The 288,358-nt window shown below is 42.1% G+C and overlaps 2 protein-coding genes and 2 long non-coding RNA genes across 5 annotated transcripts; 2 read left to right on the plus strand and 2 right to left on the minus strand.

Annotated features, from left to right (window-relative positions):
- Window positions 1-11,827: 11,827 nt before the first annotated feature.
- On the minus strand, window positions 11,828-39,709 carry LOC124619431 (viral IAP-associated factor homolog). The gene is made up of 5 exons (XM_047145806.1): window positions 39,432-39,709; window positions 38,822-38,954; window positions 21,267-21,495; window positions 20,971-21,179; window positions 11,828-11,985 (listed from the first exon to the last, which is right to left on the minus strand). The coding sequence occupies exons 1-5, from the start codon at window positions 39,435-39,437 to the stop codon at window positions 11,846-11,848; spliced, it is 717 nt and encodes a 238-aa protein (XP_047001762.1). The 5' UTR covers window positions 39,438-39,709; the 3' UTR covers window positions 11,828-11,845.
- Window positions 39,710-39,790: 81 nt separating this feature from the next.
- On the plus strand, window positions 39,791-160,501 carry LOC124619432 (vacuolar protein sorting-associated protein 51 homolog). Its single transcript, XM_047145808.1, has 15 exons — window positions 39,791-39,954; window positions 61,705-61,839; window positions 61,918-62,019; window positions 75,046-75,165; window positions 79,213-79,353; window positions 85,725-85,868; window positions 101,415-101,533; window positions 104,273-104,473; window positions 116,078-116,333; window positions 137,360-137,584; window positions 142,798-142,938; window positions 144,308-144,486; window positions 159,598-159,769; window positions 159,885-159,997; window positions 160,115-160,501. The coding sequence occupies exons 1-15, from the start codon at window positions 39,874-39,876 to the stop codon at window positions 160,221-160,223; spliced, it is 2,238 nt and encodes a 745-aa protein (XP_047001764.1). The 5' UTR covers window positions 39,791-39,873; the 3' UTR covers window positions 160,224-160,501.
- A 5,947-nt stretch (window positions 160,502-166,448) lies between these two features.
- Window positions 166,449-197,527, minus strand: LOC124619784. 2 transcript variants are annotated; one of them, XR_006980128.1, is made up of 3 exons: window positions 197,466-197,527; window positions 196,698-196,760; window positions 166,449-167,417 (listed from the first exon to the last, which is right to left on the minus strand). It is a non-coding gene; the product is annotated as an uncharacterized LOC124619784 (long non-coding RNA). The 2 variants fall into 2 exon arrangements; XR_006980127.1 differs by having other exon boundaries at window positions 197,413-197,472.
- A 23,008-nt stretch (window positions 197,528-220,535) lies between these two features.
- On the plus strand, window positions 220,536-239,101 carry LOC124619901. Its single transcript, XR_006980161.1, has 2 exons — window positions 220,536-220,660; window positions 238,213-239,101. It is a non-coding gene; the product is annotated as an uncharacterized LOC124619901 (long non-coding RNA).
- Window positions 239,102-288,358: the final 49,257 nt, after the last annotated feature.

The following is a 288,358-nucleotide window of genomic DNA, read 5'->3' on the forward strand; positions in this document are numbered from 1 at the left end:
ATTTCCCTTCCCAGATTTTATAGTTTCCTTACCGTGTTGAGACTTCTGACATTCCACGCCCCAACTCATAGAATGTTATCCTTTTGTTGGTTGTGCAAACTTTTTCTCATGTTCACTTCTCCCTTGGCATTCCCCTCCCGGAGATTGGAATGCGGGACTAGTCCAGAATCTTTAGCCAGTAGACAGATCACAATGACACTTTTCTAATTACAGGCGACATGTCCTGCGGATACACATTATGTGCTTTTAATGCAGTGGTTTCCTTTGCCTTCTGCATTCTCATTCATGCCTCATTGCTGATTTCCACCTTTAGGGGCAGTTTCCAACTGCAAGGGCAAGAGTGCACCCTGAACCTCTGTCTGTTCCTCCACCCTATTTGCCAAGGCTGTTGGCTGAAGGAGGGTGGCTTCTTATGCCAAAAGTCTTCAGCTGCCATTACCAATGATTTTTATTCAAAATTAAGCGGTGGCAGTGTTCAAATGTGGGACAGAGGACGTTTTGATTACTAAACAAAGATGCTATCCCTAGACAATGGGTGCACCGCTACTGGTGGGAATGCGGAGGATTACTTTTGCAACTTTAAATAGCTTGGGGAAGGCACAGGCACTGTCCTTCCACCATGACAAAACATTCTTGACGTTGCCACCTGGGGCACCCATGTCCAAATATTTCTCAAGTTCATCTTTGTGTTTAGAAGTTGATGAATGCCAGCCACAAAACTTCTTTATGGGAGAGGAAATAGGCTCTTCTTTTTCTTCTTCCACAGCTACACTATTTAGCTTCTGATGGACAGTTTGATAAATATTTTCTTTCTTTTCTTCACCCATTACTAAGAGTTCCTTGAAAAATTGATTAGGCTGTAGCCATTAAGGAGAAGCCTGTAATTCATTAACAACTTCCTCTTTTAGGTATATTTCTGCATGTTCTTTCAGCAATTTAACTATTGCATTGCCATCTTCACTTTGGTATGTATCTAGTAAACTAAATGCCCATACCATCACAAAAGGCAGGGTCAGTTCTGTTTCACCTTCCAGATCATATGTGGCCTCTTTAAAATAACCAAGGAATTTAATTACACCCTCCATTACATCAGATTGACACAAAGATATCACTTTGTGCTGCTTTTTTGTGTGTGTGTGTGTGTGTGTGTGTGTGTGTGAATAGAACGAATCTAACCTCATGTAGGTGCTACTCCATCTCATTTCAATATTTTGATGTAATTTTTTTTTTTTTTTTTTTTTTTTTTTGCCAACAAACAAGGGAGTTTCATATAACCTACAGTTCTATGCACTACCTGGATGGATTCATAAATATCAGACAATTCTTTACTAAGGAACTTACCCAATGTGTGCCTTAGAATTGTGTTTATACAGTGAACTGCACATGGCAGACATTTGTGGCATCGAAGAGTTTTCTTTATGTTCAGCCCTTGGTCCATCACAAATGTCATTTTGTTTAGTTCCAAAGAAGATACATCTATCTCAGACAATATTTCATATAAGTCTGTGGAAGAATATTTTCCCTCATTTTCAAAATGTCGGAAAACTTTGTTATGAGGAGCACATCGTTTCTCAGTTCCCACCTGTCCTCAGAGTCTATGATGATACTAAATGTGACAGTCAGATAATGTATTTGAAACAATTGCCAAAGATCACACATCATACAACACTGATTCTGGTCAATAGCTTTCTTTACTTAAGGTAAGATCTCACTCCTTGCTTGATTGGCAATATCTTGTATGTGTTGAGAGACAGGTCTTGGAGAAGCCAAAATCTCTTGTGGTCTCACTGTCCCGTACTTTGCACCAATATTGATTAGTTTATGTGAAAGGCTAACAAACCATTACCCACTAACAATGTTGAACAAACGTAGATCCAGTGCACACATTTGTACACACTTATCCTTGATTGTCTCTCTATTGCTAATCAAACATGTAGATGTTAAATGTGTGATACTTTGGCATGTGTGTCTTTCCATGCTCATGGTGCTTCCCCTATATTCGAGTAATGCTTTGCAGTCCTCTCTTTGGCACTGAACAGAACCCACAGAATCACAGGTATCCCTTTCGGCCACTACCTGGAATTCGAAATAGCAGTAATAAACATCTGTTCTGTTGAAAATAGCTTCCTTAAATTTTTTTTTTTTTTAACTATACGGCAATGAAAAGTGAAGTGGAAAATGTTATGATTGTTATGACTATTATTCCCACAATGTCTCAATTTGAAATCTGTTGGACAATCCCCTCAGTACAGTATTGAAGAAAAACATTTATATTTTCATATTTTCAAAAGTGACCTTCGTCCTGACTAAGCTTTTCAGCTTATGTTGTTCTGAGTTAACTAAAATTAGACTATGAGTTAAAGAAATGCATTGGTTTTGTAGTTTGTAAGGTGAATATCCAATGTCCTGGCTATCTGAAGTTAGTTGTATTTTCTAAAGCTTTGAATTAAATGTAAATAAATTTGGTATCAGACTTGTAAAAACACAGCACAGGTTCTAAATTGGGAGACATAGTAATAAAAACACACTACATAACGAAACATTGCACTACCCACCACGTTATTATTAGTCCATTAGAGCAGAAGGCACTTTAGAAGATTTAGACACTAAGAGCTAGAGGTGATTTGATAAACTTTCCTTCAGCAGAGTTGATGGCCCTTCAAAAAAGTGAGCATTCAGCAAGATGCATCACTAATTAATTTAACTTATTTGTCGACATTATAATTTAAATCATACATTAAAAATATCTGATAGACAGTGATTTATTTCCACTATCAAATACAGATCATACCTTTCCAAGGAAGTCTTAAATAGACAAAATGAACATTAGAAGTAAGTTCAAGATTAAATGAAATTTAGTTTACAAGACCTTTTGGTCAGCAAGTGGAAGCAATTAGCAGCATGGAATACAAAAGTTTTAACCCAACATGTCTTTGGTTCACCTGCAAACCATAGGTATCTGTTACAAGCACATAAGTCTGCATTCATAACAACATTCACAAATAAACTGAGCCCTCTAATAATATATTACAAGCTCTAACCTGACACTGTTCAGAAAGTAAAAGTGATATGAAAATAAATCTTGAGCACTCTTGTTTGACATGCCTGTAAGAGTGAACTTCAGGAAAAACAGAAACATTATAATGGGCACCTCGCTCATCTAACATTAAATTATACAATTTCACAATACAGTTAAACTAGTACAGTACCTTGAACTTATTCCAGCAGGAACTACACCAGCTTGTACATCCCATCTGATAACATTGTCCTCTTTCATCATTATAGTTCTGTAACAAATGGCTCTCGAGTGTCTACGAGTCTCATAAACGCAATGGAAACTTGTATCAGGTGAACCACGAGAGGCTCCCCAGCCCCATTGCCCCTCATTGCTGGAAGTACAGCTCAAAGTGGTAACGAGCAACGAGTGAGCCTGAAGGCTGAGGTGACCGGCTCTGACATGGTGCTACCCTTGGCTCTTAGATGCTGTTTATGTGCACTGATGCACAACTGCTGATGACACAGCCATCTCTGACAAACATCCACTGTGTGACACTTGCAAAAACATTGTTGACAGGCATCCTTAAAATGAGGGGCAACTATGTCTAATGTGTAGAGAAAAACTACCAGGGCAGTCTGCAAAAATTTCTCTGAAGCCACATGGAAAAACTGTTTTGATGGCGCTGATTCTTGTCCAGTTGAATGGTGGCCACACCACTGCCACCTGGATGCGTAACATTTTTGCAGTTTTACTGTTAGACAGACTAAACCATATTTGCTGATCAAGATGTCAGTTGTGATATTTTTTCATAGTTCGTGGAAACGGTAACATTGTTCCATTTGCAGGTGCAGTGAGGGAAAGGAAAGACTATCTGTATTTCTCCATACCAGAAAGTTGTTGCACTTGTTCATGGACCAAATTCACTCAATACAACTTTGTGAAATCATCAGAAGCATCAAAAAAATATATATGCATCTGGCCACATATAGCAGCTGTGCTAGCATAGGGATATGTCCGAACAATACCCAGACAATGGCAGAGCATTTTGCAAAGACTACTACATTGTTCACCTGCATCTGCCATCTAGTTATCTTCCAGTGATCACGGAGAGGGGTAGGTCTGTTTTCAGAGGTAGCAATTCTGCTGCTACAACTGCCCGTTAACCAGTTGCAAGCTGGAAACATGACTATTCTGTATATACTTTGTTGGTTTTTCTGCTGCTTTCTGCTGTCATGTTTCTTGCTGTAATCTGGTTTTATGAAAAATTTTTACATTATGTTTGCAACACTGCATTAGTTAATTTCACTGGTTTTCAGATTTATTGCAACTCATGATTATATGATTAGATTATTTATAAGATTTAACACAGACTATTAATCACAGGTTAGTAATTCCACTACCCTATGAAGTATTCTGACAATGGCAACATCATTTTGATGCAGTTTCACTCCCCACTTCTGATTAAAACACGACGTAAAATTATGTTGTTTACACAGTCACTTGGAAAAACAATTGTAAATATGGTTCTCGGGCGAGATGTTGGACCTCGCGAAAATTCCACAATATTTTGTCGGCACAACTGACTGACATCTTCAGGTGTAGCAAACATACTGCTCAGGCTGTGACCGAAGCCTCCTATTTATGACAACCAGAGAAGAAATTTCGATGACCAATAGTGCAAATATCCAGATTGGTAGCTACCTGTTGGATGATTAATTCGTGCACAGAGGCTGAGAATCATACTATGCCCTGCCATCGGCCACCTCAGAGCCCTCTGTCAGGAGCCGCCTGCCGAAATACACTCCTGGAAATGGAAAAAAGAACACATTGACACTGGTGTGTCAGACCCACCATACTTGCTCCGGACACTGCGAGAGGGTTGTACAAGCAATGATCACACGCACGGCACAGCGGACACACCAGGAACCGCGGTGTTGGCCGTCGAATGGCGCTAGCTGCGCAGCATTTGTGCACCGCCGCCGTCAGTGTCAGCCAGTTTGCCGTGGCATACGGAGCTCCATCGCAGTCTTTAACACTGGTAGCATGCCGCGACAGCGTGGACGTGAACCGTATGTGCAGTTGACGGACTTTGAGCGAGGGCGTATAGTGGGCATGCGGGAGGCTGGGTGGACGTACTGCCGAATTGCTCAACACGTGGGGCGTGAGGTCTCCACAGTACATCGATGTTGTCACCAGTGGTCGGCGGAAGGTGCACGTGCCCGTCGACCTGGGACCGGACCGCAGCGATGCACGGATGCACGCCAAGACCGTAGGATCCTACGCAGTGCCGTAGGGGACCGCACCGCCACTTCCCAGCAAATTAGGGACACTGTTGCTCCTGGAGTATCGGCGAGGACCATTCGCAACCGTCTCCATGAAGCTGGGCTACGGTCCCGCACACCGTTAGGCCGTCTTCCGCTCACGCCCCAACATCGTGCAGCCCGCCTCCAGTGGTGTCGCGACAGGCGTGAATGGAGGGACGAATGGAGACGTGTCGTCTTCAGCGATGAGAGTCGCTTCTGCCTTGGTGCCAATGATGGTCGTATGCGTGTTTGGCGCCGTGCAGGTGAGCGCCACAATCAGGATTGCATACGACCGAGGCACACAGGGCCAACACCCGGCATCATGGTGTGGGGAGCGATCTCCTACACTGGCCGTACACCACTGGTGATCGTCGAGGGGACACTGAATAGTGCACGGTACATCCAAACCGTCATCGAACCCATCGTTCTACCATTCCTAGACCGGCAAGGGAACTTGCTGTTCCAACAGGACAATGAACGTCCGCATGTATCCCGTGCCACCCAACGTGCTCTAGAAGGTGTAAGTCAACTACCCTGGCCAGCAAGATCTCCGGATCTGTCCCCCATTGAGCATGTTTGGGACTGGATGAAGCGTCGTCTCACGCGGTCTGCACGTCCAGCACGAACGCTGGTCCAACTGAGGCGCCAGGTGGAAATGGCATGGCAAGCCGTTCCACAGGACTACATCCAGCATCTCTACGATCGTCTCCATGGGAGAATAGCAGCCTGCATTGCTGCGAAAGGTGGATATACACTGTACTAGTGCCGACATTGTGCATGCTCTGTTGCCTGTGTCTATGTGCCTGTGGTTCTGTCAGTGTGATCATGTGATGTATCTGACCCCAGGAATGTGTCAATAAAGTTTCCCCTTCCTAGGACAATGAATTCACGGTGTTCTTATTTCAATTTCCAGGAGTGTATATGTCTGCATTGGCGTGTGCCCATCCTTGCCATTGTCAGCCAAATATCTGTGTCCCACTACAGCATCACCCCTCATACGGTCAACAGTTCTTTTTTGTAATCACTGTGATTTTAATATGGCCAGTTCTGGATCCCCTGCTGCGCCAAGATGGTATCCTGTTTCCCCATTAAGCAAATTAATCGAGCTCCAAATTTCCACTGCTTATTTAATAACGCTGCCCCAGTACAGAATTTCATTGATCTTGTATTCCTTACAACATCCTGTATTGAAGCAATGCTCAACCACTGCAGATTTCTGTGGCTGGTCCAGAGGTGTGTGTCATCAATGTTTGACACATCTGTTCTCCACAATATGACAAGTTTGTCCAATGTATTACATTCCACAGTTACAGAGAATCTTTTAGACACCAAGCCTTCTTAAACACAGGTCATCTTTCACTGAGCTTAAAAGAGCTCCTAGTTTTGTTGGCAGACGAAAGACACATTTAACTTTATGATTCTCCAATCATGTTCCTATTATTGAAGAGACACCACCAACATATGGCAAACCGACCATTCCTCCTTGTTCATTCATCTCTTTCTTCCGGCTTCTCACCTTCTCTAGCATTCACCGGATGTAAGGCATGGCAAATCTCCCCGAATATCGTACAGAAGTAGCACAGCTCATCAGACAAGCTGTCAGAATCCGATATGGCTCGTGCTCTGTGGACCAACATCCTAAGCACACGACTTCGTTGTCCAGGATGGTGACAGCTGGTGGCCTGTGAGTATAAGTTCATGTGTGTAGGTTTACACAGTGTGACCCAAGCTGCCATCCTCTTTTCTCCACACCAACATGCCCATGAATGGTAATTTGCCATTTTCCTCCAACTCCATCATGAACTTGATGTCTGAATAAAGAGCATTTAGTTGCTGCAAAAATGAATCCAGTGATGCAGTGCCATGGAGCCAGACGACAAAGGTGTCATCCACATATCGCCAAAAGCATGTAGGTTTCAACTCGGGTGACTGGAGTGCTCTCTCCTCAAAATCTTCCATCCAGAGATTGGCCACAGTGGGTGAAAAGGGACTACCCAATGCGACATCATCAGACTGTTCAAAGTGTTAGTCATTAAATAAAAAGTAAACTGTGGTGAGCACATGCTTAAACAAATCAGCAAGTTCCCCTTCCAGTTTCTTGCCAATGAAGAACAGTGATTCCTGTAATGGCACTCAAGTGAAAAGAGAGACCACATAAAAACTAATGAGAATATATAGTCACAACTTCTTAAGCTGATGGACAAAATGTTCTGAGTTGCGAATGTGGTGCACACAATTTCCTGCTAAAGAGCTCAACTGCACTCCTAGGTATTTAGCCAGGTTGTATGTTGATGCACCAATATTGCTAACTACTGATCAAAGAGACATGATATCCATGAATCTGGAGCAGTCCGTATAGTCTGGGCGGACAGGTGCCTGTGTACACAGTCTCTTGGCCACAACCTCAGAGAGCATGCTCTTCTTGAGAAGTTCTCCATTGTACCTTGGTCATGGGCTCCTTTTTTTGTAGGCAATATGCAGAATGATCAAGTAACTGGAACACCTTGCTTAAGTACAGAGAGGATAACAGTTGCATTGCCATTATCCACTGGTAATATTACAATATTAGAATTCTCATGCAGGGATCGAAATGTTGACCTCTCTGCAGCCAAAATGTTATTCTTGGGTGCTGGTGACCATGTCAGAGCACAACAAGTCTTCCTTCTGACTTCCTTGGCACCATCCCTGGACAATTTAGGGATTCCCTGTTCAACAGAGCTAATAATATATAGCATGGTTGGTGTCATGGGGGAGGATGCGACAATGGAGAACTTCTCAAGACGAGTATGATCTCTGAGGTTGGGGCCAAGAGATTCCATACACAGGCACCTGATCACCCCAGGCTATATGGACCGCCTAAGATTCACATGGATACCATGCCTCTGTGACCAATAGTTAGCAATACTTGGGTGCTAACACACAACCTGGCTAAACATCTAGCAGCACAACTGAGCCCTTTAGTAGGAAAACGTAAGCAGCATTCATAACTCAGATTTTGCCCATTGGCTTAAGAACTTGTGACTTGCAACATCAGATATTAGAGATCAGGTTTTTACTACATATTAACACTTTTCGCATTTCCTCATGTAATGTGACTGCCAGACCTCGGTTCATGCAAAATCTTAAGGTCCTCAGTTAACTGCAAGGCACCAAAACCGGCCAATAATTGAGGTTTCTACTGCTAAACCACCCCCCCCCCCCCCCCATGAACCATAGACCTTGCCGCTGGTGGGGGGGGTCTTGCATGCCTCAGCGATACCTTAGGTGCAATCACAACGGAGGGGTATCTGTTGCGAGGCCAGACAAACATGTGGTTCCTGAAGAGGGGCAGCAGCCTTTTCAGTAGTTGCAGGGGCAACAGTCTGGATGACTGACTGATCTGGCCTTGTAACACTAACCAAAGCGGCCTTGCTGTGCTGGTACTCCAAACAGCTGAAAGCAAAGGGAAACTACAGTCGTAATTTTTCCCGAGGGCATGTAGCTTTACTGTATGGTTAAATGATGATGGTGTCCTCTTGGGTAAAATATTCTGGAGGTAAAATAGTCCCCCCATTCGGATCTCCGGGTGGGGACTACTCAAGAGGATGTCATTATCAGGAGAAAGAAAACTGGCGTTCTACAGAAGAATGCTTAAGATTAGATGGGTAGATCACATAACTAATGAGGAAGTACTGAATAGGATTGGGGAGAAGAGAAGTTTGTGGCACAACTTGACTAGAAGAAGGGATTGGTTGGTAGGACATGTTCTGAGGCATCAAGGGATCACCAATTTAGTATTGGAGGGCAGCGTGGAGGGTAAAAATCGTAGAGGGAGACCAAGAGATGAATACACTAAGCAGATTCAGAAGGATTTAGGTTGCAGTAAGTACTGGGAGATGATGAAGCTTGCACAGGATAGAGTAGCATGAAGGGCTGCATCAAACCAGTCTCAGGACTGAAGACCTCAACAACAACAACTGCTAAAACTTGACTTGTACTGCTTCTTACTTAGCGATTGCGTCAAATTTGAAGCTTCTATTTTGTTGCTAGTGGTACCACTGGATACCTCAGCACATGACATAAATTTCAAGACGGTAAATGTTATCGTTTCCGAGAGAAAAGTGACCAACGTGACGATCTGGCATTACGTCATTACTGAGACAAATGACGAATACGTGAGATTTTCTTAGGTTTTTAATACATATTAAGACTTTTTGTATTATCTCGTGTAATGTGGCTGCCAGATCTCGGTTCATGCAAAATCTTAATTTCCTCGGTCAACTGCAAGGCACCAAAACCGGCCAATAATTGAGTTTTCGATAACTAAAACTTAACTCGTACTACTTCTTACTTGCCGATTGCATCAACTTAGACTGTTCTGTTTTGTTGCTAGTGGTGCCACTGGATACCTCAGCACGTGACATAAATTTTCACGCAATAAATGTAAACGCTCCCGAGAGAAAAGCGATCAATGTGACGATGTGGCATTACATCTTTACCAAGACAAATGACGAAAACTTGAGTTTTTCCTTAGGTTTTTACTATATATTAACACTTTTCGCATTTTCTTGTGTAATGTGGCTGCCAGACTTCGGTTCATGCAAAATCTTAAGGTCCTCGGTCAACCTCAAGGCACCAAAACCCTCCAATAATTGAGTTTTCGGCAACTAAATCTTGATTTGTACTACTTCTTACTTGCCGATTGCATCAACTTAGAAGCTTCTATTTTGCTGCTAGTGGTGCAACTGGATACCTCAGCACGTGACATAAATTTCCTGACAATAAATATGAACGTTTCCGAGAGAAAAGCGACCAATGTGACAATCTGGCATTACGTCTTTATGAAGACAAATGATAAAAACTTGAAGTTTCCTTAGGTTTCTGCTACATATTAACACTATTCGCATTTTCTCGTGTGATGTGGCTGCCAGACCTCGGTTCATCAAAATCTTAAGGTCCTCGGTCGACTGCAACCCACCGAAACCGGCCAATAATTGAGTTTTCGACAGCTCAGACTTTACTTGTACTACTTCTTACTTGCCGATTGCATCAACTTAGAAACTTGTATTTTGTTGCTAGTCATGCCATGGATACATCAGCACGTGACATAAATATGCAGACGATAAATGTAAATGTTCCCGGGAGAAAAGCGACAAATGTGACGATCTGGCATTACGAAAGCAAATGTCGAAAAAGGGTAGGTATTCTCAGGTGTTTACTACATATTACACTTTTCGCATTTTCTCATGTAATGTGGCTGCCAGAACTCGCTAAATACAAAATCTTATGGTCCTCAGTCAACTGCAAGGCACCAAAACCGGCCAATGATTGAGTTTTCGACAGTTAAAAATTGACTTGTACTACCTCTTACTTGCCGATTGCATGAACTTAGCTTCTATTTTGTACCTTGTGGTGCCACCACATACCTTAGTACGCGACATAAGTTTCCAGACGATAAATGTAAAAGTTTCCGAGAGAAAAGCGACTTATGAGACGATCTGACATTACATCATTACGAAAACAAATGACGAAAACGGGAAGTTTTCTTAGGTTTTTCTACATATTATAACTTTTTGCATTTTATCGTGTAATGTGGCTGCCAGACCTCGGTTCATGCAAAATCTTAAGGTCCTCGGTTAACTGCAAGGCGCCAAAACCTGCCAATAATTGAGTTTTCGACAGCTAAATCTTGACATGTACTACTTCTTACTTGGCGATTGTTTCAACTTCGAAGCTTTTATTTTGTTGCTAGTGGTGCCACTGGATACCTCAGCACATGACATAAATATGCAGACGATAAATGTAAACGTTTCCGAGAAAAAAGCGACCAATGTGAAGATCTGACATTACGTCATTACGAAAGCAAATGACGAAAACGTGAGGTTTTCTTAGGTTTTTACTCCGCGTTATCACTTTTCGCATTTTCTCGTTTAATGTTTCTGTCAGACCTCGGTTCATGCAAAATCTTAAGGTTCTTGGTCAACTGCAAAACCGGCTAATAATGGTGTTTTCAACAACTAAAACTTGACTTGTACTACTCCTTACTTGCTAATTGCATCAACTTTGAAGTTTCCATTTTGTTGCAAGTGCTGCCACTGGATACCTCACCAAGTGACATAAATCTCCAGGTGATAAATGTAAACTTTTATGAGAGAAATGCGACAAATGTGACGATCTGGCGTTACGTCTTTACGAAGACAAATGACAAACACATGAGGTTTCCTTAGGTTTCTACTACATGTTAACACTTTTCACATTTCTTCGTGTGATGTGGCTGCCAGACCTCGGTTCATGCAAAATCTTAAGGTCCTTGGTTAACTGCAAGACACCAACTAAACAAAATAATTTATTATACAGAAAAAGCAGTGCAGTTCCCTTGCTTCTGGTTTACTTGGAAGTTTGGCAGTTACTATACTAACTGAACCAGTACACCCACCAGGCACTACATTCTCAATAGTCCACAGATAAGCATTAATTAAGCACATCATCTTGCATAATATGAGTAAAAAATGAGGATGGAGGGAAGGAGAATTAATTACACATCACAGACTGAGTCTTGCTTTTATTACCAGTCATTATTATCACTATCATCATCATCAGCTGTATTTTTTAGCTTAGAAAAGAGCACATCCTTAATTTTAGGTCTTGGATCTTCTTCAAGTGTTGTTTTCACAGCACCAGCTTCTCCTAGTATCCACTCAAGCTCTGAAACATGCAGTAAGTGAAATACTACACTATTATGCAATATGTATACAAATAAATGATGCAAATCTGAATCAGAATTATGTACACAAATATACCTAAATCAGAATTAAAGGTTAAGTATTTAATTCAGTATACTAAGTCAATCATTTATTTCTCAGAATTTGATGGCAGTTATCTACAGTTACAGAATAAATGAGAGGAACTGTCACCAAGGTTTTAAGTTTGAAAATGAAAGGTTTAAATGCATAAAAAAGCTAGAGGTGGAAAATTAATTGATTGATTTTGTTCCGTAACTCCCATACAGGAGAACCACCTCCAGAGATGTGGAACGAGTCAAGCAATTGTCTGATACCATCTGATGAACATAATAAAGTAAGAAGTAAAGCAAAGGGAAAATAACCATAAAAAGTAATAAAATACAGTGAGGTGAGGGAGGTGGCCAACTACAAGCAGCCAGACTGTCCACCCCCCCCCCCCCCCCCATCCGAACCACCCTCTGTGCTAGTCATGTGGCAGGGGGAAAATTTTCCTACCCAACCAGCAGCCCCTCAGAAGGGCTGTCACAGGATGGTAAAAACAGATGAGAGGCATGATGGCAAACTTCAAATGACAGCAGGTGAACCACTTTCATGAATGCAGTGTAAAACTACATCTTTCACTTGGATGTCACCATCTAACAGCACAGATGATGAGTCCTCAAGCTTGCTGCAAAGCACTGATGTCAGGGCACTCTAAAAAGGGTACAGGCCATTGAACAGGGGTGTCACGATGACAACGGGTGGATCATCTCAGTGGAGGACATGACTGCGAGTCAGCCAGATATGGCTGATACAGAGCTGAAAAGGACAAATTCCCTTTGGGAAGGCCAAAGAGAAGATCGCTTTGTGGCCCTTGACTTTTTACTAGTAATTGCCATCCCTCATTCTGTGTCTCGAAAAGCTGAAGACACAGCTCTGACCTGAGTTGGATTCTTATGCCTATACCCCCCCTCCCCCCCATGAACCATGGACCTTGCCATTTGTGGGGAGGCTTGTGTGCCTCAGCGAGACAGATAACCATACCGTAGGTGCAACCACAATGGAGGGGTATCTGTTGAGACGCCAGACAAATGTGTGGTTCCTGAAGAGGAGCAGCAACCTTTTCAGTAGCTTCAGGGACAACATTCTGGATGATCGACTGATCTGGCCCTGTAACATCAACCAAACAGGTCTTGCTGTGCTGGCACTGCAAATGGCTCAAAGCAAGGGAAAACTACAGGTGAAATTTTTCCTGATGACATGGCACCTTTACTGTGTGGTTAAATGATGATGGTGTCCTCTTGGGTAAAATATTCTGGAGGTAAAAATAGTCCCCTATTTGGATCTCCAGCTGGGAACTATTCAGGAGGGTGTCTTTATCAGCAGAAACAAAACTGGTGTTCTACAGATCGGAGTGTGGAATGTCAGGTCCCTTAATCGGGCAAGTAGGTTAGAAAATTTAAAAAGGGAAATGGGTAGGTTAAAGTTAGATATAGTGAGAATTAGTGAAGTTCGATGGCAGCAGGAACAAGACTTTTGGTCAGGTGAATACAAGGTTATAAATACAAAATCAAATAGGGGTAATGCAGGAGTAGGTTTAATAATGAATTAAAAAATAGGAGTACGGGTAAGCTACTATAAACAGCATAGTGAATGCATTATTGTGGCCAAGATAGACACGAAGCCCACACCTACCACAGTAATACAGGTTTATATGCCAACTAGCTCTGCAGATGATGAAGAACTGAAGAAATGTATGACAGATAAAAGAAATTATTCAGACAGTGAAGGGAGGCGAAAATTTAATAGTCATGAGGGACTGGAATTCGATAGTAGGAGAAGGAAGATAACAAAAAGTAGTAGGTGAATATGGAATGGGGGTAAGGAATGAAAGAGGAAGCCACTTGGCAGAATTTCACAGAGAGCATAACTTAATCATAGGTAACACTTGGTTTAAGAATCGTGAAAGAAAGTTATATATGTGGAAGGGGCCTGGAGACACTGGAAGGTTTCAGACAGATTATGTAATGGTAAGACAGAGATTTAGGAACCAGGTTTTAAGTAGTAAGGCATTTCCAGGTGCAAATGTGGACTGTAGACTAAAACTGAAGAAACTGCAAAAAGGTAGGAATTTAACGAGATGGGACCCGGATACACTGAAAAAACCAGAGGCTGTAGAGGTTTCTGAGAGAGCATTAGGAAACCATTTGCAAGAACAGGGGAAAGAGATACAGTAGAAGAAGAATGGGTAGCTTTGAGAGATGAAATAGTGAAGGCAGCAGAGGAGCAAGTAGGTAAAAAGACAAGGGTTAGTACAAATCTATGGCTAACTAAAGAGAGACTGAATTTAATTGATGAAAGGAGAAAATACAATAACCGAGTAAATGAAGCAGGCAAAAAGGAATATAAACGTCTCAAAAATGAGTTCAACATGAAGTGCAAGATGGCTAAGCAGGGATGACTAGAGGACAAATGTAAGGATGTAGAAGCATGTATCACTACAAGTAAAATAGATACCACCTACAGGGAAATTAAAGAGACCTTTGGAGAAAAGAGAACCTCCTGTATGAATATCAAGAGCTCAGATGGGAGACCATTTCTAAGCAAACAAGGGAAAACAGAAAGGTGGAAGGAGTATATAGAGGGTCTATACAAAGGTGATGTACTTGAGGGCAATATTACGGAAACAGGAGCACTGAGATGAAATGGTAGATATGATACTGATTGAAGAATTTGACAGAGCACTGAGAGACCTACGCCTAAGTCGAAACAAGGCCCCTGGAGAAGACAACATTCCATTAGAACTACAGATAGCATTGGTAGAGCCAGCCATAACAAAACTCTTACATTTGGTGAGCAAGATGTATGAGACGGGCAAAATATCCTCAGACTTTAAGAAGAATATAATAATTCCAAACCCAAACAAAGCAGGTGTTGACAGGTGTGAAAATTACCGAACTATAAGTTTAACAAGTCATGGTTGCAAAATACTAACACAAATCCTTAACAGAAGAATGGAAAAACTTAAGCCGACCTCGGGGAAGATCAGTTTGGATTCCGGAGAAATGTAGGACCAAGCAAGGCAGTACTGTCCCTATAACTTCCCATAGAAGATAGGTTAAGGAAAGGCAAACTTACATTTATGGCATTTGTAGACTTAAAGAAAGCTTATGACAATGTTGACTGGAATACTCTCTTTAAAATTCTTAAGGCAGCAGGAGTAAAATACAGGGAGCGAAAGGCTATTTACAATTTGTACAGAAACCAGATGGCAGTTATAAGAGTTGAGGGGCATGAAAGGTAAACAGTGGTGGAGAAGGGAGTGAGACAGGGTTGTAGTCTATCCCTGATGTTGTTCAATCTGTATACTGAGCAAGCAACAAAGGAAACAAAAGAAAAACTTGGAGCAGGAATTAAAATCTATGGGGAAGAAATAAATACTTTGAGGTTAGCCGATGACATTGTAATTCTGTCAGAGACAGCAAAGGACTTGGAAGAGCAGCTGAACAGAATGGACAGTGTCTTGAAAGGAGGATGTAAGATGAACATCAACAAAAGCAAAACAAAGTTAATGGAATGTAAGTGAATTAATTCAGTTGATGTGGAGGGAATCAGATCTGGAAATGACACACTTAAAGTAGTAAATGAATTTTCATATTTGGGAAGCAAAATAACTGATGATTGTTGAAGTGGGAGGATATAAAATGTAGACTGGCTATGGCAAGGAAAGCATTTCTGAAGAAGAGAAATTTGTTAACACTGAGTATCGATTGAAGTGTCAGGAAGTCCTTTCTGAAAGTATTTGTATGGAGCGTAGCCATCTATGGAAGTGAAACACGGATGATAAATAATTTAGATGAGAAGAGCACTGAAGCCTCCGAAATGTGGTGTTACAGAAGAATGCTGAAGATTAGATGGGTAGATCATGTAACTAATTTGGAGCTACTGAACAGAATTTGGGGAGAAGAGGAATTTGTGACACAACTTGACTAGAAGAGGGGATTGGTTGGTAGGACACGTTCTGAGGCATTAAAGAATCACCAATTTAGTATTGGAGGGCAGCGTGGAGGGTAGAAATTGTAGAGGGAGACCAAGAGATGAATACACTGAGAGATTCAGAAGGATGTAAGTTGCAGTAGTTATTTGGAGGTACACAGCCTTGCACAGGATAGAGTAGCATGGAGAGCTGAATCAAACCAGTCTCTGTATTCAAGACAAAACAACAACAACAACAACTCAAATCTGCAAGGTTTCCATCACAGTAGCTTCCTCTGCTAACTGATCATCAGCTAGCTCATTCTCTGGAATCACTAACTGGCTTGCTGTCTAGAGGAATACAATCAAGCTCCAAATAAGGTTTTGCACTGTCAAAACCAACAGGTTCCAAGAATAGCATCAGTTTGACCCATTACCTCCTTAGTGTCACTGTAGATCAGGGAATTTTCAACAGGGCCAAGTGCTAGTATAATAGAATGATAATGGCCACTAATATTGCACCTATAAGATAGGGAGTGCTGTTCTTGACACACTGATAGTGTGATGGCATAGCCGATGTGATCTATTACCCCTAAACTGTCAGTAAAGATGTCTTTTGAACTAGTAAATCTGCCAAGAATTGAGCTGAATAACTGTGGAAATGCAGAGGTGTTTACTATTTCTATTAGTCTTTAGTCTGAAGAATGAGGTGCACATGGGGGAAAGGTGGGTGGGAGGAGGAGGTCAGAGCGAAGAAACACCGATGAACTGCTACTTGGATGCCAGACATGGGCCACCTCTGTGGGAGATGACTTTCCCCGTCGGGGAAATGGATATGGTGATTCGAGTGTTCAGGGAAGTTGCAGACATATACTGCACAATTCAAAGATGTCTGATCTGTAGAGGAGAAATCCCAGCCTCTACCAGGAGGGCCTCAATAGTGCTTGCCCTTAAGGGGCCCATAGCAATAAGGGTCCTGTAGTTGCCTCCTGATGGAGCCAGATACCTGTGAAGCCAGACTCCCATAATCCAGTCAAGAATGACTTTGTAAAGTAATAATAGGTTGGAGCTGTTCACAATACCAGTATCTGTTACTTATGCAGCAGGGACTGTTGAGTTTCAACACACTTCTCTTTAAGCTGCCAAATATGTGAAAACCAAGTCAATCAGGCAAAACTAAAAGTTCCAAAAAGTGAGATGACTCTACCCCACTGAGCAGTTCATTGCGAAGCTAAAGTTCTGGATGTGGATGAATAATTCTAGGTTGGTAGAAGAGTATAGCACAGGTTTGCCAGTGAAAAATTGGAAGCCATGCATGAGGTTTCCAGTATTGTGATTCTCTTATAGCACCATTTGGCCAGCATTCAAAACACTCATGGTTTAAGAACTGTAATAAATACAAAAATTGAAAACATGCAGGGACAATGAGACCTTAAGCAGTGATTAATTAAGGACACACCAATTCAAATGTCGAACCAGAAAGTAGAAAATTCTAAATAAAAATTGGGAGGAGCATGTGAAACCCCCTCACTCAAGCAGTGTGGTAACACAATGAGTCAAAGAAGACAGCCACGAGGAGTTGGAGGGAACAAAAGCCAGCAGTATAGATAAATCTGGTAAATTAAATGGTCAGTTGTGACTGACCCTCATGAAATATGCACTGGCAATTGCTAGAAAGACTCCTCATATCAAGAGACCAATGCAACTGTTGGTTCACCAACTTACACAGAACATTCATTCATGAAACAGATGGATCTATAGCTGTCTATCTCACATGAATTTTTAGCTGGTTTCAAGACTGGGACAACTGTGAACTCACACCATATATGATTAATGACCACACAAATGTGGTATTGGTAATCCACAGGTAGTAGTAGTAGTAGTAGTAGTAGTAGTAGCAGCAGCAGCAGCAGCAGCAGCAATTGAGTGTGGGTTCCATTGGTCCTGGTGCCATTTTATGGCCAAAGCTCAGAATGCTGAGGGTTGTCATTCATTGAAGCAGGCGTTACCTATCTTTTGTGCAGATCGAAGGCTGGACGCAGATGTTTGAACAAAGTGTGCCACAAACAGTTCTGCCATAACAGTAGGGTTAGTATCGACATTGCCATTTAAAGGGATATTAGTAGTAAGGGTTGATAGCTGGTGGCCTTAGATACAGAGCAACTTCACCCCTGTTAGTGAAGAAGAGACTTGGGCCCCTATGTACTGACATTTCTTTCTTAACAGCTCTGACAATGCCAGGAGAAAACCTTTTAAAAGCAATAAAGTTTTCAACTGGGGATGATCACTTAAGTCATTGGAGACTGTGATCTTTGATGTTCTTGGTAACTGATAATCCCTTATGGAGTAGCATCAGATGGGAGAGCAGTGTTAAAGTTTTTTTTGATGGCCCATTCTGGTGGGTGACTGGTTGAGTTTCAGTGTGGGAGGGACATGACAATGACGAAGGATCATTTTCTACTCTAAACGGGCCTGATGGGTACCTACAGCTACAGATCAGGAAATTGATGGCCGAATATTTGCAACAGGCCACACTAAAATCAGTTGGACTGCCAGTGTTCAGCAAATGTAGGTCAAGATCTGTGATCATTTGTTCTCTTAGACAACCTTGGGTGTATATTCTACACTGCCCCATAATGGGTTGCGGGCACTGAAATCACCCAGGAGGGTGAAAGCTGGAGGTAGCTGATACATCAGGTTAACCATCTTTTGATATGTCAGGAAGGCAGACATTAAGGATACTACAATCCATAAAAGACAGCCACAGTCTCTTATGCTGCTGCTGCTGTTGCTGTTGTTGTTGTTGTTGTTGTGGTCTTCAGTCCTGAGACTGGTTTGATGCAGCTCTCCATGCTACTCTATCCTGTGCAAGATTCTTCATCTCCCAGTACCTACTGCAACCTACATCCTTCTGAATCTGCTTGGTGTATTCATCTCTTGATCTCCCTCTACGATTTTTACCCTCCATCCTGGCCTCCAATACTAAATTGGTGATCCCTTGATGCCTCAGAACGTGTTCTACCAGCCGGTCCCGTCTTCTTGTCAAGTTGTGCCACAAACTCCTCTTCTCCCCAATTCTATTCAGTACCTCCTCATTAGTTATGTGATCTACCCATTTCGAAAGCTTCTACTCTCTTCTTGTCCAAACTATTTATCATCCATGTTTCACTTCCATACATGGCTACACTCCATACAAATACTTTCAGAAACGACTTCCTGACACTTAAACCAATACTCGATGTTAACAAATTTCTCTTCTTCAGAAACGCTTTCCTTGCCATTGCCAGTCTACATTTTATATCCTCTCTACTTCGACCATCATCAATTATTTTGCTCCCCAAATGGCAAAACTCCTTTAGTACTTTAAGTGTATCATTTCCTAATCTAATTCCCTCAGCATCACCCAACTTAATCCGACTACATTCAATTACCCTCGTTTTGCTTTTGTTGGCATTCATCTTATACCCTCCTTTCAAGACTGTCCATTCCGTTCAGCTGCTCTTCCAGGTCCTTTGCTGTCTCTGACAGAATTACAATGTCATCGGCCAACCTCAAAGTTTTTATTTCTTCTCCATGGATTTTAATACCTACTCCGAATTTTTCTTTTGTTTCCTTCACTGCTTTCTCAATATACAGATTGAATAACATCGGGGAGTGCTCCTCAAAACAGATGTATTCATGTGACCATCAGAGCCTGACATTGAGGAAAATGTGTTCATCTTCACCATTGCTTAGAGGCTAAGTCACCATGGTTGTGAAGTACATATTTTTGTTTTAAAATATGAAGGATGGTCAAAGGTTTTATACTCTTGCATCTTTCTTTTCTTCTTTAAAATTCGGAAATTTAGAGACCAAGGGAAAAGTTGCTCTCCACAGTTGATACATGTGAGTCACTGCTAGAGTGTTCTTATGCTGCAACCATCTACAGATGGGATCATTTATGCAGTATGAAGTCATACGCTCAATTTGCAACTTTTAAATACACGGCTTTTACTTTTTCAGGTAATATATCATCTTTGAAAGCTAAAATAAAAGCCTGTATATACCCTATCGTTTTTTGGCCCTTGTTGGACAGGGCAGAAAAAATTGATACCATGTTGTTCTATGTTTGCACAGAGGCTCTTTGTGTACAAACTATATACTGAAAATGGTATTTCTTACCATTTCTTTTGAATCAACTTTCCTCTCATGCCACGGCCACTGCACTGGGATGGTTTGTTTTCTATGATGGGACTGCTGGGGTGTTGCCGTCATTAGTGAAAGGACATCTGATCCTCTTAGTAGCGAATCATCTGGAATGGAGCCAAACACTCTGACTAGAGACTCTTCCCATGTGAATCCCTCTGCCACAGCCATGGCTGCTTGTCATGGTTAACTGTTGCCAGGAGCTCCCACTCTCTGTACTGTGGCACTAAACTGGCAGTGCAGTGAATAAGGCAGTGCAGGAGAATAGAGTTTGCTATGTCCACTCATCCCGATTTAGATTTCCTGTGGTTTTCATAAATCATTTCAGGCAAATGCCAGGAAACTTACTTCATTGAGGCCATGTCCAGTCACTTGTCCTATCCTATTCTATCCTCATAAAAACATACTTATACACATAATATACATGTGTGTTTTGAACTATTTATTTTCATTGTATTATGACGACAAATCCTCCGTCATTATTAAATTATCCCTGGATGAATAAATCAAATTGATCAGGAAAATAAAATAAAATCTGGGGAGGGGTGGGAGCAATGATTTGACATGACAGCATTATTTTGTTGAAGTATAAGAGAGAACTAAAAACAAATAACTGATCTGAAATGTAAAGCTGATAAACGCTTGGAAGTGAAGAACAATGTGTCTAAAATTTTAACGGTTGAAAAGATGATTATTACAGAATATATGCAAAAATAATTCATAACACACAATGTGTAAAATTGTAAATGTAAATGTGGCACTACTACATGTTGAACTATAAATTATACACTATTAAAGAAGACCTTACCTTCAACAGTCATATTCATTCCACGGAAGTTTAAAGGCCCAACCATTTGTTTAATGAGTTCTCCTTCATAATATATAAAAATAGTTGGTAAGTTGCTGTCAGGGAAATTTGGTATACATGTGGTTGATATGCTTTTCAAAAATTTTGTGGCTGGAAATTTTGCGGCAAGTTGTGATAAATGCTGATTGAGTAATGCACATAATGGGATGCTGTAAATAATAGTCAGAAAAATGAAACTTTGTGTTTTTATTAACCAAGAACTATTCATGAATTAGATCATTCGATAACTAACTTACCCTTGTTTATATAAATGCAAGACTACCCAAATATTTTCACCAGCTTTGTTGACTTCTTGAACGTAATCTTCTCCACTTATTTCCTTTACCTCACCAAACTTCGACTTTGCAGCTTCTGCTTGCATCTCAGCAATTCGCTTTCTGCGATACTCCAGTAATACTCTCTCATCTTCTTCATCTTCTAATTCATCCAGTTCATCAAGAGTACACTGTTCTAATTTTTTTGTTCCTGTAACAAAGTTCAAAATCATTATCAATGCATCAGCAGCTAGGGGCAAGGTGGGGCAAGGGGAAGAGAAACGAGGGACATGTTTTATCTTTTCTTAAGTCATGAATAGAAAACAAGGCAAGGATTGCATTACTATAAATAACACTTTATTTTGTCAGCATTCAGCATATCACAGCAGCAACAACATTAAAGATGAAAATTGGTTCAGCTTTGATAGCAATAGAGATGAACTGAGGCACTGCCTTTACAAAGTTTATTGGGGATTCATATTGTTGTTGTTATGGTCTTCAGTCCTGAGACTGGTTTGATGCAGCTCTCCATGCTACTCTATCCTGTGCAAGCTTCTTCATCTCCCAGTACCTACTGCAACCTACATCCTTCTGAATCTGCTTAGTGTACTCATCTCTTGGTCTCCCCCTGCGATTTTTACCCTCCACGCTGCCCTCCAATACTAAATTGGTGATCCCTTGATGCCTCAGAACATGTCCTACCAACCGATCCCTTCTTCTGGTCAAGTTGTGCCACAAACTCCTCTTCTCCCCAATCCTATTCAATACTTCCTCATTAGTTATGTGATCTACCCATCTAATCTTCAGCATTCTTCTGTAGCACCACATTTCGAAAGCTTCTATTCTCTTCTTGTCCAAACTATTTACCGTCCATGTTTCACTTCCATACATGGCTACACTCCATACAAATACTTTCAGAAATGACTTCCTGACACTTAAATCTATACTCGATGTTAACAAATTTCTCTTCTTCAAAAACGCTTTCCTTGCCATTGCCAGTCTACATTTTATATCCTCTCTACTTCGACCATCATCAGTTATTTTGCTCCCCAAATAGCAAAACTCCTTTACTACTTTAAGTGTCTCATTTCCTAATCTAATTCCCTCAGCATCACACAACTTAATTCGACTACATTCCATTATCCTTGTTTTGCTTTTGTTGATGTTCATCTTATATCCTCCCTTCAAGACACCATCCATTCCGTTCAACTGCTCTTCCAAGTCCTTTGCTGTCTCTGACAGAATTACAATGTCATCAGCGAACCTCAAAGTTTTTATTTCTTCTCCATGGATTTTAATACCTACTCCAAATTTTTCTTTTGTTTCCTTTACTGCTTGCTCAATATACAGATTGAATAACACCGGGGAGATGCTACAACCCTGTCTTACTCCCTTCTTAACCACTGCTTCCCTTTCATATCCCTCGACTCTTATAACTGCCATCTGGTTTCTGTACAAATTGTAAATAGCCTTTCGCTCCCTGTATTTTACCCCTGCCACCTTTAGAATTTGAAAGAGAGTATTCCAGTCAACATTGTCAAAAGCTTTCTCTAAGTCTACAAATGCTAGAAACGTAGGTTTGCCTTTCCTTAATCTTTCTTCTAAGATAAGTCGTAAGGTCAGTATTGCCTCACGTGTTCCAGTATTTCTACGGAATCCAAACTGATCTTCCCCGAGGTCGGCTTCTACCAGTTTTTCCACTCGCTGTAAAGAATTCGTGTTAGTATTTTGCAGCTGTGGCTTATTAAACTGATTGTTCGGTAATTTTCACATCTGTCAACACCAGCTTCCTTTGGGATTGGAATTATTGTATTCTTCTTGAAATCTGAGGGTATTTCGCCTGTTTCATACATCTTGCTCACCAGATGGTAGAGTTTTGTCAGGACTGGCTCTCCCAAGGCCGTCAGTAGTTGGAATGTTGTCTACTCCCGGGGCCTTGTTTCGACTCAGGTCTTTCAGTGCTCTGTCAAACTCTTCACACAGTATCGTATCTCCCATTTCATCTTCATCTACATCCTCTTCCATTTCCATAACATTGTCCTCAAGTTCATCGCCCTTGTATAGACCCTCTATATACTCCTTCCACCTTTCTGCTTTCCTTCTTTGCTTAGAACTGGGTTTCCATCTGAGCTCTTGATGTTCACACAAGTGGTTCTCTTATCTCCAAAGGTCTCTTTAATTTTCCTGTAGGCAGTATCTATCTTACCCCTAGTGAGATAAGCCTCTACATCCTTACATTTGTCCTCTAGCCATCCCTGCTTAGCCATTTTGCACTTCCTGTCGATCTCATTTTTGAGACGTTTGTATTCCTTTTTGCCTGCTTCGCTTACTGCATTTTTATATTTTCTCCTTTCGTCAATTAAATTCAATATTTCTTCTGTTACCCAAGGATTTCTACTAGCCCTCGTCTTTTTACCTACTTGATCCTCTGCTGCCTTCACTACTTCATCCCTCAAAGCTACCCATTCTTCTTCTACTGTATTTCTTTCCCCCATTCCTGTCAATTGTTCCCTTATGGTCTCCCTGAAACTCTGTACAGCCTCTGGTTCTTTCAGTTTATCCAGGTCCCATCTCCTTAAATTCCCACCTTTTTGCAGTTTCTTCAGTTTTAATCTACAGGTCGTAACCAATAGATTGTGGTCAGAGTCCACATCTGCCCCTGGAAATGTCTTACAATTTAAAACCTGGTTCCTAAATCTCTGTCTTACCATTATATAATCTATCTGATACCTTTTAGTATCTCCAGGGTTCTTCCATGTATACAACCTTCTATCATGATTCTTAAACCAAGTGTTAGCTACGATTAAGTTGTGCTCTGTGCAAAATTCTACCAGGCGGCTCCCTCTTTCATTTCTTAGCCCCAATCCATATTCACCTACTACGTTTCCTTCTCTCCCTTTTCTACTGACGAATTCCAGTCACCCATGACTATTAAATTTTCGTCTCCCTTCACTATCTGAATAAATTCTTTTATTTCATCATACATTTCTTCAATTTCTTCGTCATCTGCAGAGCTAGTTGGCATATAAACTTGTACTACTGTAGTAGGTGTGGGCTTCGTATCTATCTTGGCCACAATAATGCATTCACTATGCTGTTTGTAGTAGCTTACCCGCACTCCTATTTTCCGATTCATTATTAAACCTACTCCTGCATTACCCCTATTTGACTTTGTGTTTATAACCCTGTAGTCACCTGACCAGAAGTCTTGTTCCTCCTGCCCACTATATCTAACTTTAACCTATCCATTTCCCTTTTTAAATTTTCTAACCTACCTGCCCGATTAAGGGATCTGACATTCCACGCTCCGATCCGTAGAACGCCAGTTTTCTTTCTCCTGATAACGACATCCTCTTGAGTAGTCCCCGCCCGGAGATCCGAATGGGGGACAATTTTACCTCCGGAATATTTTACCCAAGAGGACGCCATCATCATTTAATCATACAGTAAAGCTGCATGCCCTCGGGAAAAATTACGGCCGTAGTTTCCCCTTGCTTTTAGCCGTTCGCAGTACCAGCACAGCAAGGCCGCTTTGGTTATTGTTACAAGGCCAGATCAGTCAATCATCCAGACTGTTGCCCTTGCAACTACTGAAAAGGCTGCTGCCCCTCTTCAGGAACCACACGTTTGTCTGGCCTCTCAACAGATACCCCTCCGTTGTGGTTGTACCTACGGTACGGCTATCTGTATCACTGAGGCATGCAAGCCTCCCCACCAACGGCAAGGTCCATGGTTCATGGGGGGGTGGGGATTCATATGAAATATATTAGGGAAGGAAACCACAGAGAACAGAAAATGTATGCTATTGTCATAGAATTGGTACTCAGCAGACATACTTTACAAAGCAAGTGAAGTGATGTAAGAAGAAAAGTAAATGTAGGCAAAGTGACCTAAAATATAGAACAAACTCGAGTAGGGAGACATAAATAGCAATGACAGTAATACCAGAATGATAGGGAAACAACTGACATTACGTAGCACAACAAAATGGATGGAATAGTGTGGACAAAAGAGCTTTCTTCATCAAGATAAATCTTGTATCAGTAAATGAAGATGTGACTCTAGAGTTTATGAAAGTAGATATTTCAGGCACAGGACGTGAAAGGGTAATGCTGACAAATTAAAAACCAAAGTATTGTAGATATTTCAAAATTAGTGCTGTCAAATGATGTAAAATGAAGTGACTAGGACAATATGGAACACATACCATAAGTAGAGCAGAAGAGTTCATCATAGATAAGTGATGAAGAATGATATATTTTTAAAAAAAATGAACAATTGTAAATATAATACTATTAGATTACTGTCTGCCTCGTGTATTCTCATCCTCCTGTTTTCTTGGAACACCAACAAACTCCTGAAATACCGTATCATAAATGATCATCTGTCCCATTATTATCAAACTACACCTTTAAGTGTGTAAATGGCTATATATGTGAATTACACTTTTCTCCCTTAAACTATAATACCATGGCATGTCCAATATTTTTGCACAAGTGAACCACAAAGTGCCACAGCTGGGAGTTCACAAATTCCCAAAATTGAGTGAGGTGACAAAGAATTGTAAGTCCTTCAGAAATATTAGAATATTTCAATGAACTTTTTGTAAATGCATCCAGATATTGATAAAAATTGTTTAGCTTGGTAATGTCCATCCCGAATGTCCTTTTCTGGATCAGGGTAACACAAAGCTTCTAACAAAATTTTAAGGAATCATAGCTAAAGATGCAGTAGAAGAATTATTATCTTTAAAAATATAAAAATTCAACTGGATCAGATGAAACATCCATTAGAGAAATTAAAATACACTCCTGGAAATGGAAAAAAGAACACATTGACACCGGTGTGTCAGACCCACCATACTTGCTCCGGACACTGCGAGAGGGCTGTACAAGCAATGATCACACGCACGGCACAGCGGACACACCAGGAACCGCGGTGTTGGCCGTCGAATGGCGCTAGCTGCGCAGCATTTGTGCACCGCTGCCGTCAGTGTCAGCCAGTTTGCCGTGGCATACGGAGCTCCATCGCAGTCTTTAACACTGGTAGCCTGCCGCGAGAGCGTGGACGTGAACCGTATGTGCAGTTGACGGACTTTGAGTGAGGGCGTATAGTGGGCATGCGGGAGGCCGCGTGGACGTACCGCCGAATTGCTCAACACGTGGGGCGTGAGGTCTCCACAGTACATTGATGTTGTCGCCTGTGGTCGGCGGAAGGTGCATGTGCCCGTCGACCTGGGACCGGACCGCAGCGACGCATGGATGCACGCCAAGACCGTAGGATCCTACGCAGTGCCGTAGGGGACCGCACCGCCACTTCCCAGCAAATTAGGGACACTGTTGCTCCTGGGGTATCGGCGAGGACCATTCGCAACCGTCTCCATGAAGCTGGGCTACGGTCCCGCACACCGTTAGGCCGTCTTCCGCTCACGCCCCAACATCGTGCAGCCCGCCTCCAGTGGTGTCGCGACAGGCGTGAATGGAGGGACGAATGGAGACGTGTCGTCTTCAGCGATGAGAGTCGCTTCTGCCTTGGTGCCAATGATGGTCGAATGCGTGTTTGGCGCCGTGCAGGTGAGCGCCACAATCAGGACTGCATACGACCGAGGCACACAGGGCCAACACCCGGCATCATGGTGTGGGGAGCGATCTCCTACACTGGCCGTACACCACTGGTGATCGTCGAGGGGACACTGAATAGTGCACGGTACATCCAAACCGTCATCGAACCCATCGTTCTACCATTCCTAGACCGGCAAGGGAACTTGCTGTTCCAACAGGACAATGCACGTCCGCATGTATCCCGTGCCACCCAACGTGCTCTAGAAGGTGTAAGTCAACTACCCTGGCCAGCAAGATCTCCGGATCTGTCCCCCATTGAGCATGTTTGGGACTGGATGAAGCGTCGTCTCACGCGGTCTGCACGTCCAGCACGAACGCTGGTCCAACTGAGGCGCCAGGTGGAAATGGCATGGCAAGCCGTTCCACAGGACTACATCCAGCATCTCTACGATCGTCTCCATGGGAGAATAGCAGCCTGCATTGCTGCGAAAGGTGGATATACACTGTACTAGTGCCGACATTGTGCATGCTCTGTTGCCTGTGTCTATGTGCCTGTGGTTCTGTCAGTGTGATTATGTGATGTATCTGACCCCAGGAATGTGTCAATAAAGTTTCCCCTTCCTGGGACAATGCATTCATGGTGTTCTTATTTCAATTTCCAGGAGTGTAGTTACTAGTATAATATCAGGACCCCATTCACAATGAATTTGAAGTAATAATCTGAGGTATACAGTAGTAAAGCCCTTGTTCAAGAATAGATCCGAAGAAGATGCAGGACACTACTGACTAACAAAGTAGTTTCTTAATTTTTCAAAAGTATTTGATAATCTTGTTGCAACTCAGACCCAACTTTTTTCAGCGAAAGCTATTATCATCACATTAAATCGATTTACCATCAACAAATTTAATGAGAAAATTTGCATATCGATGAACAAGTAAAAAAGAAAAAGAAAAAAAAAAAAAAAAAATCACAGGAATTACCTGACTGCACAAAAGCTTACAACTGTGAGAACAGTCCCTAGTACTTAATGAATTAGAAAGATACATGAAATTATTTCACAGAGCATCCCACATGGTTCCATTTCAAGCTCAATCCTGTATTTCCATATCAAGCTCAATCTTGTATTTCCATTTCAAGCTCAATCTTGTATTTCCATTTCAAGCTCAATCTTGTATTTTATGTAAGTGATTTACCTCTAAATACCAGCACAACTAGGTGTTAGCCATCCGAACAGCTATAACTGTGTGTTCGAGATACTTGGCCAAGTGTATGAAATACGCATTCCAGTGTACCAGGAACAAATAACATTTATTATCTAGTAAACACAGAAAAGTTACTTGATAATGCTTGAGACTAGTTAGTACCAGAGAGGAGTTCGATACAACTATCCATAAATGCCAAGATATTAGTGTCCTCTGTGACGTTCATGGCACATCGCACTGCACATAGAGAACAAACAAAAATGCAGCACCGCTGGTGGCTCGAGTGCGAAACACAGCAGCTGACAGTAACTGATGATCCTGGTCACTTCTTGGGGATTGTGCAATGGGTAGTGCGCTCAACACCTGGAGCATGTTCAACATTCAGGTAAGGGGCTGCTTTGGACAGATGCGATTGTGCTTGAGCATGAATGAGGTTCAGGATGGCTCTGTGGTGTGTGTGTGTGTGAGAGAGAGAGAGAGAGAGAGAGAGAGAGAGAGAGAGAGAGAGAGAGAGAGCTCTGGGAAAATGTAAGCTGGAAACTCTGTAAATGAAGACTGTGGTAGTTTTGCGATTCACTACAATGTCCAGAGTTCATGTTCCTCTTTTGATGACAAGATGCGGGCCTGTGTAAGGCAAATTGTAGCACTGGTTTGACACTGTTTGTGTGTAGCATGACATGTGCATGTTTGTAAATCACAAGGCATGCAGACTGGCCTTGTGCCATGTCTACTTGCTTCATGGGGGTGAATGCACACAATTTGTTCCTTCAGGTGACAAATGAAAGCTTTTTGGTCACGGTCAGGAAGATGCATCGAACTTGGGTCAATGAATTCGCCAGGGAGCCATAGAGCTTCACTGTAAATGAGCTCTGCTTATGAAAAATCCAAGTCTGGTTTATACATTGGGGAACCATAACATATAACCACCTGTTTAATAGTTTGTTTGTCCAACTTTGGAACAAAATACATCACTGATTCTCAGTTTCAAGAATCAGACAGTTTGTGGCAGGTTTGTGGAGGTATGTGGCATTAGAAGTCTACACACAGGCCATGTAATTCATGTAAATAGCAGGGTGCTGATTTGCGTACACGGAGATGGTAGCCAATAGTGACTCAGATGCATTTCATACAATTTACATAAGGCTAATTTGGTCGCCAAGATATCAATGTGAGCTCACTATAATGCTCCTCAAATCATCATAGCACAGTTCTGGCTCTGAGACATGAACAGTTATACTGCTGAAAGATGGGCATCACTGTCGTGTAAGACATCAAGCATGAAGGGATGCAGGTGGTTCGCAGATGTCAGCGTGTCTTTCGAGTTCTACCACAGCTCCAATGCAAGTGCAGGACAATGTCTCCCATAGCATAATACTACTTCCACCAGCCCATAACTGTGGTGTGCTGCACATTTTGAGCCATCGTTCATCTCAATGATGGCATTTGTGGAGACAACCATTGACCTAGTGTAGCAAAAATGTGATTCATTCAAAGGTCAACACTTTTCCATTGATCAACAGTCGAATCCAGATAGTCCTGTGCTCACAGCAATCGTAACTGACAATGTCATTGGGTCAACAAGTGCACACATAGAGATGATCTGCAGCAGAGCTCTATGATCAGCAATGTAGGATGAATGGTGTGCTGTGGAACACTTGTGCATGCACCAGTATTTTGCCCTTTCAGCAGAGGTGCCACAAATCATCAACTATCTTACTTTATAGAGCAGACAAGCCTCCAAACCCCATGTTCTATAAAGAGTTGTGGGTGTCCAATCATTTAGTGCATAGTGGTTGTTTCACTGTCCCTCTACCTCTTCCCATAGAAGTTCATGACTGTATCATATGAACATTTGACCAGCTTCATAATAATCTGCCCTTTATCTTCTGGTAAACCTTCCGGGATGTAAGGTGGTGGTCCATGAAACTCTTCAGCTCCTAACGTTTCGTCCGGAGCTGCGCTGGACATCTTCAGAGGGGTGTTTTTCCTCCGGTGAGTCTTGCAAGTCGGCAAGACTCACCGGAGGAGAAACACCCCTCTGAAGATGTCCAGCGCAGCTCTGGACGAAACGTTAGGAGCTGAAGAGTTTCATGGACCACGACGTTACATCCCGGATGGTTTACCAGAAGATATGTCATCCGGTCGTGAAAGCCTTCATACTATAATCTGCCCTTTGTCAAAGTCCCTTATCTCAATGGATTTCCCCACTTGCAGCCCATATATTCACTAGGGTGATCTCCCATCTGTTTTTGCTCTGCTTACAAACTTTCGTTACTGCGTTAAGTGCACGCAATGCCACCAGGTGGCATCCAAAGTCATGGTGGGCAGTGGTCGTAATATTATGGCATATCATTGGGTGTGTTGTGAAGATCGAGAAGGACTTGGATAAGGGTGTTAACCAACTAGTGTCATGACACAGTTAACCAACTAGTGTCATGACACATCAGTGAAGTTATCAGAGAATGGTGCCAATGTTCAATCATGCCATTGTTCACTGGGTGATACCTTGTTGTCCAATAAAGAACAGCACTGCAGAATTTGCTACTAAGTTGAGTAAATAGCTCTGAAGCAAATTATCGGCTGCAGTCTGTACTGATATGCAGCAGACAGTAGCTGAAGAGCAAAATCCAATTTGGTAAAAAGGTCGAGGCTAGGGTTTCTGCTGAAATGTTGTCGATGGTCATTGCTTTCGCCAATGAGTGAAAAAACTGATTGCAGTTAAAAAATAGGACCGCCCATTTGGCGAAGACAGAGGATCTACTACATCACCGTGCATGCGCAGAAACTGTGTCTAGAAAATCTCTTACTGGTGTATGCATGTGATGGGATATGTCGCTTTGCTGGCAATGGATGTACAAGTCAGTCCACTAGTGATGATACTTTTGCACGCCAGGCCATAAAAAATGTTTTGAAACCAGGTGAGTTGATGATCTAACACCAGGGTTGCACAGGTTGTGAATTCTGTCAAAGGCACATCCGTGGAATGTGGGTGGCAGAAAAGGATGAGGCCTTCCACCAGAAATATCATGTATGCATCAGGAACATCAGCCATTTGTAGCTGTGGGGTGGACGATGCACCTTTCAGTAGATTTCGGAGTTCCTGGTCAGATTCCTGTGCCTTTGCAAGTTGTGCAAAGCCAACAGAGTTTGCTATGCTGCTAATCTGAGACAGACAGTTGGCCACAATGTTGTAAATGTCCGAAATATGTTGCATGTCAATGCTCAATTGGGCAGTGAACTCTAAATGATTGTACTGTTGTGGATAGCAGCTGTCGTCATTCTGTCAAAAGCAAAGACAAATAAAAAAGTGAACGCTCTGGTTCCCATCTGAGGGCAAAAGTATCTGATTGATTCATAAATAGCAAGAAGTTCATGATTTTAACCATTCCATTTTTGCAGCAGTGGTGAAGGTTCGAGTGAAAAAAAGGCAAGTGTGTTGTCGACTAGCTGTTGTAATGCTGCAATGATAGCAATCTGACTAGCACCTACCACCAACACAAGAGGTGCATCCAATGCGGGATGTGCCAGAAGTGCGACATTTGCTACGTTTTGCTACTTCAAAAGTATGGCTTAATCTTGTCTCTCCACTGAATCAGAGAATTTCCTCCAGTTTTATGACTGGAAAGTGCTGCACTCAGTGGTTCTCGCCACTTGGTAAGGTGGTGTAGATGACGCCAAAAAAAATTTAGCATTCCTCAGAAACAGTGTAGATCCATGAAAGTTTCAAGCCATGGAATTTTCATTATGGCTTCTACTTTTTCTGGAAGTAGTAGTGACTCCGCTGATGAAATCAGATGGCCCAAGAAGATAAACCTGTGGTTGTCCAAATACACACTTCATAGTATTCGATACCATACCATGTTGCTTTAATCATTTACAGACTTCCACCTCGTGTTGCTGGAACTGATTGGGTGAGGCAGAAACATGAGGTGTCATATAGTGAGCAAAACAGAATGACAATCCTTGCAGCACAGTCGGTAAACCTTTGCCAAGACTGTGCAGCATTGCTCAGATCAAATGCTATGAAAAGACTCTCAAACAAGCCAAATGGCATGATTATGGCTGTTTTCGGGATGTACTCATCTGCCACAGGAATTTGCACGAAGGCCTTTGCGCAGCCTAGCACACTAAAAACGGTCACACCATGCAGAGCGTAGTTACAATCCCTTAATGGTGGTACTGGGTAATTGTCTGGCACTGTATTTGCATTAAGCTCTTCATAACCACCACACAGGCGCCACACACCGTACTACTTGGGTACTTGATGGAGAAGTCATAATGGGCTGTTAGCAGGCCAAATGAAGCTTTCTTTGAGCACAGAGTTGAATTCTGACTTTTATGACCAGACCATAAGGAACTAATCGCCTAGGTCTGCACAAAACTGGTGAGCCATCAGTCATTTTAATGTAATGGACAGTACTGTGAAGTACCTCTCTGAGGGTCACATTATAGCTGGAAAACGTTCAAGTTGCTTGGTGTATTTACAACCTCCTAACTAGACAAACTTGGTGCTGTGTAGCACTGTGTTGGATCAGAATCCAGCAGTTTAAAGGCCTGTGATGCTGTCGATGAATCTTGCATTCGTCATATTCAGTAACAGATGATAATGCACCAGGAAATCTTCTCTGATTACGGGTTCCGTGATATCGGCAACAGTGAAATTCCAGGGAAAGACATGCCACTGTTCCAAGTCTATGTCAATATGTTGACTGCCGTTAAGTCACAATGGATGAATTGCTTGCTGCAAAGAAGGAGAATTAAATCTGTGGCCAGCTATTGCAAAGTAATATACATAAATAAATACACAAGTCTGAACTAATGTCAACAACAAATTTTTGTCCCCTCTTTCGATCACTGATAAGAGAGATGCTGTGACAGCAATCGGCAATCAGATGTGCCTATGTCTGCCTGTCACTCGAATTTGGGTGCGCACAAGGGAGGTGCACATGTGCACCTCATCTACAAACTTCCTGTGGGATTAGGAAACAGAAGGCTGCTGCACTGGGACACTCAGAGCCTAGGAGTTTGCAGAGGAACGAACGACTATCCGATCCCTTGTGACAGCGTCCTGTCATTGCTTCAGTTGCAATGAGACAGCAGTTAACTAATCTGTTTACTAAGAGCATTCACTTTATCTACGAGGCAATCATAAACTGCGCAAGTCACTACTGATGACAAACACTGTTGGACTGTGCTACCACTGCACAGATCGAAGTTGGGAATATCGCATATTGTATCGTATTGGCCAGATTCGCAATGGCATCTAATTGCACTTCAGTCTGGGACATTATTAAAGCTTTCACCTGCACTGGAAGACAGCCACTCCACAGCATACATAGTAAGGTATCATATACAGTGCCTGCATTGACTTTACTGCGTAAGTGCCTGACATATAGCGACCTTCTTGCACTAGGACTTGTTGCACATGCTCTTCTTATGATGTGGAAGTCCTGTGAATTAATTTGGCCATGAGTTTTTTATAGGAGTCCCGTTCAGGAGGTGCAGTTATTACACCTTTGACTTCAGCTGCAAAATGATGATGGAGCTGGCTAACTACCAAGGAAAATTTGGTCAAATACATAGCTATTTTGGAAAAACGAAAGTTCACTTCTATCTGTGCAAACCATAATGCAGGATTACAAGGTCAGAATGGTGGCAATCTTACAGGGAGTCATGACCCTGAAGGTACTTCAGCAGCTGATGTGTTTCACATTTTGTGAAAATTATTCATTCCCTATTGAAAGTTATTCCTGCTGCTTCTGGTTTTGTGGACTGATCAGATATGCTAAGATCACGCTCGGGTCACTAACATTGGTGCCTCTAGATTTTAGCTGTCCGAACAACTATAACTGCGCTTTTGTAATACTCAGCCGAATGTACAAAATATGACCTCTAGTGAACCAGTAACAAATAACATTTATTAACTAAAACACAGAAAAGATACTTTATAATACCTGAGACTAGTTAGCACTAGAGAAGAGTTCAACACAAGACTGTCCATAATTGCCAAGAAGTTAACATTATCATGTAAAACTCATGGAAAATCACACTAAACACAGAGAAAAAAACCAAAACCCATTGTCTCTGGTGGCTGGAACGTGAATTGTTTGACAGCTCTTGTAATTACAGCAGCCAACGTTAACCTATCATCTTGGTTGCTACAGGCTTATGACTGTGTGAAACACTTGCTAGTGTTCTGTGAATTAGAAAGAATGGTTAATATACAGTAGTGCTCTGAAATGGAACAAAGCATATTTAATAGAGAGAAAGAAAAGGGTAGTTGCAACATCAGATACATAAAATTATTTCATGGAGCATCCCACAAGGTTCCACTTCAGACCCAGTCTGGTTGATTCGCCATGAATAATTACAAGTGTGCATTTGGGGAATTCTTGAAATTTTACACATCTATGGCTGGAAGGCAGTAACTAAGGGACCAACTGGGATATCGGGTGGCAGGCACGGCTGATTTTGACATTTTGCAAATGATTCTGCGAGACAGTTTTATGACACTGCTCGCAGGCTAGAAGGAACGGCTGATGACACACTGTACACAAACGTCAATTAATCAGGGCAGCACAGGGCACCAACATGCTGTGAAGAACCCATACAGTGCAGTTACAACAGCACCTAGTGAAATGTGTGTAGGGGCCAAAGTGGGCTGACAAGAGCTGACCTCGTAATTACTACTTGTCCCCTCCAGAGAAACTATGTCAGAGGTGTAGGGAAAAGACATAAATAAGGAAACACGAAAGCTCGAAGGGGCTCTCGTGTTGCCGTCTAGAACAGGAGAGAATAACTATTTTTAAGTTGCAGGCCGACCACGACGACCTTTTGGTGATGGACATTGGCAGCAACCTGGCTCGCTGAAGCTACCTCCAACCTACGTTGCACAGATGCATCATTGCTGAGGGGGGGGCAAACTGTACCTTGGAACTAAACCGGGGTGAGGAGTGAGAAGGCTACTGGCCTCCTTTCTCTGGGTACATCGTCTGGCGTACTGCAATCTGTTGTTCACAGGGGCAGTGCTGTGGCACAAACTCACAGCCTCCCAGGTGCAGAGCTATCTACGAAATGAGCTGCCCTGGGTGGACGGCCGAATCTGCTGAGGCTCACTACAATGATGGCGGTTGGCCGTTTCCCTTCGGCGCTCTACATGGGGCCCACAAGTCGCACTTGTGGGAACAATCAGCAATGTTCTGGGATACTGGCACAGTTAACACACACACGAACACACGACAGCCACTTAGCCGTGGCGCAAATGGGATTGCCATGCCTGCAAGGCTGGGCAACCACACGCTGATGCTGCAGATTCTGGCATTTGCACTGACTCACGCGCACACGCTGTGCAGTGCCATTTCCAAGTTCAGCAGAAGGCTGCTGTGTACCTTTGTTGTAATAAAGTCAATGACACACTTGCCTGTGTTTCTCTGCACACTTCGGTGTGAGTCAACCCTCTCCCCCCAAACCATACCTCTCTGTCATTTTGACATATTAAACCCCTGAGGTCGGGGGTTGTAACACTGCTTTTATTTTATGAAAGTGACTTATCTCTAAATATAACACCCTACACAGTTTTATTTTTAGATGATGTAACTGAAGTTATTGAAAGAGAATCCAGAGAACAAATTCCCCAAAGATTAATTAATATCCTAAACAGCTTAGTATACTGGTTTGACAGATGGATTAAAATTAAACATGACAAAGGTAGTAAAAACACAAAAAGTTACAGGTTGTTGATAACCATCATTCTCTAAGATGTCACCCAGCTGCTTTCTCATAAATTATTTGAACATTTTAACTGATGGGGAAAACACAAGTTTTACAAAACAAATGCAGTTTAAAACAAAAAAATCAGACTCAAATAACTAGCAAATTGCCTATCAAAATCAGGAATTTAAGGAAAGATTCTGTCAAATTCATGGAATAATTTTAGAGAAACATTTATTGTGGTCTTCTCATATAAACTACTTGACAAATAGCTTGAAATTGTTTAACACAGCTACTTTGAATCTCTTGCAAGATTCAGAATAATCTTTTGGGGGTAGGGGCCTACTGAAGTAGTGTACATAGGATGTTATTACGACAAAGAACTACTATTAGAAATTTGTGTAATATTAAGTCTAGGGATTCACACCAATTATTATTTATGACTCTATATATTTTAATTATTCCATACATTAACATATATAAACTGATTCTTACTGTACATAACAATTCATAATTATTTATAGGCAACCATTTTCAACATACATTGATGAGTCAAAACATTATGCCTGCTGCCCACTGCAAAACTAGGGCATGTGAAGCAGCAAGAAAAGTATACCGAGGTCATTAAAGATGGAGCACAAGCTCAGATTTTGTCAAGGATAGGGAAGGAAACTGGTCGTACCCTTTCAAAGGAACCATGCTGGCATTTTTTCCTGGAGTAATTTAGGCAAATCACGGCAAACGTAAATATGGATGGCTGGAAGTGGGTTTGAAACATCATCCTCCCAACTTGCTTGGTGAAATCCACTAACATACTGGCAGATTGTTATGGTGCAGCACCTGGGAACAAGCATCTTGGAAATCGCGACATTGGTCGGCTGTACGTGTACTACTGTCATGAGTATCAAAGGATAGTGGTTTAATTGGATAGATAAAAAAAAATCTACTCACCAAGCATCGGCAGAAAACACATGTAAAAGAAGGTTGTAATTAGGCAAGCTCTCGCAACCAGTGGCTCCTCCTTTAGGCAGAGGGGAAGGAAGATGGGTGAAAGGAAAGGACTGGAGAGGACTCCAGGAGGAGGAGCCACTGGCTCTGAAAGCTTGCCTAATTACAACCTTCTTTTAAGTGTGTGTTCTGTCTTAGCTTGGTGAGTAGGTTTTTTTATCAATCCAATTTAACCATTTTGTCAAAAATTGATTGTTTTTGTTGTTATAAATGACAGTTGCTGAATGACAGTGAAAACATGAGTACGTGACAAGGTATTTGACGCCCACAACTCAGCACAGAACTTTAAGGCCGAATACTTGCCCACTACATAAAGCAGGATAGGTGGTAATCTATGGTAGCCCTGATGAAGTGCAATTCTGGCACAGGCACAAATGTTTCGGAGCACAATGTGGAACACGGGGTCTGTACTGGACGATCCCTATGTGTTTCTATGTTGACCCAACAACACTGTCAATTACAACTGCAGTCGGCATGAGATCATATAAAGACTGGATAACAGATCAACAGAAATGTGTCACTTGGCCAGACGAATTATATTTCTCGTAACACCACATACGAGGAAGAGCCAGGATATGCCATCATACAGGCGGACAGCTTATCAAAATCTGCACCCCGCTATGGAACTTCGCTAGTGAGGACGATATTATGATGTATGGGGGAAATGCACGTGGGATTAATAGGACCGCCTGCACTCATTTTATGCTCTGTGCCCCCTGTTGGCAACTTTATTTCCAACAGATAGCTATCCATGGCACAAGACCAGAATTGTGCTATAGTAGTTTGAGGAGCAGGATAGTGAACTCACAATGTTTCAGCCACCAAATTGCCTGAACTGAACCTGACTGAGTGTGTGACCTGTGCATGTATACCTGGAGCCATATAACTCCAGAAATGAACCAAGTACTTGTCGGATCCATGCCATGCAGAGTTGCTGCTGAATCACTTTCCAAATGTGCATCAAAACGCTATTAAACAGTGGTTATAATGCCTTGGCTCATCAGTGAATATATGTTAATAGAAAAACAAACAAGACTCATGTTAACATCTCATAGATTAAAACGTTATTCCCAAACTTCTCACTAGATAGTTATAAAAATTTATACCACATTAAAAGCGAAAAAAAAAGTCTCATGGTGTGGAACTGGGTTAGGTAAACAGAAAATTACATGTCATCTTTGTGCGAGAACGTTATTATTCAATCACAGAATTTTTAAATGAGGGAAAAGCTACTTTTGTAGAATAATGTAATAAACTTGTACTGAAGGTTGTAAATTAAGATTAGTGTAGATTTTTATGACATTTAGTATGCGTCTCAATCGCATACTTACACTGAAATTTCCTGTGCATTTATCTTTATGTATGAAATGAGATAGTAAAATTCTGATTAAGTTTTTGACTGAAAAGCTTAGACAAGTGTTAATTGGCATCAATGAAGAGAACATGAAAACTTGTAACCAATAAACGGTAATGAAGACTTAAAAGACAAGAGTTCTTAATGAAAACATTCACTGATATTGCAGATAAAAAAGAAAGCTACCCAAAACACTGCTGCTGTTAGATATATTTAGTAGTAGAAGTTCTCATCTTTAGTATTATTCCACAGCTAGAGCGAAAAACCTCACAACTGTAAACACTTTGTGCACTAGAGGATGCCAAGCATTTCCAGGTGTGTTTGCTCTCGATGTTCAAAATCAGAACGTAACTAAAATTTTGCATAAAACAGGACTAGGTAAACCTAAAATAAATAAATAAATAATCTGGTTAGTGTAAAACCAGTTGTAGCTGCCACATGAATATTTAAATATCTTCTTTCATCTATCTTTTTTCAGTGTAGGCATGTTCTAATTTCACACTTTATCTGCACAGTCAGTAAATTTCCCCCTTGAAGGTCCACTGGATAAACTGGCATTTAAATATCTGGCTTAGACACTCTAGATTCGGTAGGATGCCTGTGTTGTACATTTCCTACGCTTTCATTAACTTTGAAAAGCACATGAAAGTTTCTGAAACTGAAATATATAATTTAAGTGTAAAAAAAAAATCATGCCCTACCTTTGGACTGCTTCTCTTCTATAGTTGCTTCAACAATATTTAGTACTTCCTCTTCAGTAATTTCCTTTTCCTTTGCAGGAAGAATACCATGTCTTCGCAACGCTGCATTCCACTCCGTATCTTCATTTGGATCCTAAAATACGTTCTACGTTATATTATAACATCTACAATGATGTGTAATTTACTACAGTGGTAAACCTCTAAAGAGTGAATACAGCTATGAACACAATTGGGATACAAGCACCTGTACCTGAAATTCGTGGGGCTAAAGAACAGCATAGTACCTTTCGTAGTGCAAACTATTCCTTACAGTTTCTTGAAATTAATGTCATTTACGATAAAGGAATTATTTATTCATTACTCAATGGTGAGGTTTCGCATAACCACACCTCTTTCCACGTCTGATGTTAATCGACGGCGTTCTCGACACATTATTAGAACAACAATCACACACAGTTCTACGGTCAGGAGCTATAGGTTTACAATAATGAGAGGCACATTCGTCGCTAACTGCAAAACGATTTTCATTTTACGGGCAAACACACCATATATGGGCACTGGATCCTCGTGTCCCGTATCTGAAAAAGAGAACAACCAAGTACCTACGAACCTGCATTTTATTGCAGTTGTAAGATTTAACAACAGTCCGTTCCTGAAGTAAAAAAGCTATCAGTACATCCCCTGACAGTCAGAATTTAATCTTCTAACGCTCTGCTTCACTTCCACCAGTAGATTCAAGTAGGCCACCATCCCCTGCAGGCAGCGTGAGTCATGACAGACCATATTTTAGATGACAACTATGTTTCATGATATGGCTCAGTAACTCACAGCAAGCGGAGACAAAAATTAATGTTTCGAGTGCTGCAGTTCTACAACACATTTCGTGTCGGATCGCTTTATTTTATGAAACATTACCTATTATAGGAAATCTCTGAAATCGTCACACATTATCTTTGCTCAAGCTCTTATTAACAGCAAACAAACAGTTTACCAACAACAGTAGAACAGCTGTGCAGTGGCAAGTATTAGCGAAGCACTGGTAAACAATTGCAATGGCAGAAAGTACAGGCAATCCATACGATATAAACGGCCAACATTTCAATGCGGACATGTATTTACAAAGACTTCTGAAAGTAAGAGACCTGTTTGTTTATCTCGTACAGAAGTGACGTTTGACATTTATGAGCAATATTTCAAATAAAAGTTCTCGGAAACTATAGGCCACATTTTGCCTTTCTGATCACAGATCGGTATGAGACATGATAAAAAAGTTTATTACTTTGCCGGGCATAAGAACTGATAATCAGTAGACCTAATAAACATTTCCTCATTACGATAAACAACTCAATGATGACCTAAGTAATAATTAGAATTTTGACAGCTCTCCATATGTCATTAAATAAAATACATTCACATTATTGCAATAACATGTTAGTTCGAAAAAATTCTATAATCATCACTTATCCTTCCCCTAGAATATCACTTTGAAGGCGTGATGTAACATATCAAGCAGAATTGAAAAATTAATGCACCAATATAAAATGTTCCCTGTATTTTGATGGAGTTGGGCTCTATATGATAACTAAAGGTGTCATCTCTCATTTGATATTTGTTTGTTTGTTTGTTTGACCATAGACCATTTTAACAGCAGTATGTGTAGTCCATTACAAATAAGAGGTTAGAAGAGTTGGTAACCCCTGACTTCTAGGCAGCTCTGCATGACAAGTGTGTTGTATGGTTAGTTTTGGAATGTGACACAGGGGCTGTAAGTGTGGATAACCACAGGAGAAGACAGAAGGGGAGAACGAGATGGAAAGATGCAGATGGGGGAGGAGATGGACAGAGATTGGGTGGGAAGCAGAAGAGATGGGCCGGCAGAAAGGGGAGAGGAAGAGATGGACAGAGATGGATAGGAGGAAATGGACAGAGATAAGAGGAGGAGAAGATGTACAGAGAGGGTGTAAGGAAGAGATGGATCAAGGGAGATGGAGTGGAGGAGGAGATGGACTGAGAAATGTAGGAGGGAATGGATAGAGAGAGGTGGAGTATGTGCAGAGAGAGGGGAAATGACGAGATGGGCATAGAGAAGGGAAGGTATAGGAGGCAGGTGGAAGATGGAAGGGGTAATGAGCAGAAGGAAGAGGAAGTGGGGTGAGAAGAAATGGGTAGAGAGAGGTTGAAGGAGGAGATGGACAGATAGTGGTGAGAGGATGAAATGGAGAGCCGGGGGGGGGGGGGGGGGGGATAGAAAAGTGGACAGATGGGGGGAGAGGGAAGAAGGAGATGGACAGAGAGATGGAGGAGGATGAGATGGAGAGGGGGGGGGGGGGAGAGAGAGGAGGAAATGGACAGACAAAAACAAACAAAAAATTAGCAGCAGTGAGCATTCTTCTAACCTGTGTTATGCAAAACTTGTTTGCTGTCACAGATTTAAATTTATTTGTTTGGTACAGGCGTAGAAGCAACCCAGAGTCAGGTGCTCCTTTAATTTATTTATTTATGTCATGTAAAAGCTTATTCTAAAAACTACTGCTTGCATGTCTCTGGTCTTTACCCATTGGTTGTAGATGCTTACATCTACATTTACAGCCATACTCCGCAAGCCACCTGACGGTGTGTGGCAGAGGGTACTTTTAGTACCTCTATCAGTTCTCCCTTCTATTCCAGTCTCGTATTGTTCGTGGAAAGAAAGACTGGTGGGATGCCTCTGTGAGGGCTCTATCTCTCTGATTTTATCCTCATGGTCTCTTTGTGAGATATACGTAGGAGGGAGCAATATACTGCGTGACTCCTCGGTGAAGGTATGTTCTCGAAACTTCAATAAAAGCCCTTACCGAGCTACTGAACGTCTCTCTTGCAGAGTCTTCCACTGGTGTTTATCTATCATCTCTGTAACGCTTTTGCAATTACTAAATGATCATGTAATGAAGCCAGCTGCTCTCCATTGGATCTTCTCTATCTCTTCTATCAACCCTATCTGATACGGATCCCACACCAGTGACCAGTATTCAAGCAGGGGGCGAACAAGTGTACTGTAACCTACTCCCGTTGTTTTCGGATTGCATTTTCTTAGGATTCTTCCAATGAATCTGAGTCTGGCAACTGCTTTACTGACAATTAATTTTATATGGTCATTCCATTTTAAATCACCCCTAATGCCTACTCCCAGATAATTTAGAGAATTAACTGCTTCCAGTTCCTGACCTGCTATATTGTATCTAAATGACAAAGGATCTTTCTTTCTATGTATTTGCAGCACAGTACACTTGTCTACATTGAGATTCAATTGCCATTCCCTGCACCATGTGTCAATTCGTTGCAGATCCTCCTGCATTTCAGTGCAATTTTCCATTGTTACAACCTCTTGATATACTACAGCATCATCCGCAAAAAGCCTTAGTGAACTTCCAATGTTATCCACAAGGTCATTTATGTATATTGTGAATAGCAACGGTCCTACGGCACTCCCCTGCGGCACACCTGAAATCACTCTTACTTCGGAAGACTTCTGTCCATTGAGAATGACATGCTGCGCTCTGTTATCTAGGAACTCTTCAATTGGTCTGATAGTCCATATGCTCTTACTTGTTCATTAAATGACTGTGGGGAAATGTATCAAACGCCTTGCGGAAGTCAAGAAACACGGCATCTACCTGGGAACCCGTGTGTATGGCCCTCTGAGTCTCGTGGACGAATAGCGTGAGCTGGGTTTCACACAATTGTCCTGTTTGAAACCCATGCTGATTCCTGCAGAGTAGATTTCTAGTCTCCATAAAAATCATTATATTCGAACATAATACGTGTTCCAAAATTCTACAACTGATCGACGTTAGAGATATAGGTCTATAGTTCTGCACATCTGTTCGACGTCCCTTCTTGAAAACAGGGATGACCTGTGCCCTTTTCCAATCCTTTGGAATGCTATGCTGGTTGGTTGGTTTATGAGATTGAAGGGACCAGACTGCGATGGTCATCGGTCCCGAACGCGATGCTCTTCTAGAGACCTATGGTACACCACTGCAAGAAGGGCGGCAAGTTCCTTCACGTACTCTGTCTAAAATCGAACCGGTATCCCATCAGGTCCAGCGGCCTTTCCTCTTTTGAGCGATTTTAATTGTTTTTCTATTCCTCTGTCATCTATTTCGACATCTACCATTTTGTCATCTGTACGACAATCTAGAGAAGGAACTACAGTGCAGTCTTCCTCTGTGAAACAGCTTTGGAAAAAGACATTTAGTATTTTGGCCTTTAGTCTGTCATCCTCTGTTTCAGTACCATTTTGGTCACTGTGTGTCTGGACATTTTGTTTTGATCCACCTACCGCTTTGACGTAAGACCAAAATTTCTTAGGATTTTCTGCCAAGTCGGTATATAGAACTTTACTTTCGAATTCATTGAATGCCTCTCGCATAGCCCTCCTCACGCTACATTTTGCTTCATGTAATTTTTGTTTGTCTGCAAGGCTTTGGGTATGTTTATGTTTCTGTGGAGTTCTCTTTGCTTCCGCAGCAGTTTTCTATTTCGGTTGTTGTACGACGGTGGCTCTTTTCCATCTCTTATGATCTTGCTTGGCACATACTCATCTAATGCGTATTGTATGAAGGTTTTGAACTTTGTCCACTGATCTTCAACACTATCTGTACTTGAGACAAAATCGTGTGTGACACTCATTCCTATTTCTAGTGTTGTTGTCATTACGTTATGACTGAAATTGGCTGACCAATGAAACTTTAAGAAAAGAATGACATCATATTCGCACCAATGCTGTGGCAGTTAATACATGAAGATCTTTAAATTTGTCTCTGCAAAAATTTCTAGGCTATATTTTTGTAATACATCTCATGACTTTCTTTTGAAGCTTTGATAATGTTTGTGCACTGTCTGAGAAAAGAATTGAAACACCCAGAAAAAATGGTCAGGGGTTAATGTATCTTCGTAAATGTACACACCATTGTTGGATATGTAAATTATTAGAGTTGCAATTCTCTCTGACTGGTAGAACAGTTACCAGAGTGAAATGGTGTTGTTCCAGACCTAGTGGGATACATAAGAGTCATGAACAACATCAGATGTTGAGTGTTCACTGTGAAGGACACAAATATGCCTCATACTCAGGCGAGACAGCTTTATCAGCACTTGACAGAGTTTGAGAGAGGCCTCATTGTGAATCTGCCCTTTGCTGACTGGTCAAATTATGTAATATCCAGACGTATGGGACATTTGGATATGTTACATTGCCATGATGTTGGACTGCATGGCAACATGATGGCAGGCATACTCATTGTCATGTTCTGGTTGACTAAGTGTGACCACCACAAGGGATGATCACTGTATTGTGCACCAAGCACATCATAACCCCTTCCCATTTATGGCTGCCATCTGAGAAGGGGTAATAGACTTCTTGCAATATTCTGTTTCATTCTGTGGCATGATCAGAGACCAGCAGCAGCCATACTACTGTATTATTGTCCCATGCATAGACAGCCATTAGCACCACAACACAAACGGCTGTGTTTGGAGTGGTCCTGTGACAGGAAAGCATGGACTGCAGGTAACTGGCATCACATTGTGTTCAGCAATGAATCACAGTTCTGCATTATCCCAGATGACTGTCATTGGCGAGTATGGTGGTGACCTGGGGAAATACTCCATTCTTCCAGTGTTTTGAAGAGGCACAACAGTGTTACCCCTGGTTTCATGGTGGAGGGAGCCATTGGGTATGACTTTAGGTCATGGCTGATAGTGAGTGAGGAAACTGGGACGGCACAATGGTACATCAAATACATCTTATGTCCTCAAGTGTTACCCCTAGGTAACAGCGTCGTGGTGCCATTTTTCAACAAGACAATGCTTGTCCACACATGGCACATGTGGTTTGCAATATCACCAGATCTGCTCCCGATAGAACACGGGTGGGACCAGCTTGGACGTCATCTTGGTCACAGTGCTGGTACCCACAATGTTGGGAACCAGCTACAACAGTTGTGGGCCACCATGTCTCAGACAAGGATACAATGACTTCATGGACTCTTCGCAGCTGAATCAGTGCATGCATTGAGGTCATAGGGGGTGCAATGTCATAATTGGGCTCAGACTGCCAAGTTCTTTGTCAAGACTCAGTTTCATAAACACTGATATAACATCACATACCTCCCTAACCCATCAAGGTTCATTCAATTTCCTCCTCAACTTCTGGGTTCCTCACCTTTTTTTTTAATGTCAGTCAGTATGTATTTGCAGTGCAAGCCCAGACCAGAATGAATGAAGCTAAGTGTAGACATATGAGACCATAGTATACTTTCAATAAAGTGTCTTCATTTGTACTACTAGACATTTTACTCAAAGGAAATGTGTTGGAGCTCTTTTTTGAGCAAATATTGTCTATGTGATTTTCCCAAGTTGTGTAACTATACACTGTCACACTCAGGAATCGGTAACTGTTTTGTCTACTGTGTGGCTGAGTTTCCAAGACTAAGTACTGTCAATATAGACTACTCTGTTGGCATGCATGTGCATGTACATTGTTTTGCTTTCATTTATAGACATATTGTTGCTGTTATTGGTGTATTTTTTCGTTACTCAGTGTCACTTGTTTTTGAAGTCCATCAACTGTGTCAGAGCAAGTAATAACAAAAATGTTACCAGTATACATAATGACTTTGTAACTGTCAACAATGTTTAGGTCATTTATGCAAAGAATGAAATGTGGTCCAAAATGGTCCAAGCATAAAACCCTTAGGTACTCCGTACTTGACTTTAAGTAACACAGAGCAGATTTTACAATGTTAGCTGACTTTCCTCTTACACCATAGTGATAAAGTGTCATGACATATACAGTCAAAAGCTTTAGAGAGGTCAAGAAACAAACTGCAAGATTTCTTTTTCTCATCTAATGCCTTTGAAATGAATGATACCAAATTAGCAACTGTTGTCATAGTTGACAAACTGGTAACCCCCTCCTTACCCCATCCCATCCCCCCCCCCCCCCCCCCCCAGTTCATTAAAGAATTCCTTGTGTAAACAGCTCCACTTTAAGAAAAGCTCATTTTTCAAGCATCTCAATGTGTATGATGTTGTATCTCAAAGAACTGTGCATCATACGGTGATATAACGTTGCAGGTGCATTTAGTGATACTATCTGCATTATGTGTTGCAAATAGGGTTAGTAGAAAAGGAGCAATAAATTAAAATGTTGTGCTTGATGCTGTAGTTTTACTTCGTGAATAGCAAAAATGTAGTAGATGACAAACTGTTTTTCGTTCGTTATTTTGTGTTTGTGTGTGTGTGTGTGTGTGTGTGTGTGTGTGTGTGTGTGTATGTATGCATGCGCGCACATGGAGTGAAAGGGTGAGCAGTGAGCTAGAAAAAATATTCAAAAATGTATATATCTGAGAGGTGTCTGTTCTGTTGGACATGAAAGGGAAAGGATGAGTGGGAAACTCATGGCTTTCAGCTGCACAGGGCATTGTGGTAAAGCAATGGCGCAAGTTGAAAATCTGTTCTGGACCGGTTCTCAAACCCAGATACTCCACTTCTCCTGAATGTTTGCTACAACCTCCTCAATCATCCAGACATGCTTTCCGTCTGACACAAATTTTCAACATATCACACACTGCAACGCAGTGTCCATCATCCATTAACCTCCTACTCCCAAATTGTTGATTCCCGTAGGAGTTCAGATGAAATTAGTGTGTCCGCACAGAATTAAACATCAAGAAGCCATCGCATTCTTGTAGAAATGTGTATGTCTGTGTAGGATCTGTTCTGTTGGACATGTTTGTAGCATCTGGATGCTGTGGCAGAGGGAAAGGGGGAGGAGATGGGAGCAGAGAAGGGGATAAGACTGGTGGGTGGGCAGGCATAGCGCAGAGCACAGTGAGGGTGGGGAGAGGCAAATTGGGAGGATGTGGTAGGACAGAGTTGGTACAAACAGGTTGAGACCAAGATGATTTTGGGAGTGGGGAATGTGTTGTAAGGATAACTTCCATATGCACAGTTCAGAAAAGCTGGCTGTGGAAGGGAGAAGCCGTATTGCCCAGGTTGTGAAACAGCCATTGAAATCAAGCATGTTATGTTCAGCTGCATGTTGTGCCACAGTGTGGTCCACTTTGCTCTTGGCCACAATTGGTGGTGACCATTCATTGTGGTGGGCTCCTGGTTGGTAGTCATACAAATATAAAAAGCTGTTTAATGATTGCAGCAGAACTGGCAGATGACACAGCTGATTTCACATGTGGCCTGGCCTCTGATGGGGTATGATAAACCTTTGACAGGACAGGAATAAGAAGTGCTGGGTGGGTGGATTGGGCAGGTCTTGCACCTGGGTCTTTCAAAGGGGTATGATCCTTGTGGCAAGGGGTGGGATTATGAGTTGCATAAGGATGGACTAGATTGTGGAGCTTGTGTGGGTGACAGAACACCACTTTAGGAGTGGTGGGAAGGGTCTTGTGTAAAATGTCCCTCATTTCTGGGCATGATGATAGATAATCAAAGCCCTGATGTAGGATGTGGTTCAGTTGTTCCAGTCCAGGGTGATATTGGTTGATGAAGTGGACACACTTTTGAGCTGGTTTTTGGAGGTGGTGGGACGATTGGGTTGTGTGAGGATATGGCATGGGAAATCTGTTTGTGTCACCAAAAGCAATGGTTACAACCTAGTGTTCTTACACTGGATCTGCACCTCTCAACGACCTTTGACACAAATAGTTTGGTCACTGTAACTGGTCATTGTCCTATGGAACCTGCATAACTGTGGTGCTCCCACTAAAGCATATGTATCACCTCTGATGATCTTCTTAGATGACCCAATGTCCAGCTGGAATGGAATAGTATGGCCATTGATGGTAGCATCCACAGTTTTGTTGTGGGGAAGTACACTGTACAAACTACTATCTTGATATTCCACCCCATCAACAGGAGAATGCTCACTGGAGACAACAATGTACACTGCGTTCTCAAAATCACCTGGAGGATCATCACCTGAATTGATGACTCATTCGTGTCACCAGGATAAGTGGAACACTTGACGGTGCGAGTTACTTTCTTCAGCCAACTTCAGCCTAGTTACCAACTTCTGACAAAAAGCACACTCATGTGTCTGAAGTAGTAGCACTGCTTGTCATGAGCCTTGAATCACAGGGAGCAGGATTTGGGTCAGGATGAAGCAGCTGTGGAAGAAGAGGTGTTAGTGTTTTGAAGTGGAGGTGCCAGTTGACATTTACCGCATGGTGTTGATTGTTTGTCTGAAAAACTCTTGACCTTGCACTTGTTTGGTGTGCTTGGTCACTCAAACGTGTGGATGACAGACAAGCACTTGTTCAGGAAGGGGTTGTTCAGATGGATAAGGTCCCTCTGGAGTGCTGCATCTGGAGTGTAAACAATCATCATATTCCTATCTGCAGTATCTGGATAGGAAGGAGCACATGCCTTGTATTCATCGGCAAGGTCTTGGAAAGTAACCACCCATTCTTTATATGATTGGCCAATCTTCGTAGACATACGATGAAAGTTATGTCACTTTGCCACAACCATTGTTGTTTAAGGCAATCCGTATAATTGGACCACTCTTCCTGCATCGGGTTGAGGGTGTGAAATGCCAGTGGTGTGTACCAGCTATCCAGATAATGTTGTTCCTGGTCCTCCAGCTGCTACAGTGACTGCTCTTGTGTAGCACTCAGTTTATCCAAAGACACACTGAGTGTCAGCAGGAAGCTTGACAGATCAGGTGGATATGCCATCTGGAACAGTATAGCCCAATGTGATTGTGAGGCACTGAAAAGTTTGTACACAAAAGTCTACAAGGTGCATATTTATTTATTGATTTATTGATCCATCTTTAAGCATTTTTCATGCAATTGATGTCGTCATTTTACATACATTATATAATTACAAAATAAGTCATACATTTTTAACATTCTGAATGAGTAAATATGTTTTATACTGCACATATTTAGTAGTCATTGAACATAAATGCGCCATGCAGAATGACAAAAGGAGATACTGTATGTGTAACACAATACACATGCTTAGAAAAACATTTTAACAAATATAAATGAGACAGGCTTAATATATGTTAACCATTGGGGAAAATGCTTATGTAAATAAAGCACAACAGCATGGTACAATAACATTTTCAGAAGAACTTATGTAATATGGTGGTCATGTCATACAGCAGTTAACTATTGAGTAAAAATACATTATGTAAATAAAGCACAATCGCATGATACAATAACGTTTTCAGAAGTGCTCATGTAATATGGTGGTCATGTCATACAGCAGTTTTAATAGATTAGATCATTTTTATTACATACTTTAAATTCTTCTATTGTATAGAATGCTTTTTGTCCAAGCCACATTTTTGTAATATTTTTGAAGACATTCAGTGATACACCGTGTGCTGTAGGCGGTAGCATGTTAAATAATTGTATCCCTGTGTATGTGTAACTGTTTTGGTTTTTTTTAAGCCTAGTAACTGGGATTCCATCATCTGCCTTTGGTGTGTGTCATGGCTATGTACAGACTCGCACAGTTTATAGCTTTCTTGGTTTTCCTTTATGTGCACTAAGCAACTGAGAATAAACAGTGATGTAAGTCATAACCCCAGTGTGAAACACCCATCAATGAGGGAAAGTCTGAGGAACATTCCAGAAGAGCAACGAAGTTCAGAGAAAATGTAGGTCACTCCGTCCACAAGGAGCACTAAATGTTTCGATAACAACATTAGAAGGCAGGAAAAATCATAGAAGGACACCATATTATAGAAAATACCTCATCCACAAGTTCCATCCAGTGTTCACGAAGCAGAACCACTCTAATGGCACTCCATAGTACCGCCAAATATGTGAAGAAATGCAGTGGATGTAGAAGCACTGAATCACAATACCAACTATGCCACTGTTGTGGCATGCCCTTAGTGCAGGTGAAGTACTCTTATGTCACTCTGAATGACTGTGCTAGTGGAGTGTTCCGAAATCACTACACAAGAAATTAGTCAAGGCCTAGAAACTCTATTGTATTATAACTCACAATATCTCAAATAGAACTCTGAGCATGAGTATGTGATACTTCCATTAATACAATCTCTGCCTGAGACTAAGACCAAACAGCGACACAGTATTTGACTATGCTGGTTACAATAACGGTTCGTCACTGCTAAGGCGTATTCCAGGATGTCATCTCAGTTAATCCACTGTAACTAAAGTACTGCAGGTCACAACTCTGTGATATAACTTTGGAATTTTACTCTATGGTGGGTCTGCCTCTGCAGGCCTCAATCATGGGTTATGATGAATACACTGGAGTTGCATGACTGGCTGCTGCCATTGGGGATAGCGAGCTCATCACTGGTCGGCTTTCTTGATCAGATGGTGTCATCATAGTCTTGGATTGACACCTGTGGGATGTGCAGAAAAAGTAGTTCCTCCATCAGAGATGACCTGTGTTGATCAACCATAGGAATGGTGTTGCTCACTGCATTACAGGTGTAGCTAGCAACCTGGAACACTGTGATGTGCAAAAGAGTGTATCTGGCAGGGTAGCTGTCATATCCAATACTTCCCACCACTACTGAGGGAAGTGGTGAAGTCATTTCTTCTATTTTCAGGAGGAGCGTGCAGCCATCCAGATTCATCATTTGAGACAAATATCCAGATGGTACCGTTGAAATAGGACACAGCCAATTTTATTCCCTGTCCTCCTCCAATATGAGCTAATGTTATGTCTGTAATGATCTCATCATTGAAATGAAATGGCATTATACCCTGATAATCCTTCCTGTCTCTTTCCTCCCTTCCCCCATGCCCTCACCCTTCACCCCAAGAAGCGTCATTTTTAAGAAAACTTAAGTTTTACATTTCACATTTACAAAATCATTGCTGCTGGAGGATCATATGACACAGACATACCACCATTTGACCATCACACAGATTCCCTTATGGAGGACATAAAAATAGGTATCCCTCAAACTGAGACGCGACTGAAAGAGTTACAAAATGAAATTTTTACTCTGCAGCACAATGTGCGTTGATATGAAACTTCCTGGCAGATTAAAACTGTGTGACAGACCGAGACTTGAACTTCATACTGTTCTACCAACTGAGCCACATAAGCATGACTTATGACTCATCCTTACTTCTGCCAGTGTCTTGGCCAGTTTTAATCTCCCAGGAAACTTCATATGAGTGAACACTCCACTGCAGAGTGAAAATTTCATTCTGGAAAGATCCCCCAGGCTGTGGCAAAGCTATGTCTCCAAGTATCCTTTCTTCCAGGGGTGCTAATACCACAACGTTTGCAGGAGAACTTATGTGAAGTTTGGAAGGAAGGAGATGTGGTGCATTCAGAAGTAAAGCTGTCAGCACAGGTCTTGAGTCATGCTTGGTGGCTCAGTCAACAGAACAATTGCCCAAGAAATGCAAAGGTCCTGATTTTGAGTCTTGGTACAACTCACAGTTTTAATCTGCAAGGAAGTTTAAACTGAGGAGTTGAAAACAAATAAGTTGTCTGGTCTGAATGGAATCCCAGTTTGGTTTTGTAGAGTGTACACTTAGACATTGACCCCGTACTGAGTTAGCATTTATTATGAAACTCTCACCAGTACAATGCCCCAAGTGACTGGAGAAAAGCACAGGCAACTACTTAGTATAATAAGAATAAAAGAAATGACCTGCAAAATTGCAGACCAGTGTCCTTAACATTGTTTTTCTGCATATTTCTGGAGTATATTCAATGTGTGAATATAGTAAATTTCCTTGAGACAGGAAAGCTGCTGTCCAAAAAACAGCATGGATTGAGAACGCATTTACAATTGTGCAAAACTCTGCTAGTCCTTTTCTCTCGTGAAATCCTGTGAGCTTGGCTGAAGGGGAAACTGGCAGACTCCATACTCTGAGACTTCTGGAAAGCATTTGACACAGTACTCAACTGCAGAGTGTTACGAAAGCCCAAGCATACAGAATAGGTGCCCAGATATATGAGTGGCTCGAATGTGTCTTAAATTGTAGAACTTAATATATTGTCCTGGATGGCAAGTGTCGATCAGAGACAAAGGTACCACCAGGAGTGCCCCTGTAAGTGTGATATGACCACTGTTCTTCTCTATACACATAAATGGTCTGACAGAAAGTGTGAGCAGCAATCTGCTTTTGTTTCCTGATGGTGCTATAGTGTACAGGGAAGTGTGATTGAGTGGCTGTAGGAGGATACAGGGTGACTTAGACAGAATTTCTATTTGGTGTGATGAATGGCAGCTTGCTCTAAATGTAGGAAAAAATGTGAATTAATGCTGATGAGTATGAAAAACAATCTTGTAATGTTTGAATACAGTATGTAGTCACACTGATTGAAGATACAGATGTCACGTTGCCAAGCGATATGAAATGGAAAGAGCTTGTGAGTTTGGTAGCAGGAAAGATGATTAGCTTTGATTTATTGAGGGACTCTTAGGAAAGTGTAGCTTATCTATAAATGAGACCATGTATAAAACACTAATGTGAGCCATTCTTTAGTACTGCTTGACCTCACCAAATCGGATCGAAGAAAGACTTCAAAGCAACTCAGAGGCATGCTGCTAGATGTTTTTACCAATAGGTTTGATTGACACACGACCATTATGGAGAGGCTTTGTGAACTCAAATGGGGACCCCTGGAGGGAAGACGACATTCTTTTTGAAAAACACAATTGAGAAAATTTAGAGAACCGGCATTTGAGGGTGACGGCAGAATGATTCTACTGCCACCAATGTATTAGGTTGGTGCATGAGTATATTGTGTTTTTGTTTCGCATGTTGGTGTTCCAGTTGCTATAAGCTTGTTTATCGATTCTCAAGTTTTATTTGTAGTTCACTGTTGCTACTTGAGTTTACATATTGCCATTTTCTCATTTGGAGATAGTGAGTGGAACTGTGGATGCTAGAAAATGGAGTGCCAGGTGGAGAAATCAGAACATTTGTGACATATTCTTCTGTTTAAGTTCAACAGAGGGGTGACAGCAGCAGAGGCAGGCAGAAATGTATGGGGATAATGCCATAGGACAAAGCATGACAAGAAAATGGTTTTCGCGTTTTAAGCAGAGTTGTTTGACGTTAGTGATTCTCCACATTCAGAAAGACCTTTGCGGTTTGATGAAGATCGTTTATAAATACATTATTCCACAATGAACCACGTTAGTGTACTCAAGAACTGGCAAATTTGAAGGACTGTGATCAATCCACCATTGCGCAACATTTGCTTGCGGTGGGGAAAGTTCAAAAATTGAGTGTGTGGGTACCACATGCCCTAATCCAAAATTATAAAAATCAGCGGGTGGTCATATGCTCACCTCTGCTTGCTCATCATCAATTTGCTTATGAAAACACTGACCATTCTTATCTTGTATTGTTACTGCTGACAAGAAATGGTGTCTTTTTGCTCACACAAGGAAAGGAAAGGAATGGCTGAGCCCAAACAAGCAGCAACTCCCCATACAAAGACTTGCAAGCATTCATGATAGATAATGTCGTTATGCATCTGGTGGGTGAGTGGCAGTGTGGTGTACTACAAATTGCTTCTCTGAGGTATGACAACCACTGTTGACATTTACTGTCAACAACTGAATCGTCTTGCAGACACAGTTTAAGAACATCGACCAGGAAGACTGCTTGAAGTGATGCTACTCCACAATAATGCCCGCCCACATTCTGCTAGACTGACAAAAACACTGTGCAGGAGTTGGATTTGGAGGTCATTCCACACCCACCTTGTTTACCTGATCTTGCACCCTCAGATGTTCACCTTTTGCACCCTCTTTCATACAACCTTCAAGGAACTTCCTTCCTAGATGAAAATGCTCTCCAAACATAGCTTGACGAGTTCTTCATCTCAAAATTATCTGATTTCTACAGTTGTGAAATCAAAAAGTTATCCCAAAGTTGACAGACTGTTGTAAATAGTGAACTCTCTGTTATGCGTATCTGTTGTGTTTATTAAACTTACAGAAAAACGCCACCAACTTATGCATCAACACAATACATTTTGCTTAAGGACTATCAAGACAAGATAAGAGAAATTAGGGCTTGTGTGGAGGCATACAGACAGCTATTTTTCCCTCACTCGATCTGCAAGTGGAATAGGAAAGGGAATGTTATGGTATAAGGCATCCTCCACTGTGCATCATGTGGTAGCCTGTGGAACGTGTATGTAAATGTTGATGAAAATATAGAACCATGTCTTCCCCTATGCACCTACTGATCCTACCCCATTACTCTATGGATCATGTCTCTTGACTTGTCTGATAGGCACATCATAATACCAAATTTGCTGCAAAAAATGCTAGCAGTTTTTTATCATTTTCTGTAAACAGTTTCAGTCTATTTGAAGACCGGCATCATGGAAGCACCTAAAGCTGTTGTAATGTATATTAATTCACAGATAACCAGCTTTGGTTGGGTGACCATTTTAAAGTCTCAGATTAACACATTATCAAGCTAAAAGAAGATTTCTTGGTGCAGATATATAACTGTTTTTATTTGTAACATTCATCACGTAGAAATGCACCTATTATTGTAGACATCTTTCATCAGTCACCAAGTGTAAGGATAATTGATTCATGTACTCCATAAACACAGTTCTAAAATAAACTATTTTAACCTTTGAGTTACTGAAGTGGTAAGTTCCAGATATGCTGAGCTATAACCTTCAGGAGTTTTATTGATTTGTACGTAAAACAATTGCCTGTTTTAGTACAGAGCCAATAGAATGGTGATATACCATGTTTCTTTCTTGTATTGCGCTTTTGGCACATTTCATACTATTGATAGTTGTCATAGTTCTCCTTAATGTGCATTACACTTTCCAAATATAATTTTAAGTTTTCTAAATCCTAGGTATATGAGTCCCACAGCAGTGTGGGGCGTCCCCCCTCACACGGTCACATGACACGTGGGATGTTCAGCATCTGAATGTTTCTGATAAGAGGTTACTTGCCCACCTAATTTCCATGAGCAGTCATTGTAACCAGAGCAGTTGTCAGATCCCTGTGATTTACTGTATTTTCACTAGTCCTTTTTAGGATGACTGTTTCTGTAAGGTAGAGATGCTGAATAACTGTAGATGCTCTTGTGGCAGTCAGTAAGAAGCGTCAGTCAATTAACAGAGATACATCTATTTATTCATTCATGCAGGGTTCTTCTCACAATGATATAGAATTTGTCATCATAACACAATAAAAATAGATAATATAAGGAACGAGGAAGTGGTTATATGTAAGAGGCAGTCAAAAAACCCAACCAACAAAACCTCCACAATAGGACCATGGAATGGTTTCACTCAAAAGTAACCGCCATACGCTTTAAGACATTTATCCCATTGGTAGATGAGATGGTCAATTCCCGTTTTGTAGAATGTGGTCGGTTGCTGACAGATCCAAAACTACCCCCACTTTTGCACTTACTCATCCAACTGAAACAGAGATTCACGTATGTCTTTCTTCAGGTCGCCAAAGATGTAATACTCAGATGGTGAAAGATCCATGCTGTACGGAGTATGTTGCAGCATTTCTCAACCAAATCACTGAAGTGTAGCCTTCGTCTGATTGGCAGCTTGAGGGCGGCTACTATCGTGCAACAGGATGATTCAGTCTGAAAGGGCATTTTGACCATATGCACTTTGCAGTTACCGCAAAGAGTCATCATAGCACTGTGCATTGATTATGGCTCCACAGTTGAGGAACTTGATGAGAAAGGGGTTCCGACAGTTGAAGGGAGGTCACCATGAGTTGTTTGAACAGCTTTGGATTTCTTTGGTGGGGAGATGTGGGATGTTTTCACTGTTGGCTTTGCCATTTTCTCCCGGGCTGTCAGAACCCCTCCTTCTTGAAGTGGGAATGATTTTCTTGTGCTGGAGTGAGCACCTTGGGGGCAAATGCAGTAGTCTTTGTATTCAAGTACTTATGAGAGAGAGTAACCCTGATACCATGAAATGAATCATCCATGGCCAATGCTAGAGGTAAATGAGGCTGATACAATATCAGGCAAGGAGCAGTTTGGAGACGTTGCTTCAGCTTAAAGAGACCACTTTTCTCTTAATTGATTTAAGTGTTGGAGTGTCATTGCAATTTGTGAGATAGAAAGGTCATAATATATATAAGAATCTGCAGATCTGTTAAGTTCTTTGGTGTAGGAATATGGGAAATGGTTGCCATATTGTTTGATACCAATTTAAGGCTATCCCTCTGCAGATCTGTTAAGTTCTTTGGTGTAGGAATATGGGAAATGGTTGCCATATTGTTTGATATCAATTTAAGGCTATCCCAGTTAAGGATATACCCTATATACTTAATGGAAGGCTGAAAGAAGGAGTATTTGGACAAATTGCACTTTAATTCACCTTGCTAAGAATGCTTGTAGGAAATTTGACATATGGTTCTGGCCTGTGACTGCTATATCACCCAGATAAACTATGCATTATGGTACATTGGCAACAGTTTGTTCTAAAAGTTTCTGGTAGATTTCCAGTGCACTAGTAACGCTGTAAGGTAGCCCGTTACAGTGACAGAAACTAAAAGGAGTATTTAATACCAGGATGGATTTGGAAGCCTTGTCCAAAGGAAGTTGAAAATAAGCTTATGAAAGATCAATCATAGAGAAATACTGACCCTCTACTACCAATTTTGAAAATAATTCATCAGGATGTGGAAGGGGACATAAGACCATATTTTGATGAGCATTTACCATATTTTTGAAGTCTCCACAAAAGTGTAATGGTTTGCAGACAATGGTTAAAGGTGATGGTCAACTACTATAGGGAATCGGAGACAGGACTTTTAACTCATGTGAGTAATCCAGCACTACTGTAATGAATCCTGTGAGACTAAAGGTGTTGGGCAGGGTTGTGAAAATTTTCAGTACTACTGACTCTTTTAATGTAATGTGATTAAAAAAGTAGATATCATTCTCATGCATGGAGAAAACTAGAGAGCATATTGGGGACACAAAGAATTCAGTTCTGTACATGGAGTGGTGTTCTGAATTGCTTTAACTTATTGTTTGATAGAAAACTCAAAGCTTATACATTCATATAGGCCATTGATGCTTCTGTTACAGCAAAGAAAGGAAGGGTTCTGTTTACTTGCTTGTATGTTAATTCCAGAACTACCTGGTGTAGTATTAAAATTTCTAAATGAGTGTAAGTCCACAGCTTAGCTGCTACTGATTTTAAGGATGGAGACCCAGCAGGTTGAGTAATAATTGTGATCGAGGGCCTGATATCAATGAGAAATAAAATGGTAATACCATGAACCACTGCTGACAGTGTAAGGTGGTGTGGTGCTACCCTGGACTCTGTGATGTTTTTTGTTTGCATCAGCACACTCAACTGCCGACAGTACTGACATACCTCTGCTCTGTATGACTGGCAGTGACACTGTAGACAGACATAGATCATTATAGTGTAGGCAACTATGTCTAACGTGTATAGAAAAAACAGTCAGGACAACTGGGCAGTCTGCAAAAGTTTTACCAGAGCTGTAGGGAAAATTATTGTGGAGCTGGATTTGATTCCCATCCTGTTAAGTGGGAGCCACTCCAATGCAAATTCACCACCAGATTGATCAGGGTGCTCTGAATTTGCTGATCAAAGTGATAGTTCTGATATTTCACAATCTGTGGTAATAGTAACCTGAGCTGCTGGAGATATCTCGAGTGCCCTGGCAGTACACAAAACTTCAGCTAAAAAAGAAGCTTACTGCTGTAACACTTGAGCATGCGTTTGACTGGCCAGTGCTAATCAGATCACTACGTCGTGCATCAATCATTCTGCATGTGATAGCCTACAAAAAACATGTAAACTTGCATTTTCTACACAGGCCTTGCCAGTCTGTGATTCATGATACATAACTATCTGATGTTGTCTTATGATGTAGAGAGAACTCTGAATGGGCAGCTTCCATATCCATTTTTGTAGCAAAATGTTCACTTAAAAGTAAGTGAATAGTGGGGAGGGGCAGCAGCGAAGTGTCATATAAAGAAGCCAGTTTTTGCACAAGATTATAGATCACTGGATTTGTAGACAACAGAAGGACTCACTACCCCTAAAGGCATTTACAGTCACTTGCCTGGAAATAGAATGCTAAACACTTTAGATACAATTCTTAATATTCTTGAGCTTCACTGAACAGCCAGAAAACCAGGATCACTGGAACAGTGTAGACATGGTTCAAATGGCTCTGAGCACTATGCGACTTAACTTCTGAGGTCATCAGTCACCTAGAGCTTAGAACTAATTAAACTTAACTAACCTAAGGACATCACACACATCCATGCCCGAGGCAGGATTCGAACCTGCGACCGGAGCGGTAGCTCTGTTCCAGACTGCAGCGCCTAGAACCGCACGGCCACTTCGACCGGCCAGTGTAGACATGCTGGATCCATCAGCATCTGTACAAGCATTTCCACATGCTCATTTGTACTCGAGCTGTTGTTTCCAAAAGTTGAAGAACTGCCAATCCATCATGGATGAAGAACTCAGCAAAACAGCCTGACAAATCCTATTCTGACATGGGGTAGTTCCAAAAATCCTCATTGTGACTGTTCTAAGTCTACTTGTTCACAAACACAGACTTTATTAAGCCTATTTACATACTATTAAATCAAAGAAGGTAACAGTTCCTGACTCTTCTGAAAATACAAAAAACAAAAGATTTCTAGACAAGGATGCTCATAATCAATACAGTACTCTGAATGTTCATTGAATAACTCACCTGTCCATGCTGGATAACATTGTGTGAGGGGTACTCAAAAAAACTATAATTATTTTTTAAAAGCTATATATTTTCAAATTGTGTACAAAACAACCTTATCCCCTTCTAAATACTCTCTATTACAAGTAATACGTTTTTCCCACTGGTGCTTCCACTTGAAACAATTTTTTTTTTAGTCATCTTTAGAAATGGCTGACATATCCTCCCCCATTTTTTTCTTGACTTCCTCAATGTTGTCAAATCAGTGTTCTTTCATGCCTCTTTTCATGTGGGAAATAAGAAAAAGTCACACAGAGCCAGGTCAGATGAGTAAGGTGTATGGGGCAGAGGAACCATGCTGTTTTTAGCCAAAAGCTGTCTAACAGAATTGTCTTTGTGTGCAGGTGCATTTTCATGGTGGAAGAACCAGTCTCAAATCTGCTGCAAATTGGGTCCTTTTTGATGAACACTGTTGCGCAGTCTTCTTATAGCTTCCAAATAAAAGGTTTGATTGATGGTCTGACATGGGGAACAAACTCTGAATGAACTACACCCTTGGCATAAAAAAAATAAAATAAAAAAAATAAAAAATAAAATCAGCATTGTTTTGATGTTTGGTTTGACTTGACAGCATTTTTGTGGGTGGGGTGATGATGATGTCTTCCATTGGCTTGACTGTTGCTTTGTTTCTGGGTTACAGCCATAGCACCATGACTCATCGGCAGTAATGATCTTTGACTGAAAATCTGGATCAGTTTCAAGCCTTTGTTTCAATGCACAACATGTTTCAACTTAATGTTCCTTGTGACTGTCATCAGAACCTGAGGAGCAAACTTGGCAGTAACCTGTTTCAATCCCAAATATTCCATTAAAATTCGCTGAACTGAGGCCTAAGGTAACCCTCTAATCTCTGACAGTTGCTCAATTGTCTGTCGACAGTCTGTGAGCACAAGCTCTCAAATTTTTTCAATGTTTTCATCGATTCGGGCAGTTGATGAACATCCAGAACAAGGTTTGTCATCAGTTGACATGTCGCCACATTTAAATCAAGCAAACCAATCGTACACTTGAGTTTTTGTCATAGTATCATCTTGGTTAGCTGTTTCCAATATTAAAACAGTTTCAGCAGCATTTTTATGAAGTAGAAAACAAAATTTCACAGCTGGCTGTTCACTTAAATAATGAAACAAGAACAAAACAGCACTAGCAAAAACAATCACTGCAGATGAACAGAACAAGGCAGCTCAACAGCACAGGCAGCATTGAACTGGCAATGAGTTGCGCTATACAAGCCTAGCGATGGGAATGCATACTACACAAGCACCGCCCATGGCAATGTTATTCTCTCTCTCTCTTTTTTATTTTTTTATTTTTTTATTTATTTTTATTTTTTATTATTATTACACTCTCATTTATAGGTTTAACTACGAAGCACTCAAATATGAACCATGCTCACAGTGTACCCATATGCGATTGGTTTGTTTACAGAAAATATAACTTTCAATTGAATGTTTAGCGAAGGCTGTCCCACATTAGGCAGACAAGCAAGTCTGTCTGCAAGCTAAACGCCAATCGAAGGTAACAACAAAGTACAAATCACCATTAGCACCATTTAGCACAAGGTCATTTTCAATAGGCATACTAGGGACTTTAGCTGGTTGTGATAAGCGAGGCTGAGGGGGTCGATGACAGCCTTTAAATTTGCACATGTATTTTCCCATATGACCTGGCATGGGAGGATATATTCCTCTATTCCACACCTAGTGACCTCATCAGACATATGCACAATTGTATTGATTGATTAATCAGTACGCCAAGTGAGATTACAAGGCAGTCATTTAAGTACGTGTGAGAAGGCACGTTCATGTGTAGCCTATATTTTCCTGACCATTCCATGTGAAAGTTTCCTTCTTGATTGAACCCACTGGCTACACTTTACTGTTTCCAGAATGCGTTTTCACTCTGCACCAGAGTGTGTACTGATATGAATCTTCCTGGAAACTCAAAACTATGTGCTGGACCAAGACACAAACTCGGGACCTTCGCCTTTTGCTACAAGTTCTCTTCCAACAGATCTACCCAAGCTGGACTGACAACTCATCCTCGTAGCTTTACTTCCACCAGTACCTCATTTCCTACCTTCCAAACTTCACAGAAGTTCTCCTGTAAAACTTGCAAGAGTAGCACTTCTGGAAGAAAAGATATTGCAGAGACATGGCTTAGCCACAGGCTGGGGGATTGTTTCCAGAATGAGTATTTGTTTCTGCAATAGAGCGTGTACTGATATGTAACTTCTTGGCAGATTAAAACCGTGTGCCAGACCAATCCTTGAACTTGGGACCTTTACCTTTTGTGAGCAATTACTCTACCGACTGAGCTACCCAGGCATGATTCACCTTCTCAAAGCTTTACTTCTGCCAGTACCATATCTTCTGCTTGCCAAACTTCACAGAAGTTCTCCTGTGAAACCTGGAGGAGTAGAATTCCTGGAAGAAAGATATTGTGGAGAGATGGCTTAGCCACAGGCTAAGGGATTGCTTTCAGAATTAATTTTTACTCTGCAGAAGAGTTTGCACTAATATGAAACTACCTGGAAAATTGAAACTGTGTGGTGGACCAACACTTGAACTTGAGACCTTTACCTTTCATGGGAAAGTACTCTACTGACCAACTCATGTCTCATCCTCACAGCTTTACTTCCAACAGTATCTCATGCCCTACCTTTAGAACTTCACAGAAGTTCTCCTGTAAAACTCTCAGGAAGGGTAGCTCAGTCATTAGAGCACTCACACACAAAAGGCAAAGGTCCTGAGTTCGAATTTCAGTCCAGCACACAGTTTTAATCTTCCAGGAAGTTTCACTTTACTGTTTGTTCATATTAGGACAGTGTGTGTTCTGTGTATGACTGTTTTCTTATATAAATATTGATAAGTGTGTAAACATATGTTTCTGTGCCCAAGGCCAACTACCAATAAATAAATAAATAAATAAATAAAATAAAAAAAATAAAAAAATTATGGATATGTGACTATATGACTATGTCATCATGTGATATTGACCAAGGTTTACCAACTGTTGCATGTGGTCGTTATCTGAATGATGATATTGGTGCATATTTTATAAAAACTTCCCAATAAGCAGCTCTATAACTTATTTGCAACAATGATTTCAGGAATGCACGCTAAAACAAATAATGGACCAGGAAATTGAAATTGTTCAAGATACACAAGTCCTACATTCTGATATGCAAACTCTTGTTTATGAAAACTACAACAAGTTTATATCTGCTACAGATACTATTAAAAAGGTAAGTGTACTTCAGTATTTCATACTCCTCATTAAATTATTAATAATAACCATTAATAATTACCATTATTTATTTCAGATGAAAACTGATTTCAAAAAAATGGAAGATGAAATGGATCTTCTTTCTACCAACATGGAATCTATAACATCATTCTCAGAGCAAATATCATGTACACTGCAGGTATATACATGTTTGTAATAATAACTAAAGGTGTGTTTTATTTTGCGTGTTTTCAGAGTTGAGCAAAAGGGAGAATTTCCATCTTTATTTTGTATTGCTTTGCACCATGTTACTCAAACCCATATATGCTTCCCAAATATTTGCACTAAATCTTCTTAGTAATCTCTGTAACTGCTTAATGAAGTTTATACACTTTAGGTGGAAGGGAGAGGAGGAGGTGCACTATAACAACTGCTAACTTGTTTGTTTCCAAGCCTGATACTGAAGTACAGCAGCGAAAGACTTTTACAGTTCACGACTCATGGAGGTCTCTAGCATGGGATTTTTTTTCCAATTATTGTGTGCATAACTACCTGCTCTTTCCATATAGTACATTTACAGTAATGTGTACTAACTTGAACAATGGAAAATCCAAGACAGTATTGTGAAAAGGATAGTTGCTACTCACCATATTGCAGAGATGCTGAGTCGCAGATAGGGACAACAAAAAGCCGGTAAAACAAGTAAGCTTGGGGTCAAAAAGGCCTTCATCAGAATTTGACTACACACACACACACACACACACACACACACACACACACACACACATGATCACAGTCTCTGGCTGGCCAGAGACTGTGGTCGTGTGTGTGTGTGTGTGTGTGTGTGTGTGTGTGTGTGTTTTATCTAATTCCAATTAAGGTCTTATTGGCCTTAAGCTTACTTGTTTGACAGACTTTTTGTTGTCCCTATCTGTGACTCACCATTTCCGCTATATGGTATCAACTATCCTTTTCATAATATTGTGATATTAATCTGTATACATCCAGACATATGTTACCTTTCTGCCATTTTCCAGATGATCATCTGTTATGCTCAGCACAGCTGTAGAAATACCTTTAGATTTTTCAGTTTCATACTGTGATACAATTATTGTCATAAGGTTACATGGATGTCCTTTGATCACAGAGCGGAAAATCTACTCGATCATATAGTGCTTAGAAAAAAATTTAGAGGGTTGTTGATAGATTGTGGTTAGGATTAAATATGGAGCTGATGTTGGCAGTGATCATCACTTCTTATTGCAAATTTTAGACTGAAAATTGTGGCTACAAATAGGAAGTTCGAATGATGGAACAAAAAATACTATGTGGGTAAACTTAGAATAACAGCAAGATGAGAAGAATTCTTCACTGAGCTAAGAAACTGCTGTGCGGCACTGCAAGAAGCACAGGAAAATGATCAAAGTAATATTGATACTACATTGACTGAGGTAAAGGGCATGTATTGCAATGTTAGTGAACAGATCCTTGGCTTTAAAAACTGTTTGAAGAAAGATTAGATGTCTGAGAGTACATGTAGAGAGGAGATTAAGGAAACATTAAATATGAGTAAAACAAGGCAACAGAAAACTCTAATAATTTGTAAGCATGCTGCTACTGACTGTAATATAGAGGAGTATGAGGAATGATGAAAGAGGATGGATAAACAAGTGCTGAGACCAGAGACAGCTGCAGCAAGAGCGGAAGCTAAAGAACTGTACAGCATCACTAGAATGTTGTCAACAAAAGTTTTCAACAAAATGGACCATTGAAGAGTAAGGAGGATCAATTGTTGATGACAGAAGGAGACCAAATTAGAAGATGGAGTGAACATTTTTCTGAAGCCCTGAACTGATAGCAATCTGAAGAGGTGGCGAGACAATGGAATGTGGCAAATGCCAATGAGAGAATCAATTCAAATATACCAATTAAGGCTTAATGCAAAATAACCCTCAAACAAATGAGGAACAGGAAGGCTCCCGGAATGGGCAGTATTGCACTTGAGGTGCTTAAAGCAGACATTGACACCACCATGAATCTACCTTATCCATTGTTTAAGAGGATATGAACATAGGAGAAACTACCAAAAAATTGCAAAGAGGGGCTGATTATTAAATTGTGAATACTATCAACTGTAATAACAGCTGAGGCTTCACCCTCCTATCTCTACCAAGTAAAGTACTATGTAGATTGTTGCTAAATCTTATTAAAGACTTTGTAGAGGCACAGCTACGAAAAGAGCAAGCTGGATTGAGAGAACACCGAAGCTGTGTCACACTTGTCAGCACTCCATGTACGATACTTGAGCAGAGTGCAGACTGGCAGAACACGCTCTAACTTACATTCATTGATTTCAAGAGGGCATTTGATTCTCTTAATAGGGGATTTGGGTGGCATACCTTGGAAGAATGTGGATCACAAAGGTTATAAATATTGTTAAAGCAGTGTGTGAGGAGTATTGATGTAGGGTACTGCACAACAGGAAATTTACTGAACCTATCCAAACAACTGTAGGGGGGAGGCAGAGATGTATTCTGTTACCTACATTGTTTTTGTTGGTGCTGGTCAACGTAATGAAGAGTTTTTGGTGCTTGGAGAACAGGTATTCAATGGGTGATGCAAGACAGGCTTGAACATTTTGATTTTGCTGATGATAACCATCTGCTCTCACAAAAATATTGTGACATGGGAGTAAAGCTGGCAAGACTACAAGAGGAAGCTGAAATTGGAGGACTAAAAGTAAATGTTTAGAAAACTAAGAAAATCAGAATTTTACCCGAAAAACAGGAAAAACTTAACAGTGTATGGAGAGGAATTGAAACACATAGACTCCTTTGTGTATCTTGGAAGTACCATCTAGAAATGTGGAGGGACAGAGGAGGATGCAATGAAATGGATACGTAAGGCAAATGGAGCCTTTGTCCAACTATACCCTCTCTAGCATAATAAGAACATCTCAAGATCAAAGAAGCTGCAACTGTTCAATACCAACATAAAAGTCAAGTCCTCCTGCATAACTGCAAAACATAAAAGGTAACGAACATGATTGTAAATCTACTGCAAGTCTTCATTAGACAGTATCCTTGGCAGCTTATAAGTATGATGTGACCAGATGTAATATCAAATGACAAATTGTGGGAGATAACAAACTAATGACCAATCTGTAAGCACTTGGAAATGGAGGTGGATTTGTCACACAATACACAAATGACATGGAGTTGTTGAAAAGGCGACAATGGATTGCAATCTACAAGGAACATGCAGTCGTGGCTACCCAAGAAAGACCCGGAAAAGAATGGCACAGTAAGGAGCTCTCAAAGCTGGTAAAGTAGGAGTGAAGTGCAATATTTGACTGTCAGTAGAACCAGATGGAAGGTGTTTATTGCTGTCTTATGATACATCAGGAAATAACACTAAGAGGACTGATATGAGAAGCTTATCTATCTTACTTGACAAGCTTCTTATGTTGTGATGCAAATGTCCAAATGTATTATGATTGTTATCCTTTGTGCTGTCAAAAGTTGATGCATTTTGTTTCTCCAGTGATTGTTGCATGTGTGATTTTAGTCATTTGGCACCTCTGTATTTCAGAAAGAGTTGCCACAAAAAGGCCTCATGAAAATATTAGGTTTGGATTACAGTGCTGTTTTCACTTAATGCTTTCAGTCATCTACATGTTCATCTACATACTCCTCAAGTCACTGTATGGTGCACAGCAAATGGTATGTTGTACCACTAGTAGTTATTCCCTTTCCTGTCCTACTCACAAATGGACTGAGGGATGAACGACTATCTTACAGCTCCATGTGATCCCAAATTTTTCTTGCCTTGCCTTCCCGGTCTTTAAGCAAAGTGTGTGTTGGTGTCAGTGGAATTGTAGTGCAGTCAATTGCAAATGCCAGTTCACTAAATTTTCTCAATGGTGCTTCACAGAAAGAAATTCATCTTCCCTCTAGGGATTCCTGTTTGAGTTCATGAAGTCTATCTTGATTGAATCTACTGGTAACAAATCTAGTAGCAAGGCTCTGAATCACTTCTATGTATGGCAGGGATCCCCCAGCAGTTCTGAAGAAAGGGCTGTAGCAGTGTTCTGTAAACAGACTTCTGTATAGATAAACTACATTTTCCTAGAACTCTCCCAATAAACCAAAGTTGACCATTTGCCTTCCCTACAATGACCTTACCTGCTCATTCTGTTTCATACCGCTTTAGAGCATTATGCATAGGTACTGGGTGGTTATAATTAAAGTAATGGTGTGCCGAGTGCTACTCTGCAGGCTATAGGCTTATATGTTACAGGACACTGAAACATCATAGGTATGTTCAGTAACTGGTACACTCATGAAGTATGCTGAAAAAAAATAATAGTTCCACTTTCTGCCACCAGGTAAAAATATGGCACAGTAACTAGTCAGAATGTGGTGCGGGTGCAGAAAAAGAGAAGAAATAATCAAACACATTATGACAGTGATTCTAGCATGTTTACTGGGATATGATCATGAGTTCCAATGTGTTACATATGGTCTCTCAACACACCAACATGCTGCATCCATATCACGGCATGGTCAACAATTATTGTCAGATATCCAGTTTAATCAGAGTGATATGTCGTTGTATGCTTCAGATCAGGAAGAGCCTGGATGCATCCCTGGTAGACATGATCTTTCACATATCCCCACAACCAGATGTCACATGGATTTAGGTGGGGGGATCTGGAAGGCAACACATCTTGAGATTACCAAGAGATGATGTGATCATTATTGTAGGTTTCTTGAAACAGATATTTCACCTAGTAAGCAAAATGTGGTGTTGCCCCATCTTGCTTGAAAGTAGTGGTGTGGACACGGTTGCATTCTTGCAAAGCTGGAATCATGTGTTGCACAAGGAGGTCCTTATAACTTGCAGATGTCACTGTACACATAACAGGCCTGCAAGGTGTCATCTCCTCAAAGAAGAATGGACTGAGAATGAAGGAGCTTGTGAAATCGTACTGCACAGTCACAAATGCTGAGTGCAGTGGGTGCTTCTGCATTACATGTGATGGAGTAGAATCCCATAAACGACAGTTCTGTATATTCATGGCACTGTGCAGAGTAAAATGTACCTCATCCATCCAAAGAATATTCCTCGGCCATGTGTCATCATTTCCATTCGTGCCAAAAAATGAAGGGCAAAGCCACAGCATTGTAGCTCCATTTGGTGCACATTCTGTAAGGATACCAGTGTGAAATGCACCACAAAAGTCCCATGACACAGGTCAGGCACAGGCTGCAGAATTCGAGACATGTGCTGCACAGTCGGCTATAGTTGCAGCAACTTCATCAGGAATTGCCAAGGGAATGGGTCGCCTCCCTCTCCCTGCTGCACCACCTAATTCACATGTTCCTTCAGATTCTTGATCACATTCTTTAGCACATTTATTGACACAGGGCCATTTTGCAGCTGTTTCTGTCAGCAATATTCCCACAATGCAGCACTGCTATTGCTACTGTTCTGATGGAACAATTTTACCAGCAGTACAGTGTCTTTCTTCTCACTACTCATTGTGTTTTGTATGGAAAACCTCAACCTTCTTAACCCTTTACACCAACTGTCACTTCTCAAAAGTAATCAGCACGCATTTATGAGCAACAAACAGCATACTGACGTCAAAACAGGAAACAGTTCACAGTCCGACTGCTTACGATGCCATATTTTCACATGGTGGCAGAAAGTGGAACTATTACTTTTTGCAGCATACTTCACAAATGCGACCATTAATGAACATACATTTGACGTTTCAGCCCACAGCGCAGCACTCGAAACTCTGTCAGTTTAATTATAACCACCCTGTATTTAATTGATGAGATTGCACATCACTAATATTGTGTTCAAACATTACAGGATTGTTTTTCTTACTCACCCACATTAACTTACATTTCTTTACATTTAGAGAAAGATACTATTCATCACAAAATAGATAGTCTGTCTAAGTCATCCTGTAACCTCGTACAATCACTCAGTGACAACATTTTCCCTTATGCTAGCAGTGTAATCAGCAAACAATCACAGATTGCTGCTCGCCCTACCTGCCGAATTTTTTATGTATATAGAGAACAAGAGCAGTCCTATCACACTTCGCTGGGGCACCACTGATGATACCCTTGTCTCTGAAGGGCACTCGCCATCAAGGAAAATGTACTGGATTCTATTACTTAATATGTCTTCGAGCCAGTCACACATCGCGCAACCTATTCTGTATACTTGGACCTTTGTTAACAATCTGTGGTGGGGTACTGTGTCAGACGCTTTCCATAAATCTAAGGATATGGAATCTGCCTTTTGCCCTTCATCCGTGGTTTGAAGGATACTGTGTGAGGAAAGGGCAAGATGAGTTTCGTACGAGAGATGCTTTGTAAATCCGTTCTGATTTGTGGACAGAAGTTTTCCTTTCTCAAGAAATTTTTTTTATACAAACGTAGAATATGCTCAAGAATTCTACAGCAAACTGATGTTAAGGATATTAGTATGTAATTTTATGGGTTCATTCTTTTACCTTTCTTATGTAAAGGAGTTGTGTGCTTTTTTCCAGTCACCCATGTATGATTACTCCACTGTTTTGTGTGACTCTTGGAGCTTTGCATTTACATATTTGACAGAATTCTTCTTCCGGGGTTTGTTATATCTCCCAGACAGTGACGGAATCTTCATATTAATTGGGAGGAACAGTCCTGACAAGGTGCCTAATGTTGCCCTCAATTGTGTAGCATTGGTTCCAGTCCAAACTGTTCTCAGTGCCCCCCAGTAATCATTACATTATCTTTTTTACCATGTTATCTTCTCAAAGATGGTAACTCACAGATGATGTGGATGTGTGACTGCTGTGTACGCACGCAGGAGGAGCTGGCCACTGTTCGCGAACAGCTGAGCGTGTTGATGGCCGCAGTCAGCCGTCTTCAGGCTGCTGTCGCGTAGTGTAGCAGCAGTGGGGAGTCTGGTGCGTCGCATGGTACACCCCAGGTGTTACATGCTTTACCCACTGTCCCTGCTGTTGAGTCATCTTCGCGGGTACCGGGCACAGTTGGGCCACCCTCTCCCCAAGGGGAGTGGCGGGTTCAGCGGCGTTCGCGGTGCATGAGGCGGAGGGTAAATGTGGAGGCTGGCCGTGTGGCATCGCCCGCTCTGCCTGTGAGTGGACATGTGGCTGCTCCTTCAACAAGGTCCGAGCAGGCACACGGGGGAGGGGTTTATTAGTTATTGGGTGCTCCAACGTTAGGCGGGTGATGGAGCCCCTTAGGGAAATAGTGGAAAGGTCGGGGAAGGAGGCCAGTGTTCACTCTGTCTGCCGGGGGTCTCATCCGAGATGTGGAGGAGGCCCTGCCGGCGGCGATAGAGAGCACTGGGTGCACCCGACTGCATATTGTTGCTCATGTCGGCACCAATGACTCCTGCCGTCTGGGTTCAGAGGTCATCCTCAGTCTGTACAGGCGGTTGGCGGAATTGGTGAAGGCGGAAAGCCTTGCTCGCGGGGTGGAATCAGAGCTAACTATTTGTAGCTCCTCTGGTTTGGAGCCGAGTGGAAGGCTTAAACCAGAGGCTCAGACGATTCTGCGGAGATCTGGGGTGCAAATTTCTCGACCTCCGCTATCGGGTGGAGAAATGTAGGGTCCCCCTGAATAGGTCAGGCGTGCACTACACGCTCGAAGTGGCTACAAGGATAGCGGAGTACGTGTGGAGTGCACATGGGGTTTTTTTAGGTTAGAGAATTCCCTCCCTAGGCACTACAAGACGCCTCCTGAGACGCGGCAAGGTAGGAGTAGGCAAAATACAACAGGGAATAACAATATTAATGTGCTAATAGTAAACTACAGGAGCGTCTATAGAAAGGTCCCAGAACTGCTCTCATTAATAAACGGTCACAACGCCCATATATTACTAGGGACAGAAAGTTGGCTGGAACCAGACGTAAACAGTAATGAAATCCTAAACTCAGATTGGAATGTATACCGCAGAGACAGGCTGGACAGTGAAGGGGGAGGCGTGTTTATAGCGATAAGAAGTGCAATAGTATCGAAGGAAATTGACGGAGATTCGAAATGTGAAATAATTTGGGTGAAAGTCATGGTTAAAGCAGGCTCAGACATGGTAATTGGATCTCTCTATAGACCCCCTGGTGCAGCAGCTCTTGTGGCTGAGCACCTGAATGATAATTTGGAAAATATTTCGAGTAGATTTCCCCACCATGTTATAGTTCTTGGTGGAGATTTTAATTTGCCAGATATAGACTGGGAGACTCAAACATTCATAACGGGTGGCAGGGACAAAGAATCCAGTGAAATTTTTTTAATTGCTTTATCTGAAAACTACCTTGAGCAGTTAAACAGAGAACTGACTCGTGGCGATAACATATTAGACCTTCTGGTGACAAGCAGACCCGAACTATTTGAAACAGTTAACGCAGAACAGGGAATCAGTGATCATAAAGCGGTTACGGCATCGATGATTTCAGCCGTAAATAGAAATATTAAAAAAGGTAGGAAGATTTTTCTGTTTAGCAAAAGTGACAAAAAGCAGATTACAGAGTACCTGACGGCTCAACACAAAAGTTTTGTCTCAAGTACAGATAGTGTTGAGGATCAGTGGACAAAGTTCAAAACAATCGCACAATATGCGTTAGATGAGTATGTGCCAAGCAAGATTGTAAGCGATGGAAAAGAGCCACTGTGGTACAACAACTGAGTTAGAAAACTGCTGCGGAAGCAAAGAGAACTCCACAGAAACATAAACATACCCAAAGCCTTGCAGACAAACAAAAATTACGCGAAGCGAAATGTAGTGTGAGGAGGGCTATGCGAGAGGCGTTCAATGAATTCGAAAGTAAAGTTCTATGTACTGACTTGGCAGAAAATCCTAAGAAATTTTGGTCTTATGTCAAAGCGGTAGGTGGATCAAAACAAAATGTCCAGACACACAGTGACCAAAATGGTACTGACACAGAGGATGACAGACTAAAGGCCGAAATACTAAATGTCTTTTTCCAAAGCTGTTTCACAGAGGAAGACTGCACTGTAGTTCCTTCTCTAGATTGTCGTACAGATGACTAGATGGTAGATATCGAAATAGACGACAGAGGGATAGAGAAACAATTAAAATCGCTCAAAAGAGGAAAGGCCGCTGGACCTGATGGGATACCAGTTCGATTTTACACAGAGTACGTGAAAGAACTTGCCCCCCTTGTGGCAGCGGTGTACCGCAGGTCTCTAGAAGAGCGTAGCATTCCAAAGGGTTGGAAAAGGGCACAGGTCATCCCCGTTTTCAAGAAGGGACGTCGAACGGATGTGCAGAACTATAGACCTATATCTCTAACGTCGATCAGTTGTAGAATTTTGGAACACGTATTATGTTCGAGAATAATGACTTTTCTGGAGACTAGAAATCTACTCTGTAGGAATCAGCATGGGTTTGAAAAAAGACGGTCGTGTGAAACCCAGCTCGCGCTATTTGTCCACGAGAATCAGAGGGCCATAGACACGGGTTCCCAGGTAGATGCCGTGTTTCTTGACTTCTGCAAGGCGTTCGATACAGTTCCCCACAGTCGTTTAATGAACAAAGTAAGAGCATATGGACTATCAGACCAATTGTGTGATTGGATTGAAGAGTTCCTAGATAACAGAATGCAGCATGTCATTCTCAATGGAGAGAAGTCATCTGAAGTAAGAGCGATTTCAGGTGTGCCGCAGGGGAGTGTCATAGGATCGTTGCTATTCACAATATACATAAATGACCTTGTGGATGACATCGGAAGTTCACTGCGGCTTTTTACAGATGATGCTGTGGTGTATCGAGAGGTTGTAACAATGGAAAATTGTACTGAAATGCAGGAGGATCTGCAGCGAATTGACACATGGTGCAGGGAATGGCAATTCAATCTCAATGTAGACAAGTGTAATGTGCTGTGAATACATAGAAAGGTAGATCCCTTATCATTTAGCTACAATATAGCAGGTCAGCAACTGGAAGCAGTTAATTCCATAAATTATCTGGGAGTACGCATTAGGAGTGATTTAAAATGGAATGATCATATAAAGTTGTCGTCGGTAAGGCAGATGCCAGACTGAGATTCATTGGAAGAATCCTAAGAAAATGCAATCCGAAAACAAAGGAAGTAGGTTACAGTATGCTTGTTCGCCCACTGCTTGAATACTGCTCAGCAGTGTGGGATCCGTACCAGATAGGGTCGATAGAAGAGATAGAGAAGATCCAACGGAGAGCAGCGCGCTTCGTTACAGGATCATTTAGCAATCGCGAAAGCGTTACGGAGATGATAGATAAACTCCAGTGGAAGACTCTGCAGGAGAGACGCTCAGTAGCTCGGTACGGGCTTTTGTTAAAGTTTTGGGAACATACCTTCACCGAAGAGTCAAGCAGTATATTGCTCCCTCCTACGTATATCTCGCGAAGAGATCATGAGGATAAAGTCAGAGAGATTAGAGCCCACACAGAAGCATACCGACAATCCTTCTTTCCACGAGCAATACGAGAGTGGAATAGAAGGGAGAACCGATAGAGGTACTCAGGGTACCCTCCGCCACACACCGTCAGGTGGCTTGCGGAGTATGGATGTAGATGTAGATGTAGATGATATTGCTTGTCTCTGGATTTCCCTTAAGAATACTGCTTACTTGGTAGGCACTATTGAGGGAGTTTTGTACTAGTTCAGGCAATTGTCCCCTGTGGTTACTCCTAGCAGGTGGACCTCTTGGTCTCTTTAACTCTCTGACGACTACTACTACTACTACTACTACTACTACTACTACTACTACTACTAACCTTAATATGCACTTTTCTTCCCGTTTTTTGAGAGTGTTCTTGAACCCCTTGGGTTGTCTGGACACTTATGTACACCATTTTTGAAAGAGTGAAGCTGTTGGAGACATCTAGATTAAAGTTGGAAGACTTGCAGCCTCACTTGAGCCTCTTGTTTAGTTAATAGGTTTGAGAACAGTTCAGTCATCATTCACACTGACATTTTTTACTTCTTTGCCTGTTTACACATTTGTCTATTTTGACAACATAGTGTTTTCTAGACAATTTGTTTAGTAATAGCCGATCAACAAAAAACTGTGGTGAAGAAAATTTTCCCTTTTTTATTTGATCGAAAATGACTTACTTATGACACTTGTATTATGGAAGAAAGATGTCTATATAATACATAAATCTTACTGAATTAACTAAATATTATGGTGCCAAATATTTTTCAACAAATAAGGTGTTTCCCATATGTGACTGAACTGGCATTATAGCAAAGATTAAGTGTAGGGTAAGCTGCATTTGGTACACAAGTTTAGAGTAACAAACTTTTTAATAAAATGAAGTAATGAAATTAGTTATTGTTTTTTCTGTAAATTGATTAAAAGCTCATGTATATTATTTATAAATCAGCACTTTATAAAATATTGACTATTGTTTACTATGAGGGGCGTTAAAAAAGAAACGAGCTGGAGGCATAATTACAGAAACCAGTACCTGTATGTTAGAAGTATTGACCCTGACTTTGAGACACTTGTCCCACTGTGACACAAGGCGGTGAATGGCTGTCTCATAAAATTCCTGGGGCTGCGATGTTTACCAGTTCTGCACGTACAGCTGGATGACGTCGTCCGAGGTGAATTGTTTACCCCTCAGATCCTTTTTAAGGGGACCAAAAATGACCTAATCACAGAGAAAGAGGTCCGGACTGTATGGAGGGTGGCCAAGAACCTCTCATTTGAATTTCTGCAGGAATGCCGTGACTGTGTTGGCCATATGAGGCTTTGCATTGTTGTGGAGCAGAATGACCCCATGGGTGAGATTGCCTGGTTGTTTTGATTTGATCACTTGGTGAAGGGTGGTCAAGGTTTGTGAGTAATGCTGGGAATCCACTGTTGTCCTGGGCTGCAGGAAGTGAATCAGAAGGGGGCCATTTTTGGTCCCCTTAAAAAGGCTCTGAGGGGCAAACAATTCACCTCAGTCGACGACGCCTAGCTGTACGTGCAGAACTGGTTAACATCACAGCCCCAGGAATTTTATGAGACAGCCATTCACTGCCTTGTGTCACAGTGGGACAAGTGTCTCAACAGCCAGGGTCAATACTTCTAACATAAAGGTACTGGTTTCTGTAATTATACCTCTGGCTTGTTTCTTTTCGAATGCCCATTATATAATACTACAGTGCCAATCTTTGTTGTCCATGGTACAACTAACTGCAGTGAACAGGTATATTGTAATACTATAGCTGGAGGTACACTAAAATTAAATTTCTAGTGACTTTTATTTGTACAGCAGCTTTTTAGCCACTAAAATAATCAAAGGTAGTGAATGGAATTTGCAAATCTCAGTGGTCCTTGCAGTAAGTGTATTGCCAACATCTTTGAAGCCTTATTCATTACAGGAATTTGCAGGCATATGGAGGTTCCAATACAGTGGTACACTCCTTGCTCTTTAATTTTATCGTACATGGCTGTCTGAATAGCAGACATCATTATCATTGTCATCATCATTGAACTGGAAGGAGAGGTCTTGTTCCTGGCCAGCATGATCATCAGAGCTCACTCATATGAATTTTCCTCTCTGGAAGTACGTAAAATCATTGGTGTATAAAACCCCATAGAAACTATGGAAGAACTTTTTTATAGGTTTCTAGTTACTTATCTCTTTGGACATTAACAACAGGGATATTTTAGAGAGTGTTCTAAAATTTTATTTGGTATGTAATACATGCATTGAGATGGGCGATCATCAGTTTGAACAGTTAGTTTAAGCTTAAATTATTGCTCTAAGCTGAAAATTATTTATGTCAATAGAAAACAGAAAATATGTTTCTAAGACATTATTTCCTTATCTCAAAGTACTCACTTCTTAATACTACACCATCTGTATAATTTTTGAAACTAAAGGTTTGAAGCAACCTGCAAGACCTGTTGAGGAAGGGTACTAACTATACAAGAAGGTAAGCTAGTTCCACATTTCACAAGTACAGCCAAAACTTAAAAAGTAGGAATACGAAAAATGAGTTGTTGCTAGATTAATGTTGCATCCTTTTGCATTGCAAACTGTCATTAGTTTGAATTTTATTACCTTTATAACTTATAATAACTATTACATTTATCACAAAATGGTCTAAACATTGATTTAAATCAGTCTAAACCATACTATCTTCACCAGCATTTTGCATCTTCATGCTAATTTCATATTCTTAATGTTGCAGGAGACCAGGCAACAGATTACTGAACTTTCCGGGGTGCATTCATTATTAAAAAGGCTTCAGTTTCTGTTTAAACTACCTTCTCAATTGAAAGCACATATAGAGGATGAAAATTATTCACAAGTAAGTTTCAGTGACACATTTGAAATTTATTTTGATATATACAACATTTTTATAAGTGTTAGGAACCAATGAAACAACATGCTGACTTAAACAGATAATTTAATGTAGATTTTTAGTATTGCCATTGTTGTTACTATTTATTTGAAATATTATTCTTTCAACACTTTTAAAGTTTCTGCAATAGCGTGACCAACGAATATGTATAGTGAGTTAACTGGGACTGAACAGGTCGCCGCTACCTTGCATGAGAGCTCACACTGTAACTGTGGGTGATGCTGCTATTGAGAGGTGGAAATACTCAGTGTGCAGTCCACATTTTAACAGGGAGCTGAAAGACTGATTAGCAGGTTTATTAGCTGAGGAAATATGCGAAGCCGTGGTCATATGTAATAAAATTCCTTTGGTTACTGGTGTCATTGGGTGCCTTTTTAAGATTAACCTGTTCATGCAGTCAAAGAGTATTGATAGAAATTAAAGTCACTGAAGTTCTGAACAATAGGAAGGAGGGCAAATTGGAGCATACAGTTAATATAATTCACCAAAAAATTAGAGGCTTAAGAAAACTACTGCTTAAGCAAAGAAGGAAATCAAAAACTTGTTGATGTATTGTGCTTTTCTGAACACCAGATTAACTTGTGGATAGAAATGCTGTATGTTGAGGTTATAAACTAACAGCTTTCTACTGCAGAACCAAATTTCAAGAAATTATATATGTGAAAAGTTGTACAATATTGATGAGTGATGTCGTAGTTTTGTGTATAGTACTAACTAGGTTTTTACCTGCAGCTTCGCCCACATACGCATGTTCTACATATATATTGTAACAAAAATAATCAATTATTGATAATATAATGTAAATGGACAGATAAAAAAATCCACTCACCAGGCAGGGGCAGGGGAACACACACACAAAAGGATTTAACTTTTACATACTTATGGAGCCAGTGGCTCCTCCTTCTCATGGAAGAGTTGAAGGGGAAGGAAGAGGGGTGAAGGAAAAGGACTGGAGAGGTTTAGAGAAGGGGATACAATTTAGATAAGTTACCCGGAACCCCGGGTCAGGGTAGACTTACCGGCCGGGATGAGATTTTCCTTCTCATTTTTCAGAAAAGCTCTTCATCCACTATTTTACACCCTTGGGGACAGAATTATGAAAAATCTCTCCTTAAATGACATCTACAGTATAAGATCCACACCTCCAACTTTCAAGTTTCTTTTCTTAACGGTTTGGGCTGGGCAGTGATGAGTGAGTCAGTCAGGACATTGGCTTTTATATGTAGAGATACAAAGATACATAAGCTCTGAACTTTTATCCCAGTTACCTATGGGTTGCTGCACATTCAGTGACCATACATTGAGCTGCTAACTTTTGTTCCATATAGACTGATTGTTCAGATTAAACCTTATTCATTGTAACACTGTCACATGCAAGCTTGCCCTCTTAAAGTTTTATTTTCTGCAAGTTATATTTTGATTTTCTTCTTCTACCCGCATTGGCACAGGGTCGGCATGATTATGAACAGATTTGGTATGATTAATTTAAGGGGTGGCCAGTTACCCTTCCTATTGCCACCCCATTGCCCCACAAGACAGATTATATGTACCTCAACTGTCTGTGTGCGTGTTATTCATGTGAAAGTGAGGGAAAATTTTTCTAAATGTTTGTGAATCTGATGACTGAGTTGGGACTTTGGTACTGGCCTGCACAATTTGAAAATAACAGAAGTTTTTTTAGGAAGAAACAAAATTGGCTTCCACTTTTCATAACTTAAATGTAATTGTATATAAGCAAATTATACTGCCACAAAAATATATGATGATATTGTTGTGAATTATAGGTACTGTTAGATAGTGATGACAATTTAAGCTAAACTAAATTAGAAACCAGAATGGTACAGACTGGTTGGAGATTAAGGAGATGGGCCTTCAATAATTTAAAACAAACAAAGATTGTTTAGATATATCAACAAAAATAAGCATTGTTTGAAAAAATAAGTACATGGATTGATAACAAATCTACTCACCAAGTGGCAGCAGGAGAATGCACATTTAAACGGTATTACAGTGTGCTAGCTTTCAGAGCTAGTTTCTCCATCTGGTAGTAGAATTGAAGGGGAAGGAAGAGGGGTGAAGGAAAAGGACTGGCAAGCTTTAAGAAAAGGGATAGAGTTTTGAAAAGTCACCCGGAACTTACCAGATGGTAAGTCTCACCTGACTCGTGGTTCTGGCCAACTTTTCTGAACTCTACCCTCTTTCCTGAATCTCAGCAGCCCTTTTCCTGCACCCCTCTTCCTTCCCGTTTTCCTGCTGTTGCTTGTTGAGTAGGTTTTTTTATCTATCAAAAGGTTGTTGAGAGTTTCAGAGGAACCATTGCAAAAAGATTGACTGAAATAAATGTGAGAAATATGAGAGAATGTGAATGGGAGAGATCAAATAAAGAAGGGCAGCAGATGATAATTCATTTGTGTATTTGAAGTCCAGTAGAAATCTTCGGATAACATGAGTGATAAATGGGAAAGCAGGAATGGTTAGAGGAGAAATATAAAGTTGTGGAAGCATGCATGTCTTAGGATAGGTGTATGTTGCTTATAGGCAAATTAAAGAACATTTGGGATGAATGGTGGGAGGAATATGTGACAAGTTGAACAGTGTGTCAGAGTAGGGCTTGAACTTGCTCACTTACATGCAGTTATACTAAAAAAGAAAAAAGTGTGTGGCATTACTGTGTTTTAATGAAGGTTTTGACTTATTATGTATAATTTGTGTGTGCTGTATACACATTTGACTGGTAATTGTCTTTCAGCAAGTAGCAATAGTCATTTCAGATTGACTGAACCCTTATAGCTTTTTTCAATCCTCTTCCCCCCTTTTTTTCTCTTCAGAGTAATGTCACCATCAATGGTGTTTCACCAGTGTGTGTCATGACCTGCTTCAGGGAAGAAGATAATATGTTATATTCCTTTTATGTGACAAGTTGAAACATTGTGTGAGACTAGGGCTTGAATCCAATCTTTCAGTGAGTAGCAACAGTTGTTTCTGATTGACAAAGTCTTATTGGTCTTTTCAGCCCCCCCCCCTCCCTCCCCCCTGCCCTTTCCTCTTCAGAATAACAAGTCATCATCAGTGTTTGTCTTGAGTAAACATTTTGATTTTACTCTTGTGTCAATCCAGTACAGTTTCATAAATGCTCTTGACTTCTGATGTCTTTCCTCCTCACTACTTATGCTGTGAAAATCTTTGTTTATCTTGCATTGTATGCTCTTTGACAGACCTATCAAGAATCAGGTTCCTATTAAATGGCTGAGACTAAGTTGACCCAACCAAAGCATAAGAGAGTAATGATCATAAACAAAAAATGTTACTTATGCATGAGTTAGATACACTAAAATTTGAGGAACAAGAGAGATTACAAAACACAGTGATTAAGGGAAAAGGAGGAATTTACATTCCATAATGCACCAGAGAAGATTTTAGCCACTCTTGAAACAAATTAATTTATAAAGATGTAGATGCATGTTGAAAACTACTGCAAATAATCATTTTTTGCTTTCAGCAATATCTTATACTCCAAGAGAAGACCATTATTTTGTCTTCTTTCTTTCTCCTGTCTCAGTTCTTATCGCTCTATAGGCATTTGAATTTTGATATGTATATTTGCTTCATGTTTTCCTCTTTCTTCCTCAATGTAATGCAGATCTAAATAATAAGAGGTGTGAAATTATTTCAGACTTTCTGCTTGCTAATTGTTTCTCAGTCATTGTATTTTGTGAGTGTGTTATTTGATGGTTAAAATGCAATAAAATGGCTCAGACCATTGCAGCTAATAGTGTAACCACTGGTAATACACTGTGTGTATAGATTTCAACAAAGAAAATTGAATGTTATGAAAGTTTCAATTAAGGTATCATTTTTCTATTTATTGGTGATTATATCCTTCAAGTAATGTGAATATACTACAAGATTTAGGATGAATTACTTATGTAACAATATGATTTGAAAAACAGATCTTTTATATGCAAATGGGTCCTTGCTTTTTTGTTACAACAGGCAGTACAAGATTACATCCATGCGCAGAGAGTCCTGCGCCAATATGGAGACATGGCTTCTTTCCATGGAATACAGAGTGACTGTGAAGTAATTGTGGAGGAACTTAAAACTCATTTAAGAGGGCAGTTTCGGAGTAAAGATGTATGTTTATTTGTTATGTAGATGCCACATGTAATATCATTAAAATGTGTGTGTGTGTGTGTGTGTGTGTGTGTGTGTGTGTGCGTGTGTGTGTGTGTGTGTGTGTGTGTGTGTGAGTGAGCGAGTGAGTGAGTGAGTGAGAGTGAATGAATAAGAGAGAGAGTCGTATATACCTTTTTCTATAAGGCATGAAATTATTATGAATCTTTTAATTTGCTCATGAACAACTGAATTAGAGGCAGCTACTGTGCTAGAGACAGGGTACACTTACTGCCGTGTATGAAATACACTATCTGATAACAGTATTCGGACACCCTATGTAATGTAGAATTGGCCACTAGTTATCATGAGAAGCAGATCAATTAGTATAAAAGGAGGTGGGGAGTATCCTTCAGGGATATTTCAAACCTTCTAAAGCTGCCAAAGTTGACTGTTGGTGATGTGATTGTGTAGTGTAAACATGAGAGAACAACCAAAACCAAACCAAGGCTAGGCACACCTCATGCACTGACTGAGATGTACAGTCGAGCACTGCATATGGAAGTATAAAAAGTGGCATGAAATCAGTGGGAGGAATCTCACACGAGTTCCAAAATGCTACCAGCAGTTCAGCTAGAACAGTGACTGTTCATAGGAAGTTGAAAAGAATGGGGTACAGTGGTCAAGCAGTTTCTCATAAGCCACACGTTTCTAGTCAGTGTTTAATGACACTTGAAGTAGTGTAAAAAGTGACTTAAATGAGTGATTTGGAGTAATGAATCATGCTATCCCTGTGGCAACTTGATGAAAGGATTTGGGTTTGGCAAGTGTCTGGAGAACATTACCTGCTGTCATGTATAGTGCCAACACATGGAGCAGGTGGTGTTATGGTTGTGCTTTTTGTGGTTTGGGGGGGGGGGGGGGGGTGTCTTCTTATTGCGCTTAAGAAAACACTGAATGCAGAAGGATATGAACACATTTTACAATATTGTGTACTGAGTACTCAGAGGAACATTTTGGAGACTATGGTTATTTGTATCAGCATGACAGGGGACCCTGTCATAAACCAATACCTGTGAGGGAATGGTTTGTGGACAATAACATTCCTGAAATGGACTGACCTCGCCAGAGTCCCAACCTGAACCCCGTAGTGCACCTTTGGGGTGAGTTAGACTGTTAATTTAACTCTATAACTCAATATCCGACATCACTACCCTCTCTGGTTTTGGCCCTTGAGGAAGAACAACCTGCCATTCCTCCACAGGTATACAGACACTTCACTGAAGGTGTCCCCAGAAGAGTTCAAGCCATTATAAAGGGAAAGAGTGGACACACCCCTTATAATGTCCACTAATAGATATTTATGATCAGATAGTCTTGTTTCCTGTCTCACATGATTGGTATGTTGTCAGATCTTGTAGTGGCTGTTGGTGTGACAGTTGAATGCCAGCTGGTCAAAATTGGCTACAACCACACATTTCATCTAGGTGTCTAAATTTTTGGCCAATCCCCCTCTGAGGATGTGCAGGCACTGATACTTTTGGTGCTACTGTGTCAAGGGTATTCTGTCAGTGCTTAGATACAGGGAAAACTGCCATGACCAGATGGCAAATGTTCATCAGAGGTCAAGATGTAATACAGCCACTCTTGTTCTCTGTATACAAAAACAATCTGAGGGATATAGTGAGCAGCAATCTGCAACTGTTTGCTGGCGATTTTGTATTGTATGGTAAACTGTCATCTTTGAGTGACTGTAGGAGGATACAAGATGACTTGTATAGAATTTCTATTTAATGTAATGAATGGCAGCTTGTTCTAAATGTGGAAGATTTTAAATTAATGAAGAAGAAAAGGACAGACATTTATATAGTGTTTGAATACAATATTAGAGGTATCTTGCTTGATACTGTCACTTTTGTTAAACATCAAGGCATGTGGGCTTTCAAAAATATTAAACGTGATGATGGTGTGGCCCTCAGCTGCGTACCCTCAGACTCAAAGTTGCAATATTAAAAGTTTTGTCTGGTTTCATTGTCTAGGGGCTGGGATACATAGTTGCCGCATTACAAGCCAAATACTGCTGAGTCTACAGTATACAATATGAATATTCACATGAATCAAATGGTTGAAGGTTCCTATCACTTGGAAATCATGAATGTAATGTAGAAATTTATAAAGAAAAGATTGCAATAAATAAAATCTGCAGGTACTATCTTAACGACTTTAAATTGTGAGTATGATAGTAGTGGTACTTTTGAGAGTGTGGTATATTTCTGCAAAACACTTATTGGTGTTGATGGTCCAGCAATTAAATAAAATATAAGTTGAATAACAGGGAAACAATAGATTCCTGTTGCATGTTATTAGTTGTGAAAGACAACGTAGCTCGCGAGATATTCACTTCTAAACGCATACTACATCTTCACTGTAGAAACCTCAGAAATCTCGCAAGTTCACAAGTCCACACTCTGAAGTATTTCTATCTCTAGCGACCACGCGCAAACTGCTTCACACTCCCAAGTCCCTGCCGCGACTGTGTGTCCATCGCACCATCGTCTCCAGCACTTTCTGCGTCCTGTGCCCGTACTCTTCTCCCACTTCCATCCAGTCTCCCTGTTCACGAGTGCGGTGATTGATTAGAGTGCTCCCACCATGTCTTCAATCCAACACACATTCACAAACATAATGTAACACATTCAAAATACTGGATTTACATTTAAATAACTTGAAATTAAGTAAATATTCCTACGGCTGGACCGTAACATGCTCTAACATACATTATTAAATACATAAACAAATTAAATAAACATATATCAAAGGAATAGCAAAGCAAAAGTAGGCCAGTAGCCTAATGTCTACTTGCTTTCTAAAACACAGTAAATATTTGACCAATTTCTTCATGAATAGTATATATCAGATATAAACAAAGACATAGATGAATAAATATATTTATAAGCATGCTGTTACCGTTTTTTTGTGTAACTGTGACACAATCGATAGTAATCGGCCACTTTCACCTCCAATAACTCCTGTACTATTCAAGTTACATCCCTGTAATTTATACCAATTTAGGTTTCCACTAATCGCTTTCTAAAGAAACGTAGATCAACACAATCAGCTGAACTGTTTAGATTTTGGAAATTCGTTGCTGGGTGTTACTTGTATAATTTACAGTCAGATCTGCAAATAATGGTACTGTAGATATTTCTTTTTGAGGTATCATGATTCATCTGGCTACTATTAATTTCTATACAAACTGTGAATTGTCTGCCATTAAGGTTTCAGAAAGTGCGCCACCTTTGGCACTCTCAGCATACAAGTCTCTTTCATCGACACAGCGTCACCATGGAATTCCCAGCCACTCGGTTCCTGGACCCCAGTTAACATTCGGCACCACTTATTTGCTCCCAGGCCCTGGCTTGCCGAGTGGCCTGTGTGGTCACGCCAACTCTGAACTTAGAATATTTCCAGGGCGCCACAACTTACCTGTTACCTCACAGGCACAACATAGCAAAACATCATAAAACACAATGAGTACATAATGTTCTTCGGAGGGAAGGCAAAAGGTCAACTTTGGTTTATTGGAAGAATTCTAGGAAAGTGTAGTTCACCTGTAAAGGAAACAGTTTACATAAAACTCCTGTGACCCATTCTGGAGTACTACTCATGTGTTTGGGAATCCCAACCAGTTCAGATTAAAGGAAGACTTTGGATCAATTCAGAGGTCTGCTGCTACATTTGTTATAGTAGATCTGATAAGCATGCAAGTATTATGGAAATGCTTAACATATATCTCATGGAAAGACTGTGAAGACAGAATAAGACAAATCAGGACTTGTAAGGTAGATATAGACAGTTGTATTTCTGTTGCTTCATTTGCATGTTTGTACTTGTAGGTGAAGAGTCATCTGCCATGAGTAACAACATGTTGATGACAGGTTGCCATTGAGTATTGCACTGTATCCCATTTACCTGCTGTTAGAATCTGAAACAAATTACTCACCAGTTCAGTGCTTGACAACGTCTGGTGAGTGGACATACTATCCGGAGCTTGCTCATCATAATGCAATACTGAATCCACATGCCCATGCCTATACCTCTGCTTTTACCACAGTACAGGGAACAGAGATTTGCAGGGACACAGAAACACTGTCATAGGTTGCTTGAAACATGAAAAAGGGCCACATGCACTGCTGAGTCATGATTTAAGTTGTTACACACCAACTGCGTGGTACGAGATGTCAAAAATCACATTAAGTGTTGCACCCACCTGCCAACAAGATGCTGTTCGGGTAGGTGGTGGAGGTATGCTTATTTTCAGGATGTTTACAGGGAATGAAATAGGATCCTTCCACGTCTGTCATCATCTCTCACCAACAAATGATTCAGGAACCTTCTGGTCAACTGTGCATCTGTCCTCCTGCCTAGAGCACTCAGGTGGGAACCCTTTCTTTCAGCAAGATAATGCACATTTCGGATGCTCCTGTACTGTTTCAAATTGGTTTGAGATTCTCTCCACAGTTATGAGGGTGTTTTTGTGGCACCTCAGGTCAACTGATCTGAGTCCTGTTGAACAAATTAATGACAAATAAAGTGATATGTGCACGCTTTGATCCAGTTATGATCGGTCACAATGGGTTGTGACCACTGGTTGAACAGTCCAATATCAGAGTGACTCAACAATGTTTTCATTATCATATGGAGTGCTGTCCGTAACACAGTGAATTGCAAATGTCAACAGGGTGAAAGGTGGTACTCTTTACATGACTAGGTAAATGTATCCATTTCAGTTGTTCATGGGTGCATTTGTGAAAACCTTTCCCCAATTGCTGATGTGTATCTGAAATATCAAATACATAAAATGCTTGTGTGAAAATTATGGGACTTTGGTTCTGAAAAAACTAATAATATTAGTATGACAACACCACATGCAACAGTTGGAACTTTCTTTCATTTGCTACTTATTGAACTAAATAATAGTGATACTCTTCTGTATTTGCTAGACAAAAGAGACACTTTGCTGTGTTCTAAAAGAAACTAAACGGTTTATAACAATCAAAATTCACCTACTTTTCACAGATGTTTGTAGACTTGCAAACAGAAACAATGAACAGCATTCAGCTACCACATTTCGATAACAACATGAATTTAAAGAGATAAAAATTTCATGTGACAAATTATTCAATTACAGTAGCTACAGTTATTTGAGTCAGTTATTAGTAAGCTTCCCTCTAGAGGCCCTTGTACAAGTTGGAAAAAATAGCCATATTGTTTCACAGAAATGGCACCCATATCACATCAATAACTTAGTTCTCCATACCCATCTGATACAATACCATCTGTTAAAGATCAGTGTACACGCATTTGTGATGTTTTATATTAATTTAAGTGGCTTGCTGTAAATTTAAGTTTTCACCAAACTCAGAATACAGTCAAAGGTAATCCCTTCACGTCCTGAGAGGATACCAACAGAATCTGATGAAAAGACATGAAACTGATGCCACATATTTGTGTTTGACACTAGGAGAATTTTTACTGACTGAGGTGGTGCAGTGATCAGTACACTGGACTTGCATTTGGGAGGAAGATGGTTCAAATCCACATCCAGCCATCCTGCTTTAGGTTTTCCGTGATTTCCCTAAAATCGCTTCAGGCAAATGCTGAGATGGTTCCTTTGAAAGGGCATGGCCAACTTCCTTCCCCATACTTCCCTAATCCGATGGGACTAATGACCTCACTGTTTGGTTCCCTCCCCAGTGTCAACCAACCAACCAAGAGCATTTGTTGAATACAACACAAACAGTTAGACAATTATGTTTTTATGAAATAAACAGTACAAACAATTACTCTTTGCAGGGGTACCTATGAGAAATAAAGATTGCTGCTGATTCAAATTGTCCAGTAGCCACACATTTCTGACACAGAAAAGGTTTAATTTTCTGTACATAAACTTAAGCATGAAGCTCCGGGACTGTGTAATGTAATAGACTGAGATGCCACAAATGAACAATATGATACACACATTTAGTACACATCACAATACATCTGTACCTTCAATTTTTTGCATCTGATCTTTCAGTTCTTATGTTGTTCCACAGTATTAAATTAGTACAGCTATGTTTACATTTCTGTAATTTTCTCTTATTTACATTCATTATTCTGTAAAAGACGTAATTGACCATATGGATCAATGATAAGGATATGTAAGATACAAAGAATATGGTGAAGGTGTAAATTTACAACAATTCGGAAGAAATTCTCAGCCTTGAGGGTTTGTGGTCTAGGTTAATACAAATAGGCCTTGTGTAGTTTCTCCTAACTTACTTTTAATAAAACTACTGTAATTTACGACTGGTGCAATAATAATTTTTCTTCAATTTAACTGAATACAGGCATCACCAAAAGAGCTAGCTGAATCAGTTGATTTATTGCTACAGTTGAAAGAACCTCCAGATTCACTGTGCTCTGATTTTCTTGCTCATGCACAAGTTCGCATGACAGAACAGCTACAGGTGCTACAAGACATGAAAGATCAGGTAAGACTTTCTGTTTTCCCTGTACACTGGCTGAAATGAAAATTACTGTCAGTTGCTTCTGCTCACATTACAGATGCAAAAATAAAGTAAAAATTTTAGTTTAAATATTTTAATCATTTGCAGTATTTACGTTATAATATTGTGATTCTTATAAAATAATAAAAAAATGATTTGGAGCAGGCAAATGTTTTATAAATAATTAGTTACCTAACTTGTTGACTCACTGGTGATTGTGATTGTTGGTCATATTTAAATATTATTTATCTTTGCTCCAGAAGTCCTGAGGTGTTCTTTTGTATAATTTAATGACCTTATGTCATTATGATGAATTTGCTTAATAAAAGTCTGGTGACAACTCAGTCCCTTTTTTAGGTTCATCATTTATTCATAACAACTCTTTGTAGCTCACAGACCATATAATCTCACTGAGATTGAAAGAAAAATTGAACTGAACAAAACACCTCGGCTTACTGATTCTCCCAGTTGCAACCATGATCACCTTTATGACATCTTAACAATCCACAAAATTTACTTCTTGGTTGAGACGATATAATTACAGTTTCATAATGAAAAAGATATTGCTACAATATTCACATTAAAATTAACTTGATATTTTAATTTTGTATGATTATGATGACAGTTTTTATTGATGTTTTCATTTTCTAATGCAGTTAACAGACTTTTCAAATATAACATATTTTAATCTTTTTCCGTATTTACTCTGTGAATTATGTAACTGTTTAATCAGATAACTCAGCAAAATTTTACTCACAAATTCATTTGATGCATCTCATATTGCCGCTGCAGTGAATGAACCTCTTGAGTGGCAAGATGGGCAGATAGAAGTACCATTATCAAAGGCTAACCAGAAAATTCTGTCTGCTATCCTTTTGTTGGGATGAAACTGTTACTTAATGGGCATGATCATATAGACATAATGTCACATATGAACATGACATACTGGCAGTTGCCTCAGCAGACTTAAGGTTAATCCTCGACCTGTCGTGCCTTTCTTGTAACGTGAGGTCATGAGAGACCCCAAAAGGATAAACAGTATCTAATTGCTGTTATAACATATATTTTGGGTATTATTTTATACGATTTAGTTATGTAAGAGGACTGTAATGAAATAAAGAAGTAATTATATGTTAGATATTTATTTACACTATGTAAACATTGTCTCTTTGGAAAAAGTTTATCATGGTGTTTATTTCTTTATGAAAACCAAGCAATTTCTTTAAATCTAACAATTAATTGAGTTCAACACAGACATAATACTAATAAAAAATAGAAAGTAACATGAACTGATAAAAAATGTATAAACTTTCACACATCTAAGTGGGCCTAGTTTTTGTTTTGAATACGGACTATGAACAGTGCTTTGGTATGAGCTGGGCATATATTATCCTTGCAGAAATGACAAATAGATTTGAATTTTTCTATGTGCTCATCTTTGACAATGAATGCAACACTTTCTCGTTGGTACAAACTCATCATCAGGTGGTACATCCTGAACAGCAGTTAGGAATCATGTTATACACTGTTTCAACTCACGAGGTAAAGTTGTTATAGTTTCTCGTAAATGCAGTTGAGGGCAACCCAGTTCAAATGCCAGTGTTTTCAATAAAACTTTACATTCCATTTTGTATGCCTGATTTACTGTGTCCAGTATTATGTGAGCATTCAGTGCACCAATGTCCAGGAAAGTAAAAAGCAGCTGCAGTGGCCATGGGTGTGCAAACTGATGCAACAGAGTAGCTGCGGGTAAGTTGGTCCACTACATCAACACCCCATTTTGTTTTATGGTAAAAGCTTATAATTAAAGGAAGTTTCCTGTGTGCACTATCATCTGACACCAGTATGATGTATTGTTGAAGGAAGTATTACTGTTTTGTTCTTATTTGGGCAATAAAACAGCAAAGTGATTGTTGATTGATAGCCAAAAATTGTTAAACATTCTTGCTACCCTTCTGCTTGAATTCACTTGGAAATTCTGGTTTATTTTTTCGAAGTGTACCAACCACTGTCAATCTGTGATCTTTCAGTAGTGCTTCTGCTAAAGGAATGCTTGTGAACCAATTGTCCATGGTCACATTTGGTCCAGTACCTGATATGGGAGCAGTTAGCTGCTTGACAAGTGCGTTGGTCGAACTGTCTTGATAAAAAGGTCTTTCCGGCTGTTCACCAACATAAATCTCTAATGCATATTTCACAGATTTGCTGGGCATGTATTGATGAAATCGTCATGATCCTCTGTAATTCTCTAGCATCTCATCCACTGTAACTTACTCATTGCTTCTATAGTGTTTCTCACATTTGTTGACAAAGATATTGTATAACGGCCTCATTTGTGCCAACTTGTCTGTTAGACTTCGCCTCCACCTGTGCGAATGTCGTCAAATCTAAGAGCTCTAAGTAAAAACTGAAATCGCTGTTTAGACATAACAGCACAACAGAAATCAAGGCCAGTTCCATCAGTAATCCAAATGTCATCAATTGAAGTATGTGACGACTTATGTAACCCTGTTATGTACATGACGCCAAACAAAGCTTTCAACTCAGTCAAATCAGTAAGCCCACAGTCTCATTCTCTGTCATAATTTATCCACATTGATGTTATTTTTATATTTATGCAGTCTACCATGTGCTGCAACATTTCTAAGTCAATAAACAATAACCAAGATTCTAAAGGGTTACTAAACTCGCGTGCTGTGCCTTGGGGACCTGGTTGTTCTGTGACAGTATTATGTAGTTGTCTTCTGACAGCCCGTTGGTAGGGATGAAGTCATCATCTAACAGCCTGTTGCTAGGGAGTTTTTTTCCATTTTCAAAGAACAGTGTACGTTCCGTCTCTTTGTCTTTCTTTGACAGAATAGAAGTTATGCGATGATAAATTTGATAATGAAATGTCATCTTCGTTACTATTTGAGCATTCTAGCAGTTGAAGATGTTCTTGAGGATTGTTATCTTTTCAGTCTCGCTCTGATACTGTGTCATGATCACTAACTTCCTCTGGAAAATCAACATTCTCTTCTTCACCACCAATAATTTTGTTGTTTTCCTCTTCTAGCCATCTCAGAATTCATTCACGCTGTTGTTTGTCCATGTTTATTTTATTTGAACTGCTCTACAACAAAATGAATCATTAATATAAACACTGTAACAAAAGAAACACACAAAAAAAACAAATAAAGGAACCTTTAGAATTTCACTTATGCCATTCGTCGCGTGGGGTCCCTCAACACCTCATGCAGAAACACACATCTGCACCAAATGGCACACACACACAGACTAATTGTTGCCAGTGCGGTTGTTAAATATTGTCCCTTTTAGGAAGCTGTCAAGAGTAATAGACAGCTGGAAAAATTTTAAAAGTACGTAGTTGCCATTTATGTAGAAGCTAGGCTTCTGAAGACAGGGATGGGGAGTATGACATAGATGGTGACCTGGAAAAGATAGCCACTCAGACTGGCAACACGAATGTGCATTTCATGGAACTGTTTCAGCGTCACGATCGGCCTCATCTTAATACAGCCGTCAGGTGTAATAACATGAGACTAGGGGGTGCGCTGATGACAGAAGGCATGAGTCACATTTCAGTGGTGTCAGTGGAGTCTATCAGCAGGACGGGTTTCACTAGACATGGCCTGCACCTCAACAGGTATGGAAAGGGGAGGTTGGCAAAGCTTATAGGTGACAGCATATGTGGGGATGGTGGGATCACTCATGGGAAAATTCCTGTAGTAATGGGTGTTAGAGCTGTACCTCTTTTAGATTGAAGTCAGCTGATAGGTATTCCTGCTTAAGGGAAGTCTCTCTAACAAAGAAACCACTTTCCACTAAGCTTAGGTATCCGATTAATGAGGGATTTAGTATATTTCATCAAAATATACATGGTATTAGAGACAAAGTTAGTGAACTGCTTATAGATGTTGACTCTGAAACTATTGGTATATCTGAACACTTCTTAAATAAGGAGATCATTCAGAGGCTTCCTTTACCAGGATACAGGTGTTTGCTGGCAGCTTTTCTAGGAGCTCTTTGCAGTGTGGGGGAGTAGCCATGTATGTGAAAAACGGTATCCCATTTGATTCAATTGATGTTTCAAAGTACTGCACTGAAAAGGTGTTTGAATGTTGTGCAGGTGTGGTTAAATTTAGTGGAGCTAAACTTCTAACTGTTGTTATTTATAGATCCCCAGACTCCGATTTCACAACATTTTTGCTAAAGCTAGAGGAGGTTCTTGGTTCACTTTGTAGAAAATACAAAAAGTTAGTTATATGTGGTGACTTCAATATTAATCGTATAAGTGATTGTGCAAGGAAGAGGATGCTGGTAGACCTCCTTAATTCATATAATCTTATGCAAACCGTATTCTTTCCAACGAGAGTGCAAGGGAGCAGTAGAACAACCATAGACAACATTTTTGTTCATTCCTTATTACTAGAAGGGCATTCTGTTAGCAAAAAGGTGAATGGCCTTTCAGATCATGATGCACAAATTTTAACACTAAGAGATTTTCGTGCTGCAACACATGTTAAATATAGTTATCAACTTTTTTAGGAAAGCTGATCCAGTTGCTTTAGAGACCTTTGTAAACCTTATCAAGGAACAAGAGTGGCAAGATGTTTATAGTGCTGATACAGTAGACGATAAATATAATGCTTTCCTCAAGACTTTTCTCGTGCTCTTTGAAAGTTGCTTTCAGTTAGAACGTTCAAAGCAGGGTACTAGCACAAACAGGCAGCCTGGGTGGCTGACTAGAGGGATAAGAATATCCTGTAGAACAAAGTGGCAATTATATCAAAACGTTAGGAATAGTCAAAATGTGAATGCAGCAGCCCATTACAAACAGTATTGTAAGGTGCTTAAAAAAGTTGTTAGGAAGGCAAAAAGTATGTGGTATGCAGATAGAATAGCTAACTCTCAGGATAAAATTAAAACCATATGGTCAGAATGTAATAGAGGGAAACATTCCACGCGGGTAAAATATATTTAAAAACAAAGTTGATGTGACTTGCCATACGAAAGCGCTGGCAGGTCGATAGATACACAAACAAACACATACATACACACAAAATTCAAGCTTTCGCAACCAGTGGTTGCTTCATCAGGAAAGAGGGAAGGAGAGGGAAAGACGAAAGGATGTGGGTTTTAAGGGAGAGGGTAAGGAGTCATTCCAATCCCGGGAGCGGATGTCTGCTTGTGTCTGTGTATGTGTGGATGGGTATGTGTGTGTGTGCGCGAGTGTATACCTGTCCTTTTCCCCCCTAAGGTAAGTCTTTCCAATCCCGGGATTGGAATGACTCCTTACCTTCTCCCGTAAATCCCACATCCTTTCATCTTTCCCTCTCCTTCCCTCTTTCCTGACGAAGCAACCATTGGTTGCGAAAGCTTCAATTTCGTGTGTATGTATGTATGTGTTTGCTTGTGTATCTATCGACCTGCCAGCGCTTTCGTATGGTAAGTCACATCATCTTTGTTTTTAAATATATTTTTCCCGCGTGGAATGTTTCCCTCTATTATATTCATATTATTAATTTGAACCCAACAATTACGTTTGTTATTGTCACTGTTGCATTTCGAAATCTTTTCTGTCATCTTATTTTCTCTTTCTGTTTTTGCCAGTAGGTTCACTTTGTATTCACCTTCTCCTTTTTACCGTAATCTACTATACAATTTTATCCCGCCTATATATACTCAATAATACGTAACCCACTTCCATACCATAACCAAAATTTTTTTTTCCGCTTTCAACTCTACCGCTGCTATAAAATCGACCGTTTCTAGTTCACAAACAGTTCCTTTCACCTATTAAACAACCATTTCGGCTAGTTCTGATAGCTTTTGCAGTATTTCCATTTGCATTTTTCCCACATCATTGATCATTTTTAGCCGCTTCCTACAGGTTTTAACGTCATTATTTCTTCGTCAGACAATTGTTAGCCTCATTCTCATAATCTGCCACCACAAAACCACTCCTTTTAATACATTTACACGTAGTTTTTTCGAAATTTTCGTGAATTTCTCCATCCCTTTAACGTGTTTTGGCGGCAACACAACCACCTAACCTTTATGCACATCGTTGTCTACCAACCCAAGTTCACCACAGGATCAACACAGCCCAGCTTTAACCAACACTTTTTCGCCTTTTTTCACACCAGATCTCCAGTTAAAAAGCCTTTACAAATGTCTGCTTGTGTCTGTGTATGTGTGGATGGATATGTGTGTGTGTGTGCGCGAGTGTGTACCTGTCCTTTTGTCCCCCTGAAGTAAGTCTTTCCGCTCCCGGGATTGGAATGACTTCTTACCCTCTCCCTTAAAACCCACATCCTTTCATCTTTCCCTCTCCTTCCCTCTTTCCTGACGAAGCAACCATTGGTTGCGAAAGCTTCAATTTTGTGTGTATTTATGTGTTTGTTTGTGTATCTATCGACCTGCCAGCACTTTCGTATGGTAAGTCACATCATCTTTGTTTTTAAATAAACCATATGGTCAGTCGTAAAGGAAGTGGATGGTCTGCAGAGACAGGTCAAGGATATAGAATCAGTGTGTAGTGGGAATGTCCATGTTACTGATAAGTCGCATATATGTACTGTATTTAATAATCACTTTCTGAATATAGCAGGTGAACTAAATAGAAACCTAGTCCCAACAGGGAATCATATAGCGCTCGTAGAAAAAAGTGTTCCGAGACTGTTACCTGAAATGCTCCTCCATGATACTGACAAGAGGGAGATTGAGCTAATAATTAAATCACTAAAGACCAAGAACTCTCATGGATATGACGGGGTATCTAGAAGAATACTGAAGTATTGTTCTATGTATGTTAGCTCAGTACACTTTTCCTTTAGGAGTGGTCGGTTTCCTGACCAATTAAAGTACTCGGTAGTGAAGCCACTTTATAAAAAGGGAGACAGGGATAATGTTGACAATTATAGACCTATTTCTATGCCATCGCTGTTTGCTAAAGTTATCGAGAGGGTTGTATATACAAGGTTACTGGAGCATTTAAATTCACTTAATTTGCTGTCAAGTGTTGGTTTTAGAAATGGTTTAACAACTGAAAATGCTATATTATCTTTTCTCTGTGAGGTTTTGGATGGATTAAATAAAAGGTTGCGAATGCTAGGTGTTTTCTTTGATTTAATGAAGGCTTTTGACAGTGTTGACCACAAAATATTACTGCAGGAGTTGGACCATTATGGAGTAAGGGGAGTAGCTTACAATTGGTTCGCCTCTTACTTTAAGAACAGAAAGCAGAAGGTAATTCTTTGCAATATTGAGAGTGGTAGTGATGTTCAGTCCCAATGGGGCACTGTTAAGTGGGGCATTCCCCAAGGGTCGGTGCTGGGGCCACCGCTGTTTCTTATTTATATAAATGATATGCCTTCTAGTATTACAGGTGATTCAAAAATATTTCTGTTTGCTGATGACACCAGCTTGGTAGTGAAGGATCTTGTGTGTAATATTGGAACAGTATCAAATAATGTAGTTCATGAAATAAGTTCGTGGCTTGTGGAAAATAATTTGATGCTAAATCACAGTAAGACTCAGTTTTTACAGTTTCTAACTCACAATTCAACAAGAACCGATATTTTGATCAGACAGAATGGGCACATTATTAGCGAGACAGAACAGTTCAAGTTCCTAGGCGTTCGGATAGATAGTAAGCTGTTGTGGAAAGCCCATGTTCAGGATCTTGTTCAGAAACTAAATGCTGCTTTATTTACCATTAGAACAGTATCTGAAATAAGTGACAGTTCAACACGAAAAGTAGTCTACTTCGCATATTTTCATACGCTTATGTCATATGGTATTATTTTTTGAGGTAATTCTTCTGATTCAAAAAGGTTATTTTTGGCTCAAAAACGGGCTGTTCGAGCTATGTGTGGTGTAAGTTCGAGAACGTCTTGTTGACCCCTATTCAATAGTCTGGGAATTCTGACATTGCCCTCACAGTATATGTTTTCTTTAATGTCGTTTGTTGTTAGCAATATTAGCTTATTCCCAAGAGTTAGCAGCTTTCACTCAGTTAATACTAGACAGAAATCAAATCTGCATGTGGAATGCACTTCCTTGACTCTTGTGCAGAAAGGAGTGCAGTATTCTGCTGCATCCATTTTCAATAAGCTACCACAAGAACTCAAAAATCTTAGCAGTAGCCCAAACACTTAAGTCTAAACTGAAGAGTTTCCTCATGGCTCACTCCCTCAATTCTGTCGAGGAATTCCTGGAAGAGCTGAAAAATTAAGCAAATTCCAGTGTTACATTGTTGCTTTTCTTTATGTAAACTTACGAATTGTCACCTGAATATGTTACTTATATTTCATTTTATCTGTTTCTACTATCGTGTTATTATTTTATGTATTGACTCGTTCCATGACCATGGAGACTTCTCCTTAATTTGGTCCCACAGAACAATAAATAAATAAATAAATAAATAAAACCCCACATGACAGGTCGAGGGTTAAAGGTAGAGGTAAAACAATAAATGTTATCTTGCTGATGCAGCAATGGTACACTAAAAACAAACTCAGAATAGAATCTAATAGTTCATTTTTGAATGTAGATCTGAAAATCAATTACATTTGGCCTAAAATAATGTAATTAAAAATAAATTAGTATAAATTAACAGTGAAATTGTAAAACAGTTGAGTTTTTATATTTAGTGCCATTGGAGACAATGACTTGATGGATATCAGAAGAAATAAACGGTAGAATAAAAATGACCCGAGAAATTTTTGGTGAACTAAATATAAAAGGAGACAGTGAGCAGATGAGGCAACCACAGTGGATCGAATCACAAATAAAGTTGAATTTAAGTTCTAGTGAACTATTACATGATAAAGAGATTGGGACAATAAGGACATTAGTCATCATATATATGAACTACACCCAGACATTTATGAAAGAATCAGTATTGGTGTTAGGGCAACAGTGCTGTAGATGTGCACTGCCCCTTTGAATTCCTGGACACCTATAAATGACACTGCCAATCAAATGCCATACAGGAAGTGGATAAGGTTCAAGGCTCAAAGTAAAGTAAATAAATGAAGCATTAAGCGGTTCTCAGGTTACCTCAGTTGTATGTTCAAAACATTACATTTTATGGTATTGATCCCATCATGATAAATACAGATAAACAAAAGACACAGCTTGAAGGAAGTATTCAAATGGGATGGAAATTGTTAGTTCTGATGTACATTTAAAGTCAAACAACTGATTACAATTTCAGAAAAATTGGATGATTCATTCAAGAGAAACAGCTTCACAAATTGAGGAAGTCAATAAAATGTCAGTCCACCTCTGGTCTTTATACAAGCAGTTACTCGGTTTGGCATTGATTGATAGAGTTGTTGGACATTCTCCTGTATTCATTAGCAAAGTCACCCAGAAGGTCAGTAGTCTGTACACATTCTTCAGGCATATGGAGGTCATTGTCGATGTCATCGGCTCAGCCCCAAAAAAAGTCACTTTCATGTTTTACAATAAGTGAAGGTTGTTCCTATTGATGGAAGCACTAAACTGGACACTGTATAAGTCACTACATTGTACTACAGTTGTGAAATGGTCCCATTGTTGTCGCATAAGAGATGAGATGAAGGATGCAGGATAATCCTTAGTAGTTGTTGATGTTTGTCACTTGTGAAGAGGATGCAAGTGAAGATGATTACTGTTGAATGATGAGACAGAAAGCTGGAAATATATAAACTTTATTGTCCATAGCAATACAAAGAAAAGACACATGTGCATTTAGCAGGAGCTCAGATCAAACTGCTGTGGAGATAGTCCTGCAGCAGATGGCTGAACCACTGACCAAAGAGTTTTGTTATGTTAATTAGTGCAATCAATGCCGGCATAGTACAAATGGAAAACATCATAAAATTTGTCATGCCCTGCAAGTGGCATGCTGGGGAAAAAGAAAGATGTACCTGTATTTACAGGATATGTTGCAGACAAGAAAGAAGCAGCTCACGCAGTTTGATAGCCTAAATAAATGTGTTTGTAACATTCATTGTACCTTTTATAACTAATTCTTATTCAAACAATATGAGGCAAATGATGGACTGCTACTCATTGTAAAAATGACATGTTGAGTTGCAGACAGGCACAATGAAAAGACTGTTCCACATTTAGCTTGTACCTAGAGCCTCCTTCAAAAAAGGAAACACACACACACACATTCATTCACTCAAGCAAGAACACTCCCCATACACATGACCACCATCCCCAGCACCATTGTGATTCCACTTTCGTGTCTTCAGTTGACTCAAAACATTGGCCTTTAAATGTGATTTTCATCTTTGGAAACAGGTAGAAGTCGCTTGGGGTTAGGTCTGACAAGTAAGGAGGGTGAGAGATTATTGCCAATGCTGTTTTTGCCCAAGAATTTCTTCAGAGTGAGTGAGATCTGTGTGGCTGCATTGCCATGGTGCAGCAACCAGTCTTCCTTTTTCCACCACTCTGACAATTTGTGGCAAACATTTCCCCTCAGTCATCTCAAAACCTTGCACTAAAACTGCCCATTGACAGGCTGATGAGGTGGAACAAAGTCCTCTCCAAATGTCATAAAAAAAAAAATGATCAGCATTGGCTTTGTGTTCCTGTGAACTTAACGAGCTTTTTTCAGAAGATCTTGGAGAAGATGGTGTTTTCCATCATGATGATTGCTGCTTCGTTTCAGAGTCATAATCCTAGACCCAAGATTCATCACCTGTTATGACTCAGGATAAGAGTTTGGGACATTCTCAAACTCTTTGGTGCAGCTCAATGCACGTCTGAATCCTGAGGTTTCGTTAGTTGATGCTGACAAGACAAGAGACAAACTTTGTTGCAATTCATCTCATGTTCAGTTCACTGGCTAGAAATAGTTGTCATGTACCATAATGTACTGTATGACAGCTCAAGTCTGTTACAGACATTGTGAATTTTCTATCTTCTGTCTTCATAGATCATGTCATGCAGTTTCATGATCATGTCCAGTGTTGAGCATGTTGATGGTCGACCAGAATGTTTGTCATCTCCGCAGATTCGTGACCTTCCTCAAAGTGCTTCAGTCACTCAAATATTCTTGCTTGACTCAGTGTTCTCTCACCAAACGCCTCTGTCAGCATGCGGTGGGTTTCAGCTGCAGTTTTCTTCAACTTGAAACAGAATTTGATGCAAATCTGTTGCCCCTCAATGTTATCCATTTCACAATTTGCGGAAGTGCTGGCATACACCACAACAACTCACAAGTGCGTGTGCCAAAGATGACGCAACTTTATGCCTCACTAACTAAGACATGTACCTTGAGACATCTAGCGGCATAATGCCTTACTGCTACTGGTTTGACTGGTACTGTGAAATTCTCAGATGTTTTGAGTAGCATCTTGTATAGGGAGGTGGCATCATCAGTGATGAGTAGGTATCCAGGAGGTAAAGGGGTGGGGATGGCGGAGAGTTGGTGAAGGAAGTGGCTTGTGTCTTTGACGTGGGAGGCTAGGTTATGTGCATTTGTGTGACGGTGTTGCTCAGTGAGAGCTGAAATTGTTTCAGTGGGGGCACAATAACCAGCAAAGTTGGGTCTGTGAATTTTGGGGAGCATGTAGAAGGTGGGTGTGTGGAGGGTCAGAGGTATGAGGAACAAAAGGGGTTCAGGGGAGAGTTTCTGGGAAGGGCCTAAGGTTAAGCAGGCATTGGAGGTTATGTTGGTCTTCTGGGATGGGATCACTCTGACAAAGTTTATAGGTGGAAGAGTCAAACAATTGGTAGAGGCCTTCTGCCTAATAGTGAACACGGTTCCTAATGACAGTGGCAGAACCTTTGTCTGCAGGTAGGATGATTAGGTCAGGATTCATTTTGAGGTTGTGTTTGGCTGTTCTTTGTTCTGCTGGAAGGTTGGTATTCTTAGGAAGGGATGTGGGGAAGGAGGGTGAGGCCAAGTCGGAGGTAAGGAATTCTTGGAAGGTAGACCGGAGTTGGTTAGGGGAGGGGAGAATTGCATTTGGATGGTAGTGGGAACTGGGAGAGGCAGGATTCATTGTTGTGATTAGCTTGGATTTATTTGGAGTGACTGGTGGCAAATAAGTGTTTCCATTGTAGGGATCGATAGAAGGAGAGTAGTTATTTGACACGTCCAACAAGGTTAAATTTGGGTTTAGGGCTACAGGTGAGGCCTTTGGATAGGACTCAAGTTTCTGTGGGTCTGAGAAGTTTTGTGGAAATTTTATGGCTAGACCTTTGGGAGGGACTCCATGGTTTAAGTAGCATTTAAGACACAGGATGTGGAATTGTGTTTTGTAGAAGGGGAGGGATACTTTTCTGAACTGTTGCAGAAGGATGGAGAGGGGTATATTGTGGCAGGTATGGCGTAGGGGAAATGGAAACGATGCAAAAATTGTCGAATGAAGGTGTTAGATGATTGTGAGGGGAGTTACATAACAGAAAAGGCATGTAAAAATACATAAAGACTGCCAAAACACTCATTGGTATGTAAAAATATGCAAAAATGTGTGATACTGCATTAAAATACACACAAATACATTAAAAACATGGGGGGGGGGGGTGGATGAGATATGGTAGTTTGTGTGTGTTGTGATAAGGGAAGAGAGGGAGAAGGGCGATTAGTTAGGTCAAGGATCGGAAGTTCGTGTGGCACCGAATGGTTTGGTAAATAAAATGCGAAAATACACGAGGATGAGGGAGGAAGTGGGATCAATAGGAACAGTTATAATTATTTGTGGCAAGAATTTGGGTATCAGATGCTGCATCAACAATTTGCACAGTCACATAGCCATGTGTTGTGTGTGGATGAGATCATTGATACAGTGTGACTCAGAAGTCAGAACATATGCAGTTTTGAAGGCGATGAATAAACACAGAAAGACAAAGAATAGTAACAAAGGAAACATCACAGAGTCGTGGGATGGAAAAACAGCCATTAGGCAAAATCAAACAATGTAAAAATCCGTTTTAATATCAACACTATAAGGGAAATGCTGGATTCCTACTCACCATAAAGATGACACACAGAGTTGCAGATAGGCACAATGAAAAGACTGTTACATATTTAACTTTTGGCCAAAGCCTTCTTCCAAAAAGGAAACACATGCACAATCATTCACTCAAGCAAGAACACCTCCTGCACACATGATCGCCATCTCCAGCAGCTCGGACCAAAATGCGACTTTATGATTGAACGGAAGCAGCAATCTGGAGAAAGTGAGGAATGAGAAGGGGTAGCAGGATAAGGGTGGCAGAAGAGAAGAGTGGCGTCTTGCCTAGCATGCAGGGACTAGAAGTGTGACAGTACTGCTAACAGGTGCAGCATCAGAAGGCTGTGGGGCAGGGAAGTGGAGTGTGGCGGGGGGAGTGGAAAAGGAAAAAGAGAGGAGCAGGGAAGGGGAAAGATGTGCAGTGATTGCAGCAGAGCTGGTATACAAAAGGCTGCTTTCACAGATGACCCAAGCTCTGATAGGGCATGATAAGCCTGTGACAGGGCTGGTATAAGAAGTTCTGAGTGGGTGGATTTGGCAGGTCTTGCACCTGGGTCTTCCACAGGGATATGATCCCTGTGGCAAGGGGTTGGGATTGGGAGTGGCATACGGATGGACTAGGATGTTGGGGAGGTTGGGTGGCTGATGGAACACCACTTAATGAGTGGGAAGTAGCCGGCCGGAGTGGCCGAGCGGTTCTAGGCGCTACCGTCTGGAACCGCGCGACTGCTACGGTCGCAGATTCGAATCCTGCCTTGGGCATGGATGTGTGTGATGTCCTTAGGTTAAGTTAGGTTTAAGTTCTAGGGGACTGATGACCTCAGAAGTTAAGTCCCATAGTGCTCAGAGCCATTTTTTTGAGGTGTGGGAAGTATCTCGGATAGAATGTCCCTCATTTCAGGGTATGATGATAGGTAATAAAAATCGTAAGAAGGGTATGGTTTTGTTGGTTGGTGACAAAGGATGCACTCCTTTGTAGCTGGTTCTTGGGGGAGGTGGGAGGATAGGGGATGCGAGTAAAAATGACACAGGAGATCTGTATACAGACTAAGTTCAGAGGGATAGTGCCTGTCTATGAAGGCTGCAGTGAGACTCTCAGCTTACTGGACAAAAGAGTTCTTGCATTGTAGAAATGCTGTCCATGGATGGCCAGACTGTATGTAAAGGAGTTTTTGGTGTTGAAAGGATGACAGTTGTCAAAATGCAGGTGCTGTTGATCGTTTATGGTGTTGATGTGGACAGAGTTGAGGGTGGAGCCATTATTGAGGAGGAGGTCGACGTCCAGGAAGGTGGGACACTGGGTTGTGGAGGCCCAGGTGAAATTGATGGATGTAACCATGTTGGACTTGTCAAAGACCTACTCTTCTTCCCCTTATCTCTGCAATGGAAACACTTTTTTGTCGTCAATCCCTCCAACCAAATCCAACCTAATCCCAGCTTTGCCTCCTGCCTCTCCTAGCTGATACCACTATCCAGCCATGCTCCTTTTTATATTGGCTGTTTATATTGGCATGACTATCAGCTAGCTCTCCAGCAGGATGAACGGCCACTGCCAAACTGTGGCCAAGAGCAAAGTAGCCATGGGGCAGCTGTACATAATATGCTTGATATCAATGACTGCTTCACAACCCAGACCATCTGGATCGTCCTCTCCACCACCAGCTTTCCTGAACTGAGCAGATGGGAGCTATCTTTACAACATATTCTCCCAGTTTACATTCCGTCAACCTCTTTGTGTGCTGCCTTTACCAATGCACCTACCTGCCTCTTCCCTTGTCTGCTCCTCCCATTTTTCTTTTTCTCCTTCGTGCCCCCACCCCCTCCCCATCACAATGCCTCGCATCTATTAGCAGTCTTGTTATACGTCCTTCTAGTTTGTGTACTCTGTCGTGCACCCTGCTATTCCTTCCGCTTCCCCACCCCCTCCTGATTGCTGCTTCCATTAAACATGACAGTTACATTCCAATCCAAGCTGACGGAGTTAGCAGTCATGTGTACATGACATGTTCTTGCTTGTGTGAATGAATGTGTGTGTGTGTGTGTGTGTGTGTGTGTGTGTGTGTGTTTCCTTTTCTGAAGAAGGCTTTGGCCAAAACCTAAATGTCTGATTTTTATTCACTTTGTAATAACAGGATATGTAACCATAGTAAAGTTGGAAGACACATCCATAACTGGTAATTGCTTGAATAAATAACTTTTTAAGAAAATTTAATATTGTTGGTTTGTAATTTAAAAATTAATGTCAAGTATTTGTCAGTACTATAACTTCAAAATTATCTTTGTCATATCAGCTAGCAAATATTTTGTCTATTAGGAAATGCAGACTCCCTGTTAGTCTTCAGTAATTTTAAAAATCACATCATGATGAAAAAAGGTTGGAGCCCATTGAGAGCTGCTACAAACGAACTAGAGATATGATTTCTTGTATAACAATAGTATCTTTCATATTACTCATAATATTATGTTTGTGAGTTACCTTAATATTTGTTAATGTCTTACTGTTGCATGCTGTTATGTGTGTATGTAAATGTTTTATTCTCATGCACTTTGAATTTGTTTGTTTTAGGATATGATAGAATTTGTTGATGCTGGTAGTTCAGGATTTCTCAGTGACCTTTGCCTTGTTGTTGCATCATATAATGATATGTTCCTGAATAGACCACGCTCTCAGGATCCCAACCAGAGGTACGATACTAAAGGATTAAGTATTATGATAGCACCTTATTACAGAATATTATAGAAGTAAATCAAATATCTTCATATAAAAAAGGAAAATATAACAACTACATTTAAGTTACTTTAAGGACTGGTGATGGTATTAATTGCTATCCCCAGAATTGATTATATTGAATATTGAGAAACTTCCTTGCAAAAGGTTATGAGTGAGTTCCTTCTGTGGTTGTTCAATATGGCTTCATCATCAACAGAATGTTATATTTATTTTTGTTTTTTGTTGTATATTATGTTCAATGTTGAATACCAAGATAGTTACGGAGATAAAATATTTTACCATATTTCATCCTCTGCTGTGCACCTTTCTGACTTAGTAATGGACATTATCTTGTTATAATTGATCTTGTGTATCTTAAGTGGAGAAATTATGGAGAAACATGAAATGTGATTTATTCATCTTGTTACTTACAATTTTCAGATCATATGATTGATATGTAGGAGACATGTCAAGATTTGCAATAAGAACATTTTTTAACAGAAATAAAAATATTTACATTATTTTAAATCCATTTCTGACATATAGCTACACAAATACATACTAGTTTTCCGTATACAAATAAAATAAATAATTATCTTATTCGCACTATGAAACGGTCGTCTACAAATTTGTCAGTAGAATAACAACATTTTTCCACCAGAAGAGTAAAGACCAGTCTTTTCAGGGAACCAAGCTCCATGTTAAATTTATTACTGGCTTTTATTTTATTGTTGTTTTTAACTCCATATACTCCGGTGTTAAATATCGTGTTGGAAGCTTTAAATTCTCTGTGTGGCAGATGCTGTAGTTGTGGCAGAAATGAAAAGTGTGAAGTGTGTGTTGGTTTTTATATGAAGATGCTGAATTTGCGCAGGAGATTGCACCATAATGAGTAACAGATTCAAAGTAGCAGTAATGTCTAGGCATTCCTCAAAACACTGAACTGAGTATACAGTTGATGGCATTACTTTAAATGTACTATCCTAGCTTATTTTGGTGCATGTGTATTAACTTCACTCATACATAGCAAATGTTCTTTGCAGGCAATAAGAAAAATAATTTTAATTTTATGTTTGCTAATGCTTTGTGTGACATTATTTTTCATAATATTTTTAAGTGTTGTATAAGGGATGTTCTCAAAATGTAGGACTATAATTACATAGCTTGTACAGGATACTGTACTGAGTACTTTAACATTAGGAACTAATGGCTGGAAATTTTTTGTTGTTATGAACAACTTGAGTTCAAAGAAACTGTTCAAAGTGGCAACTGCAATCTCAGTGCAAGCATTACATCAGCGCATAAAATTTTGTTTGTCCTCTCAAATATGTCTCATCTTGTTACAGAATGTGACAGGCACTTGGAACACTACCAACTAGTTTCTCTCCAATTTTTTTCTGATTTTTCACACGTCAATGATTCTGTGTAACTCCAAAGGGGGAAGAGATTCCAGTCCAGTCCAATGATGAAATTATCTGTTATCGAGATGCTCAGGAATATTAATACTGAAGTTGTACAGCAACCTGTTGCATTGAAACCACACCCTCTCATGAGGAATAAGAGCTAAAGTTCCCAACAACTACAGCAGTGCATTTCAAATGAATACCATGTAATGTGGACCACTGAAATGGATGCCAGAAAATAAGGACCTGTTCATCTATCTTGCATAATTTCAGCCCAAGGTTTGTAGAGAATTGCTGCTAGTGATCTGATATGAGTTATGTATGGATTTTCATTACTCCAGACATGACTATTTCTACATAAATAGTTCAAACTGTAGTAAGTTTGCCACTGTAATATTGTATCAGATAATCCATTGACAAACCTGTCTCATTGCTTGCACATATTGTTTATTTATAGGGGAATAATTGCTGCTACACCATATTCTCCACAGTATATTTTTTGCAGTATGCATTTCACAGACAAATTGACAAGTGTTCATTTACGAGTCTTCTTCCACATGATTCAATTCCATCTCCTCAAATTCTACTGTGCAAACATTTTTTACGAGCGAGCTCTTTGTAGCTTTATCAAACCAATTTCTATGATGTTTCTGTGTATGATAATAAATTCCTTCAAAGTAGGGTGACATTTGTTACAAAACGTTTCTCTGCTCTTGTGTTTAGCTTTACAGGTACTACATTCTGCTGCACCATACATTAAATATGTCTGCAAGTTTCCGTAATGAGTAATGCTCCATCTTTGATGAAAAGTAGCAAAACTTCACCCTGTCTCATGTATCAAGGACTGTTGTGTATTTTTTTTCAATGTTGCATCACCAGTATTACTGCAGTAGGTATTTGTCTGTTGTGAAACATAAGCCATTTAGAAATATATGCTCCTCTCTCATTGCACATTCAAGATGAACCACATAAAATATCAATTTTTGACATTTGGTTCCTTCCTGGAAATAACGAGTTTAGTATTCTTGACTGTCTGTATAATTTTGATCATAAAGATCTGTGATGCTTAAGATACTCTAATAAAATACAAGTTCTATATCATGAATGTAATAAAATGGGCCCTAAACAAATAAATGAGTGATAATTAGTTGGTGTTGATAAAAGATGTGCAATATGTATTTCTATTGTATGTATAGCTGAACTGTGTGTGTTTCCTCCAGGATAACTGTAAGCCATTCTTTTCTCCACCTGTAATGTCAGTATATTTTTAATGATATCATATCAAGACTGATGGTGTAATACTTGATCCAGTGATGATTTAGATTCAGTTGCAACAACTCAACTGAACAACTTTGTGCTCCAAAACATGCAGAACTACTTTGAGCTCATGAGTAACAGAGTGGAACAAGAACAAGATACAGGCGATACAGCGGTTTTGGTCCGTGCACTTGATCGTTTCCATCGGCGTCTTCAGGCTGTTAATACTCTTCTGGCAGAATCAGACTTTGCCAGGTTAGTCTCTTTCAGTTCAGATCTGAGATTTACCTAATTAATATTAGATTGTGTTCTAAGTTATTTCATAACTTCTATTTCCACTGTCAAGTCACATTATTATGGCTGCCTCCAAGATATTCGGTCTACAGCATGTCACTCATGACGTATCTCATGTGATGTACTGTGGCAAAGTAGATGTACAAGGAGAGTGACAGGCTGTTCATATGCATTTTGCCTATTGTTGCCATGAGCAAGGAAAGCAATTTATCTTTCAGTTAGTTGCAAAACAATTATAATGATCAGATAGTGGGACAAGGAAAGAATAATTCTGATTTGCATAAATTTGTAAAATCTGAGTCAGAAAATCTTAGTACAGTGCCCAAATTAACCAGGAAACAACTGGACTCAAGTCTGAAAATTTTAAAACAACTTAAAGAAGTACCTCTAAATTTTTTTCTGTGAAAAAACTTAAATAAAATGAACTTTATTAACATTCTACATCTTTATGCTTCATGTGCACATATTTACTTCTCACTGTAGTCACCTTGATGACAAACACATATCTCCCAAAGAGAAACCAGTTTATTAATACTGTCTCCATAGGATGTTTGACTTGGTTGATGGAGCCACAACCTCACATCTGCTTGCCCTGGTTCCTTACTATCACAGTGAAGACTGTAAAAGTGTTCTTCAGTTGGTGAAACAGGTGAAAATCTGAGGCAAAGTCAGGACTGTGTGGAGAACGATTGATAATAGTGAACCAAAGGCGTTGGATTGTTGCAGATGTCGCAGTGCTTGTGTGTGGTCTGACATTGTCATACCAAAATAGAGGGTGCTCCATGTGTTGACAAACTCTTTGAATTTGTGCTTTCAGAAACTCGATTACAACATGCTGTCTCACATGTATGGACATAGTTTCATTATATACTGTTGTGTTACACTCTACAATTTGGAGCCCTCTAGCGACAGAGGGTTGCAACTTGTCAGCAAAGTGGGGAAGTGGACTGAGTAATGTGCACGATGTTTAATACCTCAGTCGATTTTGAGAACAGAATAAAAAATTTGGAGGCATTAGTTTTCAGAACGCCCTCGTATTATGTTAGTGTCAAGAGAGTTTGATTCTTTTTTGCATCTACAATTACATTTGTTGCACATGCATGATGTGTTTTGGCAGCCAGTGATAAAATGAGATGAGAAGGTTAGGTGTCATCCTCCACTAGTTATGGAGTACGTGTTTTAATTACAGCACTTAAGTCTATTATGTATATTTCTACAAAAATAGTATCCTTATGTACTGTATAACAGATGTGAAACACTTACTGTATGCTGTCATAGTACATCATCTGTGTTTATCACTACAGTAACTATTTCGCTTTTGATATGCAGGAAGTAGATATTTTTCAGTTCTGTAGAAATGTGTGTTACACTTTTCAAAACTATAAGTAATGTTAATATCTCACCAGTAGTGCAGAGTTGCATTTAATCTTCTCATATGATCACTGGCTGTTAAAAGCATGTCACATGTGCATGATATAAATGCAAAATACATATATGAAACAGAATGAAACCTACCTTATGATGACAGCATGATCAATGAAATGCATAGTGGATGAAATAAAGTTTTAATAATTCCTACCAGGTAGGATTCACAACCTGCACATAGTTACTGAGTGACATCATTGTTCCTTTATTGGATGTGTTATCTAGTACTCTTAACTTCAAACTCTAAAGTGAGGAAGGTTTCCTGGCAGATTAAAGTGCTGCTCATCATAGTTAGAGAGTCATTTGAAATGTCAATGAAAGCATAACCACAAAATAAATAAATAAAATAAAAACTGCTGTGTGCCTGATGACAGCATCAAATGATTTACCGAGCAATTGGTGGAAAGTAACAAAACCAATATTACTCAACTTATTAAAAGAAATCTGATTATGAGAAGATGTACCATATTTACCTGAGTACAAGATGACCCTGAATATAAGATGACCCCCTCCCCCTTTTTTTTAAGAGGCTCCTTGAGAAAAATTTATTTTTTAACATATTCTACCCAATCAAAATTGCAAACTTTTATTGAAATAAGGTATCTGCCTAAAAAGTTAATATTACGCGTATTCTAAACTTACAGCTTTTATTCGCTGTCTACTTTTTGATAATACAAGGAGAAATAAAATAAACAAAAAGGAATTGATTTCATTAATTATCTTCACTGCCTTTTTTGTTCACTTAGCCTGTTGTCTGTGGTATCACTATTTTTATTCATCATCATCATCATCATCATCCTAACAGGACAGCTAAGACCCTTACATCTGCATTGCCACAAGAATGTGTTGCAATGTCTGAGGTTGTGCTTATGGTGGGACCTGAGATTACAGCCACCTTGTTTCTTTCCCTCTGAACACACAGCAGATTTTGCTTCAATACTAACGTGAAAATGTTACAATGTCTCTTGCTTCTGACCATATCATCTGCCCGCCGCTCTTTCGTTGGCTGTGTAGAAGCAGCATCTGACAAAACCCAGTCATTCCTGTCATATCCTACACTGAGCGTTGACAACATTGCTGCACAAAACGTGTCATAATGCCACTGGCCCCAATGTAGACTTTTGGCATTTTCTGTGCAAATGTGAGCTATTGTTGAGTATTTGTCCAATTGTAAAATCAATTTGATTCCAAGTACAAATTGGTTCAGGCAAACTGTAGTTTAAACATGGCACATATTCAGAAAAAGTCAAAGCATGCAGAACAGATTCCCATGATTTGCAGCACTGCAAAATTTGCTGCCCACTCACCTCTTCCCTCTCCACTCTGATCGTAGGTCCCCCTTCAACCCTCCATAGTGATGTACTTGAGTAACAGTGAAACATGGATGGCCATATCTTCTAGGGTGTAGGTCATATGTAACAACAGCAACTAATACAAAAATAAGAGATCGCAATCAAGGTTCAGTCCAATTCTCGAACTTTTGCTCTTCCTGTGATAGAGTGAAGTCTCTTCGTGGTACCTTCACAATGTGTCTTCCGGCTGTAATTTATTGTTGCATTGACAATTGCCATCAGTTTAATGGATTTATTTCATTTGTTGATATTTAATTATGGATTAATTTTCTTTCTCATTTCATCTTAATGTCACCATCTTGTTCTAAAGATGATTAAAAGCTGGTGACATTTTTCCCCAGTAATTTAATATGTGGACAGCAACCGAATTTGTTGTTTGCAACTCACTTGGTTAATCATTACAATTGTTCATAACCAAATAGAATATTGACTTGGGTTCAGAATCAATTAATGGTTTTTGAAAGACAAGATGAATGTTACCTTTACCTCAAAAGCCGCATAAATGTATGTGTATGGTACCCATACATGTTCGAAAACTTTTATTGCAAACTTGTTCAAATAAAATAAAAGTTTGTGTGTTGATGTAATTTAATGCTATTGTCTCCTCTGTTTCACAAAATTGTGAGTTTTAAAGCAGAGCATTAGATTGCTGTTGTGGCTATTTCATAGTTTCTCTACTACACCTCACACTAGCACCGCTAGTGAAATGTCATGTGATTGTTCCAGCAAGGTTGATACTGCATCGAGTGCTTGTGTCAGGAAATCTTAAGCCTATTCCCATGAAAGCCTCATTTGCTAAGCCCAACCCTATGGAACTACACAAAATAAGTTTTTACAAAATCTTAATAGTCAAAACTTCATATGTAAATGTAAGATGACCCCTATATTAATCTGTTAAACAATGTAAAAATGATGACCTCAGCAGCAGTAATTTAATCTGTGATTATAAGATGACTCCATGTGTTTTTAATGACAAATATGGGAAAAAATTCATCTTATAATCAGGTAAATAAGGTAGCTACAGTGGATTATTATTCATACAATAAATCAGTTACAAGAGATAAACATTATTTGGCCATGCTGACCATCATGACCAGCAGTTAAATCCCAGGTGCATACAGCACAGCTGGTGTCAACAACAGATTTCATCACTGCAACTACTATAGTTTGCATGCACCTGCTCTGCATGTTTCAAGAACCAGTAGTAGGCATGGAATCTAGAAATATACATCATCTACTTATGTATGGCTCTCATAGGGACCATGAAGACTTGATTAGACTAGTTGCAGTGTGCACAGACACCCCATACTCAAATTGCACAGGACTCCCCCCTAATAAGTGATACATTGTGAAATAGCTTCTGCTGTTCATTTTACAGTGGTTTGCAGAGTATGGATGTAGACACAGATGTAGACGGGTGTGCATTTTAGGAATCTCGATGAGCTGGTGTTTTGAACTGACTACAATAGAGAAGACCTCCACAGCACCACGTATTTCCAAAGCAATACAATGGTTGCCAAAGATATTACCAACATTTATATTGACTGTAACTGTTCACATTGTCTCAAAATGTCCCAAACCGTGTTCACCAGTCTCTCAAAAGATGGCAGATTCTACAGAACAGCAAGTGTGAAGCAATAGCAACTATTGGTCAGAATAACACCCGAGACCTGACAGACAACATATGCAACCTTGTATGAGTATTAGCATTGATATATGTGGCTGCTGAAGACCAAGTGGAACCAAATGCCATATTAAGCATTTGAGATTGAATCTTCTGTATTTCAGGTCTGTGAAAGGGACTTAATTCCTTCAGTGGAATGTATGATAAATCAGATCTGATGGTGAAGGCCTTCTCCAGGCAATCCCATCAATGTTGATGATTGTAAAGACGTGTTTCAAGCCTAAATCTGAGATATAAAATAATTCAAGAAGACTGGTTTGATGGGGAGGGTGGCACTGCCCTATTCATTCATGAAATTATAGCATATCAGCTACTACCACTACTACTACTGCTACTACTACTACTACTACTACTGCTAATTAATAGTGGCAGACAGGGATGTCAACCTGGGACCCAGGTTTTAGTCCCGTTCTGGCACATAGTTTTAATCTACCAGGAATTTCAGTTTATATTTATACTGCAGCCACCACATCAGTCATATCAGTCATATGGCAGGAAATTTCACCAGATCCAACCACCTTGATTAGTTTGTGGTTATCTGAATTCTCGTGATACATGATGGGGCTGTGAGGAAACAGATTGAAACAGTGAGGCTGTTCTTTCGCTAATGGAAGAGCAAAATGCTGTGTTGTTATACAACATTTTGTCCATGATGGTACTTCCATCTTATCAGACAAACTCGACTGTTTCAAATGACTCAGTGAGGTCAGATCGTTATCCCATCCTGATTGCTTTGACAACAGTCTTGCCCCCTCCACTTCACATAGCTGTGCCAAGAAGTTGTAATTGTGAAATAACTAACTGGGAAAATTATTTGAGACTTGGCTAAAGGAGGCAATTTCCTGACAGATAACTTAAGGTTGTCAAAAATTCAAACTCGAGAAACACCCCCCCCCCCCCCCCCACTTGTTCAGTTAATAAGTGATGTTCAGGAGCCTCTTTAGAACAATTATCATTTCTCTCTTAAAATAAAAAGCATAGTGCTGAGTAGTAACTGCTACTTAACATACTTAACAGGAAGTTTTATTACTACTCATTTCACTGGAATAATTCTTTTCTCAGCTTCTCACTTTGTGCAACATCTGTTTACTTTCCATAAATGAAATGTCAGACATGAACAACGTATTCATAGCATCCATGCAGACACAGTGCCAATATGCAGTGAAAATCTCCATTAATGGATGAAAGTTAACTATTCAACCATTTGTGGCCAGCACTTTATCTGTTATGATCTCTGAGCACAATAGACAACCCCCTCCCCCCCCCCCCACTTTCTACTCTCAGAAGATTGTGGTTTATGGATTGGAAATGCAGCAGGTGATACAGTATGTTAATGTCACAGATGTACTTCCATGAAACAGTCTTCTCCAATTACCCCCATGGGATAGATGTTAGAGATTCCCCAACTTGCTTATTTGACTCAACAACAGAAAGTTATTTGAATCACATATTATTATCTGTAAATAGTGTCACAATCAACAAGTACCCTTGTGCAAGAGGCTATGCAAACCAAATAACCAATCTCCCATTAATATCACCACTATTTTTGCATCAAAAAATGCAACTCGTAAAATAATCATGTCATTTTTCAAGACTGTACTTGAAGATATAACTGAATGTGTTCCCATGGAGAATGTCTTTTCTAAATAACCTATTGTCTGTCAAATGGTAGCGCTGTATTTATTTATTCCTTAATCTTTTATCTGCTGAAAGGCCTTATGCAGCCAAAAAGTAATATTCCTCCCTCATCCTCAGTGATGTAAATGAATTTTATTTGTTGCCAGCTACTATGTGTTCTCTATAAAATGCAATAAAATTGCTTTTAGTATCACCTGTATTTATATAATATGGTGCATGGTAGGTATACCCACCACCAGCCAAATAAAATGAAACATTATTTCCTTACATTACTTTTTCCAAATATGTGCAAACTATGAAGCAACAATGTAGGTAAAGATAGATTGCTACTTACCAGACAGGCAAAATTAAAGGACACTTAAACAGTGCTTTCAGTCATAGCCTTCATCAGCAAAATACAAACAGAGAAACACACACCATTCATACACACAAGTGAGCACACCTTCTGGACACGTGAACACCAACACCTGCACCTCAGGCCACAATGCAACTATCACATGGGATGGAAGCAGGAGTCTGGAGGGGGCAGGGAAGGGATAGGGATAGTAGTATATGCATGAGGGAGAGAGGAACGGTGCCTGGTGGAGTGTGCAAGGACTAGACTGCCAACAGGTGCAGTGTCTGGAGGTTGTGAGGCTGGGTGGTGGGAAAAAAAGGAGAGGAATGCAGAAAGATGAGCAGGTGTGTTGGCAGAGGGTAGCATACAAAGAGGCTGGGAGACAAGAATGAGGAGGAGATGGTAGGACAGAGAGGGTGGGACTGTTGGGTGGAGGGTGTGGGGACAGTAATTCACCATAAGTTGAAGCTGGGATAATTACAGTAGTGGAGAATGTGTTGTAAGGATAAATCCCATCTGTGCAGTTGAGAAAAGCTGGTGGTGGAAGGGAGGATCCAAATGGTTCAGATAGTGAAGCAGTCATTGAAATCAAGCATGCTATGCTCAGCTGCACGTTGTGCAACAGGGTGGTCTACTTTGTTCATGATCACAGTTTGGCAGTCGCTGTTCATCATAATTGGTCAGTAGTCACACCAATATAAAAAGATGTGCAATGATTACAGCATAGCTGGTCAATGACATGACTGCTTTCACAGGTGGTCCATCCAGTGATGGGATAGGATAAACCTTTGACATGACTGGAATAGGAAGTGCTGGGTGGGTCTTGCATGTGGGTCTTCCACAGAGGTATGATTCTCATAGCAAGGAGTTGGAATTGTGAATGGCACAGGGATGGACTAGGGTGTTGTAGAGCTTGGGTGGGCAATGGAACACCACTTCAGGATGGGTGGGAAACATCTCAAGTAGGATGTCCCTCGTTTCAGGGCATGATGATAGGTAATCAAAGTCCTGGCAAAGGATGTGGTTCAGTTGTTCCAATGTAGGTGGTACTGGGTGATGAAGGGGGCGCTCATTTGTGGCCTGTTGTTAGGGGTTGTGGGAGGATTGGGGATGTGAGGGGAAATGGTACAGGAGATCTGTTTGTGGACTAGATTTGGGGGATAGTGCCAGTCTGTGAAGGCCTTGGTGAGACCCTCAGCACACTAAGCAAGAAAGTTCTGGTCACTGCAGATATGCTGTCCCCGGGTGGCCAGGCTGTGTGGGAGGGTTTTTAAGTTTGAAAGGGATGACAGCTTTCGAAATGCAGGCTAGATTACAGGCAGTTGGTTGGAGCTGTCAGTCAGTGATGGCCAAAATTCCTTCAGTGGGGGCACAATAACCATGCACAATGGGGTGTCCAGAATGAATTTTGGGGAGCATGTAGAAGGTAGGTGTGCGGGATGTCATAAGGGTAAGGAGGGAAATGGATTCAGAGGAAAGGTTCCGGGAAGGACCTGAGGCTTTAGGCAGGTATTGGAGGTTTTGTTGGACTGCTGGAATGGGATCACTCTGGCAGAGTTTGTAGGTGGAAGAGTCAGATAATTGGTGGAGGCCCTCTGCTAGATAGTCACTCCAATTTGTAACAACAGTGGTAGAACCTTTGCCTGCAGGTAGGATGATTAGGTCAGGATGTGTTTTGAGGTTGTGTATGGCTATTATTTCTTCTGCTAAAAGGGTGGTGTTCTGAGAAGGGATCTGGGGATGGATGGCGAGGCTAAGTTGAAGGTAGGGAATTCCTGGAAGGTGGGAGCAGTTGGGGGGGGGGGGGGGGGGGAGACAGGATCACTATTGGATGGCGGTGTGAACTGGCAGAGGCAGGGTTCGATGTTGGAATTAGGTTGGTTTTGGATGGTGGGATTGTCAGCAAAGAAGTGCTTCTACTGCAAGGATTGGGTGGATTGTATATCTTTCATCAGTCAAGCATGGTTAAATTTGGATGTACAGCTAAAGATGAGGTCTTTGGCTAGGCTGAAACTTCTGTGAAGCTGATAGTTTAGGAGAAAAGCTTAACAACAGTGTTACGGGAATGTTTCAGCTCTGGATTTGGTGGCGTGTTGGTAGGGCGTTTTAGGGGATATGGCAAGTTGAAAATGTCAGGTAAGCAGCTGGGTTCCACCACCATCATTATGAATCATGGTGACTATTTGGCAGAGGGTGTTTGCCAATTATCTGACTCCTCCACCTATAAACTCTGTCAGAGTGACCTCATCCCAGAAGTCCATCACAACATCCAACGCCTACTTAAAGCCTTAGGCCCCTCCCAGAACCTCTCCCATGAACCCATTTCCCTCCTAATCCCTGTGACTCTCCACACACCCACCTCCTATGTGCTCCTCAAAATCTCCAAACCCAGCAATCCTGGATGCCCCATTATGGCTTGTTTTTGCGATCCCACTGAAATAATTTCAGCCCTCATTGACCAACACCTCCAACCAGTTGCGCATAATCTAGCATCATGCATCAAAGATACCAACCACTTCTTTCACTGACTCTCCACCATCCCAACCCCTTTACCCTGGATCCCTAGTCATAACTGTTGACGTCACCTCCCTGTATACCAGCATCCCTCATACCAATGGTCTTACTGCTATTGATCACTACTTTTTCCAACATCCTTCAGACCTACTACCCCATTCCTCATACACCTTTCAACTGTATCCTAACCCACAACTACTTCTCCTTTGAAGGGAGGTATGCAAACAATCCACAACACAGCTGTGGGCAATCTCCTATGCCAACCTTTTCATGGGCCATCTAGAGGAGACCTTCCTAGCCTCCCAAAACGCCAGACTCTTAGTCTGGTTTCAGGTTCATTGATTAGATCTTCATGATCTGGACGTAGGGTCAAGACACCCTATCGTCGTTCCTTCACAACGTCAACGTCTTCTCTCCCACCCGCTTCACCTGATAATCCTCAACTCAACTTGCCACCTTTGTAGATGTTGACCTCCTACTCCTCTCTGATGGATCCATCAGCACCTCTGTCCATATTAAATCCACCAACCACTGACAGTACCTGCATCTTTGAGAGCTGTCGTACCTTCCACACCAAAAAATCCATCCCATACAGCCTGACCACCCGGGTACAATGTATCAGCAGTGACAAGAACTCCCTTGCTCAGTATACTAAGGGTCTCACCAAGGCCTCCACAGACATGCACTATCCCCCATACCTAGTCTGCAAACCGATCCCCCATTCCTGTTCTCCTCACACCCCCAATCCTCACACCGCCCCCCAGGGACCAGCCACAAAGGGGTGTCTCCTTTGTCACTCAGTATCATCTAGATTGTAACAGCTGAACCACATCCTTCACCAGGGTGTTGGATTATCTATCATCATGCCCTGAAATGAGAGACATTCTACCAGAGGTGCTTCCCACCCCTCCCTAAGCTGGTGTTCTCTCATCCACCCAACCTCTACAATATCCTAGTCCATCCCTATGTCTCTCCCAATCCCAACCCCTTGCCAAAAGGATCATATCCCTGGGGGAGACCCAGGTGCAAGACCTTACCAGTCCACACACTCAGCACTTCCTATTCCAGTCCTGTCACAGGTTTATTCTACACCATCAGGGGCCAGGCCTCCCTGAAAGCATCCATGTCATTTACCAGCTGTGCTGCAATCATTGCACAGGTTTTTATATTGGTAGGACTACCAACCAGCTGTCCTCCAGGATGAACAGCCACTGCCAAATGTGACCAGCTTTTCTGAATTGTACAGATGGGAGTTATCCTTACAACACATTCTCCACTCCTGTAATTAACCCAGACACAACCTAAGGCATCATACTGTCCCCACACCCTCCACCAACAGTTTCCACCCCCTCTGTCATATTATCTCCTCCCCGTTCTCATCTCCCAGCTTCTTTGTTTGCCACCCTCTGCCAACTCACCCACCCATCTTTCCCCCCTCCTCTCCTTTTTGTTCCTTTTTTCCTCATCTTCCTGCCCTACACCCTCCTGGCACTTCACCTGTTGGCACTCTTGTCCCTGCACACTCCCACCAGACAGCATTCCTCTCTCCACTCACCCATACACTACTATCCCTTCCCCTTGCCCGCCCCCTCCAGATTGCTGCTTTCATCACATGTGATAGCTGCATTGTGTCCCCGAGTTGTAGGAGTTGGCAGTCATGTGTGCATCAGGTGTGCTTGCTTGTGTGTATGAATGCTGTGTGTTTCTCTGTTCCTGTTTTGCTGTTGAAGGCTGTGACTGAAAGCTTTGTGTAAGTATCTTTTAATTTTACCCATCTGCAACATAATGTGTCTTTTTTACAGTAAGTAGCAATCTATCTTCTCCTACATAGTTGATATTTCTACCTGGAGTTTCCATTGTCTAAACTATTAAACATACAGGTAAAGAGCAAATGACATTCATTGGGCATATAATCTGAGGTAAGGTTGAGAAAAATCAATGCAGTAAGCCATTAAGCTAGTTTATTTTTTTTTTTTAAATAGGTAGTAAACTGTTTCTTTCAATTTTCTCTGAAGCAGTTGAAGATACATAAAAAATGCATGTACCTTTTTTGTGAAAGCTTGACATAGTGTCAGGTGGAGATAAATCTGTGACAACTACTTTATTTTTAATACTTTGTAAAGAAAGACACAACAATAGACTGTAATAAAAAAATTATATGTATGTACCTTTTCTGTTATTAGATGACTGAAGGTACAGAAAACATACATTTGTGCATTTCTGCAGAAAATTACATTAAGAATCCTGAATTTTGCTGTTAGAAATGACAGTAATGAGTCAGCTCTAATCCAAAACAGAAAAGTAATTGGAAATTTCTTGCTGGAAGTTCGTGCTGACATATGAATGTCTGTCGTCTTGAGATGGTGAAAATTTTCACAACAGCAATAGGCCTAAGTGGGAACCAGATGTAATTAGCTGTATTCACACAAATTTTGAGCTGTGGTTCAGCAGTTAATGTGCTGTTTAGTAACAAAAATATGGATGCAGACAACAGCACATTTTTATGTTAGCATAGATTTGCAGCTCACACAGAGTTTAACTAATTGGTAGTTTATAATCCATGTGTATTTAATGATTTCACAGTCACTGATGCATAGTGGTGTTAAATTTGTTAGGACAGGTACAGAGATAGTACTGAAGGCTGCACGTCGCCAATGTCGAGCCCATTCGCAAGCTCTGAAGGCCCACCTGGCAGATGCATTGTCTCGGGTCAGGCAAGGCCTCGCGGCATCTCCTGCACCTCTGGCCAGAGTTGGATCAGCCAATGGGTCTGGCCAAGTCGACACACTCTCCAGTTCCTTACCTGAGATGCAGGCCTCTCTAGTGCTTGCCACTGTCGAAAAAGTGAAAGGCATTCTGCAGGATTTATTGGTATGTTTCTCATTTTCTTATGTGTAATTTAATGCTACATAGCAGCTTTTATAGATGTATGTAACTGTTGGAATTAGACTATCACCATTATTTTGTTCCATCATCATTCGGGTATGCATCTGGGACAGTACAATTTCTTCTTCCAGTTTTTCTGCTGTTAATCTTACAGCCATCTTCAGGGTGAGTTGGTGACAAAATTAGAACCACTTGACGAAACACTGTGAAGTAATCGCATGTGCATCAGAGATAAGATAGTCAACACAAGAACGTCTGTCATAGATAAAACTTTATGCACCTAAGAATAAAACGTAGCAAGTGCTGAGTCAGCAAATACTCAGTGCTTACGAATGATGTGATTAATCTTTAAAAAGGATGGCATATGTTGAATACTGGGCAGTAAAGACTCAAAACAATAATTCCTCTGAGAGCATAGACATGAAATGGATGGTTTCCATGTTTTGTATCCCCTTATGTGTAAAATGGTTCTTCAAGAATCGGCAGAATAATGAAGAAGCTTGAAATAGATGCAATCTTTCATCTACTGCCCAAGATGACAAATCTTCTGGGATCTGTAAAAGATGATGTGCTTTTATTAAAGGTGGGTATTTATGAAATTTCTTGTCAGTCTAGTGAAAGTTACCTGCTGTACTAGGACGGTGCACCAGAGACCAGGGACACATCCAGCTTTTGCAGCCCAATAAATCACAGTGGCTGAACATTGTAATTCCACTGACCATTCCATGGATCATAGGAAAGCCAAGATATTGGCAGTGGCTTCATCCTACTGGGATTCAATTGTCAAGGAGGCTGTGGAAATACAATTAGCAGACAACCTGCTCAACTGAGATGAGGGTTTCCATGTTGACAAATCATAGCAATCACTCATTTCAAATCTGTTATCCCAGAGGAATTATTGTTTTGAGTCTTCCATTTAAATAATTAACCGCATGATTTGTGAGCACCATGGATTTACTGACTCGCCACTTGCTATGGTTTATTTTTGCATGTATTAAGTTTTATGTGTGACTGACAATCTTGTTGCTGACAGTCTCTTCTCCGACACACGTGCAGTTACTCTACAGTATTGTGTCAAGTTGTTTTAATTCTGTGAGCAACTCACCTTTAACATTACTGTATGGTTATCAGCCAAAATATCTGAAGAAGAAATAATACTGCCAAGGATGCATGCCCGAAAGATGGTGTAATATTCTATCCACTGGAAAACGTAAAGAAATACTTGTAAATGGTTTGATCATGGGACACTCAGTGATAATGCGTATTCATCATACTAGTACCAGGAGCCTACTGGCTGTATCAGGTGCCCACATCTTAGTTTTTTAAATCAGTTAGTACATAACTAGCTCCTTCTACACGTGGGATGTGAATTCTACATTATTCATGGCTCAGAATGTCATTCAAGGGTGAGATAGTTTAGTATCTGCACGTGTGTAACAATGCCACTACACAACAGTCAGTACAAGTACTTCATGGGCTGATGGTGGTTCAGTAATAACTGGGGAGCAGAAATCTGTAAGAGGAAATGAAAACTCACAATGTGAGTCAATATCCAGAAAGCAGACAGTCTGAACCCTTGTAGAGATGTGCATGGGGATAACTCAGGACACTGCTGGCATGGGTGCCTATCAACTGAGTACTAGGCAACAACATTAGGCATTATGAACAGCATGAGGTCCCCAGCAGTTGAACTCAGAGTAAGCACTGGCCTGCTCAGCTTACTGCTGCCTTCAGATAAACACCTCTGTCAGAGGGCCTGCCCATGGAACGTGGCACACACGCCTTCAATAGGAGCTTTCCACACTGTTCCGCAGTGCTGCAAAGGCCAGCTCATCTGTCTTCTCCATCACAATGTCCGCTGGTGGAGATACTAAATCCCTCAAACCTGAGACAGCCACGTAGAGCCGAAAATGGCTGGGCTTGAGCCATGACCTCTGGCACAGAACTGGAGAGGCTGCTGGAGAACATGACAACAGATTTACCACCAAAGGGGGCAATGCTGACACTGCTGTTTCCACTGGAAGGGCGGAAGGGCATAGAGGCTGAAGCAGTGGGGTTCCACTGCAGCATTGGAGGTGAGGCCATTGAGGCCATCTCGATTGGTGAGGGGGGAGGGGGGGGGCGAGGAGAAGGTGGTGAAGCAGGAGGAGGGGAGGGTGGATCAAAATCCATTGGCTCTACATCAGCAGGTGTGAGCATGACTGGGACTTGAGGCTGCAGGCAACAGGAGGACAGTGGAAAGTGCGGCAACATGGAAGCACGCCCCTGCAAGTGGGAGACCACTCTTGGAATGACGTCGTGACCATTGCTGCCACCCGGTGGACCAGAACACAATGGCAGTGATGTCCTAATAGGACAGGGTGCAACTGATTTGCATTACAGGTTAGCTGCTCCCTACTGACATCCACCACAAATAACTGCCGACCTTTGTGGCACCAGGCAGCCACCTCTGCTGTTGGCAAAAGGACCAGGCCCTAACAGCAGCCCCAGGATGAAAATGCAGTGGGCCATGATTGCCCATGGCGTGTGACTTAGGGTGCAACAAATCCACTAGACCCCTCAGCTGGTGTCCATGCAAACACTGTACCGGACTGCGTCTGTTGACTGGCGTCACCCAGCGCATAGCCAGAAAAGTCGATGACAATACATCCTCATGCAAACATGCAGACACTGACTTCTTCATTTTGGTCTTGAATGTATGCATGAAGCACTCCACCTCTGAGATAGAAGCCTGGTAAATTGGGGCAGTAGCCAGATGCTGGATTCTGTTACAAATGCAAAAGTCTTTGGATTCCTGTGACACAAATTGCCTGTTGGTATCAGGCACTATAGTCCTGGGGGATGTCTCAGTGGCAAAAATAACCAACAATTCACGAGCAGTGGCGGTTGATGATATGGGGGCCAGCTTGGCTACATCTGGGAAATCGGATAATGCATCATCCATCAACAACCACTACATGCTGTCCAAAACCAGACATTTGAAATTGGCAAGCACCCTGTCCCAAGAATGTACTGGGAGTAGCCAAGGAGGAAACTATTGTGACAGTGCAACCTGTTTTTGTGCACAATTCCCGCAAGTATGCTCCAGACATTCGATGTCACAATCGATCGTAGACCAATAGGTGAGACGACGTGCCAGTGTCTCCATACAAGTCATACCACAGTGCAATGCATGCAGCAGCTGGAACATGCGAGGGCACAATGCCAGGGGGACAACCACTAAACAGCATTACTCCTCTTTGGCAAGGGACAATTTGAATTGATCACACAGGAGAAAAAAGTGTATGCTACACTGGATCCACACCCAAAGAGAAACACTCCAGCCACCTGGACTACTGAAATGATTTTCGGGAAAAGTGGGTCAGCCGCCATGGTGATCATGACTTCCAGTGCTGTCAAGGAAAAATCCGACAGGGTTTGCTATAAGGCATCATTTGACATGAACATGAGAGCCTCTTGCTCACCAAATTCTAGATTGGGTCCCACCAGTAGCTGCGATAGTGCATAATCATTGGCATGCTAGGCAGTGGAGCATTAACAAATATCATAGCAATAATCAGAAAAACAATAATAGATGACAAATATTTACGACTAAAACAAATAAGCTAATGTACCATTCCACAGAACATCCTGCAGAAGCCTGTTTAGGGAACTAGGCATACTAACTACTGCTTCCCAATATATTTATTCCTTAATGAAATTTGCCATTAAAAATATATCACTTTTTCAAACCAACAGTTCAATTCATGGAATCAATACTAGAAATAAGAATAATCTTCACAAGGATTTAAAGTCACTTAGTCTTGTACAAAAAGGTGTGCATTATTCAGGAACAAACATTTTCAATAACTTGCCAGCAGCCATAAAAAGCTTAGCAACCAATGAAATTCAGTTTAAGAGAAGCCTAAAGGATTTATTGGTGGTCAACTCCTTCTACTCCATTGATGAATTTCTCAGTAAAACCAACTGACTTGTATAAATATCTAAAAAAACAGATGATGTGACTTACCGAACGAAAGTGCTGGCAGGTCGATAGACACACAAACAAACACAAACATACACACAAAATTCAAGCTTTCGCAACAAACGGTTGCTTCATCAGGAAAGAGGGAAGGAGAGGGAAAGACGAAAGGCTGTGGGTTTTAAGGGAGAGGGTAAGGATTCATTCCAATCCCGGGACCGGAAAGACTTACCTTAGGGGGAAAAAGGACAGGTATACACTCGCGCGCGCACACACACACACACACACACACACACACACACACACACACACACACACACACACACATAACCATCCGCACATACACAGACACAAGCAGACATTGGTAAAGGCAAAGAGTTTGGGCAGAGATGTCAGTCGAGGCAGAAGTACAGAGGCAAAGATGTTGTTGAAAGACAGGTGAGGTATGAGCGGCGGCAAATTGAAATTAGTGGAGGTTTAGGCCTGGCGGATAACGAGAAGAAAGGATGTACTGAAGGGCAAGTTCCCATCTCCGGAGTTCTGACAGGTTGGTGTTAGTGGGAAGTATCCAGATAACCCGGACGGTGTAACACTGTGCCAAGATGTGCTGGCCGTGCACCAAGGCATGTTTAGCCACAGGGTGATCCTCATTACCAACAAACACTGTCTGCCTGTGTCCATTCATGCAAATGGACAGTTTGTTGCTGGTCATTCCCACATAGGAAAGCTTCACAGTGTAGGCAGGTCAGTTGGTAAATCACGTGGGTGCTTTCACACGTGGCTCTGCCTTTGATCGTGTACACCTTCCGGGTTACAGGACTGGAGTAGGTGGTGGTGGGAGGGTGCATGGGACAGGTTTTACACCGGGGGCGGTTACAAGGGTAGGAGCCAGACGGTAGGGAAGGTGGTTTGGGGATTTCATAGGGATGAACTAAGAGGTTACGAAGGTTAGGTGGATGGCGGAAAGACACTCTTGATGGAGTGGGGAGGATTTCGTGAAGGATGGATCTCATTTCAGGGCAGGATTTGAGGAAGTCGTATCCCTGCTGGAGAGCCACATTCAGAGTCTGATCCAGTCCCGGAAAGTATCCTGTCACAAGTGGGGCACTTTTGTGGTTCTTCTGTGGGAGGTTCTGGGTTTGAGGGGATGAGGAAGTGGGTCTGGTTATTTGCTTCTGTACCAGGTCGGGAGGGTAGTTGCGGGATGCGAAAGCTGTTTTCAGGTTGTTGGTGTAATGGTTCAGGGATTCCGGACTGGAGCAGATTCATTTGCCACGAAGACCTAGGCTGTAGGGAAGGGACCGTTTGATGTGGAATGATGTGGAGGTACTGTTGCTTGTTGGTGGGTTTGATGTGGACGGACGTGTGAAGCTGGCCATTGGACAGATGGAGGTCAACATCAAGGAAAGTGGCATGGGATTTGGAGTAGGACCAGGTAAATCTGATGGAACCAAAGGAGTTGAGGTTGGAGAGGAAATTCTGGAGTTCTTCTTCACTGTGAGTCCAGATCATGAAGATGTCATCAATAAATCTGTACCAAACTTTGGGTTGGCAGGCCTGGGTAACCAAGAAGGCTTCCTCTAAGCGACCCATGAATAGGTTGGCGTACGAGGGGGCCATCCTAGTACCCATGGCTGTTCCCTTTAATTGTTGGTATGTTTGGCCTTCAAAAGTGAAGAAGTTGTGGGTCAGGATGAAGCTGGCTAAGGTAATGAGGAAAGAGGTTTTAGGTAGGGTGGCAGGTGATCGGCGTGAAAGGAAGTGCTCCATCGCAGCGAGGCCCTGGACGTGCGGTATATTTGTGTATAAGGAAGTGGCATCAATGGTTACAAGGATGGTTTACGGGGGTAACAGACTGGGTAAGGATTCCAGGCGTTCGAGAAAGTGGTTGGTGTCTTTGATGAAGGATGGGAGACTGCATGTGATGGGTTGAAGGTGTTGATCTACGTAGGCAGAGATACGTTCTGTGGGGGCTTGTTAACCAGCTACAATGGGGCGGCCGGGATGATTGGGTTTGTGAATTTTAGGAAGAAGGTAGAAGGTAGGGGTGCGGGGTGTCGGTGGGGTCAGGAGGTTGATGGAGTCAGGTGAAAGGTTTTGTAGGGGGCCTAAGGTTCTGAGGATTCCTTGAAGCTCTGCCTGGACATCAGGAATGGGATTACCTTGGCAAACTTTGTATGTGGTGTTGTCTGAAAGCTGACACAGTCCCTCAGCCACTTACTCCAGACGATCAAGTACCACGGTCGTGGAACCCTTGTCCGCCGGAAGAATGAGGATGGAACGATCAGTCTTCAGATCACGGATAGCTTGGGCTTCAGCAGTGGTGATGTTGGGAGTAGGATTAAGGTTTTTTAAGAAGGATTGAGAGGCAAGGCTGGAAGTCAGAAATACCTGGATGGTTTGGAGAAGGTGATTTTGAGGAAGAGGAGGTGGGTCCCGCTGTGACAGAGGACAGAACTGTTCCAGGCAGGGTTCAATTTGGATAGTGTCTTGGGGAGTTGGATCATTAGGAGTAGGATTAGGATCATTTTTCTTCGTGGCAAAGTGATATTTCCAGCAGAGAGTATGAGTGTAGGACAGTAAATCTTTGACAAGGGCTGTTTGGTTGAATCTGGGAGTGGAGCTGAAGGTGAGGCCTTTGGATAGGACAGAGGTTTCGGATTGGGAGATAGGTTTGGAGGAAAGGTTAACTACTGAATTAGGGTGTTGTGGTTCCAGATTGTGTTGATTGGGATTTTGAGGTTTTGGAGGGAGTGGAGCTGGAAGTGGGAGATTGAGTAGATGGGAGAGACTGGGTCTGTGTGCAATGAGAGGAGGTTGAGGTTTGCTGGAAAGGTTGTGAAGGGTGAGTGAGTTGCCTTTCCGGAGGTGGGAAACCAGGAGATTGGATAGTTTTTTAAGGTGGAGGGTGGCATGCTGTTCAAGTTGCCGCCGCTCATACCTCACCTGTTTTTCAACAACATCTTTGCCTCTTTACTTCCGCCCCGACTGACATCTCTGCCCAAACTCTTTGCCTTTACAAATGTCTGCTTGTGTCTGTGTATGTGCGGATGGATATGTGTGTGTGTGCGAGTGTATACCTGTCCTATTTTCCCCCTAAGGTAAGTCTTTCCGCTCCCGGGATTGGAATGACTCCTTACCCTCTCCCTTAAAACCCACATCCTTTCGTCTTTCCCTCTCCTTCCCTCTTTCCTGATGAAGCAACCGTTTGTTGTGAAAGCTTGAATTTTGTGTGTATGTTTGTGTTTGTTTGTGTGTCTATCAACCTATAGAGGGAAACATTCCACGTGGGAAAAATTTGTGTGTGTGTGTGTGTGTGTGTGTGTGTGTGTGTGTGTGTGTGTGTGTGTGTATATATATATATATATATATATATATAAAAACACAGATGATGTGACTTACCGAACGAAAGTGCTGGCAGGTCGATAGACACACAAACAAACACAAACATACACATGAAATTCAAGCTTTCGCAACAAGCTGTTGCCTCATCAGGAAAGAGGGAAGGAGACCACCAATAAATCCTTTAGGCTTCTCTTAAACTGAATTTCATTGGTTGCTAAGCTTTTTATGGCTGCTGGCAAGTTATTGAAAATGTTTGTTCCTGAATAATGCACACCTTTTTGTACAAGACTAAGTGACTTTAAATCCTTGTGAAGATTATTCTTATTTCTAGTATTGATTCCATGAATTGAGCTGCTGGTTTGAAAAAGTGATATATTTTTAATGACAAATTTCATTAAGGAATAAGTATATTGGCAAGCAGTAGTTAGTATACCTAGTTCCCTAAACAGGCTTCTGCAGGATGTTGTTGAGTTCACATCACATATAACTCTTACTGCACGTTTTTGTGCCCAGAAAACTTTAGCTTGGCTTGATGAATTACTCCAAAAAATAATCCCATATGACATTATGGAATGAAAGTAAGCATAGCATGCCAGCTTCTTCATTTTTATATCCCCTATGTGTAGTAACACTGTTCACGTTTACGTCGCACTTCACTTAGTGTAGACCGGGACTGTGTCCTAGGCATGCCCGATGTTAACTGACTGGGCATGGCCCGTGCTGCCGGAGTTGTTGTTGTTGTTATGCTGGCAGAGGTCGCGTCCGAATTCTCGATTGCCCTCTGGTGGACGGGACTCTACTTGCGGCAACTACCGTCCATGATGCGCCGTGCCGATGTGCGCCTCCCGCGATCTTTCTGGTGGCTACTGCACTCCTCCTCTTTCGGGGGGTGAAGCCACTGTGATCCACTGCGTCGGAAGGTGGAGCTTCGGGCAGGAGCGATGATCTCCACATCCATTGGAAGGCTGGAGTCGAGGGGATCTGCCAACCCTCGAGCCGGAACCTTCGAATACGGCTGGAAGTGACCCACATGAAGAGGACCCCGTCGTCCCACAACCGGAGCCCGGGACAGAACGGGCGACAAGCTGTCGAACTCCAGATCCTGTTCCACCTCGGGAGGTGCAAGACCCAGTGGCGGGGATGATGGGGAAGGGACGACCACAGGTGAACCAGCCTCCTGAGAAACCGGGCCTGCGAGGGGGGCCGGCTCTCGCTGGGGCATCTCGAACGATGGCGATGCCGGTGCTGGAGCTACTGGAGGCTGCCAAGGCTGAGAACCATCGCAGTGCGGCAGAGTCACAGAGGGGAGAGGCTGTAATGTCCCCTGCGAAACCAACACAGGTGCCGGCAATGGGGAAGCCGGTGTCCGAGAGGTCGGAGGGTGGGTGCCCAAACGTGGACGTAGCTGATTTTGGTGACGACGTACCACCCGGTCCCCTGCCTGCAAGGTATAGAGCCGGCGGCCATTTCGGCACAGGACCACCGCCGGTATCCAACATGGATTGCGACCAAACCCACGGGCCCAGACCGACATACCCAGCGGGAAGCCAGGTACTCCATTTTGCAAAGACTGGCGAGGACCAGGCCGGAGGAGGTGCAGCAGTCCTAGGTTGACGCCCATGGAGGAGCTCTGCGGGGCTGCGTTCTCCCATTGGTGTGGTCCGGTATGCCGTCAGGAAAAACGTCAATGCTTCCTCCGCAGGAAATTTGTGCACATACTTTTTCATCTGCGTCTTAAATGTGCGCACCATGCACTCGGCTTCCCCATTTGATTGTGGATGGAAGGGGGGAGAGCAAACGTGCCAAATACTGAAGCGCCTACAAAAATCCTGGAAGGTCTGCGAAATAAACTGCGGTCCATTGTCCGAGACCAGGGTGATTGGCAGACCTTGAACAGAAAAGATTTTTGCTAGTGCCTGGATTGCAACTTCTGAAGTGGTTGAGGAGCAGCGAACCACATATGGGAATCGGGAATAAGCATCAATGACAATGAGCCAAAAGCCATTGAGAAACGGGCCCGCAAAATCGATGTGAACACGTTCCCATGCTTGGGTTGCTGGCGGCCATGAAGAGAACGCTGCCCTGGGAGATGCCTGTTGGCTCGCACACTGGGAACAGGCAGCCACCAAGTGCTCAATTTCTCTGTCAATACTGGGCCAGTACACATGTCTGCGAGCCAAGGTTTTAGTACGGGAAACACCCCAGTGCCCCGCATGTAATAACGTGAGGACTTCCCTTCGTAAACTTGCAGGAACAACCGCGCGAGGAGCTGTATCATCGGGAGCCAGAAGGAGAACTCCTTTCAAGACCGAGAGGCGGTCTCATAGAATAAAATAATTACGAAGAGGGTCCGAGGCCCGGCCCGGAGGGCGGGATGACCACCCCTGCTGAATGAGGCGAACTACTTGCCGGAGAACCGCCGTTTCTCTGGCGACTCGAGAACTAGTGATCGGGAAGCCATCAACCGCTTGGCGGGACGCCACATCCAAATGAAAACACATAATCTCCTCTCGATCGAACATAGGATCCGGGCCCACTGGAAGATGGGAAAGAGCGTCGGCGTTGGCATGCTGTCCGGTAGGGCGAAAATGAATGTCATAATGGTACTTAGAGAGGAACAAGGCCCAGCGCTGTAGTCTGTGGGCCGCCCTATCCGGAATCTGAGAGGCGGGGCCAAATAACGATATTAACGGCTTATGGTCAGTGATTAACTGAAACTTCGTGCCATACAAGAAAGGGTGAAGCTTGGTAACAGCGTAGACAATGGCCAAAGCCTCTTTTTCCACCTGGGAGTAATGGGCCTGTGCGGGACTAAGAGTTTTAGACGCAAACGCCAGTGGTTGCTCGGAACCATCTGCATTGCGACGGGCCAGGACCAGCTCCACCCCATACTGCAAAGCATCTGTAGCCAGGACCAACGGCTTATGGGGATCAAAAGTAGCCAAACAAGGCGCTGACGTGAGGAGGCCCTTCAACGATGTGAACGCTCGTTCGCATGCAGGCGACCAATCAAAAGGAACACCGTTGCGCAGAAGGCAGTACAGGGGGCGGGCTATGGTGGAAGCCCGGGGAATGAACTGGTGGTAATAGGCTATCTTGCCTAAAAAAGCTTGTAACTCTTTCAGTGAAGCGGGTCGAGGAAGGTCGACAATACCTTGGACCAAACTTCCTAGTGGCTGGATGCCATGCCGAGAGATGGTGTAGCCCACATACTCAATGGACGGTTGGAAGAAGTTTGACTTATGCAGGTTGCAACGCAAGCCCACAGACCTGAATTTGAGAAAGAGGGTGCGAAGGTTGTGCAAGTGTTCCTTCGTGCTGTGGCCTGTGACAATTATGTCATCCAGGTAATTAATACAATGAGGGATTGTCGACGTGACGTGCTCAAGATAACACTGGAATATCGCCGGGCCACTGGATATTCCGAAGGCCAACCGCTGGTATTGGTAAAGGCCAAACGGGGTGTTGACAACCGCCAGCCGTTTGGAGTCCTCATCAAGTGGTATCTGATGATAAGCCTCTGAAAGATCGATTTTCGAAAAATATTGGCCTCCCGCCACGGCAGAGAACAATTCATCAGCACGAGGCAAAGGATAGGTGTCCACCACCAATTGGGAATTAATGGTGGCCTTGAAATCGCCACAAAGACGTAATTTTCCCGAGGACTTCCTTAAAATAACGAGGGGTGAAGCCCACTCACTAGAAGAAATGCGAAGAACGACTCCTAGGGCTGTCAGCCGGTCTAGCTCTTCCTTTACCTGAGGGCGGAGAGCCAAGGGAATCTGCCTCGCGCGTAGAAAATGCGGGCGAGCCAACACCTTCAACATTAAGTGAGCTTCAAAATCTGAAACACGCCCCAGGCCCTCCTCAAAAATATCTGGAAAGTCTGAGATCAAAGATTCCAATGATTGATAGGGAACGTCTTCGGAGACCAACTGTATGGTGTCAGCGATAGAAAAACCAAAAGCTTGAAAGGCATCCAGGCCAAAAAGGTTAGCGGAGCTCGCATCACTGACAACAATAAAAGTAATAGGCCGAGTGACTGATTTGTAAGTCACGTCGGTAGTGAATTGACCCAGGAGGGGAATGAACTGTTTACCATAACCACGTAGACGCCGGTAAACTGGCGCCAACGGGGACGATCCAAGGTCGGAATAAGTTTGCGCATTCAACAAGGAAACTGCCGCGCCCGTATGTACTTGCAGTTGTAACCGGCGCGAATGAACCGACACCTCGATAAAGAGTTTGCGTGCCGATGCGTCGGGAGCCTGGCCCGATGAAACTTCCTGAATGTCAACGTCCATGTCCTCTGTACCTGCTTCCTTTGATTCTTTTGAGGCTGAGCGGCAAACTTTAGCAATGAGACCTTTTTTATTACATTTACGGCAAACGGCCCAACGCTGGGAGCACTCTGACCGATCATGATGTATATAGCACGACGCACAGGATGGCAACAGGAGCCGGCAGCCGGAATTCTGTTTATGCGCCGTGCGGGAGCGGCCGTAATGGCTGGATTGTACCGCTCGCACGTCATCCACCCCGGACACAGTGGATGCGGCCGCGCCGCCCTGAACTGCCGTGACGTCGCACCACGCTTCCAGCTGTTGACCTGCGGCGTGAGAGACTTCATACGATTGAGCAATGGACAGGACTTCCTTGAGGGAAGGGTCTTCTAACTGCAGAGCCCGTTGCCGGACCTCCCTATCAGGGGCAAAACTTGATACAGCGAGGGAGATATCCAAGACAAGAAGAGAGCACGACATACCTCCGCATCGGCAACGTGAAACGCCTGAAAATGCTGCCGAAGGCGATGTTCATATGCGTCCCAATCCTCCGCTGTCTCGTCATACGGGAGAAAGGGAGGAGGGAACGGCGCTGGAGCAGACGGCGTGAAGAGCAATGCCGGAAGCACTTGTTTCATGGTGGCCATGAGCTCCATCTGCTGCTCAACCAAAACTCGCACTAAATCCTCCATGCCGTGGAGAAGCTGCGAAACCGGAACAACGACGCAACATGCGAAAGAACGACTCAACTCGTCGCCAATTGTGTAGTAACACTGTTCACGTTTACGTCGCACTTCACTTAGCGTAGACCGGGACTGTATCCTAGGCATGGCCGATGTTAACTGACTGGGCACGGCCCGTGCTGCCGGAGTTGTTGTTGTTGTTATGCCGGCAGAGGTCGCGTCCGAATTCTCGCGTGCCCTCTGGTGGACGGGACTCTACTTGTGGCAACTACCGTCCGTGACGCGCAGTGCCGATGTGCGCCTCCCGCGATCTTTCTGGTGGCTACTGCACTATGTCTGACAAAATTCGCATTGCAAACAGAGATTTGTTAAGACACTTCAGCAGTTCTGTGGTGTGCTCCTCCCAGTTGAATTTATTATCAAGCTGTAATCCCAAGAATTTAACACTGTCCACTTCTTCTATCTTCTTGTCATCATATGTTAGACATATACTCGTGGGGCACCCGTTACAAGTTCTGAACTGCATGTAGTGTGTTTTTTCAAAGTTTAGTGACAAAGAATTGGCTAGGAACCAGTGATTATTGTCCACAAATATTTTATTAGCTGATCTTTCTAAGACTACACTTGATTTGCTATTTATTGCAATGTTTGTATCATCGGCAAACAAAACGAACTTGGCATCTGGTAATGTTATTGATGAAAGGTCATTGATATACACAAGAAAAAATAAGGGCCCCAAAATGGAACCTTGTGGGACCCCACATGTAATTAGATCCCAGTTGGATGATGCCTGATAGCTTGATACTTGTCTCTTTCCTAATAACAGCCTTTGTTTCCTGCCAGAGATATAAGATTTGAACCATTTTGCAGCATTTCCTGTTACACTGTAATATTCTAATTTACTTAAAAGGATATTGTGATTTACACAGTCAAATACCTTTGACAGATCACAAAATATACCAGTAGCCTGCAATTTTTTGTCTAACGAATTAAACACATTTTCACTGTAAGTGTAGATAGCCTTCTCTATATTAGAACCTTTTAGAAATCCAAACTGTGACTTTGACAGTATGTTATTTGAGATAAGATGGTTATAAAGCCGGCAGTACATTACTTTTTCAAAAATTTTTGAGAATGCTGGCAACAGTGAAATTGGGTGGAAATTTGATGCTATTTCTTTATCTCCCTTCTTAAACAGTGGCTTAACTTCAGCATATTTCAGCCATTCAGGAAATATTCCACTGAGAAACGACTGGTTACACAGATAGGTTAATATGTTACTTAGCTCAGAATCACATTCTTTAATTAACTTTGTTGATATTTCATCATACCCACTAGATGTTTTTGATTTTAAAAATTTTATGGTGGACATTATTTCTGTTGGGGTAGTGAGGGTCAAATTCATATTATGGAAGTTACTTGAAATGTCTGGTCTGAGGTATTCCATAGCAGCATCTACCGAACATGACAACCCCATCTTTTCAGTAACAGTTATAAAATGTTTGTTAAAAAGTTCTGCAACACTATACACATCTGTCACCAATGTATCATTTACTCTTAATGCTATTTGTTCCTCTTCATGTCTGGTTCTACCGGTCTCCTCCTTCACTATATCCCATATTGTCTTTATTTTGTTACCTGATATGACTATCTTTTCCTTGTAATATATTTGCTTTGACATCCATATTACAGTCTTTAATATTTTGCAGTATTTCTTGTAATGTGCTATAGCATCAACATTGGAACTGTTTCGGATTGACAGATACAGTTTTCTTTTTGTTTTACAAGATACCCCTATTCCTCGAGTAATCCATGGCTTCTTTGTAGACTTTGCTCTAACGTTGGGAAGTTTTGGGAGAAAACAGTGTTCGGCTAAGGTAAGCACTTTATTAGCAAAAGTGTTATATTTTTCATTCATGCCATGAGCACTGTAAACATCAGTCCAGTGAATGTCTCTGAGGAGTGTCCTAAAATAATCAATTTTTGGCTTATTAATTACACTCTTGAGCTCAGATTTAACAGATTTTATATCCTGTTCAGTATTAACATTTAACAGAAGGAACTGCATGTTATGGTCTGAGAGGCCACTGACTATTGGTTTTGTAATATAATTTTGTTCATTGGACTTTTCTATAAAGATATTATCAATGGCTGTGTGTGAGCAAGTGGCTACCCTAGTGGGGAACTTAACAGTGGGAATTAAGTTGAATGATAGTGTTACTAACTCAAATGAGTCTCATTTACTTCCCCTATTCCCACACCACTACAGTCACCCACATGGAAAAAACTACAGCACCCATCACACCAAAGCCCAAACCTAACAAGGTCCCATGTCTGCAGTTGGTGGGCAGTCCTGTTGGGCTGCTTGGAATGAGGGCCAAATAAGGAAACTAACAGCTTGTAGTCAGTGATGAGGAGGAACCTTGCTCCATATAAGGAAATATGAAACTTATTAACTCCAAAAATAGTAGCCAGAGTCTCCTTTTCCACTTGTGAGTGATTACAGTGCACAACAGAAAGTGTCTGATGCTTAGGCAATGCGCCGTTCTGTGCCATCTGGGTTCTGATGGGCCGGGACTGCACCAATGCCATACTGGGTTTTGTCAGACACCAGGGTTACAGGTTTACCTAGCATAAAAGAAGCCAGACAGGGAGAAAAGCACAAACAGTGCTTCAGGGTCTGTAAAGCCCATTGACAATTTGCAGATTAAACAAAATTAATGCACTTCTGGTGTAGTTGGTGAAGAGGATGGCAGATGTGCATGGCCCAGGGAATGAACTGAGCATAATACAAAATCTTATCCAAAAAGGATTGGAGCTCCTTTAGGTTCTTGGGCACCCACAGGTTGACAATAGTTTTGATGTGATCATCTGTCAGGATGATGCCATCTTTGGTGATTACATGTCCCAGAAAATGCACCTTTGGGGAGAAAAACTGCACTTTTCCAGCTTGCAACAAAAGCCATTCTCAAGGAGGCAGTGGAAAACTGACTAGAAGTTTCATAAATGCACCTCTCTGCTATGGCCTGTTACCCAATGCCATCAAGGTATTGACACAACAGGGAATGTCCTGAATCAACTGCTCCAAATACCGTTTATAAATTCCCAGTGCAGACGAGATTCGTAAAGGCAAGCAATTGATTTGGTAAAGCCTAAAGAGAATGTTGAGGACCAAGAAAGTCCAAGAGACTGCATCTACAGCAACTACAGGTAGACAATGTGCAAATTGAAGCATAAAAAATTCTAGCCTACAGACAACTTCACCAAATACTTCACTGTCTGTGGACATGGATACATATCAAAGGCACGTTTCACATTGACCATTGGTTTAAAATCACTGCAAAGTCATATAGTGCTGTTGGGCTTGTGCATCATCACCTAAAGGATGGCCTACGGACTCAATGGAATAGAAAACATGGTGCCTTGATCTTGCCAGTGCTGCAACTTGACTTTTGTATTAAATTAAACAGAGAACCGACTCGTGGAGATAACATATTGGACCTACTGATAACAAACAGACCCGAACTTTTCGACTCTGTATGTACAGAACAGGGAATCAGTGATCATAAGGCCGTTGCAGCATCCCTGAATATGGAAGTTAATAGGAATATAAAAAGAGGGAGGAAGGTTTATCTGTTTAGCAAGAGTAATAGAAGGCAGATTTCAGACTACCTAACAGATCAAAACGAAAATTTCTGTTCCGACACTGACAATGTTGAGTGTTTATGGAAAAAGTTCAAGGCAATCGTAAAATGCGTTTTAGACAGGTACGTGCCGAGTAAAACTGTGAGGGACGGGAAAAACCCACCGTGGTACAACAACAAAGTTAGGAAACTACTGCGAAAGCAAAGAGAGCTCCACTCCAAGTTTAAACGCAGCCAAAACCTCTCAGACAAACAGAAGCTAAATGATGTCAAAGTTAGCGTAAGGAGGGCTATGCGTGAAGCGTTCATTGAATTCGAAAGTAAAATTCTATGTACCGACTTGACAGAAAATCCTAGGAAGTTCTGGTCTTACGTTAATCAGTAAGTGGCTCGAAACAGCATATCCAGACACTACGGGATGATGATGGCATTGAAACAGAGGATGACACGCATAAAGCTGAAATACTAAACACCTTTTTCCAAAGCTGTTTCACAGAGGAAGACCGCACTGCAGTTCCTTCTCTAAATCCTCGCACAAATGAAAAAATGGCTGACATCGAAATAAGTGTCCAAGGAATAGAAAAGCAACTGGAATCACTCAATAGAGGAAAGTCCACTGGACCTGACGGGATACCAATTCGATTCTACACAGAGTACGCGAAAGAACTTGCCCCCCTTCTAACAGCCGTGTACCGCAAGTCTCTAGAGGAACGGAGGGTTCCAAATGATTGGAAAAGAGCACAGATAGTCCCAGTCTTCAAGAAGGGTCGTCGAGCAGATGCGCAAAACTATAGACCTATATCTCTTACGTCGATCTCTTGTAGAATTTTAGAACATGTTTTTTGCTCGCGTATCATGTCATTTCTGGAAACCCAGAATCTACTATGTAGGAATCAACATGGATTCCGGAAACAGCGATCGTGTGAGACCCAACTCGCCTTATTTGTTCATGAGACCCAGAAAATATTAGATACAGGCTCCCAGGTAGATGCTATTTTTCTTGACTTCCGGAAGGCGTTCGATACAGTTCCGCACTGTCGCCTGATAAACAAAGTAAGAGCCTACGGAATATCAGACCAGCTGTGTGGCTGGATTGAAGAGTTTTTAGCAAACAGAACACAGCATGTTGTTATCAATGGAGAGACGTCTACAGACGTTAAAGTAACCTCTGGCGTGCCACAGGGGAGTGTTATGGGACCATTGCTTTTCACAATATATATAAATGACTTAGTAGATAGTGTCGGAAGTTCCATGCGGCTTTTCGCGGATGATGCTGTAGTATACAGAGAAGTTGCTGCATTAGAAAATTGTAGCGAAATACAGGAAGATCTGCAGCGGATAGGCACTTGGTGCAGGGAGTGGCAACTGAGCCTTAACATAGACAAATGTAATGTATTGCGAATACATAGAAAGAAGGATCCCTTATTGTATGATTATATGATAGCGGAACAAACACTGGTAGCAGTTACTTCTGTAAAATATCTGGGAGTATGCGTACGGAACGATTTGAAGTGGAATGATCATATAAAACTAATTGTTGGTAAGGCGGGTACCAGGTTGAGATTCATTGGGAGAGTGCTTAGAAAATGTAGTCCATCAACAAAGGAGGTGGCTTACAAAACACTCGTTCGACCTATACTTGAGTATTGCTCATCAGTGTGGGATCCGTACCAGGTCGGGTTGACGGAGGAGATAGAGAAGATCCAAAGAAGAGCGGCGCGTTTCGTCACTGGGTTATTTGGTAACCGTGATAGCGTTACGGAGATGTTTAATAAACTCAAGTGGCAGACTCTGCAAGAGAGGCGCTCTGCATCGCGGTGTAGCTTGCTCGCCAGGTTTCGAGAGGGTGCGTTTCTGGATGAGGTATCGAATATATTGCTTCCCCCTACTTATACTTCCCGAGGAGATCACAAATGTAAAATTAGAGAGATTAGAGCGCGCACGGAGGCTTTCAGACAGTCGTTCTTCCCGCGAACCATACGCGACTGGAACAGGAAAGGGAGGTAATGACAGTGGCACATAAAGTGCCCTCCGCCACACACCGTTGGGTGGCTTGCGGAGTATCGATGTAGATGTAGATGTAGAAGGCACTGTGGCAGGGGCTAAAATACTTCAGTACCACTGATGGTGTAAGAGAAGCATGTGCCTTGAAATTTTCAGCCCAACCCAAAGTGTTCTCAAACAGTGGGTCGTGTAATTGCAGTAGGGAGTCCAAATCATGAAAATAAGTGGATTGAGACGTTAAATGCACTTTGTCAACAAACTGGAAGCCAAAAAGAAGAATAGGCCCAAAAATATTTTATGCCATTCGTGAATTTATTATTAACGATGTAAGTTGCTGTTCCACATTAAAGAATTGCCCCCACAAAGGAGTGCACTGTTTACTACAAGACACAACCTGACACAGTGGCCATTGCGACTCTGGGCACCCGAGGAGCCTGTACGTATCTCAATGAATGAGCTGACCGTCACTCCCATGTTGACATGAAATTCAACCGGCCACCTCTCCACAAACAATTTCAGCAAAATAGGCTGTGATAACCCACACAGGGCAGCAGGGATGGCCTCACAGTCCAGCGAGAACTCAAGGGCATCCAGAGACTGACTCATGGCTCGCTGTCACAAACAGTTGCAAAATGGCCTATCCCGTAGCATACCCCACACATGCCTTCCAGGTACAGACCGTCCCAATGAATGTGCAGCAAATGACAGTCCTGACTAGACCACTGGCTAACCCAATTAGCAGAAGGAGAATTATACTGAGGACCCAAAGATAACTGTGGGCAGAAATTACAACACTGTGACTGATGCAAACCCACTGATCTCAGCACTGGTCAAGAGAGGCAGTGCCGCAATGTCACTGCTCTGGAATCATCACCATACAGTGACTTGGTGGATGGCAAGCCCATCTGGGATACCCTGCAAGGCACCAGGTGCTGTTAATCGTATGCACCTAAGTGAGCCACCTGCCAGTTATCAGAAAGAATATCTGTTGTTGCCACCATCAACTCATGCAAGTCTGCAATCTGAGCAGTGTAGGCTAAAGAAGGGTTGGAATAGGTCGACACCCTAGTCTGAACTTTGGGATCAGGCACTAACTGGACAATTATGCCCTGAATTAGCAAGTGTACATAAGAGGTAGCTGCCACTGCTTTTGTTCCTTTTTAGGCATGACCATTCCTGTCAGCATTGCAGAAATGCTGGGTCCTTGGTAGTCGAAAATTAACACTAGGTAAAGGAAACAAAAAATAGGGGCATCACATGCGTAAGGACATCCTTCACCACCACTTTAGTATCTACACTGGTATGTCAATGTCTCTACGCTGCAAAGTCAGCGTAGGTACTTCATGGGCCGAACAGGAAACAGAACTCTGTGAGAGGAAGTAAATACATTCCAGAAGGCAAAAATACAGAGGGCATTACTGCACAAACAACATTTCATGTGTATAAATTATACATTAAGAATATGTAAAGCAATGCTTGAAAGTCGAGTACTATAAGTTAGCTCCTATATTGTGGCATTGTGTATGGGTAGCAGTTTATTGCTTTTCTTCCTTATAGAATGGCTTTTTCATTATTATTATTGACCCCATAACACATTGTTTATTCATAAGTCTGTTTTTCCATTCAATATGGCTATAATATCACACTATTTTATGCAGATCAAATATAATAAAGGACCTTGTCAAGTGTCAGTTGTATGTTGATTTATCACTTGCAAACTTTCATTCAGTTATGGATCGGTGTTGATGAACTGTTTATTTATATGTTCGAGCTTCATAACTATATGCCTCAGCAGTGCATCATGAGAACATTGGATCAACTACGAGGACTATGTGAAAATTTCTCGGCTTGCCATTGAAAGACTGTAGATTTTGGATTAAAATATGCACTTTTATTTCAACACAATACTCTTTTACGTTAATACGCTTTGTCCAATGTTTGTCCAGTGAATAAATTCTTTTCATGAAGACTATTTGATAAGGCCAACAAAATTCCTATCTTCATTAATTAACTAATTTATTCAGTTACTTGCGTTCCATAAATCCCACTATGAAAGGAAACTTTCAGGTATGTGGAATGGGTGGAGGTATACATTAAAATGGCAAAACAGCTATTATAAAATGCAAATGCATAAGTCTTGCATGTAATTTACAAATTATTATTTTCCTCTTTGTGAGGTACTTAATAAAAACAACACCTTTTTCATCACAGAAAGCACCTGCAATATCTTTTCAGCAGAAATAAACTTCGCCTTTAATGATGCAGAGCCTCCAGTTTCCATCACCTGCTATAATTATGGTTTTATTTCTGGTGTAAAGTGTTGCATGTCCACAGTAGCAGTCAGTCAGACTAAATCAGTAGCGATCTTTTTACAACAGTCTGAACATTCCTGAGAGATTCATTTTCCCATTTACTTTTGGACATTATGCAATAAATGCAGCATCCACCATACACAAAGCTCTCTCATAGATACTTCATATAATATTTACTGTACTCTTTCTTTTGATAAGCTAATGGTGACGGCTATTTCATACATCTTTAAATACTGATTTTCCAGTATCATTTTGTGAACTTTTGTGATAGCTGGATCTGTGGGCACAGTTTTGGGCTATCCTACACATTTTCAAGAGAAGTGCAGCACATCTTAATTCTGCTTGACTCCCCATTTACATTAAAACTTCCAATTGTTGCACCTTTGTGAATGAAAGTCTCTGATTTCAAACCTGTATTTATGAGTCACACAAGGTCAACGTAAGTCTCTAATATTTATGTGAAACTTACACATCTGCATGAAGGTCATGTCAGTGGTCTTCCATCACAATTAAATTTAAGGTGATAAAAGATCTGACTTCAGTTTCACTAAATATTTTTGAAATAAAGTAATTTAAATTTTACCACACACAAAAATTAGAATGGGTATCACTTATCAGTTATTATTAAGCTATAATTTGTGTGTATACTCCTACTTACTTATAAGCAATTCTCTTTTGTTATTATCAGTAGAATATGGTGTATAAGTATGAATAATGTAAAATACTTTAATTTGCAGGAAAAGAATAAAACTAATTTTTTGCCATATTCTGGTCTACAGGTATTTGTGCAACCTGAACTGACATTTGGGCTGAAGCCTCACTTTCGTGATGCATTCTGTGTGGACAGTGTACGAGAGGAGCTGGTTGTAGGTTTCCTGCATCATTTAACAGCTACAGCCCGATCCTTTTGCAGTGACTCAGTGAAATCTGTACCTTTGCCCTCACTGCTCTTGCTACTTTCCAAGACCTGTCTTGAGCTGGAATCATCTAGTGTGCATTATTTGGTAAGTAATATGCTTCATCTTTGGAAAAATCTTCTGCTTGTTAGAGTTGATTCATGTCAGGGCTTTGTTACTTGTTGATGATTTGGAGAGACACAAAAACTGATAGTAACATGTTAAGATTGTTCTTCCCTTGATGGAAACTTTCATTTTTCATATTTATCAGGAAATATTTACTGACATTGGACAGCAGATAATAAAGCGTACATGCAATACTCACTTAATCTGTTAGCCATAAAAAAATAGAAGATACCTCATTTTGAAATATTTGTCAGGTACTTGCTATAATTTACTTGCAGTTATTTTATTTTGTGCTAAGCATATAACATCAGATGGAAGTTGCTTCTATGTTGGAGGAAAAATAAATGAAACTAATTTACTATCGTTGTGTTGAGTTTTTTATGGTGGCCATCTTTATATTAATATGAACAAGTGATAACAAGATTCACTGTTAAATGAAATGAAAGCACACCAAGTATTAGTGTTTGACAGATACTTTTCTATCTTAATGTATATCTAGACTTTCCACATCCCTGATTGTTCTCGGACAGGTGCTCATGACCTTCAGCTGATTCATGACAACTTCACTTTCAAAAGTGATAGATGTAGAATAGGATACACTCCTGACATCATATTTGTCTTTTCTGGGACCAGAGCTTAATTTGAGGAACAAACAAGGAGTAGGAGGAGATCAATTTTTAACATCCTGTCAACAACAAAGTCATTGGATATGGAGCACAAGCTTGGATTAGGGAAGGAAATTGGTCATTCCCTTTCAAAGGAACCATCCTGGAATTTGCCTGAAGCAATTTAGGGAAATCATGAACATAAATCTGGATGGCTGGATGCAGATTTGAACCATTGTCCTTCCGAATGCAAGTCCAGTGTGCGAACCACTGCACCGCCTCCCTCAATAGAAACAGGTGAATGAGTTTTCACACACAGCACAGATCCACCATGTGAGTCCAAGGATATGAACACTTCATTGACATAACCATATGACTTTCAAGGAGATAACAGACAATGAGGCTGTATGATAGAGTATGTAATAGAACTTTGTAAGACTGCCAAACCTCTACTACAGAAATATCAAGATCTCTGCCAGAACAACTCCTTCACTGAACAGAGTGTACAAGCTAGAGTTGAGCTGATGTGAACTATTGCTGAAAGCCAAAAGATAAAGTGGAGCAACATGGTTGGAAGTCATGACATGGAAGTGAACAGGAGGTGAGCCTCAGAGCTCCTCAAGAACCTCATCAGAGATCCCGCATGTTCTAAGAACAATATCCGCAAAGTAACTACAAAGACTCAAGAGCACATAGCATGGGATCTTTGGAGTGAAAGACATTTTCTCAAAAATGTGGTCACCATGGCTGAGCTGGAATTGTCCATCCATGATGTGAAGCTCAACAGAGCAGCTGGTGTTGACAAACTGAAGGTTTAAAAAACTGAAAACGTATCACCAAAAACACGGAAATGACACCTGAATATGATGAACAACTTTATTGTCAAGTTGTAGATCTCAAAGATGTGGAGAGAAGGCCACAGTCCCCACACTGTTTAAACCAAGAAAGGAGTGAAATGACCCAAAAAGTTTCCATTCTGTGTCAGTGTTCTGCCATACCTTGAAGATCATGGAATGCCTGATACTTCATCGAATCACCAGCATCCTAGAAGAGAAATCTGTACACCAGCAAGCAGGTTTCTGACATTTAAAGTTATGCACTGACCAGCTGTTAAACAGGACACAACATCTTGAGGGCAGGTTTGAAAAAAAAGTTGATTACTGAAGTGGTCTTCATCTAATTGACAATACACTGATTAAACTATATGATCGGACAAGAGACCATCATCTGACATCCTTGGTTGGCACCGTTCTCCTCAGCAAGAGACTCTATGTTAGTCTCTATGGAAAGAACAGTTGGTGGAGGAATCAGAAGAATGGTTTACCATGAGGAAGGAAATATCCTGGCACCAATATTGCACAATGTGTACACAAATTACTGGGCAATACCAAATCACACTAGCCATGTCATACATAGTGTTGATACAGCAGTGGCAGTGCAAGACTCAGGCTTCTTAGGGATTGAAGAGAAATTGGCACAAACTTTGTACACACTCTGCCTCTATTATGCTAATAACCACCAGAAGCTATGTCCCAGCAAGACAAATACCTGATTTTCTGTTTCAGTAAAAGAGAAGCATGGTGAGAATCTACTGTGATGTGTGAAGGTGAATGACTCCAGCACTGCTCACAGCCAAAATATATTGTGATCAAAAGTATCCAGACAGCTGGCTGAAAATGACTTAAAAGTATGTGGCACCCTCCACTGGTAGTGCTGGAATTCAGTGTGGTGTTGGCCCACCCTTAGCCTTGATGACTGCTTCCACTCTCACAGGCATATATTTAATCAGGTGCTGGAAGGTTTCTTGAGGAATGGGAGCCCATTCTTCATGGAGTGCTGCACTGAGGAGAGGTATCGATGTTGGTCGGTGAGGCCTGGCATGAAATCAGCATTCCAAAACATCTCAAAGGTGTTCTGTAGGATTCATGTCAGGACTCTGTGCAGGCTAGTCCTTTACAGGGATGTTATTGCCATGTAACCACTCTGCCACAGGTCATGCTTTATGAAAAAGTGCTCGATCATGTTGAAACGTGCAATCGTCATCCCCGAATTGCTCTTCAACAGTGGGAAGCACGAACGTGCCTAAAACATCAATGTGGGCCTGTGCTGTGATAGTTCCATGCAAAACAACAAGGGGTGTAAGCCTCCTCCATGAAAAACACGGCCCCATCATAACAAAAAAATGGTTCAAATGGCTCTGAGCACTATGGGAATTAACATCTGTGGTCATCAGTCCCCTAGAACTTAGAACTACTTAAACCTAACTAACCTAAGGACATCACACACATCCATGCCCGAGGCAGGATTCGAACCTGCGACCGTAGCGGTCACGCGGTTCCAGACTGAAGCGCCTTTAACCGCATGACCACACCGGCCGGCCCCATCATAACACCACCACCTCCAAATTTTACTTTTGGCTCTACACTCACTGGCAGATGATGTTCATTGGGAATTCGCCATACCCACACCCTGCCATCGGATCGCCACATTGTGTTCTGTGATTCAGCACTCCACACAACATTTTTCCATTGTTCAGTCATCCAATGTTTATGCTCATTACACCAAGTGAGGCGTCGTTTGGCATTTACCGGCATGATGTGTGGCTTATGAGCAGCCACTCGACCATGAAATCCAAGTTTTCTCACCTCCTGCTTAACTTTCATAGTACTTGCAGTAGATCCTGTTGCAGTTTGGAATTCCTGTGTGATGGTGTGGGTAGATGTCTACTTATTATACATTACAACCCTCTTCAAGTGCCAGCGGTCTCTGTCAGTCAACAGTCGAGGTTGGCCTGTACGCTTTTGTGCTGTACGTGTTCCTCCACATTTCCACTTCACTATCACATTGGAAACAGTGGACCTAGGGATGTTTGGGAGTGTGGAAACCTTGCATACAGATGTATGACACAAGTGACACCCAATCACCTGGCCACGTTCTAAGTCCATGAGTTCCACGGAGCACCCCATTCTGCTCTCTCATGATGTCTAATGATTACTTAAGTCGCTGATAATGGAGTACCTGGCAGTAGGTGGCAGCACAATGCAATGCACCTAATATGAAAAATGTATGTCTTTGGGAGTGTCTGGATACTTTCGATCACATAGTGTATTGACACACAGCCCAGTATTGCATCCAGACATTTAAATAACATTGTATCAACACCTAAGCCAGGGTCTGTGCCATCTGCGTAGGTGAAGTAGCTCGACACCACAGTCAGTGAGTCAATGAAAACTGCAACAGAATACCCGAAACCAACACTAGTGCAGAAACTCTACCCCTCATTGGGACCATGTCCATGTGCAGCAGGACATTGCATTATAATGTAAATGGACAGATAAAAAAGATCTACTCACCAAGTGGCAGCATGGGAACACACACACTTAAAAGGATTTAACTTTACAAGCTTTTGGAGCCAGTGGCTCCTTTTTCTGGTGGAAGAATTGAAGGGGAAGGAAAAGAGATGAAGGAAAAGGACTGGAGAGGTTTTTAGGGAAAGGGGTACATTTTAGAAAAGTCATCCAGAACCCCGGATCAGGATGCTGAGAGAACGAAGATGGAAACTGACTCCCACCACCCAATACAAAGATTGCAATCTGCTTGGGAGCACCTTCAATCAAAGACATGTGATAGAACTGGAGAATGCAGACATCCTCCCAAGAATAGAATTTGTTTCTGGCAGTAAGCTGCCATACTTTGAACTCGATGTGAATGGGAGTGGTGCACTTCAAGCCCAACAAGCAGAAGTTGGGTGGTGGAGGAGGGTGGCAGGAAGGGGGGGGGAGGTTCCTTCTGAATGAAACAGATGTTCTGTACAAATGTGGCAAGTTGCAAGAACCAGGTTACCTGCTGCAGTGCTACCTACTGGATGAAGCGTGCACACTAAATGAACTTTTTAAAGTTAGCAATGAGTTCATTGTATGGGCTATTTTCAAGAAATTTCTGGTTTAAAGGACATGAAAATAAATAAACCATTTCAAACAATGGAAACTCTAGCTAGAAATATCAACAATGTAGGAAAAGACAGATTGCTATTTACCCTAAAGAAGACACATCAGGTTGCAGACAGACACAATTAAAAGACACTTACTTAAAGCTTGCAGCCACGACCTTCATCAGTGAAAGAGAGACGTACACCATTCACACACACAAGCAAGCATACATCATGCTGACACGATCAACAACTCCAGCATCTCAGGCCAAGACGCTGGAGTTGGCAATCGTGAGCATGATGTGTGCTTGCTTGTGTGCGTATGGCATGTGTGTCTATCTTAATGATGAAGGCTGTGACTGAATGCTTAATGTAAGTGTCTTTTAATTGTGCCTGTCTGTGATTTATGTGTCTTCTTTATAGTAAGTAGCAATCTGTCATTTTCTGCATTGTTAAATAAATCATTTTGTAGGCAGGACTAAGAGCAAGGCATACATATGGAAGTTTCATCTACTTACGCACACTACACAACTTTAGCACATTTAGGTTCATTCACTGATCATTGCACCAAGTACTAATTTTCTGTTATGTGAATTAATATTTTCAAAAAATCAAACATTGTATCACATATTCATAGTAATAACTATATTTGGTATTTTTAGCTTAGTACTGTTGATGAACTGTTTGGGATAGAAGAACAACATGAGACAACACCAGCTTCTGAACTGTGTGCAGCCATGCATGAAGCTGCACAAGACCTGCTAAATCATTATGTGCGGATGCAAGGACTTAATGTTTCACAGGTAATATCTTTTTTGTATTTTTTTAAAAATGTGTGCTGTTCTCCAACTATAAATGTGAGCATATCCGATATGTGTTCCTGCTACCCATGTTCAGATTGGTGGAGGTCATAGTTGTTCATACAGACAAAGTCCGTACTTCAGATTTTGCCAAATTTTGCAAACAAACAATGCTGTGGTGCAGAAGCAGCCGTAATACCATTGTTAGCAAATGTTGTTTATCTTTTGGTCCGCAATGTTTGAATGCTCTGAAGTTCATCCATTCATTCATTAATAATTGCAAATCTATTTCACTTTATACAAAATATCAAAGTGTTTAGTGCCTCTGCCTCTCCCAACTATAATTTTTCTCATGATGGCTTCCTTAGTGATAACCTGACTTTCCCTAAAGTAGCCATCCCCGAAGTGGGTGCAGAGGGTAATAGAGGGGCTCACTTCTTTTATTGAAATGTTTATATTTTATATTATCTAAGAAAAAGATTTCCAGTGAACAAATATTCCTAGTGTCATATTATCATTTGCATGAACTAAACAAGCTCTTCCATCATTAATTTGCTGTCTTATTTCACAAGAAGTGACCAGTAGATCCTGACAGCAAGATTGCTGGCAAAAGTGTTGAGTAATATTTCATCTCACAGCCTCTATCACCGATCACCCACAGGGTTGGCTTTTTATCAAACATTTAATGATGACTAATTGCAATGAGCCACTTGACAAAAGAAAAAATATGAAGCTTCCAGTTATAACTAGGGTGAAGATACCCACATCTTTGTAACTATCAGGTCCTGATGGTTATCTGAATACATCTGTATGTGCAGGTGACAGGATCCCATCTCACTCTATCCTCACTACTATACCAGCATTGGGGTCCTCAGTGTTCTACCCCTGGCATATCCCAACAGACAGTTACTTTCTTTCTGGGACTACTGTCCAGACTTATACCCCAAGATAACACACTCTGTGGAGATTAAAGAGAGAAGGAAGAGAGCGAGGAAACATCAAAGGTGAAGGTGGATTCAGCAGTTCTGGCTGACACCCCCCCCCCCCCCTCCACAATCTGTGCACCTTATCTCTCTCTCCTGATAAGTAGTTCAGGGTAAGTTATCCTTCTCTCCAGCAGCCACTTATTTTTCATCTTCCTTATGTCTCCCAATGACATTTTAAGACATTCTCAAAGCTGGAGATTCATGTTATTAACACTGTGCACATATTATGCTAGCTCAAGTTTTCTCTGTTTTGATAAGAGACACCCCTATGTTGCCCCTCAATTGCCTGAAATATTATTATTTAATATTATTATTTTTTATTGATTATAATTGATTATGTAATTTAAATCTTATCATGTTTAAACATGTTACATTCTACATCTCAGATGTTGCGAAAATCTGTGGAAACACGTGATTGGCTACATACAATAGAACCCAGAACAGTGCGTGCTGTAATGAAGCGTGTTGTGGAAGATGTGGCAGCACTAGATGGACAAGTGGGTGCTTTATTTGAAGAGGGTACACGAGCTGAACACAGTTCAGACTCCAGTCGGCGAACTCATAGGTAAAATAAGATTTTGCTTGCATATTTACTTTTCATATCCTTTAAAAATGAGAGACAGAGACAGAGAGAGAGAGAGAGAGAGAGAGAGAGAGAGAGAGAGAGAGAGAGAGTGCGAGTGTGTGGGAGGGGTGACTACATTATGACAGACTATATCAGTGGACCAATCAAAGGCTACATTTGTTTTTAATTTATCGTTTTCATCTGTGTCTGGTTTATTATTTGCTTATTTTTTTCCCCTGGACTTAAGTGTAGGTAAAACAGCCACACTGGATAGTTTATGAAAGTGCCAACTTGAGTAACGTAGAAGTAGATATCCTGGGAATGGTAAAGCAACTTAAATCACTTAATAAAAGTAAGTCTTCCAGTCCAGACTCTATATCAATTAGGTTCCTTTCAGAGTATGCTGATGCAATAGCTCCATACTTAACGACCATATACAAATGCTTGCCCAACGAAAGATCCACACCCAAAGACTGGAAAGTTGCACAGGTCACACCAATATTCAAGAAATATAGTATGAACAATCCACTAAATTACAGCCCCATATCATTAACACTGATATGTAGCAGGATTTTGGAACATATATTGTGTTTGAACATTATGAATTATCTCGAAGAGAATGATCTATTGGCACACAGTCAACATGGATTTAGGAAACATCATTCTTGTGAAACACAACTAGTTCACATGATGTGTTGAGTGCTACTGACAAAGGATTTAAAATTGATTCCATATTTCCAGATTTCCAGAAGGATTTCGACACTGTACCACAGAAGTGGCTTGTAGTGAAATTGCGTGCTTATGGAATATTGTCTCAGTTATGTGACTGGATTCATGATTTCCTGCCAGACAGGTCACTGTTCATAGTAACTGATGGAAAGTCATCAAGTAAAACATAAGTGATTTCTGGCATTCCTCAATACAGTATTATAGACCCTCTGCTGTTCCTTATCTGTATAAATGATTTAGGAGACAATCTGAGCAGCCGTCTGAGGCTGTTTGCAGATGATTCTGTCATTTATTGTCTATTAAAGTCATCAGAAGAGCAAAACAAATTGCAAAATGATTTAAAAAAGATATGTGTATGGTGCAAAAATTGGCAGTTGACCCTAAATAGTGAAAAATGAGGGATCATCCACATGAGTACTAAAATAAATCAGTCAAATCTAAAGGTGCCAGACACTTAAGTGTGATTTGCAGAGTATACATGTAGATGTAGACGTAGATTAAGATTGCACGTTATGCTGTCACCGACAGCTCATGATATTCTCTTGGGTATGTCACAAGTTCTTTGTGTCTTCTTGACACAGTATTTTAATAATTTAAATCATTGACATCAGGTGCTTCTTGATGTATGCAATGGTGTATTTGAATGCCTGTGTGCTTGTTTGTGTGAGATTGTGTACTTACTTTCCACTAAGAGTGATAACTCAATAGCTAGTAACATCTTTGCACAGTATGCGTTTCTATGCAACATATATCACTCAGCTTCATGTGAATGGTTTCCTTTTCCCATTTACATTTTTTGAAAGAAACAATAGCAATTATATGGGGTATTACTAGCATCATTAATAATACAGCTTTTAAAAACTGATGAAACAGTTAATCTTGTGGCTTCACATATGTTGGAGAGAAATGCATGAGATATTGTAAATTAAGTGGGTTAGTTAGTAGAAGTGAACTAGTACATAAATGAATATTTGCATCTTTTGAAAATAATGGAGGTCATTTCATTGTATCCTGTCAAAAGTTCTTACATTTTATTTATGATTGTTTATTTCAGTTGTGTCTGTTTCATACATTTACACTGATGAGTCCTGTAATGAAAACACTTGAGTCCATACATAAACTACCTGAATTGATAAATTAGACATTAGAAAAGACAGTAGAGAATGCTCCTTCCAAGAACCCAGTGTAATGCTGTGGTGTGTGTGCAGCTGGCACATGGCACTGATGTTGTAGCTTGGGCACAGCTGACACCTGGTGAGACAATGTGGCATTGGTGAGGCTGGTGCTCAGCAAGACTGGCAGCACTGGTGAAACCAGTAGGCCTGTGATGGTGGCAGCAGGCATCAGTGGCTATTGGGAACAGCGCCTAACTAGCAGTGGCCATGCACACAAGACACGACAGCTGATGGACCAACAAGGCATTCTATGTAGCTGTGATGTTATGACACTGGCTAGCTGGTGCCGACAGGTTTGGTGGCCACTGGGAGGCAGTGCTCAACAAGTAGTGTCCACCCAGTGCGGAATAATGCCAATGAGCAGATGAGGTGAACTATACAGCTCTTACTGATGGGCCACAGGATGCACCCAGTGTAACTGCCCAGAGCAGGCTACGAGTTGGCTCTGATCGATGGGGTATGGGATGGAGCCCGTCTGCCTGCTGGTGGTCATATCACAGCCTATATAGGCAGGTAACAGATATTCACATGTGGATACATGACCACAGATGAAGGAATGACCCTTGATCTCAGGGCTGCTATCAACGGTGCACATGTAGTGTAGCCGAGAAGTCTGGAAGAGAAGTACCTACATCCCTGCAACTAGACAACTTGCAACATGTGGGTGTAGTGTGGGTAGTTGTACTGGCCAGGGGATACAGCCATGTACAGTACCCCTTCCCCCTCAGAAGGAGACAGTGGTGTCATCTTAGCTGGAATTGAAAGATGCAGGAAGGGGAAAGGAGATCCCCTGGATGGTGGAGACAGGGTCCTAGGCAGAGGGTGTTCCATGATCACTGAAATGCAGGATAAGGAGGGACAGGTCGGAAAGGTGTCGATGGCTGTACAGTGGCAAGGTTCAACCAGCAGTGGCCAGGCTGAGACACAATGGGAGTCTGAATGCACAGCATGTGAAGAAACATGTGTAGAGTAAAAGGAGGGCTGGGAGGGAGTTCAAAAACAGTGGAAAAAGACATCACCATAGGTGCCACATGCAGAGGAGCAAGCCAAGTGGAAAGCACCAGAAAAGACACCACCGAAAGAAATATAGCATGTTGCTCAGTAGAGAAGTGTGGGCATAAAACATGCAGTGGTTCAGGATGCTGGAGATGACAGAAGAGCACCAGAAAGACTGGTGAGAGACCCAGGTAGGTGGGGAAAATCGCAAGGCAGACATTGAAGTGCCATGGGCTCAAACTGGCCAGATGCTGACCGGCTGGTGGAATATCAGGGGCCGATGGGCTCGGCTGAAGCAGACAGATAGATTGGACATCAGTGAGGCACCAGCAGCTGATTGTAAGCCAGCTCAAATGAGGGCAGCTGCCAGAAATGTGATGACACCAAAAGGCTCAGCCAAAAGTTTAGGGGGGGGGTTAGATGGGATGTCGGCGGGAGACGGTAATGGATTCAGTCGCAGCCATGTCCAGGAGCAATGGTAGAGAAATGCTGATGAGACTGCATTGTTGCCAGCTTTTGTGTACTTGTGTGATGGCAAGAGCACAAGAAATAAACAGTGTTTCCAGGTATACATCTGCAATAATTTATTGCATAACCAAGATGGGTAACAATAATAGCGCGTTAGATCAGAAACAGGGTGCTCTTTCCAGGAGCCTGGCATAGTGCTGCGGCGAGAATGCAGCTGATGCCCAGTGATCACGCTGTGGCATGGGTGCAGTGCTTAGTGCAAGTTGGCTCTGGTCAATGGGCACCAGATTGTGCCCAGTGTAATTGTCAGAGCAGGACCTGTCTACATGCTGTAGGCATGTGTGGGCACGTGACCAAATATGAAGAAATGGTCTGCAGTCACAGTACCGCTATGTGTTTGCTGTTTAACAGAAGACTGATGTCTGTGGAAGAGAAGAGCCTGTGGCCCTGCAGCTAGACAACCCATGGGGAAATGGGTTTAGTGCCAGAGGTCATACTGGCCAGCGATATCAACAGGTACAATGAAGCTTCTAAAACATTATAAACACTTGCTGTGTACTCAAAGCAAGTGTTTATAACATTTGAGAAGCTTCATTGCTACCTCTAGACATTGTCTCTGAGAACTTGTTATACAGGGCGTGGAATAACAAATTGATCAAAAGTCTAGGGCTGAAAGACACCATTGAACAAAGGAAGGTGTGTGTAGGAACTAAGAATCAAAGTTGCATATTTTTAACACTACAGGAACGTAATTGAAATCTGACATATGGACGTCATTACTCAAAATTAAATGCAACTCATTGAAAATGTATAAATAAACAAAATGTTTTGACTAACAGTTCATCACAATGAGAACAAGGAAAACAAAGCTTCACATAAACATGTATCATACTTTGCTCACATACCATACAGCACTTCTTTAGAAATGAAACAGTTGCATGTCCGTGTTTCATGTGTCAGTATGTCCTGAAAAGGTCGAAGTAAATGAAAAATGAGTATTATCTTGCACACCTACTTGCCACCACTTAATTAACATAAGTATCATAGCAAATGTTCAAACTGACCACTGTTTACAGACTGGCATGGTACCTTAAACGATGCATTTTTCAATACATTTTTCAAGTTATAAACATTTCCTTCTTCAGCTGTTTTACTGTGTAAACCAGCCTTACTTAGTTTAATTTTTTTTTTCCTTTTGGAAGTAATTTGACTTGTCGTATTGGGATGTAAAAAGAATGTATCATAAGTGTTTGTTACTTGTCTGCATGCCATACAGAATTCCAAGTTTCAAACTGCAATGAGGACTCCAACTTCTGTAAAGATTTTTCATTTACATGTCTTTTTTCTTTCATCATATGCCTGTTTTGTGAGTTGAATACACTCAGTGTTTCAGTTTTCTGATAAAGTTGATTACAGAGGTTGTAACCTCCTCCTCACTTATCGACCTTAATGACAGTGAAAAATTAAACCGCGTGTACCTAATGGAAATTTGGGAAAAGCAATCGTCTCCAAAGTTAATCTGTCGGTAAAGAGGGAGGAAAGGGTTACATATAAATGAAAGGAAAAATGCAAATGAAACTGGTGGAAATTAATTTTGAGAAAAGGGTAAAATTAATAAAAAAAGTAAATGTGCGGTCGTTACGTTAACAATTAATTGGCGTTAATTAGATATTCGAGATTTGGGGAAAATTACGGTCGCCAGTCCTATGGACAACTACTATAATAACTGAAAATGAAAGATTAATGCACATATAATTAGCACTAAAAGTGTGGCAACTGAAGATTGACACGTGTTGTGTGAAAACTGGTGGTTTGTCAGAAGTAATAAATTTCGCTACACTCTGACTTAATTTCGCAAAAGAATTAATAAAACCGGAAAACTGAAAGTTAATTTAGTGACTGAAATTAACAGTGAGCTTTGTTTCTGAAGCACTAAGAAATTCAGTAAAATAAGGTTAGTCTTGGGCTACCTCAGTAATCATTTCAAAAGCTACTTGAATCTACGCAATTTAGAAATAAGAGATTTAACTTTGAACTTGAATTAAATGATTTTGAACAATTAACATTAGTAAAATTTAGTACGTACCAAGCTGAGCTGCAGTCACAGGTAAGCTAAAATATGGTAACAAAACTCACACTCTTAATTTGCACTTGTGTAATCTAAATATTGTAGCAAGCTATGAATACTTTAACTGAACTTTGAAATCAAAGCAGTGAAATGGAATGATATTACTTTAATGCTGGCGTATGAATTTCAATGACACTCGGGTTCATTCCGGAAAAGGAAGGCACCATGCTTGGTACTGAAACTGGGACAATGAGCAACAAAGGTTCATGCTACGTTGCTGTAATTTGTGAGACAGATTGGACAGTTTGAAAAGCTGAGGTCTGCCATACAGTTCTAAAACTTTACGTGTTTCCAGTCTTCCTTGTTGGTTGATTGAAGGTTTGAAGTCGTCGATCGAGGAGTCATAAAAAACAGGTATATTAAAATACACAAATTAATAATTAATTGCATAGATTACGCATTTTATATAACCTTTTCATAATTGATATTCTCGTCATGAAGTCCACTTATCGCTAAACAAGAAAATAATATACAGCAGATCGACAAAAACATAAATATTAACAGCAGAATTCTTTCACATCAGCTGTCCGGGAAGAAAAAAACTCCGCCTTCCATACCCGCAAGTACAAAGAATGCCGACAGCGGCACAAGAGCCGACAACGGCACAAGAGCCGACAGCGGCACAAGAGCCGACGGCGGCACAAGAGCCGACAGCGGCACAAGAGCCGACAGCGGCACAAGAGCCGACAGCGGCACAAGAGCCGACAGCGGCACAAGAGCCGACAGCAGCACAAGAGCCGACAGTGGCTCTGCCTCGCCAGTATTGTTGCGCCCGCCTGTGCGGCACGCTTGATCTCACTCGCCCTTGTAACGGCATTTCCAGAATGTCCGTTTCACTGAATTCTTTCAGAAAAACTCACTCCCGAGTAATCTCAAGGAGCCCATTAACACTATCACAGTGGATAACTCGACACTGTTCATCATCACACGCATGTACTAGCCTGAAACTTAAATCAGCGTCTAAGTACATCGGCAATGACTAGTAAATCACATGTTTATGAAATCTTACAGCTAGTTACAAAATCATATTTACATGGCTTAATCTACTGTGACTCAGCTGAAAACTTAAACTAGCAGCTTGAATTTTTAAATTGATTAATAATCAGTAACTCTTAAATCATTTAGTCAAAATTAATTACTTATTAATTACAACTTCTTTAATGTCCTCTTGGTCAGGCAAAAGCATGGCAATCTAGCAGATCGTTAAATCTTATACTCTATATTTACATACTGTACAAATTACCCATTCTGTGGTATTAATCAATCCTAGGTTGGTACAATTTCAAGTCTACAATGTTCCGTATACCTAATAGTTTTCCAGAGCTTGGAGACTCTAAGCAATAAGCATTTGTGTGAGGTATACCAATGACTTTATATGGTCCATTATAAACAAACTTAAATTTAGAGATTTCATTGTCTATCTTACTCGATTTCTCATGAGCTTTTACAAGTACTAAGTCTCCGATTGCAAACTTAGCAAAACGCGCTTTAGCGTCATGACGACGTATGCAAACATCGGCTTTTAGCTTCATTATTTCTCGCAAATGATCTTTTTTCACACCAATACCAATGTCAATCCGTGGAGGGAATTTGATTATCTCTTCCACTAAACTATTGCTTCTGTCATCTAAAAGGATTTCCTCTTTGGCCAGATTGATCTCATCTGCCAATCTACCTTGAGGAATGTGCCCAGTAGTATCTGCAATTACTTCCTCTGGATCTGCGCAACCCACACTGCTACCATCTGACCGTATAACGTCAGCTCTAACCTCATACACGCTGTAATCTATGTGCTTTTCTACCAGTCGTGTCCGGCTATCACTAAAATTCTCGTAATCTTTCTCCTCAATACTTTCGCAGTGTTTAAACTGGAGTTTTGCGTCAGATGGGTAGGCCACTTCTAACACTATAACTTTAGGTACAGTCTGCCGGTCAGGGCCAGAACTTTCCGTTACTACTTCAACATCCAACTCTTGCGGTATGAAACACGACGAATCTTGTTCGTGCTCCCCATTAACATCAACTATCTCTGGTAAAGTCTGCCGGTTAGGGCCAGAACTTTCTATCATTTCACAAACACTATCTTTCTGCGGGACGAGACGCGGAAAATCCTGCACGCGCTCCCCATAAACACTTCTCCCATACGGGCCCCTATAATCTCTTAGTTCGTCATATAAGCGACCGAACTGCCTTAACCAGACCTCATCCCTCTCTGCATCCCCTCGCTCGATGACGGACGTTTTATCCGACATCTGATCTTCTCTCAACACTTGCGAATCATTCTTAAACTCAATCTCCAGTTCCGCTGTGGGTGTTACAGCTGCCACTTTATAATCGATTTCTGGAACACTGCTTAAATTGTTCTCACTGGCAGTGAATGTATTTTCTGCTGCCGTGTCTACAGCTGATCTACTACTTGTGGGCGCACTCCTTTCTCCTAACACTGGCACACTCTTCCGCCGTTGATTATTCCATACGGAATTTTCATAACGGCGACACCTCGGTTTTCTACTGTTATTGGGCTGCCAAAATTTCTCCACGCCCGGTCGGCCCCTCACCGGCGCGGCTAATGGTTTCCCTGTCTTGTGCCAGCAGATACACTCCCCGGATACTGCTGAGGCGGCTGGTCACACCCTCTGGCGTTATTACTATTCTGCGAAGCCCGTATCACACTAGTATGATACTGGTTTCCGTCATTCCTGTTATTATTTGCATTGTACCGATTGTCATTACGGCCCGAACCACTATTGTTATTGCTGCCAAGATTGCGGTATGCATTATTCCCCATAGTTATCATTGTTGTGGTTGCTGTGGTACCCGTTTTTGTTACCACGGCCTCTACCACTGTCACGATTATTGCGCCAATTGTCCTCGTCCTCAACTCTTTCCAGGAAATCATTGATTGTCCTGTAATTGCTTCCTACGTAGCGTTTTGTATCATCTGGAAGCTTCTTGTAGAGTTCCCAGATTCCGTGCGGCAATCATGCAAATATTCCAACTTGCGGATCCAGCCCTCACAAAACTCCTTCATCGAGCCGCGCGAATTCGCATCGAAAGGCCTCGATACGACAAATTCGCGCCAGACACTTTGTTGTTTTTGCTCTGACCGGTATTCAGCCAGAAACAAATTTTTAAACTCTTCAAAAGTCAGGTTCGTAATGTTGAGGTTTAAGCCCCAACGCTTGGCATCATCACCCAACACATCAATAACCGCATTAATTTTTCTCTCATTAGTCCATGATCTGGGTAAAACTCATTCACAATTTTTAATGAAATCTGTCGCGTGTATACTGCCTTTTTTCAAGGGGTCGAACCGCTCCTCTTTCGTCAAAAATTCCGAACTATGTGCACAGATTGGCACATAGCTCTGTTTTTTGTCAAGTTTCTTTTCTAATTCCGACACTCTCGTAATTACTTGGCAAGTGGTTGTCGCAAGCGTTTCTACTTCCCTTTTTTTCTCTTCGCCGGTATTAGCCTGCTTCCTCACTTTAGTATCTACTTCGGATACTAAAGCCTTTAAAGTTTCCACCTTCTGTTGATCCTCTTTTCTCACTAATTGAATTTGTTCTGTCACCTTATTCTCGATGATCGGAGCAACTGCTTCTCCTACACTTTTCTCGATTCTGCTAATTTCGGAATCAAAACGAGTATTTATGCTCGCAATTTCCACCTGAACTCCTATCATTTCCTGTTTAAGATTACCTATTTCGGTATTAATCATAACAATATCTTCTTTGATTTTATCAACTTTTGTGTTAACAACTCCAACATTGTTGTTAACAACATTAATAGCTTTGTTCTGGTTGTCTAGCTTCCTGTCAATTTTTTCAGACTGAGCTTTAATTTCTGCCGATTGACTCTTGATTTCGTTAATCAAAACATTCAATAAGTCAGTTAAATTCCCGGAAACTACCGGTTTTACTTCCGTAGCTGGTTCCTCTATATATGTCCCCCCGTATTCGTCATCTAGGGGTACAGATTTGATTTTCGCTTCCGATTCCGAAACATTTTCTAAAGTTTGGAATTCCAATTCTGCTCTTTGTTGCGTTTCGGCGGTCACGTCTCATGTTAGCCGCCTGCCCCAGAACAATGGGTTCCGCGGTGTGAGTTTCCCACTGTTCGACCGATTGTTCCGTACCCAAGTCTACCAAATTCTGGTAATTGTTGCCTTCACTCATTTTACCAATTTTCAATATAAATGCCAAATCTCAAATCTAATTAGGATTCATCCCACTACTTATTCTAGTTGACGTAATGAACTGTTCGTAACCAGTACTTTGTTATGAGATATGCACAATGCAAAATTCGTGTCCAGAACAACCTCAAATCCGAAGATTGTCCTGTCACCAGGTCGCCACGTGTAACCTCCTCCTCACTTATCGACCTTAATGACAGTGAAAAATTAAACCGGCTGTACCTAATGGAAATTTGGGAAAAGCAATCGTCTCCGAAGTTAATCTGTCGGTAAAGAGGGAGGAAAGGGTTACATCTAAATGAGAGGAAAAATGCAAATGAAACTGGTGGAAATTAATTTTGAGAAAAGGGTAAAATTAATAAAAAAAGTAAATGTGCAGTCGTTACGTTAACAATTAATTGGCATTAATTAGATATTTGAGATTTGGGGAAAATTACGGTCGCCAGTCCTATGGACAACTACTATAATAACTGAAAATGAAAGATTAATGCACATATAATTAGCACTAAAAGTGTGGCAACTGAAGATTGACACGTGTTGTGTGAAAACTGGTGGTTTGTCAGAAGTAATAAATTTCGCTACACTCTGACTTAATTTCGCAAAAGAATTAATAAAACCGGAAAACTGAAAGTTAATTTAGTGACTGAAATTAATAGTGAGCTTTGTTTCTGAAGCACTAAGAAATTCAGTAAAATAAGGTTAGTCTTGGGCTACCTCAGTAATCATTTCAAAAGCTACTTGAATCTACGCAATTTAGAAATAAGAGATTTAACTTTGAACTTGAATTAAATGATTTTGAACAATTAACGATAGTAAAATTTAGTATGTACCAAGCTGAGCTGCAGTCACAGGTAAGCTAAAATATGGTAACAAAACTCGCACTCTTAATTTGCACTTGTGTAATCTAAATATTGTAGCAAGCTATGAATACTTTAACTGAACTTTGAAATTAAAGCAGTGAAATGGGAATGATATTACTTTAATGCTGGCGTATGAATTTCAACGACACTCGGGTTCATTCCGGAAAAGGAAGGGACCCTGCTTGGTACTGCAATTGGGACAATGAGCAACAAAGGTTCATGCTACGTTGCTGTAATTTGTGAGACAGATTGGACAGTTTGAAAAGCTGAGGTCTGCCATACAGTTCTAAAACTTTACGTGTTTCCAGTCTTCCTTGTTGGTTGATTGAAGGTTTGAAGTCATCGGTCGAGGAGGTGGGGACAATCACTCATTGTCGGCCGTAGCTGTTGCAGAAGCTGGATGTTGGCACGCCTTCTTCTCGACACAGTCTCCAGCCGAAACGGGCTCTTGATGTGTGCCAGCTAATGCTTCCCATCCGCGACACCATGTCAGAAACTAACATAGGAAGTGGAGCGCAATTACATGCTGCCAAACACTGAAAGCGCGGCAACTCGCAGGAGCGTCACATAACACACCTGCTCCACTGCCCTCCTCCAGCCAGACTTTCTCTGCTCTGCCCATGCTCCACGCGGCAGAGTTCACACTACCAAAGATCCTAAACACTTTGGTTCTCCACACGACCTATCGATGTATTCGTTCGACAGCATAGTTTTCCCTAGGCTAGACCCAGCGTAAAATACAAATAATATTTACAAAACCAACCAATTATACATCGACATAGATGCATAAATATATATATACAAATAGTAAAACAATTACAATATATAAAGGCACAGAAATGTCATATATTCAGGCAACAAAATAAGGAAAAAAAATTATAGTACAATAGATGGAAATAGGAGGATATGCATTTCCGGCGTTACAAGGTGTCTGTTTATTTAGTAACTCTACAGTTACCTAAAGTGACATAGATAGAATGTATTCAGGTAGAGCTGTCTTTTCTTAGTCTAGTTGGTCCATGAATCTTCTGTATAACAAATTGTGTTTTCACAGAGTACCATGCAGTTGTTCACAATCTTTTGTGTAGTTTAAGAGTGTGTATTAAAAAGCCAGCTGAAATAATTCCTATCTTGCTACATTTCCTTTGTACACTATCAACATTTTTCCATATTATGTAAGAAATTATCATTTATACTTGCAGGAGATATGTATACCCCAAACAATCAGGGCCACTTTCAAATGGTTCAAATGGCTCTGAGCACTATGGGACTCAACTGCTGAGGTCATTAGTCCCCTAGAACTTAGAACTAGTTAAACCTAAGTAACCTAAGGACATCACAAACATCTATGCCCGAGGCAGGATTCGAACCTGCGACCGTAACAGTCTTGCGGTTCCAGACTGCAGCGCCTTTAACCGCACGACCACTTCGGCCGACAGGGCCACTTTCCTTACCACTATCTTTATTGATCATATTTCGAGTGTCATTTGCTCACCAAGTGTGAGCTAAAATATTCTCGAGAATCCTATAGTGGATGGATGTTATTGATATGTAATTGTCTGCATTTGTTGTATTATCCTTATTGTAAACAGTGTATGGGAACAGGATATGAGTAGCGGTGTATGGAATAAATTGTCCCCATTTATATCTGCACATACATATATTTCGACAATGATCACACACGTGCACATAGTACAAGGTGCAAGAACATACTGAATTAACATGATGGCTCTGACGAGCAATCTGAGTCCCAAAGATTATGTTATTCATCGTGGTCAATATGACCTATCGACGCCACACAGCCACCTCCCTTCACCCCCCCCCCCCCCCCTTCCCGTCCCCTGGGCAGTACGGAGTATCGCGGATGAGTCTTGAGGGAAGACCATGTGGGCATCGACGTTGTTGGTGATCATACGAGATGGTAGACGCACAACCGGGATCTCCACCTTGACCTGGGTGGGGTGCGGAGGCGTTGCGACCGGAGGCAGGTCCGCCTCAAAGTTGTTGAGCCAGCGAGGACAGGCGATGCGGCGGCCAGCCCGAGAGCAGGCGGGCGGAATGGCGGATGGCTGGGTGTAGTTGTGACAAGCCAGGATGCTAATCGAGCCGTCCAGTGAGATGAGATGAAGGCGTGAATTGTCGTCGGGTCGCACTCACAAGGGAGGGTGAGGCTATGCACAACACTGACATTTAACTGGTCGTTGGGTAGCGAGGCCACAGTGTCTGTGAGTTGAATGAGAACTCTGTCGTCGAGAGTGACAATTCCCCGCCAGAACCGGCCCCCCCTGCGAGTGCGGTGGTGAGCAGGGGGTGGGGTCGGTAACTCGTATGACCAAAGTTTAAGTTCTCCGTGCACGTTAAAAACACGCCCCGTGAGGTCGCACTATAATTGACCGGTGGAACTTGTGAGAAGTCACATCGCTGAGGTAAGACGCCATTGGAAGGCAAAACACCGAATGATGCACGTGAACCAACATGGTCGAAAACTTGAGCAACCAGTTTGGGGAGTGAGCATGGAGAAATGTGCGCACTAGAATGATTAGTTTGCCAATGAGGCAAAACCGGAGCAGGTAGCATTTGATAGTGGCCGGGTGCTTTTTGCAATAATGGCGGCACTGCACACGGTGCAACAGTAACTGTTGTTGCAGCCCGTTGGGAGTCAAAGTATCTGTGCGAATGTAGATCGCTTTGAGCATTATATGATCGATCGGTAGGTACACAGTTCTGAATATTATGCACTTCACACTTCACATGTCGGTGAGTGTAGTCTGGCAACACGAAACCCGAGTCCACTGTTTGTGTTAGCGGTGTGGCACTCGACCATTGTAGAGCGACATTGTAGAGTAACATGGCTGGAGATCGCGAATCACTGTGAATTAATGTGGAACCGGTCATTGGCAAAGGAATGAAGAGGTCCGGCGATCATTGTTGTGCTTCCAAATATTTGAAAAAAGCGTTGGATGAGGTGGCCATGGCGGCGTGCACATAACCTGTTGATTTACAACACCCGGCGCGGCAGTCGCGGAAGACATAGAAACTTCAGGGTCACCAGTATGGGAACAGGATACGAGTAGCGTGTACGGAATAAACTTTCGCCATTTATATCTGCACATAAATATGTTTTGACAATGATCATACACGTGCACACAGTAAAAGGTACAAGAACAGACTGAATTAACATGGCGGCTCTGATGAGCCATCTGAGTCCCAAAGATTATGTTATTCATGGTCGATATGACCTATCAGTGCCACAAGAGCAATCACCAGCTCTCTTCTCCAGTCATGAGAACAAGGAACTATTCACCATGACAAATATTCTTGAAAGATATGACACTTCACAGAGTATTTAGTGTAAAATCAAAAAGAATACCTGGTACCTTATCCACTCAGATTAGCCTCAGTTGTTGTTTGGTACCAAGGATGCTTGTTTCAGTTTCGTTCATTTGTGTGTGCAGTGGTGAAGCATTGGTAGAGAAGTATCCACATTTGTGAATACATTTTTAAATGCATAATGAAATATTTATGCTTTCTGTCTTCAGTTTCAACATCAGCTGGATTCATAAGAGACCGAATAGAAATCGGGACCAATTCATAGATGTAACGTGTGGCCAAAATTTCCTAAGAGTTTTCTGATAGATCTTTCACCAGAATCTATTATATACTCAGGCTATCTTTGAATGTCTCTATGTCCACTGTGTCTAAATGTGATGGTTTGTAGAAACATCCAGTTAATAACATCTACGTCCATCGACCGCATTTACCTTTATCCGTGGTAGTTTGTAGTTAAATTCATTCTGGACTTCATGAAATCTGATACATAAGCTTGTTGCTCTAAATACTCCTCCTCTTAGGAAATCTAATCTGTCCTTCCAATTTATGTTCCACATATTGTTGAAAATTTCCCTTGTCTCTTCTTCAGTTTTCAAACAGCTTGCAGCTCCTAATATGGTTTGGATGTGACTACTTTCTAAGAGAGATGTAGTTTCTGGGAGTTTGCTGTAAGTGCTCCAGCAGCTAATAATTATGATTCTCACACTCTGAATTTGCTGTTCATTTGATTCTGGTTACTGTTTTAAATGATACGATTTTTTTTTTTAATGGGATCTTGAAGCATCTCCTAACCTAAAAGACACCTGGACAACTTTAATGGCAGAAGAGGAAAAGGTCCTTTAGTGTAACCTATGGTGTAAATGTACATTCTATTCAGTTCCATTTATAGTGTTCACTAGAAACTGGTCAGGGAGGATCAAATGTGTCCTCCAGTATTTTCTGCCGCATGTCAAAGTAACATTTAGTCATGGAATTGGACACTTTTTATTTGTTTCTGTTGCTTATTTGCATTTATTTACACATTATAACCAAAGTATGGAACAAGCGACTGTTACACTTCTTTTAATATTTATTTTCCTCAGTGAAGTAATAATCCAATAAAATGTTACCTGTCTTTCTGCTACTTCTCAGGTTAAAACTGTTCTTCTGGTGTAATGTATTTGTATTGTGATTTCTATAGTTTCTTGTCTCTTTGTACTAAATGGCTTGTTTTCTTATTTCATTTTCCAGTGTCAGTCTTTCAAGGCATCGGTCCAATTGGTCATCATATGCCCCTAGCCAGCTAGAATCAAGTATTGTAACTAACATACAAAAATTGTTCTCAGAACGTATAGAAATCTTCTCATCTGTTGATTTTTCAAAAGTTTCTATACTAACTGGCATCATAAAAATAAGTCTCAAGGTAAGAATCTATCATGTGATACAAACTACTAGTTTATTTCCTTTAGTGCTGTGACATCTTTAGTAAAAATATAAATGCTTGCGAAGTTAAATGGTTAATTTACCTATTTTTCCAGACTTTCCTAGAATGTGTTCGGTTAAGAACATTTAGCCGGTATGGGCTTCAACAAATACAAGTTGATACTCATTACTTACAACTTTATCTCTGGCGTTTTGTTACTGATGAGAAGTAAGTATTCACTTTCATTTTTTTTAAATTAAATTTCATTAAATGTTGCAAAAATAACATTTGAAATATTGTCGGCCATTACTCAAAGCAAGCTCAATATTTCTCTATCTGTTTCAGCTTAGTGCATCGTCTTTTGGATGATATTTTAAGCAGCACAGTCCATCGTTGTTTAGACCCAGTTCTCATGGAACCTAGTGTTGTAGAGATTATTTGTGAAAGAGGTTAATTGTACTGTGTTCAGAAAGTGAATTGAGATTACTTCTTTGTTACCATTCCACTATGGTGTGTAGCATTTTTTAAATGCTACACAACAAACAAATGTAAAGTATTTATTTTTCTGCTGATAGTTGTTTGTATATTGAACACAGGGCAGAGCTAAACAATATTTGTTGCAGGACCTGGCTTAAGAGTGTTTTTCTGATACGTAGCTACCAAATTGTGGATGCCAAAGTTTTGTTCTCTGTTCTCTTTTTCATAAAATAATAAAGAAGTTCACATAAGATATTCCATTTTGTTGAACAATGTCATAATGTGTCCCTTATGTTGCATCAGTCCTTCAACAAGTGTCACACCTAAGTGTGATGTTTATCCTGTATACCCTTTCTGTTTTTTAAGATCATTTTACTGTGGACCCACTTAGTTTCTTGCTTTTTTAAAAAAAAATTAGGAGAGAAAACAGTAATTCCAGAGAATATGAACATTAATAAACACCATATGCCTGTCACTTCAACACATTGTCATCATCAGACTATTATTTCAGTTTCAATACACAATACTAATTTCCACCTTCCACATTTTGTTTGCTTGAAAAATGATATAATAGTACTGTGGTGCCTAGTTAGTCAGAACAACATTGACTTTGTGTTGTTAAGAGTTATACTGACATCATTAAATGCCTCTGTTCCTCAATTGGTATCAGCTTACAGGTTCAACACAATGAGACTAAATTCCTGAATTTTGCTAGAATAATTTTCACTTTTGGCTCTGCCTTTTATACAGGGTTGGGCAAATAAAAGTGACCCAGAGAACAGAGCACCAGGGTACAGAGAAACACAGCAGAGGAAAGGAAACAGTACTAACGTGACTATATTAGATGTTGAAAGTGACCACTTGGCACTTTTGGGCCCTGGTCAGCAAGTTGCTGAAGGAAGATTGAAGCTGGACTGCTGTAATGTTCTGCCAGTTCTTGAAGACTGATGTTTGTTATGATGCATCTTAGACTTGAGGGCTCCCCACACGAAGTAACTGCACACTGACAGTTCAGGTGATCAGGGTAGCCAGCGAGGCCCACAACGAGACTGACCCCTGCTAACAGTTCTGTCAGGCATGAGGACTGTGTGCTCCAAGGTTGAGCCATCTCTACTTGTAGTTGCTCCATCCTATTTGAATTAACTGTAAGTCTTTTGATCCTCCGTTAATGCTGAAACAAATGGTTTCAAAATGTATTCATTTATGCAGGCCACTTTTATTTGCCCTACCCTGTATATGTAAATTTACAACTGTTCATGATTCCACCTTAAACTGCAGGCATTTGTGGCTAAATACTCTCGTGCTTACTGACCTTTAGGAAGCCTTCGGTACTTGTAAGGCTGATGCTGCATCATAGAAAAACTAAAAGAGTTCCAGTGTTATCTGTACTGTGTGTTGTTGCTGCTCTTAGTGTACTGTTCTGGACTTACCACTGCAGGTATCCGCAAGGGGTGCAGGATCGGGAGGGGGAAGGGGGGGGGGGGGGCAAGAAGTGGTCTTTTCCCCTCCTGGAATCTGGGTGCAGGATTTTTATTCATTTCTAGCAGTGACTGTATTTAACATTACTAAACTGCTGATTAACACTGCCTGGCATGATAGGAAGTACTGTTATTTTAACAGTGGCTACCTTTCTTGGTTTTTTCCCCCCCAGCATTCATGACAAATTGAGGCACAGTGATAGTTTCTGCCAGCAATATACATTACCCATTAAAAATCTCAACTTGTTCCTCCTCGTGCTGCACAATGGAATCTCAGTACTAGTTTACCATTTGTCTTTGTGAGCAAAGAAGACCCGTGATTGCTTTCAAACTCCACATTCAGTTTTGCTTGGAAGAGCTATTGCAGTAGAGTCTGAAGAGCACAGCCATCTGTACTTAATTATGAGTCCAAATGCTTCAATTAAGATGGGAAGTTCCCATTTTAAGTGTTAGAAGAGAAAAAATGTAAAATTTCAAGGCTGAAAAGGTACCTTCTCCTGGAATTGGGATTTTCTCAGCTCTATGGGGTGTTATACATTACCACTTGCAGTCATAAAGTATGACTACTGCTGTCCTATTGGCCTGATTGCACAATAGTGTGACCATCTGGAGGGACAAGGATTGACTTGGTTCAGTCCTCAGCTGCTAGAAGTCTATTCTACCGAGCAGTGCTGCTGCGTGGCTGTAGCAGTCAGTACAGGCCTGGGCGGTCCTGTCGCTGCAGGAGCAGTGGTTATTCCAAATGTTTTACAATTCTTGTTAATATGTTTCAATGAAACGAGTATCCTGCTAGTCTAATCTGGGAGCACTCTTGTGTAAGGGCATGTAAAATTCCGCATGAAAAATCATTTTGTCTGTAACAGGAACAAACCAAAGTTTACTGTCAACACTGGGCATTGCGTGAATGACATGATGAGCAATATTTGTCTGGGTTGAGCTCAGCTACACATTGCAAAAATGAAACTGTAAATATTTGCTGAAATATCAGAGAAAATATGCCTGACAACTCTTAGGAGGTAACAGAAAAAATGTTTTTGTATAAAAGTTAGTTTTTACTGTATACTCTTTGTGTTAAAATGTTATACAGATTGATTTTTAAAATTGAATTTTACTGTGTTTTCTTTTTGTGAGAATATAACTTTAATTTTAAGGTTCACTATTGTAACTCACAGGAAACATGTTTTATTATTCTCAATTATTTAAGCATTGGTGCATTGCTTTTTCATTACAGCTTACATACCTGCATGTTTAGATGGTGTGATTGGATACAAATTTGACACTGAAGGTTTGGTGACTTCTTATCGAAATATTTACCAGAGAGCTCCAGACTTAAACTTTCTCCTGCCAAAAATACTCAACAACTAACGTAAAGCATGCACACAATAATTTTCCTTTATTGATGGATTCAAATACAGCAAACTAACATGGGTGGATGAGAGGGGGCAAGGATTAAGCTAAGCAATGGTGAGATTTAGGTGGGGGGTGGGGGTGAGGGTCAAGTCGGACTGTGTTCCGGACACCAGTTATCCTAGTTACGCCACTATACTCCAACTAGGTTGCCACCTTTGGCATTTCAAAAGTCAGGACACTGGCACCTTTGGCAAGTCCGCAGTTCACACAGAGGTATCACTTGATATATTAAATGTGCAATTCCTATTAACTTTCATCAGTTTTACCCTCACACCAAAATTAAACTACATTTACCATAACAAGTTTGTTTGCATGTCCATCCTCTGCATCAAGCATAGAAATACTTGGAAGAGGAGGAAACATGTAATGGAGTTGCAATATTTACATTGTTAAAAGCAGTGTCCGACGAAATAGTTATATTGAGTGGAAAAAGAACAATAGTACACCACAAAAAAGAAGGAGAAACATGGTGAACAGTGTGAAGAAAGTCAGAATGCGAAGTTGTGCTTATATGTCAGTAATAAAGTGGTAGTGCGACCTCCAGACTAAGTGAGGGGAAATGCAGATCAGCAAATCATCCCACTGATGATGCATTAGAACAAGAAAAAGGCGAAAAGTGTCTGGGATAAACAAATTAAGTGGCAGCAGGAAAAGGTGATTTTATTTACAAAACAAGTTTACACATACCGTTCCTGAAACTTAAAATGTTTAAAAGTTAATAGTGTTTACCGTATACATTTATGAAAATCAGTGGGTCTGGAACTGTAGATTATAGATGTACTTATCGTCTGATGTAGCAGCCTTTACAAGTTTCTTCTCATGTAGAATATACTGATAGAACTCTGAGTAGCTCATATTATAGTTAATTTCAACAAGAAGTTCAGTTTTCACCAATCAGTCCACAAAAAGTTTCTCATCAGAAAAAATACTCATTCTATGTGTGCATTGCTCAGTGGAATAGACAGCACAAATTTCACTATCTTTAATAAGTTTGGGGGTGGAGTTCTGCTAAAGGAATGAACCTATTTTTTGTCTATTGGTAAATTGGAAGTTCTTAATGCCGCAAATTCATTGTACAATCTGTCATCATTGACTTTTATACATGACCATTTACAATATCTGTGGCTTTCAAAGGTCATCTCATTCGCTCAGGACAGCGAATCCCTTAAAAGGTGAGATCTGTAAAGAAACCACTTAGTTTAGGCTTCTGTGATGAACACTGGCAGCATGTTTCATAAATTTGTCTTTGTCTGATATGCTCAAGCTCTTTAAGTTTTGATCCACATTAAAACCTAGAAAACCATATTATCTGATTTTCTTGTTGTAAAATTGTTCATATAGCAAAACTCATACAGTTATCTATAAACTACATATGAAAAAAGAGATGTGACCATTCATCTTCTTTGTTCACACCATTCACATGATTGGCCTTTTCATCCTCCTGAGAGAGAAAGTACCATTGAATATCTGTCCAACATCTTAGTAAATGGTTCAAAGAATCAGCAACAAGAACAACCACTGTACAGGAATATGTTGTTACAAAGCTTAATATCCTCATTCAACAAACTCCAACTTTTTTTAGCTTATATATTTTCTTACTAGAAGATGAGAACTCATTGAAGACATTCAGTACTATTCTCTCAATGTTGAATTTAATCATTTTGCATGAATTTTTGTCTGTATTATGATTAACATTGCAGTTACAGTTAGCTTCAGTTCAAAATTTTGGAAAAAATGAGTAGTATTTTCCATAGTTCACTGCTGCACTGTTTGCACCAAAACTTGATATATTAGAAACTTCAAAACTGTGATCATCTAAAATTAACTTAAGTTTTCTGAAAATAGCATCAGCTGTATTGTTGCTATACTCTCCTCATACCAGATATCCCAGAAAAATATTTTATTGATACAGGAAATTACCTTTATTGGAGGCATCTGTTGAACCAGAAAAAAATGTGCCATCTTTTAATTCATTTTCTATTACTTCTACCAAATGTAGAGCCAATACCTTTGTACCAGCATCTTTCATTTTGAACACCCACAATAAAGTTTTGGACTTAACTTTGAAATTGTACTTCCAAGCTTAATTTCACAATCAGTAGCAAGATAACTACAGTTATGCATAACCCCATGATATACAAGTGCAGTTTGGCTGTAGAAACTTCATTGTCAGTAGAAGAATGTTTTACACAAAAAAATTGCAATCAATATACTTTTGAACATTAATTCTACAGAACTTTTATGTTTCTTTCATAACAAAAACTTTCTCATGGCCTCAATACCCTTACTTTTTATTGAAAAGGAAGCAGTACACACTGTACAGTTTGCTGTCCCTTCACCATCCCCTTTAGCTAATCAACTTTTAAAGCGAAACTTCCTGGCAGATTAAAACTGTGTGCCCGACCGAGACTCGAACTCGGGACCTTTGCCTTAGTTTTAATCTGCCAGGAAGTTTCATATCAGCGCACACTCCGCTGCAGAGTGAAAATCTCATTCTGGGAACTTTTAAAGTGTTTATCTTCTAACCATTCATTACAAAATGAGCTCATTCTTTCCATTTTTTTCTTTCAGTTTTCATTCTGACTGACATAATTGTCATTACTACACTGACTGCTACTGCTATTTGCATTTTCAATTAATCTGCTGATCATTTTAAAACCCCAAAATCACCTTAATATTAATCATGTTTTGCTCTTACAGAACAGTAATAGCACACAAAGTGCACTACACCTCCACTCGGTCACATCACATAAACAACTGCCTCTTCAACACTAACTATTATGAAAATGAGGCAGCAAAACAGTTGACTTTGAAACTCATTGTTTTGCTGCTCCCTTGTGTGTTTTACACATAATGGCTTTGGCTAACAAGAATAAGATGATAAACTTAAGAATATGAAATTAAAAATTATGCCATACGACATAAAGAAAGTGAAACTGTATAAGTAAATCAGAAAAATAGGAACTTGAGGGTGTCCCATTATACTCATGTAGGAGGGACGATCCCTACAAAATTGGAACAGGTGGAAACCCGAATGTCATCTAAGTGAGAAATGGTTGCAGTTCTCCTCTAAAAGCTTTCCTTAGAAATGTCCTAATAGCAGTCATGAACAATGTGTCCTAGATGTATCAAAACACACACTGAGCGTTCCCAGTTCCATATTTGTATAAGCTTTTCTTCTGATTTCTTTGTGACAAATCAAATTCCAAATGTTTTGATATGCAGTGTTATAAAAAAAAGCAAGGAGGAATCAGACGTAGTCTTTGTGAAGTGTCATTCATTTGAGACATATGTATTTTTTTTTAAATTATTCATTGTATTTTCATTATTAATTTAATTCATTGTGGCATGTAGTCACATACAAGATATTATCATTGATTGTACACCATCATATACCATGTACAGTATTATATAAGTTGGAACATGATCTCAATTACTTTATCAAAAACTTGACATTTTCATTGTTGGTGATTGCAGGAGGTAATACGACTTGTGTGCTATACACACTGTACCAATCTTTTATGTTAAGCTGGTATGTACAAATTTAATTGGTACAAATGCACAAGGATCATATTTCAGTAAGAATCTTGATGATTATAAACACTTAGTATATGCAAGCGATATTTGTGAACCACTGTGAAGAGCAGTTTATTTACGAATTACATATTGAAAACGTTAGTTGTTATCTGCATTGGTTTTACAGCAAACTTTGGGTGATTGATTGTTTTAGCACTTTTTTCAATTATGCTGACACAATATTTTTAGAAATGAAATAGCATTACAAAAAGTTCCCTTTATGCTTTTGCTTAAGATCCAATAATTACATAATCTTACACAGCACTGTCAGATACATTTTTCTAGAGTGTGATTAGCAGCACCTACTATTAGGTTTTTTATGGAATATAACTACATTTCAGGGAGGATGGATAGAAGGAATGAAAATTTGCATTTAGTATCCACTAGACAAGGTTAGGGTAAGCTCAGTGATGGTGGTGAGGTGGTCCGTGGTGGTGATGCGGCGGCGGTGGTGGTGGTCCGTGGTGGTGGTGATGGTGTGGATCATGATGTGGTGGTGGTGGCGGCGGTGGTCCATGGTGGTGATGTGGCGGTCCGTGGTGATGGTGTTGGTGGTGAGGTGGTGGGCCATGATGATGGTGGTGGTGGTGAGGTGGTGGGCCGTGATTCGGGCAGTGGGGACAGTGGTGATGCGGCGGTGGGGGTGGACCGTGGTGGCAGTGGTGTCCGTGTCCCGTCATTGCAGCGGTGAAGGCTGTGATTTGCAACTGCACAAAAAGGCACAAAAGATCAATACAATACAAATCAGTTATTATCAAGGTATCTTTCAAATCTTAATTTTAGATAGGTCAATGAACTAGTGAGCATTAGTGGAAAATATGGTGCTAAAAATTCCCTATGCAGTACATTTATAATTAATGAATTATTTAAGTCCTCCATTCATTATATTCTGTAAATACCTGGAGCAAGTCAAGCTATATTTTAAGAAAAGACAAGCTAATCACAGAAATTTAGTAGGTCAGTGTATTAACAAGAAACTACCACAACATTTTCTTCAGGTAATGTAGGAGAGCGAGCAACCAATAAACATCAGCTACTAGCATAATCTGGGTAACTCACTTTACCAGGAACTGCTCTGTCAAATCAACACACCTGGTATGTGGCTAAATTTGTTAGAAATTCGTTCATGAGCGATGAGTCTGAGTACTAAACCTTTGGTAAAACATTTCATTACTAGTACTTTAAAATTTCAATGATACCAGAGGTATAATTTCCAGACGAAAAAAACCTAATGTCTCCTCAGTTATACAAAATCATTTGTATCGCCTGTTAGTAGTAATGCACCATTGAGGCTCTTTTCTTCACAATTGAGTTAACAGGAAGTGTCATTGCAGGCTGATGCAATTAGTGCTAGAGAAGTGAGGTAGACTGGAGCCAGTAAGGTGTTCTTACAGAAGAAACTTACATGTTGGCTGTGCTGACACAGCAAGACTCAACACTAGACCATACAGTAGCAAAAGTGGCTGCACATCCAAGTCAGAAAGCCGCAGCAAACATATGCAAGCCAGAGTGTAGCAGTGGTGACATTACTACACAACCCAGCCCTGCAGTGTGGCTCTACTGAGGCCTGTGTGATGCAGAATGCTGTCCTGTCAAAGCAGGGGTGAGACATGCCACTATAAATACTGCCCATTTCAGCTATGCAGTGTGTGTGTCTGCCTGCAGCCAGCTACAAGAGGTATTCCACACCAGCCAGTCTGCTATACTAGATACTGTTTCCACTAGCTGAGGAGCTGTGAGTTGCACCTAAATCCAGATGCTGCCGGGAGCTAGACTGGTGCCTTCCAGCTGGTGGGTCACCTGCTGGCAGACTTCTGTCAACTGCAGGGTACTACTTATTGGTTTGAGGTCCCTACCTGGGACCGACTAGCCATCGAGCTGCTGCTTGCCTTGTGCAGGCACACTCTGCTGCTGCTGGCCTGCCTTGTGTGTGGGCACACTTAACCACTGGAGGCCACTGTCACTGCTGCCTACACTGGGCCCCTCAGTTCATCTCCACAAACTTGAGTGTACCCTGCACTGAGCTGACATCTGCACTAGCCAACAGGGCGAACTTCTGCAGACGCTGGAATAGCTGCCTGTGCCCCTGCCAGGGCTCTGCTGTTGTGCTTCTTCACCCACTATAGTGCTGACGATGTAACTCTGCCGCATCGCAAAGTTGTGAGTTGGCTGTCTCTGAAGGCCACATGTTAATTTCAGCACCAGGACCGGTGTTCAACCGTGGCTGATGACTGCAACAACACAGTCTCTGTATCTGATGGAATAAATAAATGAATGTCTCTTCTACTTTTATGTTATGTGAGTGGAATCCACCTGGTTCCACGTACCTGCCATCCTGTTAATCAACTCGCACCATTACCATTACCTGTATCATGGCGTTTTATTGCACCATCCACCTTGACTCCTGCTACAATATTCACTATATTATATTGGTACTTTTCGACGAAAATAGTTACTCTGAATACATAGTTATGTTTGCTGCAAAGTATCATTTGTCATGCAGCTTTACAATGAACACTGCTGGATGTAACTAACAGAACTTTTCAGTCCTTGACTTTATTATTAATAGAAGAAAGTAAAATAGTGAAAATAAAATTTTGACAGCTCATCTGCTGAAAAACTCTTGTTAGTTCTGGAGGCAGTAAACAGATCAAAATTATTTACACAGTTGCTCAATGAACTTACTGACACTGAAACAGAGGATGGTGGAAAGAATGCTGAAATACTCAATTCAGTCTTCTGAAATTGTTTTATCATAATACAGTTCTTCTTCTCAATCATCGTACAAATACTAAAATATCAGTAAAATATCAGTTATAGTGGTAAGTGACTGTAGACTTAAAAAAAAAAAAAAAAAAAAAACTAAATGGTGAGATAACTGGGTGCTCTATATACACTACGGGAGAGATCTTGCTCCCCTTCTAGGAGCAGTTTTCGTAGGTCTTAGGCACAGGTCTTCAATCGACAGGTAAAAGGGACAGGAGATTCTCATTATTAAGAAGGGCCACTGGATAGTTGCACATGACCGTGTCACTAGTTCACTAATGCCAGTCTATTATAGAATTATGGAACTGTGTGAGGAAGGAATACATTTTATGCTCATATATAATGACCATTTTGGACAACAAAAGTAGATTTCATAGACAGAGACCCTGTGAAACATCTCCGTCTTTGTCCATCCATGAGACCCAGGTAGATGCTGTGTTCTTTTACTGTCAGAAAGAACTCCACACAGCTCTGCATTGTCATTTAGGGAACTGTTACACACTTCTGAAACATCAGAGCAGCTTTGTGATTGAATCTGGAATTTGCTATTAGATAAATATAACTCGACATGTCGTTCTTAATGAGGCGAAATCTTAAGATATAAAAAGTAACTTCGGGACCACCCTAAGGGAGTGTCATAGGGTCACAGCTGTTTCCTATCTATGTTGGCTACATGCTTTGATGAATAACGTCAGAATGTTGTACATGAATATTGCTGCCTTAAATAAGAAATTTGAAATGCCAGAAGACTGTAGCAAAATGAAAGAAGACCTCCAGGAGATCAACATTTCTTGCACGGACTGGAAGTTTGCCTCATCAAAAATAAATTTAATTAGTTACCTATCCTGGCTTAGCATGGGTAGTACTAAGTATCTATGGCTGGGCGACTTACCTGGCATAGTAAAAATTTTGTTTATGTGCTACTGAGTAGAGTTATGGTTAAGATTCAGAGAACAACATTAGATAACCGACTATAATCACTTTCATACAGTATAACTTAAACAATTTAGGCAACACATGCTAGGAGGCGCTAATGTTATCTGTTCCATATTTAATTTGAGACTGGGGTGACATATCATGGCAGTGATGGAAGTTGCAAGCTACCACGCTATCCAGTCCTACCCGCAGCAACAGAAATTCGGCGTGAACTATTGCACTTGCCAGCTGCATGACAGCAGTGCCAGTATGTTGTGGTCTGCCCAACCCCAACAGAGTTTGGGGTGAACTACAGCCACTTGCCAGCTACCTGACTCCAGCACCCATCTGGGACGAGCTAAATTTTTGGTGTGAATTTCTCTTTAATTTCCCTTCACATCCCTGATATATTAACTGTACATCAAAAGAACTGTTCTTATCAGCTTCATATCTAACATGCCCTGCATCACAGGGCATTTAGAAAGTCAGTGGTAGCTCATGCCAGCCTCTTGGTAATAATAGCTTTTGCTAGCCTAGTGCTGCCATCAGGCGGCTTTACACCCGTAATATGTGTGGTGATTACAAGCAGTTCTGCCGTCTTCACTTGATCACAACAGCATTGTTTTCGTAGTGGCAGCAACTTTAATTCATCATAGTTGCTAACTTTTGCATGAACAATTTATAAATCACACACACAAACCTTCCTCATGAATCAGTTTGTCTTTTAGTGAAAACTATATCAAAATCCGTACAGTAGTTCCTAAGTTTAGCCTTTACATGCAGATGGAAACTATGGCAGGGGACTTTGATTTATGCATGTGTAGAAGAATTATTGCGCATATGAGAGTGGTTTGATAAGTCTGGTAAAAAAAGCAAGAAAAAACGTTTGTTTCACATAATCAGAAAGATAGGTTCTGGTAAACTCTGTAAAACACTCATTGACTGGAAATATCGCTTCCTCATTTGATGCAAATTTCTTTCCAGCAAGACTTAGGGAACGGGAAGAAGTCACTTGGGGCTAAGTCTGATGAATAGGGTGGATGAGAAACCAATTCAAAGCCCAATTCATGTTCTCTTACCATTGTTATTGCTCATTTGTGGTATGGTGTATTATCCTGGTGGAAGAGCAATTTTTTTGTGTGCAGACCTTGGTGGTTTTTTTATCCAACACAAGTTTCAGATGATCTAATATTCAGGCATAATAGGGTGTAGTTATGGATCTGCCCTTTTCCAAGTAATCTGTGAGGATTATTCCTTGTCAAAATAGTCTTTACCTTCTTTGGTGCACTATCACCAGCTCTTGTCTATTGTTTTGACAGCTACTTTGACACTGGTGTGTAATGATGGATTCAGGTTTCAGCAGCAGTCACAAATCAGCACAAAATTTCTTGCAGATTGTGGTTAAACATCACCAGACATTGTGTTGAAATGTTGTGCCACACGCACTTTCGGTTGACTGTGAGAAATCGCGGCACCCACTTCGGACACAGTTTCTCTGTAGCCAATTCTCCATTCAGGATATTATGCACTCAGTCAGTTGAGATGCCTACAGTCTCAGCAATCTCATGAACTTTTATTCGGCAGGCTTGCATTAGAATATCATGGATTTTGTCAATGGTTCCCTTTCTGGTTACATCAACTGGACAGCCAGAGTGCACTTCATCTTTAGTGCTTGTCTGACCACGATTAAATTCATTAAGAGTAATCCAAAAGTAAATGGTCTTCAATGATGGTGCATAGTCTGCATGAGCTTCATTCAATTCAGTTCTGATCTATGTGGCAGTCCAATCCTTCAAATGAAAATGTTTAATAACAGCACAAAACTGGGTTTGGTCCATTTTCAATCACACTCGATGCATTGACCAATTCAGATGGCTGTCAACAATGAACTGTATGCTGTACGTTGTTAAAATTCGTTGTACTGTCCTTGGAATAATCAAGCTTACCAACCCTAAAGGCTCAACAAAAATGTTCCATTCCTTCATGTAAATTTACCAGACTTACCAAACCATCCTCCTAAATAGCTGGAAAGACACACTGCTGTTCAATTTACTAATGGCAATAAGTCAGTCAGAACAATACAAGCTCTAAAATATCATGGACTAACAGGCCAGACTAACCTAAAGTGTAACAGCTATATAAACATAACTTGAAAGATTCAGGGGCTTAGAATCAGATGGTATTGTCTAAACTGCACAGTATCTTCTGGAGATAGCTGGTCGTCATCCTCAGTTGCAGCTTGGACTTCCCTGCTGTGGCTAGCCTATTTATATGTTACTCCATTTGAAAAGCACAGGTGCCAAAGAGTGGTGTTTTAACACTGACATACAGAGTCCTTGTTAGAGAAGCAGGCCGCTGACTCTGCTTATGTGGCGTGGGAAACCAGATATCGCATGTGCGAGCGAGGTGCTTGTGTCAGGCTTAGCTGTCCTGGCCCCAATTCTACATCAGTGTTATCTCACTGAATAAATATAGTCATACAAAAAGCAAAAGCCATGCAGAGATTCATTGGAAGAACCCTAATTAAAAGTAATTCATCCAAAAAAGAAGTGGTTTACAAAGTACTTGTTCAACCATTTCTTAAATATTGCTTATCAGTGTGGGGCTCGTACGAGGTAGGGTTCATGGATAGAAAACATCTTAAGAAGAGTGGCACTTTTGATAGGGGATCCATACAGTACATGTGAGAGTTATACAGAAACACTCAAACTCCAGTGGTGGATGTTACAAGAGAAGAGATGCACCTCACAGAGACAGTCAAGGAATAAATATTTCCCACATACATTTTGAGAAATGATCACAATGTGGAGATCAGGGAATTCGAGCTCATACAGAAGCTTTCTGCACCTCAGACTGTAAGATGGCTTGTGGAGTATTGATGCAGGTCTAGACTTCTTGTTGATTTGCACTAACCTACTAGACAATGAAGAGTTTTGTATTAATAAAGAAGATTTTTTTTGTCCTACCAGGAGGCAATTTGATAATGGAGCTACACAATAAACAGTACAGGCACAGCAAAAGTGTTCAGCAAACTTTCACATTTTAAAAATTCATAAAACCATAAATAATGTTTATTTTTTGCGTTTCTTGCCCAAGTTACCTTAAAATTGGGTTTCCACATGCCAATAAACCAACAAGATCATGTGTGTTGTGACAACTTGTACTTTCATCTGCAGTGACTGTTAACTACGGTTTCCACAAACTGCCTCAGAATTCTGGAGACATAGTTTTCAGTAAGGCGTTAACTAAAATCATGGGTAGGCACAGCTGTTGTGCAGGCCATGGCATTAGAGCTAAGTCAGATATTAAATAAGAAGAGAGTGCAACACAAACATTGGTTCAAAATGTGGATTGATTTCAGACACAAATTATACAGAGGTATTAAAGGGTCATAAAAAATTAAAAACTTGAAGACAAAAATACATTCAAGAATTATTTCCACATGCCACAGTTAGTCACATGAGATCTAAGCTAGGAATCAAATAAAATGCAAAAAGCTCTTCTGATCAAAAACATATAGAAACACTACAAAAATATCTAAATCGCTTTGACTTTGTTGTGACTGTGCCATAGTTAATAGTTTCTGAGTGACTAAACCAAGATTTCGAGAACCTGATGAGCTGTATGTTGAGCTACATTCTAAAGTGAGATTTGTTGTACCAAATAAAGTGAAAAATCAGAGTTTTGGTACGGAAACTCTTTATCATCTCTTCAATACGTGTGCCGCATCTCCAAAAGTATGCATATAAATTTTGCTCTCTCACTTTGCAGCTGTGTGTTAAATGGAGGTCACATGTATTGTGAATGTGAAGATGTTGATATCGAAACTGCTAAACCCGTAAAATGATCATGATACAGTTGTAGCAGTAATGATTACCAAAGTACAAAGGCCAATTTTCAGTGTACTAGATAAAGCTGCAGGGGTGTCATACCTCAAGGAGAAACTCAAAACATTTAGCACTGGGCAGCAGCATTTACAGGAACTGTGGCTCAATTTAGTTGACCAAGCACTGTATATATATATACCCAATTGAACAGGTTATGATGAGAGGGACCATCCATGACAAAGTGTCACTGTAAGTGAACTTCTAAAAAAAGGAACTACTTCACAATAGGTGTACAATGAAGCATAAGGCTATGCACAGACAGGTGCTAAATGAAATGTGTGTGGCTGTCAAAAGACCAATGTGTTAAGTATTCAGTGACTACCATTGCAGAGTCTTATCACAGGCCCTCTCAAAAACTCAAATAAATTCTCAGCATATGTAAAAGCTATTAGTGGCACCATATCCAGACTCTCAGGATAACACTGGAAACAAAATTGAGGGCAGCATAGAAAAAGCAGAAATTCTGAATTCTGTTTCAAACATTACTTTACAAAGGGAGATCCAGCAGTAGTCTCTTACTTTAATTTTAATATCACTCCAAAAATGAATAATGTACAGGGCGAACCTGAACTCTTATTGGCATTTCAGAAATTGTTCAAGAATATTATCTGAGTATTTTGGTATAAGGGGTCCCTGGTTTCTGATGACTCATTAAACAGTAATTGCATTTAATTTGGTTTCTAACACCCATTTATCTTTGTCTCTGTATTGCACAGAAAATATTTGAACATCAATGCAATTGCCATTGGTATGTGCTGTGGCTTGTTTGGAAATAATCCTGTTCCATTCACTCACAGTACTGTACTCGATTTTGACAACAATGATACCCACATTACTCTTAGCCCTCAATCTTTCTGTCATTACTGCTTGGTTTTGCTTTCCTGCCAGAGTTATTTGTATGTTGACACAGACGTGCACTGCCTGACAAAAAAGTGAAGTACACAGAAGACATGTTTGGATGTCAACGTAACGTCGTACATGTAAATACCGTCAGTGAGTATGTGAATAATTAGAGTTACAATTCTCTGTGGCAGGTATATTTAGTGTTGCTACTTGGCTTGGTAGGGTATATAAGTGGTATGAACAGCATCAGATCTTGAGTTATCACTGTGAAGGACACTAAGTGCCATATACTCATGCAGGACACTGTTATCAGCACTTGACAGGGTTTGAAAGGGGACTCATTGGTCAGCTGTTGGAATCGTGCAATATCCAGATTTGTGAGGTTTTTTTTATGTGACAGTGGCACGATGTTGTCAGTTGTTAACACCACAACGCAAACGGCTGCATTTGGAGAGGTCCCATGGCTGGAGGGCTTAGGGCCGATTCACACAGAAATGGCGTGACACGATCGTCTCACGGGGACGGTGCGCTGCTTCAAGCCACAAATTAACTAAATCACACAGTGGTGACGTGGCGGAGACGCATTGCCTCATAGCCCGCACAACGTCCGTTTGTAGACTTGCCTTTATTTACGTATGCTTTATGATAAGTTCTGTAGCTGCTCCCCTTTCAAAAATTATATTTTGGCTGAAGCATCTGGGTGAAGCCACATTGTATTTCCTCAAGATCGTATTAGGTGTTTTGCAAATTCTAGCCACTTTATAACCTATTTCCTATAAATAAATGCTGTTCCAAAACACTGGCACATTGAGGATCTCTCGAAAATGTACAGTTTATTGATATTAAATGTCATATAACGAATTATCGGCGTTAAAAGTCGCAGGAGGCGTGTAACAAAGGACAAAATTACAAGTCCTACCCTAACGCTGCGGCGTAGTGCCACAGTCTGACTGTGGTAGTGCCAGAGCGTGGTAGTTCAGCGTGTCAAGTCGGACTAGCTGCCCAGTGCCCTCTATGTTACGTCTGTCCATTGCTGAGAGCAATAGCGAACAAAACGGAGACAACATAGTGGTAATCTGCAGTAGTGGGTGAAGATGTAGAATTGCGATTATGATCATTTTGGCTTGAATCCTGCCGTCGACAAAACTTTTGTTCAAATGGCTCTGAGCACTGTGGGACTTACATCTGAGGTCATCAGTCCCCTAGAACTTAGAACTACTTAAACCTAACTAACCCAAGGACATCACACACATCCATGCCCTATGCAGTATTCGAGCCTGCGACCTTAGCGGTCGCGCGGTTCGACTGAAGCGCCAAAAAAAAAAAAAAAAAAAAAAAAAAAAAAAAAAAAAAAAAAAAAAAAAAAAAAAAAAAGAAAAAACAGACTGACACATGCGAGAAAGAATTAAGAGGAGACTTAATCTCACCGTCAGTCACAATTAAAGAAAATAAAATTTACGAGCTAGTTTTTTACGAGACTTCTTTTTCAAAATCAAGAACGTCTTAAAATAAAGCACGTATGCAAGCTGTAGTCTGATTTTGGGACAGGCATATTCTGCTGTTCTTTTAATCGTTGTTTCAGTTGCTTTCAAAAGGAAAGGAAAACATTTACGTTCCCAGCATTGAACCGTAATTTTTTGGCACAATTTACAACATACTTGACACAACCAACTTTTGCTTTGGGGAGCTTCTTAATCATCGAAGTTTTCGTCTTACACACCCCTAGGCAAATAACGGGTGTGAAGTGGGCAGGTTATCACTTTCAAAGAAGCAAAAGACAGCAATAGTTTCCAAAATTGATATAAATGCCACAGCTGAACATACAAACTACAAAGTGCCTCTGCTGTAATTCGTCTGCTCTGCTAGTCTGCTAGCATACGACGATACTTGTCAATGACACCAGAGACATCTACCGATGCGTTCGTGACAACCAAAGTGTAGCTTTGACAGAAGCGTAGCCACAGTCTGTGACTACCACAGTCGAACATAATGTTAGACTATGCTATATACTATGTACAGTCATGAAAACACTTGCTTTCATACTCATTTGTAGCCACCAGTAGCACACCGAAGCGATTCGAAGCGATGGAATTCAACTCGCGCGCTGTTATCCTCACTCACTCGAAGTGTCAAAATGCGAAATGGTTTAAAGCTACATCCGACGCGGTGGTTAGTTTCTCGGTAAGAATTTTACTTTTTGGGTAAAAAATTAAAAATCACTGCGATCGGATTCTCATCTTTTCTCCACTATGCATTTTTTCTCGTTCGATTTCGAGGAAACTATTCGGTAAAAAAATACACATCTTGCAGTCTGACATCTCAGCTTGATAGTAGACTGACTTTATTTTCGTTATCGCCCATAGTTATTGTGATACTTGGCAAACAAGTATACCACCGGACATATTTTGAAAAGGTAGCAATGAAGAATGTAGTCACTGACCAGTTAACGTTTGGTAGATTTTAGGACGTACATTTCTTCATACGAAATGTAGCTAACATACAGTACCGAAATTGTTTTTAAGTATGGCAGGAGAGTTTTATCTATTTACAATCCCGAGTAAATGAGCAATATATTTTGACGATTGGCCATGACGAGTTACGACGCGTCACACTCAACGTTGTGGCCGTGCATTTTACGAATTTGCAGTTTGTATTTATTTTGTGTTTGATTATGAAGTCAGTGAGAATCACATTTAAAGTTACCATTGCAGTAAGAGTTATTTTCAATGTAAAACTAGAGATAGACAATCACAGATACAGTGGCATGTTGTTGTTGTTGTGGTCTTCAGTTCAGAGACGGGTTTGCTGCAGATCTCCATGCTACTCTATCCTGTGCAAGCTTCTTCATCTCCCAGTACCTACTGCAACCTACGTCCTTCTGAATCTGTTTAGTGTATTCATCTCTTGGTCTCCCTCTACGATTTTTACCCTCCACGCTGCCCTCCAGTACTAAATTGGTGATCCCTTGATGCCTCAGAACATGTCTTACCAACCGATCCCGTCTTCTAGTCAAGTTGTGCCACAAATTTCTCTTCTCCCCATTTCTATTCAATACCTCCTCATTAGTTATGTGATCTACCCATTTAATCTTCAGCATTCTTCTGTAGCACCACATTTCGAAAGCTTCTATTCTATTCTCGTTTAAACTATTTATCGTCCACGTTTCACTTCCATAGATGGCTATGCTCCATACAAATACTTTCAGAATCGACTTCCTGACATTGAACTCTATACTCGATGTTAACAAATTTCTCTTCTTCAGAAACGCTTTCCTTGCCATTGCCAGTCTACATTTTATATCCTCTCTACTTCAATAATCATCAGTTATTTTGCTCCTCAAATAGCAAAACCCATCTACTACTTTAAGTGTCTGATTTCCTAATCTAATTCCCTCAGTATCACCAGATTTAATTCGACTATATTCCATTATCCTAGTTTTGCTTTTGTTGATGTTCATCTTATATACTCCTTTCAACACATGGTCCATTCTGTTGAACTGCTCTTCCAGGTCCTTTGCTGTCTCTGACAGAATTACAATGTCATCGGCGAATCTCAAAGTTTTTATTTCTTCTCCATGGATTTTAATTCCTACTCCGAATTTTTCTTTTGTTTCCTTTATTGCTTGCTCAATATACACATTGAATAACATTGGAGAGAGGCTACAACCCTGTCTCACTCCCTTCCCAACCACTGCTTCCTTTTCATCCCCCTCGTCTCTTATAACTGCCATCTGGTTTCTGTACAAATTGTAAATAGCCGTTCGCTCCTTGCATTTTAACCCTTCCATCTTCAGAATTTGAAAGAGGGTATGCCAGTCAACATTAACAAAATCTTTCTCTAATGCTAGAAACGTAGGTTTGCCTCCCCTTAATCTATTTTCTAAGATAAGTCGTAAGGTCAGTATTGCCTCACGTGTTCCAACATTTCTACGGAATCCAAAATGATTTTCCCCGAGGCCGGTTTCTACCAGTTTTTCCATTCGTCTGTAAAAAGTTAGATTTAGTATTTTGCAGTCATGGCTTATTAAACTGATAGTTCAGAAATTTTCACATCTATCAACACTTGCTTGCTCTGGGATTGGAATTATTACATTCTTCTTGAAGTCTGAGGGTATTTCACCTGTCTCATACATCTTGCTCACCAGATGGCAGAGTTTCGTCAGGCCTGGCTCTCCCATGGCTATCAGTGGTTCTAATGGAATGTTGTCTACTCCCGGGCCCTTGTTTCGACTTAGGCCTTTCAGTGCTCTGTCACACTCTTCACGCAGTATCATATCTCCTATTTCATCTTCATCTACATCCTCTTCCATTTACATAACATTGTCCTCAAGAATATCGCCCTTGTAATAGACCCTCTATACTCCTTCCACCTTTCTGCTTTCCCTTCTTTGCTTAGAACTGGGTTTCCATCCGAGCTCTTGATATTCATGCATGTGGTTCTCTTTTCTCCAAAGGTCTCTAATTTTTCTGTAGGCAATATCTATCTTACCCCTAGTGATATACGCCTCTACATCCTTACATTTGTCCTCTAGTCATCCCTGCTTAGCCATTTTGCACTTCCTGTCGATCTCATTTTTGAGACGTTTCTATTCCTTTTTGTCTGCTTCATTTACTGGATTTTTGTATTTTCTCCTTTCATCAATTAAATTCAATATCTCTTCTGTTACCCAAGGATTTCTACTACCCCTCGTCTTTTTACTTACTTGATCCTCTGCTGCCTTCACTATTTCATCTCTCAAAGCTACCCATTCTTCTTCTACCGTATTTCTTTCCCCTGCTATTGTCAATTGTTCCCTAATGCTCTCTCTGAAACTCTCTACAACCTCTGGTTCTTTCAGTTTATCAAGGTCCCATTTCCTTAAATTCCCACCTATTTGCAGTTTCTTCAGTTTTACTCTACAGTTCATAACCAATAAATTGTGGTCAGAGTCCACATATGCCCCTGGAAATGTCTTACAATTTAAAACCTGGTTCCTAAATCTCTGTCTAACTATTATATAATCTATCTGAAATCTTCCAGTATCTCCAGGCTTCTTCTATGTATACAACCTTCTTTCTTGATTCTTGAACCAAGCGTTAGCTATGATTAAGTTATGCTCTGCGCAAAACTCTACCAGCTGGCTTCCTCTCTCATTCCTTACCCCCATTCCAAATTCACCTACTATGTTTCCTTCTCTTCCTTTTCCTACTATCGAATTCCAGTCACCCAAGACTATTAAATTTTCGTCTCCCTTCACTATCTGAATAATTTCTTTTTTCTCATCCTACATTTCATCAATCTCTTCGTCATCTGCAGAGCTAGTTGGCATATAAACTTGTACTATTGTGGTAGGCATGGGCTTCTATCTTGGCCACAATAATGCGTTCACTATACTGTTTGTAGTAGCTTACTCGCATTCCTATTTTTTATTCATTATTAAACCTGCTCCTGCATTACCCCTATTTGATTTTGTATTTATAACTGTGTATTCACATGACCAGAAGTCTTGTTCCTCTACCACCGAACTTCACTAATTCCCACTATATCTAACTTTAACCTATCCATTTCCCTTTTTAAATTTTCTAACCTACCTGCCCGATTAAGGGATCTGACATTCCACGCTCCAATCCGTAGAACGACAGTTTTCTTTCTCCTGATAACAACGTCCTCCTGAGTAGTCTCTGCCCGGAGATCCGAATGGGAGACTATTTTACCTCCGGAATATTTTACCCAAGAGGAAGCAATCATCATTTAACCATACAGTAAAACTGCATGCCCTCGGGAAAAATTACAGCTGTAGTTTCCCCTTGCTTTCAGCCGTTCGCAGTACCAGCACAGCAAGGCTGTTTTGGTTAGTATTACAAGGCCAGGTCAGTCAATCATCCAGACTGTTGCCCCTGCAACTACTGAAGAGGCTGCTCCCCTATTCAGGAACCACACGTTTGTCTGGCCTCTCAACAGATACCCCTCCGTTGTTGCACCTACGGTATGGCTATCTGTATTGCTCAAGCACGCAAGCCTCCCCACTGACAGCAAGGTCCATGCTTCATGGGGGGGACTGCGGCATAGTTAAGTTATATGCTGTTGTCTATATGTCAATTTGTCGCGTCTACACAAACACTTTTATTCACTTTCATTCAAGAAACATTCATTCAGTTACTGTTTCTGCTCACATATTTTGAACTAATTGATTATGTTCAAGCGAGTAATGAATGTGAAATGGGATTTTGTTATTGATATAACTAAAGTACACTGTATGGATGTTTCATAAGCCTATTTGGGCTTTCTTGATGCAAGCATTGTGTATGAGGTAAAAATCCATTTTCTATATTTTTGTAGTAGCAATTTTTTATTTTCCTGGACAGACAATGTTGAACCTGTGCAGTTACAATATTACGTTGCTGAAACACTGTGCTTTTTCTGTACCATTTATTGCAGAAGTAGAACGCTTAGTTCGAGAAAGCACAACATGGATCAAAACACACAGTGTATTGCAATACAAATCTGCGCACTCAGCAGCAGAAGACACAAAGAATTTTAACACTATTCCTGTTTCAGCTACAGTAAACACGTGCAATCAACATTTCATATTCTGTCTTTCACTACATGTTGCCAGACAGGTGTGCAAATCCACTATTGACTTGGTACTCACTCAAAGAAATTTCGTTTATCAGGCGGGATACACTGTCACTTGCCAAGTAAGGCTTTCGTCTTGGCAGTTTTTACTGCCAGACATATATCATACAAGATAGGGAAAATTGAAATGTTATCTAGCGGCAAATTTATTATCCCAGTAGCTCTTGGCTTCTTTGCAATGCTTTGACAAATCCGTGGTTCCTGAATATTACGATTTTTTCTTCGCCTTGGTGTAGTAGGGTTGTCAGCTGTAATGTGTAGCCAGACATCCTCAGTTATTCTGAATGAGCCTTTGAGCAACCCTTGTTCTAGTGCGCTCAAAATCCTTGCAATCCTCCGGTGCCGTCTTGCAAACAAAGAATCTGTTGTCCTTTGCATTGGCAATGACAGGAATCCAGTTGCCTGGTTGAGAGGCTACTTTGAAACCCATAAGGGCAAAATCTGTATCAAATGATAGGAAGCTATGCCCTGTAATGAGGAATTTCGGGTCTACAGCAAAGAGATATTTGCAGATGATGGGATTTTGGAAACGTGTCCTAATATGTTGAACACCACTCAAAAAATCTGCAATATTTAGGCTTACATTCAAATGAATGCATATGAAAAATAGGAATAATGATCAGAAGGTTCGAGCTTCTTTCCTTTTTTTCCTTCGTTCCTTTTTTCGTGAATGCTGTCCTTCACTTTGTTCAACACAGTATAGAAACACTTTTGAGACATTGTGTAAAAATTCTGGAAATGGTTGGAATACATGTTCAGTCCTTCCATTACTTCGAAAATGCCGTATTTCTTCCCTTTGTTCAACCATAATGGACGCACACAATATTTTCTTCACTGCTGGACATTTACTAATTGCAAACGACCCAGTGTGTCACCCTCTTCGTCTGATGAGGATGGCATGTTCTGATCCATTAGCAGCATGATCGTCCTGCCTCGCCGCCGCCAGGTGTCGGCACCATGCTATTGTGTGCAAATTGGGCCTTACTTGTTAGACTTGTGATGAATAACGGTTCTGCACTACTCCGGATGAATATTGTCGACGAGTATCGCAGACACATGAGGAGAGATCCAATTCATCCAATGTTTGAGAGGCACAGCTGTGTTACTACTGATGTCTTGGTGTGGGCAGCCACTGGGTCTCTTAGGGAACTCTAACGGCACAGTGGTATGTCACAGACATAATGCATCCCCATGTGATGCCTCTTACGCGAAAGTGTTGTTGTGCCATTTTTCAACAGGACAATGCTCGTCCATACATAGCACATGTCTGTATGAAGCATCTGTGTGAAGCTGGGGTTCTCCCACGCCAGGTAATCTCCACATTTGTCCTCTATAGAACGTGCGTGGGACCAGCTCGAATGTCAAATTCATTCCAGTGTCAGTATCTGGGATATGAAGCCCCAGTTACAGTAGATGTGGGCCAGCTTACCTCAGAAGAGGTAAAAGTGCATGCCTCCAAGCCAGAGGAAGGTACAAAGAAACATTCATAAGTGGACTCATACTGCCAAGCTCTTTGTAGATATGAGTCGACTTTATAATCACTGAAATAACGTCACATACCTTCTTAAATGGTGAAGTTTCATTTCGTTTGCTCCTCCCCTTCAGAGTGTTTCACTTTTTTTGTCAAGCAGCGCATTTGCATAAAAGTTCCGAGGTGAATCGTTTGCGTCTCATAGCCTTTTCAAGGAGGAAGAGAGGTCCAGACTGCATGGAGGCTGGCCGAGAACGTCCCGTTTAAATTCCCGCAGGAGTGCGCGACTTTGTTGGCGGTATGAGGCTTTACATTGACGTGGAGTAGAATGACACTGCTGGTGAGATTGCCTGGTCGTTTTGAATTGAACGCTTGGCGAAAGGTGGTCAAGGTTTGCGAGTAACACTGGGCATTCATTGTTTTCCCGCGGTGCAGAAAGTGAAACAGAAGGGGGCCATCTTGGTCAAAGAAGAACGTCAACATAACCTTCCCTGCACTCGCGTGGACGACGACGTTCAGCTGTACGTGCGGAACTGGTTCACATCGCAACCCCAGGAATTTTATGAGACAGCCATTCTCCGCCTTGTGTCACATGGGACAAGTGTCTCAACAGCCAGGGTCAATACTACTAACATACAGGTACTGCTTTCTGTAATTATACCTCCGGCTCGTTTCTTATAAGTGCAGACGAGGTGTGGCTTGAATTCAATAAAATAGCATCAGCAGCAATTGAGAGATTTACACCAAATAAATTAACAAACGACGTAGCTGATCCTACTTGATACACAAAACGAGCCAGAAACAACGAAACAAACATGCCAAATTTAAACAGACGCAAAATCCCCAAGATTGGCGATCTTTTACAGGAGCTCGAAGTTTAGCGTGGACTCCAATGCGAGATGCTTATAATAGTTTTCACAACGAGACTTTGTCTCGAAATCTGGCAGAAAATCCAAAGAGATTCTGGTCGAATGTGAAGTATGCTAGCGGCAAGACACACACAATCAGTGCCTTCTCTGCGCGATAGCAATGGAGATACTATCGAAGACAGTGCTGCCAAATCAGAGTTACTAAACACAGCCTTCCGAAATTCCTTCGCAAAAGAAGACGAAGTAAATAGTCCAGAATTCGAATCAAGAACAGCTGCCAACATGAGTAACATAGAAGTAAATATCCTCAGAGTACTGAAGCAACTCAAATCACTTTATAAAAGCAAGTCTTCTGGTCCATACTGTACACCAATTAGGTTCATTTCAGAGTACGCTGATGCATTAGCTCATGTAATAGCTCCATACTTAACAATCGTATACAACCGTTCGATCGACCAAACAGCTGCACCCAATGAGTGGAAAGCTGCACAGGCCACACCAATATTCAAGAAAGGTAGTATGACTAATCCACTAAATTAGAGGCCCATGTCACCAACGTAGATATGCAGCAGTATTTTGGAACATTATTGTGTTCGAACATTATGAATTACCTCGAAGAAAACGGTCTATTGACACACAGTCAACATGGATTTAGGAAACATCGGTCTTGTGAGACACAACTAGCTCTTTACCCGCATGAATTGGTTCCGTATTTCTGGATATCCGGAAGGCTTTAGACACTGTACCACACAAGCGGCTTGTTGTGAAATTGCGTCCTTATGGAGGATCGTCTCAGTTATGTGACTGGAATCGTGATTTCCCGTCAGAGAGGTCACAGTTCGAAGTAACAGATGGAAAGTAATCGAATAAAACAGAAGTGATTTCTGGCGTTCGCCAAGGTAGTGTTATAGGCCCTCTGCTGTTCCTTGTTTATATAAACGATTTAGGAGACAATATAAGCAGCCGCCTTAGGTTATTTACAGATGATGCTGTCGTTTATCGTCTAGTAAAGTCATCATAAGATCAAAACAAATTTAGAAAAGATGTCTACATGTTGCGAAAATTGGCAGTTGACCCTAAAAGCTCGTAATGAAAAGTGGAAGGTCATCTACATAAGTAGTAAAAGGAATCCGATAAACTTCGGTTACACTATAAATCAATCAAATCTAAAGGCCGTAAATTCAACTAAATGCCTACGAATTACAGTTGCCAACAACTTACGTTGGAAAGAACATATGGAGAATGCTGTGGGGAAGGCGAACCAAAGACTGTGATTTATTTGGCAGAACACTTAGAAGATCCAACAGTTCTACTAAAGAGACTGCCTACACTACACTTCACTTGTCTGTCCTCTTTTGGAGTACCACCATGTGGTGTGGGATGCTTACAGATAAGATTCACAGAGTACATTGAGAAAGGTCAAAGAAGGGCAGCACCTATTGTAGTGTCGATAAATAGAGGAGAAAGTATTGTGGATATGATACAGGATTTGGCGTCGACTTCATTAAAACAAAGGCGTTTCTCGGTGCGGAGGGATCTTTGCACGAAATTTCAACCACCAACTTTCTCCTCCGAATGTGAAAATATTTTGTTGACGCCGACCTACATGGGGAGAAACGATCATCACAATAAAATAAGGGAAATAAGAACTCGCACTGGAAGATATAGGTGTTCGTTTCTTCCGTGTGCTGTTCGAGAGGGGAATAATAGAGAATTATTTTGAAGGTGGTTCGATGAACCCTCTACCAGGCGATTAAGTGTGATTTGCAGAGTATCCATCTAGATGTAGATGTAGAATGGATGTTGCTAAGCGAAATATGTAAAACCGAGTTCCAAGTGACTTTCTGTGATGAATAAATGTTTAATTTTTATGATGAAAATAATTCCAGCTTTAGATGTGATTAGATAATGACGAACAAAGCACATTCAACGCCATTGCGTCATTGCTCGCAACGACGATAGTGAGTGGGTCTATCTCGCTGAATAATATTCGCAGTACTGAATAGACATTTCAAGTAACTTTCATAATATGAATTTGACCCCCACTAACCCAGCAGAGGCAATGTCCATCATAAAATCTTTAAAATCAAAAACATCTAGTGGGCGTGATGAAATATCAACAAAGTTAATTAAAGAATGTGATTCTGAGTTGAGTAACAGTCCTTTAACAGCGGAATATTTCCTGAATGGTTGAAATATGCTGATGTTAAGCCACTGTTTAAGACAGGAGATAAAAAAATAGCATCAAATTTCCATACAATTTTACTTTTTCCAGCATTCTCAAAAATTTTAGAAAAGGTAATATACAATCGGCTTTATAACCATCTTATCACAAATAACATATTATCAAAGTTGCAGTTTGGAATTCTGAAGGGTTCTGATACTGAGAAGGTTATCTACACTTACAGTGAAAATGTGCTTAATTTATTAGACAAAAAATTGCAGGCAACTGATATATTTTGTGATCTGTCAAAGGTATTTGACTGTGTAAATCACAATATCCTTTTAGGTAAATTAGAATATTATGGTGTAACAGGAAATACAGCAAAATGTTTCAAATCTTATATCTCTGGCAGGAAACAAAGGGTGTTATTAGGAAAGAGACAAGTATTAAGCTATCAGGCATCATTCAACTGGGAAATAATTACATGTGGGGTCCCACAAGGTTCCATCTTAGGGCCCTAACTTTTTCTTGTGTATCTCAATGACCTTTCATCAGTAACATTACCAGATACCAAGTTTGTTTTGTTTGCCAATGATACAAACATTGCAATAAATAGCAAATCAAGTGGACATTAATCGCTGTCTCCTAGCAAATTCTTTGTCACTAAACTTTGAAGAAACACACTACATGCAGTTCAGAACTTGTAAGGGGTGTCCCACTAGTATATGCCTAACATATAATGACAAGCTGATAGAAGTAGTGGACAGTGTTAAATTCTTGGTATTACAGCTTGATAATAAATTCAAGTGGGGGGGGGGGGGGGGAACACCACAGAACTGCTGAAGCATCTAAACAAATCTCTATTTGCATTGTGAATTCTGTCAGACATATGGGATATAAAAATGAAAAAGCTGGCATACTACACTTACTTTCACTACCTAATGTCATATGAGATTATTTTTTGGGGTAATTCATCAAGCCAAGCTGAAGTTTTCCAGGCACAAAAATGTACAATAAGAGTTATATGCAGTGTGAACTCAAGAACATCCTGCAGAGACCTGTTTAGGGAACTAGGGATACTAACTACTGCTTCCCAACATATTTATTCCTTAAGGAAACTTTTAATTAAAAATATATCACTTTTTCAAACCAACAGCTCAGTTCATGGAATCAGTAATAGAAATAAGAATAATCTTGACAAGTATTTAAAGTCATTTACTCTTGTACAAAAAGGTGTGCATTATTCAGGAACACACATTTTCAATAACTGAGAAATTCAGTTTAAGGGAAGCCTAAAGGATTTATTGGTGGCCAATTCCTACTCCATTGATGAATTTCTCAGTAGAACCAACTGATATATATACAATCTAACTTCTGCACCCTTTCAGTGCAGTAATGTGTTCATTGTAAATATGTATTGTAGTAGTTCTATTATATGTTTATTATCTTACAAATAAAAAACATTTCTTTTAAATTTTAAATTCAGTGCATTAATGCGATCTTAGTAAATGAGAGTTGTAAAATTGTAAAATGATCCTTTCAGATGGCGTTCATTAAAAAAAAAAGAAAGACGATCATTCCAATTCTGACCTGTGGAAGGTACATTAGCTTATTTGTCTTAGTTGTAAATATTCGTCTGTATTATTGTTTTTCTGACGTGTTCTATATCCTGGAGGACCTCCTCGCTACGGACCAATTGGAATTAATGTAAATCTAATCTAATATAATCTAACAGTCGCGACTGAGCATGTAAACATAACAGGAGAGGAGAATCCTTCATGGAACTGTGCCAAGCAATATTTCAATATTCTGGTGTTTGATGAGTGTAGTCTGATGTGGGAGAATATTTTGACAGCATGAGTTAAATTGGTGTCACACACATATTACTTTAATAGAGTTATGATGCTTTGTATATCAACTTAATTCGAAGACACAAGACCTCAACTATAAGGTCTGTATTTATCAGACGAGTTTATTACTTATTTATTGGCCAACCAACGTCTTCTATGGCTTGTTATTACGTTCAAAGGACACGAACGTGTCACCAGAAGGTGTGTGGCGTAGGAGGAGCTCGTGCTGTGAAGGTAGGCAGGTAGGTTATACAGGTTAAAGTGACACTGAGCTAGGAGACTCGACCAACAAAACAGGTGGGTGGGAGTCAGAGTGATGCTGGAATGCCTGCAGCTTTGCTAGCCACCACTGCAGTGGCCCTTTTATATGGAGTGGTAGTATTTGTACTTCATCACAACTTGCGGAAACTGTTGCAAAATTCATTAACAGTTGGAAGTTTGCGAGGTGAATGTTCTGGCATACTCTTCAAATTACTGAGACTTGGGGATCACACAGGCTGAGTAAATTAAAATGCGCGTTAACAGCTCTATTGGAGATACAGACTGCACACACAGAAATGAGTGGAAGAGGGCGCTAGAGATGACAGACTATAGGAAATAGAAAGGAAGAATATAAGATCTCATCAATGACGACGTCATTCGAGGCGGACCACAAGCACGGATTGCACAAGGATGGAGAACGAAATCGCCCTTGCAACCATCCAAGCATTCGCCTTCATCGCTTTGTGTAAACAACGGGAAAGCTATATCTGAATGACTGGATGGTAATTTGAATACCATTCCTTGCGTGTCTAATGTGCTATCCACTGCGCCTTCTCGCCTGGTAACTGAAGATAAGCATGCATTGAAATTGCGACACCGTGGCGCGGCGAGAAACGAATGACAAACTGCCTGAAGTTTGCTACATACTTCGATATGCAAATTAGCATTTCAGCTTAAGCAAAAGAGGTGGGAGTTACGCGATCTACGAGGTATGATCAAAAGAACCTTTATTTATTTATCAACGTCAACTTCGTCCCCTTCAGAGTAATTCCCCTCAGATATACACTGAAGCGCCAAAGAAAGTGGTACAGGCATGCGTATTCAAATACAGAGATATGTAAACAGGCTGCGGTCGGCAACGCCTATATAAGACAAGTGTCTGGTGCAGTTGTTAGATCGGTTACTTCTGCTGCAATGGTAGGTTATCAAGATTTAAGTGAGTTTGAAAGTGGTATTATAGTCGGCGCCAAGCGATGGGGCACAGCATCTCCGAGGTAGCGATGAAGTGGGGATTTTCCCGTACTACCACTTTAGGAGTGTACCGTGAGTATCAGGAATCCGGTAAAACATCGCTGCGGCCGGGAAAAGATCCTGCAAAAATAGTACCGACGACGACTGAAGAGAATTGTTCAGCGACATAAGTGCATCCCTTCCGCAAATTGCTGCAGATTTCAATGCTGGGCCATCAGTAAGTATCAGCGTGCGAACCATTCAATGAAACATCATCGATATGGGCTTTCGGAGCCGAAGGCCCACTTGTGTACCTTTGATGACTGCACGACACAAAGCTTTACGCCTCGTCTGGGCCTGTCAACACCGACTTTGGACTGTTGATGACTGGAAACATGTTGCCTGGTCGGACGAGTTTCGTTTCAAATTGTATCGAGCGGATTGTCGTGTACAGATACAGAGACAACCTTATGAATCCATGGATCCTGCATGTCAGCAGGGACTGCTCAGGCTGCTGAAGGCTAATAGTAAGGGGCGTATGCAGTTGGAGTCATATGGGATCCATGATACGTCTAGATACGAATCTGACAGGTGACACGTACGTAAGCATCGTCTCTGATCACCTCCATCCATTCACATCCATTGTGCATTCCGACGGACTTGGGCAATTCCAGCAGGACAATACGACGCTCCATACGTCCAGAATTTCTACAGAGAGGCTCCGGGAACACACTTCTGAGTTTAAACGTTTCCTCTGGCCACCAAACACCCCAGACACGAACATTATTGATGCCTTGCAACGTGCTCTTCAGAAAAGGTCTCCAGCCCCTCGTACTCTTAATGATTTGTTGACAGCTCTGCAAGATTCATGGTGTCAATTCCCTCCAGCACTACCTCAGACATTTGTCGAGTCCATGCCACGTCGTGTTGCGGCACTTCTGCGTGCTCGCGGGGGGCCCTACACGATATTAGGCAGGTGTACCGGTTTCTTTGGCTCTTCAGTGTACAATCACATTCCATTCAGCAGGGAGTTCCGAGTCAGCTGTCTACCTGTCGCTGCAGCTAGATGCGTACAGTATCTAGTAGCGTGATGCGGGCTTCCGGTCCGAAACGTTGTAATGACGTTAGACACACCCCAGGAGGGGCACAACGCTGTCTTTTCACAAGAGTCTCGGTTCTACGTACAGCAGCACGAAATTTCTGTGTGTAAAGGGTCGGAGGGGAACGAGCGATGCCAGACTGCATTTGTCACCGTCATAAAGACCAAGCACCTGACGTGATGGTACGAGGTGTCACAGGGTACACGGCACCAATCAGCTCTGATTCGTATAATCGGCAACTGGGACAGCGGGCGTTACGTTAGTGGCGTGTTGAGGGCAGTGGCTGTGCCCTGTCTTTGACGTCCCCATGACATTGTCTTTCAACTAGATAACGCAAGACTGAATGTTGCCTGTGTTGTCCTGACCTATCTCGACACAGGGGGTGTTTGGCCGTTGTTCTAGCTAGCAAGTATTCCAGGTCTCTCACCCAATGAAAACATTTGATCATGCATTCTCGAGAGACCAACCTTCGCCAGTCTCCAGCCATTTAGATTAGTAAACTGTGGCACAGAGTCAAAACAGCGTGGAATGACCTATCTGTATATGCCAGACATGCCCAGCTCGACTCAGCACTCAGCCAAGTTACAACCACTGTCTGTGCCCGAGATGGAAGCTCTGTGTTCTAAATTTCGCACGCTGTATGTCACAATATCACCTACAAATTTAATCATGTGTTTTTCCTACTACACTTCACTCGCATAGTAAGTAAAAATTTCTGTTATTTGCCATCCTTCCTGTAGTAATTTTAGTAACCAATAGTATATTACGGTTGCAATCAATTAGGTGCCCTAAAGGCACAGAACATCTTGAAGTGCGTTACTCACAGATCCTGGGTATTAGGAGTGTCAGGTGTATGGATCACAAAGACTTATTCGAATTACGAGATTACAGAAGATGGTCACATATTTCCACTGTATGCGCTGCGTTGTTGGCCTTCATACGAAGGCTTGCGATCTGCCATCGTTCATCTAGCGATAGCTGCTCGTAGTACTTCAAGCATATATGTTTATATTAAAAAACTATAAACCCGCCTCGATTGCGAAAAAAACACTTAGTGTTAACCTAGGTTTCGGTGTAGATAACTACACCTTCTTCAGAACAATAAAACCCACAAGTGCCTAAGAAGGCCTTTGTCAATGATTAAAGGAACACCATGGCTATACATTTATAAACGAAAAAAAGGAAAACACAAACAGTACATATGTACAAAGTCAAAACCATGTGTACTGTTTGTACTGTTTGTGTTTTCCTTTTTTTCGTTTATAAATGTATAGCTATGGTGTTCTTTTAATCATTGACAAAGGTCTTCTTAGGTATTTGTGGGTTTTATTGTTCTGAAGAAGGTGTAGTTATCTACACCGAAACCTAGGTTAACACTAAGTGCTTTTTTCGCAATCGAGGCGGGTTTATAGTTTTTTAATATATTAACCAACGATTGCTGACGCGCTACGATGTTGAAGGTTCTTATATATGTTTATGTCTGCAGTATTCCATCTAGCTGGTGGCTAACCACTGGAAATTAAGCCATTTGTTATTCGCAGAGAAACAGATTGTGTACCAGATTCCTTTTCTTGACAAGGATTGAACTTTCAAGTCGTCCGTAATTATATTCCATTGGTTGGTTGGTTGATTCGGGGGAAGGGACCAAACAGCGGTCATAGGTCCCATTTCCTGGACTACATGAGAGGAAATGCTGTGGAATTCACCTATAAATTTTCTTTGCATAATATCTTATTCCTGCGTCACAAGTATTTTCCAGTTTTCAGTGCCAGCTTGATGAAGAGGGATAACCTTGTCTGTTCAGTGATTTTTTCCTATTACGTCCTCAAGTTCCGCTCTCTGAACTAATTCTTGGCTTATGATGTGAACATTATGCGTTCTCGCTTCCCGCGCCCGGGTTCCCGGGTTCGACTCCCGGCGGGGTCAGGGATTTTCTCTGCCTCGTGATGACTGGGTGTTGTGTGATGTCCTTAGGTTAGTTAGGTTTAAGTAGTTCTAAGTTCTAGGGGACTGACGACCATAGATGTTAAGTCCCATAGTGCTCAGAGGCATTTTTTTGAACATTATGTGGAACCGAGAATACTGCAGCACGTGGAATCATGAAATTCAACATGCGCACTCATTTCAGGTGTGAATCAGATGCATGTGCCTCCTTCACCTACGACATCTAGGAAAGGTGGTAATATTGATTGGGTACCATGGGATCTGGGAAGTCGTTTCAGCGACCTGGCGAATGCAGCAGCCGAGAAAGATTGTTCAATAGCTCCTGTAGCAAACTCTATCTGCAGTCCTAACAGCAGACAGACAGGACAGACCAACAATGATGAATTATTTCCGCAGGCGTGAGATCTCAGAGTCCCCTTTCGCAAGAGGTATAGTTTCAAGAGAGTTGACTGGTGCGAGTTTACCACGGCGTTGTTGCTGGTCTGTATTCTATTTTTGTTATACACTGGTGTCATTAAAGCAACAAATCGCTATTTCCTCGACCTGCGGCTGATTAACGATATAATCATACAAACTGTCAATAGATGTCCGTACGATCGTGTTCTGCGCGGAAGGCGGCACTCCTGTCAACTGACAATCACGTCAACGATGACGTCAGGGCGTATAACAAACGGGGCAGTGTTTCCCGGGTAGTCCCACATCCACAATCGCTGTGTACACAGTCACAGACGGTGTAATATGGCACAGAGAAAACGCCGACCAGGCTGTTTGCGGTGGAGAGCCATAGGAAGAATTGGCACAGGCTAGTAGCATACTGATGTGGCACGGTGGCTTAATGTGAATCGTTCTGTTGTTTCTCGGATGTGGCGACAGTTTATAGAGACCGAAATTGTATCCCGAAGACCAGGGCAGGGCTGAACACGTGTGACATCAGAAAGAGAGGACCACTATTTGGCTGTAAGTGCACGACGGCACCGCTTTAGTATGTATATCTGTGTCGTATGGCTTGAAGATACAGTGTGTTGTTACAAAATAACCTCCTTAGTACTGCATGGCATCTGGCATCTGACCTCGCGGCATCCACTGGACGCGTTGTATCGAGGCAAATGGCGTATAGAAGGCTTCTGTAGGATGGCCTTTATTGTCAGAGACCTGCTGTGTGTCTACCTCTGACGCGTCTTCACAGAGGAGAACGTCTAGAATGGAGTCGTCAACATGCCACCTAAGAGGCCAAACCGTGGGCCAATGTTCTTTTCACAGATGAGTCCCGATTTTGTCTGGAGAGTGTCTCGACGGATTCGCATCTAGAGGGAACATGGAACGTGATTTCGGGACCCAAACATTGTGGAAAGAGACCGATTCGAGGAGGATCCTTAATGGTATCGGCTGGGATTATATTGACCAGTCGAACACCTCTCCATGAAACTGTCTGGGTGAACTGACAAGATTTAACTGATATCAGGGAGGTGCTGTGGGGCCAGACTTCGTACTGATGGACGATAATGCTCGACATCATAGAGCACGGGTGATTGATGTTGTCTTGGAAATGGGAGACACTGCACGCATGGCTTGGCCTGTTCGCTCTCCCGATTTGAATCCCATAGAGCATGTCTGGGGTGCACTAGGACCATCACGTCAGCATCCACCAACCACTCTCCAAGATCCGCTAGCAGCTCTGCAGGAAGAATGGGCGTAATTGCCTCAACATGAGTTTGATGCTATCATTCACAGCATGTCCCGTGGTTGTTGAGACTGTATTGCTGCCAGGGTTGGTCACACCCCATACTGAGCACATTAACCACTTGTCGGAATTTGTGAGCAAATCCGTTAAGTTTGAGAAAACGAAGAACATTTTTGTGTACCGTTATGCATCTTGCAGTTGTTTACGTTGTCTTTTCTTTGCATTGTTTCTACTAAAGTATCATCTCTTTATACTGTTTTGTGGCAAAATCAACGTAACGTTGCAAAATTGGAAGTTTGTTGCTTTAATATTGGACACCACTGTAGAATATTATTAAAATGGAATATTATTAAAAGAGAAACAGGTCAACCAAGAGCACAGGAAGACAGTATTACCATCAAATTGAATGAAAACTTTACGAACAAAAAGTCAGAAGTTGAAAATATTTTTAGTAATCATTTTCTAAATGTTGTGGATATAGTAGGATCCACGCGTCCATTAGAAGATGCTAGGCAGTTACTGGAAGAGGCCTTACCTATGCAATTTGATACAATTGAAATCTCACCCACTTCTCCCTCTGAAATTAGGAAAATAATAAACTTGCTTAAAAGCAAAAACTCACATGGAATTGATGGCATTTCCAGCAAAATACTAAAAGCTTGTTCTCAACAGATAAGTAAGATTCTCAGCCACCTGTGTAATAGCTCTCTGGAACAGGGCATTTTCCCTGATAGACTGAAATATGCTATTGTTATACCTTTGCATAAAAAGGGGGATAGATCTGATGTCAACAATTACCGTCCAATCTCCCTTCTAACAGATTTATCCAAAATTTTTGAGAAAGTAATGTATTCAAGAGTAGCTTCACATATCTGTAAAAATGAAGTACTAACAAAACGTCAGTTTGGTTTCCAGAAAGGTTTTTCAACAGAAAATGCCATATATGCCTTCACCAATCAAATTTTGAATGATCTGAATAACCGAACACCACCCATTGGGATTTTTTGTGATCTCTCAAAGGCTTTTGATTGTGTAAATCATGAAATTCTGCTAGACAAACTCAAATATTGTGGCATGAGTGGGACAGTGCACAAATGGTTCAATTCATACCTAACTGGATGAGTGCAGAAAGTTGAAATAAGCAGTTCTCATAATATGCAAAGATCAGCACATTCCTCAAACTGGGGAACTATCAAGAATGGGGTTTCACAACGGTCAGTCTTGGGTCCTTTGTTGTTCTTAATATATATTAATAACTTGCCATTCTATATTCATGAAGAGGCAAAGTTAGTTCTCTTTGCTGATGATACAAGTACAGTAATCACACCTGACAAACAGGAATTAACTGATGAAATTGTCAATAATGTCTTTCAGAAAATTACTAAGTGGTTCCTTGTAAACGGACTCTCACTGAATTTTGATAAGACACAGTACATACAGTTCCGTACAGTGAATGGTATGACGCCATTAATAACTATAGACCTTAATCAGAAGCATATACCTAAGGTAGAATATTCAAAATTTTTAGGTGTGTCCATTGATGAGAGATTAAATTGGAAGAAACACATTGATGATCTGCTGAAACGTTTGAGTTCAGCTACTTATGCGATAAGGGTCATTGCAAATTTTGGTGATAAACATCTTAGTAAATTAGCTTACTACGCCTATTTTCACTCATTGCTTTCATATGGTATCATATTTTGGGGTAATTCATCACTGAGGAATAAAGTATTTATTGCACAAAAGCGTGTAATCAGAATAATAGCTGGAGTCCACCCAAGATCATCCTGCAGACATTTATTTAAGGATCTAGGGATATTCACAGTAGCTTCTCAGTATATATACTCTCTTATGAAATTTGTTATTAACAACCAAACCCAATTCAAAAGTAATAGCAGTGTGCATAACTACAATACTAGGAGAAAGGATGATCTTCACTATTCCAGATTAAATCTAATTTTGGCACGGAAAGGGGTGAATTATGCTGCCACTAAAGTCTTTGGTCACTTACCAAATAGTATCAAATGTCTGGCAGATAACCAACAAGTATTTAAGAAGAAATTAAAAGATTTTCTGAATGACAACTCCTTCTACTCCATAGAGGAATTTTTAGATATAAATTAAGAAAAAAAATTATAAAAAAATTAAAAAAACACAAAAAAAATAAAAAAGTTGTTATATTAACGTAAGTATGTTGTTAAATTATCTTAATTATGTCATGTAGTGGAAAATTTGACTCGTTCCACATCATTACGAAATATCGTATTCATGATCCATGGAACTAGTATTAATGTGGTCAGCGCGACAGAAAGTCAGTCCTAAGGGCTCGGGTTCGATACCCGCCTGGGTTGGAGATTTTTCTCCGCTCAGGGACTGGGTGTTGTGTTGTCCTAATCATCATCATTTCATCTCCATCGACGCTCAAGTCGCCGAAGTGGCGTCAAATCGAAAGACTTGCACCAGGCGAACGGTCTACCCGACGGGAGGCCATAGTCACACGACATTTACATTTACATCAGATGGTCATGTTTACAGAAAAAATTATTTTTTAAATTACGTTCAGATCGTTACAAAACCTGTACCACTGTAAAAATCGTTGAATTGAGAGTGAATCCACAAAACATGCGCAAATTTCTTTAGAAGAGAATCGTTATTTTTTTAAATACTTACATGTAGAACCTAGAAATCACCGGCAACCAGCTCTCCGTCAAAAAGATGAGGCCAGCAGCGCAACTGTAAAAGACACACATTATGACACGTTAATTGAGACATGATAGGTATTGTTGCAGTATGTATTTTCAGTAATCAAAGAGAGCAGAAGAACTGTAGCTGTTGCAACAAGTAGCTCAAAATGCAGACTATAGCTACACACTATCTTAAATAAAGCTTCCACACCACAGCGAAGACTTGCGGACAGATTAAAACTGTGCGACGTGCGGTTGCTGCGAAAGGAAACATAGTTTTCATCTCTGTATGTCCATCTTTCTATAGATGGTTGTTCGATAGAGGATGTCAGATTAAGTACCTTTCAGCCGTTAAATTTCTAACCTTATTTTATTTGTCAACCAATTTCAGCGTTTTACTACGCCATTTTCAGGCCCTGACCGACGTATAGGAATTTAAGTATAGTCTTCCTGAACGTCGGCCAGGGGCCTGAACAAGGCGTAGTAAAACGCTGAAACTGATTGCCAACTAAAATAAGGTTGGAAACTTGACGGCTGAAAGGTGTTTAATCTGATATAGTTTTAATCTGTCAGTATGCCTCAGTAAAGTATCAAATATCCGATTGTCTTACGTGTTACGTCAGACTTTTAAGACAGCCGCGATCAGCCGCTTTGCGAGCACACTAGATTCTCAGTGCGGTACAGGCAAAAACGGTACTCACTAATTTACAAGTAAAGCAACGCGAGCGGCCTCAGCTCACGCTTGCGAACTTACGTGTGGTTTCAAGCAGGCAGGCTGAAACAACAGTCTGTACTCTTATTGGAATTTGAAAGGGAAAATCCAGTCTTATCTGGGCAGATAACATATCTGGCTGACGCACTGTTTTATCAAATGATCCTTTCACTTACCAAGAACAAAAATATGAGAAATACCCTCTAGATTTAACTAAGGTCTCATTTCAACAGCACGTGAAAAGCAGTCACGTTGCTTATCCGCTCTTTTTCCGGAGATAACAGGCAAAAGTTTTGTTTACCCTTCCAGGAATGTTTCTAATCTCAAGGAGGGTCTGGTTCTATCGATACGCAGTGCGTGGTTGCATCTGGCGGGCAAACCTTCGGTGTCAAAATTTACGCTGTTAGAGAAAAATATTAATGTTATTCAAAATATTTTCTCGTAGATAGATTAACACTGAGGCTGGCCGTTGTGGCCGAGCGGTTCTAGGCGCTCCCGTTTGGAACCGCGCGACCGCTACGGTCGCAGGTTCGAATTCTGCCTCGGGCATGGATGTGTGTGATGTCCTTAGGTTAGTTAGGTTTAAGTAGTTCTAAGTTCTAGGGGACTGATGACCTCAGATGTTAAGTCCCATAGTGCTCAGAGCCATTTGAACCATTTTTTTTTATTAGCACTGAAATACAAACGTGGCAAATATTACGTCTGATTAACCTGTAAACGAAGCTACGTACAGTTTCCTGTCGCTTATAAGCTATGAGAGCATCATGGATATTTTGTTTTGAAGTAAAAGAATGGGGAAAGAAACGGAAGGTATGGATGGGAATTCGGGACTTCCAGCTGCACAGGGCATTGTGGAAATGCAATAGCACTGTATAGCAACATGTATTCTTATTGTTTTACTCGTATTATTTTACTTTCATGTAATGCGTGGTGGTAACACTGAATAAAAATTTATTTGACTCATTGAAAGACTAAAAATGGTGTGCACTTTAATTTTGAACCACTATCTGTACAGCATAATCAGCACTATGCAAGCTACTAAAACTAATCGCCAAAGGTGACTCTTATTAGCTCCATTTACATACCAAGGAAAAATCTCTGTTTACGAATATTGAGTGCCTCTGTCATAAAATAAAAGTATTATTGTTGGACGACAACATAATTAGGCTGCGTATACAATGAAACTGAGGAAGTGAGAAAGGTGCTTCTACTCTGTGAAAAACAGGGTAACTATCGTTCTAGACTTTTACCATCTCTCGAATCACCAGCAAGCACAGCAGATCATTTCTTACAATGTCGCAGTCATAAATGACGCTACGAAAGAAAAAAAGAAAAGGTTTCCCGCCGTTTTGTTATCCAGCGCCGGGAGGGATGGGATACATGTTTCCCACCAGTATTTTGAAGTGGGACCTATATATCTGCCGACCGAGGTGGCCGAGTGGTACTAGGCGCTACAGTCTGGAAACGCGCGACCGCTACGGTCGCAGGTTCCAATCCTGCCTCGGGCCTGGATGTGTGTGATGTCCTTAGGTTAGTTAGGTTTAAGTAGTTCTAATTTCTAGGGGACTGATGACCTTAGAAGTTAAGTCCCATAGTGTTCAGAGCCATTTTTGAATCTATATATCTCAGTGGTAAAGAAATGACTGATCATACTGCATTTTCTTCTCTGATACACAGGTGTCCCTCCTAAGAGTGGTGTTTCGGCAAATTTGTAATTTTGTTTTTGCGTTGTGTAACTGGAGTGAACCCAAACAACTACTGCTCCTCACGTCTTTCTTGCAACGCACAGTGTCGACGGAAAGCGTCGGTTTGGTTCCCATTACAAACAAAATGATTTTTAAACTGGAAGTCATTATGGATAAAATTTATGTCACGAGACTATTCGAAACAGCATTCCCAAATTAATCTAGTCTGATATTTTTTTCCCGATACAGGGACAGCAAAACGCCACGAATGACCAGTATTCCAGCAGCGACTTAATCAATATTTATCTCCTTCGTCATTACGGAGTATTTTTATGGTAACGAACTACCGGTGTCTAACCCATCCTTTCGATATACATTGTTAACCTCCTTTAGAAAACTGTAGGGAGCCCACACAAATATACAGTACATCACAGTTGAAAGAACGTATTATATCTGAACATATAAAGGATGTCCAGAAATGTTGTGACAAACATCGAGGGCTTGTGGAGAGTGTCTTGAGGAACAAATCGAGGCTAGGAACCTGTGACCGAGAATATCATCCAACGACATTACAGAACGTTTAAATTATAGGCTCTGGCGCCTGCCACTAGGCTACCCCTTCGACAGCAAACGTGACTTCTTATGCTGACAGACTGTAGGTGGGTTGTCTCACAATGTTGTTTGTTATTTAGCGATCGCGACTGATGCCACTATCGAAAGTGGAGAAGTTGCTGGATGACGGTTTCAGACACGGGTTTCCTTTTACAGTTTAGTTTCCTCCTGGAACCATCTAAAATGTTCAGTGTTTTTAGGTACACAAGAGAAGATAGACTGCAGATGGAAACCCGCGTCGGACATCGTCATCCACTGCGGGAACAGAGCATCGCATTCATAGGAGACAAGGCCTGGCTACGAAGCGTCATTTCCGTCTTCTCCACTGGCTATCGTTGCATTCAGTCGCACCCATTGAACAACAAACGACATTGCGCAACGTTCCTACTGTCCGTCAGCGTGAAAAGTCACGTTTGCTGCCGAAATGATGGCCTACTAGCAGGCTCTGGCACCTATAATTTCGACGCTCTGTAGCATCGTTGGATCACGTTTCCAGACTAGTGTTCCTTCTCCCGATTTGTTCTTCAGGACACTCTCTACAGCCCCTCTAAGTTTTTCGCAACATTTCCAGAACACCCTGTATACAGGGACAGATTCCCTCCTTTCAGACCGAGCAAGGTGGCGCAATGGTTAGCACACTGGACTCGCATTCTGGAGGACGACGGTTGAAACCTGCGTCCGCCCGTCCTGATTTAGGTTTTCTGTGATTTCCCTAAATCGCTTTAGGCAAATGCGCGATGATTCCTTTGAAAGGGCACGGCCGACTTTATTCCCTAACCCGATGGGACCAATGACCTCGCTGTTTGGTCCCCTCTCCCAAACCAACCAACCTACCTACCTTTCACAAATACACGGCAACAAGAAACACAGTACAACAGCATTTAATAATCAACATCACTGCCACCCCCTCTCCCCCCCCCCCCCCCCCCCCACTCCGGTCATTGACCACCATTAACTGTCTTCGATAGGTTTCCAACCTCAGGTTGCAGAGGCGTTTGCTAGACAGTCAGCTACGTTCTTCTAACGTGCAATACAATCTTACCTTGTTGGCTTCCACCTCCTCTTACACGAAAAACATCTTCAGCTATATATGATTGGTTCTTTCTGAAGACTCATGATTTTCTTTCTTCATGTCTTGATTATCGATGAAAATCTACATAGAATGGGACAGAACAAACCTGTTCATCCACTTCACTTCTCTTAAAGATTTACTCAGAGTGACAAACCATTTAAACAGTGTTTATCGCAACAGTTCCTTGTTTTCTGCTGCTCTAGCTTATAGCTGCACTTAGATTAGCTCCCCCGACTGCATTGGTATACATTTCAATTTCTTGCGGTAAGCGAACAAGTCCTTTATTCTACCTTGCGAATGACGTAGCGTTTGTTCGACCGCACGCCAGTGCTCATCATTCGGATTGCTGCTAGATTGCCTTAAATACTTCGCTGGCTAAGCTAAATCTCTCGCATTTTGTTGCTTTACATTCATAATGTGAAGTGTTTTCACAGGTTTGCAGTTTTCCATTTAGAATTCTTTCAAGATTTCTTTTGTTTATGCTTTTTCGTCAATAATCAGTGTTCCACCTTTTTTCGTAACTCGAAGTGACTGTACATGTCGTGCTACTGCGAGGTCCCTTACTTCAGATTCGGTGCTTAAGATATTTTTCAATTTTTTTAATGTAATTTTTCTCTCCATACAACATTATATCATGCATACATGCAGTTACTACGAATTCACGCCGTAGATCGTATGAAACACACGAGTCAAATAGTGACCACAGCATTACTTGCTTGCGCACAGAACTTGTCAAGTGTTTCATTCCATCTTCTGCCAGGCTAATGCAGTCCATATATCCACTTTTCAAGTCTGCAGATGCACTCGCCGTTGAGCAATTCCTCCTTATCTGGTGTGCCATTGAATTTTCCACTTAGTTTGTCATTGGCATCTGTAAACGGGTGGGTACTTCCACATGAACTTCACAACTTTCATTTTCACAACTGTTCTTTGTTTATTACCTAAAACCAATATTCGCGCTCTCTGTCTGGCAGTTCTTTCATTCTCATCACATTTTCGTTTGAAAATCCGTTTTTTTGGTATCGTGTTTTTGTTGCTAGTGCGCGGTAGAAATGTTCAGGTTCCTTTATGGCTTTATGCATTAGGTTTTCCAGTTCTTTTGACATGGCTTCTAACAATTTGTTTCTATGATTAGCTGGCATGGCTTCCTGTACGCTTCCTGCCTCTCTTTCTCTTGATGTACTGTCCTTTTTAACTGCACACGCCTTCTTCTTTTCTTTCGTCGTGTAGTCTGTCAGACATTATGGTGGTTTTATCTGTCGCCCAGAACGTGTTCTGTAGTTTTCATTTGTTGGAAGTTCTTGTAGTTTACAGTCATTATCATCTCTTGTAAAGTAGTGATTCTCAGTAGTTTAATCCTCCCCTTCAATCTCCTTTTCTACGTCGATATTTTCGGTAGGCAGGTATGTTTCCAAATCTTCATGTTGTTCGGCATCCTTTGCTTTTCCTATTTCCATAACATTTACATTCTGTAATGCTCCTTCATCATCTGTGATAGCTGTGGTCTTCAAACCAATCACTTTTATAATGCCTATCTCCAATTTTTCAGGAGAGATATTTTAATCAAATACAATATCTCCGGCAATCGTTAGATTTCATGTTTCTGGATGTTACATGCTGTAAAAAAAAACTGAACTCCGCCCGAACAGGTCATGAAGGCCCAACGGCACCGACCGGCCGCCGTGTCATTCTCAGCCCACAGGCGTCATTTGATGCGGATACGGAGGGGCATGTGGTCAGCGCATCGCTCTCTCGGCAGTGTGTCAGTTTACGAGACCGGAGCCGCTACTTCTCAATCGAGTAGCTCCTCAATTTGCCTCACAAGGGCTGACTGCTGAGTGCACCCCACTAGCGCTCGGCAGACTAGATAGTCACCCATCCACAAGCTGTAGGCTTTCATAATTTCTGAAAATCCAACTGTTACGTGAGGATGTCCTTTTGGTTCAAATTTGTCCTGTCAGTCTTTCATTTTTGCCCATGCAAGACACCCGAATAACAGCAGAAGACGATGTTCGGTTCCCCCTTTTCTTTTCTTAATTTCTGCATACGCTTAAATTTTTTTGATAAGAGTAACACTTCATTACAATAATCAATGAATTTCACAACACATTTCTCTCCAACAAGTGGTTGCGGATCAGACACACACATCACCATTTATCCCAAACGTAGTAGTACATTATATTTATATGGATATGTCTATCAACGCCCGTCAGCAGCTGAAGGTATTAATATAATTCTAATATCGTAGTAGTACATTTGTCCTGTTTTCAGTCTCTTTGGAGAAAGGGTAGACTTTCGTCTTGCCTTCAATGCACATACTGCACAAGTGATTTGTCCGGTCGTTTGACGCTTCGAGAGTTATTCCATTGACTTGTTACTTAGCTATTTCTTTGTGAATGTGGCCCAACCTTCAGTACAGTGCCATAAATTCATTTCCCTACTAGTGGTAAGATTTGTTACAGAGCCACTTTTACCCACTGAAATACTGACTTGTCTTCATTAAAGTAGTACAGATTGCCTTTCCTTGAAGCTTTCGCGATTATTTCCCCGTTTTGTTTCATGATTATAGCTTCAGATTGTCTTAACGATACCATCACTACTTTATCGGTTGCTTGACTGACTGATGTCAAATAACACGTGACGTCTGGAATGTACGACGTATTGTGGAAGTCGACTGCTTGTTCTCCGCTCATTTCCGATAGGTACAAGCGTACAGTGCCGAAACCAGCATTTAATAAATATCCATAAATATCCATCACCTGCTAATTTTAATGCCTTTCCCCGTTCAGTGAAAGTGACGAATTTATCACGTTGGTAAGTCATGTGGTCTGTTGCTTTACTGTCCAGAATTCACACATCGTTTCTTCCGTTTTCTCAGAAAGTGATGATCGTCGCATATGAATACGCAACAGTGTCCAACATGGTCGCAATTAGTTTATTTTTAGAGTGAATGTGTCATTGTGTTTCGCTGACAATAACGCACTTTTGCTGTAGTTAGTGCCGTAGAATTTATACATGTTCTATCTGCCTCCTTTTAGAGCAGTCAATGAAGACCATAAAAGGACGAAGAGGGGAAAAATGCGTGTATTCGGAAGGTTTTTACAGTGGTAGGAGGGAGTGTCATGACCAAAAATACTAAAAATCTCTTTCAGTGGAGCGTGTAATGGGACACCCTCCTCTAACGTTGCCTTTTTTAAATAGAAGTAGCCGATACCAGGAATAATTTAGAATCTTGCACAGGTTAAATTTATGTCAGCTATTTCACTCAAAGAATTTCATATGATTCTGTATACGATGTATTATATTTCAGGCTAAAATGTATAAAAGGAAAGTAATTTGTTGCAATCGATACAGCTAAAATTATTCTTCTTTTAGAAATATTTGAAGTTAGGAAATATCTGGCGCACCTAAAACTCATATCATTAATTGCACAATCTAACGCTAATTATTAAATTTGTTTTCAGATTCATTTATAAAACAATGATATAACTTGGTGAAGATTCTTGTTTTGTCAATAAAGTTTGTAAACTCTTTTGTTTGGTAGACTCTTTAGAATATTGTTAGTACCGCAGAATGTAAAGTAGTAGTGGGCACGCCTCTGATGGAATCGGACGTATTTTTATGATTGGAAATAAAATGTAATTTTTGGTGTTATAGAAGTGGAAATTGCAAAGACTGTGTGGTTTTTAAAGAATCTGACAAAAAAATAAAATTCAAGAGTAAGACAGGCAAATCTTCAAACATGTCAACTGGAACCCACAAAGTTAAAGAAATTTCAGCTTCAAGAATCAGCCCCTAGACGTGCCTGCAGCCAACAACGAGAAAATGTAGATAAGTAAAAATATTTTTTGTATGTCTTACGCCTCTCGAAGCTTTTGAAACTAATGAAGAGACCGGAAAGCTTAATGTTGATGTGTGGAAGGGTAAGATTACATGCTTTAGCGTGGAGTGTGAGCGTGGGGGTGAGAGTGTAGGGTTGAAGGGCCTTTAAAGAGTTTTTTTAAAATTTTTATTAAATAACTCGAAATCCGCTGCTTCTAGCAAATGTATTTCCCAGTGCAAAATTAAACTACATTAAATTTTGCTCAAAAAAAGGTCTAATTAAATTTTTCTCTAGAACTAATATTTTGAAGGAGATGGAAGAACCACACACTAGTAAAAATAGTGTTTGAATGGTATAAATTTGCTGTTTGCTACATATATGTCGTGTCTGTTCTTTCGGACATTTCCGAAAGAACAGATACCATTTTGATCCAACAGACATTCTGAATTAAAACACAAAGGATTTACAGACATTCACTGCGAGCGAGCATTGACTCAAATCAAGGCGGAAACATGAAAATTTTGATTTCAGTCAACGCCCGCACGCAGCCAAAGTCTGTATTGCGTTTGTGTACTAATAATAGTTTACTGTAAAATGAAGTGTGTTCTGGGTGTGTAACGGGGGGGGGGGGGGGGGGGGGGGGCTGGGCATTACAAGCTTGTAAGGGGAGGCAGGTTGCCGGCTTAACTGGTCATGCAACTCCCTTCTGTGCAGGTTTACAAAATGAAGGGCGAACAGGTGATTCACCATTCTCTCTACCGCACTAAGTCGCAAAAAACAAGCAGTGTGCAGACATGTTTATTTTCCACAAAGTGCATTAGCACTACATGAAATACGGATGAGTTGCTAATAATATTAACACAAGTAAAGTACATTCTCAGAATCTGCATAAATCTCTGCACACTATTCTGCACTGACTCTTAGCCATCCTGTACGGCACCTGTAGCATCTTTCCGGGAGAGAGGCAATTTCTGAACACCCTGTGTATCGCACAGTACGAAAACTTTTCCGTTCATATAACTACTCGCTAATTTTTCGTCGAATTGAATCGCGCCTATTACTCTCACTGTGATTCCGAAATGTCACCTACGAATCCCCTTCGGAATCCACAAAATGCATTCCTTAGCAAACAGCTGCCAAAAGCTGAGATGCTGGCTCACGTGGTCATTTTACAGTCCTAGGCAAATGACTAATTATCATCACCTTAGGAATGGTCCATTTCACGAATTTTACATAAGAGCTTTCGTCCTTGATAATTTTCATGACACAATTAAATCTTCCCTTAAGAAAAATATATAATATGAGGGGCACACAGACGAAAACGAGACAGATGGAAAAAAGTAAGTAAACTGTTCATTATTTCAAAAGATACCGCCATAGCTGTTGATACATTTATCTCGCTTTGGGACAATACGGTGAGTACATTCATTGAAAAATGTTTGCGTTTGCCTATGGAACTGTGATTATGCCCAGGCGTGCGCCTCTTCGTCTGAAGCAAACCGACGGCCTGGAATATCTTTCTTGAGGGTTCCAAAAGTAATGAATATGGTATTGGAGAGCCTGTGTTATTCTGAATTGCGATGCAAAATTTCTTAAGAGGCACTGCGGCGACTACAGCCGTTATGAAATACGCCAAACTTATTCGCAGTTGCGAATATGGACAACTATCAGCTGTAAATGGTATGACAGCAATGAAAATTTGTGCCAGACCGGGACTCGAACCCGGATATCCCTCCCGCTTGTCGCGAGCGTTCGCCTTGCCTTTTTTTTTAAATTTCGTTTTGTTCATTGCATTTTTCGGGGCGGACGCACCATAACAACCTTTTTCTTTTTTTTTTTTTTTTTTCTTTCTTGATCTCATTTTGTTCTGCACTCCTGGAAATGGAAAAAAGAACACATTGACACCGGTGTGTCAGACCCACCATACTTGCTCCGGACACTGAGAGAGGGCTGTACAATCAATGATCACACGCACGGCACAGCGGACACACCAGGAACCGCGGTGTTCGCCGTCGAATGGCGCTAGCTGCGCAGCATTTGTGCACCGCCGCCGTCAGTGTCAGCCAGTTTGCTGTGGCATACGGAGCTCCATCGCAGTCTTTAACACTGGTAGCATGCCGCGACAGCGTGGACGTGAACCGCATGTGCAGTTGACGGACTTTGAGCGAGGGCGTATAGTGGGCATGCGGGAGGCCGGGTGGACGTACCGCCGAATTGCTCAACACGTGGGGCGTGAGGTCTCCACAGTACATCGATGTTGTCGCCAGTGGTCGGCGGAAGGTGCACGTGCCCGTCGACCTGGGACCGGACCGCAGCGACGCACGGATGCACGCCAAGACCGTAGGATCCTACGCAGTGCCGTAGGGGACCGCACCGCCACTTCCCAGCAAATTAGGGACACTGTTGCTCCTGGGGTATCGGCGAGGACCATTCGCAACCGTCTCCATGAAGCTGGGCTACGGTCCCGCACACCGTTAGGCCGTCTTCCGCTCACGCCCCAACATCGTGCAGCCCGCCTCCAGTGGTGTCGCGACAGGCGTGAATGGAGGGACGAATGGAGACGTGTCGTCTTCAGCGATGAGAGTCGCTTCTGCCTTGGTGCCAATGATGGTCGTATGCGTGTTTGGCGCCGTGCAGGTGAGCGCCACAATCAGGACTGCATACGACCGAGGCACACAGGGCCAACACCCGGCATCATGGTGTGGGGAGCGATCTCCTACACTGGCCGTACACCACTGGTGATCGTCGAGGGGACACTGAATAGTGCACGGTACATCCAAACCGTCATCGAACCCATCGTTCTACCATTCCTAGACCGGCAAGGGAACATGCTGTTCCAACAGGACAATGCACGTCCGCATGTATCCCGTGTCACCCAACGTGCTCTAGAAGGTGTAAGTCAACTACCCTGGACAGCAAGATCTCCGGATCTGTCCCCCATTGAGCATGTTTGGGACTGGATGAAGCGTCATCTCACGCGGTCTGCACGTCCAGCACGAACGCTGGTCCAACTGAGGCGCCAGGTGGAAATGGCATGGCAGGCCGTTCCACAGGACTACATCCAGCATCTCTACGATCGTCTCCATGGGAGAATAGCAGCCTGCATTGCTGCGAATGGTGGATATACACTGTACTAGTGCCGACATTGTGCATGCTCTGTTGCCTGTGTCTATGTGCCTGTGGTTCTGTCAGTGTGATCATGTGATGTATCTGACCCCAGGAATGTGTCAATAAAGTTTCCCCTTCCTGGGACAATGAATTCACGGTGTTCTTATTTCAATTTCCAGGAGTGTATATTGTTCGTTGTATTTGTTTGGGGCGGACGTCCCATGATGCTCGTTCATGTTCATCGTTGATCCATTAACTCAGTTTTTTTTATTACCGAGGGCACCTAACCCTCTGACCGAACACGCTGACCTACGTTGCACGCTGAACTGTCTTTGGCGACTCATGGCCAGACCCAGACTGCCATATGTCGTCAACAATGCCTCTTTCAAGTAAATATCTCACCTGTACGGGAATATACATAATGAATGTACGAGTACAGGTTGTAGACGCATGGTTGACGACATGTATAAGTTTGTGTCTGGCCGTGAATCGTGCATGGACAGCCTAATGGTAAGGTGGCTGCTTGCGATGAGTGGGAAATGCAGGTTCCAGTCCCGGTCAGGTACAAATCTTCACTGTTTCCATTCCAATCAACAGCCGATGCTTGTCCATTTTCCGAGTTGCGAATACATTTAATGTATACAAATAACAAAATCAAATGGGGAGAGATCAGGACTGTACAGAGGATATGTAAGGGCTTCCTAGCGAAATGTCTGCAGCATACTCGAACCAACCTTGGCAAACATTTGGGTGGGCATTATCCTGCAACAGAAAGGTGCCATCCTTCAATATCCCTAGGCTTTCGAACATGCTGGTGTGCTTCAATGTTTGCAAAGAGTCCATGTACCACTGTGCGTTAACTGTTTTAACTGTGATGCTAGGTTCAAAAATGGTTCAAATGGCTCTGAGCACTATGGGACTTCACATCTGAGGCCTTCAGTCCCCTAGAACTTATAACTACTTAAACCTAACTAACCTAAGGACATCACACACATCCATGCCCGAGGCAGGATTCGAACCTGCCACCATAGCGGTCGCACGGTTGCAGACTGAAGCGCCTAGAACTGCTCAGCCACACCGGCGGCTGTGACGCTAGGTTTCGCAAATTCATTGAGCAGCGGATACTTGCTGTCAGAGAAGAAGGTCATCATCACTTTCCCGGAGCTGGTGGGCATGACTTCGGATCTTTTCTGAGGGGATGAATCCATGTGTTCCCATCGTTGGCTCTGATTCTTGCTCTCCGGCTCAAAATGATGACACTGTGTTTCATCTACTGTGACAATATGGCACAGGAAACGGTATCCTTCATAGGGATGGAGCAGCGATGCCGACATTCTGTTCAGCTCCTGGTCCTCCATCAGGTTGTGGAGAACCCACTGTGCACAGATTTTCCGGAACTTCAGAAGCTCTGCCACTAAGGCGTCAGAGGTACTGTGACTGATTCCCAGAATGGGCTGGGTGTCTTCCATCGTCTGCCGTCAGTCATTTCTGATATAGCAGCAATGACAGAATGGGTAATGACATGATGAGCCTCTCTTGGCCGACAGCTTTCTTTCAAGGACACCCACCTCGAAATCATCTCCTGACATTCCTTCTGATGTGAAGGTCGATGGCAGCATGTCATGACCTCACACAAATACAGGATGCTTTTCGATCGGTACCCCTGATAGGGGAAGGATAGAGGTTGTAGGAATCTGGAACATTCTATAATAATAAGTACTGGAATACTTTTGTAAATAACTTTTACTTAACTGCTAATGCACTCCAGGAACATAGCTAATAACAACTACCTTTCTTGAATACAAATGACTCATTAACAAACATTAACTGAATTATACAAAAAGCAAGATAACACAATTCTGGTAATACGCCGAATTGCCGTTGAGGAGTGGAGCAATCTGGACCGACAGTGCCTTGATGAACTTGTGGATAGTATGCCACGACGAATACAGGCATGCATCAATGCTAGAGGAGTTCTGGGAACCGGGGTGATGCAAAACTTTTTTTTTCCGTGTGTATACATAAAAACTTCAATATCTGTGAACATATAATAAGAGTAAAAAGAAGTTAGGTGTCCAGTCAGGAGAAAGTTCACTAAATCAAACAAATTCACTTCTGATAGAGATTGCATTTATATTTACATAACGTAGAAAATTACAGAAATTATTTTTATTTGTTTCTTACATAACACGAAGAGAAAGAAATGGACATGAACTCCCTGTCCATGAGTATTGGAACAAAGTGGTTATGGCCCCACATTCCCTTGTTGCCAGATGTATCTAAGATGGCGGCGATGATATCCAAGATGGTGGCCTGTAGTCTTGGCAACAGTGCATGATGTCATCCATGATGGCTACCATGACATCGTCCAAGATGGCGGATTTTGGTGGGAGATTTGAATTTTGGCGGAAAGATCGATCAGTTGGGCTGCCTCCACTAACCTAAGTCATCTGACCACCACCGCCAAGTTTGAATTTTGGCAGGAAGATAGGTCAATTGGGCTAACCTAAGCAATTGGCAGGAAAGAAAGGGCAGTTGGACTACCTCCATTAAGCTAAGCCACCCGACTGCCACCTCTTATTAGGGACAGGTGGGGAGAGCACTCGACCTGTGTTTGACACAAGTCGTCATTATTTTGCATGCACTATTTTATTTAAACAATTAGAGGCACTACCATCATCCAGTGTGGTCGCCATGGGGTCTGGATTCCAACTGACCTAGTACACAGCACCACCACCATAGGGCGCTCTCATCTGTGACGTAATCCAAGATGGCCACCATGGCGTCAGCTGATGACGAAAATATTATTATCCAAGATGGCGGGAAACAATGGGTTCACCATGAGGTCTGGGTCTAGTACACAGTACTACCACCAGAGTGTGCTTTCGTCTGTTCTGTGATGTAATCCAAGATGATGGTAAGGGGTGGGGGAAATGACAGGAAAATGACTCTGCCTGTGCTGGACATAAGTCTTTATTTTGTAGGCAGTGTCTCCACCACGAGATCTAGAGTCCACCTGACCTAGTATACAGTACTGCCACCAGAGAGTGCTGTCATCCCTCCTGTGACGTAATCCAAGATGGTGATCTGGAGGGGGAAAATGGCACGAAAATGACTCAGCCTGCGCTGGGCTGCTGGAGAGAGTAAGGAAGGAGTGTACTTGATTTATTTTGGAATAATTTATTTAGGAATGGATTTTGAAAGGTAGTAAATTTATCACACTGATTCAAAACACACGCTGTGACACCCATGGGCAGACAAGACAGCAGTTCAGTGACGCCAGTAATAGAAATTAAAATGACGAGGCGGCTGTATGGTAAAAACAAGATGTTAAATAAAGATGGCACAAACACGAGCCACACACGGCTCGCAATGAACTGAACAGTTTACATGGGTGGGAATAATGGTCCAGCGCAAACACACATCTGTACTGAATCTTGTAAAATTTGCACGTGATCATGAAAGCTACTTCTACATTCCTATGATCCAATAGACCTCTCCATTCAGACAGATACCACTGTTAACAGGAAACGTGAATCTGGCCCACCACAGACCACGCATAGGCAGAATCATCCTAGAAAACCAGTCACATATATGCTTTATCATTGTACTTACATTTAAAATGTTGCGATCGCAGTCTCGATTGAACGACATTCGACAATGAGCAAAGTATCGGAAATACACCCTGTTGACGGCTATGTCTCTGGAAATAGAAATATCTGTACCATTCCTATGACTTGACATACTCCACCCTCTGCTATCACAGTATTCCACAGTCACCTCCTTAGGACATGTCAGAAGACAAACACATACTTCATAAGCCTGATGCTCAAGGTGAACCTATCATTCATTGCCTACTATTAGTAAGTATAATACTTGACCAATAAATGATTCCACATGACACAACCGGCCGGTGTGGCCAAGCGGTTCTAGGCGCTTCAGTCTGGAACCGCGGGACCGCTACGGTCGCAGGTTCGAATCCTGCCTCGGGCATGGATGTGTGTGACGTCCTTAGGTTAGTTAGGTTTAAGTAGTTCTAAGTTCTAGGGGACTGATGACCTCAGAGTGCTCAGAGCCATTTGAACCATTTTTGAACCACATGACACAAAATAATACTGAGAGAGAATCAGCGATGGGTGGACACATCTCATAAGTTTCTCTTGCGAGTGTTACCTCTGTGTCTGAGAAAGAGAGGCGTAATCGGCCAAATGTTAAAAAATCCGATCGCAACAACTACTGTATGTTACTGTCACAAGCGGTCTTGATTCTACAGGTGCACACAAATAGCCATTTTAAAAGCTATACTGCTTTATAAATCGAGGTATGGCATTACCTTCGAATCACGACGTTTTTCCGACAAATACCGAGATGGTGATCGTAGGAGCATATATTATCAGACCAGCAGTCAGGTTACACGTAACCCACGATGCAACCTCGTCATAAAATCGCTCAATTTTAAAGTGTTTCGGCTAAGGAACGTGGTATGAAAACGCTATCTGCAACTCCCTCGCGCTGCTAGATATTTTTCGTGTATGTGTAACGTATTCTGTCTCGATACCGTGTCAGTGGTTTTGCTTTATATCCACTGAGTTACAGGCGATGACTGGTTGAGAAGGATCACAAACAGTCGTAGATGGTGTGCTGATTGAGGTCGTAAGAAATGTACCGTAGCTTTTCAGATCTCTAGTGTTACGCTATCTACTATAAATGATGTCTATGATTCGGAATCAAGTCTCTCCAGTCAACCACATACCTGTGTTGGATCCTATGGAGAAGTCCTCTAATGATTACAGTCACTAGTGAATCATATTCCTGGCACTCACATATCCCGAAACGAGACACCATTCTCGAACCTGTCTGCTATAGTAAAATCGGTTTTAGCCAGTCCCTATGCATCCTGCAACTGCCCCCATTTCTGCAGCTTTGCGCATGTGATCATTCCAATTTAAGTCAGAGCTGAGCAGAAGTCGGAAAAGCCATATCCAGAACTTTCTGCAATCCATGTAGAAACAGAACGACCTGAGTTAGTGCAACACGACCGTGTTTTGACCATTCGGGGGAGAGTACGCATTATGGTACGTCTCCAAACTACACTACTGGCCATTAAAATTACTACACCACGAAGATGACGTGCTACAGACGCGAAATTTATCCGACAGAAAGAAGATGCTGTGATATGCAAATGATTAGCTTTTCAGAGCATTCAGACAAGGTTGGCGCCGGTGGCGACACCTACAATGTGCTGACATGAGGAAAGTTTCTAACCGATTTCATACGCAAACAGCAGTTGACCGGCATTGCCTGGTGAAACGTTGTTGTGATGCCTCGTGTAAGGAGGGGAAGGAGGGACCTTTGATAAAGGTCGGATTGTAGCCTATCGCGATTGCGGTTTATCGTATCGCGACATTGCTGCTCGCGTTGGTCGAGATCCAATGACTGTTAGCAGAATATGGAATCGGTGGGTTCAGGAGGGTAATACGGAACGCCGTGCTGGATCTCAACGGCCTCGTATCACTAGCAGACGAGATGACAGGCATCTTATCCGCATGGCTGTAACGGATCGTGCAGCCACATCTTGATCCCTGAGTTTACAAAACAACCATCTGCACGAACAGTTCGACGACGTTTGCAGCAGCATGGACTATCAGCTCGGTGATCATGGCTGCGGTTATCCTTGACGCTGCATGGTGTACTAAACGACGGATCTGGGTGCACGAATGGCAAAACGTCATTGTTTCGCACGAATCCAGGTTCTGTTTACAGCATAATGATGGTAGTATCAGTGTTTGGCGACATCGCGGTGAACCCACATTGGAAGCGTTTATTCGTCATCGCCATACTGGCGTATCACGCGGCGTGATGGTATGGGGTGCCATTGGTTACACGTCTCGGTCACCTCTTGTTCGCATTGACGGCACTTTGAACAGTGGTCGTTACATTTCAGATGTGTTACGACCCGTGGCTCTACCCTTCATTCGATCCCTGTGAAACCCTACATTTCAGCAGGATAATGTACGACCGCATGTTGCAAATCCTGTACGGGCCTTTTTGGATACAGAAAATGTTTGGCTGCTGCCCTGGCCAGCACATTCTCCAGATCTCTCACCAACTGAAAACGTCTGGTCAATGGTGGCCGAGCAACTGGCTCGTCACAATTCGCCAGTCACTACTCCTGATGAACTGTGGTATCGTGCTGAAGCTGCATGGGCAGCTGCACCTGTACACGCCATCCAAGCTCTGTTTGACTCAATGCCCAGGCGTTATTACGGCCAGAGGTGGTTGTTCTGGGTACTGATTTCTCAGGATCTGTGCACCCAAATTGCATGAAAATGTAATCTCATGTCAGTTCTAGTATAATATATTTGTCCAATGAATACCCGTTTATCATCTGCACTTCTTCTTGGTGTAGCAATTTTAATGGCCAGTAGTGTATTTTACGTGTTCGTCAAATTTCATATATCTTCCTGCTATATCCTTAAACACTTTCATGATGTGTTGTGCTGCAGGAGTTCACCACAATTCTTCAAATTGGACACTATTGGGTTCTTTTGCCTTGTTACGGACATTACGAGAGAGTACCCAACAAACAGAATTATTTTTTAAAAGCTATATATTTTCAAATTGTCCCCTTGACAATACTCTATATTACAATTAATGCATTGTCCCCACCGATGCTTCCGCTGTTCGAAACATTTTTTGTACTCATCTTCAGAAATGCTGTTTTCTTGACTTCTTCAGTGTTGTCAAACAGAAGTCCTTTATTGTCCCTCTTTATGTATGAAAATAAGAAAAAGTTGCGCGGAGCCGGATCAGGGGAGTAAGGTGCGAGGAGCAGCGGAACCACGCCATTTTTAGCCAAAAACTGTCTAACAGAGACTGGTGTGTGTGCAGGTGCGTTGTCGTGGTGGAAGAACCAGTCTCCTGTCTGTCACAAGTCGGATCTTTTTTTTTGACGAATACTGTTGCGCAATCTTCTTGAAACTTCCAAATAAAAGGTTTGATTGACGGTCTGATCTGGGGGAACAAACTCTGAATGAACAACGCCCTTGGCCTCAAAAAAACAAATCGGCATTGTTTTGATGTTTGATCTGACTTGGCGACATTTTCTTGGATGGGGTGACGATTACGTCTTCCATTGGCTTCACTGTCACTTTGTTTCTGGTTCGTAACCATAGCACCACGACTCATCACCAGTAATGACCTATGACAGAAAATCTGGATCCGTTTCAAGCTGTTGTTTCAAAGCACGACATGTTTCAACTCGGCGTTCCTTTTGACTGTCAGTCAGCACCCGAGGAACAAAGTTGGCAGTAACCCTTTTCATTCCCAAATCTCCTGTTAAAATTCGCTGAATCGAGCTCCAAGGTAACCTACTAATCTCTGACAGTTGACCAACTGTCTGTCAACGGTGTGTGAGCACAAGCTCTCGAATTTTTTCAATATCTTCGTCGATTCGAGCAGCTGATGGACGTCCTGAACGAGCTTTGTCATCAATCGACATGTCACCATTTTTAAGTCGAGCAAACCACTCGTACACTTGAGATTTTCCCACAGCGTCATCTTGCTGAACTGTTTTGACATTTAAACTTTTTCAGGAGCATTTTTACAGAGTAGAAAACAAACTTTGACAGCTGTACATTGTTCACTTAAACTTTCATCATAAAAAACCAAACAAGGACAAATCACGGGTGGCAAAAACAATCACTGCAGATGAACAGGACAAGCCAAGTCGACAACACAGGCGGCGCTGAACTGCCAATGAGTCGCGCTATAAAGGATAGCGGCAGAAATGTGTACTACACAAGCTCCGCCCACGGAAATGTTACTTCAGTTTTGCTTTGGTACCCCTTCATATATTGCATTTATCTTCACTGAAGGAGGGATTTCATTACACCACATAGAAACTGTCCAAATCAAAAATGGTTCAAATGGCTCTGAGCACTGTGGGACTTAACATCTGTGGTCATCAGTCCCCTAGAACTTAGAACTAATTAAACTTAACTAACCTAAGGACATCACACACATCCATGCCCGAGGCAGGATTCGAACCTGCGATCGTAGCGGTCGCGCGGTTCCAGACTGAAGCGCCTAGAACCGCAGGGCCACACCGGCCGGCTGTCCAAATCTATCTGCTTTTTGGCTGTTCGGGGACGAGACTTTCCTATAGACAGTAGCACGGTCAGCGGACAATCTGGTGATGCTGTCGATTCTGCCTGGTGTACTGAGCACATCAGAGCTTCTGTTATGCTTATTTACGGCGCACATGATGCTACTTTCGTTTCTGTGAATACTGCCGTACAGTACAACGTACTGGCGTCTATTACTCAAAAATTTTTGTGAAGGTACATCATCCGATCGTTATAAGCCTACGACGCGGAACAGTATCGGACACATTTCAGAAATCTAGCGAAACGGAATCCACTTCTATAACTGTATCTTCCATTTGCATAATACATCGTGTGTGAATAAAACAAGACGTGTTTCACACGAGGGATTGCGAAACATTAGGAACCAGTAACGTATATCTTCCGATGTACGTGTGACTAGATATTATCTGTACAATAACAAGGTAGATACAGATAGCGTGATTAATTTTGAAATGCGAATGGAATCGCTTCCAAGCACATTGCGCAACTCTGCTATTTTCATCCAGCTGTAGGTCAGATAAAACTCTGTTGGTTAAGATAACGCATTCTGTTTCTAAACCGATTACGCAAGCTCCTGTGGTACTAGCACAGTGAGTGCAGGTTAAAGATACTTAGTTACAGTCCGGAACGAGGCTATTGGAAACATGGTTTCGTTAAAAGAAATATGCAGCATCCCCATCCTGTTATCTGTAGAACGGGTGCACGTGGAACCATTAAGCAATGACCTGGAAACGAAAAGGCATTCGACATAACGATTCTTGGCTCTACACCTGGGGCAACGGAGAATGAAGCTAACGGCTGTGGAGAATATGAGTTTATTCAAGAAGGTCAGATGTAATGTATGAATACCTGGCAACACTGAGGTGAAAATGAAACTAGTTTTTTGTGGAGGGTGCTGCCTCTTTGCAAATGTGTGTATATGAACGATTTTTACAGACCGATGCTCTTGTCCATGAGGTACTTCAGTCCACAAGACAGTGACAAAATGGCGGTCATCTCTCCTCTTCACACCCGAGGGGAAGTGTACAAGTATTTTAAATACAGTACAGTATTGTCATATTTATAAGGATGTTTCATATAGGTACTATAAATGAGCCTCAAAAAGTTATTTTCTTTTTACGAAGACTGAGTTACATGGCTGTCAATGGTACACCACTCCGTGGAAAAGTGTTGGACACTGGACAGTCTGCGTTGATACAGCAGCTTCATTCGCTGTACGTTCATGGCCACACCGTATCTCCTTGCTACCATACTGACACGCCTCCACGTCAAGATAAGCTCAACGGACAAAAACTTAGTCTACCCTAGGGAAAACAGTACAAGCATCATTTAATACCTTGTAATTCCGCTCTTGGACTTGGATAACCACCTGGATTCACTCACGGAAGGAGTCAACTATGTTGTGCAGATACGTCGCATCCAGGTTAGTTAATTAATTACATGATTCATCAATCATCTGAACGATTCGGAATGACGCGGAAATAGCCAGTTTAAATGATATCGGAATATGTAAGCATGATTAGAGTTAACATCAATGAACACATCATCATTTTATTCGTACTCATGCAACTACGCTTAAAAACATGGCTGTGGTTTTATTTATTTATTTTTTATATATACTGGCTACCAATTTTTAAGTAGAAACTCGTCAGTGCAATAGCATGAGCTCCAGCGCCTATTAGACGGAGGGGTTCCGACAGCCGATCAGTTCTAGTCATTCCAACAGGAAGGAGCTCAACCGTGACTAACGGTCAAATGCCCGGTTCGATCGCGTAGCATTGTTACTTTGTACGAAGAAGGGCTCTCAACAAGGGAAGTGTCCAGGCGTATCGGAGTGAACCAAAGCGATGTTGTTCGGAAATGGAGGAGATACAGAGATACAGGAACTGTCTATGACTTGCCTCGCTCAGGCCGCCCAAGCGTTACTACTGCAGTGAATGACCGCTACCTGCGGTTTATGGCTCGGAGGAACCCTGACAGCAACGCCACCATGTTGAATAATGCTTTTCGTGCAGCCACAGGACGTCGTGTTACGACTCAAACTGTGCGCAGTAGACTGCATGATGTGCAACTTCACTCCCGACGTCCATAGCGAGGTCCATCTTTGCAACCACGACACCATGCAGCGCGATACAGATGGACCCAAAAACATGCCGAATGGACCGCCCAAGATTGGCATCACGTTCTCTTCACCGATGAGAATCGAATACTCCTTCAACCAGACAATCGTCGGAGACCTGTTTGGAGGCAACCCGGTCAGGCTGACCGGCTTAGACACACTGCCCAACGCGTGCAGCAAGGTGGAGGTTCCCTGCTGTTTTGGGGTGGTATTATGTGGGGCTCACGTACGCCGTTGGTGGTCATGGAAGGCACCGTAACGGCTGTACGATAGGTGAATGCCATCCTCCGACCGATCGTGCAACCATATCAGCAGCATATTGGCGAGGCATTCGTCTTCATGGACGACAAGTCGAGCCCCCATTGTGCACATCTTGTGAATGACTTCCTTCAGGATAACGACGTCGCTTGACTAGAGTGGCCAGCATATTCTCCAGACATGAATCCTATCGAACATGCCTGGGATAGATTGAAAATTGCTGTTTATGGACGACGTGACCTACCAACCACTCTGAGGGATCTACGCCGAATTGCCGTTGAGGAGTGGAGCAATCTGGACCGACAGTGCCTTGATGAACTTGTGGATAGTATGCCACGACGAATACAGGCATGCATCAATGCTAGAGGGCGTGCTACTAGGTATTAGAGGTATCGTTGAGTACAGCAATCTGGACCACCACCTCTGAAGGTCTCCCTCTATGATGGTGTAACATGCAATGTGTGGTTTTCATTAGCAATAAAAAAGGCAGAAATGATATTTATGATGATCTCTATTCCAATTTTCTGTACAGGTTCCGGAACCCTAGGAACCGAGGTGGTGAAAAATTCTTTTTGATGTATGTATAATTATGTACTGGGAAAAGAATAGTAGTACAGCACAAGAAGGAAGTATGAAAAAGTCCGGAATACAAAATTGTGGTTATGTTTCGAAAGTAAAGTGGTGGTGCGAGCTCCAGACCAGATGAGAGGAAACGCAGATCACGGCAAACAATCCCATTGAAGATGCCTTAGAACAAGAACAGGGCGAAACGCATCTGGGAAAAATAAATTACGTTGCAGCAAGAAAAGGCGGATATATTTATAAAACAAGGTTTTAAATTAGGTTTAAAACTTGCTTCACTGCCTGTCAGACATTTTATGTTATTGGGCAAACGATTAAAAGTTTTTATTGCTACATGTTGAATTCTCTGAGCCACCGATAGCTTTAACAATGGGAAATGAAGGTCATTTTCTCTCTAGTGTTGTAGGTATGTAGATCACTGTTTTCCTCAAATTGTGAGGGATTATTTATGACACATTTCGTTAGCGAGAACACGTATTGTGATGGCGCAATTAAAATGTCTAGTTCCTTGAAGAGTTGCCTACATGACGTCCGTGGATGAAGACCGCATATTTTTCTTACTGCTCCCTCTTATGAAATCAATATTTTCTTTCTAAGTGATGAGTTCCTCCAGAAAATTATTCCGTTCGACATGACTGAATCGAAATACACAAAATATGTCAGGAGATTGATGCGTTTGTTTTCAAGATTAGCAATGATACGAAGAGCAAAAGTAGCTGAACTTTATTGTTTGAGAAACTCAGTAATACATTTCTTCCAGTTCAAGTTTTCATCAATTGTACACCTAAAGCCATACACTGCGGATTTGATAGCGCAATTTTACCACATTCCGTGGATGCTGATGTCGGCGTTTTACCCGCTGTTCCAATACGTCCCAAAGATTTTCTTTGGGGTTCAAGACAGGCTAGTCGAGCTGAACAGGGTGAGGGAGTGTTCATAAAACCAGCCACATATTCATCCAGCGCGATGAACTTTGCAGTTGTCGTCTCTATGTGCCTGTGCGAGCCAATTTTTAATCAGCCTTTTTTAAATAGATGTATTTTGCGTTTATTTTTGAAGGCTTTGGATGTTACTTTATTCAGTCTCGCTACAACAACCTTGTGATCACAAATCCCTGTATCTATCATGATGCCCTTGATTTTCTCAGGATTATTTACTGTTCAGAGATGAAGTATGTTTTCGTAATCATTTACACTTCGAGTGGGCAACTGAACTAATTGTTCAAAATAATTTTCTGAGAAAGCATTCGCAAGGATTTTAGACGACATTTTATGCCCGTTTCTGATAGAAATACACGCCCCGCCACAAACTGCATTCTGTACCACAGTTAGGTCATTTGTAAAAATTTTGACTAAACGTATTTCGAGCTTTAGTACGCTTTCCGTACTTCTAACGATTTTAGTTTCAGTGCTTTCTACAATCGCTTGGAGCTCTGGTTCTTTACCAATACTGCTACGACAATTTACAACGGCAATAGCGAGTTTTCGTAGACCTACTTTCCTTTTTTTGTCCTGCAATTTTGTCAGTTATACATAAGCAAAATTAGTCCCTGGAAATTATATATTACAATTGTCATTAGTTTCTGTCGAATCTAACGAACTGTCTCACGGCGTACACTGTTATCACATATTTGGAAAATGTCACAAGTCAACGCGATTGGGTTTCCCTTCCGTTCGGGTTGTGGTCTCACAGATTACGGAGCGATAAGAAAGATAGCGGACGCAGGACATGAAAGGTGCTAAAGTCTGAGGAAAGTGGCAACTTCCAGCCAAGTCTGCAAAAGAAGCACACACGGGTCAGTTCTCTGAGCTCATCGGTTTTGTCTTTAGCGGTAAGTCCTGAGATTAGCTACTTACTGCGACGAGAAGAGATGAAATGTGTGCCTTGAATAAGCACGAAGGCATTTTTATGTCGGTTTCATAAGTAATTTAATCTTTGAACTAAACTTATATCTTTCAGCAGTTTCTGCGCACTGGACACCACAATCTTTGTATGTGAAAAAATGGGGCCGTTTGTTTGTATGTTTGTTTAATTCATGCAAATCTACAGTTTTATTCCGATCTTGATGAAATTTTACACACTTTACCTTCAAAACAAGAAATAGATCGCAGTGTACATAAAATTTCGTAATCTGTCTTGAAACATGTATGTTGTTGTTGTGGGGGTTCAGTCCAAAGACTGGTTTGATACAACTCTCCAGGCTACTCTATCTTGTGCAAGCCTCTTCGATTACCTACTGCAGCCTAAAGCCTTCTGAATCTGCTTTGTGTATTTATTTCTTGGTCTCCCTCTACGATTTTTACCCTCCAGTACTAAATTGGTGGTCCCTTCATGCCTCAGATCATCTCCTACCAACCGATCCCTTCTTCTAGTTAAGTTGTGCCACAACTTTCTCTTCTCCCCAATTCTGTTCAATACCTCCTCATTCGTTATGTGATCTACCCATCTAATCTTCAGCATTCTTCTGTAGCACCACATTTCGAAAGCTTCTATTCTCTTCTTGTGTAAACTATTTATCGTCCACGTTTCACTTCCATACATGGCTACACACCACACAAATACTTTCAGAAACGATTTCCTTACACTTAAATCTATACTCGATGTTAACAAATGTCTCTTCTCCAGAAACGCATTCCTTGCCATTACCAGTCTACATTTTATATCCTCCCTACGTCGACCATCATCAGTTATTTTGCTCCCCAAATAGCAAAACTCATTTACTACTTTAAGCGTCTCATTTCCTAATCTAATTCCCTCAGCATAACCCGGTTTAATTCGACTACATTCCATTATCCACGTTTTTCTTTTGTTGATGTTTATCTTATGCCTCCTTTCAAGACACTGTCCATTCCGTTCAGCTGCTCTTCCAGGTCCTTTGTTGTGTCTCGCAGAATTACAATGTCATCGGCGAACCTCAAAGTTTTTATTTCTTCTCCATGGATTTTAATTCCTACTCCGCATTTTTCTTTTGTTTCCTTTACTGCTTGCTCAACGTACAGATTGAATAACATCGGGGATAGGCTACAACCCTGTCTCACTCCCTTCCCAACCACTGCTTCCCTTTCATGCCCCTCGACTCTTATAACTGCCATCTGGTTTCAGTACAAATTGTAAATAGCCTTTCGCTCCCTGTATTTTAACCCTGCTACCTTCAGAATTCGAAAGAGAATATTCCAGTCAACACTGTCAAAAGCTTTCTCTAAGTCTACAAATCATAGAAACGTAGCTTTACCTTAATCTATTTTCTAAGATACGTCGTAGGGTCAGTATTGCCTCACGTGTTCCAACATTTCTGCGGAATCCAAACTGATCTTCCCTGAGATCAGCTTCTACCAATTTTTCCATTCGTCTGTAAAGAATTCGTGTTAGTATTTTGCAGTCGTGGCTTATTACACTGATAGTTAGCTTATTTTCACATCTGTCAACACCTCCTTTCTTTGGGATTGGAATTATTATATTCTTCTTGAAGTCTGAGGGTATTTCGCCTGTCTCATACATCTTGCTCACCAGATGGTAGAGTTTTGTTGGGCCTGGCTCTCCCAAGGCTGTCAGTAGTTATAATGGAATGTTGTCTACTCCCAGGGCCTTGTTTCGACTTAGGTCTTTCAGTGCTCTGTCAAAATCTTCACGCAGTATCATATCTCCTATTTCATCTTAATCTACATTCTCTTCCATTTCTACAATATTGTCCTCAAGAACATGGTTCTTGTATAGACCCTCTATACACTCCTTCCGCCTTTCTGCTTTCCCTTCTTTGCTTAGAGCTGGGTTTCCATCTGCGCTCTTGATATTCAAGCAAGTGGTTATCTTTTCTCCAAAGGTCTCTTTAATTTTCCTGTAGGCAGTATCTATCTTACCCCTAGTGATATGCGCCTCTACATCCTTACATTTGTAGCCTTTTTGCACTTCCTGTCGATCTCATTTTTGAGACGTTTGTATTCCTTTTTGACTGCTTCATTTACTGCATTTTTATATTTTCTCCTTTCATCAATTAAATTCAATATCTCTTCTCTTACCCAAGGTTTTCTATTAGCCCTCGTCGTTTTACCTACTTCATCCTCTGCTACCTTCACTATTTCATCTCTCAAAACTTCCCATTCTTCTTCTACTGTATTTCTTTCCCCCATTCTTGTCAATCGTTCCCTAATGCTCTCCCTGAAGCTCTCTACAACCTCTGGTTCTTTCAGTTCATCCAGGTTCAATCTCCTCAAATTCCCACCTTTTTGCAGTTTCTTCAGTTTTAATCTACAGTTCATAATCAATAGATTGTGGTCAGAGTCTACATATGAACCTGGAAACGTCTTACAATTTAAAACCTGCTTCCTTAATCTCTGTCTTACCATTATATAATCTGTCTGAGACCTTCCAGTATCTCCAGGCTTCTTCCATGTATACAACCTTCTTTTATGATTCTTGAACCAAGTGTTGGCTATTATTAAGTAATGCTCTGTGCAAAATTCCATACTCCCATTCCATATTCACCTTCTACGTTTCCTTCTCTTCCTTTTCCTACTATCGAGTTCTAGTCACCTATGACTATTAAATTTTCGTCTCCCTTCACTGTATGAGTAATTTCTTTTATCTCATCATACATTTCATCAATCTCTTCGTCATCCGCGGAGATAGTTGGCATATAAACTTGTATACTGTGGTAGGCGTGGGCTTCGTATCTATCTTGGCCACAATAATGCGTTCACTATGCTGTTTGTAGTAGCTTACCCGCACTCCTATTGTTTTATTCATTATTAAACCTACTCCTGCATTACGCCTATTGGATTTTGTATTTATAACCCTGTATTCACCTGACCAAAAGTCTTGTTCCTCCTGCCACCGAACTTCACTAATTCCCACTATATCCAACTTTAATCTATCCATTTCCCTTTTTAAATTTTCTAACCTACCTGCTCGATTAAGGGATCTGAAATTTCCACGCTCTGATCCGTAGAACGCCAGTTTTCTTTCTCATTATAACAACGTCCTCCTGAATAGTCCCCGCTCGGAGATCCGAATGGGGGACTATTTTACCTCCGGAATATTTAACCCAAGAGGACGCCATCATCATTTAACCATACAGTAAAGCTGCATGCCCTCGGGAAAAATTACGGCTGTAGTTTCCCCTTGCTTTCAGCGGTTCGCAGTACCAACACAGCAAGGCCGTTTTGGTTAGTGTCACAAGGCCAGCTCAGTCAATCATCGAGACTGTTGCCCCTGTAGCTACTGAAAAAGCTGCTGCCCCTCTTCAGGAACCACACGCTTGTCTGGCCTCTCAACGGATAGCCCTCTGTTCTGGTTGCACCTACGGTACGGCTATCTGTATCGCTGAGGCACGCAAGCCTCTCCACCTACGGCAAGGTCCATGGTTCATGGGGATATATATATATATATATATCCCCAGTAAGGATGAATAATATGCACTTGTAATAGCTTTACTCTTTTTCCAGATAGTGGATGAGGATTATCGCTTGTGAATCAAAAAAGACAGTCGCCATAACCTTTCCGGCCGAAGGAATGGTCTTCGCCTTTTTTGGTGCAGATTCGCCCATGGTAACCCATTGTTTAGATTGTTGTTTGCTCTCAGGGGTATAGTAATGTATCCATGTTTCATCCACAGTGACGAAACGATGCTTAAAGTCCTTCAGATTCTTCCTGAACAGCTGCAAACCATCCTTGCAACACTTCACTCGATTCCGTTTTTGGTCAAGCGTGAGCAATAGCGGAACCCATTTTGCGTATAGGTTTCTCATGTCCAAATGTTTATGCAAAATATTATGTACCCGTTCATTCGAGATGCCCCAGCACTAGCAATCTCACGCATCTTAACTCTTCTGTCTTCCATCACTATATCATGGATTTTATCAATGATTTCTGGAGTCGTAACAATCACAGGGCGTCCAGAACGTCCAGCACCACTTGTGCTCGTATGGCCACTCCGAAAATTTTGAAACCATTTATAAACTGTTCTAATCGAAGGTGCAGAGTCACCCTAAAATTAGCAAGCTTCTCTTTAGTCTCCTGAGGTGTTTTGTCTTTCATAGAGTAATGTTTAATCACCACGCGAAATTCATTTTCGTCCATTTTTTTGACAATCACTCGACTACCTTGATTCATACGAATGCCAAACACAAAGACATAGACCAATATGTCTGAAACTTGGTGTGCATTCTTTCCAAAGTTGCTAATAACTAAACATGACCTCGATACGCGCCGGTGGTGCCATCTATCAAACTTTGCACGGACTTTTCAGACACCCCTCGTATGTATACGAAGTTTGGAACTTCAATAGTGTCAGCAATTTATTTACAGCTTGTAGAAAACAGATACGTGTTTCAAAGTTTTAATGACCTTCAAAGTAGTCACCAGCACTGTGTATAACCCTTTGCCAGCGATGCGGAAGCCGTAGGATACTCTTAGCAGTGCCAGTAGTGTTGACAGTTCGAGCGGCGCGGTCTACTGCCCGACGAATTTGTAGCAGTTCTGAAGCGAATGCCGTGAAGTGTTTCCTTCAGTTTAGAAATCGAGTCGAACTCTCGAGGGCTTAAGTCAGGGGAGTGCAGTAGGTGGTATAACACTTAGCAGCCCCATCAGTCAACCAAATCAGTAACAGTTTGCACTGTACGTGCTTGAGCATTGTCCTGCAGGATGATAGTCAGGACCTGAAAAAAGTGTCATCACTTCTTTCTCTAAGCTGGTCGTAGGTGTTACAAAAATGAACAGCATAGAGACAGAAATGATGACACTTTCTGCACGATCTGACCATCATTTCGCAGAAAAATGCTCAAGCACGTACAGTGCAAGCAGTTACTGATTTGTTTGACTGATGGGGCTGCTAAGTGCTGTACCACTTACTGCACTCCCCTGACTTAAGACCTCGTAGGCACAACTCGTTTTCTAAACTGAAGGAAGCACTTCACAGCATTCACTTCAGAACTGCTACAAATTTTCCGGGCAATAGACCGCGCCGCTCGAACTGTCGACACAACTGGCACTGCTAAGAGCATCCTACGACTTCCACATCGCTGGCAACGGGTTATACACTATGCTGTTGACTACTTTGAAGGTCAGTAAAACTTTGAAACACGTATCTATTTTGTACGAGCTGTGAATAAATAGTTGCCACTATTAAACTTCCAACCCTCGTATATATATATATATATATATATATATATATATATATATATGTGTGTGTGTGTGTGAGTGTTTGTGTGTAGGTGCGTTTGTTAAAAATATATAACCTATGTCCACCCAAATGTTTGATATTCAGATGAAACAATGAATGATGAATATTAATGAAAAATTAAATGCCTGAAAACGAAATATATCGTGGTGCTGAATGTAATTTCTATCTCGAGAATAAATTACCGTGCTAATACTTGCCTTGGAGTCAGTACCATCACACTTTACTAGATCACAGGACAAGCGTAAGCTCGATAATTTGACAGAAACAGATTGCGAACTCTCATTTGTTGATTAGTTGCTGTAGTTAAGTACGAGTGTTGCCCAGGAGGTAACGCATGGCATTTTTTTTCAACGATTCTTTATTGAACAAAAAAAAATGAAATGACCGTGAGGCATTGTTGGATAGGAGGCCCCATTCAGGGAAGTTCGGCCGCCATGCGCAACTCTTATTTAAGTCGACGCCACATTGGGCGACTTGGGTGCCGGTGATGAGGATGAAATGATGATGAGGACAACACAGCACCCAGTCCACGAAAAAAATCTTCAATCCTGCCAGGAATCGAACCCGGGCCCACTGCATGGGACGCAGGCATGTTATCGCTCAGCTAAGCAGGCGGACTTTATTGAACATAATGAGAATTACACACACGAAAGCACGGAGTTTTATCTACACAACCTAGCTTGCCACGTTATCTCCATCCCGTTCTGTTGCCTTCCTCCAGCGTGAAACAGGGGCGTGTATGCCCTTTCGGTATCAATCCTTGTCCTGGAGGCAGAGCCAGTACTTCACTATGTGAATCACCTCCTCCTCGTCCTCAAAATGTCTTCCACGAACGCTGCGCGGGGTAGCCGCGTGGTCTAGGGTACCTTGCCACGGTTCGCGCGACTCTCCCCCATCGGAGGTTCGGGTCCTCCATGGGGCATGGGTGTGTGTGTTGTCCTTAGCGTAACTTAGTTTTAAGTTAGATTAAGCTTAGGGACCGATACCTCAGTAGTTTGGTCCCATAGGAACTTACCACAAATTTCAATTTTCGTCCACGAATGGCATCCTTTAATGGCCCAAACAAATGGAAGTCCGAGTGGGTTAGGTCAGGTGTGTCAGGTGTGACAGCCGTAGGTGTTCTCCCCGACCGCTGCAAATTGTGGAGCTCCGCCGAACCGCCTTCTGATGACCTCGCCCTCCGTGCCCAGCGACTATCTGTGCTGCTGTAAACAGCATGCGCTCCATGGACTTTGCACAAGCGTTCGTGAATATTCCCCACAGTTTCTTTCTCTGCAGTGAGAAATTCAATGACGGCACGTTGCTTGTAACGTACATCACCTACAGACGCCATTTTGAAATTGTCCCGCAGCTACGCTATCTGTCGGAAGTGACGGAAACTTGGCGCACTCACTCAGGAGACTTCAAATAACACATACGTAACGTTTCGCATTCGTGGCATTCTTTTAGGATGAGAAAAAAAAATGCAGTGCGTTACTTTCTGTGCAGCCCTCGTGTGATATCTACCCTAGACGATATTTTAGTCCGTGTTTCACAGTTATTTCTTTTATTAAAATCCTCAGTGCCGTACAAACGCCAAGGCTGATCGTGGATATAGTGCCAACAAAAGTCACCCAAGGCACAGGGCCAATCACTTTGTGTGGCCGGCATTAAACATCCTGGGCAGCGCTGGGCACTGCAGTTAGTGACGGAACAGAACTCTGAGTACTATGCAAAACTTCTGCAATTCTGACAAGCATTCGGATGACAAGGTGACCTAAAGGTATGTTAACATTTGAAAGTTGAATAGTAGGTAGAGATGTAAAAATTGATACACGTGGTTGAAATGATATGGGGTTTTATTGAACACAAAAAAGGGCACAAAATGACCAACAGATGGTGCTTCATATGATACAAGACCAATAATTAGCAAAACAATTAATTTTTAGCAAAGGCGATGTTCTTTATAACAAATGCCCTACATGTGCTTGAAATGACATGGCGTTTTGTTGAAATCAAACCGTTCACAAAATGACCAAAAGATAGCGCTTTATATGATACAAGAGCAATAATCAGCAAAACGATTAATTTTTAGTGAAGGCAATGTTCTTTATAACAAATGCCCAACACGTCGGCCGTCATTCATCAACAATACCTGTAGTCGAGGGGCAATGTTGTGTACAGCACTGTACAGCGTATCAGCAGGTGTGACGATAAATTGCCGTCGGATGTTGTCTTCTAGCATCCCTAATGAGATCCGACGATCACGGTAGACTTGCGAATTCAGGTGACTCCACTAGCAATAATCACTCAGATTGAGGTCTGATGACCTGGGAGGCCAAGCATGATGGAAGCGGTGACTCAGCACGCGATCCTCGCCAAATCATGAACGCAAGAGATCTTTCACACATGTGTAGCAATATGTGGTGGAGCGTCGTCCTGCATAAAAGTCGTACCTTCCAGCATGTGTTTTATCACCCAGACTAGAGATGATCTAATTCTATATCATATCGGCGTACTTTGCACCCGTCGCAGTGACACTTTGAAAAGCAGCAACCCCCCCCCTCCCCCGATTTCCTCAAAGAAAAAGGTTCCGATCACAATTGATATGGTAAATCCACTTCACACCGTGACTTTCTCGTCCTGCAATGGCCTTCCCTTGAACGTTCTAGTATTTTAGGTAGTCCAGATTCTGCAGTTGTGGGTGTTGACAGACCCTCAGAATGAAAAATGGGCTTCATCGGTCCACAACACGTTAGACAACCAGTCGTAATCTTCCCCCATTTTTTGAAGTGACCGCACCGCAAATGCTCTCCGTCCCACAAAATCGGTGACTAATAGTTTATGATGACGCCGGATTTCCTACGGATAGCTGTGGTGGGTACGCCTTAAATCTCTCCAAACAATAGTGTGTGGAATGCTGACTTCACCATGCGGAGATGAACCTGCTAATGTCTTCATTTCTTCCTGAAACGTCCCAGCGACAGTAACAATTGTGTCTGGTCGCCCACTACGAGGCCAATCGTCTAAACAAGCCATGGTTTCTAATTTTGCTATCATTTTCTTCACAGCAGTATTTACCACAGCTACTTTTATTCATTCGAATACCCTTCTTATGGCGATAGGATCGAAAATCTGCAGTATTATCCATTCTGACAGTTAAGCGTTACTAAAAGTGCCTTTTCTGGTACAGTCAACATGCCGGGATTGCTCACGCTTCTGACCCCATATCCTTTTTTTTTCTTTATTGTTATTTTTCACCTCACACAAAGGTGGGCTGGCAGCGGATAAATCTACTCCACTCTTCAGCCACAAGCATTACAATTAAAGAGACAATGAAGACAGAAAAGTAACAGATTGGTGGTTAAAAACAGTAGACACAAAAATTAAAAACACGAAGCCGTTCACACTCGACAAAAAAACACAAAAAACTGACGGCACTGCGCACAATCACTGATGACTTGGACGGTACAAGTGAACGAAGGAGCGTGGCAGCGAAAAACACTAAACCACAACATGATGGCACACACACGAGAAACTGATGGCGATGATCTCCGGCACGCGAATGTCCACTGAACGTGTGCGAGTCCGGGGACCTTCAAAGGGTGGAAGAAGGGGCTGGGGGAGGGAGATGGGAGAGCAAAGATGCCAATGACAGAGGAGACGGTAGGAGGAATGAAGGTATAGGGGTAGGGGAAGCCCAGGGGAGGAGGGGGGAGAAAGGGAGGGAAGGGGGAGAGAAGGGAGAGAGGGTGCCCATAGGAACAAACACAGGAAGAGGGAGGGAGCATCAAAGTTGGTAGGAGGGGTAGATGGAGGGGAGGAGGGCATCATCAGGGAGGGGGAGCTGGCGGAAGCCACCTTGGGAGAGGGTATGGAGAGTGGAGAGATGGAGAGCAGGTGGGCGTGGAAATACAGGCACGGCAGTGGGCGGGGGAGGGAGAGGATGGGAGAGACTAGCGGGTGAGGAGGATCGAGTTTACAGGAGGTGTAGAAGATCTGTATCGGTTCGAGGAAAAGGAGGAGGTGGGGGGTTCGGAATAGGGTCGTACAGGATCAGCGTGGGGAAGGGGAGACGGATGCGATAGGCGAGGCAAAGAGCATGGTGTTCTAGGATCTGAAGGGATTTGTAAAAGGTAGGGGGAGCGGAGATCCAGACAGTGTGGGCGTAGCAGAGGATAGGGTGCATAAGGGATTTATAGGTATGGGGGATGGTGGAGGGGTTCAGACCCCATGTACGGCCAGAAAGGAGCTTGGAGAGACAGAGTCGGGAGTGTGCCTTGGCTTGGATTGTCCGGAGGTGGGGGTCCAGGAGAGGAGACGGTCAAGGGTGACACCAAGGTACTTAAGGGTGGGAGTGAGGGCGATAGGACGGCCATAGATGGTGATGTAGAAATCGAGGAGGCGGAAGGAAGGGGTGGTTTTGCTAACTATGTATGACTGCTTGGGGTTTGGAAGGATTGACCTTAAGCAACCACTGGTTCCACCAAGTGGTGAGCCGGTCAAGATGGGACTGGAGAAGGTGTTGGGAGTGCTGCAGTGTGGGGGCGAGGGCAAGGAAGGCGGTGTCATCGGCGTACTGGAGAAGGTGGATGGGGGGTGAAGGCGGCGTCATGTCTGCCGTATACAAAAGGTACAGAAGAGGGGAAAGGAAACCCCATATCTCATTACAGCTCATTTTATACAGGACTCTCACGCTGCGTCTCTGACATGTTGCTGTTCAGCGCCATCTGTTGGTCAGTTTTTACACCCATTTTTCGTTTCATTAAAATCTCATGACATTTCAGGCTTGTGCGTCAATTTTTACCTCTTTACCTACATTAGTCCGTTAATTAGTGCATTTTCAAATGTTAACAGACTTTTGGGTCATACACGGAACATCGTTACATGTGGCAGTATTGTTTAGCGTTTTGTCAGTTCACTTCGCATCACTACAGGCAGATCAGTAAAATTATGGGGATGACACCAGGCCAGTCAAATAGTGCTCAAAGTAACCAGATAGCGGAATGTTTTGAAGAAATTTTTTTGACAAGCTTTCTGTTTGTTTCCGAGGGTGCTGACTCCGAATTTTCGGCCCGGAAACAGGTCAAAAATGGAAAAAACCTCGAGGCTTGGAACAGCTCAGTGTCGGTTAGATCGGCAGTGTGACGGCAATTTGCGTTCCTGCTGCAGATAAGGCGAGTGCACCGTTCGTTTGTGAATTATTTTTACGAGCTTCAAGGAGGAGCGACTTATTTTCAGTTATCTGTGTGGTTGCTTGTTTAGTTTCTTAACTTATTGCGTATTTGACTGTTTACTAGTCACAGTTTTTCATTTTAATGGCAGTCTAATGTAAGGTATCGTCACTATTATCGAGCCTCTTGTTGTACAGGCTGCGTTTATTTCACTTAGAACAGCTCAGTTCAGTGTTGGTTAGACCGTGAGTGAGCAACACCTTGCGTTCTTTTTGAGAAACACTATTGAGAAGCCTTCACTGAAAACATCCGGACTGACAGGCCGTGGTCGATGTATAAAACTCTCCCCTGACGTTTCGTCTCCGACTGCGGGTGACATACTCCGAGGTAGCGGCGAATGGCAAACAGAACTCGAGGAAGCGCTGATTACATAGCCAGTGCAGGAAGCGCAACTGTCCATCACGTGGCGTCGACTATTAGAATGTCTCAGGTAATACCAACATTCTCAATTAAAAGTAATCGATCGTCACGCTTCCACTGCAACGCTGACATCCAAATTTTATCCAGTTAACACCCTCTTTCCCGTTAAAATTATTGCAGTGTTTATCAGGAAAGAGGAAGATGTTAAACTGCATAAAATTGGGATGTCAGTGTGACGATCGATTACTTTCAATTGAGAATGTTGGTATGTACAGAGACAGTCTCGTAGTCGACCCACGTGATGGACAGTGGCGCCCCTCTGCGCTGCCTAAATAAACAGAGCACTTCCCCGAGTTCTCTTTGCAGTTCGCCGCTTTACCTCGGAGAATGTCTCCCACAGTCGGAGAAGAAACGTCAGGGGAGAGTTTTATACATCGACCACGGCCTATCAGCCCGGAAGTTTAAAGTGAAGACAGTACTGGCCGTGAAAGCCTACATTGTAACTATTGAGAAAATTTAGAGAACCGACATTTGAATTTAATTGCCGAACGGTTCTACTGCTGCCATCGTACATTGCGAAATTAAGGCTTATACAGGGCGATTCGGACAGTAGTTTTTCCTCGCTCTATTTGCGAGTGGAACAGGAAAGGAAATGACAAGTCGTGGTGCAGGGTGCCCTGCACCATGCGCCGTATGGTGGCTTGCGATGTATCTACATAGATGTAGATGTAGATGCGTTCCTGCTGCAGATAAGAGGAATACACTGTTAGTCTGTGAATTATTTTTACGAGCTACTTATTTTCAGTTATCTGTGTGCTTATTGGTAATTTTTTTTATTTCTTGCATGTTTGTATGCTTACTAGGCACAATAACAGTTTGGAGTTTTGTGGTCTTTAGTATGGATGGTGACTCTGATTGTTGTGTTCAGGTGCGAGCTAGGTTGGTTATCCTTCATTCACAGGACCAGGCGGTGTTGACTTCAGTCACACATCTTGAGGCTGGTGCCAACGGGCACCTCTATGGGGGGCCAGACATGGGGATCTGAGGGACACTGAGCATGTTCCACGTCCCCTGAACTGTCCACTACTGAGGATGATCCCTCACTTGTCATCGAGTATGAGGTCATTCCAAGGTGTGGCAGGCAGCAGAAGGCTTTCTTGGGGGCCGATTGGAGAGCCTCCCCAGTTCGTCTGCCGAAAATATTTCAGGCGCTATCTGTGGCTGACCAAGTCTCTGAGCCAGATGCAGTCACTGTTGCAGAGGGAGCCTCTCGCCCTGCAAGGGCTGAGCATGCACATAGAGTGGATTTTATTGGCATTTATTGGCAGCTGGGAGCTCCGACATTAGGCATGTAATGGGACCCCTTAGGGACATAGCTGTCAAGGTGGGGAAGGAACCCGGTGTGCACTCAATGTGCACGGGGGGAGTAGTCATTCCAAATGTAGAAAGGGTGCATGCAGATACCACGAAGAGCACACAACGCAGCCAGCTGCCGGTGGTGGCACATGTCGGTACTGACAATATGTGTTACTTTGGATTGGAAGAGATTCTCTCTGGTTTCAGGTAGCTAGTTCAAGTGGTAAAGACTGCCAGTCTTGCTTGCGAGATGAAGGTAGAGCTCACCATCTGTAGCACTGTTGACATAACCAACTTCGGTTCTTTGGTACAGAGCCGATTAATGGGCCTGAATCAGTGGTTCAGACGGTTCTGCGATGGTGTAGGCTGCAGATTTCTCAACCTGCGCCACAGGACTGAGGGTTTCGGGGTTTCACTTAATAGGTCAGGGATCGACTATACACTGGAAATGGCTACACAGGTTGCGGGGCTGTGTGCAGGGGACTGGCCGCTTTTTGGCTAGGAGGGTTTCGGGAAACAACAGAAAGGATATTAGTCTAAAAGGATGGAGATCAAACACAGAAAGGTAGATGTAGCAACAGTCAGTACTGCAGTTCGAAAATGTCGAAGCTGTGTGGAAAAGAACTGGAGATCCAAGTGCCAATAAAAAACACTGAAGGTTAAATCATCATAGGTCCAGAAAGCTGTCTAAAGCAGGAAATAAGTTTAGCCAAAATTTTTACAAAAGACTTTACTGTGTTCAGAAAGGATAGATTAAATACAGCTACTGGTGAAGTGTTTATTGCTGTCAAAAGTAGTTTACCTTTAATGAAACTGAAGTAGACAGTACCTGTGAGTTAGTATAGGTAGAGGTTATATGTGACAACTGGAATAAATTAATAATTGATTTCTTTTACCAACCCCCCTTCCCAACTCAGATCATATAGTTGCTAAACAGTTCAAAGAAAACTTAAGTCTCACGTCTCATTTCAAATAGGCACCCCATCCGTACAATTACAGTGGGTGGCAACTTCAATTTACCCTCTATATGTTGACAAAAATGCATGTTTCAAGTCGGTGGTATACATGAAACGTCATCTGAAACCACACTGATGCGTTCACAGAAAATTATTTCAGGAGCCTACCCAAAGCGTAAATGTTTGCGAAAACATATTCACCTCTTGACAACAAATAATTCTGAGCAGTTAGGGAGCAATACGATGGATATAGGGAATAGTGACCACTAGGCTGTTGTAACGAGAGTGAATACTTTAACATGCAAACCCACAGAAAAAAATCGCAAAACACATCTGTGTAAAAAAACAAATGAAAATTCGATCGATGCCTTCCTCAGAGACAGTCTCATCTCCTTCCAGTTTGATTAGGTTTGAATTCAAAGAAATAGTGTCGACTACATTTAAAACATACATACCAAATACACTCCTGGAAATTGAAATAAGAACACCGTGAATTCATTGTCCCAGGAAGGGGAAACTTTATTGACACATTCCTGGGGTCAGATACATCACATGATCACACTGACAGAACCACAGGCACATAGACACAGGCAACAGAGCATGCACAATGTCGGCACTAGTACAGTGTATATCCACATTTCGCAGCAATGCAGGCTGCTATTCTCCCATGGAGACGATCGTAGAGATGCTGGATGTAGTCCTGTGGAACGGCTTGCCATGCCATTTCCACCTGGCGCCTCAGTTGGACCAGCGTTCGTGCTGGACGTGCAGACCGCGTGAGACGACGCTTCATCCAGTCCCAAACATGCTCAATGGGGGACAGATCCGGAGATCTTGCTGGCCAGGGTAGTTGACTTACACCTTCTAGAGCACGTTGGGTGGCACGGGATACATGCGGACGTGCATTGTCCTGTTGGAACAGCAAGTTCCCTTACCGGTCAAGGAATGGTAGAACGATGGGTTCGATGACGGTTTGGATGTACCGTGCACTATTCAGTGTCCCCTCGACGATCACCAGTGGTGTACGGCCAGTGTAGGAGATCGCTCCCCACACCATGATGCCGGGTGTTGGCCCTGTGTGCCTCGGTCGTATGCAGTCCTGATTGTGGCACTCACCTGCACGGCGCCAAACACGCATACGACCATCATTGGCACCAAGGCAGAAGCGACTCTCATCGCTGAAGACAACACGTCTCCATTCGTCCCTCCATTCACGCCTGTCGCGACACCACTGGAGGCGGGCTGCACGATGTTGGGGCGTGAGCGGAAGACGGCCTAACGGTGTGCGGGACCGTAGCCCAGCTTCATGGAGACGGTTGTGAATGGTCCTCGCCGATACCCCAGGAGCAACAGTGTCCCTAATTTGCTGGGAAGTGGTGGTGCGATCCCCTACGGCACTGCGTAGGATCCTACGGTCTTGGCGTGCATCCGTGCGTCGCTGCGGTCCGGTCCCAGGTCGACGGGCACGTGCACCTTCCGCCGACCACTGGCGACAACATCGATGTACTGTGGAGACCTCACGCCCCACGTGTTGAGCAATTCGGCGGTACGTCCACCCGGCCTCCCGCATGCCCACTATACGCCGTCGCTCAAAGTCCGTCAACTGCACATACGGTTCACGTCCACGCTGTCGCGGCATGCTACCAGTGTTAAAGACTGCGATGGAGCTCCGTATGCCACAGCAAACTGGCTGACACTGACGGCGGCGGTGCACAAATGCTGCGCAGCTAGCGCCATTCGACGGCCAACACCGCGGTTCCTGGTGTGTCCGCTGTGCCGTGCGTGTGATCATTGCTTGTACAGCCCTCTCGCAGTGTCCGGAGCAAGTATGGTGGGTCTGACACACCGGTGTCAATGTGTTCTTTTTTCCATTTCCAGCAGTGTATATTAATGGGATATGGTACTCATCTCCCATAATACACCACAGATGAGAACATTGTTGAAGAAGCAACAAAAAAAAAAAAAAAATACAATGACTTAAAAGAACGCAAACCCCACAAGATTGGCGAGTTTTCAAATTCAAATGACTCTGGCCACTATGGGACTTAACTTCTGAGGTCATCAGTCCCCTAGAACTTTGAACTACTTAAACCTAACTAACATAAGGACATCACATACGTCCATGCCCGAGGAAGGATTCGAACCTGCGACCGTAGCGGTCGCTCGGTTCCAGACTGTAGCCCCTAGAACCGCTCGGCCACCCTGGCCGGCTTGGCGAGTTTTACAGAAGCTCGAAATTTAGCACGAACTTCAGTTTCACAACGAAACTCGGTCTAGAAACTCTACAGAAAACCCAAAGAGATTCTCGTCGTATGTAAAGTACACAAATGCCCCGATAAAATCAATACCTCCACTGCGTGACACCAATGTTAATATGACATGACAGGTGATAGTGTCAGTAAAGCGGAGTTTTTCTGAAATATCCTTCACCATAGAGAACGGAGTAAATATCCTAGAATTCGAAACCAGAACAACTGTGAACACGAGTAATAACAGTAATCAGAGCTCGCACAGAGAGATTTAAGTGTTTGTTTTTCCCGCAAACTGTTCGACAGTGGAACGGCAGAGAAATAGCTTGAAGGTGATTCGATGAACCGTCTGCCAGGCACTTAATTTTGAATTGCAGAGTAATGATGTAGAGGAAGATATAGATCAGACTAATTACTAAACGCACAGAGATGTTTAAACAATCATTCTTCCCATTCTGCGCAAGTGAACGAAACGGGAAGAAGCTGTAATATCTGTTACAATGGGTAGTACTATCTGCCATGCACTTCACAGTGGTTTCCAGAGATATGTAGATGCAGAGCAGTAAAACAATGGTTCCAAGATGCCACGAATACTGCATCCATTCAGCTGATTGAAAGAGTGAGCTGTTATTGCAGGTTTATATTAGGATACTAAACACCAGAGGAAAGACACGACAGAGACAGTTAACGCAATTTGTGAATTCAGCTGAATTATATTGTGACGGTATTTAAGGGTGCTGCTAAGCTAGGCTGCCCTTGTGAAAACCTATCTTACACATTGTATGTGATGTATGTGCGCTGTTGGCGCTGATGATTCAAGAAAGTAGTCTATGCCAGACACTGTGGTTCCTGATAGCAGTCACAGACTACTGTAAACTAGAAGTACTAAACGAAATGAGCAGCCATTACAGCATCAAATAGCTCCAATGCTGCTACAGTGCCCACCAGGACCACTGAAAGCTTTTTTTAAAAAAATCTGTTTTTAGCAAGGGTGTCATTTGCTGGGTTTTCTCCTATGTCATCACATTCAACCTGAATGATCAAAGAGTGAAAGTTGGGGATTGATTATATCTTGGAGTCCACTATAGTCATTTACAAATGCATTAGTACTCAGGAATGTGGCAACTATTGACATGTTTATCACATTGACATGTGTGTGTTTTTTTTTCTTGGCGTAATTCTGTAGGGAGCCTTGGTAAAACATGTGTAGTGTCTGACGTTTGTTGTGGGAAACTGAACAACGTGTTCAGCGTGTTCTGTTGCTGTTACTGCATCAGCAAGATGTGCATATTTACTAGAACAAACATTAATCACATTAACCAACATGTTATTCAAAATACCTTCCTGTCCAACATAACTTGTGGGCTTGTCCATGTCATACAAATGATATGTTGAATGTCATACAGAAAAAAAATATTTTTCAATTTTAAAGAAGATTGTAGACTGCATAATGATACTAAACACCAGAAAAATATGGATTTCTAGCCTGACATAATTATGTTAATGCTAACATTATTGCTTTTCAAACGTCAAAAGTATACATGATAAGTAAAAGATAACTTTATATTACTCTCATTTGATTAGAGTACGCTTATGTTAGAATATGCAATAAAATTATACAGAACAGATTCCGTTATCTACTTTCCTATGGACTGTGGAGCTGTTTATGTTTGAACAATCAAGTTTCTGTGAAAACATCACATGTACTTTTAATATCTTAGCATAGTAATTCCAAATAGCTTGTACTGATATGCATGAAAATTGCATTATTACTCAGATTGTCAATTTAGACCAAGTACAAGAAATTCTGAAAGCAAAGTGGGAAAAAAATAAAAAAGCTGAAGTTATAAGCGCCTTTGTTCCTAAGCATTTGACTCTGTAGTGTAATATTAACTCCAAAAGAACAAAAGCTGTAGTATGAGTTCTGTTTCATTTCTATAGGTAACATGTAAACCAAAATATAAAATCCTGTTTCACAAAGTAAAAGGAATTCCACTATTATTTTCTTTGGCATGTATTTCTTAACTACACTAGATTATTCAGATGATACATCTTTTGTGTTTCTCTCATAGTAAGCAGCCAAGCATCAAACAATGTCTGGTCCTCACGATGGTCCCCCTCATCATGGGCCTCCTCATCATGGTCCACCACATGATGGACCACCTCATGATTGGCAACCACATGATGGACCACCACACCATGGACCACCTCATGATGGCCCTCCTCATTTTGGACCCCCACCTCACCATGGACCACATCATGAACCTCCTCCAGAACCTGACTCATGCTGCTGCACAATAATTTGATGGAATTTCTACCACAACTGTTCAACAAAGACTTATGGAATATAAAAAAAAGTAAACATATTCCCTTGACTAGTGATACTACAACAGTTTCCAAAAACTATAATATGACTGTTTTACTGAATTTATGGTTTTGAAATGCTGTCTTCAGAATTTATCATAGACATTTGTCAAGAAGTAAAGGATATTTTTTTATTTTATTTATAAATTTGTGTATGCTAATTAAACTCATGTATGCTAATTACAACTCATTCTTAAATCAACATTATTATAACTCTGTCAAGATCCACAGGTACTTGATACTGTGTTTATTGAATTTTTTTAAAGGAAATATCATAAAACTGTGCTAGTAAATTTGTTACTGACTATTTCTTCAAAGGATATCCCATAATGTCAGGCTATATGACACAAATGAGTAAGATTATTAAAAGGCCAAGCCATTTGAGAATCAGCTAAATCTGTAAACTTGTCAATATATCATGAAATATACTTCATTCCCACATTTGCAAAATAAATTTTTTTTTAAAAACTGGACACACCATTTCCGACACACAAAATGTGAGCACTGTTAACTTTCAGACTTATTGAATCCAGTTGTTACTGTGTTTAACACTTCATATTTTCCTGTAGCTAATAAATTTTCCAACATTTTCCAAGATCACAAAATAATTGATAAAACCTATGTATTTCATGTCCTTTGAAACTCCCTTCAGATCCTTCTGTAAACTAATGACCTTATTCATTCCTCCATTCATCTTATCATAAAGGGGAACCTTCAAGGTTGTTGAACAAGTCGAAGTATAGATTAACAAAAGAGGAGCAGCTTTGAGAAATATAACCTTTATGGTCTATTAGCAATAAACTGTTCATGAACTACACAGTTAATGATTTGACAAGGTCAGATCAGCCAGATGTTTAGATCAGCCAGGATTCATTTGTAGGGTATTATGTTCTTTCTCTTTGTAACGTTCTTTACACTTCCAATCTGAGGGGCAATTAACTCACTTTGCTCAGAATAAAGAGTCAGTGGTTTTTTTCATCAAAGAAAAAATCAGCTACGAAAATCGTTAAATTGCGAAACAGTTTTGGTCTATGTTTATCTTCAGGAGACGAAATATTTAGTACTGCCAATACCCACATAAAAAGTAAAAGTACACAACAATATCCTAGCTTTTGAAATGCCCAAGCATATGTTTTAACTAAAAGCTCAGTGTGTTATGAAAGGAATGTCCTCACTAGAGGTGGGTCTCGCTCATGCTGGGGTCTGAGTGTCCTGCCCTTTCTTTTTAACCTTCCCCAGCCTAACCCTTTCTCTTGCTTGAGGAAAGAACTTATAGTTCCGAAAGCTAGGATAATGTCAAGCACTTTTAGTGTTCTATTGAAGGTTATATGACCAAAAACTTGAAAAGACAAGTGAAAGTAACTGGTAAAGAAAAATCATTCATTTTTTAAGTCTATGCACCTATAAGAAGAATTACAATGTCACATATGCAAAAAAATAAGAAAACCCAGATATGATAATTATTTGCTGAAGATAATAATAAGTTGCAAAATAAAATATTATTTCCTGAGCTTTGTTGATTATCATAATTTTGTCCTTGCAGAACGCATGCTGTTAACTAAGCACTGTATATTGTTTCTATTGAAGCCATAAAAATTTGATTTTGTGCTAAGTCTAATTGTTAGCTGAATAAATTATGAACAGGAAAGGTCTTACAACTCCATGTCACTTACAGGCATCTTACTCTATCATCGTTTTTCATATTTGAATGACTGATATATCTTTAGAAAACTCCAAATGAATTAACATCTTTAGTATTCAGAAGTTGAAAAGAAACACTGGGGAATTAAAAGGCCAATAAAAAGAAGAAAAGAGAGGGAAAAAAGAAGAATCAATAAATCTGGCATGGAAAAGGTAGAATGCAGACATTAATTTCATTTTCACTCATTTTATGGTAAGCCTAGTCATTGTTGCTGAATTATCCATCTTGATAATTTGTTTATCATTAATCAGAGTGTAGCTTTGATTTATGGCTTTACTGTTCAGTGTTACATACGACTTTGATCAAGGAATAAATTGATTAATGAGTTGAAGATATGTCATATGTGAATATTGGTATCAACATGATTTTTCAGCTTGAAACGAAACCTTAGTCATCAGAAGATTTGTGACTTCTTCTATTTTTGTGATTCACACATTTTAGAGCACAAAAAAGTTACTGGAACTGAAATATGGGCTCCTTTCTTAGTTTCATGGTAAGTTGGTATTCAGTTGCATGATAGTGTAGCACTACTGCTCATAAAAGTACAAAATAACTGTTATTGTGAATGTGATTGAACAAAGATGTACTCATTGCTCCTCAGTATTTGGATGTACTCTCTAAAAACACATAAGGATATCTGCATAATTTACAATGTCTTTACTACTGTGGGACGATGAGATATGCAACATACAACTGAGAACACTTCCTTTTATTTAACTTAGTTTAGTCTAATTACACAGGAAGAGGAGCACATATACAGCAACCATCCTAACACAAGTAGCAACCAAACGCTAATTATCAGTTAAAGACGTGACACACATATAATGTACACTCATTACTAATTCGACCTATCTTGGGCGTTGATCATTGCACTCTCATACGTCTGGCTTATAATAAATCTACAAAACTGTAGTGTCTATCTGCTTCTCTTTGAAGACACTAATCTCCAAAACTACTAGACGAATTTTCATGGGGTTTTTGCAGATGACTTGAGCATAGTTTGGAGTGCCCTATAGGCTTTAGTTCATGAAAATCGGATCACGAAAAAAAAAAAAATATTCCTGCATATTATAAAAATATATTCCTACATATTATAAAAATGTAAGTATATATGTATGTTCCACATCTCCCCCAAAACCGCCGCGCGATTAGAGGCGCCATGTCATGGATCACACGGGCCCTCCCTCTGGGGGTTCGAGTCCTCCCTCGGGCATGGGTGTTTGTGTTGTCCTTAGCGTAAGTCAGTTTAAGTTAGTTTATGTAGTGTGTAAGTCTAGGGACCGATGCCCTCAGCAGTTTGGTTCCTATAGAATTACCACACTCCTCCAAAACCACTGTACCGATTTCAACCAAACTTGGTACACATAGGAGTTACTGTCTGGAAAGAATCACTGTGCGTGTATGAACCACCTGCTTATCAGAGGGGTAAAGCTGCTGGCGAAAGAGAAGTATAGGCCACGTCGAGCGAATACTTAGATTTTATTCAAGCAGTATTTGAGATCGAGCGCGCTTGGTGTCTTGCAACAAACTTTGGACATATTTTCAAAACCTTGCTAAACTTTTCTCGCCGTCACCCCCACAAAATGACGAAAGAAAAAAAGTTTATCGCTTACTACGTTTTCGCTGTTCGTACTGTAAAATTGTCGCATCAGGGATGACGTCCCCACCTTTAAATTTATTTTTTCTATGCTACTCAGGCTGCGTTCGTTGTGCCACCAATAACGCCAGAGGTTGACAGCTTGGTCACGGAGAGTCCGATCTCCTTCAGTTTTTGGCGGCGTCAAGGCGGTTAGGTAAGATTAGAAACTATTCTATGTGTGAAGTCGGTTAGATTTTAACCTCCACGAATGGGATGGATATCACGACGCCTCTGTGCTTGGAGACGAGTGCTGTAGTGTGGCGTTTGCTATTAAAAAGGTGCTTAATGCATGTAAATGGACTATACATGGTGTTTAACTAAATGTGTTTGTCTTTGTAACTTACGAAGTAATAGGCGACGGAAATATTTATTGTGCTAGGTCACCATAAGAAACGTTACACTGTCTGTGGAGCTATGAACGTATTTTATTGTGTTATTATCCAAAGAGTTACCGCAAAAAGATACAATTTTTTTTAAATGGGACAATAGTTGTTTCTATCATGCATCGGAATCAGTAAAACCAGCTGTGTATACATCAATTTAAATTAAATTCCTATCAGTTTTAGTTTGGGAGCTACAACCCTTCAAACTTCCAGGAGCAGATACCACACATGCTGCGCATAACGCAATGCGCCTTCTAAATGTGGTGCGGCCGAGTTTTAACGTCGCCGGTGTCGCGGAGCGAGTAGCTTCCTTGATGCGCTGTTAGACTGCCGACTGACGCCGCACACGGCCGTTCGAGCCACACAAACAAACGGGGCTCAATATACCACAGTTACTGACATCGGATGAAGATGGCATACACGAACAACGAGTACGTTGACATATTGCTGAAACTCGGCGAGTGCCGACACGATGCCACTGAAGCAGCTACGGTGTATGCTGTGAGGTATCCTAGGCGAAGAGCTCCAGCAGCTATTACGTTCTTACGTGCCGAACGACGAAGTCGGGAAACAGGCAGCTTGGTAATGCGCCGCGGTAACAGACGAAGAACTGCTAGAAGTGAGGAGACGGAGGTGTTCGTTTTAGCTGCAGTACACCACGATCCTCATGTCAACTTACGAGCCGTTGCTGCAGTCGCTGGTGGCAGACTCACATCTGTGTGGCGTACGATACACAGCCACAGGTTTCACCCGTACCACCTGTCACTGACCCAGGAGCTGCATGGGAACAATTTCCGTGCGAGAGTTGCATTCTGTGAATGGGCCGTGCGTAATTTCACGCAGGAGTCTTTACAAGGTGTTATGTTCTCTGATAAATCCACAGTCACAAATTATGGTGCAGTGAATCGCTGTAACGTGCACTACTGGGCTGCAGACAATCCTCGGTGGATATGACCTGTCGACCATCAACGTAGGTGGTCTATTAATGTATGGTGTGGAATCCTTGGGTATGAAATCATTGGTACACACTACTTCCCAGGCACTCTGACAGGTGAGCTATATCGCCCGTTTGGGTGGTCTCCTTGAACTTGTGTGTCTACATACGAGAGTCCATATGTGGATGCAGCACGATGGTCACCCAGCCCATTCTGCGCATACTATTGTGGAAGAACTAAACAGCAGGTTTGCAGGAAGGTGGTTGGGGCGCCATTGTCCTCATTTATGGCCCGAAGGTCGCCCGATTTAACACCATTTGATTTCTTTTTGTAGGGATATCTAAAGGATCATGTTTATGTCACTGAGCCCACATCCCCAGATAACCTAAAATGGCGCATCGAGGACGCATGTTGCTCCGTGACACTGGCGATGCTACATCTCATCCGCAGATCCTTTAGAAGGTGGATTGCATTGTGCATTCAGGAACATGGACACACATTTGAACATCTCATTTTAATCAACTTCCCACCGCCAGAACATCCATCACCCACCACACAGCCCCTGAAACTTTGAAGGGTTGTTTGTAGCTCCCAAACTAAAAGTGATAGGAATGTAATTTAAATTGATGTATACACAGCTGGTGCTACTGATTCCAGTGCATGATAGAAACGACTATTGCCCCATTTAAAATAATTGTATCTTTTTGCTGTAACCCTTTGGATAATAACACAATAAACTATGTTCATAGCTCTGCAGACAGTGTAAAGTTTCTTATGGTGACCTAGCACAATAAATATTTCAGTCATCTACTACTTCGTAACTTACAGAGGCAAACACGTTTAGTGAAACACCCTGTATTTGTCTCGTAAACAACGTGGCGAGTACCGTGAACTCTGTCATCAGTTACGGGAATTTCCAGCTCGTAAAGAACGTGGCGAGTACCATAAACTCTGTCATCAGTTACGGGAATTACCAGATATGTTTTAAGAATATCGGAGGTGAAGGGAAAAACGTCATGCTACGAAAGTTAAAAACACTTTAACTCCGTGACAACACTTTCCTTCTCTCACTACTGATTAGCGTCAGAAGAGGCCGCCACCTTCCAGTCTAACGTGCAGTACTTGATGTCTTTTATATTTATATGTGTGTATTACGAAAATACGTAGTTCCACGGGTACACTGCATTAAGGATCTCTCCAAAACACATTATTCAGAGTGTGATTTATTATACGCTGAAACCCTAAAGGAACTGGCGTAGGCATGGGTATTCAAATCCAGAGATTTGTAAACAGGCAGAATATAGCGCTGAGGTTGGCAACGCCCATGTCAGACAACAAGTATCTGGTGCAGTTGTGAGATCGGTTATTACTTCTACAATGGCAGGTTATCAAGATTTAAGTGAGTTTGAACGTGGTGTTATAGTGGGCGCACGAGCAATGGCACACACCATCTCCGAGGTAGCGATGAAGTGGGGATTTTCCCGTACGACCATTTCACGAGTGTACCGTGAATATAAGGAATCCGGTAAAACAGCAAATCTCCGACATCGCTGCGGTCGGAAAAAGATCCTGAAAGAACAGGACCAACGACCGAAGACTGAAGAGAATCGTTCAACGTGACGGAAATGCAACCCTTCCGGAAATTGCTGCACATTTCAATACTGCGCCATCAAAAATTGTAAGCGTACGAACCATTCAATGAAACATCATCGATATGGGCTTTCGGAGCCAAGGGCCCACTCGTGTACCCTTGATGACTGCACGACACAAAGCTTTATGCCTCGCCTGGGCCCGTTAACACTGACATTGGACTGTTGATGACTGGAAATATGTTGCGAACGAGTCTTGTTTAAAATTGTATCGAGCGGATGGACGTGTACATGTATGGGGACAACCTCATGAATCGCGGGTTCTACATATCATCAGGGGACTTCTCAAGGTGGTGGAGGCTCTTTACCGGTGCAGTTGGAGTGATATGGGACCCCTGAAACGTCTAGATACGACTTTGACAGGTTACATGTATGGAAGGACCCTGTCGGATCATTCACGCCCATTGTGAATTCCGACAAACTTTGACAATTCCAGCAGTACAATGCAACACCCCACACGTCCAGAATTGCTACAGAGTGGCTCCAGGAATACTCGTTTGGATTTAAACACTTCCGCTGGCCACCAAACTCCCCAGACATGAACATTATTGAGCATATCTAGGATGCCTTGCAACGTGCTGTTCAGAAGGGATGTCTTCCCCCCCCTCCCCCCCCCCCCCCCCCCTGTGCTCTTACGGATTTATGGAATTTATGGACAGCCCTGCAGGATTCATGGAATCAGTTCCCTCCAGCACTATTTCACACATTAGTCGAGTCCATGCCACGTCGTGTTGCGGCACTTCTGCGTGTTCGCGGGGCCCCTACGCGGTATTAGGTGTACCAGTTTCTTTGGCTATTCAGTGTATTACAATGTTAGGATGTGCGACTTCGGTGTATTAAGGTTTTGCCAGTTAGGTTACGAAGACGTAATGGTTAATTTACGTTGTGAAATCAGATGATGTTTCTATTACCTGATACATGGATGAAATCTGCGTGTGAGTAAGCAAGTATAATTTAATTAATGGGGGGGGGGGTGATTTATGGTATCACAGCAACTAACTTTAGTTCAAAAACGGAAAACATTAATGCAATACTGGTAGTATATTCAGATAATCAGATTCTAGCACTGGAAACTTCAGTGCTCTTTAAATACACTCCTGGAAATTGAAATAAGAACACCGTGAATTCATTGTCCCAGGAATTGGAAACTTTATTGACACATTCCTGGGGTCAGATACATCACATGATCACACTGACAGAACCACAGGCACATAGACACAGGCAACAGAGCATGCACAATGTCAGCACTAGTACAGTGTATATCCACCTTTCGCAGCAATGCAGGCTGCTATTCTCCCATGGAGACGATCGTAGAGATGCTGGATGTAGTCCTGTGGAACGGCTTCCCATGCCATTTCCACCTGGCGCCTCAGTTGGACCAGCGTTCGTGCTGGACGTGCAGACCGCGTGAGACGACGCTTCATCCAGTCCCAAACATGCTCAATGGGGGACAGATCCGGAGATCTTGCTGGCCAGGGTAGTTGACTTACACCTTCTAGAGCACGTTGGGTGGCACGGGATACATGCGGACGTGCATTGTCCTGTTGGAGCAGCAAGTTCCCTTGCCGGTCTAGGAATGGTAGAACGATGGGTTCGATGACGGTTTGGATGTACCGTGCACTATTCAGTGTCCCCTCGACGATCACCAGTGGTGTACGGCCAGTGTAGGAGATCGCTCCCCACACCATGATGCCGGGTGTTGGCCCTGTGTGCCTCGGTCGTATGCAGTCCTGATTGTGGCGCTCACCTGCACGGCGCCAAACACGCATACGACCATCATTGGCACCAAGGCAGAAGCGACTCTCATCGCTGAAGACGACACGTCTCCATTCGTCCCTCCATTCACGCCTGTCGCGACACCACTGGAGGCGGGATGCACGATGTTGGGGCGTGAGCGGAAGACGGCCTAACGGTGTGCGGGACCGTAGCCCAGCCTCATGGAGACGGTTGCGAATGGTCCTCGCCGATACCCCAGGAGCAACAGTGTCCCTAATTTGCTGGGAAGTGGCGGTGCGGTCCCCTACGGCACTGCGTAGGATCCTACGGTCTTGGCGTGCATCCGTGCGTCGCTGCGGTCCGGTCCCAGGTCGACGGGCACGTGCACCTTCCGCCGACCACTGGCGACAACATCGATGTACTGTGGAGACCTCACGCCCCACGTGTTGAGCAATTCGGCGGTACGTCCACCCGGCCTCCCGCATGCCCACTATACGCCCTCGCTCAATGTCCGTCAACTGCACATACGGTTCACGTCCACGCTGTCGCGGCATGCTACCAGTGTTAAAGACTGCGATGGAGCTCCGTATGCCACGAAAACTGGCTGACACTGACGGCGGCGGTGCACAAATGCTGCGCAGCTAGCGCCATTCGACGGCCAACACCGCGGTTCCTGGTGTGTCCGCTGTGCCGTGCGTGTGATCATTGCTTGTACAGCCCTCTCGCAGTGTCCGGAGCAAGTATGGTGGGTCTGACACACCGGTGTCAATGTGTTCTTTTTTCCATTTCCAGGAGTGTATTTGCGCAGTGGATTTGAGAAAGAAAGTAACGAGGTTTCTGGTGGCAGTATTATTTTAGAATAGTGTAGCTTTTAATACAGAAAATCAACTATGTTATAGTTTCCTTCAGTGAACTTGCATCAACCATAGCTCCAAAATTCAGAATGGAATAAATTTAATATTTACTAGTAATTGCTGTGCACGAGTGAAGATGTTAGGTCCCGAATTAATCTTTAGGGCATCATAAATAGCATCCAACATATCACTCAAAAACTTTGAAATTGTACTTTTTAGAACGTCGTGTAGGCCTTATTACTGGAAAAATGTGATCACCAGTTGTCAAATATCGAAGTGTCACTTCTAGTTTTACTTGAGCCAAAAATGCATCTTTAATGTTAGTACTGGATTTTTTAACAGAACTCTAGTCACACCTCTGCAAGTACTCGAAATTAACTTTCGTTATCGGAAAGAGTTTCACGTATAAGTTTTCGTCTTTACTTACTCGAAATGCTTTTGCCACAAAACAGTATAAACAGGTGATATTTAAGTAGAAACAATGCAAAGAATAGCCGGACGGGGTGGCCGAGCGGTTCTAGGTGCTACAGTCTGGAACCGCGCGACCGCTACGGTCGCAGGTTCGAATCCTGCCTCGGGTATGGATGTGTGCGATGTCCTTAGATTAGTTAGGTTTTAATTAGTTCTAAATTCTAGGGGACTGATGACCTTAGAAGTTAAGTCCCATAGTGCTCAGAGCCATTTGAACCAATGCAAAGAATAGAAACCGTAAACAACTACAACATGCATAGCCGGTAGCCAAAAATCTTCTTCGTTTTGTACACACATTCCAGCAACTGGTTAATGTGCTCAGTATGGGGTGTGACCACCAATGGCAGCATACAGGCCTGACAACGACAGAGCATGCTGTGAATGCTGTCATCAGTCTCACGTTTTGGCAATAACGCCCATTCTTCCTGCAAAGCTGCTCGCAAGTATTGTAGAGTGGTTGTGGATGCTGACGTGATGCAGTTCGTCTGCCTAGTGCATCCCAGACATGCTCTATGGGATTCAAATTGGGAGAGCGAGCAGACCACGCCATGCTTGTAGTAGCTTCCGTTTCCAAGAAAACATCAACTACCTGTACTCTACGAGGTCGAGTGTTATCGTCCAATCTGGACCCACAACACTTCACGACAACCACACATGAGGTTCTAAGATCTTATCACAATACGTGACAGCAGTTAAATCTTAATGATTCAGCCATACAATTTCATGAAGAGGTGTTCGAGTGGTCAACATAATCGCTGCCCACACCATTAGGGATCTTCCTCAACATCGATCTCTTCCTACAGTGTTTGGTTCCCAAAATCAGGTTCCACGTTCCCTCCAAATGCGAATCCATCGAGAATCACTCTCCAGACCACATTGGCATTCATCTGTGGAAAGAACATTGGCCCACTGTCCGACTGTCCAGGTAGCATGGTAAAGAACCCAATCTAGACGCTCCCTTCTGTGAAGATGCATCAGAGGTACAGCTACAGCAGGTCTCTAACAATAAAAATCACTTTACCGAAGCCTTCTGTATACTGTATGCCTCGATATAACATGTTCAATGGATGCTGAAAGGTCAGATGCCAGTTGACGTGGAGTACTAAAGTGGTACCATCATGCCCTTACAGCCAAATAACGGTCCTTTCTTTTTGGTGTCACACATGGTCGGACCTGTCCTGTTCGGGATACAGTTTCTGTCTCTGTGAACCATCACAACATCCAGGAAATGACACGATTCACATTAAGCCATAGGGTCAGATGAGTTTGCGACTGTCCTGCTTCCATTCTTCCTAGCGCCGTCCACTGCAGAGAGCCTGATACGCAACTTCTCTGTGCCATGCTGTGACTGTACTGTGACTGTAAACACAGCGATCGTGGATGTGGCACTGTATGTCAAACACTAGCCAGTTTGGTAGCTGTCCTGACATCATTGTTGGAGTGGTTGTCCATTGATCAGAATGCTATCTTCCGCACAGAACACGATCGTATGGACATCTGTTGACAGTTCGTGTTATTATATCGTGAATTAGACGCAGGACGGGGAAACGGAAGATTGTTGCTTTAATTTTGGACACCAGTGTAGTTCGATACCACCACATTGGCGTCCCACAGTTGGTAACGGCAACGCAAATTTCCGTCAGCCGCCGATAGCTTCGTACGGGATCCAGCAGACCCAATGGAGCGCACCTGGTGAACCACACCTCCAGCGGCTCCGTACCATGAGACCTCTGCTGCCGTAATACAGGACGGTCGGTGACGGCCACACCGGTCACTCGCAATGAGGAGCGATACAGTACAAGTGGAGCCGCTACCGAGACACACCCCAGTCGCAGCTCTGATATTCACTCGTCCATTACTGAAGCCTTTCCCTGCGATACTCTCGTTGCTATTGTATTAACTGGATTTTATTGCTCCATTTCATTTGTAAAGAGTCTTCATACGCTTGGAGAAAGTTACAAGTTAAATAAAGCTTCTGTTTACTGTATTTATTTGTTTGCTAATCATTTCTGCTCCTATCCAGTTTCCTATGACGACAGCTGCTGCGCCGCTCTGAAGTCTACCTCTCCTTACCATTGTGTACGAAGTAGTACACGACAGCCAGCCGGAGTGGCCGAGCGGTTCTAGGCGCTACAGTCTGGAACCGCGCGACCGCTACGGTCGCAGGTTCGAATCCTGCCTCGGGCATGGCTGTGTGTGATGTCCTTAGGTTAGTTAGGTTTAAGTAGTTCTAAGTTCGAGGGGACTGACGACCTCTGAAGTTAAGTCCCATAGTGCTCAGAGCCATTTTAGTACACGACAAACCTGGGGACGAGAAGTAGTTCCTAGTGTTGCAGGCTTCAAGTCTTGTTGACTTCAACCTGTTCTGTCGTCTTTTTGATCCTTTTTTCCATCGGTTGTTTGTCTTTTGTGCCCCAGTGTTTGCCTTATTGTGCTCTTTATGTTACAGGTTCCGATGTTTCTGATTTTGCACCCCGTCCCTTTTTTTTCCCTCTATGCTATTTTAGCTTCTCGCTGTTTGTATTTGTGTATTGCTTAGCTATTACGGCTACAATAGTAACCTGCAGTGCCGCTTGCAGTTGGTCTAACTCAGTTTATTCAGTTTCGGAGTCAACAAATGGCGCAACTGCTTCTCGTTATGAATCCTTTCACGAGGGCACAGATGACTTCACACAAGGCGCCGGACCCAATGGCAGCGCCACTGCCTGCATATGTGCCTCCATTTCGTGAGTTTGACGAGGGAAAGAAGACTGGATGGATTACCTCGCACATTTCAATGCGCACATCGCAGCACATCACATACCAGGCATTCTTATTTCTTGTCCACTATGGCAGTGACAGTGTATCCCTTGTGTGCGAACATTTTTTTCCATGTTGTGCCCTGAGATGGTACAATTTGAGGACACACTGCAGGCCCTCACAAAATGCACTATTGGGCATTAAAACTGCTATACCAACAAGAAATGCAGATGATTAACGGTTGGACAAATATATTATACTAGAACTGATATGTGATTACATTTTCACGAAATTTGGGTGCATAGATCCTGAGAAATCAGTACCCAGAACAACCACCTCTGGCCGTAATAACGGCCTTGATACGCCTGGGCATTGAGTCAAACAGAGCTTGGATGGCGTGTACAGGTACAGCTGCCCATGCAGCTTCAACACGATACCACAGTTCATCAAGAGTAGTGACTGGCGTATTGTGACGAGCCAGTTGCTCGGCCACCATTGACCAGACGTTTCCAATTGGTGAGAGATCTGGAGAATGTGCTGGCCAGGGCAGCAGTCGAACATTTTCTGTATCCAGAAAGGCCCGTACAGGACCTGCAACTTGCGGTCGTGCATTATCCTAGTGAGATGTAGGGTTTCGCAGGGTCCGAATGAAGGGTAGAGCCACGAGACCAACACATCTGAAATGTAACGTCTACTGTTCAAAGTGCCGTCAATGCGAACAAGAGGTGACCGAGACGTATAACCAATGGCACCCCATACCATCACGCCGGGTGATACGCCAGTATGCTGATGACGAATACACGCTTCCAATGCGCGTTCACCGCGATGTCGCCAAACACGGATGCGACCATCTTTGATGCTGTAAACAGAACCTGGATTCATCCGAAAAAATGACGTTTTGCCATTCGTGCACCCAGGTGCGTCGTTGAGTACACCATCGCAGGCGCTTCCGTCTGCGATGCAGCCTCAAGGGTAACCGCACCCATGGTCTCCGTGCTGATAGTCCATGCTGTTGCAAACGCGCAGATGGTTGTTGTCTTGCAAACGTCCCCGTCTGTTGACTCAGGGATCGAGACGTAGCTGCACGGTCCGTTAAAGCCATGCGGATAAGATGCCTGTCATCTCGACTGCTAGTGATACGAGGCCGTTGGGATCCAGCACGGCGTTCCGTATTACCCTCCTGAACCCGCCGATTCCATATTCTACTAACAGTCATTGGGTGTCAACCAACGTGAGCAGCAATGTCGCGATACGATAAACCGCAATCGCGATAGGCTACAATCCGACCTTTATCAAAGTCGGAAACGTGATGGTACGCATTTATCCTCCTTACAAGAGGCATCACAACAACGTTTCACCAGGCAACGCCGGTCAACTGCTGTTTGTGTATGAGGAAACGGTTGGAAACTTTCCTCGTGTCACCACGTTGTAGGTGTCGCCACCGGCGCCACCTTTGTGTGAATGCTCTGAAAAGCTAATCATTTGCATATCACAGCATCTTCTTTCTGTCGGTTAAATTTCGCGTCTGTAGCGCGTCATCTTCGTGGTGTAGCAGTTGAGGACAGGAGTGGTTGCTGCCCTTTACAAATTCTTTAGGCTGCATAATCACAAGAACAGACATACCGTCAGTGGGTGACTTAATTGCAAGGACTTACTAGACAGTGTAGATTAAAATGTGATATGGCAAATGCTACAGTGATGCAATGATTCCTGATGCCATCATGCACAATGTGGCTGATTCTCGAATTCGGGGACAGATTTTTAAATACCCAGACCCTTCCCTGCAAGAAGTTCTGCAAATCTATGTCTACAAGATTCTTGCGAAAGCACAGCAGACAATTTTGAGGTAGTGCCTGTTTGTTCGGTCCAGAAACACAGCAAACAGACCTCAGCCACAGATATCATGTACACATCTATTGCGTCGTGCCCCTGCTGTAATGCGGCACATGATCATCGATCTTGCCCCTCTCGTGAAGAGACTTGCTTTCTTTTTGTAGCAAACAGGTACATGTACAGTCTGTGTGCCCACAGAAGTGTAAGGCACCACTTTCTGCTACTCCTTCACGCAAGTCTAAGTCACAAACAATGTTTAGTGTAATAAGTTTCCTTTAATTTACGTCTATGGTCACAATCTTTTCTGTTTAACAGATTATCGGTTTCGGTCTTTAATGACCATCATCAGATGTGCAGCAAAAATGGGAAAAATATAAATACACTCGCAAACTGTATACAGCTTAAGATCAATATATAGAGCATATTGAAAAGTAGTGCTCATCTAGAGGGTTGGATCCCCTCCTTCGAAAACGTCAGATTGCAAAGCCTGGGCTACTCTCAGGGTGGAATCTCCGTCTTCGAAGATTGTGTGTGTGTCTGTCTGTCTGTCTGCCCGCTGCTGTCGCTGTTCGTTCGTTCGTTCGTCCATCCGTCCGTCCGCCTGCTGGCTGTCCATCGCCGTCGTCGCAACCGCTGCCGCCGCCGCCGCCGCCGCCGCCGCCGCCGCCGCCTTCTGTTCGTCCGTCTGTTCGCCGCCGACGCCGACGCCGACGCCGCCTGCTGTTCGCCGCTGCCCATCGCCGACGCCGACGCCGCCTGCTGCACGTCCGTCTGTCCGTCGCCGTTCGTCTGCAATGAGTACTCCCACCTCCACCGTCATCTACACCTCCCCCTCCCCCTCTCCCACAGTCACTTCCTGGAGTGCCGCCTCTGGCCTCCCTCCTTCCACCTCCCCTTCCCTTCCTCCACTTACCCACCCCCCTATCTCCTCCCCTGCTGTATACCCACACCTCTACACCCTTCCTCCAGCCTCCACACCCTCAACAGCTCCCACTACTACCCCCGCCCTCACGTACGCCTCTGTTGCCGCCTCTGCTGCCGCCCCTCAGGTGGTTGGCTTCCCCTCTCTCACCGACCCCGTCGCTTCGTCTTCTGCATCTCCCGCACGCATCACGTTGCGCCGAGCCACCATCGCCACCGCTGAACCAGCTGCTTCTCCCGGTGCCTCCACTACGCCACAGGGATCTGCCACCCGCCACCTCCCTCTCCTCCCCGTCCCTCTCCCCTCCTCCCAGCCTCCAGTCTCCAAAAAACCCCAAAAGCGCGTCCTTACCGACTCTGCTCCCGCCACTTCCCACAAAAAATCAACGCCACCTCCCCCTCGCCCTGCCGTCACCATGGACACCACCCCTCCTCCTGCCACCCCTACCTTGGCCCCCACCCTCCACACCTTTGTCCTGTCCACTCCTGATCCTAAGTTCCTCGACGCTCGTACCCTCACCAAGGAAATACGAAAGTACTTACCTGGTGCTCCCATCTCCCAACTCATTCCCCGCAGGGACTCAGTCCTTATCAAGTCCCCGTCCCCATCATTTCACACAGACCTCCTGCGAAAACTCCCACGAGTTATGTTTGGCCCCCACGCCTCTCTGACACCCTTCCTTTCCGCTTCCACTCCTCGTCAGCCCCAGCCTCCCTGTCGCCCCCCCACCTACACCGCTGTGATCACCAAGCTCAGCCCGGTGATCACAGAGGATGAAGTGTTGGTAGAACTGAACTCCCACCCGGACTTGGAAATCCGCTCTGCCCGCCGTATCCACAATGCCTCTGGTCCCACCTACCTCATGCGGGTATTCTCAGAGTCCGCCCCGTCCATAGACCATCTCCTCACCCAGGGTGCCCTGATATACCACCGTCACCACCCTGTTGAATCCTCCAAATCCCCTCCCCAATCCTACCGTTGCCAATGGTGCCTGATGTACAATGACCACCTGACTCCCAACTGCAAAAACCCCCCCACCTGTCCCCATTGCAAGGCCTCCCACTTTCTCAAGAACTGCCCCAACCTCGCTGCTCCTCCTTCCTGTAATACCTGCAATGGCCCCCATCCCACATACTCCCACAAGTGTAAAGCTAAACCCCCTCCAGCCACCCCTGAACTTACAGTCCCAGTTCGTCTCGTCGATCCTCCTGTCCATCCTAACAATTCCCTCCGTCCACCCCCCACGGCCGAGGACATCATCCGGTTCATTACCGTTGTACTCCAAAACATTCACCCTTTTCAGCGCCCGCACACCTTCCAACAAATATCCCTTGCTGCTCGCTCTGTTTTCCACCTGAACACCTTCCCCACTTACTCCCACAACCAAGCCCACTTCACCTTCACCCGCCTCGACACCCTAGTTTAAGTCTCTTCCCTTCCCTCTCTTCCCCCCCTCCTTCCCGTCATGGCGCGGCACGAGTCTCGCATCCTCTTCCGGAACATTCGCTCCTTCCGCTCCAACAAATACCTCCTCATGCACACCCTCTCCCACCACCAGGTCGACACCTTCCTCTTGAACGAAACCTTTCTCCAGCCCCACCATTCTATCCGCACCTCCCCCTATATCCTCCACCGCACTGATGCTCCTGGTCCTCGTGCGCAGGGTGGAGTAGCGATTGGCCACCTTAAGCATATCCCCGTCCGGCCACAACCTCTCCTCAATGACCCCACTGAACACCTTATCCTTAGCGTCTTCTTCCCCTACCTCACCATTACCTGTGCCACCATCTATGTCCGCTCCACTGCTCCTCTTCCTTATGACTTCATCTCACACATTGACCACACCTTCTCCACCTATGTGATTGCCGCCGACCTCAACATCCATAGCCGCCCTCCTGCTGCCCTTCGGCGGTGGCATCAGTTCCTCTCCACAATCCAGGGTGACCTTGTTCCCATTCCCCAGCACACCCGACCCGAAAGTAACACCACCCCCGATGTTGTCATTGCCTCCGCCAACCTCCTTGGGCGTATCACTGTCGCCGTCCTTGACCCCACAGGTAGCGATCACCTCCCTGTCATTCTCACCTTAACGTCTGCAAACCGCCCCCCTCCGGCTCCGCAACCTGCACCCCCTCCCAAGGTCGTCCATGACTATCGCCGTGCCAACTGGGATGCCTACCGGGACTCCATCTCCACCCAGGTCGAAAGCCACCCTCTTACCTATCGCCATCCTGACGACATCATCCGCGCCTCGTCCTTCCTTCAGACGGTAATTACTGACGCCGTGGAGGCCCATGTTCCTACTAAAACCATCCACCCACACCGTCCCACTCTCCCTCCGCGGGCTGTCTTCCTCCTCCGTGAATCCCGCCGCCTCTATCGCTCCTTCCTCCGCACTCGTGACAGGGATACACTCCAACGCCACCGGCAAATACAGCGACACGTACGGAACCTTATTACAGCAACGAAACGCCGGGACTGGCGCCAGACCTGCACACGACTCAATGCCACCCTCCCTATCAACTCCTCCAAGTACTGGTCTGCCTTCCATCATCTTACTGGTTCCCTTTCCGCTCCCCACTACCCCCTTCTCCATAACGATCGCCCCCTTCCAGACAACCTCAGTAAGGCCAACCACTTCGCTTCCCACCTTTCCGAGGTCTTCTCCATCCCTGATGATCCCCACTTTGATTATTCTCTTTTCCCCACCGTCATGGAACGTGCTGATACCTCAGTTGCTCCACTTGCTCCCAGTCTCCAGTACTTGGGGCAGTTGCCCCCCTCTGCCGTCAACACTCCCACCACAGCACAAGACATTAAACTTCTCCTCCAGTCCAAACACAACACGGCCCCTGGTCACGAGTGTGTCACCTACCGTCACCTTCGAGAAAGCCCCTATTCCTTCCTAACTGTCCTCGCCCATCTCTATAATGTCATCCTCTCTACTGGCTTCTACCCTGACCTGTGGAAGACCTCCCGCGTCCTCATCTTCCTCAAACCCAACAAACCCCCTTCTGCCGCCTCTTCCTATCGTCCCATCTGCCTCACCTCCTTCTTCAGTAAGGTCCTTGAATCCATCCTCTCCCACCGTATCCATCGGCACCTTGCTCAAAACCACCTCCTCCCCCTTACCCAGTGTGGCTTCCGACCCTCCTTCTCTGCTGACGACCAACTCCTCAACCTTGTTCACCTTCTGTCCCTCCAGCTCAACTCCCGTCGCTCCGCCATTTTTGTTTCCCTTGACCTCCAAAATGCCTATGACCGTGTATGGCATCCCGGTCTCCTCTTTAAACTCCAAACCTACGCCCTGCCTATCAATTTTGTCCGTCTGGTCGCTTCCTTCCTCTCGCACCGTCCTTCCTATGTCACCCTCCACAACACCAACTCCCGTATCTTTTATCCCACAGCTGGCGTCCCCCAGGATTCTGTCCTCTCCCCTCTCCTTTATCTCTTGTATACAGCTGATATGCCCCAGCCACCCCCACCAGTTCACCTTCTCCAATATGCTGATGACACCGCCTTCCTGGCTCTCTATCCTACCCTTCAACGGTCTCAACGTACCCTCCAAACCCAACTTAACCAGTTCACCACTTGGTGTAACCAGTGGCTCCTCCGTCTCAACCCCTCCAAAACCCAGGCAATCATCATAGGCCGTACCACTCGCTCCTTTCGCCTCCAAGATTTCTACCTCACCCTTTATGGTCGTCCTATCCAACTCACCCCCACCCTGAAATACCTTGGCCTCACCCTTGACCGACACCTCACCTGGACCCCTCATCTCCTGACCATCCAGCAGAAAGCCCATTCCCGCCTCCGCCTGCTGAAACTCCTGTCCGGCCGGACATGGGGATTGCATCCTTCTACCATCCTCCACACCTACAAATCCCTCATCCGTCCTATCCTCTGTTATGCCAGCGTCGCCTGGATCTCCGCCCCCACCCGCTTTTACAAGGCTCTCCAAATCCTTGAACGCCATGCGCTCCGCCTTGCCTTCCGTATCCGCCTTCCTTCCCCCACACGGCTCCTGTATGAACTGATCCCCTTCCCCCACCTCCTCTTGTTCCTCCAACATCTCCGCATCCTTTACATTGTTCGCAGGGTTGATCCCCCCCACCCTCTAGTTTCCTCCTTCCTCTCCACCCCTCGCCCGTTGCTGCGCCTCTATCGCTGTATCCATCCCTCTCTCCACCTCCACACCCTCCATCTCCTTCATCAGGGCAATTTCCAATGTCTCCCCCTCCCGGATGACGAACTTCGCCGTGACATATACCCTTCCTTCCAACTATAACCCGGCCTTGTTCCCCCCCCCCCCTCCCCAGGGCCCCCTTCTCCTCTTTCCTCCTTCTCCTCTTTCCTCCTTCTCCCAGAGCGGATTTTCCTCCATCCCCCCCTCCCCTGAGACCCTGCACCCCATACTTGCCTCTCTCCTTCCCACATCCCTCCCTACCTGGCCCTCTTCCGAGCGCCCCCCATTCCCCTCCCCCATCTCTTCCCCTCCCTCCCTTCTTCAGGTCTCCTTCATCTCCTTGAACCTGGCAGATCCTCTGTACTGATCATCATCAGTGTGCCACGTCAGTGTTGTGTTTCGTGCTGTTTCTCGTGTGCGTCCAGAGGTGTGATTTTAATTGTGTACTGCCTTGAGGTTCGCCGTCAGTGTTACGTTGTGTGCTATGCCATCCGTCAACACCTTTATGCTCCAGTCATACTGTGCCTTGTGTTCTTTTAATCGTCGCAGTGTGTGGCTTTTTGTGTGTGCTACTTTTAAACAGTTTTTTTATCTCCATTTTACAGTCACTCCGTTTTTTTGTATATTGCCTTCCATGATGTTCTCCCTTTTTTTATATCTATGTTCGCCTTCTTCTCTCCTTTGCTGTTTTTAAATGTCTTCTATTGTTTTGTTCGCTGTCTTTCGGCTGAAGAGCAGCGCATATGCTGCTGCCAGCCCGCCCCGATGGGGAATTGAAATACAATAAAGAAAAAAAAAAAAAAAAAGTAGTGCTGACAAAATTTACATTTGTGCGCTTTAAATGTGAAGAGGCATACCTGTCTCATAAAATCAAAGTCCTAATGCACTGCAGCCATAGTGGCATCGTCAAATGTTAAATGCGGAATCAGCACCAGCATCGTCAAATACATATAAATCACATCACATGCTCGAATCATGTTGTCAGGAAAACTACTGTTTAAAAGTAGCTGCCGTACAGTAGCCACAAGATGTTTGTGTAGTACGTTGATCAGATGTTGCTAATGTCAGCATACACTATTTTTCAATAATTAATTGAAACAGCGAAAATAAAAGGGGGGATACAATACTTAAAATCTGTAATAAGCTTATAAAGTATAAAAAGTGTTACAGTAGTAAAAAGCAATAAAAAGAACACGACAAAAGTAATATTGTTAAAAAGACGAAGAGTTAAAAAAACAGTAGTTTGACATGTGCTCTAGTGCCAATATTCTAGGCAATAACAGAAATATTAGACACCGTTGATATTGCACCGGGTAATATAAACAACATAAAAACAAATCGCTAAAGGAGCCACAAATGAAACGAAATATAGTTCTGCACATAATCAGCGCTCTCTGTTTGCGCTAACTCTAGAATTCCGCACGGGCGGGGAGTAGTTGGAGGAACGTGACCGGCAGAGGGCCCCTCGTACCCTGCGGTACTCCGTTGCAAGCAAAGAATGATAACATTCCATAACTGTGGATGATTTACATTATGTGATTAATGCAGTCTATGAAATGAATAAAGAAGGAACAAGAACCTACTAGAGTCATGCGTAAAACGTATGGAAACGAAGTAAATATGTGGTATACTCAATACTAGTAGAACTTGCCAACACACTATAAATAACAGAGGCGTGGAGTGACTAGGGTGAAAGATTGTTGAATAAAACAAAGTAGGTATTGGGCACAAAATCGTTAAGCAGTTTATTCGGCTCCCTATTGTCTGCTTTATAAATTTCAAGCTCCTCCAGCAAATTAAGAGCACGGCGCTTTTTCACCCCGTGAAAAATACTCACACAGTTCTCAGTACTCCCTATGGAATGACCAGTGTCAGACAAATGCTGTCCCAAAGCCGTTTTGTTTCGTGGTTGTGAATGTTCTTCGAATCTTAATTTTAAAAGAGTGGCCTGTTTGACCTATATAATATTTCTCATAGTTACTGCAGCCGATTCTATGCACTCCAGATCCATCAAATTTATCATGGTTCCCTTTGAATTTATGTTTTATTCGTAGTTTTATAGTGTTATTGACCTGAAAGCCACATCAGACTTCTTAAAACATTTTTCTATTTGCAGGGACATTTTGCCGTTAAATTTCATGGGAATAGTTTTTATTCTATCTTTGCCGGTTCTCTTTGTGTGTGTGTGCCTGCTGTTTGTTAAACGTTTCGTTAGCCTATTGTAGGGGCGCGTGACGTCGTTTGTAGAAAAGCCGTTAGCTAATGCGATCTGCTTTAAAATGCTAAGTTCTTTACGTATTTCGTTTTCGTCTAAAGGTAGACGAGAAAAGATTGTGACCATAGACGTGAATTAAAGGAAACTTATTACATATACGGGTCACTGTGTTTTTTCGCGACGATGTTGCAGCTTGTGAGAATGTTTAGTGTGTTATCAAAGCTCAACAGTGTCGTTAGTGCAAAACACCAGTGTAGTAGCCGTCCAGGAATGGCACCCAACTCATCTACAGTGACAAACCTTTTGTGTCTGTTGTTGGGCAGTCAGTCCACTTGCAACTTGACTCTGGAGATTCAGTGACTTTGCTCAACTGTAGCACATACGAATTGCTTGGCAGAACCTAAGTTGTGCGCTCGCGCCATACACCGACGATATACAAGGTGTGATTCAGAAGTTTCAAGACTGATTCTTTTCTGAAAGGGGAGTGCGAGCGGACCGGTTCCGCCGGTTGGGGGAAGTAGTGGGGGGGGGGGGGGTCTCAGGGAACGAACTGACGCTGCGGCAGTTGCCTCTGGGGCCCTGTAGAGTGCGCATCGCTTGCAGCTTGATGCATGTCATTGCCCTCGGTCGAAAAGGAGAGGTGAAAATGTAGCAGCACTTGGAGCATCGTTATGCGATTAAGTTTTGCGTGCGACTGAACAAAACCGCCACGGAGACTTTCGGTATGACTCAAGAGGCCTTTAAGGAAGAATCCATGTCCCATGCAATGGTTTTCATGTGGCACAAACGTTTCAAAGATGGCCGCAGGAATGTTGACAACCGCTCTGGGAGGCCATCATCAAGCCGAACGGATCAAAATGTGGAGAGAGTGCAGGAGCTTTTAAACAATGACCATCGTCTTAGAACTAGATTAATTGCCGATGAACTGGGACTCAGAGTATGGTGTGAAGGATTGAGACGGAGAATTTGATGATGTGAAAAGAGTGTGCCAAACTGGTGCCAAAAGTTTTGTCAATGGATCAGAAGAAACGGCACATGACTGTTTGCCAGGAAATGCTCCAACAGCTGAATGTTGATCCGAACCTCCTGGAGAAAGTGGTTACTGGTGATGAGACCTGGGTCTAAAAGTATGATACTGAGTCGAAGCGTAAAAGCTCGGAATGGCACACTGCTTCCCACCAAAGCCCAAGAAAGCTCGCATGAGCAAGTCGTGTGTGAAGTGCATGTGGATTGTTTCTTTTGATGGTAAAGGAGTGATTCACAAGGAGTTTGTTGCTTGTGGACAGACTGTCACAAGTGACTTTTACGCTGGAGTGCTCCGCCGCTTGATGGGTCGAGTTCGCCGCGTCCGCCTGGCGATCAAAGGCAACTGGATTCTCCACCACGACAACGCGCCCGCTCACACGTCGCGCGCCCAAGTTTTGGTCAAGTTCAACGCAACTACACTGCCGCAGCCACCCTACTGCCCCGACATGGCTCCAAATGACTTTTTCCTCTTCCCCCGACTCAAAAAGGGAAGCGATGCGACTCCATCGACGCCATCCAGCAGGCTTCGACGAGAGCCTTTGACAGCATGACGCCCGAGGCCTTCCAGAAGGGCTACAAAGGGTGGAAGACGCGCTGGCAGCGCTGTGTTGATGCTGAAGGACCATATTTTGAAGAATTTTAGTCCGCTGTACTTAAATTTCCAATAAATTTCTGAGTTAAGTCTTGAAATTTTTGAATCACACACTGTATAACGGCCAAGGCATTCCTGTCTTAGGTACTTGTAGCATTCCTGCAACTTTTCGAAATTTGCCAAAGACAGTGATACAGGTAGCTACATTGCTTTCCTCCCTAGTGCTAGTGCTAATATTTTTGGTCTTGACTATTTTGATTTGTCTGAGTTAAACATTAAGGACAATGTACTGTCTGTTTCTTCCTTTGATCCTCGTGGCAGTGTTGCAAAAATTATGTGCCACTTTTCTGGATTTTTTTTCTGCGGGTTTAGACAAAGACAATAGTTTTATTACCCATGTCACAATGAAGGACAATTCACAGTAATTTTTTTTTTAAATTAGAGCTGGTCCTGTTCCTCATGATCTTCGAGACCAGATGACTCAGGAAGTTACTGCTTTGCAAGACAGGGGCTTGTAGCAATCATTACTTTTTGTCTTTGGGTGTTCCCTTTTGTTACTCTAAAGAAGCCATCTGGTAGACTCCGGTTGTGCGCTGATTTTAAGGAAGCTGCGTATCCTCAAAAAGTCATTGATAGTTATGTCTTGCTTTGCCTGGAAGAACTGATGGATAAAGTTGGTGCATGTCATTACTTTCTCAGATCCCTCTGGATGAGCAGCCGCAAGAGGTCTTTTTCATTGACACTCATCTGGGTCTCTTCAAGTTTTTGACATTGCCGTTTGGCAGTGCTTCTGGATCCGCCACATTTCAGCGCTTTTTGGAACAGCTCACTGCCAAAGTTCACAATCAAATGGTTCAAATGACTCTGAGCACTATGGGACTTAACATCTGTGGTCATCAGTCCCGTAGAACTTAGAACTGCTTAAACCTAACTAACCTACGGACATCACACACATCCATGCCCGAGGCAGGATTCGAACCTGCGACTGTAGTGGTCACGCGGTTCCAGACTGAAGCACCTAGAACCGCACGGCCACATCGGCCGGCAGTTCACAATCCTTGCACTCTGTTTCAGGTGTTGTCTACAGCTGGATTCAAATGTAACAGAGACACACCTGTGTTTTATCAGGCTGAAACTGAGTAGTTAGGACGGAAGAATGTTCCTTTTGTTTGGTCAGAAGAGTGTCAGTCTGCTTTCCAAACGCTGAAAGATGTTTTTCTTAATGGTCGAAGCCATGTTCATTTTGATCCAGCCAAACCTGTGGTCTTGGCTGTGGATGCTTCCTCTTACGGTATTGGATAACTTTTTGCACATAAATTTGTTGCTGTTGACAGGTCGATTGGCTTTGCTTTGAAGTTATTGAACAAAGCTCAATGCAATTACTCGCAAGAGTGAAAAGGAGGTTCTTGTCATTGTCTCTGGTACACTCAGTTTCTCAAATATCTCTTCGGCGGAAAATTTTACTTTGTGATTGACCATAAACCTCCACAGTCTTCGTTTAGCGCTTCTCAGTCAGTCTCAACTCGCACAATGCATAAGCTGCAGCGGTGGGCTCTTCTTGTGTCAAATTACCAGTATGGAACCGTATATTGGCCCACTTCTAAGTTATGTCAATGCTCTCTCTCTCGCCTCCCTGTTGGACCAGATCCAAAATCTGACGAGTCCTCTGCTTCTTGTTGCTACGCTGATGCACAAGACGCAAGTGCTTTGTATAGCTTTTCACTTGATCACCGGAAAATTGTCCAGGCCACAGCTGCGGACCCTGATTTGTTGATAGTGTTGCACTACATACACACTGGTTGACTGCTTTCAGCCAGACAGATTCGTAGCACAGTGGTTCGTCGGCTCCCTCTTGGAGTTAAACAAGGTGTCATTTTGCTCCCCACCAATAATGACCAGTCACGTGTTGTGGTATCGCAGGCTCTCTAGCCTGGAGTGCTTTGTTTGCTACACCAACGTCACTGGAGTGTCGTTCACACCAAGCACTTTGCGTGGTCTGGGTGCACAAACTGAACAGCTGACTTTGCAGTGCCAAGGCTGCGTTGAACATCAGTCAACCCCACCTCAGCAGTTACTTGAATGGTCCAAGCCTCAATCACCTTGGCAACGTCTGCACTGGGATTTTGCGGGTCCTTACCAGAGTATGAAGTCTTCACAGTAAAATCTTGAGAGTATGAAGTGTTTATCTGGTTGGTTTAGGGTTTTAAGTAGCTATTGACTCACTTCTTGTAGTTGAAGCTGAGTCAGAACACTTCATGGGATCTGTCACCTGACGTAACATTTGATGTATTTACATTTTTTTTCTATCCGGCCGCCGTAGTTGATTCTCTTGAAGTGAGGTCCCGCTAATCAGTGCCTCTGAAATCCCGTGTATACGCGAGGAAAGGTTTGACTTCTTCACGTTCTGCAGCCATTATTGGAGCAAAGGAAGATAACTTCTGCTCATAACACGAAACTACTTTCGTTTCACAAACATATATTTCCTTGAATGGGTGTACATATCATCAGAGTGGCTCGTGAATTGGATTAGAACACAACTTTTCAAACGACATACGCCTCGAAGGCCCAACATAACATCCAAGCTTACAATATATTTTATTTTTCACAAAACCTTTTTGTTTCTTGTTTTCATTCTTGGAGAATGTGGTTGCTCTTTGACGGTTAAGCCACCTCCAAGCTGTGACGCCAACACTAGAGATGGGCAAAACTGTTCTTTTCAGAGATCGGATCAGAACTGTTCACTCCCTGAAATGAATTAGCTCTTTTTCATGGCTCACCACTCATTCACAACAGAAAATAAATGGAAAGCACATTGCCCTTTAAACTTGGTTTATTCCAGTACTATACCTGTATTTTGATCTTATTTGATCCTATTTTGAAGTAACACAGATAATGAGTAAGAATTTTGTATTGTTTATTGAAATTTCCACGATATGACAAAGTTTTTGATTATTGATTTATTTTGCACTATCGTGGTTTTTTGGGTGATCGGAAAATGTTGTAACTTGAGATTTACATTAACAATATATTTGGCTATAATGTATTAAAATTTCATTAACCTCGTACAAATACATCGCAAGCCATATATTTTTAAAGTGAACATTTCCTTCCAAAGACGCCTAAAATCGCAAAATCCGTACTACAATAAGAAAAAAATATATAAATTTGACTGTAAGACCAAAGTGCTGCATATAGCCTTCCGCAGAATAAAACAAGGAAAAATTGATGTATCACTTTTGCTATACGTTTATCGGTTCGCTCGTAATTAAAGTGTAAATTCGAGTGACCATAATAAAAAATCCTATAGTAAGAGGAGCCATCAGGAATCTAATCTGATCAGTTTAAACAAATAAAAATAAAATAAAAACAAATGATGTATACATAACATAATTATGTAATATACATAACGGTATTACTACGAAGAACAATATCCAGTAGAGACTAACTCCGATACAGAGGCGCTGAGTCAAGCAGGTCGAGCCGCGAGCTGTATTACTGCGCGAGCTAAGACCCCAGAGACCAGAGTGACACCTGAGTTGCTTTGCTCAACGCTCTGGCAGAGTCGAGAACGGTGGGGTGATCGTTGAGCGGGCGAGTTCCGAGGGTGGGGGGAGCGGTGAACGGCCACCACTCACCCGCTCGGAGACAAATCGTCTGTTCTCTTGCGAGCAGGTTGTTGCGAGTAGTTCTTATGTTCTCCGCTAGGAGGCTCTCTGTCCTGTTGCTCGCATCAAGTGCCCACAGGGCAGGACGTGCGACTGAAACGATCGCTGACGGAGTTCAGGTGCGCCAGACACTGCACGCGGCAGAGGAAGCACAGAGACGGCAAGGCATGTGTGAAACACAAAATCCAATGGGGCACTGCACAATGCAGGCAGCCAAGGCAGAAGCAGGGTAGAGGCCGGCGCTGGCTGTGTTGTGTGGCGTGCAGTGTGCTCTGACCAGCAGAGGCCCCACTGGTCTGCTCCGACTCTCTCTCTCTCTCTCTCTCTCTCTCTCTCTCTCTCTCTCTCTGCTGTGGGAAACGTTTGGAGCTACCGTTCTTTTTTTCTGAATCACTGATTGTTCACTCCTTTGAAAGATTCAACTCTATGAATTAGTTCAGGAGTGGATCCCCCATCTCTATCCAACACGTAAAAGGTCCCATCCACAGCAGGTGAAGCCATTTACTTGTCGTCACGCCTTATCGTTTTCTCGTATTCCACACCTCCCGTTTAATGTCTGCACATACGAAAACAAGTGACCGCGCACAGTATGTGTTCCGTGACTTACTCCCAACTTAATATTATTTTGTCACAGTCATCATTCCTTGGTCTACACAAGGAATGTGAAATGTCGTTGCCAAAACGGCATGCAGCACTTCAAATACACCGTTGGCTCGTCGTCATTGACGTTTTCACCAAATTTCCCTTCGTGGTTCCTATGCTCTCGACTATGGCTCATTCCACAATCCATGCCTTGTCGTCGAACTTTCGCTCGAGGGATCGCCTGAAGTGACTGTGACTGACGACTGATCTCAATTTGTTGCCACCATGTCTAAACAATTTTGCGTCGCTTTCAGCAGCAAACACATCACGAGTGCCCTGTTCCAGCCGCAGTCAACGCAAAGCTGAACGCTTCATACAAACATTTAAGCAACAGATGGACAAACTTCGTGCATCCCACACACCAGATCAAGCTATGTTGCTATTCTTGTCTTCCTACTGCTCCCAGCCACGCGATGGACCATTGCTAGTGGTGCTATTACGTACATGGACGGCTCCATCATACCTTAGCTCAGTTGCTACAACCACCCCAATGGGTGGCGCCCATTGTACCCAGACAGGCAAGGTATCACACTAACAAGTCGGACTTTTACAGATTGTAAGGCGGGAGGAGGCGCTGGGAGCGAGGCACAGTTGTACGACTTCTTGGACACTCTATGTTTTTACTGCGGGGGCAGAAAGGATTGACACAATGCTACCAGAATCAAACATGTACATGTGAACTGTGTGACCTTGCTGCAGGCTTTGTGCTTTCTGATTACGTACCTGCATCAACGCAGCAGCCCTCGCTGCATCTGGCTCCTGTGGGCATCACAATGTCGGCGCTGGTCCTGGAGCTGATGAAAATTGACGCCCTTTACTGTCGTCGCCGTCTCGACAGCCACCGTCGTCTGGGGATGGGCTCTTCTTCCTAGTGACATGCCACCTCAGGTCTCTCTGCAGTCGTTGAGATGCGTCTTTGTTTGCTGGTTCACGTCCGGATGTGAGTGTGTGCCCTCTGTCTGGTGTTTCGGCTGATGTACCCAGGCAGGCTCAAGGTGTATACTGGGATGCAGGCTAGAGTTTGGCACCAGCCTCAGTTTCAGTTCCCGTCTCCTCATTGACACCTGCATCGAGCCCCCCCCCCCCTCCCCGCCCCCCAATCATCGTTCACTCATCTATGCAACATGAAGATGGTGAGGAGGTTTGAGGAGGGGGGGGGAGGCATGTGTTATCGCAGATCGATACTACTCCACTGGCGTCCCAAAGCTGGTAACAGCAATGCTAGTTTCTGTCACATGCAGATAGTGATGTTTCAGGATGTGCCGGACCCAATGGAGCACACCTGCTGAGCCACGCCTCCAGCATCTCTGTACCCTGAGCGCCATCTGCTGCCACAATACAGAAAGGTCGATGGCAGCCAGCCAGCCCATTTGCATCGAGACGCAGCCCAGTCGCAACTAACACTATTGTTAGTGCATTAGTTAAGAGAGCCTCTCCCTGCGATGTTCTTGTTGCTCTTGTATTAGTTGGCCTTTATTGCTCCGTATTCAACTGCAAACAGTATTTGTATTGTAGGAGAAAGCTGCCAGTTAAGTGAAGCTTCTGTTTACTGTATTTGCTTGCTCGCTAATCATTTCTGCTCCTGTCCATTTTTCCTACGATGATGGCTGATGCAGCACCCTGTAGCCCACCTCCCCTTACCATTGTATATGAAGTAGTACACAACAGGATTGAGGTCTAGTCCAACAAGGTGGCCAGTTGAGAATAATAATCTTATTCTCTACTGAAAATCATTCTTACACTGACATGTTCACTGGATACAGTCCCTGGTGGAACGAAATTATTTCCCCAATTATATGGTTTTCTCACAAATGTGATCATGACATTACTCATAATACACTGATGGGAATGGAAGGTGTTACACCATGAAACAGCAGTCGGATATTTATCAAACTTCATGGAAATTTTCATCATTATAAAGGGTATTAAATGTTTAGACATTGATTCAGTTCAGAACTGGTGTCAATCACCAACAACATTATGAGTTGTGACCCTCATAGGCACGAATAAACTCTTGTGATCAGTGTTCCATGGAAGCAAACAGCCTCTGAATGTGTCTTGAGGAATTTCTTGTAATGACTGAAACACATGTTACGTCAGTTCTTGAAAACTGGAGGCTGGAGGCTGGTTTGAAAGAATATGTTGACAAATCAGAAGACTGGGTGGGCCAGTTCAAGGGTCTGTACCTATGTTAAGGCGTTTGTGGTGTGAACTGCAGTGTGAGGTCTCACATTATCCTGCTGGAGTATGCCATTTGATATCCTGTGCTGTGGGGCGGGTTGTGCTCTTACTACACTTTGAACAATCTATCCACCTACCTGGTTAGGTTTCAGGTTGTCTGCTCCTTCACTCTGTGATGGTAGATACTGGTTTAGCCGACAAAAGCAGCGTTGACAAAAATTCGACTAAATACTTACCACGCAAAGGCCACATAACTCCAGTCAATGGGCAGTAGCTGAGCATTCGGGATTCTTGTAAGAGTTGTTTGAAAAAAATATCTAAAATTTCCTTCAAGTTGTATTACTGTCTTTAAAGCAAGGAAAATTGCTATCAATTTCGTATTTAATTTCCCGACATTAATTATACAGTGTTACTGACTGTCTCTGTAACAAGTTCACACTTGAAATCACCCAGAAGATATTTAGTCCAACCAGAAATTTTTAACGTCCTGAAAAGTCACTGATCCACGGCTAATTACAAGTTAACACATTCAGTCGTTCAGTAGACCTCCTATAAAGAAGTACTCGCCATAATGTCTCGTAATCTGCTCGAAACACGCCACACGGAGTTTATGTACGACTTGAAATGTTCACACGTGAATATCTCCTAAATACAAAGTTCGAACTATCACAAAATAATCAACACTGTAGTCGTTTTTCGTCAGCGATACGAGAATCGATCAAACACGCGAATTTCCTCATTTTGGTACAAATTTGATCAGCGCGATTTATCATAAATGCTTTCCAGAAGATGGCGCCCGAGCGACAATCTCGACTCATAAATCTGAGGCAAAAGCCCTTCTCAAACGTGTGCGAAACGCTGAAACCCTATTGGCTAGTATTTTAAGCAGCCAATCAGATCATCTCGAGCACTTCTATACTCGCGGAAATTCTAATGTCAGCCAATCATATTACCGCATGTATTTTAGACTAGAAATCTCACAATTCCGAAACTCAACAAAATTTTATGAAAAAAAATCTTTCCTCAAAATAAACTACTAATAAATTTAGTACTCCACACCTCTTCTGGCTGCCTTTTACAAAATCAAACTCACATGGACATGCATCATAAAGTACCCTAATGCACAACAACTTTATCATGCACACATTTACATAGTTTTAATAAAACATTTAATGAAATACCACATTCTAATTTTACGTATGTTCTCCATTGTCTCTCTCGGTCTCTCCAAAACATTCACACAACCAAACACTATTAAATAGTAATTTTCCAAAGTACTTTTTATTACGTCAGAAATCTGTGGTAACGAACTTAAGAAAATTCCAGATAATTATGTCATACACTGAAGCGTCAAAGAAACTGGTATAGGCATGCGTATTCTAATACAGACATATGCAAACAGGCAGAAAACCGCTCTGCGGTCGTCAACGCCTATGACAACAAGTGTCTGGCGCAGTTGTTAGATCGGTTACTGCTGTAATGGCAGGTAATCAAGATTTAAGCAAATTTGAACGTGGTGCTATAGTCGGTGCATGATCGATGGGACACAGAATCTCCGAGACAGCGATGAAGTGGAGATTTTCCTGTTCGACCATTTCACGAGTGTGCGTGGGCATCAGGAATCCGGTAAAACATCAAATCTCCGACATAGCTGCGGCCGGAAAAATACACTACTGGCCATTAAAATTGCTACACCAAGAAGAAATGCAGACGATAAACGGGTATTCACTGGACAAATATATTATACTAGAACTGACATATGATTACATTTTCACGCAATTTGGGTGCATATATCGTGAGAAATCAGTACCCAGAACAACCACCTCTGGTCCTAATAACTGCCTTGATACGCTTGGGCATTGAGTCAAACAGAGCTTGGATGGCGTGTACAGGTACAGTTGCCCATGCAGCTTCAACACGTACCACAGTTCGTCAAGAGTAGTGACTGGCGTATTGTGACGAGCCAGTTGCTCGGCCACCATTGATCAGACGTTTTCAATTGGTGAGAGATCTGGAGAATGTGCTGGCCAGGGCAGCAGTCGAACATTTTCTGTATCCAGAAAGGCCCGTACTGAACCTTCAAAATGCGGTAGTGCATTATCCTGCTGAAATGTAGGGTTTCGCAGGGATCGAATGAAGGGTAGAGCCACGGGTCGTAACACATCTGAAATGCAACGTGCCGTCAATGCGAAGAACAGGTGACCGAGACGTGTAACCAATGGCACCCCATACCATCACGCCGGGTGATACGCCAGTATGGCGATGACGAATACACGTTTCCAATGTGCGTTCACCACCATGTCACCAAACACGGATGCGACCATCATGATGCTGTAAACAGAAAAAATGGTGTTTTGCCATTCGTGCACCCAGGTTCGTCGTTGAGTACACCATGGCAGGCCTCCTGTCTGCGATGTAGCGTCCATGGTAACCGCAGCCATGGTCTCCGAGCTGATAGTCCATGCTGCTGCAAACGTCGTCGAACTGTTCGTGCAGATGGTTGTTGTCTTGCAAACGTCCCCATCTGTTGACTCAGGGATCGAGACATGGCTGCACGATCCGTTACAGCCATGCGGATAAGATGCCTGTCATCTCGACTGCTAATGGTACGAGGCCGTTGCGATCCAGCACGGCGTTCCGTATTACCCTCCTGAACCCACCAATTCCATGTTATACTAACAGTCACTGGATCTCGACCAACGCGAGCAGCAATGTCGCGATACGATAAACCGCAATCGCGACAGGCTACAATCCGACTTTTATCAAAGTCGGAAACGTGATGTTACGCATTTCTCCTCCTTACACGAGGTATCACAACAACGTTTCACCAGGCAACGCCGGTGAACTGCTGTTTGTGTATGAGAAATCGTCTGGAAACTCTCCTCATGTCAGCACGATGTAGGTGTCGCCAAAGGTGCCAACCTTGTGTGAATGCTCTGAAAAGCCAATCATTTGCATATCACAGTATCTTCTTCCTGTCGGTTAAATTTCGCATCTGTAGCACGTCATCTTCGTGGTGTAGTAATTTTAATGGCCAGTAGTGTATCTTGCAAGAGCGGCAGCTACGACGACTGAGAGAATCGTTCAACGTGACAGAAATGAAACCCTTCCGCACATTGCAGCAGATTTCAGTGATGGGCCATCAACAAGTGTCAGCGTGCGAACCATTCAACGAAACATCATCGATATGGGTTTGATGACTGCACGCGTCACCTGGGCCCGCCAACACCAACATTGGACTTTGATGACTGGAAACATGTTGCCTGATCGGACGAGTCTCGTTTCAGATTTTATTGAGGGGATGAACGTGTACGGGTATGGAGGCAACGTCAGGAATCCATGGATCCTGCCTGTCAGCCGGGGATTGTTCAAGCTGGTAGAGGCTCTGTAATTATATGGGGCATGTGCAGATGGAGTGATATGCGGTCCCTGATACGTCTAGACACGACTCTGACAGGTGACAGACATGTACGTAAGCATCCATTCATGTACATTGTGCATTCCGACAGACTTGGGCAATTCCAGCAGGACAATACGACATCCCACTCGTCCAGAATTGCTATAGAGTGACTCCAGGAATACTATTCTGCGTTTAAACACTTCCGCTGGCCACCAGACTCCCCAGACATGAGCATTACTGAGCGTATCTGGGATGCCTTGCAACCTGCTGTTCAGAAGAGTTCTGCACCCCTTAGTACTCTTACAAATTTATGGACAGCCCTGCAGGATTCAAGGTGTCAATTCCCTCCAGCACTACTTCAGACTTTAGTCGAGTCCACGCCACTTTGTGTTGCGGCAGTTCTGCGTGCTCGCGGGCGCCCTACACGATATTACACAGGTGTATCAGTTTCTTTGACACTTCAGTGTATAAACCCATCCTCCTATTTTTAGTTGCAATAGATACTATAGACGAATACCCTTGAGTCCCTCACTCGGTTTACCAGCAGGATTATTGTGTGTTTTAGGTAAACATTTATATCTCCGAAATTAATGAAGTTATCGATTTGAAATTTTAACAGTATGGTTGTATTATCTATAGAGTTTAGTATAACTGGTATGAAAAATATCGATTAATATTTAATAATACTTTTTCGGATTCATAGAGAGTATATGTAACGTATTGCACGCAGCTGTGCGAGCCTGAGAACCAAAATCTGCTCTCTTCCCGGCTCCACGCCAAGCTACCCTTTCAGTGCAATGTGACAACTCCTAATAATTTGCTACGTTACACCTGGTTGTGAAAGGTATGACAAAAGGATTTTCTACTCTTGGCACGAAGTGGCAGCAATGGGCCTTCCTTCAATAATGAGAAAATCAGTCCTGTTATTTTCAGTAGCTCCCCACATAATGATTTTATGAGTTGGATAGGTACAGATCTCGAGCATCGCTGCCTCCGTTGACCAATCTACAGACACATAGGCATCAGTTGACAACCACATCAAACCACTGAAAGTCCCAGTTAACTCTGGATCTACACCATGCAATTCTTTGATGTCTGTGGTATGATGTAAGCAGTAAACAATAGATGGCAATCTCGAAATCTCAACATAGTTTCCATTATTCTATTAGTAGTAGCACTCTGCCTGTAACCCCTGCCTTAATTTTAGCTGTTGCCTAAAGCATACATTTCCTGACAAATAAGTGAAGCAATCAGAAAGGTAGGAAGAAACGACATGACATTCCACTTGGTGAGAGGGAATGTGACGCAGTGTTGACTACAAAATCGGGCGAAATTTTCAAAGAACCTGTCACTATTAACAGTCTTATCAGTATGAAATTATATCCCCTCTGGCCTAGATTACACCGATTCTGTTGGTAAGTGTCTCATAAGTCTGTTGAATCCTCTCCCGAGGTAAGCGTGTGCACAGTTGTTGCAACTGGTCCTCGATATCCTGGATACTAACTCTGAGACGGACTTAACGTTCCAGCTGGGCGCACACATGTTCAGCTCGGGAGAGATCTGGGGATCTTGCTGGTCATGAGACACAGTCAGTTCACAGGGACACGTGCCTGTGTCGATGAGCATTGTTCTGTTGAAAAATGGTTCCACAGATCTGTCACACAAGAGGTAACACAATAGGATGTAGGTCGTCTGTGATTTACCATTGTGCCCCCCTGGGTCCCCTAAATCATTACCATCTGTGACCTCCAGTCATATATAATGGTTCCCCACACTGTGACCCAAAGAGTAACGCAGCTGTGAGTAGGGTGTTCTGGACAGTACAATTACAGCTTGTATTGTTGCCAGATTACTGTGGCCTACTTTCCGTATGATGTAATGTCATGTTGTCAGTTTTGCTCCCTCAGTCACCCCCTCCACTTTCCCCTCCTCCAATATCACAATCCAAGATCAAGGAACGAGAAATGGTGGGAAATATAAAACATGCAAAATTCTACTTGTGTTTGTGGTAAATTTAAGAAACCCACATGTGACAAGTTAAAATAGTGTGAAATCCACTTGCGATAAGTTAAAATGGCACTGCTATTTATAATTTCAACTGATTTAACATGTTTAATATATGAACAGTTTTTCACACTTCAGAGTCCCTAGCCACCATCAGTTCAGCCTTTTGTGAGAGCTGAAGATGTTTAAACGGTTACCACCGAGTGTGTGAGCACTACACCACCTTGATGACTCGAGTAGCAGGCCGACAACCGCTGGCTGCCCGCCTGACTCCTGCAGAGTCATGCCGTGACAGTCGGCCACTCCAACGTCATCTTTGTAACTGACACAGGCTACCCGGCTACCCCAACGGAAGCAGATGACACCGGGCAGTTCACACTGCCGCCCATGCATCAGATATCCTCAGAGCACATATGCTCTTACTAGTCACATGAGCACATTGCGATCATGCCGATATCTACGGGACTGTACTCTGCAAGAGTCATGGGTGCATTCCAAAGAGCTATTTCTGCAGACTGCTTTCCACTTTCTGCCAGTGCAGTGCACTTAAGTTATGCTATTTGTAGCGAGACAGCGCCAAGCTCGTCAGAACGCACATACTTTCAATTATCTAGTGACATACCGAGACGAGAAGAGTTCAACAAGTTTCCAAAGTTTTTTACCTACATATAGAACTTCAACTCATTCTACACACACAAAATGGATAAGTTTGGTAGTACGACAGTGTGCTGTGCAGTCAGCCCAAGCAATCCCTCTACCTTCCTTAATAAACAAATTTATTGAAAAAATTAGCTTTGAAGGTCGAAACTTTTAGATATCAGTTTAGCTATTAAACTTACCAAAACATTAAAGAAAGAATTTGTTGATCCAGATCTCTGATATAATCTAATAGAGCCGGCCGATGTGGCCGAGCGGTTCTAGGGGTTTCAGTCCGGAACCGCACTGCTGCTACGGTCGCAGGTTCGAATCCTGCCTCGGGCATGGATGTGTGTGATGTCCTTAGGTTAGTTAGGTTTAAGTAGTTATAAGTCTAGGGGACTGGTGACCTCAGATGTTAAGTCCCATAGTGCTTAGAGCCATTTGAACCATTTTATAAGCTAATAGAACATTTATGATACCTGAAAAAAGAGATTTGTAAAGTGAATGAGCAAATAAAGAAACTCAAAGCAGATAACCAAATAGTTAGAGTTTTTCTCTTAGACAAACAACCACCTGTGGAGAGAAAACACACCCATCAAGGGAGATAGAAATATGTGGGAGTTGTGTCACAGTCAGTAAGGTAGGAATAGATTCTTATGTGGAAAAGTAGGTTATAATCTTTCTCCATAGATTCATACACAAAAAATAGACCCCACCTACCAGCTGGGCTGAATTTAGCACACACGTTTTGTCGGCATGAGGTTACCCACTATGCGAGGCAAAAATAATATTTAAAGAACGTGTTCTGTTAAAAACGAAATGTCAAAGGGTTAACACTGCTATGAAGTGTTCCACACCGAAGCAGCAGCAGCAAAAACCTGCATCATGGAAATATTGCCGATAATAACAGGTATCTAGTGTGTGTGGTGTGTGTGTGTGTGTGTGTGTGTGTGTGTGTGTGAGACAGAGAGAGAGGTTTAAATCATTATTGTCATTTCATTTTCCGAGTGATGAGATCAAGTTACCATCACAAGAGGGCGAAAAATCAGTTTTCTGTGAATCATTAAGTTTAAATGCTACCCGCAGTAAATGTATTAATGTCAGAATAATATGGGATCTGGAGTCCAGCCCATTTGTGATGTTTTAAAACTCTCAGTAAAGTGATACTATCCGCAGCTAAGTGGATTTTTCTTTCTGCAAAACGAAAGCCGTGGTTTTAAATTTCGCGTTCAAGAAACAGTTAATGCAGGATAATGGTACAAACATGCCATCATTCGACCATTGAACGGACTCCCGTAAGGACGACATAGTAATAAGCACCCATAGCGTAGAGAAACAACTGAAATATTTGAAAGTAAATAAGTGACCAGGTCCTGATGGAATCCCAATTCGCTTTTAAAAAGAGTACTCTACGGCATTTGGCCCCCCCCTATCTAGCTCGCATTTATCGCGAATCTCTCGCCAAGCGCAAAGTCCCAAGCGACTGGAAAAAGGCGCAGGTGACTCCAGTATATAAGAAGGGTAAGAGAACGGACCTGCAGAATTGTACACAAGTATCCCTAACTTCGGTGTGCTGCAAGATCATTGAACATATTCTTAGTTCGAATATGATATTTTTTTTTTGAGATCGAGAAGCTTGTCTACGAATCGTCATGGTTTTAGAAAGTATCGCTCGTGCAAAACTCACCTCTCACTTTTCTCACATGATATACTGCGAACTATGGATGAAGGACAACAGGCTGATTCCATATTTCTACACCGAGCGAGGTGGCGCAGTGGTTAGCACACTGGACTCGCATTCGGGAGGACTACGGTTCAATCCCGTCTCCGGCCATCCTGATTTAGGTTTTTCGTGATTTCCCTAAATCGCTTCAGGCAAATGCCGGGATGGTTCCTTTGAAAGGGCACGGCCGATTTCTTTCCCCATCCTTCCCTCACCCGAGCTTGCGCTCCGTCTATAATGACCTCGTTGTCGACGGGACGTTAAACACTAATCTCCTCCTCCTCCATATTTCTAGATTTCCGAAAAGTATTCGACACGGAACACCACTGCAGACTGTTAACGAAGGTATATGCATACGGAATAAACTCCCAGATACGTGACTGGTTCGAAAACTTCTTAAGTGATAGAACCCATTATGTTGTCATCGACGGCGAGTGTTCATCGGAGACAGGGTAACATCAGGAGTTCCCCAAGGAAGTGTGATAGGGCCGTTGCTGTTTTCTGTATACATAAATGATCTGGCAGACAGGGTCGGCAGCAATGTGCGGTTGTCCGCTGGAGATGCTGTGGTGTACAAGAAGGTGTCGAACGTAAGTGACTGTAAGTTGTTAGAAGGTGACCTAGTAAAATTTCTAGTCGGTGTGATGAGTGGCAGCTGGCTCTTAATGTAGAAAAATGTAAGTTAATGTGGATGAGGAGGAAAATAACACCCGTAATTTTCGGATACAGCATTAATAGTGTCCTACTTGACATAATCACGTCGTTTAAATATCAGGACGCAACGTTGCAAAGCGATATGAGATGGAACGGGCATGTGAGGATTGTGTTAGGGTAGGCTAATGGTTTCGGTTTATTGGGAGAATTTTAGGAAAGAGTGGTTCATTTGTAAAGAAGATCGCACATAGGGCGCTGGTGCGACTTATTCTTGAATACTGCTCGAGTGTTTGAGACCTGTACCAGGTCCGATTAAAGGAAGACATCAATACAATTCAGAGGTGCGCCGCTAGATTTGTTATCAGTAGCTCCGTACAAGTAAGTAAGTGTTAAGGAAATTCCTTGGGAACTGGAATGGGAATCTCTGGAGGGAAGAAGCTGTTCTTTTTGAGGAACACTATTGATAAAATTCAGAGAACCGGCATTTGAAGTTAACTGCAGAAGAATTCTAATGCCGCCAACATACATTCGACTTAAGAACCGCAAAAATATGAGAAATTCGGACTCATACTGGGGCATACAGGCACTAGTTTTTCCCTTGCTCTATTTGTGAATGGAACAGAAAAGGGAGGATGGCTTGAGGAGTACCTTTATAATTGTAAATGTGATAATTCAATGCCAACAGCAGATACATTTGCTCGAAATAATAAAATTTCTAAAATGCTATTAGACAATTGCCCACCAACAGTTAAACTTCATAACTGCGGAGAGAGGGCACTCATTTGCAGGAGCAAACGTTTAAGAATGTAGACAAGCTAGGCTACGCAGCACCCTTTCAAGCAATTAATAAACTGGCAGCCATACATATATTACATCCTTTTGTAATGGTACGAACTTCCGCCACAGTCGGGAGCTGTAACCAGGCTACTGTCACCATCAGCAGCCACAGAAGGGGAGACCTGTTAATGCAATAACTTTCACTGTTGGGCTACTTTCGTGTCCACCTACTTCAAAGTGACAACACCCACACCCAGAACACTTGCCCATTTCGAGACGTTTCGATATGACTAAATCTGGCTTCTTTTGCAGTCAGTGCCAGACAGTAGTATTTAAACCCCCCAGGACCAGCCCATTATCATTCGAACAACAGGGGGGTAGTATGACTCTAGTCTATGTTGGTCAGTGCCATACTTACGATGCAGCCGTCATCACCATCTCTTGGACGAGGACCACCGACCACTGATTGATCTTCTGGGCTCCTGGCAGCCACTGTCACTTGTTCCGAATCACACAGTGAGATCCAACCAACTCGGCACTGCCATTCCCCAGCCTGTGGAGTCCATATACAATGCGTGGGCCAGTCCCACTGGGTGAGCTTGTCTATCTAAGGTCACCAGTAGCCGCTCCACCACCCTGCCATACTGATGTAGTCAGCAGCTGCTAGCCACGATGCAGAGGTTACAGAAGCTCTGTTCTGCTATCCTCGAAGAACACATCTGTCGATTCATCTGTGCCAGTGCACTCAGGTCTGAGGGCTATCGTCTGCCTCCTGCTATGTGCCGCTGAAGACATGTTGCTCTACCTTTGTCTATCATTATTAATAAACGATTTTAGCAACAAGATGGTTACTAAATCACGAGCATTTCCATTCATCTCTGGCAGGCAGCCCATTGCTCACATCTTCCTATTGGCTCCCATTACATTGGTGTCAGACGAACAGTGGGAGGCTGTAATGATGGACCAATGGCTGGCAGAAACGAAAAGGATGCAGCATCAGTGTCAGTCAACGCAAGAATTCAATAAAGTGCCGACTTTTAAGTTCTTTTGGGCCAGTCTGGTTGCGTTTTTTCCCTTCCGCTTTTCCAGTGGGTACATTGTACTCTTTTGGTGGCATTAGCAAGCAAAATGCCCGTCAGTACGAGAGTGACAACCCAGGTGACAATTCATCATTTGCTGGATGAGGCAGCTAAAGTTCAAGCTGATAGTGAAACTTTGTATAGGGAAATAGATCGTTTAAAGGGTGAAAGAAGGTAACAGTCAACTTCCAGAGTGACTCTACACATTTCTTGATGATAGCACTATTTTCTGGTAAAACTGGGGAAGATGTTCTTGTCTTCTTTTAGTTTGCATACATATGGAGTGAATGGCGACGCTGTTGATACCGTGTGCACAGCATTTCACCACAGTCCACGAAAAGCGACGCACCGTATTTCCAGAAAAGCAGGCATACGCTGGAGCAATGTGGTGAAAATTTTACGCAAATGGCTACATTTCCATGCTTGACAAAGTTCAGTCTCCACAAGCTTTGTAGCCAGATGATAGGTTCAGACATGCTGAATTCGCCGGGAACATTCAAGAACGAATGACAGTTACCATCTTCGTGAAGTCTGTTTTGGGATGAAGCGACTGTTCACGACTCTGGGAAAGTAGACAGGCACAGAGCGAGGTGGCGCAGTGGTTAGCACTCTGGACTCGCATTCGGGAGGACGACGGTTCAAATCCGCATCTGGCCGTCCTGATTTAGGTTTTCCATGATTTCCTTAAATCTCTCAGGCAAATGCTGGGATGGTTCCTTTGAAAGGGCAAAACCGACTTCCAATCCCATCATTCCCTAATCCAATGGGATCGACGACTTCACTGTTTGGTCCCTTCCTCCAAATCAACCAACCAGACATAATGTCCGGATCTGAGGCTCAGAGATCCCACACATTGTGATATGGCAGATAAGGAGCAGCCCGAAAGTGAATGTATGGTTTGGCTTCATGCACAGCACAATTATTGGACCATTCTTTTTCAGTGAGACTACCTTTCTGGAAACACTTTAACTAGATATATCGGAACTTCACGTTGCAACTCCGTTACAGAAATTTCAACCATGGGTTGTGGTTCAACAAGATAGTGCACTGCCACACTGGCAGTTATTTGTTCACCAGTTCTTGCATCAAACATTTCCAGACAGATGGATAGGAAGAGATCGTCCAACATCATGGCCACCATGTTCACTAGATATAATCCCTCTTCACTTTTTTGTGGGAATTGTACTGAGGATAAAGCGTTCAGTTCACCAGTTCCTGATGCACAGACTGTTATGGCACGAAAGTGAGATGTCGTGGATTTTGCGACAGAAGAGATCTTGGCAGATTTGGAGGGAACTTGAATATCACAGAGACATTCTATGGGAAACAAGCAGAGCACACGTGGAAGTGTATCCATAAAATCTTTGTGAGTCAAGCCATCATCTGCATCAAACTGCATAGTTGTATTTAGTACAGTTCTTTGGAAATAAATTTTTGTGGTCAGGGAAGACTTTATGCTCATCCTGTATTATGTAAATATCATCATCTGCACCTCATCCAATACACACATTGAGAGTGGCTTCTGATGCAGACAAGCCAAAAGGTATCACTTTAAGCTGCAGCACCTTTCTCTATAGACAAAAGCTGTATACTTTCTCACCCCTGGTGCTAATTTGCTAATTCCCATTGCCAATAACTATCAGTAAGATCTTGATTATATATATATATATATATATATATATATATATATATATATATATATATATATATATATATATATATAGAGAGAGAGAGAGAGAGAGAGAGAGAGAGAGAGAGAGCTAATCAAGATCTTACTGAGAGAGAGAGAGAGAGAGATCAGAATCGTCGATTCTGATATCTTTGACGCAAAATTTAACGATTTGTCGCTCTGATGTCGATGACAGCTGTCACCACTCCATCTTTCACTGTAACTATGAGCAATAGCTGCTACTACATCGGTCAATGATTTCTTGCTGTAGCATATGTGGTAGTTCAGCTTCCATGTCAGAACTTGTAGCAGATGGTATCGAGGAAGACCTGGGGTGAAATGGCTCTTCTTCAGGCACTTCAAAATGACCGGTGCATCACGCATTCTTCATGCTTTCGTTGAAATGACTGTCTAGTTACACCTCAATACTTCTGCGAGTTTTTGCTTTCGTGCTTGCAATAGTTTCTTACGTTTCGTGATCTTCTCATGAATTTGTGTTCGGATGTTATCACTGTATTTTGCTTCAAGCAAATCCGGCTGTCGTCACTGCATTTCTCTTCAAGCCAGTGAGATTCATGTACATCGTCACTAATCACGTCCACAATTTCCGAATTCTTCCGTACTTAACACGTCCACAAAACAGTGCACTCGGTGTCTTCCTCTCGTTTATCTTTGAAGCCTTTTATCGGCAAACTAACGGCGACTTTCAAAATTAGACACCCTAAATCAAAATCGGTCTTTGCTCTCAGCTCCCGAAACAGCTAAAACGAAATTCGTGCCAAATTTATCTACGACGACGACGACGTATTCGAACTCATGGACTCACATATAAAACTTAAAGCCTCTTCTGTAATAGGTTATAGTGTGGATGCTGTCCCTCTAATCTCCACACACTATCTATTACAGTATAGTTCTCAGCTTTTAAGATTGGCATCAAGAAGTCTTTCGTGATCTGTTCTTCTGCCTGAATTAAGTTATCCCAAACGTGTAAGTCTTCTTCATGTGAACATCGTATAGTATTTATGAGTAGCTTTGACCCGTTGGCCGGCCGCGGTTGCCGAAGGTTCTAGGCGCTTCAATCTGGAACCGCGCGACCGCTACGGTCGCAGGTTCGAATTCTGCCTCGGGCATGGATGTATGTGATGTCCTTAGATTAGTTAGGTTTAAGTAGTTATTAAGTTCTAGGGGACTGATGATCTCACATGTTATGTCCCATGGTGCTCAGAGCCATTTGATTTTTTTGACCCGTTCGCATTGTCAGTTTGTGAACGGGTCTCCTCAGAAACTCTCGTTTTGTCGTCTCTTCCCGGTAAAACCTTTCTCTTTGATCCAGCCGCTCTGGTAAACCGTTCGCCAATCAATGACGCTGGCCTCTGTTGTCACCAAAGTTATCGCATTATCTGCGATTAGCTCGTCCTCTCCCATAACGTTCTGTCATCGTTGACTACCCCTCTAGACGTCGACAGTCCCCATGTGGCCTTGAAATAGGATGATGTGCATCTGTAGGATTTCACTGAACGAATCCGCGATTGCGTTTTGTGCAGGCGCTGCAGCAGACCGCCACTGCAGAGTTTATGCGATGCTATCTTTGTTGAATTGTTGCATTCTTTGTGCAGGCCACAATGGTAAGTAACACCTTCTCGCAGCGGAGAGCCAGTACAGATGCAGGCTTCGGTTAGATTGTTGGTTGCCAGTTACCTCCCAGTTTTGATACATGTTCTCTTGGGATGGGAAAGTAAATGTACGATCAAATTTACCTGATTCCGGCTCGTCACATGTAGTCTAGCGACCTGCTGCAAAACAGTTCCCTTTTTTAAAGTTTGTAATTTTATATTCTCTTTGCGGAGCTGTAAATTGCAATTTCAATAAACTAATGTAGCTGAAGTTGTTTGTAACACTCAAGTTAGGCAACATAGTGCATACGTTTAAACCTGAATTGTTTATTCATCACAAATACAACCGTGTTTGTGTATTGTGTATTAAACTGGGGACCTAGAAACGACGGAGAGGCTTCGTCTCGCCGTAGCCTTCAGTGGTTCACAAACACACAACAGGCCACAGCAGTCCACCCACCCCACCGCCGCCCCACACCGAACCTAGGTTTATTGTGCGGTTCGGACCATGAGAGAACAGTTTGCAGCCAATGCAGATTGTGGCGCGCGTTGGAACAAACGATGCCTGCCATCTGGAGTCCGAAGTCATTCTTGGGTCATTCCAGCGACTGACAGAGGAGGTTGAGAAGACCAGCCTTACGTGTGAAGCTCCAACGGAGCTCACAATTTGCAGCATTGTACCCAGAAGTGATCATGGCCCTTTGCTTCTGAGTCGAGTGGAAGGACTGAACCAGAGACTTCGAAAGTTCTGTGACAACCTAGGCTCGGACTTCCTCAACTTGCACCATACGATTGGGAACTGTAGGGTAGGCCTAAATAGGTCAGGTGTACACTACACATCAGACGCTGCTACTCAGATAGCTGACTGTGTGGAGTGCAGGCAAGGTCTTTTAGATTATGCGACTCTCTATCCAAAATATATCACGATAGCTGCAGGAAACCCAGAAGTATCAGTGTAAGATCGAAAGAAATGCCTCTAACAGGTTACAGTATTAAAATCCTAATGGTAAACTGCCGAAGCAGCGCTCGTAATAAGCAATGAAAGTCACATAATAACAGCTGGTTGAAACCTGAAATTGATAGCAATGAGATTTTTGGAGAAAATTTAAGTGTATATCGAAAGGGTAGGCAAATAGGAAATCGAGGTGGTGTATTTGTCACAGTAGTCAAAAAAGAAAACCTCAAATCCACAAAGATAGAAATTCAAGCTGCATGTGAGATTCTTTGGGCAAGACTCAGTATCAGGGGTGGGCATAAAATGATAATTGGATCCTTGTATCGCCCATCTGACGCCTCTCCTGATGTAACCGAAAACTTCAGAGAAAACCTCAGTTCACCAGTACGTAAGTTGCATAGTCATATTGTAATCATTGGTGGAGACCTTAATCATCCAACAATTAATTGGGAAAATTACAGTTTTGTTAGTTGTGGGCGTTATAAGACATCCTGTGAAATAGTACTAAATGCCTTCTCTGAAAACTATATAGAAAAGATAGTTAGGAAACCCACTCATGATGGCAACATATTGGATCTAATGGCAACAAATGGACCTGGGCTCTTTGAGGACATCCACATCGAAACTGGTGTCAGTGAGCAAGACACGGTTGTGGCGACAATGATTACCAAAGTACAAAGGACAGTTGAAACAACCAGGAAGATATATGTTCAGTAACCTAGATAAAAAGTAAATAGTGTCATATCTCAATAAGGAACTTGAAACTTTCACCACAGGGCAGGAGCATGTAGAGCAATTCTGGCTCAAGTTTAAAAGATAGTTGACCATGCACTGGTTATACAGGGTGTTACAAAAAGGTACGGCCAAACTTTCAGAAAACATTCCTCACACACAAAGAAAGAAAATATGTTATGTGGACATGTGTCCGGAAACGCTTCCTTTCCATGTTAGAGCTCATTCTATTACTTCTCTTCAAATCACATTAATCATGGAATGGAAACACACAGCAACAGAGCGTACCAGCGTGACTTCAAACACTTTGTTACAGGAAATGTTCAAAATGTCCTCCGCTAGCGAGGATACATGCATCTACCCTCCGTCGCATGGAATCCCTGATGCAGCCCTGGAGAATGGCGTATTGTATCACAGCCGTCCACAATACGAGCACGAAGAGTCTCTACATTTGGTACCGGGGTTGCGTAGACAAGAGCTTTCAAATGCCCCCATAAGTGAAAGTCAAGAGGGTTGAGGTCAGGAGAGCGTGGAGGCCATGGAATTGGTCCGCCTCTACCAATCCATCGGTCACCGAATCTGTTGTTGAGAAGCGTACGAACACTTCGACTGAAATGTGCAGGAGCTCCATCGTGCATGAACCACATGTTGTGTCATACTTGTAAAGGCATATGTTCTAGCAGCACAGGTAGAGTATCCCGTATGAAATCATGATAACGTGCTCCATTGAGCGTAGGTGGAAGAACAAGACATCGCCAACAATGCCTGCCCAAACGTTCACAGAAAATCTGTGTTGATGACGTGATTGCACAATTGCGTGCGGATTCTCGTCAGCCCACCCATGTTGATTGTGAAAATTTACAATTTGATCACGTTGGAATGAAGCCTCATCCGTAAGGAGAACATTTGCACTGAAATGAGGATTGACACATTGTTGGATGAACCATTCGCACAAGTGTACCCTTGGAGGCAAATCAGCTGCTGATAGTGCCTGCACACGCTGTACATGGTACGGAAACAACTGGTTCTCCCGTAGCACTCTCCATACAGTGACGTGGTCAACGTTACCTTGTACTGCAGCAACTTCTCTGACGCTGACATTTGGGTTATCGTCAACTGCACGAAGAATTGCCTCGTCCATTGCAGGTGTCCTCGTCGTTCTAGGTCTTCCCCAGTCGCGAGTCATAGGCCGGAATGTTCCGTGCTCCCTAAGACGCCGATCAATTGCTTCGAACGTCTTCCTGTCGGGACACCTTCGTTCTGGAAATCTGTCTCGATACAAGCGTACCGCGCCACGGCTATTGCCCCGTGCTAATCCATACATCAAATGGGCATCTGCCAACTCCGCATTCGTAAACATTGCACTGACTGCAAAACCACGTTCGTAATGAACACTAATCTGTTGATGCTACGTACTGATATGCTTGATGCTAGTACTGTAGAGCAATGAGTCGCATGTCAACACAAGCACCGAAGTCAACATTACCTTCCTTGAATTGGGCCAACTGGCAGTGAATCGAGGAAGTACAGTACATACTGACGAAACTAAAATGAGCTCTAACATGGAAATTAAGCGTTTCCGGACACATGTCCACATAACATCTTTTCTGTATTTGTGTGTGAGGAATGTTTCCTGAAAGTTTGGCCGTACCTTTTTGTAACACCCTGTATACATACCCAGTAGAACAGTCCATAATGGGAGAGAACCTCCAAGGTATACAGTCACTGTAGACAAACTCCTAAAGAAACATATTACTGCATAACAGGGGTAAAACAAAGCGTTGGGCTATAGAAAGATGCTGAATGAAACGTGTTTGGCTGTCAAGAGAGCAACGCATAATGCCTTCACTGAGTATCGTAGTAGAATATTTATAAATGATCTTTAATGGAACCGAAGAAGTTGTGTTAATTTGTAAAGGTTGTTAATGGCACCAAAGATATTGCCCTGTCCCTAGGTAATAGGGCAGGAATTGAAATTGAGGTTAGCAAAGCAAAAGCTGAAATGGTTAACTCCGTTTTCAGATGTTCCTTTTGCAAATGAAAACCCAGAGGAACTGCCCCAATTTAATCCTCGTACCACTGACAAGATGAACGAAATAAGTATTAGTGTCAGTGGTGTTGAGAAACAGCTGTAATGGTTAAAATTGAACAAAGTTCCCTGTCAGATTCTATACTGAATTTGCGGCTGAGTTACCCCATCTTCTCACTATAATCTATTGTGCATCCGCCGAACAAAACACCGTGGCCACTTCTTGGAGGAAGGCACAGGTCACACCCGTCTACAAGAAGGGTAGTAGAAATAATACACAAAACTGCCGACTAATGTCCTTGACACTGATTTGTTGTAGAATATTAGAACATATTCTGAGCTCAAACATAATGAGGTGTCTTGAACAGAATGGCCTGATTAATGCCAGCCAGCACTGTTTCCGAAAACCTCGATCATGTGAAACTCAACTCACACTCACTTTTAGATGCAGTGTTTCTTGATTTCCGAAAACCATTTTATTCAGTCCCGCACCTAGGCATATTGACAAAGTGAAATTTGTGACTGGACTGGGGACTTTTTGGTAGGGGGGACACAGCATGTTGTCTTGGATGGAAAGTCATAGTCAGATGTAGATGCAACTGCGTGTGTGCCCCACGGAAATGTGGTGTATTAATGACCTAGAAGACCATATTAATAGTAAAATCAGGAATTTTTGCAAATGATGCAGTTATCTATAATTAGGTTTCAACTGAGAGAAGCTGCATAAAAACTCAGTCAGAACTTAACAAGATTTCCATGTGGTTCAGAGATTGTCAAACTTGCTCTAAATGTTAAGAAATCGAAAATGTTCCACTTCACAAAACGAAAAAACGTAGTATCCTATGATTAAAATATCAATGAGTCACTGTTGGAATCGACCAACACTGCTGTTAAAGAGGAAGCAGTTGGTTGTGCACTGTCGTAAAACTGGTGGTTGGATATGGCAATTCAAGAACCAAACATCAACACGGAAGATTTTGCTATCGAGATTGAAACGTGGCCAGCAATATGACATCTGAAACCCGACGATTACAGCAATTCGATCACAAAGAGGAATGCGTGGTAGTCCATCATACCAGAAATTCGAAACAAATTTCATTGATATGTCCCCAACAGAAAAAAGTAAGGAAAGTAATGATTATTTCCACGAGAGATCAATAATATGGGAAGTACTGTAGTAGATAAAATGCTTTACAAATTCAGTACATGCAAAAGTGTATCCCAGTCAACCATCTCAGTTGCATGTTAATTCCTATTTCCGATGTGAGGCACGTTTAAAAGATTTCCAAGACCCTCAATTCATGAAATAATCAGCAAATGCTATTCGGATGCAGTTACTGCAGTAGCTTATCCAGGCAGAGAGATGCCTACAGCCATCTCATTCTCTAGTCCAGCAGCACAAAGTGTGTCAGACATATACCCTTCTCTTTCCCTGCTAGAGTTATACAAAGGCCAGTAAGTTTCTATTGTAATTTCTGCCAGATCTGCTTGTACATTAAATGAAATATGCTCCACGACTGAGCGGTGCTGCATAATGGCCCCATCTGAAGCCTGCATAGGATGGCAGAAAGGAGAAATCATGTTCGGACCTGTCCATGAACAGACTGTGAATGAAGCTGCCCACGTTTGTTGGAGGATCATCACAGACTGTCCAGTATGTCTACAAAGAGTGGTGTAAAACTCCCAGTCATCTAACTCACAAAGCTACCCAAGGAATACACTTAGATTTTGATTGGCTTTAAATATGTTGTAGTGTAAAGCAAAATATGAGACATATGTTTCTTTGTATGTATCCATACTTCCATTAAGGGGATGAAACACCCCTTTGAAACACATTTAGTTTAGTATATCTGAATGAAAACTGTTGAATTGGTAAAAGATACAAAAAAGGCTTCAAATAAAAGTTCCATAGTTTTTAATGTGTGTTACAATAGTGCACCCAGTTTTGTCAAAAAGATTATTTTTCTCGAAATCACCTGTGCTTGATGTGCAAAGCGCATCCAGAATTTTTTAAACCCAAACAACTCTGCAGTTTCTTATTATTTTTTATATTTACAACAATCCTAAAATGGCAATGTATAAACAATATCAAATATAAAACAATTAAATCTGTAATTGTTACAACTTGAAAAAAAAGACAAATGAAAAAAGAAAACTCAAATGTAACACAATAGTGAAACACAAATAAAACTAAAAATATATGTACATGTAGAATACATAGTTAGAATATATTTATCTGGGAAATACTTTTATAGCAACTCAACATGACATCTGCCCCTGAAGCGGTCATACATCATGCGCATGTACAGTGATATGGAAATATTCTTAGCTTATTTCTGAGAAATGCCTCTTTCGAATGCCACTTTATCATATATTTCTGGATCTTGTGTTGAAGTTGCTATTCATTTTGGTATTCGTCAAGCATTCAAATGAAAAACAAAATACGAGAGGCAAGGAAATTTTGACAAATCTGGGTGGAACTTTGTAAAGCACATTTAAAACAACGGAAGTTTTATTTCAAATGTTTTATTTTGTATCTGTTACCTTTTTAATACTATTCATTCACAAATATTAAAACTCACTTTTTTTTCAGTGGAATGTTTCACCCTCTTAAGCACCCTATGGGCATATATCAAAATCGAAGTGTGTCCTTTGAGTAGGTTTACTCACCAGTTTTTTTTTTTACTTTTTTACTATTTTTTCTCTTAGGAATTGAAAGAATTGTAAACTTCTCCTTGATTCTGTAGCGGTTAGGTTCTTGATATTTTGACATTGTGTGTGGCCAACAATTGTACTGAAGTGCCTTATGGATAAGAGCAGAATTCCGTAAAAATTGTCCGTGTAGAGAGGCGTCGCTTACACAGATAATCGATCGCCCTTCATCCTCCACGAAAAAACTGGTTTCATTGTTATTTCACTATTGCCAGGCATTCGTTCACTTTGTCTGACCTCGAGGAATGAACTCGCATTCTCCGCAGTCACGTTCCCGACTAATCTTTGGTAATTCCAGTCTTGACTCATTCTGCGATTATCACGTGCGCTTACACGAACAGTTTAACAGCAGAATGTGTAATCTTAACAGATAAAATTTTTTATCTGACCGACAAGTGAATGTAAGCACCGGAAGTGCGCAACGTTCTTGGAAGATATTCATTCATATTTCAACATCAATCACGTTATACCTGTATAGACACATTCTACAGTAACACATACACCTGAATATAGTTGTT

The sequence above is a fragment of the Schistocerca americana genome, chromosome 6 (assembly GCF_021461395.2).
Source record: "Schistocerca americana isolate TAMUIC-IGC-003095 chromosome 6, iqSchAmer2.1, whole genome shotgun sequence".
NCBI classification, from domain to species: domain Eukaryota; kingdom Metazoa; phylum Arthropoda; class Insecta; order Orthoptera; family Acrididae; genus Schistocerca; species Schistocerca americana.

What these genes read in the sequence shown, in the direction of transcription:
- LOC124619431 (XM_047145806.1), bottom strand. An exon ending in AGAAGAGAAGCAGTCCAAAG is followed by an intron (nt 21,496 to 38,821) that starts GTAGGGCATGAT and finishes ACTTTGTTACAG; the next exon opens with GAACAAAAAAATTAGAACAG. An exon ending in AATGAATATGACTGTTGAAG is followed by an intron (nt 11,986 to 20,970) that starts GTAAGGTCTTCT and finishes TGCATGTTTCAG; the next exon opens with AGCTTGAGTGGATACTAGGA.
- LOC124619432 (XM_047145808.1), top strand. Translation starts at nt 39,874, where the DNA reads ATGGCAGAAAGTACAGGCAATCCATACGATATAAACGGCCAACATTTC. An exon ending in AAATATCATGTACACTGCAG is followed by an intron (nt 62,020 to 75,045) that starts GTATATACATGT and finishes TTAATGTTGCAG; the next exon opens with GAGACCAGGCAACAGATTAC. An exon ending in TCATAAAAATAAGTCTCAAG is followed by an intron (nt 159,770 to 159,884) that starts GTAAGAATCTAT and finishes CTATTTTTCCAG; the next exon opens with ACTTTCCTAGAATGTGTTCG.